We start from the raw sequence: 252,948 nt of genomic DNA, 5'->3' as shown, positions 1-252,948 counted from the left end.
CGAACAAGATCTCCTGTATTTGGGCCAACTTGGACTCCGCTATTTTTGCAGGGTCTATGGAGGAGATGTCCAGCAATCCCTCTTGCAGTATTAGATTGGATCCGTTTCAGTCTGTGACTCCTGAGGATGTGAACAAGCTGCTTGGGGCAGTTCAGCCTACCACCTGTTCTCTGGATCCTTGCCCAACTTGGCTGCTTCTCTCTAGCTGGGAGATTGTTGGAGATGGCCTAGTTAATATCATTAACTCATCGCTGAGGGAGGGTAGAGTGCCCCCTTGTTTGAAGGAGGCATTGATTAGACCACTACTAAAGAAGCCTTCTCTGGATCCCTTAGCAATGGACAGTTACAGGCCAATCTCCAATCTCCCTTGGTTGGGCAAGGTGATTGAGAGGGTGGTGGCCAACCAACTCCAGGCAGTCTTGGAGGAAACTGATTATCTAGACCCATTTCAAACTGGCTTTAGGGCTGGCTATGGGGTTGAGACAGCCTTGGTCGGCCTGATGGATGACCTTTACCGGGGAATCGACAGAGGGAGTGTGACTCTGCTGGTTTCTTCTGGATCTCTCAGTGGAGTTCGATACCATTGACCATGGCATCCTTCTGGATCGCCTGGGGGAGTTGGGGATAGGGGGCACTGCTTTGCAGTGGTTCCACTCCTATCTCTCGGGTAGATTCCAGATGGTGGAGCTTGGTGACAGTTGCTCCTCAAAACGGGAGCTGTTATATGGAGTCCCGCAGGGCTCCATTCTGTCACCAATGCTTTTTAATATCTACATGAAACCGCTGGGTGAGGTCATCAGGAGATTTGGTGCAGGGTGTTATCAGTATGCTGATGACACCCAAATCTACTTTTCCTTTTCATCTTCAGGAAATGGCACTGATTCCCTAAATGCCTGCCTACAGGCAGTAATGGGCTGGATTAGGGATAACAAATTGAAGATGAATCCAAGCAAGACGGGGGTGTTCATTGTGGAGGCTCAGAATCTGAGGGGTGAGTTAGATCTTCCTGTGCTGGATGGGGTTACTCTCCCCCAAAAGGAGCAGGTGTGCAGCTTGGGAGTACTCCTGGACCCAGGCCTCACCCTGGTATCTCAGGTGGAGGCCATGTCCAGGAGTGCTTTCTATCAGCTTCGGCTGATTCGACAGCTGCACCCATTCCTTGAAGAGGAGGACCTCAAAACAGTGGTGCATCTGCTGGTAACCTCCCAGCTTGACTACTGAAATGAGCTCTACGTGGGGCTGCCTTTGTACGTAGTCCGGAAACACCAGTTAGTTCAGAATGAGGCAGCCAGACTGGTCTCTGGGGCAACCTGGAGAGACCATATCATGCCTGTTTTGAAACAGTTGCACTGGCTGCCGATATGTTTCTGGGCAAAATACAAAGTGCTGGTTATTACCTTTAAAGCCCTGAATGGCTTAGGTCCAAGTTATCTAAGAGAGCGCCTTCTTCTACATGATCCCCACTGCATGTTAAAGTCATCTGAGGAGGTCTGTCTCCAGTTACCACCGGTTTGTCTGGTGACGACGCAGAGGTGCGCCTTCTCTGTAGCTGCTCCTGGGCTGTGGAATGCACTCCTGGCAGAAATTCGTAATTTGAGATCATTGCTGACTGTCCTTCATGAGAGCCCTTAAAACCTGTTTGGCCTGGCCTTCCAGGGTTTTAAATGATTAACTGTTTTAAATTGTTGCCCTGATTTCCAGGGTTTTTAGCAGTTTAATGGGTTTTATTGCATTTCAATAGTTTGATTTTAATTGTTAATTTGTTTTAATTGTTTTTATCATGCTGTAAACTACCCTGAGCCATTTTGGAAGGGCGGTATACAAATCAAATCAAATCAAATCAAAAAATAAAAATTGAGTCAATTTACATATGTTGCCTTATAGAGATGTGCGAATCGATTTGAATCCTAAGTGATTTGACTAGAATCTGGCCAATTTGAATGATTCAAATGCAAATCGAATCACCCCTAAAAAGGGTAATTTGATTCAAATTTGAATTGGCCAGATTCAAATTCAAATTGATTCAAATTGATTCAACAGCCCTTTAGGGAAATTTTGGCACCTTTTAAAAACCATTCAGGCACGCAGATTGGTCAAAAAAGGTGCCAAATAGGTCAAATAGATTTGAATCTGATCAGCCTGTTGCAGGCCAGTTTCAATTCGAAGTCTAGGAAACATACCAGCGAGGATTCGAACTGGCAATCTCTGGCTTGCTAGTCAAGCATTTCCCCACTGTGCCACTTAAGGTGGCACAGGATAGCTATACATACCACATTTTCAAGGAAGAAGCACGCTTTGTCACTTGGCAAAGTGTTTCTGGTTGTTGACCACTCATCATATCAATCTATGTCATGGTTAATATGAACATCCAATCATATTAATACATGGTACCTGCAGTGGTACAAACTGCATCTTGTGTCACATCAACTAAAGTGGAACCTTGGATGTGGCAAGTGAGACAGAGCTAGCTGGCTATGCAGACTTCTCCCACTGCTAAATAAAGAGAATCACCATGTTCAAAGGTGCCTCTTTGCCATGTTAGCAGGGACTCCACCGCATAGCCCGCCCGAAAACCAGTTTGAAATGGGTCTAGATAATCAGTTTCCTCCAAGACCGCCTGGAGCTGAGAGGCCACCACCCTCTCAATTACCTTGCCCAGCCATGGGAGGTTGGAAACAGGCCTATAATTGCTCAACTCTGATGCAAGCTTCTTTAGAAGAGGTCTAACGATTGCCTCCTCAAGACAAGGAGGCATCCTGCCCTCCCTCAGAGAAGCATTTATGATTTCCACCAGGCTGTTTACAACAACTTCCCTACTAGATCGAACAAGCCATGTTGGACAGGGGTCAAGAGAACAGGTGGTAGGCCTCACCACTCCAAGCAGCTTGTCCACATCCTCAGGAGTCACAAACTGAAACCGATCCAGTCGAATCACATAAGAGGAGTCGTTGGGCACCTCCAGCTCAGACATCAAATTAATTGTGGAGTCTCCATCTAGGTCAGCCCGAATCCGAGAGATTTTATCTGCGAAAAACTCTCTAAACACATCACAGCGGCTAACTGATGACTCCAAATTCTGGTTCAAGGGTGGGGGGTAGGGATGTGCACAAAACCGGTTTGCCCGGTTCAGTTCAAATTCAAACCAGGTTCGAACCAGGAGGGGGTGGTTCGGTTTTGGTTTTGCTCGAACCTCACCCCCCAAGTGCAGTTATGGGGCTGCTGAAACCTCCATTCTTCCCTATGGAGAAAAACCTTAAAGCCACTTGTGGGGTGCTGGGTTGGCCCAGAGTGAGTGGTGGTCTTGTGCAAAGAGGGTGCCAACCACCCCCATGGGTTGCTAACCCATGGGGTACTGGGTTTTGTTGTTTCTGAAGTGTTCTGAGTGTAGATTCTTTGGTAGCATATAAGATTTTCAATGACAAATCATGAATCCACTCTCATTGCTAACCTTAAAGACACATAAACTTCAAAAATCATTTAAAAATCAGCCCTTTGCCCAATTCCTTTCAAATAATTCTGATAGCTTCCTGGCCCCCCTTGGGCACTACCACCCACCACACTCTGCTCTAGGCCACCCCTTTGCCCCCGACGTGAAGCTATACATTTGCTGACACCTCCATGTTTCTTTATGGAGAAAAACCTTAAAGTCGCGTAAACTTCAAAAATAACTTAAAAACCAGCCCTTTGCCCAATTCCTTTCAAATAATTCTGATAGCTTCCTTGCCCACCCTAGGAACTACCACCCACCACACTCCGCTCTACAACAGCCCTTTCCCCCCGACATGAAGCTATACATTTGCTGCAATCCTAATTATTCCCTATTAGGAATTCAAAAATACTTTAACAATTCACCAGTAATCAGAGGAGTGTCCAATTGCCTTGGGGTTTTGTGGGTGGTAGGCACCTCTGTCTGTCTACCACCCACCCCACGTTTGTGCCCCTAGGTGCTGCACAATAGGGGATATGGACTGGTTCTGGTCCCATTATAATCTATGAGAAAAACAATTGAAAATATTTCAAATATTCATAAAAAATCGTAGTACTGTCCGATTGCTTCAGGGTTTGGGTGGTTGTTGGCACCCATGCGTGCTCCACAATAAGGTATAATGGCCTGGTTCGAGTCCCATTATACCCTATGAGAAAAAAATAAAAATAATTTTCAAAAATTCATTAAAAAATCGTACGAGTGTCCGATTGATTTGGGGTTTGGGTGGCAGGTACCCCTGGGTGCCAGCTACCATCCTGCCAATTTTTGGATGTCAGAACTGGTTCAAACTGGTTTGAACTGGTTCGAATCAAACCACCCCCTGGTTCGGTTCGAATTTGAACCTGCAGCTCGAACCTGATGGCTGGTTCGGTTCGAAATCGAACCTTCGAACCACCCTGGTTCAAATTCAAACCGGTTTGCACATCCCTAGCGGGGGGAAGATACTAATCCCCTCACAACCCTGAACAACTCAGCTGGACGTGAACTCGCAGAGGCAATATGGGCAGAAAAGAACCACCTCTTTGCCACTCGTATTTCCTGAGCATAGATCTTTAGATGTGATCTATGTCGCAATCTGTCAGATTCGAGTTGAGTCTTCCTCCACTTGCGCTCCAGTCACCTACCTTGCTGTTTCAGCCCCCGTAGATCTTCCGTATACCAAGTTGCCAAATTTGAAGCGGGTTGGAGGGGATGCTTGGGAGCAATCGTGTCTACTGCCCTGGTGAGCAAGTTGTTCCAATTCTCAACCAGGGCATCAACAGGATCACTAGCAAAGCCCACATTAAATCCCTCCAAGGCTTCTTGGAATCTTAGTGGATCCAATAATCTCTTCAGGCGGACCATTCTAATGGGCCCCTTGCCCCTGCGCAGGTGGGAAGTGGTTGTAAGTCCAACCTTAACCAGATGGTGTTCCGTCCATGACAATGGGGAAATCATAGGAGTCTCCACCCATGGAACGTCATGCACAAGGGATGTGTGGCCAGAGCCCTGGAAAGCCCGCATGAGTGCTCTGCAGCTTATTCATAGCCAGCATTTGTTTGCTGGGTGCAACTTATTTCCCATTTTCTCCCTCACTCGAGAGAAAGGGAAATACATGCATCCAGCCAGCAAATGCTAGCCGGGAATGAGTTATGGAGGGCTTGCACAGACTCTCCAGGGCTCTGGCCATGCCCCCTTGTATGTGACATCACGTGCAAGGGCATCACTGGCACACAAGCACTGTGTGCACCTTGCAGGGCCACTGGGGATGGAGATGAATACAGGCCCCTGTTCCCCTTGCTACTCCTGTGATTGTTGCCCCACCTCCACTGGAGCTAGAGTCTGCTCCTGCACTGGCACAAAGGGGCTTCTTGCATCAGAAACAATACCCTATTCTGTATGCTATTGACTTCATTCTGACCTATAGCATCTACCATAAGCCCCTGGGCTAGTTCAGATGTGATTAGAGGACATGCTGAGAACCTGTTGCTACATCCTTTAGTGACGTTGGGATGGGCATGTTCTTGCCACAGCCCTGATGTTATCCAGTGTAAAGGCCTGTGTTCATCTGAACCGGCCCATTGTCAGACGCGTGAAAAGGTACACACACACACACACACACACACACAATGTGTCAAATCTGAAAGCCCTGGCTTCCAATCATTCTGCTCTGTCACTTGAACAAAGGGCCTTTCACCTCTGCCTGAATACATTCCAGTTCTATAGTTGGAATGTAAATTATTGTTTTGGGTTTTGTCTGCATAATGTATCTTGATAGTGTACAATTCTTGGAAACAAAAGGTATTTAGACAAACCCAGCTTGATATTCCCCCGGTAATTTTGCTGCTCTCCAAATATTTCCCCTCCATTCCTAATATTTGTGGCTCAGAGTTGTGATGCTTGGGTCCTGTGCTCCCCCCCACCCCCACCCCACTGCTTTACAGGGCCCCCCTGAGATAGCTGTCAGTGCACAAGAAACAAGAAACTGCAAGTGCCTGTTCTCTGAATGATCCCATGTTACCAGCATGTGGTTCTCATTTGGCACAACTGAGAAGGAGCAGTGTTCTCGTAATAGTTCCAAATAAAAACCATCTCCTTGAAAACTAAGGAGTCCAATGAGAGGTGATGTCCTCAGGATGTCTTTCAGCCAACACTGGTACAAAAAGATGCATTCATTTGCAGGCTTCACCGCCCTCGCCGGCTGGAGGAGAAGGACCATTGCCCCCAGTTGCTAAAGCTCCACTTAAGATTCTGTGTCTGGGAGCGTTTAATCAGGGAGTCGCTGGGGTCATGCTGAATCAGGAGTATATGAGCACGTAAGAGTATTCAAAGCCTGAGTCATGTTGAAGAGTTAATCAAATGTAGTCGTCTCTGAGATTTGCTGTTATGAACAAGAATACTAAGGCTGTACTCTGTGAATATAGTGAACTGCAGCCAAAAAGCAAGTTACAACCTTGTCTAGGTTGTGGGTGAGGCTGTGAAATCTTAATTTATGTTGTCATCCTAGTATGAAGAGAGTGTTTTCTTCTCATCCTTGGCTTGGCAAGATGTATCCTGGAAACAGTCATAATCCTGAACCCTAGCCAGCAGTGATCCTGTTCAGTAAGGTAGTTGTTCTGGAGTGTTCAAATGTGAATTCCATGCTCTTTTAGTGCATATAATTCTTTTCCAGCATATGCACTTTGAGGACAAGCCAGTTGTCTTCAATACAATTTGTCAGTAGCGACGCCACTTCGATACTTATTAGTGCTGCTTCTAAAAGCCCAGTTCTCAAAGTCAGCTAAATTGTTCTATGATGACCATCACAGGATTGTTAAAATGAGCTTAGTTTTACATGTGATCTGAATATTTTCTCCTTCAGCTTATCTTCCTCTTACAACATACTTTGAATTGCCTCTCCTTTTCCTTTGGTCTTTGGGGAGTAGCAGTGAAGTGTCTTGGAGAGTGATTACTTTGCTTTTGCCTTCTCTGTTTTTTCCACCCATCTATTCTTTCCTTAGACCTTCGAGGATTTCCACAAGCCAATGGCTTACATACTGCACAAGGAAATGTGTGTAATAATAATAATAAATTGTCGATTCCTCATCTGCTGTTTTTTTTATTCGTCCTTTGGTTCCTTTATTTTCAACAGTCCTGCTTACTCACTTCCTGTAGCATTTCTTCTTGGCTTTCATTGATGTATTCTGCCAATGCTTGTTTTTCTTCTTCAACAGGCTGTCTGACTTGCAGCATTCCATGTCCACCTTCATTTCTGTTTTTCCAATCCAGCGCATCCGGTTCTGCTTGTGTCCAGTCAACAATACCTGCTGTATATCAGATTACAGGAATTGCCCATGTGTTGATTGCTTTGATAGTGTTACCACCACTACCAGGCATTTTAAAATCCAGTTATGTGGTAATGAGTCAAATGCTTTCTTATAGTCAATCCAAGCTACATTTAGATTCATCTTCCTTCGTTTGCAATTTTCCAAAACCATTTTGTCAACAAGAAGCTGATCTTTTGTGCCTCTTGTTTTCCAATGGTTTCCCCTCTGTTCCATTGGTAACAAACTGTTCCTTTCTAGGTGGTCTTGCACGAAATCTGCTACAATTGCTGCCATGAGCTTGAACATCACTAACATCAAGTTATTGGCCGATAGTTACTTGGTACTGTGCCTTTTTCATAGTCTTTCAGAAGACTGGGTCTTGCCAGTTGCCATCCATTCACCAAGATCTCAACCTTCCAGTATATCATTCAATTGCTTGGCTAATCTTTTATGTAAGCTGGTCAGATGTTTGAGTCAAAAGCCATGTACTTCATCCATTCCTGGTGCTGTCCAATTCTTAATCTTTTTTGCTCCATTTTCAACCAGTGGGGGTGTTATTATCAAGTCATCCATTTTAGTTCCATCCAATTTCCCCTCAACTTTTTTTATCCATTCTGCATTCTTGTTGTAATCAACAGGGTAGTCTCAAATGTTTCTCCAAAACCTGAGAAACTGTTCCCTGTCCACAATGTTATCCAAGCACAATATTATCCATTTTTTCTCCATGAACACTCTGATAAAACTGACATTGATTTGAACAGAAAAGGAAATTTTGTTGATATTGCAGTACACGAGCATCGTATCAACTGATCTTCTTCGCTATTGCTGTGATTTGCTGTTTCACAATTTCGAGGGCTTCTTTGATCTTCCTGGTATCCAGGTGATACTTCTTTACTAAGTATTCCTTGATTTTTTCATTCTTAAGCTTTTTCTCTTTCATGTCCTTCAATTTGCTGGCATCTGCCCTTAACTTACTGATCTTACTTTCCAATCTAACCTTCCATTTTGGTTTTTCCTTTTGTTGTATCTTTGGCTTGTTAAGTTCATATCCAAGCTCTTGTGTGATCACTGCTGCTGCACTATACATGAGCTGGTTTGTTTCCTGTCATGTCTCAGTCTTACTTCCGTAAGACTGAGATGCCCCTGTGGAGAGGCAATCGAAACCCTGTGGAGAGGCAATGCCCCTGTGGAGAGGCAATCGAAACCATGGCCCACATACTTTTAAAGTGTTCGATATACCAAAACTTGAGATCTCAATTAAATGATATGATAATTAAATGATATGAGGGGACAACCTGAGGATCTTGTTGTAGCATATTTATTAGCAGATAAAGATGCAACTATTTCATATGTTGTGGCTAAATTTTGTTATGTGGTCACCAGATTCAGAACTTCAAAAGAATAGAATACAGCTTTGGGTTCCTTACTGTTAATTTTAAATTATGCCTATACACTTACGCCTTTCCAATGCCGTTATTTTATTTTATTTTTATGTGTAATTATTATTAATCAAAAGCTGTTATCCATTTATGTGTAATTGACTTTCTATTAATATTTCTCCTTTTAACTATGTAAAGATTTTTATTTTATTTTATTTTTAAGGTCAAAGACCGTAAATATAGTATGATGATGTCTCAGTCTTAATCTCGGCTACAGCTTTGTTCAGGTCGTTTAATGCTTGTGCCAGATCTTTTTTGGACACCAGCTTCAGTGCAGGCATTCTTTTATGCTCTTTTCTTACTTTCATATGTTCAACAATTTTTCCTTTCAGTTCTTTTTGCATCTCAGTTAGCTGATGATCTTGAGAATTTGGCACAATCAACAGAGATGTTTCATTTCTTTCTTCGTATTCATTTTTGGCTATGCCTTGTTGCTCTACCACTCTTCCTTCAGGATCTGCTGGAGAATTTCTCGGCAGTTCATGGTCAATATCCTCACTCTGGATATTTTGCTGGAGTTCATCCAATTCCACATCAGTAAATACTTTCTTTCACATTATAAATTGACGTTGATCCGCTAATCTAAGTTACGTAATTTTCAAGTTCTGATGTTTTTGTCTCCAAATTTCATACATTCTTTTCTGGAATCTATGTTTTGAGGGGTTCAGTCTAAAGTAACAAATCATAATTTCTCAATTTTCTATGACTGTATACTTTCAACATTGAGTTTGTTCTTCCAGTAGCTCTACAATCTCAAGCCCTGGTTGCTCAGCTGAAGATCCTGAGTCCTGTAACCCATTTTTCGGCAAGTGCCCAGCTCTTATGATCCACTGGAACTTGTGCAAGAATTACAAATTGCCAGCAAGCAAGAATTGGTGGAATCATCCGATTGAGAAGGTCACATAAAATGAGGAGGCAAAAATCCTTTGGGATTTTAGAATACAAACTGATAGGCATTTAGCGCACAATACACTGGATCTGACAGTCATCGAGAAGAATCAGGTTATTGCAATCCTAGGGGATAGACGAGATGATGAAAAACAATTGGAGAAAATAACTAATACAAGGACCTTCAGACTGAAATTGAGTGGCTATGGGAAAAGAAAACAATGGAGGTGCCAATAGTTGTTGGTGCCTTTGGTGCAGTGCCAAAATAACTTGAACACCATCTTGACACCTTGAGCATCAATAAAATTACAACACATCAGCTACAGAAGGCCACACTACTTGGGACAGCACAAATACTAAGACTATCCTTAATTTTTCTTTAGTTATCCTAGACCCTTGGAAAGGGCCCGATAATTAAAGTACCAAATCCAGTCAATAACATCTGGTAGACTATGTGTAAATAGCATCATCACCACCACCAGCACCAGCACCACCACCAGCACCACCACCACCACCACCCCTCTCTTTCTATCTCTCTGTCTGTCTATATCTCTCTCTGCCAATATATAGGGATATCATACTGATTCCCCGATGCAGCTGACATGCACAGAGATCCTTGAAAAATCAGCATTGCTCACAAAATACAATTCCATCCCTTGACTGAGTGGGCAAAGGTGGACAGACTGGTACAATGCTGGGAGGTGATGAATTAAATTCAGTCAGTTTTTTACAGCCCAAGACCAGCAGAAGCTGGAAGACCATATTGATGGGGATATTCTGAAGCTCCCCGCCCCCACAAACAAAACAAAACAAAACCTGCCTGTCCGCTGCTGGGAGAGTAAAGTGTGCCCCCAATTTTAATCCTACCCTAGATGAGGTTCTCCTTGGTGTCCAGGTCTACTGAGCCCTGTCTGTGTGATCTGTCCATCCACTGTTTTGTGTCAGATAGATCGCGTGAGTTTCACGTGAAAAACATCCTTTCATATTAATCCATCCTGTTTGCCCTTTTCCAGCCATGCTTCAAAGGGAAAGGATTAGCCATACAATCAATTAATGAGTGCTGAGAATACACTCTAGGGTGAGGTGGGGAATTACACAAGACAGGGAAAGGGTGGATATTATTTTTGCTGTCATTCTTAATCTACCTGTCATTGCTGCTTCCTTGTACATTTAGTGAAATCAAGGTTCTCCAGCATGTGCCAAAACCACTTACCATCAGTCAACATTTCCTTAAAGGACTAACTTGCTGATGAGCACATTCTTATGGCCCTGCTGTGCATAACCTACATATGACAGTGTACAGGAGCAAACTTTGGGCTTAATATCTACATGCACGAAAACCGTTTGAGAACAAGGGTCATCTCTGTGTGATTTTTCTATGCCTTTTTGGGGTCAAATGAAACACGTTAATGGGGAGTAGGTGTAAGTGTGTCTAAAGCTGTTGATCTGGTAATAAGAGTGGTGCCATCTTAATGTGAGAGAATGAACATCTCTAGGGGAAAAAACTTTGGTTAAATTATATCCTTAAAGTTAAGGTTTACATATTTATTTTATTTTAATTTATTTACGTTTATATTCCTCATTCTTCTCTTTTGACTCTTTCTTCAAGGAGCCCAGAGCAGTGTACATGCTTATTATTTTTATCCTCACAACAACCCTGTGAAGTAGGCTAGACTGAGAGTTAAGTGACTGGCCCAGAGTCACCCAGTGAGTTTCATGGCTGATTGGGGATTTGTACTCTGATCTCTCTGGTCCTAGTCCAACACTCTAACCACTACACTGCACTGGCTCTTTTTGGCTTTATGATACTCAGCTCTGTGCAAATTGAACAAAAGTAATGAGATTTCTGTATACATTTTGGAAAGTATGTGTTGCTCTTTTGATGCCTTCTATAGCTAGGTAATGAAGTAAATTTGAAAGATGCTGTTCCACTGGACTGAGGCATCACAAGTGATTGCTCTAGTGCCACTGAAACATACTGCAAATGCAATTGCTATGTTGGAACAGAATGGCTAGCCAACTTTCCCTCTATAATAATTTTGAGTACTGATGTTGGTACTAATAACTAAACGAATAATCCAAAGCATGAATGATTTCTGGCTCAACATTTGGACTCATCTAAAAGCACAGAAGTTCATCACTGGTTGGGAATTTTATGAATGTTGAAAGGGTGGGGAGGCGTGTTTCAGCTGGAAAGCAATCTGAGGGCATGGTAACAAACATATTGAGGTGAGTCACACGAGCAGTGTGAGGTGCCAAAAGGAGGTCTGCGGGGAGAGCCACAGATGATCCAAAGGCTGTCCTGGGCGGCTGGATCAGTCGCCCACACAACTGCTGGCTCCGTCACGGAGCCAGTGGGGACTGCAGGGATCTGGGGCCGCATGGCCCCCGGAAGTTCCAGGATACTCTGTGCGAGTGTGTGGGGCATCCTGGAGAGACCCCCAAACCTGAGAGGCTGCTTGCATCCTCCCAGTCAGGGGTCTACTCCTGTGTTGCCATGTTCTGCAGCAACACACAACCAAAAAGATGAGGTTAACTGAGCGCTCGCTCCATTAACCTTGTCTAAGGGGAGGGGTATTATGGCGGCTAGCTGCCGGGAGCCACGTGGCTCCCGTTGCAGCACACGGTTGGCCAAAAGCGGGCTAAGCTCCCTTAGCCTGCTGTTGGGCAATCGTGAGAATAGCCTCATTGTTACCAATACGATGGACCCTTTTGAGATCTATAAGGCAGTTGCGGCAGGTCAGCACTGAATATCTTTTTACATTTGTTCAGTTGAGTAAGGATCATGACCTTGCACTTGGGGACTGTGGTCAAAGGTGTGTTGGCAAAAGGAGGTGTCGTTAACCAGCATGCTCCCATTTCCCCTCTTCACGAGCCCTTTCTCATGATCCATGAGAAGGACTTGAAGGGGCGAGGGGAGGAAGCCTCAAAAAGCTTACCTTCCCCACAATCTCCTCCTTGTTTCTGGGTGGGTAGATCACCCACCAAGACAATTGTCATCCTCTGCTGGCACCAAGGAGGTTTGGGGGCTGGGAGGCCCCTGGAATTCCCATAATGCACTGTTCAAGTGTGCATTATGGAGAGTAATTTGATTCCAGCTGGGAGGCTGCTGGTGTGTGGGAGCCGCGCCGAGATATGCAGCAACAACGCATGATCAGTTAGCCTGGGCTAATGGCGCATTTGCACCTTAACCTGGGCTAACAGCCAGGGCAGTGAATGCTCTCCTAACCCCGCTTCCTTGATTGTATGTTAGCTGCAGCTGATGGCTGCTGTGGCTGGCAGACTTGGGGAGGGAAGATCCCCATAATGCACCACACACTCACACAGTGCATTATTAGAGCTCTGGGGGGTGGGGTGGCACAGAACAGCACTTTCCGGTACCCTGACCCTCGGAACTACTGGCAGGAGCTGGTGCTCATCTGGGCGGGCAATCCACCTACCCAAGGAAGGCAGACTGCTTGTGTGGGGGGAGGTAAGCACTTTTGGGCTTCCTCCCCGCAAACTGGGTAGCCCTTTCTCACTGGTCATGAGAAAGGGCTCCTTGTCATAGATGCTGGGGCCAGATGAAATGTTGTCCAAATTGGCCTACAGATTATACCAGCTACGGAGAACTACTTCTGATCTAGTTAATTACCAAAAAAAGCAATTGCTTTTGTAATATTGTAATTTTTTAAAAGTGTGTTCTCATTATTTCAGCAGCAGAAAAGGAGATCTTTTCAGTTACAATTACTGAGGTCAAAACTAGGTCAGCCTGGCTTGTGACTGACATCCACATGGAATTGTTCTGGTCAGTCAGATTCCAGATGACATCAGCATAATGATCCTTCAGTAAATTTGCAGCATAGTTTCAACCTGTGTTTGAACTATTAAACCTTGTGAAATGTTATTCAGTTTTAAAATATTCATCCATCCCCTATTTTATTCTTTTCACTTTATCATACTTATGATTACGTAGATGAAACTAACCTTCTTGCCTTCTAAAGGTCATTTTTCTTCCTCCACAACTACTTGTACTGTATGAACAACTAAACAATCCTGGCATCTTCTCATTAAAAAAAACCCAAAACAGTTTTAAGTGTACCACTGATTATGCAACCTTTCCAAAATATTATTGTGCTCAGAACAGGAGATTTACTTGCCCTCATGTGCATTTTCATGCTCGAATCACACAATGGTAATCTTATGAAAAAAGGCTGGTTCAACTGGACCATCAAAGCTATTATTACCTACCAAAACTCTCTAGTTTTAACATGAGTAATTCTGGAGATGGTATTTCATAACCTTGGACATATTTCACACACACACACACACACACACACACTTTGTCCTCAGATGAAAGATCTTCCACTTTATTTTTTATTATTTTTTTAAAATCATCACAATAGCAAACATAAAGGCAAACCACAAAAAAGGCTATGGAACCCCCGATACTTATAATCTTTTGTCACTAATGTGTTGATTAAAGCAAATATTATACCGCAGGGTATTAGTCAAGCCTTAAAAGGCTCTATTGGCACAATGAGAATTTCTTTTTTTCTTTAAAAAAAATCTAATTATGTTTTGCTCACAGCTTTGCTCCATAAAAGAAATACAAAAGGAAATTCCTTTGTTGTGGTTCAGATTTCCTCATCCTGTCCAAATCTGCTCTCAATTTAGAAATATATATTGGTTTCTGCTTTCAAATTTTCATTAAATATTGTTTGCCTTCTTGAATTCAGAGAGTACCTCTTGCATTGACCATGGAGCCGGGGTGATTGGAAGGGCCTTAGAAGTCTTTGGGCAAAATTAATCCCTGGTCTTTTTACAGTGAAGTCAACTAAGGTAGGGGTGTGCACGGGCCACAGTTCGGGCCACTGTCCAAATTTAGACCAGTCTGTGGTCTGGTGAAACAGTTTGACCTGGTTTGGTGGAATGGTGATCAGGGGCCTAAAACACCTTTCTTATGAGGCAAGGCTACAACATCTGAGGCTATTTAGTTTAGAAAAAAGATGACTGCAGGGAGACATGATAGAGGTCTATAAAATCATGCATGGAGTAGAGAAAGTGGATAGAGAGAAATTCTTCTCCCTCTCACATAACTCTAGAACCAGGGGTCATCCCATGAAATTGATTGCCGGGAAATTTAGGACCAGCAAACGGAAGTACTTTTTCACACAACACATAATCCACTTGTGGAATTCTCTTCCACGAGATGTGGTGACAGCCAATAACCTGGATGGCTTTAAGAAGAGTTTGGATAACTTCATAGAGGAGAGGTCTATCAATTAGTCAGAGGGTTATAGGCCACCTCCAGCCTCAGAGGCAGGATGCCTTTAAGTATCAGTTGGAGTAACAGCAGGAGAGAGGGCATTCCCTCAACTCTTGCCTGTAGGCTTCCAGTGGCATCTGGTGGGCCACTGTGTGAAACAGGATGCTGGACTACATGGGCCTTGGGCTTGATCCAGCAGGGCATGTTCTTATGGGATTAGCAATGGGTCCACCTAAGAGACAGACAGACAGACAGACAGATAGATAGATAGGCCTACAAAGACTGAACAGTCTCCCATAGCATGGCCCTTGCAGTAGTAGGATGCTTTCTCTTCTTTCTGCATTATGCTAATATGCAATGAGGTGAACAATGACATCTCTGTTCTGAGAACCTGACTCAGCAACGGATAACTATTACACTCTCTACAGTATATATTCACTCTCTACCTTGGGGAGGTGGATCTCCTACAATAAATTTCCTACCATTTCTTTCACTTTCTCATTCATATCCTATTTTCATAAATTTCTTGCCTCTTGTAGGATGCCATTTCAGGCAAGAATCAAAGGCTTGCTCTTTGATATATTCAAGATTAAATTGCAAAAAGGCAGGGTATTTTAAGAGCATTTGTTGTGCTTAGGCCTTTTAAAAATTATATAAATCTCCCATTCCCTCTTGCCCTCTATTTTGTGCTATTTTGCAAAATAGATAGATAGACGGACAGAAGATTCTCCTGAAGAATATGGAAACGAGGTCTCAGATGGGGGAGGGAATGGAAACCACATCCACTGCCACAGGAAGAGGGGGGCGTACACCCAGTTGGCAGCTGCCAGTTGCTAGCAGAGCCCAGTCCTACTTGGGGGCAGGAGGACAGATATCAGCAATGGTCCTTACAGGCATTGGGACTGCAGAGATGCTCAGCTTTTAAGCATCAAATCCTCTGAGCGCAGCTGCAGGACTCAGCCTTCCTTATGGGGCAACACCTAAATGGACTCTTATGCAATTATTTTTATTATTACATGTGTATCCCACCTTTCCTCCATGAAATTTAGGGTAGTATACCGTAAGGTTGTGCACATGACCTTGAACCCGGAGTGGGGTGGGCTGGCAGGGAATGCAGCTTCGCACCTACTTTACCCTCAGATGATCCTTGCATTGTCTTCAGCCACTCTGCTCACTCATCCACACAAGCTGTGTTGCCAGGAGTGGTGTGGCCATCTGGTGGCCATGGAAATGAAGCCCAGCCTCCAGAAATCCCACAATGCACCATGTGAGGAGCTTCCTGCATTGGGGGATTTCCCCATTGATGGGTGCTCTAGCCACCTGGCTCTATGAACATTCGGGCTGCAGGCAGCCCGAGCATTGATATGACCAGGAACTGGGGTAGAAAACTTGGGCGACCCCTAGTGAAGAGGGCTGCTCCACATGAGCAGCCCTACTCGGGTAAGGCTGTGCAAGCCCAGGTAGGGCTGCTCATGTGCATCCAATCATTGGGGCAGTTCACAAGATCCGTGTGAAGCGCCAGATGCGGTTCAGTGCTGGGCAGCTGGATCAGCTACCCAGACGAGCGGCTGCTCCAGTCTGGTGCTCCTGCACCCGGCCACAGCTCTGTCAGCAGCTCCAGGGGTCGGGGGAAGGGGAGCACCACTGTGCGGCCCCTGGCCCCTGAACCCCAGGAAGGCACCGCACAAGTGCAAGCAATCCATAAAACAAGGTCAATTGCTCCATTAAACTCACTTTAGTGGTGAAGTTGTTAGGCGGGCTAGCTGCCAGAGAACCACCGGGCTTACCTGTGAGCCCAGTAGTTCCCATGATTGATCAAAACCGGGCTGGGCTCCATTAGCCCAATTCTGTTCAACACTGAGAATAGCTTCATTGTCTCCTCCAACCATTTTATCTTCACAAAAGTTTTGTGAAGTAAATTAGGATGAAAGATGCTGAGTGCAATCAAGATTTCCATCATTAACCCAAGTTCTACTCCAACAGTCTAACTACTACTCTACACTGACTCCTTTATAAGTTTAGGACAAAAGTGAGTTCCACTTTTACTGCTTTTACTGATCCTTTGCTAAGGCTAGGATGCATGCCATAGGCAAAGGAGGGAATGCCACAGCTCACAGCTGTGGTAGATTAAATAGCTGTAATTCTGAATGAATGATGTGCTATCATGCGGTGCTGCCAAGAGAGAAAAACTGTGATTTTGAGGTATGTGAACTGACCATAGGTGGTGGAAGGACAGAACTTCTGTTGGCAGTTAGCTCCCAAAGACATCTCTCTTATTTATTGTCATTTCTCTCAGGCACTTTTACCTGAAACTAAAATGTAGAAAGATGCTACTGAGGTTTAAAATTGTTATATGTGTATCAAGGCAGTGGTTCTCAGAACTTATTTAATAGCATAGCCCTCCACTAGAGTGAAAAACCTTAAATGTTTCCTTTAAAAATTCAGTGCAACTAACTCCTTCCCCAGAACTTCGATTGGTGTAAGGTGGACGGGCAGGCGGGAGGTGAGGTTCGCAAAACTCATGAGGTGCTTCATTGTGGCAATTTTATTTCATGATGATGACTGTAATGTTGGTTAGGTGAAAGTTGGAGATTCTCCCCACCTATGCACGCCCCACATCATCATCATCATCATCATCATCATCATTATTATTATTACATTTCTATCCCACTCTTCCTACAAGGAGCCCAGAGTGATATACTACAAACTTAAGTTTCTTTTTCACAACAACCCTGTGAAGTAGGCTAGGCTGAGAGATGTGTGACTGGCCAGAGTCACCCAGCTAGTATTATGGCTGAATGAGGATTTGAACTCGGGTCTCCCTAGTCCAGCACTCTAACCACTACATCATGCTGGATCTCTCCATGGACCATATCATGTGGACTCAGGATTGTTTTGGCAACCTTTGCTTGGCAACGTGCCAGCCTGACGTGAAACTGAGATCCATAATCTGGGATCTGAAGTTGGTTTGTCCATGTTGGGTTGGCACAATGTCAAGTGGAGATTGCCAAAAGATCCTGAGTTCACATGACACACTCCATGGGAGCACTTGTGAGAATTGTGTGTTCTGACTCTTTATTAAGATATGTTTCTAAGTGCCACAACTCAAAGGCTCAGGAAGGTAAGGAGACAAAGAAGAATGATCTCTCTCTCTCTCTCTCTCTCACACACACACACACACTTTTGTCTACTTGTGCTTCCTTGAAATTGATGGCTCATAAGTACATATAAAATCAGTGCTGACGCTAGCTGGACATATATATTTAAATTTTATTTATCTGAATGTATGCACTTATTTGAGTTATAATGGTGTTCTGAAGGGGTAGAAGGCAGTACATAAAAAAGAATGGAGGAGAATAAGTTAAGGATGAGGGCAGATATCATTTTAAAAGAAGTGGAAACAGAGATGACCTGAGGTATTTTGGTGCCTGACAAAATGGCACCACCCTGGGGATGATATAAATGCAACTACAAAACAATAACAGATACTTTCTGAATCCTGCTCTGTAGTGATACCATAAAACCACCTTCCTGCCTCACCTTGCTTAACTGTTGGGCTTTCATGCCTGTGTGTGTATGAAGGAAAAGAAAAAGCACACAGATTAATAGAGCTGGGTAAGACAAGAAGTGACTTACTCCAAACTGTTGTCCAAAAGACAGGACCATCCTCCCACAGGCTCTCTACCAAGCAACACAATGCAAGCTAGACCACGGCATGTTTTATGAAGGGAGCCCATGGAACAATCTCTGCTGTGCTTCCACAGAGTGATTCAAGCAAGTGATCCAAGCCACGCTCCATAAGGGAAGGACTGTGCGTGAAGAATAAGCAGAGAAATGGCATACTCAGTCTAAGGTCTGGACGGCAGGGCCAGTTCAACAACAGAAAAGTGAACTAGGCAACGGCCTAGGTTGGTAAACTTCCAGGGAACGCCTACCTCAGCTATATAAATGTCTTAGAAAAAGAGTTCCTGCTTGTGCTTTTGGAGAAGATACAGAGGTTGATCATATGAGCAGCCAAGTCCAGACCTGGGTAGCCCTCCATGGACTTGGCTGCCCCTCTTCTTTGGAAAACTTCCACCCCCCACCCCAAGATTCATTCAGCCCCCTCTCTGACTGGTTTTAAGGCCCTTCTTAAGACCCACCTGTTTCGCCAGGTGTTTGCCCTTTGTTGTTATTATTAATTGTTTTTAGGATTGTTGTTCACTGTCTAGAGTCTTTGGAGGAGGTGGTATATAATAATTTTTAAATAAATAAATAAAGCGTTGCAGCTCCAATCCTGAGAATTTAACCCAGGTGCACCCTTAACCCCAGGTTCAGGGTTGTGTGTGTGTGGTCAACAAATGGCCTCTATGCATGCATAGAGGCCGTTTTATTGACCTCCATGCATGCACAGAGGCCCAAACCAGGGCCAAACAGGGCCTGCCTGCTTCAGCGGGGGTGGGGGGAAACAGCTGCAGCCACCCGTGCAGCTGGTGGTGGCAGCACCTTTAAGGTAAACTTTGATTCCCCTCCTATGTTTAACAAAGCCCCCTGGTCCCCCATTCCCCTTTACTGCTAAAGGAGAATCCTTACTGGATCCCCCTTACTATTACAGCTTTGAGCCCACCCAAACCGGGCTAAAGTTGAACTGAACCAGGCCCAGTTTGAGTGTGCACAAAACCAGACCAGAACTGGTTTGGTTTGAGTCTGGTTCGATTTGAGCTGAATTGTGCTTTCCAGTTTTGTGCACATCCCTATACTCATCCAGCCCCACATTGGACTCTTGTTTTGCAAGACTCTCCCTTCCCTTCAGGGTGGGATAGCCACCTGATTGAATCAATAGTTGCCACAGGGCACAACTGCAAGTATAACTACTCTAAGCCAGCCACATTACTTCAGAGTCCAGAATCTCCAGCACCCTCACACCCTAAGAACTCTCATACTGGGAGCTGTGGCAGCTGCCCCTCACCCCTTTTCCTGGCTGCATCCCACTCTAAACCCTACTCTCAGGCCTGTAACCAGCCTCAATTTTTTTTTGGGTGGGGAATTCAGAAGTCAGGGGAGGCAAGTTATAGAGGCAAGTCTCATGATCAGTGAGGCCTGCTGGAGGTGGTTCTGCGGGGAGAGCGGGCTTGGCCCGCTCTCCCCACAGATTATCACTACTGCAGCCATGGGTGGCCAAATCAGCCACCCATATGACTGCCGGCTCTGTCACGGAGCTGGCAGGGGCTGCAGGGATTGGGGGCCACACAGCTCCCAGAAGTTCCAGGATGCACCGTGCAAGTGCGCAGGCTATGCTGGAGAGACCCCCAAGACTGGGAGGTTGCTTGCAGCCTTCCGGCCAGGGGTATCCTCATGTGTTGCCACAGCACGGTGCAGCAATACATGATCAGGAAGCCTGGGTTAGCGGAGCGCTCGTGCCACCAACCTGGGCTAAGGGGAGAGCTATTTTGGCGGGCTAGGTGCCAGGGAGCCACCAGGCCCGTCTGCGAGCCCGCTGGTTCTCACGATGACTGGGAAATGGGCTAAGCTCCCTTAGCCCGCTTTCTAGTGATCGTGAGAATACCCTCATAAAATGTTCAGTAAAAAGAGTTAGTGAGGCTGGGGAGGAAAGATAATTTTTGGTGTGGCACGTACACACCATACCACCAGCTGGCTAAGTCACCCTGCCCAGCCATCAAACAACCCATGTGCAGGGAAGGATAGGTAATACTCCTGTCCTGTATCTCAAAGCACCCTCACCTCTCTTTCTGCCTCACTCCCAGCTTTCTAGGCACCCTTAATTGCAAGCCTCCAATTTGACTCTCTCTTTCTTAGAAACGCTAGCCAAAGCTATAGAACTTGCTAACCAAACTCTTTTGCCTGCTGTATCCCCCCATTTCTACCCTAAATAAAGCCTTGAAATTATAACTAGGTTTTCTCCAGTGTTTATTATTTAGTTTATTTAATTTATATACTGCTGCCCTTCCAAAAAATGGCTCAGAGGGGTTTACAACAAAAATAGTGTTCCCTCTAAGGCTTGTGTGTGCGTGTGCATGCTCACACATTTTTTGATGTCTGCTCATTTAATTTTAGATCCCGCTCAAGTTGAATCAGGAAGGCCCCAATCTGAATGCACATGTGCACACATCACACACTGCTTTGATACTGCCACCCAGAACAAAACATTCTGCATTCAGCTTGGGGGAAAAATTAGAAAGAACACTGGTCCCCTCATCCTTTCCAATAGACCAGTCTTGCTTAAATTGATTCTGTGACAGAACTGTACTCCAGCTCTCATTGATTCCCCCATTTTAGCCCAAAAGCATAGCCGGAGCACCTAGCCAATCGCTCCTGTGCTGTTCTGCTAACATTACCTACAGAGAGCCAAACAACTCATTGGCTGAATCGCATTAAAAATGATAATTTCACACATTACTCTGCTTTGTATACAATAAGACAAAAAGTGGGACTTTTTTTTTAAATTTGCCAAGGGCAGCAGAAAACCTTGAACCAGCCTTGACCAGCAGTGAGGTTCGGGACTGGTAGTGAGGAAACCAGAGGTGTTATGCCTCTTGCGTCCAATATCCCAGGAAGCATCACAATGTTCTCTTGCTAGGATCCAGAAGAAGCTTCCATTCCACTAGCTCTTGTAAGTTTTTGGCACTTATTTAGGGAAGCCTGCCACATGCCGATCTACAACACAGGAGGCTTTTGACAGATGGAGAAAAATATGTTGTTCTGTTTGTTGAATGCTTTCCACATATGCTTTCAGTTAACAGAAATCGGATAAAATAGTTGGGACAGTGAGCACAGTTTGCATCAGTCATTTACTGTAATCAGTCTAACATTTCAGGCATCAATAAAGTTAACTGGTTTGTATTTAATGTCAAAGTAATTACCCCCTAATTATCTCAATTTGCCTTTTAAAAAAAGTAAATCAAAAGCAATAAACCTTTCACTCTCCACATTAATGGGGATTTTTTTTGACACCAGTGTCTAGTATCGGAAAATTAGTTACATAATACCCTTCTGTAACCATGTCAGTTGCATATCTACATTATCTTTGTCAAGGAAGAGTTTAATAACCCTCGCTAATCTATCTTTTACTACTGACTGTAAAGAATAAATACTGTTTGTGATATGCTGCTGTGTCAACTCGCCTTATATAGACATCTTTTAAAAATTCACGTTTTGCATTTTCCTACATAAGAGGAACCAACAAATCTCTCATGTTTTTCTCCATTCATATTTACTAAACTCACTTAACCTCATTCTGTTTTGCTACTATTTTCTTTCTTTGTTGTTCAAAAATCACAACAAATTAGCAAAATGCCCGCTGTAGACTGAAGTAACAGTGTAAACAAAAGTTTGCCTAAACTGTGCCTGAGTCCTTTATTATTTGTCATATGGCCATACATTTGCATTTCAGGTTTCCTTCTCTGTGCTTCTCTTGCCATGAGATTCCTTTGTTTGATTGTTTAATGTACTACATCATCTAATGGTATATATGCAGCTATATACCTCTATATGCAACTATAAATGCAGCATTTATTTATAATGTAGAGTTTCCCAAAGAAATAAGCTATTCTAGATGCTATTATTGTTTTAATACACTTATGAAATTACTGCTCATTGTGTGCATAACCACACATGATCCTTTTGATTATCAAGTGACAGTTTGGCTGTGTGAAATGGCTTATCAGCTGTCACACATGGAACTTCTCTATAGAGTGAATCCAAGACTTGCTTGGCAAGCTTATGTTATAAGCCTCTCAGCTGGTTAGTGTGTCCCCTCGACCACTTGCATAATATGACCTTTCATGCCTACCTATTCCCTTTCACTGGGTCTTGAACATTCTATTGTTGTTCCTGGTAGAAATAGATGTCATATGGTGTGATATGGGGGAAGAAAATGTGCATAGTTTTACTGATCTCTTAAGACATTTCCCAGTGTTTGTGGCTAATTATGGGCCATGGGAGAATAACCAAACAGTAGATTTCATAGCATACTACACTTTAATCTAAACAGATTAAATCCAAAGTTTAGCATTATAAAAAGATATCAAATAAATTCTGAGTAAAAGATTTTTTTGTTTTGTTTTTTTGTTTTTACAAAGATGAACATACATTTGCATTTTGGTGTCTCTTCTCCTGACTCCTCCAAACTCTTGCCACTCTTGCTCAGGACTCTTTCCTTTTCTTGCTCAATTCCAATGTGTACATAGATTTCCACCAGTATAACACCAAGCAGCTATATATGCAGATACAAACACATTCCTATTTGTAACAAAGAGTTTCCAAATAGAGGCAGAGTCAGCATGTGATTACCAACAGCTATTCTACACATTGTTCCAAGGGTCTTGTTCTAATAAACTGAAGAGATGACTGCTCATTACTACAATCCCTACTGTCCACTTCACATTCTTTTTTGGTGCCCGCAGTCTGTCTACCCTCCACATGGATCTCTCTTGCTGCTTATAATTCATTGCTGTCCAAGGTCTGAAGCTCAAGTTCTTTTGTGTTTGTTTTTGTTCTTTCAAATCTTTTGCTATGAAGTTCACATCTGCAAGTTCTCGTTCCCTCAAGGCATTCCAAGAAAGGGGTGAAAAGACCTGCCTCTGAATGACAGGAAAGGTATGAACACTTGCAAGAACATCTCCCAGATGGCAAGAAGGATGCCTTAAGGGAGAGCTGGTGCCTGCCGATTGCACCTCTTTACCCTCACTGTTCATAATTTGTTCAGGTGATAGTTTTACATTTTTTGTAGCTCTGGGGCACTGCAAGTTGCATATCACAGACCAGCCAAGTATACGGACAAGGAAAGCCTGACAAGTCTGCTTTGCCTTCTTTGTCTCTTTGTAATTAGAGTAATAATACTGAACAAGTGTGCCCCATTATTGCCTTGTTATGTCTATTCTGGGGCTTGGCAGAATCAGTTTTGAGTGACACAAGGAGCTGCAACATTTCCTGTCAGTTTGCTGGCTGTCTAACCAATTAAAAGGCAAAAAGAACGGGGCTTGGATAGTAAAGCATATATTATACTGGATATCCTCTAAAAGGGGGTAGAAAGCCTTTTCTACAAGAATCTAAATACGGTACAGAAAGACAAAAAGGGTTTTTTTATCCATTAGTGGTTGCATTTTTGATGTGTGATTATATCTTGAGAAAGCCAACACAATTTTTAAAGAAGCACCCTAAACACCAACAGAAAAAACGTTTCCTTGCTTACATAAGGTGCACAAGAAGGCAACATCAATTAACAACCTTTTGTTTGGATGTAGGAACATGCAACCTCAAAAACAGATTAAGTAACATTGTGAGTACAGTAGATTTCAAATCAAGCAGGTTTTTAGCGTAACTACTAATAGAAAAACAATACTGCTTGGCCAGTTTCTGTAGTACTGTCTGACAGAATGTTGTTCTTCCAGAAAGATTAAATGCAAACTTTTACACCTCCAACATTAACAAGATTTCAGACAACAAAAAAAGCACATACATTGTATGTGATAATTGTTTAAAACAAGCCGTTATTACATTTTCACAGATTTTTTTTAAAAAATGTCTGTTTAAATATCTCATTTCTACAAAGTGAATTTACATTTAAAGTACAAAGTGCAAATACTACGGTTGTTTTATTTTTTTTATTGCCTTTTGGTGAACAAGTCTCCCACATATCTGAGAGATTTGCTTTGGATATGAAGAGTTCAGCCTTGCTTCTTTGAGGTTTGCTGGCAAAGAGAATTTGAAAAAGTAGGAACACATAAGTAAATGATGACAGTATTTAGTGATGATGTTACAACAAAACATATTTACTTTTATTTACATACTGATACCACACACAAATATACTACAGTCAGCCTAGAACATGGCAGGGGCTATAAATGCCCAGCTCCCCATGGTGAATAGAGCCCTATAGATTTATCACTTCACCATGGGCTGGTTCAAATGATACTTTCCCAGCACATGTGAAGAAAGAGGTGTGGTGCCAAGAACGCACCCATTGGATGGCCTCTACAGATGTCCTAATGCCCTCTTGGAATGTCTCTAGCCATTTAACTTATTTATTAATTAATATCCCCTAGTTTAAACAAGTATTTGTAGCAAGTGTTTTGCTACATTTGGATGAATGGCCCCTACATGTGATCAAGAAATGCATTAAGAGAGCATCAAGATGTCTGTGGAGGATGTCCCAATGGGTGTGCTCTTGGTGCTGCCCCTCTTTCTTCATTTGTGCTGGGGCCATATTGCTTGAACCATCCCCTTGTCTTGTGTGGTCACACAGTAAGCAGTTGCCTGTTCACCCCCTCTAATGCAGGGGTGTCAAACTTCAGCGCTCCTGCTGCTGTTGGCTTACAAGTCCCATCATCCCCAGTCACAGTGGCCAGTAGCCAGGGATGATGGGAGTTGTCAGCCAACATCTGCAGGAGGGCCGCAGTTTGACACCCCTGCTTTAATGCCTATTGCTTCCATCCTGAACATTCCCAGAGCCCACCATTGTGAATCAAAGAGCCAGATGTACTGTTAAAAGAGAAGTTGTCCTTTTCATAGTGATTTCTGGGAGTGTGAGTGATACAGTGGCTGGAATGTTGGACCTGGAATCAGATTCAGGGCACTTCCAACCAACTCTTTATGGCGACTGTAAGGGCTGTTTTATTGTTGCCGATCCCTACAGTCCAGTAGCGTCTCTGTGTGAGTGTATGTTGTCAGTCTCTGCTGGTCTCTGCCAGACCACACATATTACAAGAACTGGAAGAGAGCTTACACATCTCCCATGCATGTTTGGTTTATCACTGTGAGAGCTGGTCATCACAAAGGAAAAGGCACCTCCCTCAGATCCAATCTGTATCTTCAGAAAAAGTGGTTCACATACTGTGTAATCTTCTGTGCATGCTGTAACATAATGTGCATGTAGTTGTGAAAGTGTGCTCTTGCACAGCTGTAAAAATTGCAGAAACGAGGTTGTGTAATAATGCAGCCACTGGAAATAATGGCTGTACTATCAATCATGCAACTGTGTTTGCACAATTTTTGCTTGTGTGCAAAAATATCTCCCTTCATGCAGTAATCTTCACTATTTTTCAAGTGTGGGCTACTTCAGCAAAAAAACTTCAATGTGAGGACCACTTCCCACTGTGCTGACCTCTGCACAGTACTGTGCTTTTCTCAGTGCTGTGAGGGCCCTTAAGAGAGACAGAGCCCTCTCTTAAGAGCTCAATGGGCAAACGCTGGGAAAGGCTATGTTTCCCACCATTCTGTGCATGCCTTCCAGCATGATGCAGGGGTGCGAGAGGACTCAGTTTCTCAAAGGAGCACCGCCCCCCGCCCCCCGGACTAGGCAAAGTACAGCACTGTACAGCGAGACTGGTCACCTCCATATGGCATCAGCGGGATTGTGCAGTGCATTCCACTTTGGCTGAAGCTTATATTGGGCATATAAGCCCAATAAACAATTAGTCAGATGGCTGCACTTAGGGATCGCCACTGGTCTACAATGAAGAGCACTGAAGTAAATAAAACTAAAAATCCTAGCCCATCCGAGAGGGGGTTTAGCGATGTGTGAGTTTATTACCTGCAGGACGTTTTTCCATAATGCAGCCTTAAAAATTAGGGCCTCCCCACCTGCAGTCCAGAATTCTTTCACCTCAGTCTAACCACCTCATTCTGCATCTGCAGTTCAGCTCTTGGGTAAATGGCAAATGCTAGATTGCTTATTATCACTCTCATTGCCCACTCCCCAGTGAAAACAGATCTGATTGTTCTCTTTTAGGTGGGTGGTTTAAACCGTTTCTTGTCAGGCATATTCATTTCCAATGGCTTCCTTTCAAGCGCAAGCTCTTGTGATGAAAGCCACCTTTGGCATCTGTGAGGAACCTTTATAGCCTCACATTGCTACAGCAGTTAACGACCAACAGATGGTTTGTATAACCAGAACCATTTCAAGGCTATCATTTCACAGCACCAGCTTTTAAAATAATTGAGCTTGAGTCAGCAAAAATATTTAAAGAAATAAAAAAATATATATGTATAACAAACCCATAAATGATAGGGCTGTTTCACTATATATGTTACATGTCGTTATCAGATTTCAGGAAAGCAGGAGGAGGACAGAGAGAAGAGGGGTGGTGAGAAAGGTATGCTTCTCTCTGAGTGCCGTTTAAGGCACGTGGGGGCAGCAACAGCTATTTTATAATTAAAATAACCTTCTGAATGGTTTTGAGTTCTACCAGAGTAATTGTTTTCAGACTGCTTTGTTTAAAGTGTAAGTGATGTGTAGGGCGAAATCTAAGTTAAACCTATAAGCATTTATTTTAGCAAGGGAGAAATGAGCACATTTTCTTAGATGGAAGATTCCATCAAAGGTGTGTAAACCTACATAGAATTAACTGCTGGCCTTTGAAGGTATACATATAACACCAAGAAAATTGCAGTAAATGGAGGGTGTGTTCATATGATTATTTTTCTCTCTGTGACATTTGCAATTCCTTTCTGAATGGGTTCAATATGGACTCAGCTGCCAAGCCTGGAGAAAGTGCAAAACAATCTCAAGAGAATGGAAAGGTTTCTCCTCTTTGCTTACCTGCCTGTTGGAAGGAGTACTTTCAGCATTATTTTTTGGAGCTGTTGAGGAGGAAAACAAATGGCATGTTATTTGACATTAAGAATTATTTTAATGCCACACTGAATAAATCTTAACAATTGCCATCCCATTGTTAATTTAAGGTTAACAATAACCTTAAATGATGTTATGGTTTTATAATAACCAAACACATACAGCACCAATTCAATGGCTTTCCGTGGTTCATGAGAGAAATTCCATCCACTGAGCCAGTCTTTTGCATATCTCTGGAGACTTCACATTAAAGGCTGAAACTATACAACGGCAGACTTGGCTGTCTGTCCCAATCACATATGAAGCAGGGTGTGAGATAGCAGATGTAAGCACAGCTGGGAGAAAAAGTTCCCGGGGTCTGGAGTCCAGAGAAGAAGCTGAAGAATGGGGGGGGGGGGTTAAGCTCCCTCAGCTATGGGCCCCTTTTATTTTTTAAGTCAGACCCTACTGCTTTATACATGATTGGAGCCATTTTGAGTACTTTGACTTGTTCAGACACCATCACATCTAGTTTGAGCCTGTGACTACTTGCCAACCTGAGTGCCCTGACATATTGCTTCTCCAAATAAATGTTTCACACATATCATTATTCCTGCAAGTTTATTTATGTCTGCATATGTAAAGACACTTATTTTCAGATTGCCTAATATAGGCACTCAGTTCCATGACAGACCTATGAACTGTGAGTACCTTTCTGGAATGTTGCACAGTGAGGCTGTTCTCATGAGCAACCAAGACAGGGTTAAGGCAGCCAAGCCTGGGCTTGGCTGCCTGTGAGAACTGCCAGGAGCCGTGTAGTTCCCGGCATCGCCTCAGCAGCAGACCTGGCTGTTAAAGACTCCCTTAACCCTGCCTAACTGATCGTGTGTCAGCGCTGGCTGCTTTCAGCTGGTGCTGAGACACTGAGGGCCTCCTGCCCATCACTAGGGAAATACCCACAATGTACCACACACTTGCACAGTGCATTGTGGGATTTCCAGCCCATGCAACTCCATGCTGCCTGGGGAAGCAGTGGATCGTCTAGGTGCGCAATCCACACGCCCAGCAACTCGGACCCGGCCGTCTGCATGGGAGGTAAGCTTCTGTAGCCTTCCTCCCCATGTTTCATCCCGCCAGGGTCCCTGATCGTGAGAAAGGGCCCGGTATCTGTCTGAAAATTGGCAGTGTGCATATTACATATTACAGTTAATATGTGATACATATTAAAATACCACATGTATATGTGTGCCTGCTTCGACAAAAGAGACACAGAGGACCAGACCTCTCTCCTTCTCTCTCCTCTTTTGTTGTTTTCTTTCTCCCCAACTGCTGTCAGGTCTAACTTTGATGCTTCCTCCCCAGAAACCTGCTCAGACTTGCTGCTCTGAGATTTGCTCCCCTTTCCTAGCTCTAAGTCTAGCAATACCCTTAGCAGTTCTCAACTCTTGACTTTGCCACCAGAGGGGGTAGAGTGATTTGCTAGGTTTGGTAACATTAGTCCCAAATTTGAGTCACAAGTAGCTCATTATGAAAATCCAGATGTAAGAGAACCCACTCCTCCCAGCTCTCTGTCAAGACCCAACAATTTCATTGATATGAACAGAGAAAAACGGTTTAGGAAATCCTCTTACTATGACGTTTCTTTGTGTCTGCTTTATTGTCTTCTTTCGTTACACCCAGGCAACCCATTAATTCTGGAACTGTTAGGGATTTGTCATTGTTCACATCGCAATACTCCACAAACTTTTTCACACATTTCTTGGGCTTGGATTTTTTCCTCAGGAACTTCTTAAATGGTTTGATTTCTTTTTTGCCAATGTCACCACTAGCATTTTTATCCAGTTGTTTAAAATACCAGTGGACGACTCTCTCCTCCAGAGTGTGATTTGGATCTGGTTCTGAAACCCTGTAGAATATGGATTATTATTATTGTTACTGTAATTATTTTATTTTTCAACAAAAAAAGTTCTCAAAAGCAGTTTACATAGGAAAAGAATAATAAGGAGAAGGTGGTTCCCTGTCCACAAAGGTCTCATAGTCTACAAAGCGACACAAGGTATTCACTGGAAGCAGCCACTGGAGGAAGCAGCCACAGCAAATAGGGCCAGTTACTCTCCCCCTGCTTAATATAAAGAGAATCGCCACTTTGAAAGGTGCCTCTTTGCCCAATTATCAGGGGTAAATCAGTGGGTGAATATAAAACCTTGACAATTAAATTCCCCTCTTGCACTCTCTTCTTCATATTAGATTATTTACCATGGTATCAGTATTAGTGGATTAACAGAGGTATCTTCAAAAATGACTCTGCACTGTGTAGAAGGAGCGGTATTAGTTCCTGGACTCCTCAGATTTGTGAAAGTGGTGTAAAACCATCCATGCAGCCCCATCACTATCTCCTCCTTGGCATTGGCTGATACCACGGGAGAGTGCACCTTAATATGTGTCCAACACTCCTATATATTTATGCAATGCAGGGGAAGATCTGTAGTGATAGATAAGCTTCCTCCCAGGGAAACATGTCCACCATTTACCTCCTTCCAATAACCCTTTGTGTGGCTGTTCTAATAAAAAATTGCGGTATAATACAAGTTAATAAAAATCTTCCTCCCAATTTCCTGATTCAAGAAAAAGTGACACCATCTACTACGAAATTACCTCTTGCCAGCCTACATATCCCACACAGTAATAGTTTATTTCTAATTCTGTCAATAATATTAGAGGGTGAACAGCTGATCCACAGAGAACTGTAACAGCTCACAAGATCAGGTTTGAAAAGATAGGATGACTGTGGAATTCAGCTTGTCACTTATTTTTTTATGCCCAGCTGTTAAAGAAAATCTGTGCAAATGAGTTCTTACATAAAAGAGGACAGTTGATTTCCACAGTGAAACCATGTTTATATTGGTTTTAAAAATGTTTCAAATTTGTATGCTTTTTGAATCACATTTTCCACTTTTTGGGAACCTAGGCCAGAATTCTGTTCTCCAGCTCCAAAATGCAAATATATAATTTTAATTAAATAATTGGGCTAGGGTTGCCATATTCAAGCTTTCCAAATTGGGTAGTCTAATTTGCATATATGCAAATCACGTGGCGACTAATTTGCATTGTATTCATTTATTTATTTGACAGATTTGTATACTGCCTGCCACTACCCAAGTCTCTAAGTAGTTTAGAACACTAAAACAAACCAATGACTGTAGAGAAACTGCAGTCAATGGCAGGAGGCAAAGCCACAAAGCCTTCCTTTCTTTCCCCTCCCTCTCTTCCCTCCCATGTGATTGGATCCAGAGGAAAATCTTGGCAAACCGGGTGGCGTATTTGAAATCTGGGTAAATCCGGGTGAAATTTAGCAGCTGGGTGGAGCAGCCAAAACCCAGGGGCTACCCTAAATTCCAGGGGACATGACATGGCTAAATTGGGCATATTACAGCTCAAGTTGTACAATTTAAGTCCATTTGGTTCCAATGAGAGATAACCAACAGGACTGAAACAGACTCTGTTTGGGCTGGATCCAGGACTGTCCTTAGAGTACCCTGGCAGGGAGCAGGGCCTGGGGTAAATCAGCCAATGAAGCACCCCCGCCTTCCAGTTAATTTTCATGGGGGTTAGAAGAGCAGGACCCGAGGCGGTCACCCTGCCTGCTATGCACTAAGGATGCTCCAGGTTGTATCATGGCCATTATTACTGCTAATGAGGAGAAAGAAGTGCCCAGGGAGATATATCTTTGATGACTTACTGGTGTGACTGCAGACAAAACAGTTATGGAAGAAAAACATCTAATGATTGACTGGGTGGAAGCAACATGGGGCTGAAAATGATGATGTCTCTGAAATAGCTCTAGCTTTACCAATGTCAAAAGTAATGGTCACAGCATGTGTAAAGTGTGTTGGTGAAAATTATATCTCGGCTCTTAAGGCATCGTGTTGCATTAGAAGAAAGAAAAGAGTGTTCCCCTTGGCACAGAATCAGCAGCTTTCAAGGTCTCTGAATTGTAGCATGTAATATATTTGTATAAACTTTACAGTAAGAAACAGAGGCTATTTGCCTTTCCATGGGATATTTAACATTACTCACTAAAGAAAATCAAATGAAATACTTTATTAGCTGACTTTATTACCTTTGACTAATATCTTGGTGTCATTTATTTCAACATGCAGACCCTGATCCAGCTAAAATTAATCAGAACTAAATCCCATGGAAACAAATAGGATTTAAGTTAATCATGACTAACATTCCATTGGTTTCAGCTGTTAGTTGTGACTAACTTTAGCTGGATCAGAGCTGCTTTTTTTGCTACATTTTGCAGAAGGCAGGTTTCCTACTAACATCGTGAAGCATCCCTAAGAAATAATGTCATCTTTATATTTATGTCACCCTTCCTCTCATAAAAGGCTGTTCTCTCTCCCTCCCTCCCATTTATTATTCTTATTTATTTATTTATTTATTTATTTATTTGATTTCTATACCACCCTTCCAAAAATGGCTCAGAGTGGTTTACACAGAGAAATAATACATAAATAAGATGGATCCCTGTCCCCAAAGGCCTCACAATCTAAAAAGAAACATAAGATAGACACCAGCATCAGTCACTGGAGGTACTGTGCTGGGGGTGTAGAGGGCCACTATACCCCTGCTAAATAAAGAGAATCACCACATTAAAAAGGTGCCTCTTTGCCCAGTTAGCAGGGGTTTATCACAATAACCCTATGAGGTAGGCTAGGCTGAGAAAGAATGACTGAACCTAGGTCACCTAGTGAGCTTCATGGCTTAGTGGGGATTTGAACCCAACTTTCCCCAGTCTATTTGAGGCCATTGGTTAGTTGAGCAGTGTATTTGAATCTAGTAAGTAAGTAAGTAAGTCTGGCCCTTTAGCCACTATACCATACTGGATCTCCAACAGCCTGATAGAGGGAAAATACTTTCCTTCTATCAGGCTGTTCGAGATCCAGTATGGATATCTATCTATCTAATATGCGTCTTTATATATACACATGTGTGTAATAGTGCTTTGCTTCTGAATAACATGGAAACAAAGAGATTTGGGCAGATTCTGAAAAAAACCCCTCACCTGTTAAAAATACTTATCAAACTATTATCCTGCTCTTACATGGAAGGAGATTCCATTCGAATGACTAACTAGGTCCCCAAGGCTCAGCTTCAGCAGTGATGCAGGCAGTTAGGCTGCAATGGATGGTCTAGGAGCACCCAAGGTTATGCGATGCTTAAAAGTGGTAACATTTCATAACAAGAGAGTTATTAAATTCTGAAAAGGAAACAAGTTGCTAAGCTCAAGCCTAAATCCCTGATTTGTGGAAGTTGTGCTCTTCTTGATTCTTTTTTATACATTCCAGAGAAGAAGCCTGACATTTAAAATATCAGTACTGAGCCCTGGTTTAAATTATATTTGATAACAGCCTTATCAAGCTCTTATGGTTTTCCATAGAAATAAAAAAAAAATAAGTGAATGACATTTCGATATTTCCCAAAGCACACAATGAGGCTGTTGTCATGCGCAGCCTAACACAGGCTAAAGAAGCCCAATATGGGTTAGGTAGCATGAGAACCACCAGGATTGGGCCTGATCCAAGTAGGGCAGCACCATCTAGCCTGGCTTTTTAGCCTGGCTGTTAGCCCAGCTGTGCTCCCTTAACCCGGGCTACCTGCTTTCACATGTGTTGCGTGGTGCATTGTGGGATTCCAAGAGGCCAGGACATGTTGTCCCGGCCTCCAAAGCTACACACTGTGCCAAGCAGCACTCCTCGTCTGGGGAAAAGGTGAGTTAATCCAACCTTCCCCACTTCCTGCTTGCCACCCTGCCCACCCAGTTGTGTGAATGACCTCAAGATAACTGTATACTCTGGAGACTAAAGCAACCCACCTGCTGGAAGACACTGCAGGATCAGAGACTGCATGCACCATATCTGTTGAGAGTGCATCTAGAACACTGGTCAGGAACTCATTCTTCTTGGCTCCTGGACAACCTAAAATGAAAACAGATTCCCTCTTTATTGTTTGCATTATTCAGCCTTACATTGTTAAGATATCAGACCTAGAGCTTGGGATACCACATAACTTCTGACTTTGGGGAATGCTCAGCTTTAGGTCTAGGTAAAACCATGTGATTATCTCCATATGACGGATCACAGTTAAGTTCTGAATGTAACCCTATGCATCTTGACATTTAAGGAAAATATTCAGAATTTTGACATGAAGGATTAAATCTGCCCATTGGCATGTTAAAGTCCCACTGATTCCAATTCAAGATTGAACCGGTTATTCCCCACCACCCCCGTATATGCAGATCAGCTCTTGGTGCTCAGGATTACCATCTCACCTTTTCACATCTTGGAGAAAAAGCACAGCCTCTGTATCACTGAATATATGCCCTCTAGATATCATCAGGGCTTCCCTCCCTTTTTAAAATCCAGTTTTGGCCAGGTGGCTGACATAATAATTGGGAAGAGCATAGCTTTAAAGTTACAACCACCATAGCTTTAAATCATGCTGTTTTTTAGATACTGTACTGTACATGCTTTTAATGCAGGGAGATTTATCTAAACAAATTCCTTTTACATAAATGTTATGAGGATGAAATTTGTCTGCTTCCAATGGGTATATATTGTAAGAAACACAAGTGTTTTAACTATGTAAGTGTGACTATAATATTATGCAGCAGTTGCTGCTTTAACACAGAGAAGCCAGGAAGCTTAACATGTTCTTTGAGCAAAATAGCTTGTCACTCCTTTAATACTATCTAATTTCCTTGCTTCTATATATTTATAGATGCATTCACCATATGATCTCATCAGCTAATGTAGGACTTTTCAGATTCACATAATTCCCTCCACTGTCTAATAGGCCACTGTGAGGTGTTGCAGAATTCATAATCAATGGGATATTGCCAAATAAATGGTTTTGGGAGCCAATTAGTTATTATGACACCAATCTTTAGTTAAAGCATGCCTGGGCAAGAAGTTAAACTCTTGCTTAGAAACAATTATCCTACATGTTCCACATGCCAATATCTATCTTACATAAGGCAGTATCTACCTCATTCCCAATCAAAGAAATAGCTCAACATGTATTCACTGGCAACTGGGCAGAGTTTTCAAAGTAAAATTACACAAAAGAGGCCATTCTAGGCATGTAGAGTCAGAAACAGAGGATGCTCAAGATATTCTATGAAGAACTGACTTTCTAGGAAACCATATTAAAAAAGGGAAATCTAGATTAGAAACTGAGATCATCCGCACAGTCAAAAACTCTGTTCTACCCGGGTTTTGGAGCCTTGTGTGGTCCCAAATTTTGGTTGTGTGGAAGCAAGCTAAAAGGAAAACCCGGGTAGAAGTTATTGTGTGAAAGCAAGGTAGGAAGAAAAGCTACCCAGGTTTTCCTCCTACCTTGCTTCCACACAACCAAAAGTTGGGAGCACACACAGCTCCTAAACCCAGGCAGAACACAGTTTTGGCCTCATGGTGTTGTTCAGCCAGTACTTCAAAAGATTGTTTACTAGGTTTGTTTACTAGCTCCCTTAGCCCGCTTTCCGTTGATTGTGGGAATAGTCTCATGGGGTATTACTAAACATCCCTGTCTACTGATATCAATCCTGGCATAATCTAGAGCATGGCATGTGGGATGATATAATCTGCGGTGCATTCCTGATGCTCTGGCTGACTAGAAAAGAGCTGATGTTGCGGAACACATCCACATCCCTTGCCAAGGTGATGGGACTTCAGAGATAAGAGAAAATCCTGCAGACTGGGTGGAGTGGGAGCAGGAGTGAAGGAGTCAAGGAGCTGGGAGGCAATGCCTGAGCAGTGACACCTCATCTTTAGGGGAACAACCAGCCTCTGGGAACAAACCATGGCAGGGATCCACCCTGATCTCAAGAACACAATCCTCCAAGTCCCACATACTCATTTCGCAGCACCAAGAGTTGCCTCTCTCTCTACAACAGGAATCTGGCATTGCTAGGAACTGGGTGGCATTTCACTTGGCGTTAGGGTGGAGGCAACCAACTGTGTCCAACGTGTCAGAAACTGGCCTGGAACTGAGCGCAGTAGCACAAGTAACTGCTTGCACCACCGAATCTAAAGGCAATCTGTAGTATTCTGCTGTCTAATTATCACAGATCTTATCACAGCTTCTGGAGAGATCACTTACAGAAACAAGCTTTGCGTTTTCTCAAAGTCTTCAGCTGGTGGGTCAGGCGACAGCTGACTGGTTTATCCACCTCTTCTACCTGAAAAATCTGCCACTCTGTTACAGAGTGACAGACTGTGCCCACATAGTTTATTGACTGTGTAATTATTAATTGAAAAATCTTTATATGGGTTGGGTTTCAAAGTTCTCTATCAACCCTGATGCTTCAGGAAAAATTAAAATAGCAATGTAAGGCAGACTAGTTGTCCTGAGTAAGCTAAGTGTGCCGTTGAGTCGGTGTCAACTCCTGGTGACCACAGAGCCCTGTGGTTGTCTTTGGTATAATACAGGAGGGGTTTGCCATTGCCGTCTCCCACTCAGTATGAGATGATGCCTTTCAGTATCTTCCTATATCACTGCTGCCCAATATAGGTGTTTCCCATGGTCTGAGAAACATACCAGCAGGGATTCGAACCGGCATCCTCTGGCTTGCCAGTCAAGTCATTTCCCCCCTGTGCCATTACGTGGTTTCTTATCTTGAGTAAGCACCATTAACATAAAGGAAATAAGTTAGTCATGACTAACATTTCAATGGGACTTAGTGATGGCTAACCTAGTCTGGATGCTGCCCATAAAATCTAAATACTATATTTAAAATATTACTCTCTTTATTTCATTATTTTGCCTGTGACAGCAATATATTTTCTGGTGCTGTGAAAGATTCAGGCAGCTGCAGTTTCCTCCAAGCCATCCCTCTTTCTCATTATCCTTCACCCAGGTTTCTCATATCCCTTCTCTCCTGATTTAAGGAGCTGAAAGTGACAGGTTGAAAAAATTACTATAGAAGGCAATATAAAGAAGACATGGTAGGTATACAATGGCACTACAGTATTACTTAGAGCCTCCAGCAAATTGTGGTGACAACTCGGCAAAACATAGCAAAGCTATTTGTGTCCAGAGTGAATGCTATATTTACATTTTTTAAAGATATGGAAGACAATTTCTTTCTGCTTAGAGTAACTCTGGGGCTCCTCCTCCTCTTTTTTTCTGAGTTCATGATGTCACATTAATCCTACCCCTGTGACTCCTGACATTTCAGTGAAAACAAGTGAAACTAAGATTTTTTTTATATCATAGAAGTAAATGTAAGCCAGATAAGTCTAGCTCCTAACCATCTCACATCTGGAGATATGTAAGATACAAAATATGGGAATAAGCCAGATCTCTCTAAAGTTTGCTTGAGCTTTGGAAAGCCTCACTAATACACCTCCCCACCTCCCATATAGAACATTTTTAAAAAAGAACCTAAGGATATTATTTCCTTCCTTCTGCTTTGAAGTATTTACTGAGTCTGGACCATTTTAAATTTCTCCAGATTATTTCTATTAGGAATGATTAAGAAACAAATCTTATAAAGGTCTGGTAGATTATGGTGATGGACATGGGGATGGTGATGATGATGATTTTATTTTTATGCTGGTGCAGTTACTGTCACATCCTTGCCCAGGCAAAAGAGGCAAAACCATTCAGTGCTGCCTTTTAGCCAAAGAAAAGTTCAAAGTTCACCAAAGTGATAATTTACCCTTAAGTTTTTGAACAGTTAGGTTATGTGTACATCATATAAATTGGTATGCTGGCATTTATAACATCTGAGGGCTAATTCACATTACCTTCTGAAGTCATTCATGCTTTAAAATCTCCTTTTCCCTCTTTTGCAGTCCCAGAGAATGGAACAGACTCTCTTCTACAAGAGGTCAGTACAGAGAAAGGTCACTGGAAAGATTTTTGTTCTGAAAGCTTTGCCATCGTTCTGAATTAGCTTGGTTTAATCTTTGTGATGTAATCATGTAGCCAGATCTGGTTGGATCCACAACAATGGGCTGGTTTGGATGATACTTCCTCCCCTTGAAATGGCCCACATAATTTAAGAAGGGAGACAGTGACATCCTTACATCTTTCCTGGCCATCCTCATGTCCTCCCAGCACATTCCTTTATTGTGTGTGGGCCGGGGTGGAGGGTGGTTTGTCCGAACCACTGCTTTGCATGCAAACCAAATACTGTACTAGTGTAAACATCCACGATGTCCAGGAAAGATGTCAGGATGGGTGCACTCCCACAATGTGTCCCACACTTCCTAATCACATGGACTGATTTGGGAGAAAAGGATCATCAGGAGTTCTCAGTTTTGTTCAATTAGCAGCTGAATCTCAGTTTCTCATGTCATTGAGTGTCATGTTCTTTCCAGGCTCATTTGGGGGGAAAAGAAGAAGAAGATGTGGTTTTGGATACTTCCCACCACTTATTTATCCAGATGTCACATATGTATTCTTAATACCTATAATGGGATTAATGTTAGTGTTAAGTGAAAACCTAGAAGGAATATGCGTTAATATATGAGCATTAGATAAAAGAGGGGGGAGGGGAGCCATGTACAGATGGAACATGCAATGATGAGAGAGAGGCAGATTGCTCTATAACTGCTGTGGGCATAGACAAGGGAACGTTAAGATGTCTGTTCCATTGATTTCAGTGGAGCAGTTAATTGAATGTGCTTAAATCTCTCCCATTAAAATCATTATGCAGTATAGCTCTGCAGGGGAACTGTGGGGAAATTAATGGTGGTGGCTGCCAGCCGATTCTCACTGGAGCAAGCTGCTGTTGCCACCTCAATACAATGGCTAGGGTGGAGAATAGGAATGCCTCTTGTGATGTCCTAATGTGAGAATGTTGCTCAAGCCCTAAATAATACTTCCCCACCTGACAGGTTTGTGACCTGCTATGAGGCTATTCACACAGGTAGCCAAGCCCGGGCTTGGACAGTCCAGCCCGGGCTCGGCTGCCCATATGCACCGCTGGGATCAATCCTGATCCCGGTGCTGCCTTGGCCCCAAGCCTGGGAATTTACCCCCAGGCTAGGCTTTAACCTGGATTTAAGGGCACAAGTGCACCCTTAGCCCTAGGTTCGGGGTCGTGTGTGTGCATGGGCTGCAGGCAGCCTGTACACACCGAGAACTGAGTGGCAAGAGCACCTGGTGGAGGGAGGATCCTTCAAGGCACCACACTCTTGGTGTGCTGTATTGGAATTGAGGGGATGCCGGAAGATTTCCTCCTCCGGCTCCCTATTGTGCTGATCACCACAGTGCCGCTCATGTGCCACAGCAAGCAGCAGAACCTGGACAAAGCCAGAGATTGTTTGTGGGGAGACAGGCAGGAGCCTGCCTCCCCACCTGCCCTCTGCCTTGCCAGTGAAAATTGTCATATGCACGACTTTTATATATCATACACATTTTGAAGAAAAGCAGCCGAGGACAATTTGGACAGGAAAAGCAGTGGGCAGGGAAAGGACTAAGAAGCCTCTCCTCTACCACCTCCAAATTCTACCCCCTCCTGAACTGCTTTTGGAGGAGGAGGAGGAGGAGGAGGATAGATAGGAGGAAGAGGAGGAGGAGGAAGAGGAGGAGGCAGTGGCATCAGAGCTCCTTCACATGGCATTTGTCTGCAACATGTTGTTGCCCTTGAGATAATCTATATGAAGCAATTTGAGAATGCAGGAAGTGCTATCTAAATGTTAAGCATTATTATTAACTTTTGTCAAGGCTTTTGGAGCTTAAGAATCTCTTTCTGCACAATCCTTCCATTAGAGAGCTTTGCATGTACATAATGGAAGGCAGGGTGGCCATGGGAATGTAATGTCAATGTTGATTCCTGGATGGGTATGATATACCAGCACAGGCAGCCTGCCTTTGGTTTTAGGATCAGGCTTCCCATACGACAGCCTTCATGTTCTTTGTAAACCAACAAATAAAATATATCTCAGAATGACAGGGAGCTTTTCACAGAACTATCTATGGTTTCTGAAATGTGGGCTGCATATAACGGAGGCAGTATTTAAGTAAAAGAACTCTCTTTATGAAAAAATTCTTGATATTTAAGTAAAACACCAAACTTGTCACTGTGAATTTTATACCTTGGTTGCTTAACCTGACGTGAAAGCACAGAAAGGCCAAACTCTAGAGCAAACACAGGGCAAATGTTCTACTTTCCTGAGTTCCAACATTGGCCTGTGAGTATGCAGTATGATTACACAGTGGAATCTCTGTTCTTTGCAGGTGTTATCAACACCGAAAAATTCTCCTGGGGGTTCATGCTGTGCTTTAATTTCAACAAGCTTAAGAATAAAATGGTTGACCTGAGGAAGGTTTAGCCTGATGTCATGAATAATTCACCCTCAGTGAATTCTTCTCTACAAACATGGAAAGGCCAGCTAGAGAGCTTGTCAAGAAATGTTCATAGCACAACTTCCATGCTTCAATTTCTTTCTTTCTTTTCTTTTTGCAAAGCCGCCTATATTGTGTGGCTTTGACAGCTTACATAAATAATTTCTTGTTAAAGGGTTGAAGTTGAAACCACATAATGTTACACTGCAGGTTCAAAGATGTAACACAGAATTAAGTGTTTACCTTAGAAATAGTTTTGCCCACAAGTATGTTTTCCATTCAAACACAGAATGGACCATAGAAACCTCAGGCCAAAAAATGCATATCTCACGTGACAAGAATGTACACAAACACTTTACCTTAGCTAGCAAGCAAATAGCTTAAAGTTGTCCAATATTATAATGCAGACCATGGAATTACAACATATAGGTCATTCGCTGCATGCTGTGTTGGTGCAAGGTAAAGGGAACGTCCAGTTGGTGTTGACTCCTGGTGAAAACAGAGCCCTGTGGTTGTCTTTGGGAGAATACAGGAAGGGTTTGCCATTGCCTCCTCCTGCACAGTATGAGATTATGCCTTTCAGCACCTTCCTATATCGTTGCTGCCTGATATAGGTGTTTCCCATAGTCTGGGAAACATACCAGCGGGGATTCGAACCAACAGCCTCCTGCTCTCTAGGCAGGTTGCTTCCCTGCTGCGCCATTAGCTGCCTCTGCTAATTTCAATGGGAGTTAGTTATTATTATAATACTGCTTTTCAACCCAAAAGTTCTCAAAGCTGTTTACGAAGAAAAATAATTAATGGTTGCATTCTCACGCAATGTGCAAGCGGAGGTTGCTGAATACATGGTTAAGTTTTCTAACCATGAATTGCATCGTAGACGTCCATCCAACCACACTCTGGAAACCTCTGTTTTTAGGGCAGGGGAGCCCCTCCTCCTTTCTGGTTCACCAGGGCTGCATCCCAGCAAGCTCCATGGTGCTCGCGTCACCAGACTGCTGAAAAGGCATCAGAATGTCTCCAGGGCAGAATGTCTACAAGGGGGCATGCCAAGCGTGACTGTGCCTTTTTGGAATGGCCTGCCCACCCTCGGCAGGACAAGGGCATTTAATTCAATGCCATGCCACGCAAGCCCTTCTTCTGACAGAGATTGCACCTCTGGCCTCATATGAGCCCTGAAACAAAACAGTCTTGCACAAGCACAATTGGGGGGGGGGATGCTGAGGGGAACTATTATTCTGTTATTAACAAAAGGGAAAGGAATTTTCCTGTCCCCCCCACCCCTGTTATTCTATTTTTCTGTTATTCACAAAAGGAAAAGAACATGATGACTTCCTAGGAGGGGATATATATATGAGGGAAGGCAAAGGATCCTGGGATCTGGCCTGCTGTGACTAAAGATGTGCTTTTGATAGCTCACCCTGGCAAAGCAGAGCATGGAGACCAAACCACGCATGAATTGTCCCCTTTGCTAAGCAGGGTCCACCAGGGTTTGCATTTAAATGGGAGACTACCTGTGAGCACTGTAAGATATTCCCCTTAGGGGATGGGGCCGCTCTTGGAAGAGTATCTGCATGTTTCCACGAAGAAGGTTCCGGGTTCCCTCCCTGGCGTCTGGCAAGAGAGATTCCTGCCTGATACCTTGGAGAAGCTGCTGCCAGTCTATGTAGATAATAGTGAGCTAGATGGACCAATGGTCTGACTCAGTAGAAGACAGCTTCCTATGTTCCTATGACTAGCGCTCTCATGAGAGGGCCAGTCTACTAGGGAGGAATTTAAGCTTGCCAACCTTTGGTCTTCGGTCAGACCGCATGCTCATGAGTTGAGCTATTCAGAAAAGAGGCCCCCACTTGCGTGGAGCCCCCATTCTATCGGGTTAATGATATATCTTTTGTGTAGTGACCCCCCTCTCCTCCAGGCAAGCCTTTTACATACCCGAAGGAGATTTTGATGCTCCATGTCTCTCGGCATAGCTGGGAGGGCAAACTGGGAAAACACTGGAACCAGGTTCAGATCTTTACACTCATTCACATTTCCCAGGATCAGACTGGCGTAGCAGTGTATGCAGATCTGCCACCAAGGGAAAGCGTGGGAAAGGAAAATCCTGGTTGTCTGCTACCCCAGGAGAGTGGAGTCACAATTCCGGGCAAAAATAAAGATGGACACGTTCAAATGGGTGGACAGGCTGGCAGAGGGCCCACATTGACTGCTTCTTCATGGCAGTCCCCGAGACTGCCAGGGTACCTGTCCAAATGGCTTGCTTGGACTGAGCAACCAGGCCTGGCAGCATCTGCCATCTGGCTTGCGTGCGTGTCTCCATAGTCTGACATGAGAGAGCAGTCTATGAGAGAAGGGATGTTGTCACATAATATTAGTGATTCTGCCCAACAGTCCTATCCCCATAGATGGTTCTTCGCATGTGTTGTGAAGCGGTATCCCCATGGCCTTACAGTCTCATGAGCGAGTGGTCTGCTAAGGAACAGCATCCATTGTCATCACACATGTAGATTGCTCCTTTCACTGGAGGCAATGCTGATCCTGCTGGTCAGCCCTTCTCATGAGTAAGCCTAGAGACTGCACGTGTTCCCCCAAGGGGAAGGGGCTGGGGTCCCCTTCCCCAACATCAATGTGCAAAAAACAGACCTGAGCCATTCAAGAATTCCTGGTTCAGGCTGCCCTTTAAACCCAAACCCTGGTATTACCACCCTGCCATATGTTCCGGTCCCAGCAATCTAATGGGGTTGCCCTGTATGTTGCCACTGCAACTGAATGTGCTTATGAACATACATCTTTATCGATTCATTTTCAGAGAACTAAGGCACATAGTGCCCATCCTGCCATCCTATTCCCTTTCTCTCCTGACTGGCAGGAGTGGGGAACAAGGGACAGAGTGGGAAGAAGGCATGCCCCCATGTGACTTTCCCATTTGACAGGCTTGGAAGCATGGGATGGGATGTGGTGGCATCCCTATTGCTGGCAACTGCTATATTAGATCAGAGACAGGGGGCGGGGAATGTGCTCGGAGAGGCAGCCAGCAAGAAGCGCTGCAGGGATAGAGTGGGCATGATCTAAAGCAGGTCTATGCTGCCCTCTCTATGATTACAGTGCTAGAAACAGCACAAAACTGCAGTTATGGTGGAGTCTGTATTCAGACGTAATGCCGCCACTGGAGGAAAACGTCATGTTGGGTCAGTGAAACTGACTACAAACCGAAGGTTCAAATTGGAATTTGGCCAAGAAAACCGTGGGTCGCTTTTGCTGCAAAACCTCAGTTGCACGCAACTGGACATTCACAATCTCGAACCTCTGCCCCATTTCACATTATGCGCAAATCTGGCCAATATTAGTAAGATGGTTCCCTGTCCCCAAAGAGCTCACAATCTAAAAAGAAATAGAACGTAAAATAAAATTAGGCTTAAGGGTATAACCAGATCTAAAGCAATCATTTGTTTCCCCAGAAATAAAGGAGAAAAAATTGACCTATGGAATTCTAAGATGTTTGAAGTAGGGGTGTGCAATTCGGGTTTTCAGTGATTCGGTTCGGGACCCAAACCGAATCACCCCCGTTCTGTTCTGTGCCCGAATCTGGGCTCCCCGAATCACCCCTGATTTGGATTAAATCTGAATCCGAATCCGAATCAATTTGGGTAAGAAAAATGGGTCCCAGGGGCAAATAGTGGGGTGGGGTGGTAGTGCCTAATGGTTGGAGGCTACAACCCCAATTTCAGAGTGATTGGGCAGAGGGCTGATTTTTGGGGAATTGTTGAAGTTTACGCGTCTTTAAGGTTTTTCCCCATAGAGAAGCATTGAGGTGTCAGCAAATGTATAGCTTCACGTGGGGGGCAAAGGGGTGGCCTAGAGCAGTGTGGGGTTGGTGGTAGTGCCAGGTAGGGTCAAGGAAGCTACCTGAATTTTTTCAAAGGATTTGAGCAGAGGGCTGATTTTGGGGGAATTGTTAAAGTTTACGCGTCTTTAAGGTTTTTCCTCATAGGGTATACATGGAGCTTTCAGCAGCCCCATAACTGCACTTGGGGGGTGCTGGGGTGGCCCAGAGTGAGTGGTAGTGTGGTGCACATAGGGTGCCAACCATCCCCATGGGTTTCTAACCCATGGGGTACAGGGTTCTGTTGTTTCTGAGGTATTCTGAGTGTGGATTCTATGATAGCTAATGAGATTTTCAATGAAACACCATGAATCCACTCTAATTTGCTATCATAGAATCCACACTCAGAATACCTCAGAAACAACAGAACCATCTTTGTAATAATTCTTGGTTGTCTCAGATTTAACACTGTTAAGCAGGTGTGGATTCTCAGAAAGGTCCTTTTTGGAGACGGGCCATTTTAAAGGTAAAGTGTGCCGTCAAGTCGATGTCGACTCCTGGTGCCCACAGAGCCCTGTGGTTGTCTTTGGAGGGGTTTATCATTGCCTCCTCCCATGCACTGTGAGATGATGCCTTTCAACATCTTCCTATATCACTGCTGCCTGATATAGTACCAGCGGGGATTTGAACTGGCAACCTTCTGCTTGTTAGTCAAGCATTTCCCTGCTGCGCCACTTAAGATGACTCAGGCCATTTTAGGTGGTGCTTAAAGCTAGACTTATAGATATTAAGGCTGTTCTCATGAGCAGCCTAATCCAGGCTACGGCAGCCCAGCCTGGGTTAGGCTGCTTGTGTGCAGCACCGAGATTCATGTGGATCCCATCACTGCTCGCCTACCTAACCCCACTTTTAAGCTCACCCTTTAGCCAAGGTTAAGGGCGCAAGCACACCCTTAATCCTGGCACCAGGATTGTGCGTATGCCCCAGCTGCTTGCAGCCTAGAGCACCCATCTCACGGAGGTATCCCCCAATGCACTGTGGTCATCACACAGTGCATTGTGGGATATGTGGAGGTTGGGACACATCGCCCTGGCCTCAGAAGCCTGCGCTGTGTGCAGCAGCACAGATCATGTGGGAGCGTGGCCTGTGCTGACATCGTGGCTAAATTTACTCAAGAAAGTCCCATTGAAATACAAAGGACTAACGTGTCCTTTTCATTTCAATGGCACTCCCTAGAGAAAATGTTGCCAGCTTGTTAGCCATTGAGCTTGAAGAGGATCTAGCAGTAAGCCAAGCTTCTAGGATTTCCCCTTATTTTTTCTTCTTTGAAACAGTCAAAGCAAAATATGAACAAGTATTTAAGAGATATTTAAGAGAGTGCCTCCCTTGTCATGAACCCTGCCGACTGTTACAGTCTTCTGGAGAGGTCTGGTTAGGGTTGCCACTGGCTTGTTTGCTGGCCACCCGGGACCGGGCTTTCTCTATGGCTGCCCCGGGGCTTTGGAATATGCTCCCTGGGGAAATAAGAGCATCTCCTTCTCTGTTTGTTTTCAGGAAGATCCTCAAGACTCACCTGTTCTCACAGGCTTTTAATTAGAATTAATTTTAATAACTGGTTTTAATAATTGTTTTATATTACTGTTTTTATGCTACTGCTTTAATTGTGTTGTATTTTAATCTGTGCTGGTTTTTAAATATTGTTTTACATTTTGTACATTGCCTAGAGATGTACATATCAGGCAGTATAAGAATATGATCAATCAATCAATCAATCAATCAAGTATATTGCCTCTTATTTAAGCTAATTGCATTATCTTAAAACAAGTATTTATTTTATTCCACTTAGAGTCTATGATGAAATGTGGACATGCTTCATATTCTGAAAGTACTTGCCAATATTGTGTAGGAGCGATTGAAGACCTTCAATTTTATGTTCTACGTTGCTGTTTGTGTAACATCCTTGAAGGGCACTATTAGGTTCATTTGATAAGGTTGGACATCTCAAAAAAGTTTGGTTTTTAATACTGAATGATAATGAAAAATATGTTATTTCTAATATTGCACAATTTGTTGTACAAGCTGCTAAGACAAAGAAAGATTCTGCAGATCTCATAATATGATGTTTAATTGCTATGAATTCTCATGGGCCTGATTATTTGTATTGCTGTTTTCCTGACACATGTCCTTGATTGGTTTGTTTTAATTTATCTGAATTTGATAGATGTACAGTACAATACAGAAGATGGCGTCCATATGATTACATTCCTCATTATAATCACTCCATCACTGTGGAAGTCTCTGTAATTACAAGCGTAACGTAGCAATATTTTGGGAAGGTTAGTGCTCTCATTCCAAAGGAGTTATGAATGGGATTCAGAAAAGGAATCTCATTTGTAACATATTACATTCAATTTGCAATGAAGAAAAACTGATCCAAATGGCCCCATTTGGATCAATTTTCCATTTGTTATGAACGGAATACACATCCCTATGTTTGATGTATAATGAAGAAAATTTTATTTTTGTATTAAATATTAAAAAAAAACACCCAACACCCCATACTAGCTGGGTGAACTACCCTACTCCATGCTTTATGTGCAAACCCAGTAGGATGTCCGTCCCCCTCGCCTTTGAACCGTAGAACCCATTTCTGCTGCCATGCTGTATCACAAATTGTTTTGTTTCCAAAAGCAGTTTACCATATGGCATGGAAAAGGGTCACAGGGACTGCTCTTCAAGAAATACAAGCCTAGGGTATGTGGGATTAGTTGTAAGATTTTTGGGAACTGGGCCATAACCTGCAAATCCTTGAAATAGAGGGCACAATTTTTCCATATATTCGCAGCAGTTTAAAATGGGTTTTTAAAATGGGTTTTTAAAAAAAAAAAAAAAACTTCGAAACTGGGCAAATGTATTATGGACTGTGTTTTTATAACACTGCTTAAAATAGAGGTTTATAAATGGAAATGCTGACAGAAACTGTACTACAGTGATAGCTTGAGGGGACTACTAAGACATTACTGTACCACTGTGGAATGGAACTGAGCATGACAAAAATCTCTCCCTATATAGACTGGCTGCGGGTTGGCGTCAACATTGCCTTTCCACATCTACCACAAAATGTGAGAAACTAACCTTGTGACCACCGGCCTTGTCATCTTCCATGCCCAGTTGATAAGAAGCTGTGAAACAACTAATGTTAAGAATAAGAAATCCTATAACTGTTAGTGAAGTGCTTTTATGATCCCCCAGCTTCCCGAACTTGTGGTGGAAAGGGTTTGCAGGATACTGAATATCCCATGATTCCCTTAGGAAGACTTTGTGGCATTTCTTGCTGAGGGCACTTCAGCACCTTGTGCAAGTGGAGCCTTAATTACCAGGCAGGAGTTATTTTTATTAAAACTGCTGATCCACCCGCATCTGAATTGCTCCTCCAAGCCACTAACAGAGAGGTCTGTGTAACTAGGCTGTACTTTCAAACTTGCCTTTGGAAATTGGCATCTGAGTGGAATGGGTCCCTTGAGCCAAATATAATATAGTGTACTTTATTAAACCACAATAAGCTAATGCTCGAGTAGCTTTAAGAGTCTCTGTTAAACCCACAAGAAGTAGGGAAATTGAGACATACATCTGACACTATCCTTAATGTGTGCATTGCGTAGTAAATATCTAGGAAATGAGCATTCCCTCCTTAGCTTCTAGAATATCCTGCAATGACAGAAGCACAATGGGTTGTATTAAAGAGAGAGATGAAGGTAATTATGGTTCTAAAGTGTCTGCCAGAAAAGCTGGAGTGCAGCTGACTTCATATAAACTACTTTACTGAGTGCAGTTTGATTACTAATCGTCATGGGTCCTGTTACAATGTGGAGATCCACTTACACGATAGCAATCCATTATGGATTGTTTGGATGGTTTCTCCAGGGAGCCACAGTGCTGTATGTTAGATTAACTGAGCACGAGGTGGTTAGTGTCTTAAATTCAGCTACCTATAAGTTCTTAGCAATCTAACTAAGAGATGTTATAAGAAGGGTTTCTAACGGTTTCAGTGTGTATTAGTTGGGTGGGGGGGTAAACTTACAATTGGTTATTTAGTCAAAACCTTCTTCTGCTGGTGTGTGTGTGTGATGGAATGTCACCACTGCACCACATAGTGTCCTCTGTTCATCAAGCTATATCTTCTTCATAGGACTTGTGGCCTCATTGCTCATTAAATAGGAGCTTTTCCAGTCCGCAGGCTTTAGCATGGGATTAAGAGGAGTGAAGTACTGCGAGTTATGGATATTTCAAATTTGCCCCCCAAAAATAACACAAAAAGGGGTTTTGTTTTTTTTAAACCCTGGACATAAATCGGGCTAAGCGCCAATGAACAATGAAAAATCTGAATCGTCTATGGAGTGCTCCCTGATAGTTCCTAGGGATTTTGGCTTAAAACTGGACCATAAGTGGATGCACACTTGCTCTTTCATGGTTAATCAAAGTTAAATCACCATTTGGGAATGCTCCAGATATCTGGAAAAGCAAAAAGGTCAAGTAGCTGCAGATTTCCTGATCTCAAACCTCAAACTTCAGCTTTAAGACAAAGCAGGGTCAAGTGCTTATGTTATAAACTCTGATCTGTTTTATTGTCATTTTTCACACATTCCTCAGAATGCTCATACTAGTAGATCTTCACAAATAATTTCAAATAGAGCAAGACCTCTGACTATTTTTGTTGCTGCTGTTGCTGTCTCTATGTGTGCCAATGACTCAGTCTCTGTAGCATCACTGATCTCCAGCAGAGAAAAGAAACTGGAAGAACATATTTCAGACCTAAGAGAACCACCTAAATACTGAATAGGCCCAAACCATCATGTAATATGGCCTGACTCCTATAAGACTTACCAGATCAGGCCTGCTGACTTGGTCTCATGAAAGAATTCAGTTTTCCACAGATGTGACATAATCTGAGGTGTATATACATACAGTTATATATCTGTGTGTACACCTGATCACATAATCCCTCCATCTTCTGTAAAACCCAATTAGGGTATAACAGGATTTATGGAATTACTAGAATTGTACATGAACCAGCCCTCTGTGTCATGCACATGTACTCTATGAGACGTACTACTCAGCACTGCTTAGCTGAGAACATTAAGGAGAAATTGAAAACAGGGGTGCACCCAGGCGCCCCCCCCCATGCACGAGGCCTCCCAACCTCCTTTGGGTGGCCCACCCCGCCAAACCTACAGCGTTTTTTTTAAATTCTTAATGAGGCTGAGGTGTGGCTGTGGGGGGGGGCGGGGAGTGGAGCAATCCTTCTCCCCTCTCCCCCTCCTCCCGTGGAGGCAGGGACCAGAGCGACACTGGGCCCATCCATTGGGGCCAGTATCTTTTACCAACTGCGAGGTGCACCTGTGCAGTTTAGAGATCGTCGCAAGCCCGTGATGCTCCCTGAGTATAAGCTGTCTTGTATTTATTTATTTTTGGGAGATTTATATCCCACTTTAAAAAAAAACACTCCCCAAAATGTTAATAGTAGCAACAAGATTAAAACAACATAACATAATAGAAACAACAAAACAATAACAAGGAGCCAATTGAAATGGTTGTCCATTTAAAAGGGGCAACAGGTTTAATAAAAGGCAATCAGATGTATGGACCTTGCCTGATACCTAAAAGACAACAGTGAAGGTACCAGGTGGTATACCCAGAGAGAGAGAGAGAGAGTTCCACAGTTGGTACCTGTACTGAGAAGGTCCTCTCTCTGGTAGGCACCCACCTAACCTCAGAAGGTGGGGGTATCTGGAGAAGAGCCTCTGATAAGATCTTATTTGATGGGTAGGTTTGTATGGGAGAAACTGGACTTTCAGGTATTATTACAGTATAAATTCAACCAAGGGACCAGGGTTCTTCTGAGACAGACAGAGGGACAATGATAGAACGTGACTAAAGCATTCTCACCCCCTCGCATAGACACATAATTCTGTACACCTTTGTAAGGCCAGAGTCAGTGGGTCAAATTTCACAAGGTTCAATCCTGATATAAAAGGCTTATTGGCTGTTCTTGTTTCAATATACCTAATTAAAATGGAGCATTATGCTAAGAAATCTATATCCCTCTATTTTTTCAAATTAAAAAAGTATTTGAATTCCATTCTTTGTTATTGCAGGAGTTATTTTTTTTAAAAAGGGCTACATTCCCCGCACCCACCCCATCCTTCGAGACTTTGACCAATGAGCATCTGCTCACATTCCCTCTCCCTGCTCCAGTCTGCAACAAGAAGTGACTGTTAAGTGAAGTATGCCCCATGACACTTCACAGTTACAGATGGAGGAGAGCTAACAACAATGAGCCATTCACCCAAGTGCCTGAAGAAATCTCCAAGGCCAGAGCCCAAGCAGCTGAGGAATTCTACAAAACAAGGTTTTCACTGTGGAAGAAGTGGCGAGTTTTTAATCTCCCAGCACACTCGTTCTTCCCAAATGACCTTGGTTTCATCAATCCACCTGTCTGTCTCTGGGAAATTAATGACCTTAAAAAGTAAATATGACTTGAGACCAACAGCAAGTTCTGGTTAATAAACACTGGAAATGCTAGCTCCATAATACAGCATTCCCCCCCAGGAAACTCTAGGTAAAAATACAGCTTCTGGACCATACAAGTCCTGCTCTTATGAAGTATGGTAACCTTTGAACTGATCCAGCAAATCAAGCTACCAGGACACCTGTTTAGCAGAGGCAGTTAATCAGTCTGAATGCTATAGCAATGAGAACGTTCTTACATTTAACTGTTAAATTCTTCTACACTCATTAAGGAGTATTTAGAAGAGAGCAGGGCTCAAAGATTATGCCCATGAAACATCGATGGGTTATTTACTTGACCTATAAATAAATAATCAGAACATGTTTCATAGCCAATTGGTGGTTTCATAGCCAATCTTTACTGCTTAGCTCTGAGGCCCGTTGAAAGGGATGCACCTTGGAAAATAGGGGTGGGGGTGGGAGGAAAGTCGGTCCCTCACAGGTCAATCCCTCAAAGTCAGAGGGCCTCCTGTAGGGTAGTTAGCTTTTCTCCCTTTCCCCATTTTTCAGGTACAGCCTTCAAAATCCCCTATTTGGCCTCCATTTAATATAATGGAGTGCTCCACTAAGTTAAATAAGGTGAGAGGGAATGAGCAATTCTTCTCGGCTCACATTTTAATCTGTAGGGGCAGAATGGCAGTTCAATCCCCAAACAGCAGAGCAAAACCAGTCTGGTGAGAAAGCAGCAAAGTAAGAGGTCTTGAGACAGTTCTTTAGGATTGAAGAACTACAAGGTTTTATTCAAAGAAAAGGTTGTAAACAAATGTGAAAACGCTTGCAGCTTAATTTCAGCTGTAGCTCATGGCTGAAGAGAGAGACCAAAACAAACAGCCATCTCTGGAGAGACAAAAGAGAGACTAACACTGGAAGAACAAAGAGGGGAGGAGTCCAGCACTTTTATCCATGACCCTCAAAACCCCCAGTGGTCACTATGAGACACTGCAGCCAAGAGCTGATGCTGCCAGGGTCCTAGCTCCAACATAATCCAAGTCAGAGAAGAATGTGGGGGTTTGTAAAATTGGGCTTTCCTTGGAGGTTGCTATAATTGAGCACAGGGCCCCCCAGCTTCTGAGCCCCCCCGCCAGCTCCACACCTCCCTATTTTTCTATTTTCTTATCTTCCTCACTGAGGGGCTGCTGGAGAAAGTGGCGAACATGGGCCCCCTCTCCCCTAGCTACGGCCCTGGAGGCAAACGTTAATAAACCCCTGAAATTAGTTTATTTATTTGCTTTATTTATATACCTCCCTATATAAAATGGCCACCTAATGGCACAGCGGGGAAATAACTTGCCTAGAAAGCAGGAGGCTGTTGGTTCGAATCCCCACTGGTGTGTATCCCAGAATATGGGAAACTTCTATATCGGGCAGCAGTGATATAGGAAGGTGTTGAAAGGCGTCATTTCATACTGCATGGGAAATGGCAATGGTAAACCCCTCCTGTATCCTACCAAGAAAACCACAGGGCTCTGTGGTCACCAGGAGTCAACACCGACTCGACGGAACTACCTTTCTCCATATAAAATGTCAGGGTGGTTTACAAACCAAAACCTAAAAATCATATCGCCAGATTACAATTACCATAAATAAAACTTTAAAACATCATAAATATTTATGATATTTCAGGAGAATTGCACCAGCATCCCTAGACTAATTAATTTATGCTGAGTCTGACTGGCTGTGGCTGCCTAAGGTCTCAAGTTGGGATCTCCTTGTAGCTGGAAATGTCAAGAACTGAACCTGGGACCTTCTGTATGCAAAGGATGTGCTCTACACGGTGCATAAGCTACAGCTGCATGTCACCACAGATCAGCAACTGACCCTGGGGGAGGGCTAGGTTCACCTAGTGCAGGAACTACTCTACGATGCTAACAGGCTTCTGCAGATGTCGCAGGACAATTACATCATCGGTTTGCAGCCTTCCATAGGTCACCACAGCACTGGCTGGTTATAAAGCCAAAAATGTTAAGCACATGACTTTCTGTTGTTGTTTCACTATCATCTGGATTGTGTTAGGTAGTGTTAGAGGAAATCATTTTTGCAACAATAAGTCTTGACAAGGCAAGGAAAACCCTATATACAGTTTAGCTCTTTTGTAAAAACTGGATAGTAAAAACACTGTTATTGTCTATCTGGCAATGTTTCTGTAATGCTCGTTACACCAGTTCCTGATAAAGAAATGAAAAACTATGTAGTAAAACAGCTTATACAGCAGATTGAATTTGGGCCAATAAAACAAATAAAAAAGAACTTTTTATTGGCTTGATTTCAGTCTGTGGATTTTCAAAATATGTATAAGATTCCAAAGATCTTCCCAACTGTGAATGGGAAATAAAGCGAACTGTGTATACATATGAACAGAAGTGTGCTAAATAGTTTCATGCATGTGTACACACACACACACACACACACACACACACTGAATAATAATATGGAATAAATATATACATACCATTTTTTTAAAAGCCTATGCATTCCAAGAATTACAAAATCAGAAGAGTAAGCAGTTCCAAACAACAACTATACGGCCACATTCACATGTAATACAAAACTGTGGGTCCCCCGCTCGCCTGTTCGCATTCAGACAAAATAAAGCGTGGGCTCTTTGCAGTCAGGGAGACTGCAGAGAGGAGGGGAAACTGGCTGTGTGGGCATCCTTCTTGCTTGAAGGGCAGCCTGCACAGCCAATCATGCCCAGAGGGAGGGAGGAGCTTCCTCCCTCAACTCAGTCTTGACCGAATGCCACCTCCAGTGCTGCATTCAGACGTAATGCTTCAAGACTGAAACCCTGGTTATGAGCAGTGTAATTCACTCCAAAACGAGGGTTCAAATTGGAGACTGCAGAGTGCAACCTTGGGGCGTGGACAAACGAGGCCAGAGTTGCACACATTCAGACATAACAGTAGGGAAATCTCTGGCCCCTGCAACTTCAGTTCCGTGTTATGTGTGAATGTGTCCAATGTCAGTCCTTCAGTTTTGCTGGCACTGCACAATCTTCAGATACGAATATAAATATGAAGAATATTTATATAGTGCTTTTCAACAAAAGTTCCCAAAGCAGTTTTAGGGGACAGGGTGGGTGGGTGGGTGGAGGGCAAGATTAATATATTAGATAGGGGGTGTCTGGTTTTTTGCCTACTTTCCTTAAGGAAAGTAAGCTTATGAGATCATCCAGCATTCTCTGTGTGTTCCCCCCTATCAAGTTCACAAACAATATGGACCATTATGAACCAGATTGGGTACAGTTGTAGGGACACATAGGAACACGTCAAAGGTGTAGTTTGTTATGATGTAACTCACCCCATTCAAGGCGGTGGACACATTAACATCTTTGAGGTGCAAGTGGGCTAATTTATGAACCACCTAACTGATCTGAACCAAATTTGCTACAGGTGTAGGGATGCATAGGGACAGCTGAAGGGTGTAGTTTGTGATGATGTCATCCACCCTGATTGAAGATGGCAGACATGTGAACATTTAAGACTAAAGTGGGCTAACTTGTGAAGATTGTAATTATCACTTAAGATTATAGTGAAAGGAATGTAGGCAGATTAGCTCTAGTAAGAACTTGTTGTTCTGGTAATAATTTGTTTCTGAAATATCCATATCAAGCAGTTCCTTCTCTTCCTTTAGGACTCCCTGTTGTGGAGTTTCATGAAATATTTTGATAAAATGAGAATAATATATTTCAACCAAAGGACCAGCTGTAGAGAAGGGGGAGTTTGTGAGGGTCTTGATGGTGGCAGAAGAATCCATTATGCTACCCAGCCCAGGCATCAATGCATTAAACCCAAGTATACAAAATAAACTCTTTGCTTTTAAAAAGGTTTAGAAGAATATGGCTCAAAGCCAGTTGGCTTATGTTTTAGCTAGGATAAAATAGAAGTGACACTTATTGGCAAGAAGCAGCATTTTAAAGAACTTGCAGAAACTCTTATTGCAAATTCAAACCAAGGCATCTATGCACCTACTGTCCAAATCTTGGACTTCTTCTAACTTTGAGGCATGGCAAGTTGTACTGCTATTTGAGAGACATAATCAGTAATTAAGCTTGGAATGTGAAAATAATCACAAATGTGCATGCACACGCTGTCTGTAGGGCCTATGGATGTTTGCAAAAATAGTATATTTGTGTGTGATTTGTTCCTTGTAAATAATTATGTAGATTTTCATCGAGGGATCCCCTGAGCACTTATGGCACCAAAGTGGTCCACAACACTGAGCATTAGATTACTTAGAATGCAGTGGCATGACGGCAGCAGGAACAGGTACTGCATGTGCATTCAATCTACTGAGCCATCAAGGCTCTGAGCAAAAGCTTCAGCTAGAGTTCCCAGTGTCTGTTGGGGCTGGGATTTGCCTGATTCACTATCCCTCAAGCCCCAAGGCTCCAAGTGGATGGGGCTAGCAATCCCTCAAGAGGGGTTCCATTCTCAGCCTTCTTGAGTCCCAAAGACTTGAGCGGTGGATCCATGGAAAGCCCATTTTCACTCATTAGTACCTCCAGGGGCACACTAATGGTTCTCCATGGCAATCTCTCTGCACCCATACAAACTTGCTATTGTGACCAGGGGCTATGCTAATTAAGGCACCACCCTCTAAAACCTAGACAAATAACCCATCCTGTGTCCCACTGCAGAGTGTGTAAAAAACTTCTACTTTAGGCAATTTGGATGAAAAGCAAACAATTCTACCAGGCCCCATATGGCTACCAGCTGATTCTGCACTGAAATCCGTAGGGGTGAGAGTGTGCAGAGCTAGTGGCAAAGTATAGGGATGTGCAAATTGATTGGGGTACAAATCAATTTGTACTTGAATCTAGCTGATTCGGGTGATTTGGAGACAAAACAAATCACCCCTGTGGTCCATTGGCTAGATTCGGGTACAAATTGAATTGTGCCTATTTCGATTCGAATCAATTTGAGACTCACATCCCTCCTATTAATTCTCCCAGATTTCATTTTTTTTTAAAAAAAGCTAAGCTCTAGCCCTTATTTATTCATTTATTAGAAACATTTGATATACCGCCCACTCCGAAGACTCTGGGAGGTATACAAAAACATGCAAAACAAGACAGCATTAAAATTACATTCTAAATAAAACTAAAGCAACTAGCGGGGGGCGGGGACAAATAGGTAAACTACAGGGTAAAAGTCTGGCAAAAAAGAAAAGTCTTCAATAGAGATTTAAAAATCAACAAGGAAGGAGCTAAATGAATCTGCAGGGGAAGGGAATTCCAGAGAAGTGGGGCAGCAACTGAGAAGGCCCTTTTACGGGTCCTAGCACCCCGAACCTCTCGGAAATCAGGGATCGACATAAGGGCCACCTGAGCAGATCTGACTGGATGGGATGTAACTGGATGGGAAAGGCGGGTATGTAGGTAGACAGGTGCCAAACCCCGCAAGGCTTTGAAGCTCAAAACCAGGACCTTAAATTGAACTCGGTAGAGAATAGGCAACCAGTGCAATGACTGCAGGAGAGGTGTTACCCTGTTATATTTTCTGGCACCCATAAGTAAACGAGCTGCTGCGTTCTGGACCTGTTGTCGCTTTCTGATCACCCTCAAAGGTAACCCTAGATAGAGGGCGTTACAATAATCTAGGCGGGAGATAACAAGGGCATGGGTCACTGTCATTAATGCTCGCTGATCAAGGTAAGGGCGTAATTGACGAATCAGATGGAGCTGGGCAAAGGCACTTCTGGCTGCAGCCTCCACCTGCTGTTCAAGCAGGAGGTGCGAGTCCAAAAGGACCCCCAAATCACATACAAACTCCTTCTGCGGCAGCACCACCCTATCTAAAACAAAGTTCACATCCAGCTGTTGGCCGGTACGAGGGCTGAGTAAGAGTAGTTCAGTCTTGGTGGGATTCAGTCTGAGCTTATTTTGATTCATCCAGACCTTAACAGCTTCCAGGCATCGAGTAAACACAGAAACAGCACCTCCAGAATGGTCTGGGATGGCAATATACAGCTGAGTATCATCAGCGTATTGATGAAATCTCACCCCAAACTGGGAAATGACCTGACCCAGCAGCTCCATATAGCTGTTAAAGAGGACAGGGGCAAGAACTGAACCCTGTGGACCTCCATAAAGGAGTGGCCATGGGTCAGAGCATCTGTCCTCAGTGCATACCGACTGGACATGCCCGCTAAGGTAAGAACAGAACCACTGTAAGACAGTGCCCCCAATACCCAACCCATGCAGGCGGGCAAGGAGGATAGCATGATTGATAGTGTCAAAAGCCACTGAGAGATCTAGAAGAACCAAGAGAGGGACACTACCCTCATCAAGGTCCCGAAGAAGGTCATCTACCAGAGTGAGCAATGCTGTCTCTGTGCTGTGCCGAGGCCTGAAACCCAACTGATAAGAATTAAGATAACCAGTTTCCTTCAAGACCCTCTCAAGATGAGCACATACAACCCTCTCTAACACCTTCGCTACAAAAGGGAGCTTAGAGATCAGCCTATAGTTGTCAAGGACCTCAGGGTCCAGGGAGGGTTTCTTCAAGTGAGGGCAAACTATCACCTCTTTAAGGGCTGCTGGTATGAAGAATTAACAGCCAAGAATTAACATTCCCACCAGCTGTTCTAACCAGCCAGGAGGGACAAGGGTCCATGCAACATGTTGCCGCACCCATACCTGAGAGAATCGTGTCCATATCCTTGACCAGCTTAAAGGTGTCCCATATAACATCACAGGGCAGAATCTCCTCTATCTGATCAGATCCTACAGAAGTAGAGTCCAACTCTAGCCGAAGGCGGGTGACTTTATCAGCAAAGAATTGAGCAAATTGATCACAGCAGCCAGATTGAACGTCTACTGGCTCCTCTCTCCTAAGAAGGGAGCGGGTAATCCGAAATAAGGCTGCTGGACCTTAGTCAGCTGATGAGATAAGAGCGGAGAAGCAGTAAGATTTCGCCACTCTTATCATCCTAGAATATTCCCAAATATGGGCAAGTAGTCGCATTCGGTCATCTTCGGCACTAGTTTTCCTCCAATGACGTTCCAAGCGTCTTTTGGTCTGTTTCATCTCCCTAAGCTCCTCAGAGAACCAAGGGAGCCGGGATCCACGAACCGTAAGAGGACACTTGGGAGCAATTTCATCTAACGCCCTCATGGCCTCGATGTTCCAAGATTCCATGAGCTGCGATGGAGAAACGCCTACCAGGTTGCAAGGAATGCCCCCAAGAGCCTCCTGGAATCCGACAGGATCCATGAGGCACCTGGGGCGGACCATCCGTGTTGTAGTGCTGTCCCGGTAGAGACAGGGGGCCACTGCAATCTGCATATTATTCGGAAAATGATCGGACCATGGCAGGGGAAAGATGACAATATTTTCCATGACCAGATCTGCCTGCCATTGCCCTGAAAGATAAACCAAGTCCAAGGTATGTCCACCCACATGAGTTGGGCCCGAAATGATCTGATACAAGCCCATGGTAGCCATATTATTATTTTTACATTGCCATAGAGCTCATGAACTCCCAAACCATCGAACCCCCATCAGAAGCTGGAAGATTGAAATCCCCCAGAACCATAAGTCTAGGGGTCGTAATCACCAGGCCTGACACCAAATCAAGGAGCTCGGAAAGGGCAGCAGATGGACAACGAGGAGGTTGATAAACAGGAGAAGCCCAGGTTTGCCACTTCGACCCAGACTTACAGAAAGACATTTGCACCCCACCACCTGTGGGATAGGGCCCCTGATCAACTTAAGATCTTCTTTAAAAATCACTGCGACACCGCCCCCCCCCCCGACCGTGACCTCGGGGATGAGGAAACACAGAGAAGCCAGGTGGACACATCTCAGTGAGGGGAACACCCCCATCCGGATCTAACCAGATCTCATAGGGATTCATTATGAGGAAAAGTTATTAGACACCAAATAATTTAAACATTTTGATATTCTTAAAAATTAAAATGAGTACCCCACTGCCTTGCAGGTGTGTGTGGGGGGCGGTTGTAGTTGGCACATGGCAGTTGACAGTTGGCACTGTCCAATGACAGTCAAAATGAACAGAAGAAATGAAAGTGTGCAATGAATATTACCCTCAGGGGAAGAAGCCATTCTGGGAAGAGCAGAAGGTTTCAAGTTCCCTCCCTGGCTTCTCCAAGATGGGGCTGAGAGAGATTCCTGCCTGCAACCTTGGAGAAGCCACTGCCACTCTGTGAGGACAATACTGAGCTAGATAAACCAATGGTCTGACTCAGTATATGGCAGTTTCCTATGTTCCTATGTTCCTAATCCTTATAGGGATTCATTATGAGGAAAAGTTATTATACACCAAAGAATCCACTTGAAAAATAATGACTGCACATTTTGCTCCATAACTCCAATTCTACAAGGGCTAGAGCTTAGGTTTTTGTTTGTTTGTTTTAAATGAACGCTTGGGATCCTTTTTAGCGTTAGGATATGGCAACTTGAATTCCATCGTTTCCTATGGTGGAAATGTTCAAAATCAGTAAAAACTTTTTAAAAAGTCATTAAAAATCAACCAAGTGTCCCACCTAGGACCTTGTTAAGTGGTCCATATCAGTCTGAATCTGAATCAAATCAAAGCAAATACAAATGGAATCTGAGGTGACTTGGAAGGAGTAGATTTGGATACAAAACAAATCAGAGGTGATTTGTTTTGGGCACAAATTGAATGAAAAAGATTGATTTGTGCACATCCCTGGCAAGGTAGGTAACCAGAGAATATGGACTGGTTATATTGCTGGTGCTCACTCTTCCTACTGCCCCCTCCCCCATTTGAGTTTATATACAGTAATGGTGTAACTGATGTCAGATTTTTGCCTCCATCCTAAGGCAGGGCCCAACCCCACATGGAGCTGTAGGAAGAAAGAGCAACAGTTTCATTACATTCCACACTCCTGGGCTTTTGAACCTTAGTCTAGATACCCGGTACTTAACCGTTCTTAAAAAACACCCAGCTTTTTCTTGAAAACATCTAATTGCGAATTGAGAAGATTCTGCTATTGCTTAACTATTTTCACTATAACATAAATTATTTCAATTCTTTCTTCTTGTGAAACATTTCCTTAAGGTTATTAATTTTGAGCGGAGAGCATCAATGTTTTGTCCAGTATGGAGAAATATGTTAATCATATTTTGATCCCTGTGTGATCAAAGGTTCATTCTGATGGCACCTGGAGTTTAAATTAAGCTCTGGTGAAACAGCAAAAGCCAGAGTCATGTAATAATGTTTCCAAGGGACTTTAACTCCCACATCCCTATTTAACAACATCAAAGGCCAGCTTCATTTTATCTCTCTCAGGCCTCATGTACATAAATATTTTCTAACAGGAATTATGGTATAGTCTCAATAGTATTTGGTCACTTTGTCGGGGATACCCCAACAGGCCACAGGCTACTGCAAGGGATTGGGCCGGCACCCAGGAACTTATCCTCCCAGTGTGGCTGGTGTCGGTCCCTCCTGGCCATGCAGCCATAGAGGTGGCTGCTTGCCCCGGCCAGGAAGCGTCTGCCTGGCCCTCACAGGATAGCCGCACATCGTCGCTTGAAGATGGCGAGTCATTGCAGGATCGGGGGCAACTCAAGCGAAATATAGTGCTCGTGAGACTTGCCCCATCTACCAAGGGTTATATATACCAGAGGTGGCCAGTGATGAGGGGACAGTCCAGGAGGAGAACTGCCAGGAGAAGGAGCTCTGTGACCCCCTTGGAGATCTGGTGGCAGCAGTTCCTTTGGGCAGTTTGTGAAACCAACAGATTGCCAGAAAGTGGAATTGCGCTCCTCCAGTAGCCATAATTCTGAGGCTGTCTGGAACCCTCTACACAGGAGGAGGTGGAACCTTACATGCTCTTTCAAAATAATTTACATGGGCTCCTCTGCCATGTGGCATCAGGAAAAATATTTGGGGGTGGGTGGGTTGCAAAGAAGGGAGAAAATGCACTTTGCCCTACATTACAGTTCTGAAAGAAAAATAATGGAATATTAATGCTCTCATCCTCAACATAAATTGAAGTCCATAAAGAGCTGCTCTTGACATATATTGGCTGACATCTCAACATGATGAGGCTATTCACATGCAAGTGCAAAACCGGGTTAAGGGAGCCCAGCCCAATTTTGCATGCATGTGTGAACCGCTGACAAACCCGCCTACAGGGCCACCCTTCAAAATGGGGTTAGGAGAGCAAGTGCTCGCCGAAGACTGCTTTTTGGATCGTGAGTCAGCCACGGCTGCAGGCAGCTGAGGCTGACAGACTCGGGGAGGGGATGGGGGATCCCTATAATGCATTGCACACTCGTGTGATACATTATTGGAGCTCCAAGGGGCAGGGGCAACATGTGGCGATACATCCCGATATCCCGACCCTCGGAACTACTGGCAGCAGTCGGTGCTCGTGTGGGTGGGCAATCCGCCCACCCAGGCGCATTGGATTGATCATCTGTGGGGAGGTAAGCTCTTTAGGGCATCCTCCCCGCAAATCAGGTAGCTCTTTCTCACAGCTTGTGAGAAAGGGCTCTGAGTGTGTGCACACAAAAAACACACAGAGGCTATTCACACGATTGTAGAAAATCAGGCTAGCCTCTGCTAGCCCGATCTTCTAGGGTCATGAGAACCACCGGGCTCAGCTGCAAGCCCAGTGGTTCTTGAGTGGGCAACCCACTCAAGTAGCCTGCCCCTTAAACCGGGTTTGCGGAGCGAGTGCTCTGCAAACCCAGGGTTTTTTTAATTGTCAGTAGCTGCGGCACGGCTCCGCACCATGGTTACTCATGAGTAGACCCCTGGTGGGAGGCTGAAAAGCAACCTCCTGGCTCTGGGGTCTCCCCAGTATGCCCTCCAGGGCATACTGGAGCTTCCTGGGGCCACAAGGCCCTAAAACTCCCCAGCCCCCGCCGGTTCCATCACGGAGCCAGCAGTCATGTGGGCAGCTGATCTGGCTGCCCAGGGCTCCCGCCCTGCTCGCGTGCGGGAAGAGCGGGCTTAGCCCACTCTACCCACTCACTCTTACAAACCAGGTCTCACTGATCGTGAGACCCGGCTCAATGTGTTAATTGAGATGTCATTCATTCATTCTCCTTAATATATATATTAATTGATGATCAGTAAAATGGAAGCAGGCTGGCTCATTTATTTTTCTTTTAGGTCACTGATATTAAAAAATGACTAATATAGGAATGTGTAGACAGGAAGGATTTTAAATTTCTCAATTACAATTACTCCTGATAAAATAAAAACTATATTCACTTGTGAACTATCAATTATTTTCCACAGTTATGTTTAGATTTACTTAGAAAAATAGTTTTAGCAAGTTTATGGACTCCCTTTTAGGAAATTATGGACAAATGTAGCACTGGGGGAAAATTAAAAAGAATTGTCCAGAATGTCTAAGCTCTGTACTTTAACAGCCTCAAATGAAAGAAAGAAATTAAAAACCTATAGGCTTTTAGGAAACTTAATACTGGATCTTCTGAAGTCTTTGGTAATTCTTCATGAGCCAAGATTCAGTACTGCTCACTTGTAAACCATGTCAAATAGGTTGTATGGAGTGTGGATGAGTGAAATGCAAGGCTTTGTTATATTAAGTTGTACTTTGGGGCCATTACTCATCAATTTCCCTTTAATCCTAATGTAGAAAAAAGCTTTTTTCAAAGATTTACAGTTATTTCAGACAGATACCATAACCTATTAAAAGGAGAAGCAGTATGGTGTAGCGGTTAGAGTGTTGGACTAGTACTAGGAAGACCGATGTTCACATCTCCATTCAGCCCCGAAACTCACAGGGTGACTCTGGTCCAGCCACTTATCTTTCAGCCTAACCCACCTCACAGGGTTGTTGGGAGAACAAACATAACCATGTACACTGCTCTGGGTCTTTGGAGGAAGAGCAAGATATAAATGTAAGAATAAAATAAAAACAAAAGAGTTAAACAGCTACAACTACATAAAACTTCATCTAAATTAGGTGCTAGGTCCTGCTCCTTAGGGGAAAGTAGGGGAATAAACCAGACAGGATCTCAGCTCATGGATGACACAAATGGTCAATTCAACATAATGGTGCTGGAAATCTGGAATGGACTTGCCATACCTAGTCCTCTTCATTGAGGAACTACTGCTATAGTCTGCCCAGCTTCCTCTACTCACAGTATGGATGTCCAGAATAGAGAAGGATATTATAAATGGATAGGTATCCATATTCAGAGTTATGTTAATCTATGATTGCTTATTTTAAAAAGGTTTGAAACAAAAGAACTCCGATTAGAAAGGAAAGAGCTGCTAGCTCTGTTACAGAAGTGCTTACACAAGGAAGGTAACTGGCCAAGAGAGAGATCTTGGGGTCCTGGTGGACCGTTTGTTGAAAGCGTTGATTCAATGTGTGGCAGCTGTGAACATGCCCATCCTGTACCCTCATTTGGGGGGATGGGTCTTGGTCCCACTCCCTCCGCAGACAGCTGCTGGGAGTGCCCTGAGTGGGCAGGGCTGGAGGGGAGGCACAGCTTGCATGCTGCTGAGGCTGTCCCTCGCCTCCCCACTTCAGTTGGTTCTGATCTTCAGGAAGGGAGCTCCGTGAAGCATCTCCTGCCCAGCCACGTGGCCTTTCGTGCTTCGGTGGAGCAGCAGCAGAGAGCGGCACAGGAGCCCATTTGGGAGGGCTGGGCACAACCGGTATCCTGGCAGCTCTCTCTGTGACGGTTTGGCGTTGGGGCTATGGCCCCTGGAAGTGTCTGGGGAGCATGCCAGTTGCTGGGGTGCGGTGGGGGGGGGAGGCGCAGGGGTGGGGCGGTCGGGATCCCAGTGGCCCTTGCCGCAATGGGCGGATTATTCAGAGCTCCTGCCCTGGGACTGGAGGAGCATTTTCAGCCTGTCTGGGCTCCAGCTGGGTGTGGAGCAAGGCTGGGCGTGGCTGGGTTCCGCTGTGATGAATTTACTTGCTTAACACATGGGAAGGGCAGCCCTAGGAGGTGGTTGAAGCCGCTCTGGGGGCCATCTCATGCAGTATTTAGCGCGTCTAGACTCCTCTGGATGGGGTGTTTCCACATTAGCAGGCTGCTGGGCAGCCCTGCCCTTTGCATCTCTGGCTTGGGTTTGCAGGATCATACAGGGAATGGCAAGGTGTGGCACATGCTAGAAGGGTGGGCTAGAGAGACAACATGGATCTGGGAGCAGGGGCGGCCCATTACCATTGAGTGTCTGGAAGTTTGTGATACCTTTGTAACTCCCCTTAGGAGATGGAAATATTTCATGCAGTGGTGATAGTGTCATTTTGTGGCCTTCTGGCTGGCTGAAATCCTCCCATGCAATGGCCAGGCCCTAAAAGATGCATGCTAGGTGACCTTTCCTTCATAGCACTAGGGCATAGTTGCTCCTGAGTAGGTCAAAGACTGACCAGAAAGGTAAAGGCCAGAGGATCGTGCCTGCTAGTTCAGGGAATGGCACCTTATGCCCATTTGGGCTTTGCGGCACTACAGTGTGTTACAGCCGCCCACTGGAGGACACTTGTTCCTACATGCTAATGGCACGCCTTTGAGGCAATGTCAGCTATGGGCTGTACTGCACAAAGTACTTATTAAAATGGGTAAACCTGCTCACCTCTTTAGCTTGTACCCCTTTCCAGACTGGGGCTGTGACAACTGCCAGAAAAATGGGCTCTGATGATGCTGCATTTAAGCATATTGGATGTTGGAAGTCCAAAGTGCGTATGTGTTAGCGTGCATTAGGCAGGGCTGTGTTACTCTCTGGCCTGTTGCCAGGTGTCTTTGACCTTTGTTCTTTTGGCAGGTGATGGCAGAACAGTGGCTCCTGTGCATGGTCTTCTGATCTGCAGCCATTCCTTTTTTCTGGGCCTACAAACAAGCCAGCACTTTGCAGATGGTACCCAACTTGGTTTGAGGAAGCGTGCCAGTGTGGGCTGGTTGGGCAGCAAGGGTCTGCTGTGGAGCCCGTTGCTTCCAGCGCTGGAGGATTATTTAGCAGTTAGTGTCCCTCCTAAGGTTGGGATGTGCACCTGGGCGAAAATGATTTAGGTAAGCGAACTGGGCTCTCCCTGGTTCAACAAGCCTTGACCGAATTTGCCACGATCTGTTCCTGCAGATTCCAGGAGTGGTTCTTCTTTGGGTGGATGGGTCACAGATGGGTGCAATTTGTACTTGGCTATTCTGCAGCAGAGGCTTGTTGAAACCTTGGGTGGTGGTGGAGGAGGAAGGCCAAGCTAGGCTCTGTGGCAAGTACAGTGCGGGCTGGGTGGAGTTGTAGAAGGGTTTGAGATTGGTCAGCACCGGGGACTTTGAATCACCATGATACCAGCTTCACAAACCTTCACAAGGGCTGCACGGCTTGGTGGGAGAGTATGAAGTCCTAGAAGTTTCCCTGACCCTTTTGGTTGGCAATGATGGAGATGAAGCAGATTTGCACTGCTTCAATCCTTGAGTCAGGGTATGTCGCCCATTCAAGGCATGGGGAAGGACAGAAATATCTGAACCCAGCCTTCGATAGGTCTACACTGTTGGGGGGTGGAGTTTATTCCACACTCAGTTCGCTAATTTGATCATTTAATAAAGTTGTGGCCCTTTAACCCAAATTGAAAGGTGTCTGTGTCTTCCTTGAGGCTGGGGTGTGGGGGCAAGGGCCAATTCCATGCTTGGAATCATTAGGAAGGGGATTGAAAATAAAAATGCTAATGTCATGATGCCCTTATACAAATCTATGGTGCAACCACATCTAGAGTGCTGTGTACACTTCTGGTCACCATACCTCAAAAAGGACATTATAGAACTGGAGAAGGTGCAGAAGAGGGCAACTAAGATGATCAGAGGCCTAGAGCACCTTTCTTGTGAGATAAGGCTACACCACCTGGGACTTTTTAGTTTAGAAAAAAGATGATTACAGGGAGACATGATAGAGGTCTACAAAACTGTACATGGTTGTGTTAGAGAGATATTTCTCTCTCTTCTCTCACAACACTAGAACCAGGGATCATCCCATGAAACTGATTGTCAAGAAATTTACGACCGATAAAAGGAAGCACTTTTTCACACAACACATAATTAACCTGTGGAATTCTCTGCCACAAGATATGGTGACAGCCACCAGCCTGGGTGACTTTAAGAAGGGCTTAGATAAATTCTTGGAGAACAAGTCTGTCAGTGGCTACTAGTCTGAGGGATATAGGCCACCTCCAGCCTAAGAGGCAAGATGCCTCTAAATACAAGTAGCAGAGGAGCAACAGCAGGAGAGAGGGCATGCCCTCAGCCAGTGGCAGCTGGTGCGGGCGCCGCTGGCAGAGGGAGGCACCTTTAAGTGTAAATTAGTAAGTGCTTTCCTCCTGTACCTCTGCACCTGAAAGCTCTTCTCAGCAGCAGCATGCCGCCCAGCATCTACTGCAGTGGAGGAACAGCTCTGCCACTCAGCTGGCCTTTTCACGTGTGTAGAGGCCATTTGCTGGATATGCAAATAGCCTCTGCCAGAGCTGATCCTCCAACACAGCGGGTGCTGGGTGGTGCATCACTACTGAGAAGAGCTTTCAGGTGCAGTGGTATGGGAGCTAAGCACCTACTAATTTACACTTAAAGGTGGCTCCCGCCAGCCCCCGCACCAGCTGCCATTGTCCTCAGCTCTTGCCTGTGGGCTTCCCAGAGGCATCTGGTGGACCACTGTATGAGGCAGGATGCTGGACTAGATGGGCCTTGGGCCTGATCCAGCAAGGCTGTTCTTACATTATTATGTTCTGATGCCATTTTGTAAAATTAATTAAAAAAAAAAAAAAAGGCTGCCAAAACCAAAATGGCCACCGCACATGCTCAAATGGCCTCTGTGAGGCCCTAGGCCATGCCAGGCCTTGCAGAGGCCATTTGAGCATGCACAGTGGCCATTTTGTTTTCAGCAGCCATTTTTTAAAAAAAAGATTATTTTTAAAAATGGCCACCACACATGCTCAAATTGTCTCTGCGAGGCCCTAGAGGCCAGCGGGGGGAGGGGAAACCTTTGCAAACCCCCCACGCCCCCAAGGCCTTCAGAAAGCCCCCTGAAGGGGCTACAGGTAAAAAGTTTTTTTTAAAAAATCAATATGATATAAGACACTGTACACATATTCAGATTGGCACTATGTACAGAGAACCAGGGCTTGTGAATACTGAGCTGAAACTTATGAGCTAGGATTGTATTCATTTGCTCTTACTTTGCTTCTTGTGATAAGTGAGTTAAATGTGATGTCTTAATAATATGGCTATTAATGGTGAGTTTGTCTTTGAATCAGTGCGAAATCCTTAGTATTAAGGCCCACTGGGAGTTTCTTGCTCTCTTTCTCTCATTTTAACTGTCTTCCTGAAATACTAGAATATATTCCAAGCAGTGACACAGTTTACTCTGCATATCCTTTAATTATTTTCAGAGTATCTGGGAAAAGTCCAATTCTCCATTTAATTTTAAAACTTATGTAATTGTGATGCTACAATGAATAGTAGAGAATTAGACAGGCACTTCTGTTTAGTTTTCCAAGTACACCTCCACATAGTATTTGGGTATTTCATGAGCCCCAGCATGCTGAAATTTGTAGTTTTCCAGCATTTTTTTGGTCTGGCTACGTCCACTGCTGAATAGTTTTTGAAAGATTAATAGATTAACGAGCTTGACTTGTATTTTTTAGCTGATATTATGGTAAAGTTATCTGAAAGATGGGTGTCAGATGTTTGGACAGGGGGCGCAATTTCAGTGCTTGCCCTAGGCACTATTTTTCCTAGATACGCCTCTGCTTGTCCAAACCTGTGCACAAACCTCAATTTGTGCACATCTCTACTATCCAAATATCTCATGTTAATATATTATATATGATTTTTGCATTAATCTCTGATGTGAAAGGTTATCTCATGCTCTAAGATCCACAGCATTTGTGTACAAAGCTCACTTCAATAATATACTGGATGTTTTGCTTGAAAATTTGAAGACAAGTCTCAAAAAGTTCAGTAACAGGAAAACTATTTTACACATGAGATAATTCATTGATTATACATAATTGCTTTCATCATGAAAATGTAATCCTCTTACTTTCACACATCTCAGCAGAGAAAAAACATGTGCAATGTGACAACTATGCAATCACTATGACGTCCAAAGTAAATGAAATATTAATACGAATTCTTGTGGATTTTAAGTTTGGCTGTCACTCAGTTTCAAGTTCCCACTGCACAGACAATACTAGCCTGTCCATCTGAAGCAGGGTGAAAACTGTAACATGGAAAATGAAAACATTCTCCACTATATTAAGGCTCTGGCTAAGAAGTAAGGGATAAGCTCATTTGTAATTTGAGCAGATAACAACTTCAAGGTGTCATGCGTACAATGGAAAATCAGTTAGCATCTTGTAGTTTATGATGCATTTGCTTCCCTTTAAAAATAGCATCTAGTCACATAATAGCTTATGTGATCCAGCCACAAAGTCACAGAATATAAGCACTTTATGTTTCTATCAATTCCCACATTAAAATTCATCATGGAACAATAGAGGAAAGAGAATTGTCAACCAGAACAAGCTGTGTAAAGCACAAAATAGTCTCCCACAGCTCAACTAAGTGATTATGCCAACCAGACTGAAACACAAACCAGAGAACAGGCCACGATGTAAGCAAGACACATCAAGACATATATATTGGTCATCAGATTCCAAATAACCCAAAGAGATCACTGTTCATTTCAGGTTCATAATATGTTCATAAATCATGCAGTTGTATTATTATCCTCTCTCACACCAGTAAAAACAAACTGGCAAAATACTTGGGAAGTCTGACAAAATTCCACTGATAAATCAGTGGCTGTGCCCACAATGGGAAATATGTGGAAGTGGGAGCAAGAAGGATTACAGTCAACCTAAAATTGATTTTAAAACAGGCCACAACTTTACTGAGTGTATTTACCATAGATTTGGGTGGATAACAGTTAGGGAGATAGAAGAAATCTTTCAGTCCACCTGCTGACAGAATAGCCCACAGCTGGGGACTGCCAAAAGAATATCCCACAGCCTATCCACTGGGGATTTTGGAAGAACGGGATGACCCAATACAGTAGATAGTGTAGATCATCTTACGCTGCTTGCAGTGTCACTCCATCCCACAAAGTGGACAGGCCAGAAGGGCATCCAACTCTGTCTACGTCTTAAATTATGGTCCCTGTCTATTACTCCAGTGCCAGAAACAGTCATGGCAGAAAGAGCCATGAATAAAATTATGGGATAAAACAATGCTGGGAAACAAGCTGTCATTTGATTGAGGAAAGTGAAAACCTCAGATTTCAGCAGCCAACTAGGGAGGTGGATAAAATTTCTTCCTGGTCCCGTCAACCAGCAGCTGACAAGATGTACAGCAAAGAGAGGAACAAGCATCAAACAGGAGCCAAGATTTAATTTAGGGTGGATGAGGAAGCTCATGTCCCTCTATGGCCAGAGTGTGAAGCAAAGGGAGAATGAAGCAAAGGGAGAGTCTCTGGTCCATCTGGCCAGGCCTTGTCAGCTGAGGGGTAAATAATGGGTGGCCGCTGCCTCCTCCTTGCCCCATCCCATCTCACGCTAGACACAAAGGTGGACACTCAAGGGTGAGAGCCACACAAAATGTGGGGATTCCTTACTATAGAGAAACTCCAATTACATCACAGAAACCATGGGCAATGCTAATACTGAAAATTTCCTTCTAATATAGATGCTATTTTTAGTTTACAGAAAAGTTAACAAGTCACTTGTTAGAGAATTTACTTGGTATTTTTAATATGTGTATTACATAAGGGATTCTTTAAAATTAGTTTGATTGAGATATTGGGTGGGATCCTGAGTTATGCAAGTAGAAGTCTGCTTGTACAATGAAGCTTTCCCAGCCTTCCCTCTCTGCAGTCCCCTGCATCTCCTGACAAACCTCTCCTGAGGGTCAGAGTACCCTCCAGAAGGGCATGACAGGGGGTGCAGGAAGGAGCTGAAAAACAGCCCCTTGCCCAATTTCCCATGATTTCTCCCTCCCCTTGCAGACTCCTGTGTTCCTGTCATACCATTTTGGAGAACACGCGGACCTTCAGAAGGTGGAGTGGTGAGGGAAAGGAGCAAGAAAGACCCATTACACAAATGCATTGATTTCCCACAACTCTGGATTCATTAATTCATTCATTCGATTTCTATACCGCCCTTCCAAAAATGGCTCAGGGCGGTTTACACGGAAAGGCAATCAGAAATAAAACAATTTAAATATTAACATAAAACATAAAATAAAGCCATTTTAAAAAACCAAATAAAATCAGTTAAAATATTAAAATAAAACTCCTTTAAAAACCATTTAAATATTTTTAAAAGCCAGGCTTTTAAAGCCAGAATTGTACACAATGTGCCAGAATAAGCATATGTTTTGATGAATTTAAATTACTGTAATGGGTAAATAAAACTCTGTGTGTGTGCATGTGCGTGCGCACGTGCACATGTGTTCTGTATATAATTAAAGAACTGCATTTATGTATACAAAATGTTTTCAATAAATAAGTATAATAGATGGGCAGGAGGAGGCAGAATTCTAGTTTCTTCTCTTATCCTTGCCTTATAAGAGACTGGAAGCAAGGAGGTAAGAAAAACTACAGTTCCCCAAATGCTTTAGACTTTGCACAATATAGAGAGGCGCTTCTGCTTTCCTCTATTTAATATCCATTCTTGGGATTACATGCATGGGAGTGGTTGGGAGGAAATGGCCAATCATAAGGCCATAAGTCATGTAACACTGAATGTCAAGCAGTATATAAGAAGTACAAGATTAACAGCAGAAGCACCAGAAATGTAAAGCCAGGGGTCATTACCCATATATGCAATTGCTGTGGATTGACCTGAATAAGAGGTATGATTTTGCATACAGCTCTGATGTCATTCATCTCAGGGAAATTGTTATAAAATTGATCAATATGTTTCAGTTTAGAGATCCTAAGGTAGTTGATGATCCAAGATTAATATGAGATTCCTGCCTTGGTGTAGTTTCACACAATCATGCTGATGTCAGTACCTACATTAAACCTAGATTCAGATTACTGCAAACCATGCCAGTAGCTTGCATTCTCATTACAAAAAGAAATTAGTCCACTAAGAATATCACCTAACTGATGGGCTGGACACAGGAGCTATGCATACTGGGCACGCAAGACATAAAAAATCCCTTAAGTAGGCTCATCAAGAAAAAAAGTTGGCCTGATCAGAGACTATGGGCATTAACATGTGACTTTCTGCTGGTCATGTAGTTAAAGTTTGCATATTTTAAGCAAAAGCACTTCATCATGTCCTCATATTAAAGAATAAAGAGAGGGGGAGGAGGAAAGATTTTTCACACTGAGTGTTCAAAATTTTGTGGCATTGCAAGTCCTACTGATTTGACCAAGCTTTGCACTGGTGGAACAGTGAGGTTAGCTGACTTTGGCTGCTGTCAGAGTTGTTTAATCTGAAGTGATCTCTTTGACGTAAACTTACTCTGGAATAAATGAGTTCATGCTTGTGGCTTTTGTAGGTAGGCAGTAAACCAAGTAATCTCAGTGGGGAGAGAGAGAATAATTAGAAGCTTGGCATGTAAGATAATTATGTGGGAGAACTTTGAAGTGCATCTATCGAAGATGGAGGATGTCCATGCTCACAGTTTTGGAAAAGGTTACAAATAAATAAAAAGTGCATACACATTGAAACTACTGGGCGCATTGCCCTATAATAACATCAAAAACAAAGGACTTGCAAGCCAGAGGTTGCTTAAGGGTGAGCAACATTTGTGAAAGAGAGCCCAAATCCATGTTCCATTCATCACTTCATAGCAATTATGGGTTCATATTGCTGCTGTGGTTAGGGAATAGGCTGATAATAATGGTAGTGCAAGCACAAAAGGGCAGAAGTTTCAAAGAGCATTGTCTTTCTAAAGTTTAGAATCTAATCCAAAAAGAAATTACCAGGTAGGAACAGACAGCCTGGAAAACTTTAGTCAACTGTGCTTTTGGGAAAGCGTTTCTGAATGTGATTACATCATTACTTGCTGCTCTAGTAGAGAAATGCATATGGTGAAGTATCAGGACGAATGAGGGGAAGTGTGAAATTTGGCACCTTCTCATGCCAGCCTATTAAAATCAGTATTAAAATGTTTATGATGAAGCTGGGTCTGTGGATAGTATTTATTCTTATGAAGGTTAGTCCAAGATCTGTTCAACACTGAAATAACACTTAACTCATTTGAGGACTTAAATAGATAAAGGTTATGAACTGGGCTGTATTAAACCTTGTTCTAAATACTCCTGCAGAGTATGGTCCTCAGAACAGCACAATTATCTGAGAGTTTCCTAGCACCATCTTGGCTCCCAGTACTGAGCTCCTTTAAAAATTAAAGCACAGCCGTCTAGCTGGCTCCCACAGTGGCTATTCTCTCAAAGCAATTTGAAGAAGCATGATAACAATGTTCCCACCTAGAGCAAAGTTTAGAAGAGTAGGATACAGCATCATGGGCAACTTTAAAAGCAGAGCACCATCAGTACACTGAAGGATTTCAGGGACAGAGCTGAATAGGATAGATGCAGTCAAGAGAGACTGTGTGTGCAGTTTCCCCATATGTTCACCTTTAATATGCAAAAGTGAATAGACTTCTGCGAACTAAGATTTGCAACTTGAGAATATGGTCAAGTGTTGCCAAGTAGGGGCTTTTATAGAGGACATGAAACTATCCTGGGGAACAAATGACTTTGTTTGCATGTGATGCGGTCTCCAAAGTTCTGGGGAGCAGCAGGAATACTTTTTTCACTCAGAAAACTTTGCTCTTGTGAGCTTCTTCTCGTCCTTCTCCTTCCTACTAATAATCCATCCAATGGGGAAGATTGGAGGTTTTTCTTCAGTGGTAGGTTACATAAGAACAGGCCTGCTGGATCAGGCCCAAGGCCTATCTAGTCCAGCATCCTGTTTCACACAGTGGCCCACCAGGTGCTGCTGGAAGCCTACAGGCAGGAGTTGAGGGCATGCCCTCCCTCCTGCTGTTACTCCATGCAACTGGTACTCAGAGCATCCTGCCTCTGAGGCTGGAGGTGGCCTATAGCCCTCCGACTAGTAGCCGATGATAGACCTCTCCTCCAAGGTTGCAGAGCTACATGATGCAGGATCATGGATAGGTGCAGCTTGCCTCCTATGTGTGCTGGGGGTGGTGGCTGCAGCAGTGAGCAGTTATCTAACTAACTTTACCCACTTAGCAGTTAGCTAACTAACCCAACTCACTTAGCAGCTACCCCTGCTATCTGAGCAAAAAGGCACCTTTTGAAGTGGCGAATCTCTTCTATTTATCATGGGGAGAGCAAATGGCCCTATCCAGCCCCAACACAGCAGTCTTTCAGTGGCTAATGCTGGTATTACCTTGCATTTCTTTTTAGACTGTGAGCCCTTTGGGGACAGGTGAGCATCTTATTATTTATTGTTCTTTGAAAACCACTGTGAAACCTTCTGTTGAAAAGTGGTCTATAAATGCTTGTAGTCGTAGAGGACAGCAAGTAGGTGGCAGCCTCACCAATACAGAGGCTGGCATCCTGATTAAGGAACTGCTGGTGCAGAGAGGAACAGAATTATAGAATTACCCAAGAAGCCTTCTATGCCACCCAAAAATATGTCCCCGAGGACTGCACAGCCTGTACACACTGGCACAGAGGGCTTCCTGGGGAAAGGAAGGTTGTCAAAAATTACCCCTTCCACAGTGCAGTTAGTCAGGAAGTGCTGATATTTTGATCCTCTCACAGCACCCACACTTCTTTAGTCAGAATGTCAGCTGCTTTTATTGTTGTTGACTGGGATGTGGACCTGGTAGAAAGGGAGGAGTGTATGCTAAATCATTTGTTTGTTTGTTTGTTTGTTTTTAAAGAATTTTCTATGTGAATGCCTGGGGGGGGATCCTTGAGAGGTATTTTTTTTAGCATTTTCAATCTTGAGAAGGCAAAAAAAAGATTTCAAGATGAACCAAGAAGAGTGTGTTCATCAATAATTAATTGACTCAATTTTCTAAAAAAAAGTTTTTAATCCAAGCTGCACTTTGCTCAAAGTAAGTTCCACAGAAGAAGTACAGTATTATAAAATACTGATGGTTAGTTCTTTACTTGCTTCTCTGTAACCAAGTTTTTCCCCCGGTGCCTTTTGACTGAAAACGAGTTTTGTTTGGAATTGGAATTGTATCACACATTTTCTGTGCTTGAAATGAGCAGACAACATGCATATTTCTACTGAAATGTTATCCCTATGTATACAATCCCAGCATATTGTTTGTGTTTATTGATGTCTTTTTGGAACCATTACTCTAGATGTTAATTTACACATTCCGATTATATTCCATTGTTATCAATAGCATTTTCCCCTTCCAATTTCTAGGATAGTGCAATCAAGATCCAATGCAGCAAATGTCACTTAAAGTAAAAGGTAAAGTGTGCCGTCAAGTCAATTTTGACTCCTGGTGCCCACAAAGCCCTGTGGTTTTCTTTGGTAGAATACAGGAGGGGTTTACCATTGCCTCCTCCCATGCAGTATGAGATGATGCCTTTCAGCATCTTCCTATATTGTTGCTGCCCGATATAGTAGCAGCGGGTATTTGAACCAGCAACCTTCTGCTTTTTAGTTAAACATTTCCCTGCTGCATCACACTCACCTCAATTTGCAATGCAGCTCTAGAGGTGTTCACACTGAAAATCAACAGAGCAATATTCCAAAAATTTTTGCTTTGGACTCCGAGCCCTAGAGAATGAAGTCTTTCCCCAGGTTAATTCACTGAATAAACATCCTACCTAAACACCATTTATTATATACTGACCTTGAAGCTGGCGTCCTTTGAACAAATCTTTTGTTTTGCTTGGATGAGCTCTGGCACTGTTATCACACTTGGGTTGTTCATATCTGAAAGGGGAACAGGAAGGAGAAAAGACAACAAGGTGAAGCCAATTTAATTTGTAACATCTATCATTTCAAAATTGATGTGGTCATATTGACGTTCTGCACAGCGCTTGGGTACATATGCTTTCTCCAAAATAACAGCCAAGCACACAAATGCCAAACAAAGCACAAGCAAGGAATTCATTAATTATACTTCACGCCACTCACTGAGATAAGTATTGCTGAGCCTTTTCAAAAATGTCTTTTCAAAAATTGGTTTGGAAATGCCTGTGCCTGATTTCACAAGAAACAACAGTTTCTTCTCAACATTTTAGCTTGTAAGTGCTTAGCAGACTATTTCAGATAACAGTTTAGATACTGGTTTCTCCTTGTCTTCTGCTTAAGGCAAGCTAAACATGCTCAGTCTCTCCAGGCTTTTCAGCAAGTGCCTTGCCAGATGAACGTCCTATACAAATATGAATACAATGAATATTTATATACTGCCTTTCTTACATTCTTGAACAAAAGCAAACCCTTTGTTAGGGATGCCTTTTGTAAGGTGCTATAGCACTCTGTGGGGCAATTCACATGATTGTGCAGCTCCGCAAAGTATGGAGCAGGGCAGGGGCATCCGGGGCTGGAACATGTTCTTCCAGCCTCCAGGCATCCCTCAATTCAATGCATGGCACACATGTTGCATTGGTGATTCCCCCCCTCAGATGGGCGCTCTATGTGCATGTCTCTGTTACTCCTTGGGCTGCATGCCGCCTGAGAAGTCACACAATACCCGGTAGCCAGGTTAAGGTGGGAGAAAGCACCCTTGACCTTGGGTAAAAGCTGGGTTCGTTAAGGGGGTTAGGCAGGCAGGGAGTGGGAGGATCCGTGAGAATCCCACTGCTTCTCATGACCAGCATAACCCTGCCTTGGGCAGCCCAGGCAGAGTTAGGCTGGTCATGAGAACAGCCGCTGCGTGTTTCCAATGATGGCTACTGTTCTTGAATTTATTTTTATTAGGCTATTTTTTTAGTTTGATTAGGCTATTTATTTATAGTTCGTGCTTTACGCATATTTTTATGAGCCTAAATGATTATGCAAAGGTGTTGCCATGGAAGTATCAGGGGTGTAGAAAGCATGCATGCAAGCAGAAAAGCTATGCTATTGTGTTAGACCTACCACAAGTCTATGTAGTTGCCTAGAGTTTCTTAGTCTACAGGCCATAGAAGCGCCCAGGAGCACCAAGCTGTGATACTCCTGTGGTAACACAGAGTTCCGGGTAGTCTGAATGTACAACTCGACCATTATGTTTCATCACATTCCATTGTTACTAATCACAGATAAAAGTTGATAAAGATTGCCCAAAGAACAGTTTGAAAGACACGGAGCTTTTCATGGTTCTGTTATCCACTTCTATCACTTGTAGGGCTCATAAAATCCAAAGAAACTCACAAACAATATGAGGAAATGAGAGTTTAATCCAGTTATTGCTGTGATTTGGATATCAGTATTATAGCTGATCCAGTTGCAGCGGCTAAGAGATTTACCTCCCCTTTGCAAATGCCAGTGGGAGAAATAAGATTTGCAAAGAGAATGACAGATGCTTTAAACACCAAACATTAATAATGTATTAGAAAGAATGACGTTAAATAACCAAGGGCTACATAATCCCCTGCTAGGAGCAAGACCTCTCTAAATCTTTTTAAAGAATAACCTCTCGCAAATACAGTGAAACTATTCACATGTGCAGACAAAACTGGGCTAAGGAAGCCCAGCTCAGTTTTGCTTACACCAGTGTACCGCCAGGATTGTGCCCAATCCTGGCGGTGCCTCAGTGACAAATCCACCTCTGGAGCATCCTAAGTGCTCTCCTAACCCCATTTTTCGGATCGTTTGCCAGCTCCAGCTGGGGCTGCAGACTGTGGGGCTCCTGGCTGGCTTCGGGGAGGGGGGATCTCCATAACCACGACCACTTGTGTGGTGGATTATGGGAGTTACAGGGGGCGGGGTGACGTGTCCCAGCACCCCGACCCTCTGAGCTACGGCAGAAGCCGGCAATGGTTTGGGTGGCCAATCCAGTTACCCAGCAACAAGAGGATAATCTGCGGGGGCCCTCACAGATTGTGAGAAAGGACTCAGTGGCTGACATTCAGACTAGCACCGGGCTGATGCAACAGCAGCTGACATCCAGATGATCACTGTGTCATTGCACAATGGGAAAGGGGTATTTTTACCACTCCTCTGTAGCCCACTGCGCACCCCCACCCCGAGGGTTGTGCATTCTCTGCAGGGAGCAAGGCAGCAACACTGGCCTCTTCTGGAGCAGCCCTAATGATCATACAACACACTGCAATGAGAGTAAAAACACCTTTTCCTGTTGGAGTTGGGGGACTTTGGGGTTGTTGTTATTATTATTTTTATTCACATTTTATATCCCGCTCTTCTTCCAAGGAGCCCAGAGCGGTGTACTACATACTTAAGTTTCTCTTCACAACAACCCTGTGAAGTAGGTTAGGCTGAGAGAGAAGTGACTGGCCCAGAGTCACCCAGCAAGTATCATGGCTGAATGGGGATTTGAACTCGGGTCTCCCTGGTCCTAATCCAGCACTCTAACAACTACACCACACTGGCTCCTTTTAGACTGAGAGCTAGTATAAATTGAGCCATGGCAGCCAGAGATGAACGGTGAAGGCACTGTCCTTACTGTCATCCTTGGGGCAGGCTTGGATATTTTTTTTTACTGAGCTGTTTGTAAGCTTTATTACATAAGTTTGTGTTTGTGTTTATGAAAAATATATACAGTGGTTAATGAGTCATTATAGATGAACGCTTCAAAATTCATAAGTTATTTTTATATTAATAATAGCCACATGCAATGGGCACTTTGATCTGTCTGGCACCCAAAACTTGCATCTTGGAACATCCCTAACCAGTATGGGGTCCAAAAAAGATAAGAAGCTTTATTGTCACTGGTTCAAATCTGTCTACAGCAGCAGTAAATAGGAGAGACAAGTATTCAAAAGCAGTGAGGGTAAGTGGGGTAGAAGGGAAGAGGAATAACACAGAGAACAGAAAAGGGATACTGGCCTGGGGTAGGTTTTTTGTTTGTTTGTTTTCTTTGTTTTTGGCCTGGAATAGGATGTGTTCAAAGTTGTGGTCCCTCAAAGTTAGGGGGAGCTCTCGGATCATGAGCAAAATGAGCCGAGTGGTGGCCAGAGTGAAGACCACATGGCTGGCAAGGTCCTACTACAGGATGTATTAAGGGGAGAGATGCAGGCAGTGGGCCCTGGGACAAAAAGTGAATAGGCCTCTGCCGCCCCCCCCCCCCACATCTACCCTGCAGAAGGGGAGGAGCAAAGAGCAAGCTGTTGCTCAGTTGGCAGGGCCCCCTCTTCCTCAGGGGCTCAGGGACACCTTGGCAAAGGCTGAAACTATACATTAATCCAAGTTCTGGGACACTTTCTTCCACTCCCCCCTCCCGCTCCCGGGGGGTGGTTAATGAAAAGCAGGCTGTGTCTGAGCAGAAGAATAGCAGGCAGGGAGAGGTTGTTTAACCCCTTTCCTGTGTCCTTTTCCTGATCTAAATAATTCCTACACCAGCTGATATTTGCTTAGCAGTGAGCTAAAGGGGGAAAAATACAGGGTCACTTATGATGCAACATCTCATCAATTTTGCCCTAACTGTTCAGATAAATTATTATTCACATACTCACTTTGAGTTCTGCCCATCCTTCTATTTTTATTTTCCTTCTTCTGTCTGAATGCAAGGACTGAGGAATGTGCTACAGATCCAGTCGTTTCCCCCTACTATGTGGTGAGTTTCGGATATATCTTAAAAAGGGATGTCCATGGAACACTTTTCTAAAGAGTCCCATTGTGTGATTGACTTTTCTGATGCAAGAATATTTTATGCTGTAAAAGTGCAGTGTGTATGTATGTGTGTTCCTCCTACTTACTGTTGTTACACTGAGAGTGCTATTGGATTAAATCATACAAAGAACCTAGTCCTTTAATGTGATTAATATGGTTTCTCAAGTGTTTGGTTTAGTACAACCCAGGCAATTAAGTTTTCTACTATACATATGCATTCTGTTTTTCTAAAATGGAAACAAAAACAGATGAGCTCCATTCTTTTCATTCATTTTTCCATAGGAAAAAATGGGAATGAAAAATGAATGGTTAAAAAACCACATTCATTTTCATATTTCTTTTGGTTCCATACATGTGTATAAACATCTTCAAAAGCTTTAAAACATCCTGTGCAATGTGTGCAGGTCACAGAAAGGTTGCAGAGGGGGAAGGAGAGAGAGAGAGCCATTGTCATGACCCAAACCTGGCTAATGATTCTGAATCTGATCCTGAGGAGGCAGAACCAGCACTGGACTTAATCCTGGGCCTTGACCCTGGGCCAAGGCCTGAGAGAACAACTGAGCTGAACCCCACTAATGCAGCACCCTTGAAGCCCCTCCCCCAAAGTGGCAGAACCCAAACCCCTGAGGAGTCAGGCCCTCCCATATCATTGTGAAATCTACATATCAGCACTGGAAACAGGCTAGGCAAAGAGGAAGAGTAGCAGACAGCTGTGCCCTTAAGGCTTCCACTTTCCAGGCATGGATGTGGAGACCAGGAAGTGTGGCCTAAGCTCAGAGCTATTGAAGAGCTCCTTGTACCTCTAATTGCTGTGGGAAACTTGTGCAATGGAGCTGTCCGTGGTGCTGCAATATTGCCTGCCTTGCTTTATCTTGCCTTGCCTTGCTCTCACCATCTTCAGCCCTTATGAGCTCTTGTCTACAGGATGGGGCAGGACAGCAATGAAACAGACACAACTTTTTAATTGCCTATAAAACTGTGCCTTTTGTTTATCTGCCTGAAATTTGGCAGGTTGGCTCTACAATGGGGTTGTAGAATTCCTGAGAAATTCATGCCAATAGGGATGGAAACAACTTAAGTTAGAATTAAAGTAGCTGGTCTCCCACTGAATGCAATGGGAATATAAAACTCTGTGATCCTTTCTAAATTGCCTATAAAGTGTCTAATTATTTCTAAGTGGTCTGAAACTTGGTGGGTCTAATGCTTTGGGATAATTGCAGAATGCCTTAAAATGTCATAATAATAGAGCATAAAATAATGAAGTTAGGCTGAGGAGAAGGGATTAGTGATGTGCGCAAAATGAATTTTTCATTTCATTTCAAATTCAAATTGAATTCCAAAAATTCATTTTGAATTCAAATCTGATTTGAATTCAGCACAAAAATTCAATTCAAATTTTAACTGAATTCAATTTAACCCTGCTTTGGTGCCTTTTTTAACCAATCACCAGCCTGAATGGGTTTTTTTAAAAGTGCCAAATGGCTCTTGAATAGAATTGAATCAAATTTCAAACATTCATTTTGAATTTGAATCAAATTGCCCTTTTAAGGGGTTTCAATTTGAATTTAAATCACTTGAATCACCCAGATTAGAGTTGAATAAATTTGAATTTGAATCAATTTGTACATCCCTAATAGGAATTTTATTCTATGTGCAACTTTTAAAACTGCCTCTATAACAGGAACTCTTTTTCCAATCTGTCTGCAGTATGGCAGATCTAATGCCTTGAGGGAATAATAGAATACCTGAACATTTCATGCCACTTGGATAGAAAACAATTAAGTTACAGACAGAAGATTACTGGCTAGGTCTCCCACTGAAATCAATGGAGAAAATGAAAACTGATGATAAAATAAATCAAAATAAAGCAAGTAGGAAACAAAATGAATCAAAACAATAAACAAAATGAGAGCTAAACAGAAATAAAATGTTATTTGTACACTTATTTTCCACCTTGTCACTTATTGGTTAGTGTACACAACTGTTACACACAAATTAAAAACTCCTTTCAGAATCATTGCAATGCATCTTAAGAGTATTTTTATTTTCTACTGGCCATGAGAATGATGAATGGCTAGAATGAAACAGATAGTCCTCACCCACCATTGCTTAATTTATCTTCTCATTGTTTGAGGGAAACTAACATTTTTGGAACTGGCCAGTAGCCCATCTGATAAAAGTTGCTGCATGAAGGTGCAATGCAATTTCATGCTCAGGTGAGTATGTGACCTGTGAGTGAAAGAGACACCTCTAAGGCAAGAAGAACAGAAGCAGTTTTGATAGCAGGCTTTGGATGGAGTGGATAGTGATTGCTGATTCATAGCCTCCTTTAACCAGCCAAGTAAAGAACAAAAGAGAAATATTTGAGCTGGGTGCATTAATGTAGTGTCTGGCAACTGGCCTGATCCCAGATTAATCTGATACCCCACTATGCATTCTTCTCCCTTCTCCTCAGCCTTCTTTCCCCACTACATTTTGTGTTTATACTTTTCTTTTCACCAAGGCTGGATTTATTAGGTATTTTGCCCTCCAAATTAGCAGCCTTCTATGACCTATGCTGCCTAACATTGGGGAAAATGTTAGTCAGTTGTATTTATTTATTATGTTCAAAATTTCTCTAAGGAGCTGAGAGTGGCTTTCATAAGGTTCTCAGGTGGCCTTCTATTCAGGCATTGCTAGAAGCCAGATCACATTAGCTTCAGCAGTTGAACCATAATTGTGTGTCTTCAGATCAATTTCTGGGCCTTCTGCTCATTTTGTTTGTGAGTAGAAGGAGTGGTGGCTTCAGCTGCATTAGCAGCAAGAATATACACTGCAATATATATTAAGCCAACTTGCCACAACCAGGAGGGTAGAAATTTATTTTTAAAATGAAAAGATCATAATTCAAACAAGCGTTTAAAAGCTACATAAATGTTTGTGGAGAAATATTCAATCCATAGCTATGTAGGTCTGTTCAGTTAACATATGCAGAAGGGAGGAAAGTGGGGACTGGGAAATGAGAAGAGAGAGAGAGACTAGAACTACTTTTAAAAAAAGAGTTATGTGCATTATTCAGGCTTATTCAGGAGTAAGTCCCACTTTGTTCGGTGGGGCTTACTCCCAAGAAAATGTGAAACAGGATTTCAGCCTTAGAATATGTGCTTATATATTTGCTAGAAGCCATTTAAATGGCAAGGCAAGTGTACTCTCTCAGGGCCAGTTTAATGAGGTTATGAGTCAATTAATGTATTTTCCAAGGATGTAAATAACCAGCGGCCATAAGTCCATCTCACTAAGGATTGAAAGCCAGCACTGTGCAGCTGTATCCCAGGCATGAATGTAAAATTCCAAAGGGGTCACTGTCTTAGTCTGTTGAAGCAAAATCAGCAAAGAACCTTGTACACTTTAAAAACAATGGCCAATATACAGACTAATGAAGTACTGGCTGCACAGCCCTCAGGGACATATTTTCAGGAGGTGCAGTGAGTTTCAGAAGGAAATGGAGAGACTGATGGACATTGCTCCTCACTCAGGCATGTTCACTGCATCAGTGCATCATTAGTCTGGATGTTGGTCAGTGTCTTTAAGGTACAACAGAACTCTTAGATATGCATGGAGACTGTCATTTACAGAAAGAAATGGCAAGTGTAAGGGAGGAAACCAATTTCAAGCGATGAACTGCTATAATGGCTTTCTAAACCTATTACCCACAAACAGGGCGGGGGGGGACGGAATGTAGGGCGGGGGGGGACGGAATGATAGTAACCATCTGTGATTGCATCAAGGTAAAAACATTGCCTTGTCTTTTACTGAGCTTCCAGACAAGCATTCCTAAAGAAGCCAAGCCCAAATTGTTTCCTTTGGAAAGTGATACCTTCTCCGCATGCATCTGCTAAACATGGCTCACAGTTCTTTACCATGTTTTTGGCTCAGCTGAAATTCATGAACTTCAACTTACTATTAGCAATGTCAAAAATACATTCTTTTTCTTTCTACTGGTTCCAGGGCTGTTGCTCCACTGAACTTAGTCATGTAAAACTGAACTGGAGAGATTGTTTCTGAGAAATAATGGAAATCTTTCCAAGGCTGTTTTTTTTTTTCCTTTTCTTACACAGATGCTGGTGGACCAGATGTTTTTCCCCTTCATCAGACTGCTAGCTCTTGCAGTTTCTCCTTTCTATACCACTTTTTGCTATACAATGGAGCTATTCTCACAATCAGGAAAAATCGGGCTAGGAAAGCCTAGCCCAATTTTCCCCGATTGTGAGAACCACCGGGCTCGGCTGCGAGCCCGGTGATTCTCGAGCGGGTAACCCAATCACGTATCCCTCCTCTTAGCCAAGGTTTGCAGAGCGAGTGCTCTGCAAACCTGGGCTATCTGGTCGTGAGTAGCCGAGGTGCGGATCCGTGCCGTGGCTACTTGGAAGTAGACCCCCGGAGGGGAGGCGAAAAACCACCTCCTGGCTCTGGGGGTCTCCCCAGTATGCCCTGGGCGCTCGCGCAGGGCATACTGGGGCTTCCGGGGGCCACGCGGCCCGCAAGCTCCCCAGCCCCATCACGGAGCCGGAAATCATGTGGGTGGCCGATCCGGCCACCCAGGGCTCCCTCCGCACTTGTGTGTGGGGAGAGCGGGCTTGACCCGCTCTCCCCGCTCACCGCCACAAACCGGTTCTCACTGACTGTGAGACCTGGTCCAATGTGTTTTATAATCTTGTTCTCACATTAACTCTGTGAGTTAGTGAAGGTTAAGATTATTCCAATTTTAGAAGTTGGAAACTGAGATTAAAGATGGTGACTTGCACAATGCCCTGCATAGAACCCAAGTTTTGAACTTGTGCCCAAGACCAAGTCTCTATCCCTGTAGCACACTGGTTAACATGATTACAGGCTTGATGTTCTGATGTTCATTTATTTATATGTAATTATTAAAATATTTTCATCCCAACTTCCAGTTCCATTATAGACTCCCCGAGGCAGCTAACAACTTCAATAAGAATGAATACTAGTTTTTTTTAAAAAGGAAAGGAAAGGAAAGGAAGAAAGACAAGTCAAAAGACAGCAAGTAATAATAAAACAAGAAACATACAAAAAAGCAAAGGAGCAGTAAGTAAACAGCAAACAGCCACCACAGCAAAAGACACAAAATTCTAGGCACATTATTGAAAGGAGCTTCTACATACCAAGGTTTTTAATGGTGCCTCAAAAGAAGCACTGAGCTGAATTTCTTAGGGGAAGCATTCCATAACCAGGGTGCTTCTACTGAGTAGGCCTCAAATAGTGGTGGGAGATGTATCAAGGCCTTCTCTAAAGTCTGAAGTGTATGGGCAAGTTCATATAGGTCAGGGATGGGGAACCTTGGCACTCCAGCTGTTTTTGAACTACAACTCCCACCATCCCCAGCTGCAATAATTGTGGCTGGGGATGATGGGAGTTATAGTTCAACAACAGCTGGAGTGCCAAGGTTCCCCATCCCTGATATAGGTGGATGTCTATATTTCCATTTGATTTCAGAGGAAGACAAATGAATTGGAACAATCAATGAAAAGACTGATTAGATAGTAAGAGTGCAATCCATATTCATATCAACATCAGTGCAAATATCATTGGCAAATCTTCCACCAATTTTAGTGGTTTAAGATTGCATCCTTAGTCTTAGCCTCTTACTGATCCAGAAGCTTTTCAGTGCAATCAAAATGAATTTATTAAACCTGTATTTCCAAAATCTAAATGTAAATTTTTAAAAAGATGGCAGATGTTAACATTTAGTTGAGAACCTAAAGGTTCTCAGACAGAAGGCTGTGCCAGCTGCTCAAAGAGTTCATACACCAGGTAAGAGATTCAGCATAGAGGTGCTTATATGCCAATGCCAGAAGCCTCCAAGCCAAGATGGGTGAGCTGGAGTGCTTGGTTGCTAATGCAGAAATATATACAGTGGGCATAACAGAAACATGGTGGAACAGTGAGAACCAGTGGGACACTGCTATCCCTAGATATAAACTCTATAGAAAGGACAGGGAGGGGCGACTTGGAGGTGGAGTAGCACTGTATGTTAAAGAAGGGAGAGAATCTAACAAGGTAAAAAACCTAGGTGGACTGGAGTCCTCCACAGAAACCCTGTGGGTGACAATACAAGGCCTGAAAGGAAATGTGCGACTGGGGACATACTATTGCCCTCCGGATCAAAACACTGACAGTGACTGGGAGTTGCAGGAGGAAATCAGGGGGGTGTCAAGAAGAGGCAGGGCAGTAATAGTGGGTGACATCAATTACCCACACATAAACTGGGTCAATTCACAGTCAGGTAATGACGAAGAGGTCAAATTTCTAGATACACTGAATGACTGTGCCCTAGAACAGTTGGTCTTGGAACCAACCAGAGTTAAGGTGACCTTGGACTTAATCCTGAGTGACACCCAGGACCTCGTGCATGATTTCAGTGTCATCAACCCTTTAGGGAACAGTGACCATAGTACAGTCAAATTCAGCATATATGTGGGGAGAGAATCACCAAAGAAGTCTAATACAGACATTTTGAATTTCAGAAGAGGAAACTTCTCAAAAATGAAGAGTATGGTGAAAAGAAAGCTGAAAGGGAAAATTGGGAGAGTCACTTCACTCTAGAATGCATGGAGTTTACTCAAAACCACAGTACTAGAAGCCCAGTTAGATTGTATACCCCAAAAGAGGAAAGGTACCACTAAGTCCAGGAGGATGTCAGCATGGCTAACGGGTACCGTCAAGGAAGCCATAAAAGGGAAGAAGACTTCCTTCCGAAATTGGAAGGCCTGTACAAAGGAAGAGAACAGAAAGGAACACAAACTATGGCAAAAGAAATGCAAGGTGACAATAAGGGAGGTAAAAAGAGAGTTTGAGGAACATTTAGCTAAAAGCATCAAAGGGAATAACAAAAACTCCTTTAAATACATCAGAAGCAGGAAACCTGCCAGGGAGGCAGTTGGACCATTAGACAATGAGGGAGTGAAAGGAGGATATGGAGGTTGCAGATAAGTTAAATGAGTTCTTTGCATCTGTCTTCATGGCAGAGGCTACTGAGCATATACCTGTTCCTGAACCAGTTTTTTTGGAGATGGAGGCTAAAGAACTGAGTCAGATAGCAGTGACAAGAGATGATGTTCTACACTGTCTGGAAAAACTGAAAACTAGCAAATCATCAGGGCCGGATGGCACCCATCCAAGAGTCCTCAAATAACTCAAATGTGAAATTGCTGACCTCCTTGCTAAAATATATAACTTATCCCTGCAATCAGGCTCTGTACTGGAGGACTGGAAAACAGCCAATGTAACACCGATTTTCAAAAAGGGATCCAGGGGCGATCCAGGAAATTACAGGCCGGTAAGATTAACATCCGTTCCAGGCAAATTGATGGAAAGCATCCTCAAGGATAAAATTGTAAAGCACATAGAAGAACAGGCCCTGCTGGGAGAGAACCAACATAGCATCTGCAAAGGGAAATCTTGCCTCAAAAAGGTTTTGGAGTTCTTTGAGAGTGTCAACAAGTGTGTGGACCAAGGTGATCCAGTTGATATCGTATACCTGGACTTCCAAAAAGCTTTCGACAAAATTCCTCATCAAAGGCTCCTGAGAAAACTTAGTACTAATGGGATAAGGGGACAAGTACATGTATGGATTGCTAACTGGTTGAAGGACAGGAAACAGAGGGTGAGGATTAATGGAGAGTTTTCACACTGGAGGGAAGTAAGAAGTGGGGTCCCCCAGGGATCTGTACTGGGACCGGTGCTTTTTAATTTATACATAAATGATCTAGAAGTAGGGGTAAGCAGCGAAGTGGCCAAATTTTGCAGATGATACCAAACTCTTTCGGGTAGTGAAATCCAAAATGGATTGTGAGGAGCTCCAAAAGGATCTCTCCAAACTGGGTGAGTGGGCGACAAAGTGGCAAATGAGGTTCAGTGTCAGCAAGTGTAAAGTGATGCACATTGGGACGAAAACCCCCAACTTTAAGGATACACTGATGGGATCTGAGCTGTAGGTGACTGACCAGGAGAGGGATCTTGGGGTCATGGTGGACAGCTCGTCGAAAGGGTCAACTCAATGTGCGGCAGCTGTGAAAAAGGCTAATTCAATGCTAGGGATCATTAGGAAGGGGACTGAAAATAAAACAGTTAATATCATAATGCCCTTATACAAAACGATGGTGCAGCCACATCAGGAGTACTGCGTACAGTTCTGGTCACCACATCTAAAAAAAGACATTGTAGAACTGGAAAAGTTGCAGAAGAAGGCAACCAAGATGATCAGGGGCCTTGAACACCTTTCTTATGAGGCAAGGCTACAACACCTGGAACTATTTAGTTTAGAAAAAAGATGACTGTGGGGAGACATAATAGAGGTCTATAAAATCATGCATCGTGTGGAGAATGTCGATAGAGAGAAATTTTTCTCCGTCTCACATAATACTAGAACCAGGGGTCATCCCATGAAATTGATTGCCAGGAAATCTAGGACCAACAAACGGAAGTACTTTTTCACACAACACATAATCAACTTGTGGAATTCTCTTCCACAAGATGTGGTGACAGCCAACAATCTGGATGGCTTTAAGAGAGGTTTGGATAACTTCATGGAGGAGAGGTCTATCGATGGCTAATAGTCGGAGGGCTAAAGGCCACCTCCAGCCTCAAAGGCAGGATGCCTCTGAGTACCAGTTGCAGGGGAGTAACAGCAGGAGGGAGGGCATGTCCTCAACTCCTGCCTGTAGGCTTCCAGCGGCATCTGATGGGCCACTGTGTGAAACAGGATGCTGGACTAGATAGGCCTTGGGCCTGATCCAGTAGGGTTGTTCTTATGTTCTTATGTTAACCTGTGAAATTTTTCATGTATCATATGTTTGGAAATATTGTCATATTTCTGAATATATATTAAATTGTTATCTTGCTGCTTTGTGATAGAACACCTATCATTTATGTTACAGGAATCTTGACGTTTTATTAAGAGTCAATTAGGGGTGTGCATGGAACTGGCTGGACCAGTTTGGTTCGAGCCTGAACTGGTCCCGAATTGGACCAGGCCAGTTCGGTCTGGCACCCCCTTGAACTCTACCCTGGCTCTGTTTGGTCTGGTTCATGAGATTTTTTTTAATTAAATTTACCTCCTTTGGAGGGTGGGGGGTGTTCTCCAAGGTGGCCCAGGGGTCCACTGAGGTTCCCCTCCCCCCCCGCCAGCCTCCTGTTTGGGCCCCAGTGCGGTGGCCATTTTGGAGGCTGCCTCGTGCATGCACAATGGGCCTCTGCATGGCCTTGGTCATGCCAGGCCATGCAGAGGCCATTGTGCAGGCATGCCATACTCCAAAATGACCACTGTGACGGTGGAAAAGGCCCAAACAGTCTGAAGAACAGCTGAATGGGGTGGTTTTGGATGGAAGGGAGGCTGGTGCAGGAAGGGGAAACCTCCATGGACCCACACCCCCATCACCTGAGAGACCACCCACAGAGAGGGTAAGTTAAAAAAAAATTATTATTTTAAAAAACAACCTTGAGACCCCCCCACCCCCGAATGGGCCAGGGGTGGTTCAATTCAACCCTAAACCAGCAAACCAAACCAATTCAATGTCAAACACGTTGAACGTTGAACCTGTTTGCACATCTCTAGAGTCAATTAAATTGCAAGCTGTTTGAGATCAATGGTTGCTTAATAGTGGTGAGTGACTTCTCAATAGAAGTTGGTGAATGGTGACTTCTCAATAGGAGTTATTGAGAAGGCGGGCAGGCTATGGGGTGGAGACTGCCTTGGTCGGCCTGATGGATGATCTCCAATTGGGAATTGACAGAGGAAGTGTGACTTTGTTGGTCCTTTTGGATCTCTCTGTGGTTTTTGATACTATCTATCATAATATCCTTCTGGAACATCTGAGGGAGTTGGGGGTGGGAGGCACTGTTTTACAGTGGTTCCGCTCCTACCTCTGAGATAGATTCCAGATGGTGTCCCTTGGAGACTGTTGTTCTTCAAAATCTGAGCTTAAGTATGGTGTCCCTCAAGGCTCCATACTTTCTCCAATGCTTTTTAACATCTACATGAAACCGCTGGGAGAAATCCTCAGGGAATTTGTTGCTGTGTATTACCAGTACGCTAATGACACCCAGGGAGTGTAAGGGAGGCAGAGAAGATAATGGGGGCTTGGATGGTGTCAGCTTGTCTCCTGACCTTGGTCTGGAGATATTTCATAGCCTCCTGGCCACCCACCTCCCCCCCTGCAGCTCGGCGTGGACAGCTTGGAGGCCGGTCTGTGTAGCTGCGCTTCACCTTTTTGTCTTCCTGAGTGCTGGCAACTATTTCCATCTGTGAGCACTAATTTTCATCTGCCCCAGCTTGGAGTCATCTGTGAGAGAGGTGATTGAGTTTTTTGGGAGCCTATAAAGATGGAGGGAGCACCAACGGCACAGCTGGCGGTGCAGCTGGTCTGCCCACTTGTTACTGAGACTTGGCTGAAGTTAATTTGTAAAGTGTCTGGGTTTGACTGGAGATGGGGAGACAGGGAGTGCCTTCGTTGACTGTGGGGCAGCTATACCGGTAGTGGTGGGGAATAGAAGAAGTAACATTAGTAGGTCAGTAGGCCGTTCCAGGGGAAGGGTAGTCAGAAATTTAATAGCTGTCTTTCCTTCCGGCTGTCCTGCCAGCTCTTTGACCTTGAGGAGCATTGCGAACAACCCACATAGCCTTACCATGCTCCTCTGCAATGCCAGGTCGGTCCAAAATAAGGCTGAACTCATCCATGATTTGATTTTGGATGAAAGGGCCGACCTGGTATGTATCACCGAGACTTGGTTGGGGGAGGCTTGGTCTGGTCACAGCTTCTCCCGCCAGGATACTCTGTAGAGGAGCAGGTGAGGGGATGTGGGCAGGGAGGTGGAGTGGCTGTGGTCTATAAGGATAACATCTCCCTTACCAGGGTCCCTGTTAGGGTATCAGACAATACTGAATGTGTGTACTTAAGTTTGGGGACCAGGGATAGATTGGGACTTCTGTTGGTATACCGATCACCCCACTGCCCAATGGAATCCCTTACTGAGCTCATGGACTTGGTCGCAGAACTCGTGTTGGAGTCTCCCAGACTTTTAGTACTGGGGGACTTCAATGTTCATTTTGGGACCAATTTGTCCGGGGCAGCTCAGGAGTTCATAGCAGCCATGACAACTATGGGCCTATCTCAAGTTGTCTCTGGATCAACACATATTGCAGGTCACACACTTGATTTGGTCTTTTACTCTGATCAGGGTGGTGTTCTGTGGGTGGGGACTCCTGTGATTTCCCCATTGTCATGGACGGACCACCATCTGGTTAAGGTTGGACTTACAACCACTGCCCACCTCTGCAGGTGCGAGGGACCTATTAGAATGGTCCGCCCAAAGAGGTTATTGGATCCAGTAGGATTCCAAGAAGTCTTGGAGGGATTCAATGATGGCTTTGCCGGTAATCCTGTTGATGCCCTGGTTGAGAATTGGAACAACTTGCTCACTAGGATAGTAGACAGGATTGCTCCCAAGCATCCCCTCTGACTCACTTCAAAATTGGCCCCTTGGTATACGGAAGATCTACGGGGGCTGAAGCGGCAAGGTAGGTGACTGCAGCACAAGTGGAGAAAGACTCGACTCAAATCCAACAGATTACAACATAGAGCACATTTAAAGATCTATGCTCAGGCAATATGTGCAGCAAAGAAGCAGTTCTTTTCTGCCCGTTCTGCGATTTCACGTCCACTGGAGTTGTTCAGGGTTGTGAGTGGACTAGTATCTGCCCCTCCTCCCTTGAACTAGAATTTGGAATCATCAGTTACCTGCTGCGATGTGTTTAAAGAGTATTTCGCAGACAAAATCTTTCGGATTTGGGCCGACTTAGACGGAGACTCCACAATTAATTTGATGTCTGAACTGGAGGTGTCCAACAACTCCTCTTATGCAATTCGACTAGATCAATTTCAGTTTGTGACTCCTGAGGATGTGGACAAGCTACTTGGAGCGGTGAGGCCTACCACTTGTCCTCTTGACCCTTGTCCAACATGGCTTGTTCTATCTGGCAGGGAGGCTATTGTAGGCAGCCTGGTGGAAATCATAAATGCTTCTCTGAGGGAGGGCAGGATGTCTCCTTGTCTTAAGGAGGCAATAAGTAGACCTCTTCTAAAGAAGCCTGCATTAGATCCCTCAGAGTTGAGCAATTTTATAGGCCTGCCTCCAACCTCCCACGGTTGGGCAAGGTAATTGAGAGGGTGGTAGCCTCTCAGCTCCAAGCGGTCTTGGAGGAAACTGACTATCTAGACCCATTTCAAACTGGTTTTCAGGTGGGCTATGGGGTGGAGACTGCCTTGGTTGGCCTGATGGATGATCTCCAATTGGCAATTGACAGAGGAAGTGTGACTCTGTTGGTCCTTTTAGATCTTTCGGCGGCTTTCAATACTATTGACCATAGTATCCTTCTGGAATGTCTGAGGGTGTTGGAGGTGGGAGGCACTGTTTTACAGTGGTTCCGCTCCTACCTCTCGGACAGATTTCAGATGGTGTCGATAGGAGATTGTTGCTCTTTGAAATCTGAGCTTAAGTATGGTGTCCCTCAAAGCTCCATACTCTCTCCAATGCTCTTTAACATCTACATGAAACCGCTGGGAGAGATCATAAGGGGATTTGGAGCTGGGTGATATCAGTACGCTGATGACACCCAGATCTACTTCTCCATGTCAACTTGTTCAGGAGCTGGCATATCCTCCCTAAATGCCTGCCTGGAAGAGGTAATGGGCTGGATGAGGGAGAATAAACTGAAGCTGAATCCAGATAAGATGGAGGTACTTATTGTGCAGGGTCAGAACTCTAGAGACAATTTTGATCTGCCTGTTCTAGATGGGGTCACACTTCCCCAAAAGAAACAGGTTCGCAGTCTGGGAGTACTTCTGGATCCACACCTCTCCCTGGTTTCTCAGGTTGAGGTGGTGGCCAGAGGTGCTTTCTATCAGCTCTGGCTGATACGCCAGCTGCGCCCGTTTCTCGAGATCAATTACCTCAAAACAGTGGTACATCTGTTGGTAACCTCCAGACTTGACTTTTGTAATGCGCTCTACGTGGGGCTGCCTTTGTATGTAGTCTGGAAACTTCAGTTGGTTCAGAACGCGGCAACCAGGTTGGTCTCTGGGTCATCTCGGAGAGACCATGTTACTCCTTTACTGATGGAGTTATACTGGCTGCTAACAGGTTTCTGGACAGAATACAAAGTGCTAGTTAAAACATACAAAGCCCTAAATGGCTTAGGCCCTGGGTATTTAAGAGAGCGTCTTCTTCATTACAAGCCCCACCACCCACTGAGGTCATATGAGGAGGTCTGTCTCCAGTTACTGCCAACTCATTTGGTGGCTACACAGAGATGGGCCTTCTCGGTCGCTGCGCCGAGATTGTGGAATGCTCCCTGCTGAGATACAATCCTCCCCATCTGGCAATTTTTTAAAAAACACCTGAAAACAAATCTTTCCGCCCAAGCTTTCTCAGCTTCCTAATATTTTTGGGTTTTACTCCCTGGTTTACGTTTAAATTGTTACATTGTTTTTAAGTTTTTGTATATGTTTTTAACTGGTTTTATGTTATTATAAACCGCCCAGAGACGAAATTTGGGGCTGTGTACAAATTTGATAAATAAAATAAATAATAATAAAATATGTCATCCTGCAATAATAAAAATATTGGGCAGTATCCAGACTAATTAGGTGCTTGACTAAGCACCTTTGAAATCAACGAGAAAGTTAGTGATGACAAACCAAAGTCCCAGTCATTTAAATGGGACTTAGTCATGACTAACCTAGTCTGGATGCTGTCCAATGTTATTAAGCTGTGAGACTTGCCACTGACAAACCATAACAATTATTTTGCCATTATATTGCTGTTTGTTTTAATCACTCCTGTTCTTTAGAAAACTGACCAACAGAGGATCTTACATCAAATGATAAGGAATGTTTTTAAGCACCAAAGACAATGACCACTTGCCACCCAAATCTCTTACCTTGTGGATGTGCCAGGGATGGGCCGTCCTGTATCTACAAGGACACACCAGCAGTATCCTGTGGAAGGATGACACTGCACTGGTTTGTAAAGGCCACCATTAGCGCACTCTGGAATGAACACGTTGTCCTTTTGAGGTTGTTTAGCTTCTTCTAATGCTGACTGAAGTTCTTGGTCACACGATGCTGCTGCTGGGAAGAAAGAGCAACAAAGCTGTAGATATTGCCTATGGAATGATTGGTAGGCTAGCCAAGGAGTCAAAGGAAAATAGTGGTATGAAACCATACCACCTTTCTTCTATTGGTGTCCAGCTATATTAGAATTCACTTTCACAATTAAAGATGCAACATCAACATGTAAAGCAGAGTTTTATGATAGAAGATACAACCTGGGTTAACTTTGTTTGAGAAACAGAGTAAAAATTTGATGGTGATGGTGATGAAGAATAAGAAGCACCAGGGGAAAAGGTGCTGTATAAAAGAAATAGCTATTTTGAAAGTTACTACTACATGGCATTAGTGATTGAACACTTGCTACAGAAGTTAAACAGTAATGAAAATGACAGCAGAGATGACAAACTAGAACATGGAGATTTTGGTGGTTTCCCCATAAAAGTGGTAAAGCATAATGAAAATCTAGGAATGTTCTTTCTGAAAAGTCCCAGATAGAGAACTATTATTCTGTTAAAATATTACCAGTTACCTCAAACTAAGCAATGTCCTTACAAAATATCAAATGTTGTTGGGATCTGCCTACTCCATAGATAAAGTGTGCCGTCAAGCCGATTCTGACTCCTGGCACCCTCAGAGCCCTGTGGTTTTCCTTGGTAGAATACAGGAGGGGTTTACAATTGCCTTCTCCTGTGCAGTATGAGATGATGCCTTTCAACATCTTCCTATATCGCTGCTGCCCAATATAGGTGTTCCCCATAGTCTGGGAAACCTCCACAGATACTGGCTGATGTTTCCTGCAGTGCTACAACAGAAGAAGCCCCATGGGGATTATTTTCACTGCTCTCTCCTCCTTCATTAAGGAATATTCACTTGCTGCTCTGGGACACATTCCTCAGGGACATATTCCTGTAAGTGAATAGTCCTTTAGAAGGGAAGCGAGAGCAGCAAAAATCGCTTTCCCCTCTCTGTTGCTGTTACAAAGCAGAACTAGTTTCCAACCTCTTTGAGTTTTCAAGGGCTTCTTCTGTTGTTGTAGCACTGTGGGTAATGTCAGCCATTGTTAGGCTCTCTACTTTTACAGATATTGGCTGACTTCCTAATGTATGCTGTGGGCATTCAGACAAAGGATGCTTGACTACAACGCCTCCACAGCACAGGTGCTCACATGTGGGGGAGGTGACTTTTGTGGGTTTCCCCTTCCCTTGGAACATGACCCTCGGGGACATAACTGCAGGTTGAACACAAGACTTCGGCGGGGGGGAGGGGAGGGGAGTGGCAAAAATTGCTCCCCTTCATGCACAAGCACCCATGCTTCAGCAGTGGGATTGCTGTGGGACACATGCACATAATTCTAGGTAGGATTTCAGCCAGTGGGAAGTTCCAAACCAACTCTACATAATCTTGTGGAAAGAAAGAGTAGTGCAGACCTATATCTGCAATGTATGTCTTTTAGGATCGGCCTGAACCTCCCCAGCCCTCCCACTTTTACGGCCTGTGATGTAGTACTCATAGGAGCATTCTGGTGGGGGGTGGGCTGCTAACTATCAAGAGGAACTGTTGCCACTGCCGCCGCCACCACCACTACCTGAAAACTTGGGAGTAGCAACAAAGCAATGCAAAAAGGGGCAAGGAGGTTTTCCTTATTGTTGTTGTTGTTGTTTTGAGGGGGTTCACTTTTGAATTTGCCCTCAATTTCAGCCAGAGTCCCATTTAAGAACATTCAGCCCAGCCCTGATGATTATTCATAAATGTACAATTGAGCAACTAGCAAACAAGCAAATGCAGAAAACTAGATATCAGGAAGCAATGTTCTCATATAGCCTTCTTCCTGACATATTAGTTTTCTATAGGTGAGGGTTGTTTTTCTGTAGGGAGCAGCATGTAATCATATGTTCCCCCGCCTGCAATCTGAAGTGGTGCAGCTGAATCATAGGCTTACTACCTCATTTGCTGTTTCTGAGAGGTATCAAGTTAAGGTATCCATATTTTTCTTCTCCTATATGAAACAGTGAGCATACATACAGCTTATTGTACTAGATACTCTGTACTAACTAGTTCTAAATCTATAGAAAACTACAAAGTCATCTGTTTTGTCCTTAACATGTCCTGCTACTAAACAAACATTTCCTCTCAACTGCCCAAACACTAGAGATGGACACATGGCATATATAATCAGAAATCCACTTGCTGTTAATTCTCTTTCCCTCGTTTCCTTGTTAATGTAATGGGCCATGAATGGACAATTAGAAAAGACTGCTTTCCAGAGCCAAAGAGCTTTTATTAAGCTTTGACATTCAATGCACTCACTTTACAAAACCCTGTAACAAGATATGAGTGATTAAAAAAGAAGAAGAAACCTACAGCAAAGCAATGCATGTTAACTGCTCTGAAGTAATGCCCTTTAAATATGTCCAGCATTCATGTAAAACAAACAAGCAAAACAAAACAAAACACCAATGGAACTTTTAGGAGAAAGTGATGGTTATATTCAGCACACAAACCATCATGAAATTATATCATCTTGTACTTTCATTTTCAACTAACTTCAATTTAATATAGCTTCTCTATCTTGTCTTACAGAATAACAAAATGTCCATCCACATTATGTTAGATTACCTGTTCTATAAACCAAAGAAAGAAAATGTTAGCGCAGCTCTCAGAAGATCGACTCGAGCAGCCGCAGAGAGAGGCTGGTGCATGGCTGGAGAGAGCACGGCCACTGCCCCTGCATCTGACGTCAGACACAGGGGCCCAGCTAGCCACGCCCCCGTGTCTGACACCAGACGGCCCCATTTGGAAAGCAGATCGGCCCATCCTGCATTGGGCAGCGTGGGCCAGAGCGACTCTCTCTGCCTTTAAAGGCAGGGAGAGCCATTCCAGCCACGCTGCCAATGCAGTGCGGGCCAATCTCCCTCCGAAATGGGGCCGCACTGATTTTAAAGGCAGGGAGGGTTGCTCCAGCCCGCATTTAGGAGTGAAATAATGCTCCCTGCGTCTTACGTCAGACGCGGGGGGAGTGTTGGGGCCGCAAGGCGCAGCTCCTGATTAGTGGCGGCCCGGGTTCTTTGAACTTGTTTGCCCAATGGTGGCTCCATCGCTGGACTCGAGCCAAAGAAATGGCTGGTTACTTCACATAAATTCACACATGCCTGCACACACACTCAGCTTTGGGGCTCTCATTGACCTTTTAGAATTGCTGGTTTGCAGTGTCAGTAGAAGCCTGGCCCTTCTTGACCCAATTTGCTGTCTTTTCTGCCCTCTTTCTTTTTCCTCATTGCTCAACTACCTTTATTTTAGGCTCCTCTTCCTCAGTCCTGAGCTCCCAGAGGTCCCAGAAGTTATCCCCAGTCTGCCCTATGTGAGAGTTTAATACCAAACTGAAAGGTTTTTTATTTGTTCTCTGGGCAAATGAATATTCTATGCTTTCTTGCTAGAAAAATGCCTTTCATGCTTCCCAAAATGCAAGTCTCTGGGCGGTTTACAAGAGTAAAAAGGTTAAATATTACAACAATTTAAAATTTAAAACAATGTTAAAACTATGAAAGAAGTATCTAATTAAAAGTCTGGGTGAACAAATGTGTCTTGACAGCCTATTAAAAGGTTGTAAGAGATGGGGAGGCTTTTATTTCAATAGATTATCTCAATAATCATTGAGGTCATTTATCTCAAGAAATTGTGTAAGAGCTGGCGTATCAGCTGAAGCTGATAAAATGCACTTCTGGCCACTGTCTCAACCTGGGACACGAGGGAGAGGCTCAGATTCTGAAGTACCCCCAAACTGTGTACCTGTTCCTTCTGGGGAAGTGTGACCCCATCCAGAGCAGACAGATCAAAATCATCTCCCGAGTTCCAACCTTGCACAATAAGTACCTCCATTTATCTGGATTCAGTCTTAGCTTGTCTCCTCTCATCCAGCCCATCACCGCCTCCAGGCAGGCATTTAGGGAGGTTATGCCTTCTCCTGAAGATGCTGACATGGAAAAAAATATTTAGGTGTTATCAGCTTACTGATAACACCCTGCACCAAATCTCCTGATGATCTCTCCCAGAGAGTTCACGTAGATGTTAAACAACATCAGAGACAATAAGAAGCTGTAAGGGACACCATACCAAAGTTCAGATTTCGAAGAATGACAGTCCTCGAGGGACACCATCTGGAATCTGCCTGGGAGGTAGGAGTGGAACCACTGCAAAACACCCCCACCCCCCTCAGGTGCTCCAGAAGGATACTACGGTTGATGGTATCAAAAGCCACCAAGAGGTCCAAAAGGACCAACAGAGTCATACTTGCTCTGTCAATTCCCAATTGGAGATCATCCATCAGGCCAACCACCCAAAAGCCAGTCTGAAATGGGTCTAGATAATCAGTTTCACCCACGACTGCTGTTGCTTCTGCAGTGGTCAGCTTTGTTCTTCTGGAAATGTTTCCCCACCCTTTGGAGAAGAAAGTGGAAAGATGAGTACCAAAGACATTATAAGGCCTGGGCTTGGCTGTCCGTGAGAACCACTGAGATCCACACAGATCCTGGTGCTGCGATGCTGCCAAACCAGCTCTGTAGCCCAGCTGTTAACCAGGTTTAATGGCACTAGCACAGCCGCTCAGATCGTGTGTCTGCTTGGGCTGCTTGCAGAGACAGGCAACTAGAGCACCTGTCTCCTGGGGGAATCCCCCAATGTACCACACTCATCATGTGGTGCATATCTGGAGATCCGTACTGCTTGGTGAAGCACGGATCATCTGGGAGTGCCATCCTCACTCCCAACAACATTTATTTCATCATCTGGACAGGAGGTGAATGGATTCAGTGAATTGGACATAGCAGAGTGTTGCTATGTTGCTTCCCCCACCCCCATTGCTACTGCCGTGCTTTTGACATTGCTGCTGATGGAACATAAGATCCTAACTGCTGTAGCAACATGCTCTTAACATTGTCATGGCCATCTTAGCTGGACCACAGCACTGCCCTTCCTTATAAATCATTTTTAGGATATCCGAAATATATTTCAGTTCAAGCCTGGAGCAGGATGTATACTTTCCTACTCATGCTTATTATTGTGTCTCAAAACATGGGAGTAAGAGAAGCAAGAGCTTCTATTTGTTTGTGCTAGCAGAAAATGCCTATCATACAGCTGGTAATCCAGAGTTTAGCACTCTTGGAGTTTGGGTGCATTCTTGTGGTCTAACAGAATGCTCATGCCTCCAACATGTCTTCATTTACATAGACTTCCTTGATCTGCTGAATAAAAAAGGCTGCTTCTTACAGATGTAATCATTTAGCTCTGTGGTTTCCTATGGGCTCACAATGCTGTTTCTAAGGACTATTCCTTTGGAAATACATTGTGAGCACAAACAACAAGCTAGAAACAGAATGCTCCAAACCAATGTTTACTTCTAGTTAATCAGGATGGCAATCACAACCATATAATGGTTTCCTATGTATCTCGAAATCTATTTTTAGCCCAGCTTTGCATGGGGCTAGATAAAAATGTATGCTCATATAAAACACTTCTACTCTGTGTCATCAGAAAATTGCCTTTCAAACTATAGTCATCCCCTTTTTACATAACTCTGGGGATATCAAAGGCCTCACTTTTATTTTCATCTTTACACACCTCTGCCATCCTTGATCTCATTCAGAACTTAAAATACAGGAAGCACTAAAGTGAGGAATTTTCTTTTATTGAACTGAGACCATTAGGAAAACTTCAATTTCCCCAAGGTAAGTTACTAGGATAACAAAATATTTGACAATTGCAACTCTTTTTCACAAATGTAATTGTTATGTTCTCTCTATGAGCTTTCATTGTAAGAAAGAAACACAAATCATAAGAACACATTTAACCCAATTTACATAGTACATTTATCAGTGTGTTGTTCTGGTCCAATCTCACATGTCTGATTCTGTCATTCTGAAGATTTAGATTTAGTGAAACTTATTTCTGTGAATAAATTTCCCCACTTCAGGAGCAAATGGAACTTTGGGGGCAGTGGGGTGGGATTGCCAGGGAAACTGTGCAAGGAGAAAGAGCCTCCCCTCTGCACCATGCTATCAATCAGAATCAGGGCCCCTGTGTGTGTGCAGGGTGGGTGGGAATAAGAGGCACTTCTGCATTTAAGTACACCTCCTAAAAACACAGAGAAGGTATCCATCTTCCTTGACTCCAAGAAACCATGAACATCTTTGTACATTAATTGTGATATCTTTAACACAAAGCAGGACTACTGGCATACTTTTATATCTAGTAAAAGAAAGCAGTTCCCTTTTTATTAAATATAGCACAAAAAGTGTTGAAAGCTGTATTGTCCACACAGAGCATGACTGAAGAACTCAGCACCATGCGACTGTCCATATCTGATAAGCATGGGCATGCCCAACATTTAGGGGGGAAAGAAGATGATGACACAAAGGCCAAATTGATAGCTTTAAAGCATTGTATAGCCCTACCTGGAGATGCCAGGGATTGGGACCTTCTGCATGTAAGCAGATGTTCCACCACTGATCTTCTAAGGGAAATATATTACAGCAGACTGTGCTCACATTTTATTTTATTTATTTATTGTTAAATTTATATACTGCCTTTCATTAAAAACAATCCCAAGGTGGTTTACAAAAGTTAAAAAACATACTATAAAAATGACAATTAAAAATATTAAGCTAAAAATATAAAACAAATCTGATTAAAATATATATAAAATACAAACATAAAAAACTATGCGGGTAAAACACACAGAAGCAGCAATAGAAACAATCATGTAAAGGCCTGAATAAAAAGCCAAGATTTAACAAACTTTCTAAAAACTGTGATGGAGTCTGATGAGCAAATGGCCACAGGGAGAGCATTCCAAAGTCACCCATGTAGTCACCCACTGAAATGCAAAGCAAAGTAAACCCTGCATAGCAAAGGGGACAATTCACGCTTGTTACCACAAGACCAGCTCTCCACCAGCTCCCTATTAGCTCCCTTCATTTATGATCACAAAGCTGAAAAAGCTGGTCTCGGATGTTTTGAGAAAAATAAAGTGTAGTGAGTATGACAATGCTCCTGTCACTCTAACTGCTAAAGTTTCCAGCACAGTCCAATATTTTTCCAGATGTTTTGAGCAAATTTAATTTGAGAAGGTGGCATTCTGTCTGTAACTAATTTTTCAGTCCAGCACTTTACAGGGGCCTTCAAAACAGCTCTTCCTAGTTCTTCACTGAATCAGACACAAGCAATATTTTAAAATAAATAAATATTTATTTATTTATTGTACCTGCACATTACATTTTCAAATATCAAACAAGCTGGGCCAACAGACTTCAGTCCAAAAACTGAGGTCATGCCTCGTTTAAATGAATTTTATATATAAAACAAAAGAATTGACACCTATAGCCTATAACGGGCAATTGCACAAGGCCTCCAAGTACGGAGTTTTGAATAGGCTTGCTTGTCTACCAAGCATAACCTTACTTTGTGCATGGTCTGAACATCTGGTTTAGTCTGTTTTATTGAACTCAGATGGGGAGACTTTTGATCAAATTGCTGCTCAGCTGTAAACGTACTGGACGGCCTTAGCTCCACTGCCATCTTTCAGCCTTAGTGACCTATGCATAAAATGAGAATAGGTTTGAAGTGATGGGCAATAAGAAATGCTTTGCATGCACAAAGTATTTTTAATGCTATGGCTTAGGTCTTCTTTAGAAAATATTTGGTAAAGCCCCCTGTCACAGCAAAAGCATGTCACCCAGTGCCCTGGAAGAAATGCCCATTTGCTCCACTGTGGGGGGTGGGGGGAAGCATATATAATGGAGACACATGGTCAGCAGGGGATGATCTTGCTTCATCAGTCATGATGTCAGTCAGTCTCTGACAGAAGAGAACCACCTTCTGAGTCACCAAGTTGCTTGCAAAAGACACCACTTAGCAGTCATGGGATAAGGGGACAAGTGTGGATCGGTGACTAGTTGAAGGAGAGGAAACACAGAGTAGGAATAAATGGACAGCTTTCGCAATGGAGGGAAGTAAGAAGTGGGGTCCCCCAGGGATCTGTACTGGGACCAGAACTCTTTAACTTATTAAATGATCTAGAAGTTGGGGTAAACAGCAATGTGGCCAAATTTGCAGATGACACTAAACTATTTAGGGTAGTGAAATCCAAAACTGATTGTGAAGAGCTACAAAAGGATGAGTGGGCAACAAAAAACAAATGTGGTTCAGTGTAAGCAAATGTCAAGTGATACATATTGGGGCAAAAAACAACAACACAAAAAACCACCACCAACTTTACATAAACATTAATGGGGTCTGAATTGGCAGTGACTGACCAGGAGAGAGATCTTGGGGTCATGATGGACAGCTCATTGAAAGTGTTGACTCAATGTGCGGCAGCTGTGAAAAAGGCCAATTCCATGCTAAGGATTATTAGGAAGGGGACTGAAAATAAAAATCCTAATATTATAATGCCCTTATAAAAATCTATGGTGTGACCACATTTGGAGTATTATGAACAGTTCTGGTCACCATATCTCAAGAAGAACATTGTAGAACTGGAGAAGGTGCAGAAGAGGGCAACCAAGATGATCAGGGGCCTGGAGCACCTTTCTTATGAGGCAAGGCTACAGCATCTGGGACTTTTTAGTTTGGAAAAGAGTTGCCTACGGGGAGACGTGACAGAGGTGTAAACAATTATGAATGGAGTAGAGAGTAGACAGAGAAATTTTTTTCTCCTTCTCTCACAACACAGGGGTCATTAAAAAAAAGGAAGAAGGAAGTACTTTTTCACACAGCACGTGATTAATCTATGGAATTCTCTGCCACAGCATGTGGTGATGGCCACTAGCTTGGATGGCTTTAAAAGGGGCTTAGACCAATTCATGGAGGCTAGGTCTATCAGTGGCTACTAGTCTGGTGGCTATAGGCCATCTCCAGCCTCAGATACAAGATGCCTCTAAATACCAGTTGCAGGAGAGCAACAGCAGGAGAGAGGGCGTGCCCTCACCTCTTGCCTGTGGGCTTTTCAGAGGCATCTGGTGAGCCACTGTGTGAGACAGGATGCTGGACTGAATGGGCCTTGGGCCTGATCTTATGTTCTTATGACTTCACCTGTGTGTCAAGATGTGATTAGGACAGAACAGTGATGGTCCAGAATACTAAACAAATTATATAGTGGTCTCAGTTCTTAAAACAAGGCTTATCTGAAACAGTCCAGAAGTTATGTACCATTATCTCTAAAAGAAAACTCTCCCTGGGTATAATGTTTGCAAACACTGTACAAACACTGTGCTGGGGAGGGGGGAGTGGGGGGAAGCTGGCACAGTGGTGGGGCTAACCAGCATGCTCAGGTTAGCTCTGTACTCAGGTACACTGGCAGGGTGGCAGCTATAATTGAGTGGATAGGTTCAAAGAAGCCAGGCCCCCCAGCTCCTGAGGGCCTCCCAGCTCCACCCCTTCCTATTTTCTTCATTATCTCCCTCACTCTGAGGGTCTGCCAGGGAGAGGGGTGAACACGAGCCCCCTCTCCCCTTGCTACGCCGCTGTACAGTGGCCTAAGCCAGAGAAGGCTAACTCAGGTGGTGCTTGTCCCCTCAGCAAAGCATGGGTACTTGGTCCTGAACTTTCGCATAAGAGCACAAGAACTTTGAGGAGCAGGACTGCCCAGACTTCACTGAGAGCCTACAGCAGCACAGGGAGATTAGGACCACTTATTGTAAGCTGCTTTGGATATCGGAAACTTTAACTAGCATATCACTTCTAAACAGGACTTTCATTTGTTCCAAGCAGAACTATACACTATCAGTGAGACAGATTTTCAGCCTTTTGTTTAGTGTTCGCCATCGACCCCACTTCAGCCTTCATTTGAAAATATTGCATCCAAGCACCGCTTTTGTGCTTTTTCGCTCTCTGCACAGGGATTAATTCATGCAGAATGCACAGAATAGGCTTTCCTAAAGAAGCAGGGAAATTAATACAAGCTGAAACCTCAGTGGAAATGGGTGGCTGGTTCTGCCAGTTCTGGGACCAGAAATAAGGATGAGCCAGGAAAGCAAAAGAGCCAATAAGAATACCATAGGATTATTTTCTTACAGCCCCAGCAATTTTTAATATATTTCCATGAAGTTTACTTTTCATGTGTTTACAGTCAGCTCCAATGGCTCAGCTTTTATTTTGGCTCCTGCAGCAAAGGCAGGCCCATGGCTTGGCTGTGTAGCCTGTCTCAGAGCAAAACAAGGGCAAAGTGAATGAAAAACACATCTGCCCCACCTTCCCCTTTAGCCGTGATGAAAAAGAGAAAAATTCTCCTACACTTTGGGTAATGTTTCATATGGTCTATCAGTAACAACTCCCACATCCTGTTGAAGGAAGAGAGGTCTTGGTGCTACTGGAGAGTTTGGCCTGAATTCTCTAATGATATACACTGTATGATAAACAGTGACTCTGAAAAGAACACATCTCCATTATGAACAAAGAAAATATGTTATATATTGAAGATTGACATATTACTCACATATACTGGTGAAGTCCTCCCAGTAAGATGACTATGGAGGCTTGTTAAAGCCCATTGCAGAGAAGAGTCAATGTGCCAGTTCAGGAAATCCTTCATCCACTGTCCCATCACACATGATAATAAAGTGTGTCTGATGCGACCATCCATGTTCTTCCCCCCACCTCCTGGCATGCCAGGGCGCCATTCCCTAAACATGTAGTGTGGTGATCTAAACTGCTCTTCTACATGCGCTGCAAAGACTAGTTTAAACTAGGATATGTAGGGTATGTAGAGGAGTGGTTTGGACAAACCACTTCATCGCATGGGATTAATGAATTGTGCCCTGGCACATCAGGAGGGGGAAGGACATACACTTTCACAGTGCAGACATGTCCTGATTGTGTGTGGTTGGGCTGCCGGATGAAGTAATATCTCAATTGGCCCAATGTAGAACTGTGAAGTGAGAGTGGAAAGGGGCAAGGTCACGCAGGGCTCTTGGATTTAACTATCTTCTGTTCACTTCCCTGAATGGTCTAGGAGCCATGTTCAAAAGCCGAGCAGATGCAGTATGTGGCCCACAAACCACGGTTTGGCCATTCCCTGTTATGTATAGAAATGAAGCATCTCTTTATAACAGAGACAACATCCTGGTATAATTTAAATGATAAGATATGCAATGGCTGACATTCCACTCCAAATAAAGATAGGCAAAAAAAATAACAGGGTGGGGGAGTAAAATTGTGCGATTTAAAGTGCAATTGCTATCCTTAATGCTTACGACCCAAATATCTGACATGATTTTATTATCTGACTTGGAAAGAACAAAGACACTTTACATGTTTCACTGACCACAAAAACAACTTATGCCAATGGAAAACACCCTACATAAATAAATGCTAAGTGATCCATTGTGTCTGGAGGGTATGGCATGTATCACAAAGAACTGTGGTGTTTTCCTAAGGACTGTTTGTGATTCATGTTAGCAAATATTAGCTTAACGTATTTGCTACAAATATTTGTATATTCTGGCCCTCACCTTGTCTTGCCCTTAGATTCACGTGTTTAGTTTGAAACCCTTTGTGACAAGGAGAGAAAGTCCAAAGGCCTGTTTTGGCAGGATGGTTCAAATAAAACAGATTCTAAATATTTAACTTCTTCAGACAAGTAGTGTTGCAAGAAACAGTGATGTTGGCATTCAGTCACCTAATAAGGCGATATTTTTATTACAGTTTACATGAATACAGGCCTAATGCTCTGCCTAGACATTTCTTTTTTGTTGCTTGAGCTGATGGATGGTTGCCCTGCCACTTGCAGAGAGAAAGAAGAGACGAGACGAGACGAGAAGAGACAAGAAGAGAAGAGAAGAGAAGATGGTGCATAGACCCTTATGAGATCAGAAAATTCTGCATTTTTAAATATGGGTAATTTGGGAAAGGCGTATTAGTTACTAACATGACAATCAGTGGAAGCACACATATTAATGAGAGACAAGATATTGTCCACAGCTACGTGTAACCTGGGCTTCTTGAAAAACTGCTTGATAGGAGCCCTGATGGGAATGCTTAACCATTTACTAATATAGATGGCAGTGTCTAAGGGTCGTTTCACATGCTAAATAGCAGCACACCTGGTTTACATCCAAGTATGCATTCGACAAGGATACACAGACAAATCTTGCCTTGACAATTGTATCTACATAAGACATGTGGTTGCAAACACCTGCTTGTCTCATTCATACATTCTACTGTAGAAACATACCCCTAAAAACGTTGAGACTTGTCACACGTGCATGCAAAACTGGGCTAAGGGAGCCCAGCCTAGTTTTGCACGCACATATGAGCCACTGGCATCGGGCCTGATCCCAGCGGCCACATAGCGGCAAACCTGCCTAAGTAGCCTCCCTCTAAAGTGAGGTTAAGGTAGTGAGTGCTCCCTAAACTTCATTTTTTTAATTGTGTGTGAGCTGCGGCTGCTTGTAGCCATTGCAGTACGGGGGGTGAGGGTTGCAGTTGGAGCTCTGGAAGCCGGGGCGAAGTGCAGCGGCACATCCTGGCACCCCAACCCCTGGAGCTGCTGGGCGAGTTGCCAGTCAACTGGGCGGGCAATCTGCCCATCCAGGGAAGAACATAAGAACAGCCTTGCTGGATCAGGCCCAAGTCCCATCTAGTCCACCATCCTGTTTCACACAGTGGTCCACCAGATGCTGCTGGAAGCCCACAGGCAGGAGTTGAGGGCATTTCCTCTCTCCTGATGTTACTCCTCTACAACTGGTACTCAAGAGACATCCTGCCTCTGAGGCTGGAGGTGGCCTATAGCCCTCCGACTAGTAGCCCTTGATAGACCTCTCCTCCATGAAGTTATCCAAACCCTTCTTAAAGCCATCCAGGTTGTTGGCTGTCACCACATCTTGTGGCAGAGAATTCCTCAAGTTGATTATGCGTTGTGTGAAAAAGTACTTCCATTTGTTGTTCCTAGATTTCCTGGCAATCAATTTCATGGGATGACCCCTGGTTCTAGTGTTATGTGTGAGAGAGAAGAATTTATCTCTATCCACTTTCTCCACACCATGCACGATTTTCACGGAACGGATATCGTCTGCGGGGAAGGTAGGTTAAACCCACCATCCCTGCAGACCCCCACATCATGAGAAGAGCTCCAATATGTGAAATAGCTCTTAGGCTTTTGCTACTATTTCACCTTCCATAATTTGCTGGTCAATGACCAAATAAACTTATCTCCCTCTCTCCCCTTCCATAATTAAAAAAATATGACCCAAATCCAGAGAAAGCTAGTTGTGCTTAAATTGTGCAGGAAAATCAATAGGATAATTTAGTCTAGATGAATTAAAATGTAGCTCATACTCTGGATTGGAGCCTATGAGTTTGTGCGAATACATGCTGCTTTAGAGCTTTTCACTCAAATGTGTGACATTAACTTGGAAAAGCATTAGAACTCATTTAACTTCGATTATTTAAGAGATTTCTAACTAACTTTTGCATGTATAAAAATCTGCAAGGTTTTTATCTGCAAGAAGAATTTGGAAAAAATACAACAATAAAATGGGCTAAAATATACTAAAGGGAATATAAAAGCTACACTGTTGATTAAAAGCTTGGGAATACGGGATGGCCTTAGCCTGGTGCTTAAATCACAATCACAGCACTAAACAAATATCCCTAGGGAAGGAGTTTCAAAACTGGAGTGGCTCTCCAGTAGCCACTCACCTAACTTCCAATTCACAATGGTTGGCCCATGGATCATGGAATAAAAGAACACATGAATATCCTATGTACATGAATTAGTGTGTGGTGGGACTTCTAAAGGGAATGGTTGGGTGACAAAATAACCAACATTTTAATTTCTTTTTTCATCTTCTAGAACAGGGGTGGGGAACCTTGGCCCTCCAGCTGTTTTTGAACTACAACTCCCATCATCCCCAGTCACAATTAGGCTGGGGGTGGTGGGAGTTGTAGTTCAAAAACAGCTGGAGGGCCAAGGTTCCCCACCCCTGTTCTAGAACAACAAGGGAATACCATAACATCTGCCTTGCTTGCAAGAGAAGGATAAACTCTACGATGATGCAGCTACTTCAAATCCATAAGGCTCTCAGCCACTGTTCCCTCTAAGAGGGATTCCCAGATGTTGCTGACTACAACTCCCAGAATCCCAAGCTGCAGTGCCTTTTGCTTGGAGATTATGGGAGTTGTAGTCAACAACATCTGGGAATCCCTCTTAGAGGGAACACTGCTCTCAGCCCTATTTTAGAATCTACTACGAACCAACTTAGAGGATAACAGTAAAGTAGGTAAGAGGAGTGGTTGTCAAATTTCTCACCCTCTGGGAACCCTTTCAGTGTTGATTCACCTGTTAAGGAATCCTTCCATGGCTGCCACAGAATCATTACAAGGAAAAACTCACAAATGATAGATAAGTTGGGCAAGCTGACTTCCTGATGAGAAACCCTTTGCAAGTTTCCAAGGAGCCCCAGATTCCTTTAGAAGGCAGTTTGAACGTCACCAAGGCAGAGAGAGAGAAAATGTGTCATGTAACACTGCAACAAAGTCTTTTCCTGCAAGATTTATGTCTTATTCCAGAAAGAATAATGATAGGTAGAAGGGGCTAGCTTCTCACATCCCAGTGAACTGCATTTTTAGACAATTAAATTAAGGAAAGGGTACACTAGGTACTTGCTAAATTACTACCTACTAGCAATTCTTGGCAACCTGGATCAATGGAACACTGTGGGGTCCTCTTTCCCCCCACATCCATACACAACCTAATTATCACATGACTGCTTTGGGACAAACAGATTTCAGGAAATAACTGCCCTGGCAATGCTGATGTCACTACAGGAGAAACCAGGATGAATCCACTTCATGAAATTTGTATTGTCCCCTTTAAGACTCCTTGGTGGTTGCTTTATTAAACTATTTATTTTAAGGCCATAAACAAAGGGATGTGTGATTACTTTAGTGGGCATCATTCATCCCTGTTAACTTTCAAACAAGCAAGAGTTGGTTATTCAACAAGTGAGTATTGGCACTGCTATTTTCTGGTTTGCTGCTTCCCTATCACGTGTGCACACAAAGGCTCTGCATCTAGCAAATGAGAGCCAAACAAGATAATACACAGATTGCATGACTGGGCCCCATGCAGCTTCTATGTGGGCCCCCATCATATAATCTGTGTATCATGGCCTTTATTCACACAATTTGGCCTACCACACTCAAGGGAAGAACCGCATCCAGCTTTACTTGTGACCAATTTAGAAAGACAAACACAGGGCTCTGTAGTGGCAAGGAGTTGACACCGACTTGACAGCACACTTTACCTTTACTAGGGATGTGCAGAACATTTTGGCGGTGAAACATTTCAAATTGTAACAAACCGTTTTGAGTTTTTCAAGCTTGGAACAGAACACCCTTTAAATAAATGGCCTGTTTTGAACTTGGACCAGAACAATCCCATTTCAGTTGAAATGTTTTGACATTTTGAGTGCCATTTTGGAGGCCTTTTCCCCTTGCTGATTGGTTTTCTGGCACTGGCTTTGAATTGGCTTGTGATCTCCTTCTTGGTTGGCTTATCATACAACTGAAGTGTTGTTATGGGCAACTGTGCCCTCATTGGCTGACAAGAGGGAGAAGGGAGAGGGATACACAAAAAGAGGTAATTTCAAATTCAAAATGTATTCACAGGGCCTGGGAGGCAGAGAAAACCCTTAGACTGTGCCTCTCTTGAAGAAGATATATCAGGACAGTAGAGGATAGTGATGTGCACGGTCCGGAGCAGTCCAGACCAGCACCGAAGGGGGGCCTTCCTTTTAGGGTGGGGAGGGCTTGCTTACCCCTCCCGCCTCTTTGCCCCCTCCAGCGCCCGTATTTAACAGAAGAACGGGGCGCTGGAAACCAGCCGCCCCCGCCCCCCCCCGCTGCGAGCAGATTTTGCACAAAAACTACCAATACCCCTGCCGCCGCCGTCGCCCGCCAGCCCTCCCTCCCTCCCAGCTGCCCGCCCGCCCGCCCGAGTTCTCACCCGATGTTTTTGTAAAAAACGAGAGGAGCTACCGGACAGAGCTCCTCTCGCTAGGATGGCCTCCATCATACTGAAGCTTTGCGCGCGCGTGCATGCGCGCACCACAAAGCACACCGTTCGCCGGAGGCCCGGTCTACCCGCCGGGAAAAGGCCGGGTAGACCAGGCCTCCGGCGATCGGAGGCCCGGTCTACCCGGCCTTTTCCCGGCGGGTAGACCGGGCCTCCGGCGATCTGTGTCCTTTGCGGCGCGCGCATGCGCGCGCGCACAAAGCTTCAGTATGATGGAGGCCGTCCTAGCAAGAGGAGCTCTGTCCGGTAGCTCCTCTCGTTTTTTACAAAAACATCGGGTGAGAACTCGGGTGGGCGGGCAGCTGGGAGGGAGGGAGGGCTGGCGGGCGACGGCGGCGGCAGGGGTATTGGTAGTTTTTGTGCAAAATCTGCTCACGGCGGGGGGGGGGGCGGCGGCAGGGGCGCCTGGTTTCCAGCACCCCGTTCTTCTGTTAAATACGGGCGCTGGAGGGGGCAAAGAGGCGGGAGGGGTAAGCAAGCCCTCCCGCCCTTAAAGCAATATCCCCCACCCAGACCCGAACCAGCCAGGGCCGAACCGGTCCGGCAGTTCGGCCATTCTTTAGAATGGCCGCCGGACCGGTTCGGACACACCCCTAGTAGAGGAGGAAGGAAAGTTTGATTTTATGGTTTTCTTTTCTCAACATTGAGTATAATATGCTGTACTATTGCTGCTATAACTATCTGGCTTTGCTGAATCTCAAATTGACAAAGGGAGAACTTGGGTGCCCACCTTTCTTGAGTTGTGGTTTGTTTGTTTGTGAGATAGTGCTGTGGTGAGAAATGGACAGTGGCAGTTATCTCTCTCTCTCTGTGTAATATTTCTTGGTGATTGCTATTATGAGCTCCTTGTCTGGCCTTGAGACTAACTTGTGCTTCACTCACTCGTAATGAGTGAAGAAACTGCAATGAGAAACTGCAATGCAAAACTTGTGTGCATGCACTCTGTGAGTGCCACTTGTTCTGGCAACAGGGATCAATGGGGGAACTCAAAACACCATAGGATGGGGATTTTGGGGAAAGGTTAAAAATTTGTTTAAAATTGCCTGCTTTCTCAATTCCTTTGTGGATTGGGTGGTAGGTAGCACCCATCATGTGCTACCACACAACCCACTTTGGTGTCCCTAGGAGCTACCCATGGAGAACAATTGAGTGTTTTGAGTTTCCCCACTGTTCCCTATGGCTGAAACACTCGAAATGCTTCAAGTTGTTTCATCGAAACAGCTGGCTTGACCACTGTTTTCAATGAAATATTTCAGCCACTTGCATTTCATTTAGAACTCAAAATAGAATGCAAAATCCATTTCATGCACACCCCTAATTCCTACATGGATTACATGCTGTAATTTGGGACTGTTGTATTCAAGAACACAAAGCAAGTTTAAGGTGCAGCTGGTAGAACTCAGCTCTCTCAAATGGGAGATTAAGGCTGCAATCCTAAACATACTTACTAAGAAGTCAGTGCCAATTAACACAGTAGGACGTCTTTCCAAGTAAACATGTATAGAATTGTACTGCAAGGTGCAGTTCTATACATACACACTGGAGAGTCCAGAGTGAGTCCAAGGTGTGGAGGCACTGCATGCCAAGTGCCTCCACAGCACCTAGTAATCCAGAGTTATATTGCCTGCACAAAAGGGGAACCCATTTACCCCAATCTCTCCTTCGCCCAGAAGTGCTAATTAACATGAAAATATGTCTCTGGGGGCTGTGTGACCATCAGGGACATATTTATTTATATTTATTTATTTTATTTATTTAACAAATTTCTATATCACCCAAAACCCTTGTCTCTGGGCTGTTTACAATAAAAATACAATTAAAACCAAGTTAAAACATTAAAACAATTGAAAATTTAAAACTTGTTAAAATGGTTAACTATTAAAACTGTAAATCTAATGAAAATCTGGGGTAAACAGATGTGTCTTGACAGACCTTTTAAAAGTTGTCAGAGACAGTGCAGCTCTTATTTCAATAGGGAACGCATTCTAAAGCTTCAGGGCAGCAACAGAGAAGGCCCATTAACACTATTTACGAGTGTTAAAGAGCACTTCTGGGGGAAGGAGAGATAACTGGAAATCACACCCTGCCCATGCAGCACAACCTTGGATTACTAAACACTACAGAGGCACTTTGTATACCGAGGCACTTTGTATGCAGCACCTCCGCACCTTTAGTAGACATGTCAGCCACGAGACTTACTTCTGAGTGAATATTCTGAGGACTGTACTGCACAGTGTCTTTGATAGTGAATGTACAGCACAGTGGCTATCAAAGAAGTGTGGGCAGCCCTCTGAACTCTAAGGGCTCTTGTGCAGCAGCATGTACACAGGGGAACTGTGGGAGTTGCTCAAGAGCTTCCAGTGTTCCCTTGCAGTCCCTCGATGCACGCGGGCTTCATTCATCCAGCCAGTGTATTTCAATAAGATAGATTCATGTCTTTTGATATTATTAGATGTTTCAGTTGTTTGCCATGTACATATTTCTGTTGAAATGTAAGCCACTTCTCTGACTTGCATTGGATCTAGGATGCTTCTTGATTGTCCAGTTTGCTGCCTTCAAAACCAGTGAAGGGTCAGAAGATCTACTTATGAAAATTTTAAAAATTACTTTTGTCTCTTTCTGAAGCTGCAGAAGAGTCATATAATGTAATTAAAAATAGTTCTGTAAAGATTAATATCTTTTGGCACTACATTCACATCTTCTATAAAATAACATGACCAACCATGCAAAAAAGCAGGCAAACATCTCCACTCTGCGGGTTCCATAAAATCGTAGAACACAAACGGTATCTCTTGGATGTTAAACAGAACACTTCTTTAAAATGTTTTAGGATGGGAGGGTCTTTATCCCTGGTGGGAGGAAGAGGCTAGATATGCCAGAATCCAGAGCTTATAAGTATTTTGAACTAATATGTAAAATTAAAAGATAAATGAAAATGCTCGTAAACTGGGATTTTTTAAAGATAGGGCAAATAACACAATAAGTATATTCCAACAGACTGCAATGTAAGAAGCAGTTTAATATATAAGTGCTCTAGGGAGGTCTGGAAAGGCTTATCTGCTTGGAAAATACTAAGACGGGAGTCATAAAGCACACAGCATTTATTTGACCAAATTAGGCTTCAGAAAAGCAAAACAAAAAAATAGAACACTCAAGATCAGTTGCTTACCTGTCCCCCAAAATTGGATAATGCTTTTTTTATTCATTTAAAAGTTAAGCGGTAGTTTTTCAAAAGTGGTCATCAGGGATGTTTGATGTGGCTGCTGAGCAGTTTTCAGTTGCTCCATACAGAATGATGGAGTGCATGAGCATATGGGACCAGTTGCAGAGGAGTAACAGCAGGAGAGAGGGCATGCCCTCAACTCCTGCCTGTAGGCTTCCAGTGGCATCTGGTGGGCCACTGTGTGAAACAGGATGCTAGACTAGATGGGTCTTGGGCCTGATCCAGCAAGGCTGTTCTTATGGCAAGAGAAGTGGCTGAAATTGGAAAAACATCTGAGGAATCACTCCTTACCCTCGGCCCACCACCTCCTAACCATTTGCTTTTTATTTAAAATATTCCTATTATGTCCGTTAGCAGTGCGCTGCTACTCGGGTGGCTTACAATAAAAATACAATAACAAAACAAATGATAATAAAACAAACAGGGAGCAAGATAAATTGACAGACAGGACTAAAACTGATTAAAGCTGGAAACGCACTTAAACCCAATTTTAAAATGCTTCTCTAAAAATTTATTTATTGTATTTATTCATTCGCTAAAAATGAGTTTTCAGATTCTTTTGAAACTCATCAAGGAGGCAGATTGACAAGACACTTTTGGAGGGGCATTCCAAAGATGGTGGGGGAGGGGGGCATAACTGAGAAGGTCCTGTCCTAGTGCCCATCAACCAAATCTGTGTCAGGGTGGGGCTGACAGTAGGGCCTGTGATGAAGATCAGAGGGCTCTGTCAGATTCATATGGGCAAATGTAGACTGACGAGTACCTGAGTCCCAAGCTGCATAGGGCTTTGAAGCCTGGAATCTAGTCTGGAAGCAAATGGGCAGCCAGTGACACTGCCATAGGATCAGGAGAGCACTTGTGTAGTGACTAGTGCCAAAAGCATCCTTGAGGCAGTATCGTGAACCAGCTGAAGATTCCAAATGGTCTTCAGAGGCAGTCCCACGTAGAGTGCACTGCAGTAATTCATTCTGGATGTCACCAGTGCAGGGAGAACAAAGGTCAGATTTAGTTTCTCCAGGTCACAGCTAGTGTACCAACCAAAGCTGGTAAAAGGCAATCCTGGACACTGCCACCATCTGGGCCTGCAGGGACAGTATCAGGTCCAGAAGAACCCCCAAGCTACAAACTTGGTCTTTCATAAGGAGTGTGCCTTACACCGGATTTTGATGTGCACAAACCTGTTTAGAGGCCCTTTTATGGGCCACTGAACAGGTTCGAAAACTGGCCGGTTCGAAGGTGTGTGTGTGGGGGGGGGTCTGCCTTTAAGGGTGGGGGAGGATGCACTTACCCCTCCCTCTGTCTTCCCCTGCTGGCGCTCGGTTTTCTCAAAGTCCATCAGGGCGGCAGCGTACCTCCCTGCCACCCCGTTGCCCACTTTATTGGAAGTAACAGGAATTAATCAACATGTCTGTGTGTGACATGACACGTCATGTGTTGGTGATGTGCGCGACATGCACACACACACCAACGCACACAGGCATGTTGAGTACTCTCGGTTACTTCCTGTAAAGGAGGCAACGGGGCAGCAGGGAGGTATGCTGCCGCCCTGATGGACTTTGAGAAAAGTGAGCACGGGTGGGGAAGAACGGAGGGAGGGGTAAGTGCACCCTCCCCTGCCCTTAAAGGCAGACACACACAGCTGCCTTCGAATGGGGCCCACCTGGTTCCATGCACATACCTACCGGATTTGCCTCACGACACAGATTACCCAAAGCACCTCCATCTTATCTGGATTAAGTTTCAGTTTGTTTGCCCTCATACAACCCAGAACAGCCTCCACACACTGGTTCAGGACATCAACTACCTGCCTATTATCAGTAGAGCTGGTATCATTAGCATGCTTTCCCCTTATTTGGCAGAAGATCATAGAGTACATTTACTCCTTTGACTTGAATGGGATAAGAAAAGAGATTACAATAAGAAGAACCACTGGAGGGAAGGGAGGCTTGTCTCCATCTTACCTTGCTACAGATCTGGGACAACAGAGAGACTGACTGTTCTTGGGCTGACAGAGCAGCTTTCAAGTTGCCAGATAGCAGGGTTATTGCTGATGCCCCCTCAACATTGTCCCATGCCCAGCACTGTGTACCCCTTAGCACAAAAGAGACATCGGAGAAGAACTAGTACAGTAGCAGCAACATTCACTGCTCTGTCAACAACAGGGCTGAAACAGACTCTATGCTGGAACAAGACCATCAATTATGCCCCCAGCCAGGCACTTTCTCACCTGGTCCTATAAACTGCTCCTTCTTGTACAGCAGTGTGTATGTTTGGACTGATATGCTGGATTTCACAGTCCACGAAATGCTATGCTCGGGTAGATGAATTGGTTGTTATTTTGTTTGCATTGTGGTCTCTCATATTTCTACACATAAGTTTCTTGAATAACTGAAGTTGGTTCCAAACACAATAACTCCTTCGCTTAGGCCCTAACTGGTCTCCAGTGTAATAAAGATGAAATAAATACCACTTAAAATGAAGTATTTCTGGGCGCTGCTCTGTTTTACTTTTTCAAGAATGTTGTGTTCTTTCACATATCAGACAAAGAAATAACAATCTAAATTTTCAATAACCAATTAGCTGGTATCCAAATATTCATTTGTATTAGCTTTCTGGATATCTGTGCCATCAGAGGTGGACAAAAGAACAGCCTTAGAGGGTATTCTAGAATGTGTGTGTGTGTGTGTGTGTGTGTGTGTGTGTGCGTGTGTGTAAGTGTAGCGCCTTCACTTGGCACTCAGCACCAAGAGTGCCTTCTGAAATTTTCTATTAGGGTAAGACCAGCTCTATGCAAAAGAAAAACATTTGAGAATCACCACATATTCATGCAATTTTCCTTATTTATCATGGTGAGGTAGTGTGACAGATTTAAAAGGGTAGAAAAAAGTTGCAGTGGCTCAGAAGTGACCAGGGGGAGAGCAGCCCTCCCACCCTTACCACGGAAGACATGAGGCAGCAGTGAAGGCAAGGAGTTGGTGGAGTCTCAATGTGCTGGTGTGTGGTGGTTAACTGGCTAGGAGCTCCCAAGACAGGTGCGGGCACTAACTAATGTTTAATACTTATCACAAAGTATTAAAGAAGAAACAACAAAAATAATTTGATTTCATTCAACAATGAATTCCAAGCTAGTGAGATTTTAGACAACAAAAGCCATAACAGTAAAATCACTGTTTTCATCACACCTTTGGGGTTCATGTTATATATTCATAAGTGGTGGGTAATCTACTGCCTTTCACTCACGAGTCTACTGTTTATTCTAAATGTATTAATGGCTTCAAAGAAATTATGCACTATGATCTTACCAGAATTTTTATTGGTCTTATTCTGTCTGCTCTTTACTTGCTCAGTCCATAAAGTCGGGTAACGAGAAGCTATATCTAGAAAATGAATGGCAAGAAAATTAGACAATTGAAATAATAATCGACAACAGAGTATGTTTATTGGTAGGCTAAGAAACATAGCAAAACTGATTTCTTACAAAGGAACATAGATAGGGAATGAGGTGTAGCAATATTTTAGTCTAGATAAAGTACAAGGTTGTTCTCACAACCATTGCAGCCCAGTGCGGAGGGTGCAAGGGGAAGGCAAGATCGAGCTTACCTTCCCCCCAGATAATCTTCTTGTTGTCTGGCCGTCTCCTGGCCATGTGGCTTGGGTTCTCCTGGGAGCCATGTAGCCATCTGAAGGCCAGGAAAATGTGCTCTATCCCTAAATGCACCACACGAAGAGCACAGTGCATTGAGGGATTTTCCCTCAAGTTGAGCTCTCTAGGCACCCGGCTTTGTGTCAGCTCAGGCTGCCTGACAGACTTTTGTAAAAGGGTACACTTAGGTAAAAGGGTGCACAGGTAAAGGCTGGGTAAAAATCCTGGCTACCTGGCCTAGCACCAGGTTTGGCCTAGATTCTGGTACTTAACATGAGTAGCCCTACCCAGGGAGGGTTGCCGAAGGCTCAATCCGAAGGCTCAGATTGTGTGAACAGCCTCAGTATGTTTCAAATAGAAACCAAACCTGAAATAAACTTCCATTTCCAAAAAGGCAAATTGTGGCTCTAAAATCTACACCCAAATTTCCTGTTGCAAATTTCAGTAATGTGCTGAAAACCCAGTGTAAGTAATTCAGCAAAGCTCTAGCTGAATTAGTTGCATCAGTTGGCTCAAAATTGCACCAAGAGACTTATTTAAAGAATCAAAAGTATTAGTGGTTCCAAAATACTGGTTCACAGCCCACTGATTAGACATGGTTGAAACACTAGGCTACCAACAGCGGGGATAAGCAATGGTGACAATAACGTAGAAGGCTCTAAGAAATGAAAAGATTCCACATTGTATGTGAGAAGAAATAAGACTAAGACTCTCTAATTTTTCAAAGATTTATATATATATATATATATATATATATATATATATATATATATATATATATATATATGAGATTTTGGAAGTTTGTTTTTAGAGATCAAAACTGGATGGAAGAGAAAACTAAACCTTGACTATAAAACACATTATTATTTCCCACATCCCCTGCTCCCGCTGCCCATGAATCAGGGCTGTTTCTTCCCTCCCAAAAGAATCTTGGTGTGTGATAGCTCTAACCTGCATTTCTGAAACATCATGGTTATTATTTTTTCATGTTACAAATACATTTCAGATTTTTTGTGTCAACCTTCATACACTTTAGTCTAAAGACCCACTTTAAAAACATCATACCTAGATACCCACCCAAAGTTCTTGCTTGTCTGTGACCTCAGTCAGCTGAACTCTGATCCTAGATATTCAGAGGGGTAACCAAGATAATCTGTTGCATTGCTAACAATAAAGAGTATTGTGGCACCTGAAGACTGACACATGTATTGTAGCATAAGTTTTTGTGGACTAGAGCCCAGTCCACAAAAGCTTATGCTTCAATAACTGGGTTATCTTCTGTTAGGAGTCCTACAAGACTCTTTTATTTATTTATTCATTCATCACATTTATATACCACCCAACCTTCTTCTCTGGCTTTTGCTGTTCTGTTCCTGGAAGTTCCTTTCATCCAATCAAAACATGTAAAAGCACTAACAAGCTATTCTGTTCTGAAAAAACAAGGATGGTATTTAACAAGAACGTAACATTCCAGCAGGTGTATTTTCTTTAAGGTTATGGGGTAAAAAAAATAGCCCCTGTAATATTTGTTTCCGTGACCTTCCCATCCCATTTCTAGAAATGCTCACCTTCTTCATCACCTTGGGGCTGAGTCTCCAATGCAGGAGCTGAGGCATCATCTGAATTCAGAATGGAAAAGATTTGCAAGGAGACTACAATTATGAGAGTAAGCTAAATAAGTGAATATACATGACTGAGACTAATAACTTGCACATAGCTCCAGCCAGTTAATTAGTAAGCAAAATATACGCCACATACAGTAAACACAACTATATCAGCTTAATGCTCTGTTCACACTAATTAAATTAGAAACCTTATTGAAAGGTTCCTTTCATGTGCAAGAAAAAAAATCTGTACATACAGATTCTGTGCATACACCTCCAGCCTCAAAGGCAGGATGCCTCTGAGTACCAGTTGCAGGGGAGTAACAGCAGGAAAGAGGGCATGCCCTCAACTCCTGCCTGTGGCTTCCAGTGGCATCTGGTGGGCCACTGTGTGAAACAGGATGGTGGACTAGATGGGACTTGGGCCCAATCCAGCAGGCTGTTCTTATGTTCTTATGACAGAACTCCACTCATTAAATAACTCTGGGAAAACTGAAGTGCAAAGCTTGGGGCCCAATCATGTGACCACTGGGCACATTGCTCAACAGCGTTATGCTTTTCCGCCCATGCTGCACAATGCATATTTCAAATGGATTCCTTAAATTGTTAGTCAGGAGCCTGAAATGCATTGTGGTAAATCACAAGCATCTCACATCAGGAAAGTGCACACTCTTGCACCTACTTGCTGTTTTGTGCTCATAACAAGCAGTTCAGACAAACCATTTTCCCTGTTCAGAGTGCAATACAGATGGAAAGAAATGGCCCATATACAGTTGGCAACTGAATCTACAAACGCCTTAAACAAAACAGAGTCAGTGTGTTGGGCAGCACATCAAAAGGCATTTGATTTTCTGGCTGTTTATATGCATAAGTTCTCTAGGGGAAAAATTGATTTATCCCCTTCCTTCAGTAAGTTGCATATTTCTCACACCCAATCTATGCTATAAGAAAAGAGGTAGCAAAAAATAAAGAGATTAAGTACTACAAAATATGTTGATTCAAGGAAGTCCATTGCAAGTAAGACAAACAGGGAGAAAATATTGCAACAATGTATTTTCAAAATTAAGACACTTTGAGGAATCATACTACTCAGGAGTTACTCAAAAGGGGTACTTAATTTCAGTAGGACTACTCAGGAACAGGGGTGGAGGCCAGGTTAGTGATGGAGCCACACCGCCATGGCCACGTACGGGCTGCTAGGAGAAGCGCTGCTGCAGCAGGAAACTGCCTGGAGTGGCAGTCATGCTGGTAAGGACCTGCGGCTTTACCTTTAAAGGTGCCACTCGCCCCATCCCTGGTGGTGCTTTGAACTGCCAGACTGGTCTGCAGTTCAGGTGAAGCAAATGAACCAGTTCACCAGACTGTGGACTGGTCCAAATTCATGCACATCCCAACTCAGGAATAATTTAGCCTGGATGTCAGCTAGTATCTCTCTGGGTAATTGCTCTTTTCATGCTACATTTTGTGCCTGAGTGCAGATATCAAAATAGAAAATATATACTGCATCAGTTGTGTACACATCTGCAAAGTGCTACTTTCCCCTTTAAAAGACATGGCAGTGGTGACTGGGAAAGAACTCCCCTTCCTACTTCTTTGTATGAGTCAGCACTTCTACTTCCTCTCCTGTGATATCCTGCGCCTGCGTGTCTCCAACTGAGCCTTTCTCTTGAGACGTCTTCTCAAGACAGGTGAAATCCCCGCCTCCTCCTGATCAGCCTCCTCAGCTCTCATGTCTAGCAGTTGTCCCGATTCCTCAGCTCCAGAGTCTGTTCTCCCTGCCAAATCCTGTTGCTGTGCCTCTGAGCCTGCACTCCCAACCGAGTCCTCCCGTTCCTCCTCTGACTCTTCTGAGTCAGAGGTCTGAGCCATGACACTGCCGCGGCTGGGTAAGCAAAGCCTTTCTGGCCCTTTTGGGCCTCCGTACAAGCGAGTGGCCACGGCAGTGATGAGGAAGGCCAGCAGAGGGAGAGGGAACCCGGGAGGACACACACACCCCACCGCGGCTACAGCAAGTCCCCCAAAGGGGCTACAGGTACTTCTTTTACGTTTCAATTAAAAAAAAAAATCCGCGGACCTGCCGGACCGGATCTGGCGGTCCGGTTCCAGTCTGATGGAACCAGGGGGGTGGTTCGGTTTGATCACGAACCCACAAACCCCCGGACCGAACTGTTGGGCCATGGACCGCCGGACTGGTTCCACACATCCCTACCTGACTCCAAAGGCTCTAGCCTTTAATGGCACTCTACACAGCAACTGGGCTGAATTTGTCTGCGGAGGCTGATGCCAAGGTACATTTAAAGATGCCACAGAAATATTACTGGCCGTGTGTGTAAGGCCAGCTATTTTATTTTATTTATTTATTATTAATTAAATTTTTATTATACCACATCACCCAGGTGGCTTTAGGCGGTTCACAAATATAAAAAAAGGTTTTTATAAAAAACAAATAACTCATTAAAACAAAATTAAAACCAGTTTAAAATCATTTCAGTACTCACTGAAGGCCAGGCTAAAAAGATATGTTTTTAGGGCTCCTTTCAAGGCTGCTAAAACTTTCAAGCCTCTAATATCCATAGGGAGCACTTTCCAGAGCCCAGGAGCAGCTACAGAGAAGTCCTGGTCCCAAGTTGCCACCAGACAAGCTGGAAGCAGCCAGGGATGGACCTCTCCTGGGAGTTATTCACACATGGCTTCATGCTGCAGGGTAAATGTTGAGCAAAGCCACTTCAAAGTACACTCACGGCATTGAGGAAAGCAGCCCCTCCCAGCTGCTCTCGGGTTTTGTTTTGATGCAAGTTCACATGTTTTCCTTCATGTTTTTCCTTCTAGCCAATTGTGGGGGGGAGGGAGAGAGTACTGAAGAGCTACATCTGCATTTGTAAAAAGGGTATCCTTATCATGCTAATGATTCTATGTCAGTGCCTCTCCCTATTTACACCAGAGTTTTCAGAAAAAGTAGCTTAAAACCAGCATTTTAAAACTCCGGAAATACCTTGAGATAAGCTAGAATTCACAAGACAAAGCCCGACGTGTGTGGAGTGTGTCCAAGGATCTTGAAGGGACCTCAGGGTAAATTTGGCTGGTGTGTGAACGCACACACTCTTTCCCGAAGGAGATTTGGGACAGAAGTCCTGTGTATAAAGCCTCCAGATGACCTTAAAGTGAGGTGAGGATCATAATGAAGAAGGTGCTCTTGCAGGTAACTTGGTCCTAAGCAGTTTAGGACTTTAAAGGTAATTCCCAGCACTCTGTATTTTGCCCGGAAACATATCATATTGTTGATACCTCAAGTAACCTCTAAAGGAAAGAGCTGCCTCTAAATTCTACTCCAATAGTCTATTGTGATGACTATACTAACTATATTAAGTATAAAAACAAATGTACACTCTTCAAGATACTGCAATGATCTGTATTTATAATGACAGTTTCAGTGGGAGATATTCTCTGATATTTTTAAAGAAAGTAGCACAAAATGAGAGCAACAGAACAGCTGGCAAAAAAGAGAGAGAAAAGGCAAGATGCTGACAAGAAGAAGCCAAAGCTTTCTGGAAACATGACAGCTATTGTTTTTTTTGGGGGGGGGGTAGTATGGTGGCTGTGCTGGGACTTTTACACACAGCAAGCTTTACTGCGAGTTTATTGGGAGACTTTACTGAGAACTCAAAGTAGTCCCCAAAAACCGACACAAATAGTGGAATTTTTTAACCCCGGATATAAATTGGGCAGCACTCTAACATGCAGTGAGAAAGCCGAATCGTGTGTGAACTGCTGCTCGATAATTTGCAGAGACTTTTGGGTGAATTTGGCAGATATGTGAACACACACCCTCAACTCTGGAGGAGATGCAAGTTAAAGGGCTTCAAAAGCCCAGTGTAAAAAACTTCCTGATGAGGAATTAATTTGCATTGTTTTAAACAAACACCCTACAATTTGCATCAGACTCTCAAAAGGGTGCCACAAGGCCTCTCACATCATACATACAACCTCATAAATCACTATTTCATAACTGGCTTATCTAAAACAGCAATAGTTATATTGGTGCTCCAGGTGTTTGGGGGCAAGCCCCCTCACCAAATCAAATACAAATAACAGCAAACAGAATCCTAATATACTCTTTGTGCTTAGCATTAAACTGTCACAAAAAAGGAAGTTCCATTTCATATCTGAGTGCCTTTCAAGGGGTCTCATAGCAAGACCTGGAAAATGTATTAGATAGAAGGCTGATTCCTGCAGAACCATTCAATACAGAGCATGCTGACCGTACAAAATATATGCTGGCTATGACTAACAATTAGAATCCCAAGACACCTCCTAGATATCAGTCAAGATATATTATTTAAGAGAATGTCTTCTTCGCCATGAGCCCCACCACCTGTTAAGGTCATCTGGAGAGGTTTGTCTGCGGGTGCTGTCAACACGCTTGGAGGCTACTCGGGAACGGGCCTTCTCAGTTGCAGCCCCTAGACTTTGGAATGTGCTCCCTGTTGAGATAAGAGCCTCTCCATCTCTGGCAACTTTTAAAAAGTCACTGAAGATGCATTTATTCACCCTAGCTTTTAATTAGATCTATGGTTCTAAGAAGAAAAAGGAAAAGGGGGGGGGTCTTTTTTGTCTTAAAAAACCCAACAACCTGGGTTTTAAATGTGTGTTTTTTAATGTTTTAAATGATTTTAATTGTTAAGTGATCTGATGTTTTAAATTTTAATTGTAAACTGCCCAGAGATGCAAGTTTTGGGCAGTATAGAAATGTAATAAATAAATAAACAAACAAATAAATAATAAGTATCGAACTTGAAAGCAATTCTGCCATATTTATGTAAATAAGTTCTGGCAGCTGGTGGGCCTCAGCAGCAAATAGCACAGCTGCAAGAGTTTGCTTTATAAAGCACTTGGCTTCACACCTGGTTTCGCTCCATCAATATCAGGCTCTATGCATAGCTGGAGGCAGGTGATAAAACCTATTCACTGTTGTTCAGCTTCAAAATCCAGGCAACCTTTAAAGATGGCACAGAGCATGTTAGCTATACAAAGTGCCAAAAAACAAAATTTATTATCTGTATTGAGTTTCTTCAGAAAGTCGTGGACACCTGGAGTCTACATGTTTGCCTGGCAAATGTCTGGAAGAAAGATTGCCCTCAAGTTAGTTAGTTTATATATATATATCAATAAATTTATATATAAATAAATCTTGTTTAAATCAAGCAATGTTGTGCGTGTATACACACACACACACACACACATACAAACACAACATTGCTTGATTTAAACAGCTACTGATTCTTTTCATAGGAGTAAAATATAAAATAGCTGTGGATTGGTAAACTTCTTACCGAACCATCCATCAGGGATACTTACATAATTTCTCCAACTGTCACATTTGCTTAGCTTAGGGCACTCAGTGAAAAAAAGATAACTGCATTAAATGCAGTTGAATATGCATTGCTATTAATCTTGGAGTTAATTCTACCTACTACAGTGGGAGGTAAACTGGTCCAATCATATGAATGATTTTAGCACAGGCACATTATAAGGTTATATCATTAATAATAGCAGCAACTGTCTGGCCCTGAATGTGAACTATCTGTTTAAATCATTACAATAATTCACTGTAAGAGAATTTTACTTCAGTTACTATGGGGATGGATGAAGAAATCTCCACATAGATTCCTATATTTTGGTCTTGGCTTTATAAAAAGACACAAAATGGGCAAAGACACTGGGATAAGAATTATTAGGGATATAAAAATAACAACTAAACCTCAATGCAGAATTTATATTTGCCCCACCCACTGAAGTTGATATTTTCAAAATGAAAACAGTTTTTAGGAGACAAGTACACTGATCCTAAACACAGGAGATCAGTACACTGATCCTAAACACATTCACCCTGAACCAGAAAATAAGATCTGTAGCTTTCCATGCACGCAGCCGACATGAATACAAACACACATTTGGATATACATCTACGCAGGTATATGCATCCAGAACCTTCTGAAGGGACTGACTGCAGCTTTTAATATGGAAAGGAATGTAAATTCCCACTTGGGGCCACTAGGTTGCTATGCATGACTAGCTGCATGCAAATAGAACTAAATCAGGGGTTTAGGTTGGGAGTGAATCCTACTAATTTCAGAGGAACAGTAGAGTTGAAGGAGTGCAAAGTAAGAGTTCACAGAGATTAGAAATGTTTGAAATGCACATAATGAATTTAGGACTGGGATGTGAATTAGCTGCCTTATTACAAAATATGGAGCAACACTACATGACTTTTGTGATGCCCCTAAAAACATCAGGAAGCTTCTCAGTCATGTGTTAGGTAATGCCATCTGGAAATTCTGGGGCAGCTGTTCTTGCTCAATTAGAGTGTTTCTGCAGCAGCATTCTTGGTTCCTTTCCCCTTTTCAATTTACTCCTCCTTGCCCTTCTTTATACCAATACTGCCGTTTGCAGCTTCTGACTACTGTATATGCTTGCAAAGTGCTTGCAAATAGCACCATGGTTGGCTACTTAAAGAAATCATAGGAAGCTGCCATATACTGAGTCAGACCATAGGTCCATCTAGCTCTATATTGTCTACACAGACTGGCAGTGGCTTCTCCAAAGGCATTTCAATATATGTCGCTCAGCTTGCAGGTTAACATCCCACCCTGATGCTTATTTACAGTACAGTCACCCCTCACCAACCGCAAGGGTTCCGTTCCGGGAAAACCTCGTGGTTGGAAAACTCACGGTAGATGAGCCATTGAAATCAATGGCCAAGAGGGGTTTATGGGAATCATAGTTGCAAAAGGACTGCAAAATACAATTAAAAATAGTTTTTAAAAAAACAACAACCAGTATAATACATTTTTAAAACTCCAGAAATCACCCTCTGACCCCCAGAAATCGCCAAAAAAAAACCCCAAAACCCATTACCAAAAAATCTCACCAAACTGTGGATACTCGGGTCATGGTTGACAAGAACTGCCACAATTTCCCTGTCACGGATACTTAAAACCGTGATTGGGAAAACCACGATTGGAGAGGGATGACTCTAGATTTCCTCACAGGCATGAATTCTAGTCTGCTGTTTGGAATCTCACACTAGTGATGTGCACAGAAACACGGAGGCACGGTTCGACACCGGCGGAAATACTGGAAGTATGGGCTGCACATGCGCCCGTGCATGTCGCGTGTGCATGTCACACATGCAACATGTGCACACAACATGTGACGTGTACGCGCATGGCGACAAATGCATGCGCAGCCCATACTTCTGGTATTTCTGGGCAACAGCGGGGGCAGGGGCAGCAGGGGGGAACGCTGTAGCCCCAAAAACCTTTTTTAAAAATGGAGTGCCAGCAGGGGAAAAGCAGCAGGAGGGGTAAGTGCAACCCCCCTGCCCTTAAAGGGAGAACCCCCCGCCGGGGTCGGACTTCGAACTGCCACCAGCACAAACCAGTTCGAAGGCTTCTTGTATGGCCTTCGGACCAGTTCGTGCACATCCCTATCTTACACTAGAATACTCACAAGTAGATTTACTTCTGGGTAAACTGACCAGATGGAGTTTGCATTTGCAGGTAGATCTTTTTTGCAACAGTAAATCATGTTACCTGCTTGAAGCAGCAGACTGGATAATGCAACTCTGCAGTCTACCACTATGAATTGACAGGCTGGGGTAAATACTCACAAACAGATTTACTTGCAGGTCAGTGTTCCAGGCTGCCATTTCAAGTGGAAAGCAAAAGGAAAAATATTCCTTATCATGCCTATGCAGATGTGACATGGGATTTTGTAATCTTTCATTAGGCAAGACTATACCAATTGTTCCAAATATGTATTGGGATACATCCATGAAAAAGCAGCTGTTAAATATATTTAATTCTCTTAGCCGGTGCATGTCCTGGATTTGACAGCAGAACTCTCGCGAGACATTGCGAGAGTGCCTGGGACCAGCGAGAGTTGAGGGGACAGAAAAAAATTGTGGCGGTGGGGGCGGGCCACAATCAAAACGGCCAGAAGAGGTGGCCTCGGCTGGCTGCTGGGAAGCGGAGGTAGCGGGATGGCCTGTCCTGTCCAGGCCAGGCTGTCCCAGGTATGGAAGAGGCGGCGGCACCCCAACCTGGCGGGAGGTGGCGGGACAGCCTGGCCTGACCAGGCCAGGCCATGACAGGTATGAGAGGCGGCGGCCTGAGCAAGCGGGAGGCGGAGGCTGCAGGACGGCCTGGCCTGGCCAGGCCAGGCCATCCCAGGTATGAGAGACGGCGATGGCGGCCTACCAACCAAGCGGGAGGCGGAGGCGGCGGGCTGGCCTGGCCGGGCCGTCCAAGATATGGAAGAGGCGGAAGCCTGGCCGGGACTGGCCACCGGAGGCAGGAGGCATCGGAGGTTGGGATGGGAGGGAAACCTTTTTGCCCACTGCCACCGACCCGGTAAGAAGGACTTGGCTGTGGTTTGAGGGGGAGGGGGCAAGAGAGAGTGGGGGAGGGGCCGGAGGAAGGGGGAGGGGGCAAAGAGAGTGGGTCCGGAGGAAGGGGGAGGGGGGCAAGAGAGAGTGGGGCCGGAGGGAGGGGAGGAGGGCAAGAGAGAGTGGGGCAGGAGGGAAGGGGAGGCAGGCAAGAGAGAGTGGGGCAGGAGGGAGGAGGCAAGAAAGAGTAGGGCGGGGGGAGGGGGGCAAGAGAGAGTGGGGCCGGAGGGAGGGGAGGAGGGCAAGAGAGAGTGGGGCAGGAGGGAAGGGGAGGCAGGCAAGAGAGAGTGGGGCAGGAGGGAGGAGGCAAGAAAGAGTAGGGCGGGGGGAGGGGGGCAAGAGAGAGTGGGGCAGGAGGGAGGGGGCAAGAGAGAGTGAGGGAAGGGGAGGAGGGCAATAGAGAGTGGGGCAGGGGGGTGGGGAAGGGGGGCAAGAGAGAGTGGGGCACAAGGAGAGGAACAGCAGGCCCCCCCACAAAACGCACAGATGCTCTGTGCGGGTCGGCTAGTTACCTTTAAAGCAAAGATTCCATAGTTTTCTAGGAACGAATGGTGTCAGGCATCGCAACACGAGCCCAGAATCTCATGCTTACACACCCAACAAGAAGCCTAAGATGAATTGGGGGTCTATAGTAATAAATAACATGAAAGGTGCTCATAGCCAATGGAGAAGATGTTGCATATTAAATTGTAAGATATTTACCTGTTTTTCCTGTGCCTTCTCGTTGTGGCAGCTTTTCATTTAGAGAACCTGATGACAGAAAAAGAACAGTTGGGGTCAGTGACTACTGTGGCAAGGTTCTTTCACCATGTTAAAAAGGAGGGGCGAGAACTGCCTCCTACTGACTCTTCTGCCTATGCCTAAAAAACATTACTGTGGATCACATACATGCTTCGCATAGCACCTATGGTGCTAAGCACATGCTAGAGAAACTACAAAGATATTTGTGCATAACTTGAGGAGAAACATTAGCTAACAATTGTGTGTACATCAAAGTTTCCAAAAACAATATAACACCTGTTTCTAAATTTCCATTCCATCTCCCAAGGGCTCAGTGGCTCTGGAATTTCTTTTAGTTCCCTAAATGTTGATATCTTGACTTGGGGAGCAGTAAAAATGTCTGTGTTGCATCTGGAGTTCTTCAGCAAACAGTTTGTGGGGGATGGGGATATTTATCTTTATCCTGTCAGGGGAGCACATTTGATTTATTCAGTACCTCTCCAGTTGTCCAAGGCTCTTATAATAGTAGACAATCAAGGGCGGGGGTTGCCTGAGAGAATCTGTGAACTTTAATAATGCTTAAAGTCATTCAGTAAGAGTGGAGGTAGTACATGGAGATTATTTTTGACATTGGTAGGTAAGCCTCTTTAAAAAAAATCTGGACCAACTTTGCTAAAATAGTAAAAGTAAAGTGTGTCATCGAGTTGGTGTCGACTCCTGGTGACCATGGAGTCCTGTGGTTTTTATTTGGTGGTTTTTCTACAGGAGGAGTTTACCATTGTCTCGTCCTGCGCAGTATGAGATTATGCCTTTCAGCATCTTCCTATATCGCTGTTGCCCGATATAGGTGTTTCACCAGTGGGGATTTGAACCGTCATCCTCTGGCTTGCTATTCAAGTCATTTCCCTGCTGTGCCATTAGGTGGCTGATGTGCCTTCCATATAGGCTCATGTCAGTATGACATGACTATGGAACAGCATTCATATGCATCTGAAGCTCTCATTATCTGCATATTTTACCTGCTTCCCAGACTATTTGGATAAATGAGGCTATGCTAAATGAATGCTGTTCCATAGTCATGTCATACTGACATGAGCCTGTATGGCACACAGTCAAGTAACAAATAATCAAGGATTCTGGTCAACCTGCACAATACTGAATAGAAGCTGGACTTGGACAGGACTAGGGGGGACCTGGGTTCACACAGCATTACAAATGCTGTGAAGCTGACTGAGTGGCCTAATGGCCAGATCGAAGTTAATCCAGCAAGTATTCCAAAGGCCTGTCATAAAAGGAGTGAAGTTCAGCTAGAGACTGTGCTTAGGAGGACATTCAAGGCCATGACAACTGCTAAGGGACTGGAACATAGAGAAACACCATCTAAAACAACTGAGTAGTTTATTTATCCTCTAGGACAGACTGGAAGATTTTACACAGGGGTTTTTGAGCCTTGCCCTGACTCTGCAACATAAAGCATTAAAAACAAAGGCAGAAGTTGGCAACCCTTGTCTGCTGGGCAGGGCCCTGAGTATTTCCCTTTAAATCAACGAAACCAAGAAAACTGAATGATCCTATAAAAAGCACATATCTCACAGATATTAAATTATGTCTTGTGAAGATGCATTAGTAGATCCATTAGTCACATGTTACACAGTGTGAGAGCCAGCATGGTGTAGTGGTTAGAGTGCCAGACTAGGACCGGGGAGACCCAAGTTCAAATCCCCATTCAGCCATGAGACTTGCTGGGTGACTCTGGGCCAGTCACTTCTCTCTCAGCCTAACCTACTTCACAGGGTTGTTGTGACGAGAAACCTAAGTATGTAGTACACCGCTCTGGGCTCCTTGGAGGAAGAGCGGGATATAAAATGTAAATAAATAAATAAATAAATGTTCAGAAAAAGCAGTTCAGCAATACTGCTGAAGTATTGAACTGACTTGCCTAGCAAGCAAGAGGCTGCCAATTCGAATCCCCGCTGCTTTGTTTCCTAGACTATGAGAAACACCTAAATCGGGCAGCAGGGATATAGGAAGATGCTGAAAGGCATCATCTCATACTGCGTGGAAGATGGCAATGGTAAACCCCTCCTGTATTCTACCAAAGACAATCACAGGGCTCTGTGGGTGTGCCAGGGGTCGACACCGACTCGAAGACGCAACTTTAGCTTTATTGAACTGGAAAAGCAGTTCAATCCATCCCCAGCACAGCATCCCTCCAGTGGCTGTTACTGGTGTCTATCTTATGTTTCTTTTTTTATATTGTGAGCCCTTTGGGGCAGGGATTTTATTTTTCATTTATATTATTTATTTATAGCTGTGTAAACTGCTTTGGGAACTTTTGTTGAAAAGTAGTGTGTAAAAATTCATCATATTCAAATTCAATACTGTTAAAATCCTTCCCATGCCTGCTATCTTTCCCCTGAAGCTCACCCCCCACAAACAACTACCCCACCCCCAGCTTTTTTCCTCAGCTGGATGAAAAGAGGCGGGGGTTGAAAAGGTTGTAGGTGAGGCTTGGAAATGCAGCTTCACTTGACATACAGTTCTGGCTTTATTTGTCACATAAGTCTGTGGCATGATTGCTACTTCCTTGTGTTTGAGATTCCACAGTGCAACCATAATGCCAAAAGACAGGAACCATGTGTGTCAGACAGATGACATGGTCCTAAGAAGTGTTTTTATTCAGGCATCATGAATCATGATACAAACAAGTAAGGCAAACTTCTCACAACACGGTTAAGCTATTCACATGTGCGTGCAACACCAGGCTAAGGAAGCCCAGCCATGTTTCGCATGTCTGTGTACTGCTGGGATCGGGCCCGATCCAGGTGGTGCCGTGGCAGCAAACACACCTATGGAGCCCAGAAGTGCACCTAGGTAATTTTGGAGCCTGGACCTAAAGGCCTTTGGAGGCTCCCCCCTCCCCCCACTTAGTATTTTTAACACATTTTTTACACGGCCACATCACCTGTGGGTCCCAGAGGGTGGAGACCCTGGACTTCGGCTCAGAAGTCATGGGGTAAGAGCACTTCTGACAGAGCCACCCTTCAAAATGAGGTCAGGAGAGCAAGCACTCTCCTAACCCCTTTTCTATGATTGTCTGCCAGCTGTGGCTGCTGGTAGCCAGGGCTGGCTGAGCTTGGGGCTCCCGGTCAGCTTCAGCTTCAGGGAGGGGGGATCCCCATAATGCACCACGCACTTACATGATGCATTGTGGGGGCTCGGGGAGGATGCAAGGTGATGCATCCGGCACTCTGATCCTCGGAGCTACCAGCAGCAGCTGGTAATTGGGCAGGCGATCCGCCCGCCCAAAGGGAAAAACCAGATTGTCTGCAAGGAGGTCAGCTTTTTAAGGCTTCCTCCCCACTAGCCCTCTTGCCCTTTCTCACTGCTCGTGAGAAAGGGCTCAGTGTGAGGTAATTCACACAATCAAAAGCTGTCTGCTACCCAGGTTTGGGAGCTGTGTGTGCTCAGTTTTTGGTTGTGTGGAAGCAAGGTAGGAGGAAAACCTGGGTAGCTTTCCCCCCTACCTTGCTTCCACACAATCACTTCTACCCAGGTTTTCCTCTTATCTTGCTTCCACACAACTAAAAATTGAGAGCACACACAGCTCCCAAACCTGGGTACAACACGGTTTTTGACTGTGTAAATGACCTCTGTGATTTGTACAATGAAGTTTAACAAATTTAAGGGTGTGCTCATCCAGTGCTCTGGAAGCATCTTATCTGGATATGTCAACTCTGTGACTGAGGGCATATATTTTTGTACTTCTGCTTCAGAATTGCAGCACTAAATTAGGAACATTGACCTGTGAAACCTCTTCCACTGGTTCTGTCTGGGTGACCAAGGGAACAGTGCTGATGCAATGATCTCTTATTGCATGGAATGTTATGTGTCTTCACTCTATACTTTGCAGGAAGCAGAAATGTAGACAATTGTTATACCAATGTCGCAGCTTCTCTCTCTCTTTTCCTTACCACTTTTTTACACATACTGAAATTCCAGTAAACCCAAAAGTATTACAATTAGAAAGTCTAAAAATTAAAAATGTACAAAACAGCTCACAATAAATTATAATATCCAGCTTTATGGAATTAACCTTTAGCTGAAAATCTGCAACTACTGGCCGCATATCACTAATCCCCCCCCCCATAGGTCTTCTTTTAAATGATAGACATTGTTTAAATGTCTAATAGACATGTTAGACATGTGTGAATGTATTCCATTGACCAAATGAGAATTTATGCAAGAGTAACTAGGCACAGATACTGCAATCTGTGTGTCAGAGTCATCTGAGTTTAGTAATGAAGATGTATAAAATCACAATCTTTTAAAGAATGTCAAAAGGAAATTGGAATTATTTTTTAAAATACTGTTGGTTATTTGTCTGGGACTTGAAGTTCATCCAAATTGAAAGTCTACAGCTCAAGTGATGGAAAACCATGCACAATTCAAGGCAGGATAAATATAATCTGAGGCTTGATAACTAATATCAGGAGAGATTTGAGGGCCTGGGTCAGGAGTGTCTTTCCTGAAAAGCTAAATAGATGTTATTTAGCAAAGTGTTTTGTTTTGTTTTTAATGGCACTCTGTGTGGGTTCTTCATATCTATGTGAAATAATTTGTACGTAGCAGGTTTCAAGAACAAAACTGCATAGGGTCTGCAGTCAAAATGTATGTTTTACCTGGACAACGTGGAGTTTTATGTGATACAGCTGTACCACTGATTGGACGACCATTAGGAGTGACACACCAACAGTAGCCTGTGTAACTGTGGCACTGAATCTGTCAGAAAACAAGACCAAGACCAAGAAGGCATATTTTAGCATCTCAGATTTTCTTGAAACATAATGAATACTTTTATCAAATGGCAGCATCAACTATAAGATTATGTTCCTCTATCCTGTCCGCACATATATTGACAGAGTTAGCTCCCAGAGTTTTGTCCCAATATAGTATTACACTAAGAAACTATCTCAGTGGCTTTTTAGTGCTTTAGGACAAAGTTAATTGGAACAGAGTTATGAGGGAGCAAATTCTGACCTTCATCCCAGGTTTTGGAATTACCCAATAAGCACTATGGAATCTTATCAAGAGTGAGAGAGTTGACTTCCTTCCATTACTCCCATCCCTTTTCCCAGCTAAATGGCCATCACTAAGGCATATAGGAAAATGAAATACTGCGTTTTGGGACAGCTCAGGGTTGTCTGAAGTGGGGACTAGGAGAGAGGCAGTCATCCAGGGGCCCCACACGGTTGCACAGCAACAGAGACTCTTCTAGCTCTCATAGAGCCAAAACAGTATTGATTCATTAGCAGGGGCTCTGCAAACTCTTTTTGCCCTAGGCTCCACAAAAGCTAGAAAGAGCCCTGGGACAGTATTACAGTCAGTTATGGGCAAACTCTCCTCAGCTCCGTTTCGAAATGAGCTTGTTAACCAAATTATGTTTGGTTGGGGTGGGGGACACAGAAGCTCTGATTTCCCATGCCCAGTTCTGAACTATGGCGTTCCATCATACTCCTGATGACATCTTTGGGAGCATGAGGGAGTTCAATTGCCTGCGTCAACTTCCCATAAACCCCCCATGGCCCCATGGCTGAACTTGGCCCTGCCACCCGTTTCCCTTCTCACTTTCAAGGCAGTAGTAGTGACAGGGGATCTTTCAGCTAGGCTTCCTGTCTTTCTCTGGTCATCCTTACATACCAGGCATAAGAAGCCCAAGGACATGTAGTTTCCAGGTAGTGTTTCCAACAGTCCCATATTATAGGGAAGTCCGGTATCGGAGGCAAAAATCTCATCCTGTACAGGACGCTGTACGTGTTATTTGGCAGAGCCTGGGGCTCTCCAGGCTCAATGCATTTGCACTGAGCCCTTTGAAGTCTGGGTGAAGTCCATATTATAATGTAAGAGAAACAAAAAAGTTCACAAAAGAAATCCCAATTGCTCTGCAAACTTGCAGGAGCAATTGCCTGGGTTTATTTACATCTTGCAAGTGGCTAATCCTTTACTTATCAAATATACTAAATAGACCCACAGACTCCTGCTAATACGCCTGGCCCTCCCTGGGGTCTGTGGAGAGCTGAGCAAGTCCTTTCCCTGGATCAACAAGAAAAGAAAGAGTGGCCTTTCCAGGCTCTGCAGGAATAAAGGATGTTTCTCTTGTGAATACTTGGCATGTTGAGATGTATAAAGTGTATTTGTCAATCAAAGAGAGATGGGTGATGGCCATGGCAAGATGTAGTGTGTGTGTTTGTGTGTAAACTGCCCTGAGCCATTTTGGAAGGGCGGTATATAAATCAAATCAAATCAAATCAAATCAATAAATCAATAACCTGGGGATTCTCTTAATTTTTCACCTGATACTTGTCTAAGTGGGATGGTCTGTGTGAACAAGTTTTGTTAAATCATGGGGCTTGTGCTATTTTGTTGTTTTTACAAATGCACTGCTACTCAGACTTCTGATTACCACTGGGATGACCCCACCCCCAAATGGCCTTGCCCCCACCCCCACCCCTTATGTCCCATATTCAAGCAGTGGAATGTTGACAACTCTACTTCCAGGATAGCTGACATTCATACTCAGCTGCCCTTAAAAACCTTTCCCACTCTGGTGCATAAGAAACTGCCACTGCAACATTCAAACTACAAGGAACAGAGGGAAGAATGGAGAGCTTGCTGAGGGGTCTCCAACAAGAACTCTCTTCCACTACCAGTTGACTGGGAAGAGATGTGAATGGAGCAGTTGTGATGGCAGGAACCCTGGTGATGGTTTCCTTTGCTTATAACCCTTAGCTTATAGCAAAGCAAGAACATTTCTGGAAGTTGAATTTGTGAATCTGAGCTTGTGAATCTCAGCAGTCTCAATCAGTTGAGGATGGTGGTAGCGGTGGTGGAACTCATAAATTCACCATTTGAGTACCACCACTAGTTACAGAGATGGCAAAATCAAAACCTGCCCACTACGGCTGCTGCCAATCATGGACGAGACCGCCTCCACTGACAGGGACCCAATGAGGGGATGCCACACGTTTTGTAACACACGTAACATCATCCTCCAGTAGTCCCTGCAATATACAGGACTTCCCTTTGCATCCAACCTCTTTTCATAATGATGAACATTTTGTGCCTCATCCTATGTTATATGTGTTCCTGAAATCTAGAATCCCAGCCCCTGACAGATCAGTATCTTATGGTGAATTTTCATCAGTTGCTACATATTTGAAACCTATTCATAACTAAATTGAAGACAGTCCTTCCTGCTGTGAGCTAGTCTCCCAGATAATCCCCTTTCAAATCTTTCTGCTTGAATAATCCTTCTCTTTTTGGAGGATTAGGTTTACAGCTGATGTACATATAAACAGCCTAAGATACATATATTGTCAACTCACAAATGTCTTTGGAGTATAAATTATACCTACGCTGGGCACAGGAGTGAACCTCACTTGCACCCCTTCATATGCAGAATCTTTAAAGTGAGCTAGGTCAAGCGATCTATGAAAAGGAGTGTGGTGTTGGAATTTATAAAACAATGACTGTGCATACTAGGGATGTGCAAACAGATTTGAAGTCAGACAGGTTCGACATCGAACCAGTTCAGCCCAATGGTTCGATATCGAACCAACCCCCAGTTGGGGGTTCACAGTTCCTGATTTTTTTGGGGGGGGGGGAGATTTTTTTAAAAAAAATTAACTCACTCCCTCTGAGGAGCATCGCACAGGCCAAGGGGGGGTGTCTATGGAGGTCCCCCCTCCTCCTGCCAGCCTCCATTATATGGCAAATCACCTGGTTCCGGCAGTCTTCAGCCCGTTCCGGACCTCATCCCCGTGGCAGTGGCCATTTTGGAGGCCGCTGCACATGCCCAATGAGCCTCTGTGTGGCTAGGTCATGATCCAGGCCACGCAGTCATGACCCAGGCTATGGTTCAAGGGGGTTCGAAGGGGTGCAAAACCAAACTGGCCCAGTCCAGTTCGGGTTCGGACTTCAACCAAACCAGGCCAGCTGGTTTTGTGCATAGCCCTAGAGCATACCTGTAAGCATTAAAGTGCTATAGGACAGTCAAATATGCTTCTTAATAACCAAAACAAATTATCCATAGATAAGTGTATCACGTGCACAAAGTGTTCTACACACTAGATGATACAGATACATAATCCAGCATAATGAGGCTGTTCACATAAGCAGCCCTACCCAGGTTTGCACAGCTCTACTCGGGTAAGGCTGCTCATGTGGAGCACTGGGATTGGGCCTGATCCTGGCGCTGCCTCACTGGGTAGCCCGAATTGGTTACCAGGACTTTTAGTGGAGTAGAAGGGCAGAAGTTCACCCTTCTACCCCAGTCCCTGGTTGTGTGCACCCTTGGGCTGCCTGAAGCCCAAGCGTGAACAAAGCTGAGCACCAAGAGCACCCGGCAGTGGGGAAATCTCCCAATGCACTGCCTTCCAAGCATGGTGCATTGTAGGATGCCGGAGGATTTCCTCCTCCAGTTCCCAACTTTGCCGCTTGCCATGGCTCATCTCATGTGCCGCAGTGTGCAGCAGAGCTGTAAGGGAAGGGCGATAGTATGTGGGGAGGCAGGGAAGAGCCTACCTCCTTGCCCACCCTCCCCAACAAGGTCACGTGCACGACCTCAATATTTTACTACCTATGATTTAAAATAAAAACACATGTAAAGAACAGGAAGGAGCCAGAAAATTGCTCGAGATGGGTGCACTATGCCCTTGTAATATTGTTGAGGATGATCAAATACAAATACATAGCATATCTCGATAGTTCCGAAACAGGAATTCATATTGTCATTTCTCATTTTATGCAGCAACATAGATTCATTTTAATTGCTTTAAACTAGAACTACTGAAATGTAGTATTAGAACCTAAGCACAGTGATTCTGAATCAGGTAAGGGAAATGAACATGGTAACCAGACACAACAGACCCAGTCTGAACTAATAGACATGCGCAAAAAAAAAAAAAAAAGAGTCAAGAGTTTTCAGTCAACCTGGCTGTACGTGCCATCGTCATTGCATTCTGGAATAAACACTTGCTGGAACTCCTTGCGCGCTTGTTCCTGAGTGTACTTTCTCTCTGCCACACATCTCGAAACATCTAGAGAGAAATAGGTAATAACATATTAGAGCTAGTGTGAATTATAATTCAGAATATAATTGAAAAGGGTATCTTTAAGTAATGTAAACAGAAGTACTTTTTCACACAACTCATAATCAACTTGTAGAATTCTCTGCCACAAGATGTGGTGACAGCCAACAACCTGGATGGCTTTAAGAGGGGTTTCGATAACTTCATGGAGGAAAAGTCTATCATCAGCTACTAGGGCTATAGGCCACCTCTAGCATCAGAGACAGGATGCCTCTGAATACCAGTTGCAGGGGAATAACAGCAGGAGAGAGGGCATGCCCTCAACTCCTGCCTATAGGCTCCCAGTGCCATCTGGTGGGCCACTGGTCTTCTCTCTAATTTTTTTCATCTGTCTGCAGAATGAGTTTTGTTCTGAGCAGCAGTATCAAGACACTGTGTGCACATGTGCATTTAGAGTGGCGCCTTCCTGATTCCACCTGAGCGGGGTCTAAAATTAACTAAGTGGACATTAAAAAATGTGAGTGTGCACACACGTACATGCCTTAGAGGGAGAACTGGTGGGCCACTGTGTGAAACAGGATGCTGGACTAGATAGGCCTTGAGCCTGATCTGGCAGGGCTGTTCTTATGTTCTTAATGTAGAGTCCATTTGCTTGTTCTGCAAATGGCGGGGACATTTCTCTCCTCTTGGAATTTTGTAACTGGGTTTCAGATTGGAAATTTAAGTAATATCCACATAAAACTACATCAGAATCACAGCATCATAAAACCACAGGGCTGTAACGGTCTTTAGATCCTAACTTGCACCTCCAATATAGTGCCTTCCATGAATCTGCTTCACCTGATTAACCCACCTAGTCTCAACCATAGCATGCCACCAGTGGAAACCAGAAACTAGCACAAGCATTGCACATCTTCATGATGGTCAGGGCAGGGTGTCTTTTTTTAAAAACCCAACAAAAAAACCAACAATGCACTGCAAAATGATGCTACAGCATGATATAGGGTATTTCCCTGGGTACTCCATGTAACCTGCTTTTCACAGTTATCTTTAAGAGGCTTACAAGAAAATAAACATATTAAAAATACAAAATAAAATATAAAAACAATAAAATAGATAAACAACAATTAATACAATTTGCATAAAATCAATTCAGCATTATGTTAAAAAGCAAATAGTTTTACACTTCTTCTTAAAAGCAGAGAAGGCGAGGACCAACGTGGTCTTCCTGGGAAGGGCATTCCATAGGTAGAGTAGGGATGTGCATAAAACCGGTTCTCCCGGTTCGGTTCGGATCCGAACCGGGTCCGAACCGGACCAGGGTGGTTCGGTTTTGGTTTTGCCGAACCACCCCCCAGTTCGGTTCGGATCCGAACCGGTTCGGATCCGAACCGAACAGGTTCGGATCTCAAAAAATAGCTGGTTTGAAAGGGGACCTTGTGTTCTACCTGCAACCCAAATTTAAAGTCGATTGGACCTTCCTCTGATTTTTGGCGATTTTTTAAAGTTTTAGTGACTTTGGGGCAGTTCGGGGGCATAGCATGGGATCTGGGCAAAAGGAGTGGGGTGGGGTGGTAGTGCCTAATGGGTGCAGGCTACCACCCCAATTTCAGGGGGGTTGGGCAAAGGGCTGATTTTTGGTAAATTTCTGAAAATTTCATGTCTTTGGGGCATATTGGGGCAGAAAGTGGGGGCTGGGGCAGAATAGTGGGGTGTGATGGTAGTGCCTAATGGGTGGAGGCTACCACCCCAATTTCAGGGGGTTTGGACAAAAGGGTGATTTTTTTGAGAATTTTTGAAGTTTTAGTGACTTTGGGGCAGTTTGGGGGCAGAAAGTGGATCTGCCCCAAAATAGTGGGGTGGGGTGGTAGTGCCTAATGGGTGGAGGCTACCACCCCAATTTCAGGGGGATTGGGCAGAGGGCTGATTTTTTGAGAATTTTTGAAGTTTGGGTGTCTTTGGGGCAGATTGGGGGCAGAAAGTGGATCTGCCCCAAAGGAGTGGGGTGGGCTGGTAGATAGTGCCTAATGGGTGGAGGCTACCACCCATCCCCAATTTAAGAGTGATTGGGCAGAGGGGTGAATTATGGTGAATAGAAAAGGTGTGAATTCTCATTCTATCATAGCAAATGAGATATTTTTCAATTAAACAACTCTCATGACCCCACTTTCACTTTTTCACACTTTCCTTTACTATGAATAATATGAGGAAGTAATCAATTTAGCACACTTCACCTTATGAAGACAAACCTCATACAAATAAATTCACCATAATTCACCCCTCTGCCCAATCACTCTTAAATTGGGGATGGGTGGTAGCCTCCACCCATTAGGCACTATCTACCAGCCCACCCCACTCCTTTGGGGCAGATCCACTTTCTGCCCCCAATCTGCCCCAAAGACACCCAAACTTCAAAAATTCTCAAAAAATCAGCCCTCTGCCCAATCCCCCTGAAATTGGGGTGGTAGCCTCCACCCATTAGGCACTACCACCCCACCCCACTATTTTGGGGCAGATCCACTTTCTGCCCCCAAACTGCCCCAAAGTCACTAAAACTTCAAAAATTCTCAAAAAATCACCCCTTTGTCCAAACCCCCTGAAATTGGGGTGGTAGCCTCCACCCATTAGGCACTACCATCACACCCCACTATTCTGCCCCAGGCCCCACTTTCTGCCCCAATATGCCCCAATATGCCCCAAAGATATGAAATTTTCAGAAATTTACCAAAAATCAGCCCTTTGCCCAATCCCCCTGAAATTGGGGTGGTAGCCTGCACCCATTAGGCACTACCACCCCACCCCACTCCTTTTGCCCAGATCCCATGCTATGCCCCCGAACTGCCCCAAAGTCACTAAAACTTTAAAAATTCACCAAAAATCAGCCCTTTGCCCAATCCCCCTGAAATTGGGGTGGTAGACTCTACCCATTGGGCACTACCACCCCACCCCAAAATTTTGCCCCTGGGCCCCTTTTTACCCCCCCGAATCGATTCAGATTCGGATTCGGATTAAATCCGAATCCGAACCAAATCAAGGGTGATTCGGGTGACCCAGATTTGGGCACAAAACAGAACAGGGGTGATTCGGTTCGGGTCCGAGCCAAATCACCCGAAATCCCAAATTGCACACCCCTACTAAGCACACACACAGAGAAGAAGCAGGAGGCGGAGTGTGGATTCTATGATAGCATATTAGAGTGGATTGATGGTGTCTCATTGAAAATCTCATTTGCTATCATAGAATCCACACTCAATACCTCAGAAACAAGAGAACCCTGTACCCATGGGGGTGCCCCTACCAGAGATCCCTGTACCCCATGGGTTAGAAACCCATGGGGGTGGTTGGCACCCTATGTGCACTACACCACCACTTGCTCTGGGCCACCCCAGCACCCCCATGTGCACTTATAGGGCTGCTGAAAGCTCCATTATAACTTATTATGAGGGAAAACCTTAAAGATGCGTAAACTTCAAAAATCACTTAAAAATCACCTCTTTGCCCAATTCCTTTCAAATAATTCTGATAGCTTCCTTGCCCACCCTAGGAACTACCACCCACCACACTGCACTCTACGACACCCCTTTCCCCCCGACGTGAAGCTATACATTTGCTGCAATCCTAATTATTCTCTATGAGGAATTCAAAAACACTTAACAATTCACCAATAATCAGAGGAGTGTCCAATTGCCTTGAGATGTTTTGGGTGGTAGGCACCCATGCCTGTCTACCACCCACCCTGCTTTTGTGCTCCTTGGTCCTCCACAACAGGGGATATGGACTGGTTCGGGTCCCATTATACTCAATGAGAAAAATAATTAAAAATATTTCAAATATTCATAAAAAATCATAGGGGTGTCTGATTGCTTCAGGGTTTGCATGGTTGTTGGCACCCATGAGTGCTCCACAATAAGAAATAATGGCCTGGTTCGGGTCCCATTATATCCTATGAGAGAAAAATAAAAATATTTTTCAAAAATTCATAAAAAATCGTACGAGTGTCCGATTGCTTTGGGGTTTGGGTGACAGGTACCCCTGGGTGCCAGCTACCATCTGACCAATTTTCAGCTTTCCGAACCGATCCGAACCGGTCCGAACCGGTTCGAAACGAACCACCCCCAGTTCGGTTCGGATTCGAACCGAACCAGGGGTGGTTCAGTTCGATCCGAACCTCCGAACCGGAACCGGTTCGGACCCAAACCGGTTCGGATCCGAACCGGTTCGCACATCCCTAAGGTAGAGTGCTGCCACTGAAAAAGTCCTTTCTCTAGTAGCCTCCTGCTGTACTTCACTTATACTGAAGATGGTGAAGACTCACTGGACAGCATTCAGATCCTGAGCAGAGAGGCTCTCTATCAGCAGAAGTTCCTTCCATGAAGGAGAGCAGCATTCACACAAAGGGGTTGGTGCACAAGTGGAACCCTCCTTTCATTCACAGAAGGAGCTTCCACCAACGAGTACTGCTCTGCTAAAGGTCTGGATGCCATTCACTGAAGTTAGTGAGGAAAGGTTGTTTTAACTTCACATATATGAGCGTTTAAACAAGTCTGACTTGCAGAAATAGAAATACTTTTGAGCAATTTTTTTAAAAGGGTAATGAAATATTGACATCATTTAATGACAAATTTCTGCTGTCCATTAGAAATACATGCTCCTTTGTGCAAGAAAAATACTGCTCATCTCTGATTAAGTGGCCTCCAGTCCATGAAAACTTATGCTCCAATAAATCTGTTAGTCCTTATGGTGCTATAAGACTCCTTTTGTTGTTTTTGTTATATGGACTGGTTTCTTAGATTCACACCAAAGGCTCTAACTTTGGTCAGGCTATGCTATGGTGGTGACCTGCCAACATTTTTGAAAAAATTAAAATACCATTATTTAACCCAGCTTTCATACCATGTGCCTTATTCTAAGCTTATACGTTTGCTTATACATTACTTACTAACATGTGGTTTTAATGTAGAGAGTGTTTTAACTGAAAATAAATCTCTCCTTTGGTGGACTTCTGTCTTCATTTTTAGTACAACATGTGGTTTAAATGTCAAAAGGAAAAGTGATCTAAATTCCAGCACACATGAGCCACAGTCCTCCAGGCACTTGCTCAGGAGCAAGTCCTATTGAGATGAACGGAACCTTCTCCAAAACAAAATGTGTAAGGGATTGCATCCAAGATCCTTAGTACAATGATGAAAGAAATATAAATCATTTATTATAGAGGAATTATCATATATGGATGTCAGATAAATGAATTCCTATAGATTTCTCCTGAATGAAGCTTTCCTCTTTGCCATTAATCCAATATTTAGAGAGCTTATAGAAAGCTACACTTGATGGAACATGACATCTGCAGTCTGAGGTCTAGCATTTCTGGAATTATTCAAGCATAGGAAGCATAATGTTATGGCAGTAAAGTGTTTCTTTCTCTCCTAAGGCAAAGATTATTGGAATCTGGTCACTGGCTGGCTGGACTGTCTGGAAGTCACAGAGATGCGCCAGGAATGGAGATACATACCAGAAGTCTCGCCGTGTTTGCCTGAAGGTAGCAGAGGAAGTCGGAGTGTGCAGGGGCAGGAAGAAAGGTGGTGAGTGGGAAATGGAAAAGCAAGGACAGGGATGGAAAGAGAAGGCAAACAGGGCTTTCACAAGAGTGAGGGCAAGTCTTGAGGAGAGCTGGAAACCCATAGTGGGATTGTGTGGACTGTGTTGGCTTCTTGAAGAGTGCCAATGATGGAAAGGAAGGGACATGGAGAACAAGCAAGTGCAAATGATGGACAGGAAGAAACATGGAGAACAAGCAAGCTTGGGCTCCCAGAAAGGGGCAAGGCTGGTGAATGGACTATCGCAGAGGAGAAGGACTCAGAGTGGAGACCAGTCTCCTCCCCTGCAGACTAAGAAGCAAGGGAGAAATAAAGGTTGTAGAGGCCAAACAGCACAGACACGGACAGGAATGTTTCAGTTTAATCCATTTAGGGCAGGGTTTCCCAGGCTTCGGCCCACAGAGGTTGTTGGCCACTGTGGCTGGAGATGGTGGGAACTGTAGTCCAAACACACCTTGGGAACCACTGGTCTACAGCAATGATTGTGAAGCACAGAGGCTTATGGATTCCTCAATGATAAGCTTTGTAATGGCAGGGCAGATTCAGCTTGTCTGAAAGACTGCCTTTGTGCGGCCGCCATTTGCACTGGGCACAATTGCACCGGGCCCGGCCACCAGAAGCCTGACTGGGGCATTCGTGTGGCCAGCCAACATGGACCACTGCAAACCGCTCTCCCCAAACAGAGAGAGCTCAGGAGGCGGGGAAGCGTCATGGAGCTGCCCCAATGCGGGAGGGCGGTGCGCAGCCAGCCTCCTCCGCTGCCCCAGGGCTTGCAGTGCACCACCAGGCCTGGCTGGCAACAGCTCTGCGTGAGGCCCTTGCTCGCTCACCCACTCTCTCTCGTCCCCGGGTGGGCGGCGACTGCTCGGGTTGCAGCAGTGGCAGCAGCGGCTCCTCTTCCCTGCTCCACTTCTTTCCCTACCTCTTCACCGGTGACAGAGACGCCATGCAGCGGATCCTCCTCCTCCCCTCCCCCCGGTGGCGGGGCTCCTCCGACTGCAGCTGCTGCTCTCTGCCCCCATTGGGCGCAACTGCAGTCAGGCTTCTGGTGGCCGGGCCCGGTGCAATTGTGCCCAGTGCAAATGGCGGCTGCACAAAGGCCCCAGTAGGGCTTTTAAAACATCTTGCTTTTCTGTTCCAACGCCAAAAGGCTGCCAGTCAGGGTCTGGTGATGTATGGTGCTGCTACTGTCCGGATTTACAGACAAAACCCCTGTCACTACTACTAGAGAGCCTTCTGAAAGGCTTCGTTTTGGTTTTGGTTTTTGTTACAGCGTGGTATCCGGATTTTGGAGCATTCTGGATTTTGGATGTCCGAATAAGGGATACTCAACATGTAAATAACAAAAACAAGCTTCATCCACAAAACTGGCATTTGTTTTGGGGCACATAGCATTTTGCTCAGCAAAATTCCACACAAAACAGCTCCCGATTAAATAGAGGAAAAGCAAATATGTTGTGCTTTATATAGGCCACTGTGTATATTCCTGTGCAAAATGTTGCACTCATTTGTTCAGTCTTCTTTTTAAAAAATAAACAGAAACTCCCATTCAACAGATCAAAATAACATTTACCACTTAGAGAAGACTACTTAGAAAGTGGTTAAGCTGAAATGTTTGAAGTAAAATCTGCCCTAAGGGCAACCCACAGATGCTTAGCTGTTCTTGAACCAAGCATAGAGCTTTCATTAAATCTATAAAGACTTGAACTGATGGAGCTAATATTAAGTCACACTATCTAGATACTTTTAAAGTATGTTTCTCCCTTCTGGCTCATGCTGTCCTCTAGAGTGCTGCTGAGATAATCTTATGGACATCTTGGGGACAGATCTACTTAAACATACTGGTTTTACACTGGTTAAACCAGTGTGATCATGGTTTCATTCTATCATGGCTTCTTCCAGCCCCCCAGACCAGTGAGCTGTAATTTGGTGGGGTGTTGAATGACACTCACAGCCTTCCCTGGGGTGGAAGGAATGACCATTAAACCATATAAGTTTGAAACATACACTCTTGCTGAGGTGTCCTATAGGTCAGAAAGAAGTACAGTAGTACGTAGCATATCAAAAGCCACTAAGGTGCTCATCTTGCTTAAGTGCCCCACAATGCAAATGACATCCAGCTGTTTTCAGAGCGTATCTCACCTTAAATACTTTATGTGCACACTGGTGATTCACTTGGGTATTTTAAAAGAGATACAGCTGTAAAATGTGTGATGCAAGCTTGGAAAGACGCAGGAACCACAGAGCCAATATTTCACTGTTTGCAGGTCTTTTCTTCAGAGTACATCCTCATCCGATGTTTTGCATATAAATTTAAAGCTATTACTACTATTATTATTTATATACTGCTTTTCAACTAAAAGAAGTCCACAAAGAAATTTACAGAATTAACAGCAACTAGAATTAACAACAACAACAACAGCAACAACAACAACAATGGTCCCCGGTTCTTAAGGGGCTCACAGTCTCAAAAAACAGAAGGCAGACACCAGCAACAGTCACTGCAGGGAGGCAATGCTTGGATTAGACAGGCACCATCTCCTCTGCTTGATATACAAAGAATCGCAACTTTGAAAGGTGCCTCTTTGCCCAGGTAACAAGGTTGTGACTTGCCTTCATCCACCTGTGGCTTTAAAATATGAGCGAAAGAATTTTCAAAATAATTAAGACGACTAAGAGCATGGCATGAAGAATAGTGGGAGAAATTTTTTAAAGGGGTGGGGGAACCACTAGGATAAGAACAGAACCCTAGCCCTGTTCAGACTATAAGGTCATTCACATGACCAAAAATGCTGGCAGGGCAGAGGGCTGGAGAGGAGGCACCCACACACGATCTCCTTGCCATTGTAGGCTCTGCTGCGGCGAGCAGGGAGCCAGAGGAGGAAGTCCCTCAGATGCACCATGCCAGGAGTGCAGGATTTCCCCACTGCCGCTTTTGCTGCCCAGCTCTGTGTGTGCATGGGCTGCCAGCAGACCATGCACACACGTGACCCTGACTAAAGGCTGGGTTAAAAAGTTAGGTTAGGTTGGGCAGGAGCGCCAGGATTGGCCTTGAGGCCGGTGCTCCACACGAGCAGCCTAACCCAGGCTAGGCTGCCCTAGCTGGGGTTAGGCTGCTCATGAGAACAGCCTCTTTGTGTTGTATATGTTATGAGTGACTGTGCACTTGTACATGTTTGTGTGAATAATGTACATGCATTCATTTAAACAATGAACCTTGGTACAGGTTCCCTCAAATGTAGGAAGAGGCTATTCATACCATTGCCATGGGTGGGAGGGAAGGACATGGGGGGAGGCTGCCTTCACCTTCCCTTCCCCCCATATGATGAAGCAGATCCTCCTCAGCGTGCCTCCCGCGCACCCACATGGGCAGCACTGCTCCATGCAGCTCCGTGAAGTATGGAGCAGGGTGGAGGGATCCAGGCATCTGTCAATGCAACACGCAGCATTCCGCCCTCAGACAGGCACTCTATGCACCTGTCTCTGTGACTCCTTGGCCTCCTTGGCGAGAGCACCCTTAACCTTGTCTAACAGTTGGGTTGATTAAGGGGGTTCGGCAGACACAGAGACATCTGCAAGGTTCCCACCACTTCTCAGGACCGCCTAAAGCAGCCAGCTTCAAAGTGTACTTCTGTACAAGGTCAAGTGAAATAATTAAACACAAGCTGATTCCACTGCTTAACTGATCTACAGAGCATTGTTAGTTATTAGCATTTTAGGGACATAATTAGTCTGTTAACACTTTGCAGCTGAGAGCAGGGAACACTCACATAGGCCAGCGATATTTAACATTTGAAACTACGGTTTTTCAGATTAAAACCTTTCCCCTCCTTGACAACACAGTTTGGTGCAGGTGATACATTCATTCCAAAAAAGCATGCTTTATAGACCTCCTGCATTACTTCAGGATTCAGGAGTGGATGGGGCTGAAATGTCTGAATGTAGTAAGTTTGCATAAATATAGAATTAGCATGGCAGGTAGGAATCTGGGCCAGAGCTCCTTTTCTTGATATTTTCCCCTGCTAACGAGGCAAAGAAGCATTCTCTATATATTTTGCAGGGGTGAGAAACTTCCCCTACCCCACACATCATCCCTCCAATAACTATTGCTGTGTCTACCTTGTATTTCTTGTGAATCCTCTGGGGATAGGCAACCATCTTCTTCTTACTATTATTTTTATGCATAAACTACTTTGTGAACTTTTTGATTGAAAAGCAGTATTATAACATCATGTGTGAATGGCTGTATGTATACAGATCTGTACACGCATACACTATATAGATTGTACTGGCACTGAATGTAATGTATGAATAGAGCTCCAATGATTTTGGCGTAGAGTGGAATGAATACAGTGTGCTCCACCCAGACTCTGAAGTAGCTTGAAGCATCCAGAATTCCATCATGTATAGGAGAAATCTGAAATGGCTAGGTTTCTTTGTGCATCCTCCAATACCTCTGGTGGGTGGGTGGGTGGGGGTGGAGGAGGCTGGTCCAACTCACCTTCCCCTCAGATGAGACCAGCAATGTTGCTGGGAGCACGAACTGCGATCCCAGATTGTCTGCACTACGTGGTGCAGCGCAGAGCTCTGGAGGCTGGGACGATAGCCCTTGGATATCCCACAATGCACTGTGTGACATGTGTGGTAAAGTGGGGGATTCCCAATTCACCAATTTGCTCTAGGTGCCCATCTCTGTGTCCAGACCCAGAGCAGCCCCAGAGAACACATGATCCCAGAGCCCAGGTTAAGGGCTCGCTTGAGCCTTTAGCCCTGGTGGTTTTCACATGGAGCTGGGCTTCCCTAGCCTGGGTTAGGGTGTGCGTGAGAACAGCCTCAATGATTAGCTCATACCCATCCATCCAAAGAGGGGCTATGTTTGACCAGATTGGTGGATGCTGATGTTTTATCTATTCTGAGAGTAGATGATGCAGTCACCTTGGTTATATTAACAGGACTTGATTTGATCAGTGCCTAGATGGGAGACCACCTGTGAACTTCATGTATGCCGTCTTTGAGTTCCACCTTGGATTACATTTGCAGAAATGCATAGAAGCTTGTTAGTGATGTCAAGCTGCTGATAATTTCTAGGTTTGTTTATAACTGCTGCATTCTGGATCTCCACAAAGAGACAGAGTTATCTTAGCTGAACCTCTCTTCCAACAGACTCTAACAGAGCCTAGCTCTGGGTAATTCCCATTTGCAACCACTCAGCAGTTTAGATATTTAACTAAAGCTTTGTGATAACAAAAAGAATGTTCTACTGGAATTTTCCTCTGTGTGAAAATATTTTCACCTCTTTTGGCATCATCATAAAAGCTGGCAAACCTTGCTCTGTGTGTGTGTGTGTGTGATTCTGCTTAAAAATTACAATTCCTCTTATCAGAGCCTCTCTGAAAAGCCTGCTTTGTGACAGTTTGAAAAAGGCTTGAAAAAAGGCTACCTAACATTAACATCTTACCTATGGGATAAGCTACAAATTATTATGTATCCTATGGGATGAGCTACAATTTTTTAAAAAAGCAAACACCTGGTCTTACCTAGTCCTGGATATATTGTGTTTTTAATCCTGTTATTTATCGTTGCTGTTTTAGTTTGTCTTTTAGTTTTGTTTAATCATTATTAAATGATAAAGTTAATTTTAGTGTATCTTCTCTTATGATGCTAGCCATCTTGAGTGTTTTAACATAAAATGGAAATACTAATGCTACTGCTAATAATAATAATGTTAATAATGCTGCTGCTGCTGATGTATTTTTATGTGTATAGTACTATCAGCTTACATGACACCTTGGGGCAGATCAGGGTACATCACTTCAGCCCTCCAACTGTTGTTGGACTACCATTAACCCCAGCCACTGTGGCTAATAGTCAGAGGCCATGGGAGTTGTAGTCCATCAATAGCTAAAAGGCCAAAGTTGTGCATCTCTGTTCTAGATACTGAGTAGGGGTGTGCATGTTCCGGAGGGCCCCCCCCTGGTCCGGCAGGGGGGGGACTGTGACTTTAAGCGGGGGGGTGGTAGTACTCCCCCCCCCACCGCTCTTCCCCCTCCGGTGCTTGTCCGTTGAAAAATCTTCTTGGGGCAGCAGAGTTCCCCCGCCACCCCTGCCCCCGTCGTTGTTTGTATTAGTCTGAAAAGAGACGAGCGCTCGTGGCGTGCATGCGCCCTGCGTGGCACGCGCGCGCGCTCATCTCTGACGCTGCCGCGGCAGCATCAGAGACGAGCATGCGCGCTGCGCAGGGCGCATGTGTGCCGCGAGCGCTCGTCTCTTTTCAGACTAATACAAACAACGACGGGGGCAGGGGTGGCGGGGGAACACTGCCGCCCCAAGAAGATTTTTCAACGGACGAGCGCCGGAGGGAGAAGTGCGGCGGGGGGGGTAAGTACTACCACCACCCCCGCTTAAAGTCACAGTGTCCCCCCCTGCCGGACCGCCGGACCTCCGGACCGGTCCGGCGGTCTTTCCAATGGGGCCGGACCAAAACCAAGCACACCACTAATACTGAGAGGACACAAGAGCAAGAACAGAGAAAGGGGAGAGAAATGAAAGTAAGGGAAACAGGAGACAATGCTATTGTTTTAATGACATAAGACATCTACCCATTTCAAACTGGCTTTAAGGCTGACTATGGGGTGCAGACTGCCTTGGTTGGCCTGATGGATGATCTCCAATTGGGAACTGACAGAGGGACTTTGTTGGTCCTTTTGGCTCTCCCGGCAGCTTTCGATACTGTTGACCACAGTATTCTTCTAGCACATCTGAGGGGATTGGGGGGGTGGGAGGAACTGCTTTGCAGTGGTTCTGTTCCTACCTTTCAGGCAGGTTCCAGATCGTGTCTATTGGAGACTGTTGTTCTTCAAAATCTGAACTTTCCTATGGTGTCCCTCAGGGCTCCATATTGTCTCCGATGCTGTTTAACATCTACATGAAACCGTTGAGAGAGATCATCAGGAGATTTGGTGCAGGGTGTTATCAATATGCTGATGACACCCAAATCTATTTCTCCATGTCAACATCATGAGGAGAAGGCATAACCTTCCTAAATGCCTGCCTGGAGACAGTAATGGACTGGATGAGGGATAAAAAACTGAGGCTGAATCTGGATAGGACAGAAGTACTTATTGTGCGGGGCCAGAACTCGAGAGATTATTTTGATCTGCTGGTTCTGAATGGGGTCACACTCCCCCGGAAGGAAGAGGTATGCAGTCTGTGGGTGCTTCTGGATCCAAATCTCTCCCTTGTGTCCCAGGTTGAGGTGGTGGCCAGAGATGCTTTCTATCAGCTCCGGCTGATACACCAGCTGCATCCATTTCTTGAGATGAACGACCTCAAAATGGTGGTACATATGCTGGTAACCTCTGGGCTGGATTACTGAAATGTGCTCTATGCGGGGCTGCCTTTGTACATAGTACAGAAACTGCAGTTGGTCCAGAATGTGGCGGCCAGGTTGGTCTCTACATAGGAACATAGGAAGCTGCCATATACTGAGTCAGATTTTGGTCTATCTAGCTCACTATTGTCTTCACAGACTGGCAGTGACTTCTCCAAGGTTTCAGGCAGGAATCTCTCTCAGCCCTATATTGAAGAAGCCAGAGAGGGAACTTGGAACCTTCTGCTCTTCCCAGAGCAGCTCCATCCCCTAAGGGGAATATCTTACAGTGCTCACACTTCTAGTCTCCCATTCATATGCAACCAGGGCAGAGCCTGCTTAGCTAAGGGGACAAGCTATGCTTGCTACCACAAGACCAGCTCTCCTCTCAAATGTCTCTGGGTCATCCAGGAGACCATATTACTGAGTCAGTTTACTTATTATTAATTTATTTATTGTTGGGGGCCGGATTCTGTTGAAAGAACTATGGTGGCTGACGATACGTTTCCGGGCAAAATACAAGGTGCTGGTTAATATCTATAAAGCCCTAGACAGCTTAGGCCCTGGGTATTTATGATAATGGCTTCTTCACCATGAGGCCCACCACCTGTTAAGATAATCTGGAGAGGTTCTTATGTGGTTGCCACCAACTCGTTTGGTGGCTATGCGGGAACATGCCATCTCCGTTGCTGCCCCTGGACTTTGGAATGTGCTCTCTGTTGAAATAAGAGCCTCCCTATCTCTGGTAACTTTTAAAAAGGTGCTGTAGAAACATTTATTCACCCAGATTTTTAATTAGATTCATGGTTTTAATTTTTAATGTTGGTTTTAAATGATTTTAATGTTAATGATTTTAATTGTAAACCTCAAAGAGATGCACACTTTGGGCAGTATAAAAATATGAAAAATAAAAATAAATAAATAAATAAATAAATAAATAAATAAATAAATAAATAAGCAAGCAAGCAAGCAAGCAAGCAAGCTTAGTTACAGTAAGGAATGGGTACTGTGCCAAAAGCTTCATTGAAAAGGTGAGTTTTCCAGAGGGATTTGAAGGCAGGGAGAGAGGAGGCACTGTGCAGGTGTTTTGGGGGGCAGTTCTAAGCATAAGAGGAAGCAAGGGAGAATGCATGAAATCATCTGAGGGAGCAGGAATCCTTTGGACAGTTGAGGGTGTCAAAGCCATGCAGACCTTGAAGGTAATGACAAGACATTTGTGCTCAATCTGGGAGCAGATAGGAAGTTGGTAAAGTCAGATATAAGGAGGAATGAGTTGTGGTTGGTGTGATCAGAGCGAGTGGTGAATGGTTTTGGCAGCAGAGAGCTGGATTGTGGCGAGGGGCCCGAGAGGGGCCAGTGGAAGACTCAGTAGAATAAGGTTGCCAAAATCAAGGTGAGAGATGACCAGAGTATAAACTAGAGCCTTTGCCAAGGGGATCAGAGGGCAAGGGTTATATTCTTGCAACGTAGCGACATGATTTGGTGACACACTGAATATGGGGAATAAAGAAGAGAGAGCCAAAACTTCAGTGGCCAACAGCAAACATTTTTGCTAGGATATCTTAGAGTTGTCAGATATTTTCCTTATTTTTAAAGTCCGTTCTTCATTTCAGAACATCATAATCCTATTAAACGTAAATAGGCGTCATTTATTTTAGAACATTGTAACTTCACAGAACAAGCAGCACCTCCATGACCACAAACTTCATTCAAGTATAACAAAAATGGGCTATGACTATGATTATCAACAAAGGATGCTTTGAGGACTGATCCTTTGCTGTAAGGGCCATATACTATAGCATTTTGCCAAACACAGCCATGAACGCTGCTAGAAATTATGTTGTTGGCATCTGTTAAGAATTTACTGGCCTTGCAGAAAGCCTAAGCTGAAAGGTCAATCTTTGCCCAGAATCTGAAAGTAAACTTGGCATTTAATGTTTAGCATACCAGTTCTGTGAATCACCCAAACAAATTTATGTGCAATAATGCCAAATATATTTTAAAAAGGTAAACTGAGCCAACTTAAAATGCCAGTTCATCCAATCCACCCATTGGATCTGTTCAACTGGGAAATGAGTTGCTGGCAACTGGAGATTGTTCTCTTGACAGTGCACCAAAAGAGAAATCTGTTTTTCCTCCACTAGACACGTCTGTTATAGATATTGCTCACTGAGACAAGACACAGTAAGCTGGCAGTGATTGCAGATTTGGGATTTGAAGATCCTGAGGTGTGAGATGAAGAAATGCCACTCAAGCACTAAAACCCTCAACCTCAATTAACAGTTAGCAGTTGTAGGATCTGGAAGGAAAGCAAGCCTCTTGCTTCTATTAAAATATACACACTGCTACACTAAGAACCAATTTCTCCTATAAATGTTGATGGGTATTGCAATAAAGAGGTCGAATGTGCATGCACGTGTGTGCGCGCGCACGCACGCACACACACACACACACACACACACACAAACACACTTTCAAAACAATTTTTAGAAACCCAAGAAAGATATACTGGTGGCTTTTCAAACTTTCTACATTCAGGTAGAAATCCTTTTTACACAAACTTGTCCTCTGAAGTCAAACCCTTATATTTTGCAGAGACTTCTGGGACATGATCTATAATGAACAATCAACTCAGATGGAATACTCACTGACCAGACTTTCTGGGTCTCATTTTTCCTCCTACATGGAGTGTACATTGGAACACATCCAATATTCCCCTATTGCTGTATATTGCTAGGAAAAATTGGTGGTAGTGGACAAACACTCTTTCAGGGAAGGATGTCTTCCATTACTGGTTTCTAATTGAAAAACCCTTGATAAACTTCCAAGGAACAACTAGTTCCCTAGAATATATTCCCTGGAAGACTACTGATATATACAATGCAATAATACACTGTTCTAGCAATAATGCTTAGCGATCTTTTGTTTCTCTGTTTTTATCGGTTTCTTTCTGGGTAAATAACCAGTCCTATCTGGCAAAATCAAAGGAAATTCCAGAAATGTGGTGGCATTAGTCCACTGTAGCAAACAAAACATCACAGTTCAAAAGAATCTTAAAGACTAACAATTATATAGCTAAGCTTTCATAAATTAGACCTTGTTTCATAAGATGCATGAAGTGGTCTTATAAGTACACATGGGTATAAAGACATTGGCCGCTTTCACACATAACAGGAAACCATGGGTCCAAAGAGCCTGCAGTTTTCTTCCATTCCCCCTGCCAGATGATCCCAATCTGGAGTCTGGGAGCCTGAAAAGGGGGAGGAACTGGCTGCACGGGCTTCCTCCTTCTCATGAAGGACAAGCGTGGCAGTCAATTGGAGACAGAGAGAGGGTGGAGCTTCCTACCCTCAACTCCGATTCCAAAAGCTGTCAGCCTTTGGATGCCACATCACCAATTTCCAACTGAGGAGGAACTGTTGGTGTCAATTTAGGTTTTGGGCCAGAAACATTGGGTTGCTCTTCTAACAGAAGAACCAAGGTTTCCCCCATTCGGACAACCGCAAACTCAAACCTTTGGTATGGTTGCCTCCAGTTTGGTGTGATGTCCAAAGGTGGCCAATGACAGAGATTACAAGAGGTCAAGAAAACACAAAAGCAAGCATTAGGTGTGACATTACTATGAAGAGCATTGCATATGAAGAATGCAAGATCCCATCAGAGTTTGTGTGATGTACTCCTAATCAGCAGCCCTGATGATAAATTAGCAAAGCAAAGTTAGTAGAAATATCATGCAAAAATTCCTTTATGTAGTAAGGAAGCCATTCCCAGTTCTTATTCAGATTACCTTCGACAGTGGAAAGGTTTTCATTACCATCGATTTTGTAAAAATAATAATAAGAAATACCATCCAGATGTGTAATCAGCTCACTTAAGAGAACAGAGAGGCATGGGGTACTTTCAAGCTCCTGTAGTAAGAGTACACTTGCTCCGAATTCCTATCACATTGCCTTTGTATTGTCCTTTAACCAAGTTGCAGGGCCAATATCCACAACCAGAACCTCAGTTCTGTGCTCCCTGTCCCTGGTCACAAGCAACCACTACACTTAGAATTCAGGATTTTTCACCTTTTGGTGGGTCTAGAACAATTGTTTGAATTCGTCTTTGGACTGGGAAGATGAAATGTCAGGACTTGCAGTGAGTGCTAAACGGACAAACTAAGAGATTTCCAGGAGGGACTCGGCCTGGGCTTAACCACGCAGATCAAGTAAAAGTAGGAACCGCAGGGAGACCAGCCACTCATAGGCCAGACTGAGTAATCTTACATTCCCTGATCTCTAGGAAAGTTTCTGGATCTGGTCTGGAAACTAATCTGAGCAATTTAAGGGATTTGCAAGGCCCAGCATCAGTAGCAGTTGCAGCTGGACACTTGTAGTGGACCACAGATCAGTAGAGGGCTCACTACCAAACATAGCTGTTGGAAATAATCTCATTTGTTGATGGGAGCAATGCCTAGCAATAGCTCAGAGATTAGACTATAATAATAATTCTGATGACACTAGGTGCTTGTACCCCTCCCATCAGAAGGTCCCCTATGGTGGCACAGGTGCTGCAGAGAACCTCCCATTTTCTGGAGGGAGGGGCACCATAGACAGCAGAATAAGACCTTTTCATGCTCCTTTAATCCCACCAGCACTATCCTCTGTGATGACACTGAAATGACTTGGGCATTTCCAATTTCCTGATGGGAGAAGCAATAGTGTGCTACTTTCTCATCCTACTTGTTGGTACTGGCAGGGCCAATGAATGAAGAGAAAGAGCAAAAACAGAAGTCAGTGCTAGCAGAGATACATAAAGGAAGTTAGGAAGATGCCAGTGCTGGAAAGAGAGGGGTGCACTGACATCCTGTTACCTGAGGGCTTATAAAGCTTATCAACGTGTTCAACATCAAACCAGTTTGACTGTTTGGGGTCAAACCAAACCACCAGCTGTTCAGAACAACCCTGGACCGAAACCAACCCCCCAGGGGTTCACAATTTTTTTTTAATTACATTTTTTTAACATTATACATACCCACTCTGGAAGAGTTGTTCAAGGCAGCAGGGGTGGGTGGGTCCATAGAGGTTTTCCCTCCCCTCACCGGCCTCCCTTATGCCATAATTCAGCTGCTCATCGGCCTTTCCCCCTCAGCACAGTGGCCATTTTGGAGGCCACCACGCCTGCGCAATGGGCTTCTGCATGGCCTGGCCCAATTCTAACTGTGGACTTGCAAGTCCATTTATTTTCCTAGATTTTATCTACCTACCACATGTTCTTGTTTCTATACCACTGTTCAAGACTTGGCAGTTTCCTGGACACCATCTGTCCAGAGCCAGCTACTCTGGGCTATTTAGGGTGCTGCCAGTGGGTGCTCCCTTTGGGGGAGCCGCTTTGGGGGATAGCGAGGGCCCAAGATTAGATAGATAGATAGATAGATAGATAGATAGATAGATAGATAGATAGATAGATAGATAGATACTATGTTTTGAATTTGATAAATAACTTAATACTATTTAAAAGGGAAACATTTAAAATACTCACAAAATAGTAAGAGCAGTCTGTGTGTGTTGTCTCATCACTAGTCCCTGTAATACTCATTGAACAATTTGCTAGAGTTCCTAAGCCCATTCACACATTTTGTTCAACATTTGTACAATGAGTGTACAGTGTACACAGGCACAGATCTGTACATAGGTACAGTCATTCACACTGAATACCACTCACCATCCTCCGTTCTACCTCACCAGCTGTCACTGGTTCCCAAATCTGTCATATGTCATTTCTACAAATACAGTTCTATAACTCTACAATCCCAATTCTCCAACTATACTATAACTACTGTGCGGGGTATGGGGGGACGGATACATTTTTCCAGCAACAAGTACTGCATTTAGAGGGCTAGGAAACAGAAGAGCTATCCTGAGTAAAATAGTTCAGGATCCTGTGCAACAACAAACAACTACACAATAATTGCATGAGAAAAAATGCTGGTCTGACTGTTAATTTGCAAAGCACTTTCTCTAAACTTTTAAAAGCAGCAATACTGGGATTGAAAATGCATTCTTGTGAGGTCTCCAGTACCATGGCATCTGGTTCTAGCCTTGCAGGGAAATTGAGTTCCAAAAAGTGGAAAACAGTAGGTGGAAAATTAATAATAACTTTTGATCATAAAAGGGTTAGTTTTCTATTGCTTTTGTTTGAATCAAACTTCTGTTGGTCTGGAAGAACCTTATTGTCAGCCCTTTCTTTAAAATCAGTTTATGCTTCCCTAGTTGTATTATTTTCAAAAAACGTTACTGGAAACTCTGTTATAGTCATCTAAATTTAGTGGTTGGTTTGAGAAAGATAGAACAATGTGCAAAAAATTTCCACTGTTTGAAGATATGATACTTAAAATAATACAGGTTTTAAGTTATAACACAGTCCTTAAGTAACATTTCCTTATAATGCCACAAATGCTATTCAAATCTCCTGTTCCTTTAAAAAAAAATTGGATAATTAACTAAATGAACAAAAGCAATTTCCCTTTTCCTGGAGATATATCTGACATTCTAGTCTGAATATGAAGAAAACAAAAAATCACAGGGTTGGCTGGAACTTCCTTGCTTATTAGAAGCTATAGAGTACATTGTGGCAGGAGTCACTCAGCCTGAGCTCTGTCTGACAGACACGAATCTAAATACAGAAAACAAAGCAGAAGATGTAGAGAGTTATTCTGAATTCTTGGCTTCTGTGTCTAGTATTCATATTCTGAAGGAAAAAGGTCTGCCACACTATTATTATTGCACATATAGCCCAGGCTATGCTGCTCATGTGGAGGACCTCAGCGCTCTGTGCAGCCAAACCCAACTTCTAAGCCTGGCCTTTAGTCAAGATTAAGAGCACAGGCATGCTCTTAACCCAGCTGCTGGGATCGTGTGCAGCCCAAGCACACACAGAGACAGGTGCTGGTCTCATGGGGGTATCCCACAATGCACTGTGCGTGTTGCGAGGCATATTGTGGGATACTCAGAAGCCGGGACACAGCGTCCCGGCCTCCGGAGGTCCACTCCAAGCAGTGGAGATTGTGTGGGTGCACAGCAGCACAACATCATCTGGGGGCAAGGTGAGTTGGGCACTGCCTCACCCACCCACCCACAGGTCATGTGAATACCTTTTCTGTGTCCTCTGCTTACTCAGGCTTTGGTGAAAGACTCTAGCTTTTCCATGAGGCACACAGAAACAGATGGTGAAATCTGAGGAAATCCTTAACAACATCATGAGGCAAGTCTCACGATCAGGCTCACCTTCTTGGGCATAGAGCTGGATACCCTTAGGCAGTCTTCCCGATTGCCCGGGGACAAACTGGAAGCGCTGAGGGCTCTCTTGCTGGCCTGTGCACAGGCCAAGAAGGTGACGCTGCATTAACTCCAATCTTTGATTGGGCATCTCAATTTCGCATGCCGGGTAGTATGCCGGGCCGCCCGTTCTTGCGGCGCCTTTGCGACACGGCGGCTGGGTGCAGGCTGCCACACTTCCCGATCAGGGTGACTGCAGCCATGAGGGAGGACATGAGACTCTGGTTGAGCTTCTTGGGAGTCCTTCAACGGGGTTTCATTCTGGCGTGAGTCCCAGCTCCTGGAGGCAGATTTCCAGGTGCAGTTGGACGCGGCCAGGGGCCTCGGCTTTGGCCTATATCTAAGGGGCAGGTGGTGCGTAGAGCGTTGGCCACAAGACTGGGCGGAGCGAGGAATCACAAGGGACCTCACTTTCCTCGAGCTGTTCCCCATAGTGGTGGCAGTGCACATTTGGGCACACCAATTTTGCAACTCAGTCGTGCACTTTTGGTGTGACAACTTGGCAATGGTGCAGGTTGTCAATAGACAGACCTCCAAGTCCCCGAGAGTTATGGGCCTAGTATGGGCATTGGTGCTGGCCTGCCTGCAGAACAACATACTGTTCACAGCCCAGCACGTGCCGGGAGCACAAAACGACCTCGCAGATGCTCTGTCTCGTTTTCAGATGCAGCGCTTCTGGCAGCTGGCTCCCGACGCTTTCCCAAGGCCCGAGAAGATGCCTGTCTGGCTGTGGAGCCTTGGCGGGTAGAGGCGCTTAGGGCAATTGAGGCTTCGATAGCGCCCAGGACGCGGGTAGCCTATGGCAGGAGGGTAGGAGCCTTCCAGCAGTTCAGGTCCCAGACAGGGCTTGGCCAGGACTGGCCGGCCCCTCCCGAGCACCTCATGCAATATTTGGTGCACCTCCGAGCGGGCGGGCTCACCGTGAGCACCATGGCCGGACAGCTGGCTGTCCTGGCTTTCTACGCAAGGGCTACGGGGCTACATGACCACTTGGGTGACTTCAGAGTCCAGCACATGCTGGAGGGCTGGACCAGGGAGTTGCCATCCAGCCGGACCAACGCCTGCCCATTACGTCCGATGCGCTGCAGCGTGCCGTGCAGCGCCTGGGCGAAGTGTGCTCCTCTCTTTATGAGGAGGCTTTGTTCCGAGCAGCGGCTCTGGTGACCTTCTTTGGGGCCTTCAGGGCCAGAGAGCTGTTCCCCAAGGGGGCGAGAGGCACAGCGCGAATGGTCGTGCAGAAACGGGACTTAGCAATAGACTCAGCCACGGTATCGCTGAGTCTCCTCTTCTCGAAAACTGACCAGCGGGGTAGGGGGCAACTGGTCACACTGAACAGGGCTGACAATTACCTCCTGTGCCTGGTGCGGGTCCTGGGAGCCTTTATGGCTGTGAGAGGCGAGGCGGACGGCTGCCTTTTCATGCACGCAGATGGCAGCCATCTGTCTCAGTACCAGTTTTGGTTGGTGATGAAGAAAGCCTTTCACGTGGCCGGTGTGTCCACGTGTCACTTGTCCTCGCATTCATTCAGGATCGGCGCGGCATCGGCTGCCGCTGGCCTCGGCTACCCGGGTGCTGCAATACAGAGGGTGGGCCGCTGGTGGTCGGTAGTCTATCGCAAGTATGTGCGTGGTGGGCAGTAGGAACCGCGATGCCCCCCCTCCGTCTCCCATCTCACGTTGTTCTTTCTCCCGCGCAGGAGTGAGGCCTTTGGCGAGGCGTGCCAGGGTCCTTGTGTTGGGCCACTCCTTTATTTTCTGGGCCCTCACGTGGGCACAAGGCACGGATCCGGGAACGCAACTGAGCTTGGGCCGTTGGGCCAGCATCCAATGGCTCGGGCGGAGGGGGATGCGAAGCACACAGCTGCTGCCCATGCTTCGGGAATTCCTGGAGAAAAACCCGGCTCCAGACATCCTGCTCCTGCATTATGGTGGGAACAATTTGGTTAGCCAGTCAGGTATTTCCCTGGCACGCCAAACCGAGCTGGATCTCAGCGTGGTGTTGTCCTGGTGCTCAGGGGTGGTCATCATTTGGTCTGACATCACACAGCACAAGGTTTGGAGGGGGGCCATCAAGCCAAACAAGATCGATAGAGCTCGAAGGGGGGTCAATGCGGCTATGGCTCGCTTCTTGGCAGCCAACGGGGGGGGGATGTATTCCCCATGACGACATCGTGTTTTCACAGCCTGCGCTCTTTCACGGTGACGGGGTCCACCTGTCTGCCATGGGCATAAGGTTATTTATAGATGATTTGAGGCTGGGATTGGCCACAGTTATGCTGGGGCTGTGGGGTGCAGGGCGCTAAGCTAGGCTAGCGCCCGCTATGGCAAGTACAGTGCGGTGGACAGCTGCTAACTAAATAGGTGTGGCACCTTAGGTTAGGTAAATCAAGGAGGTGAAGCCGATCCCTTGAGGCTTGGCAGATCAGGGATGCTGCTTGACACCTACCTCGCTGCAGGCGACATCCTCTCCGTATGGCTGTGCAGCTAGAGTGGGGTGTTGTTCTGATAGTTAAGAAACCTGACCTTAGGTTGGCGAAGAAGGGCCCCTCTGCTACAGAGCAGAGGGGCGGCCTGGAGCCAAGGTGCCAACTCCACGGTCTTCTAGGTGGAGGCGGCCACGGTGTGGAGGCTGCCATTGGAGCATCCAATCCCAGCCAATATCTCTGTAGCTAAACCTCAATAAAATGGACCGTTATCACCATAACAATGTCTCCGTGTCTCCTTGGGGGTCTGGGTACAATAGCCTGATGCCACATTATTCATTTCAACTGGTGAAGAAAACTCAGCTTAGCTGCATATGCTGCCTGGACAGAAGTCCACCTGGAAACCGTATCTATCCTTCCCTTCCATAGAAAGCTCTGGAGACTTGTCTGCAAAGCACCCACATGTATTTATTACACTTATACCTGGGCCCTGAGCTCTTTCAAGGAAGACTATGCACTAGCTTCCTTCAAAGACTCTTTGAAGGAAGACTATATAGGATATAAGTGTTTTAAATAATTAAAAATAATTCCAAGTTGCAGTCTCCAGTAGAGATGTGCAAAAATTTATTTTTGTGATTCAATTCAAACTCGAATCTGCAAACCCAAATCCAATCAGATTCTGTTTGAGTTGGATTGGATTTGATTTGGATTCGAATAGATTTGAACCACATTTAAAGGACCAGGGGGCACCAAAGTGGTTGTTACCTACCATCCAAATTTCAAGGTGGTGGGGCACTCGTTTGATTTTTTTTAATGAATTATTTAGTTTTTAGTGATTTTGTATATTTCCACCTTAGAACATCACGGGGATTTGAGGCAGCCCCATAACTTCCCATGGGTTCTTCCCATAGGTTGCTCCAAGGTGCTCCAAAGTGGGTTGGGGTTAGGGTACATTAGGTGTTAACTACCTCCCCCCCGACCCCACTCAACCAGCAAGGCAGTGGTGTACTCAGGGTTTTTTTGAGAATTTTTGAAGTGTTTTAGACTCTTCAGTATGTTATGACTTTTTATCATACTGAATTCCTATGGAGATTCATTACACACCAAAGAGTCTAAAAAATTCAAGAATTCCTAAAAAATGAACAGAGTACCCCACTGCCTTGTGGGCTGGGGAGTATTTGGCAAATGGGATGCCACTAATTCCCCCCAACTCACAAACCAGTGGGGTACTCAGTTAATTTTTTTAAAGAATTTTTTTAAATGTTTAGACTCTTTGGTATGTTATGACTCTTCCTCTTTGGAATGTTATGACATTTGGTGTATTATGACTTTTTGTTATGACCATGAATTATCCCTGCCCACTGCTTTTTTAAAAGCCTATAGTCATTCTGGTGTTACGTTTTATATATTTACTCAGGATGTAAATGGTGATTGTGACAAGGCTTAAGCATGACAGCCTTACTCACTAGTGCCAGTTTTTCATGGTCAATTGTAGAATTTAGTTGCAATGAAAATGCACTCAGGGTCAGCACTGCTCCTTTATCTTCACCATAGGCAATAACTGGGATATGAAGTAGCAAAGTTTAGATTCTTTGGTGTGTTATGACTTTTCATCATAATGAATTCCTATGAGGATTCATTACACACCAGAGTCTACACTTGTACAATTCTTTAAAAAAATAAACTGAGTACCCCCACTGGCTTGTGGGTTGGGGGGTGTTGGCACATGGGGTGCCAGTAATTTCCCCTTCCCACCTGCAAGGCAGTGGGGTATTCACTTCATTTTTTATTAATTTTTGAATAGTTTAGATTATTTAGTGTGTACTGAATCCTCATAGGGATTCATTATGATGAAAAGTCATAATACACCAAAGAGTCTAAACACTTCAAAAATTCCAGCAGTTGAGCAGATTAGTGACCACATGCTGTGTTCCATAATTCCACTTCTACAAGGGAAACTAACCTTTAAAAAAAAAGAAAGAAAGAAAGCTGGGAATCTGGGGGAATGAATAAAGGAAACTCAAATCTTGAATCAATTCAAATCGAAGCTGGGGATATGCAATTCCCACTCAGATTTGGCCAGGGGTGACTGGGCAGATTTGTTTTGAGGTTAAATCACTCGAATTGACCAGATTTGAGTCAAATTGATTTGACCTCAAAACGATTTGCACATCCATAGTCTCCAGAGCCTTCTATGAAAGAGATACAACAAGAACTGTAGCAGCAACACCCATTAGTTATTTTTAACGTAACTTAGATTTGCTTATACAGCTCAAGTTATTTCAAGTGAGTGCTCTCCAGGGTGGAGGAAAAAGCTCCACTGACTTTTTCTGAATCTATATATCAACTATGGTTGCTCTGAGAACGTCCAAATGGCATTAACAGATTATCTATGGAAGAGGGGATTGGAACTAAAGCACACTAATTCATCTATGAGATGCAATACATCAGGCAGAAAAGTGACAGAGAAGCCCTGGATAATAGGGGGCAAGGGGGCAAGATAACAGAAAGAGAGTTTTTTTAAAAAAAATTGGTAGTTACTTAATGGCACAGCGAGGAAATGAGTTGCCTAGGGAGCAAGAGATTGCTGGTTCAAATCCCTGCTGGTATGTTTCCCAGACTATGGGAAATACCTATATCGGACAGCAGCAATATAGGAAGATGCTGAAAGGCATCATCTCATACTGCGCGGGAGGAGGCAATGGTAAACTCTCCTGTATTCTACCAAGAAACCACATGGCTCTGGGGTAGCCAGGAGTCAACACTGACTTGAGGGCACAACTCACCTTTAAAGGGCAAGGTGGGGGAAATGTCTGTGCAAGACATGTTTGTTTTTGCAGACATTTGCACAGACAATACCCCAGAATTAGTAGGGTTTCAATTATGATGCTAAACCCAACGTCTGTATGCGAACTGTACGCGTCCTATGACAATGCAACTAAAATTAGTTGCTTTCTATATAACTTTGTAATGTAGAGGGGGAAACAATCCTAAAAGCACATCTTGGTTCTCTACCAGTTCTCTACCAATTTTCTAATGTGTTAAAAGGTCGTCATACATTTGTCAACAGGAACAACAGGAGTCTGGATTTCAAAACTCAATTGTTTCCTTTGTCAACCCCATACATATACAGAGGTAAAACCAATTAGACAATACAACAGAGCATTATGAAAGAGAACAAGCGGAATGTTTCATTCAGGACAGAACAAGGATGAGACAGGACGTCTCTTTAAAGAATTCTTAGTGCTTTAGAGGCTTTTTGGAGTTAATAGAGATGATGAATGCATGATGTGGAAAATTGTCTCTGAGAGGATGTCTCTGTGTGGTCTCCCTTTTGGATAGAGTGTGAATGAAGGTATTTGTGATCATCGGTATTTATGTATAAAGAAGGAAAGCATTGTGCTGAAAGTCGAACCCTACATTTAAGTTGGGAAGTGTATCAACATTTTCTCCAAACATGCAATGCAAACCTGAGCAGTTCAGCACCAGTTAGCCAAAATGACTTTCAGATTAATCAGAAATGCGAAGCAGTGCATTAAATATCAGAACTGGCTAGGGAGAAGTTTAGATAACTAACCAAGCAATGAGAAGCGGAAGGGGTGTTGAAAGAGAAGTGACAGATATAGCACTATTTCAAATACTTCAACTGATAATCAGCAAAAAGTTCAATCCACAAGTCGTACGGAGCAACAGTACCCACATTTTAACTGTTGGGTGAAGTCAGTGGCGCTGAGATACAAGCACCAAACCACTTACTTTAATGTCATGAACTTCAATGTGAGCGATTGGAATGTATAGGTTTGTTTTCTTGCCAGAGTGATAATCCAGTTATTTTTAGATTCTGTATGTCCAAACCAGCGGGGCCTAATACAATCAATGGCCCACCAGAACTCAGTCCAAAAATACATTTTGTATACCAGCACAAAACCATAACCATGTGTATAATGATAAGAAAGAGAAGAGGACCACTGACACGTGCACAGTAAGAGGCCCTTACAGGCAACCATTTTACCACACATTCTGTCTCACATGTTGCCACATGTTCTGCACCTCATGTGTAGTAAAGCCCTCCTCAACACTTGGCAAGAAGTTACAGATGGGCTCTATATTTCTCCTACTATAAGACACTATATCCAGGATTCCTATCTTAATCTTCAGCAGATGTTTGAAGGAACTCAACAGTTCTGTTCTCATATTTTTCTAATGGTTTGACAATGTAAAAGATATGTTTAGGATGCACCTGTTCACCTCTTATGAGAAATAGCTTTCGGGGGGCACTTTCATTGGGAAAATGTTTCAGGGGTAAGGGGTTATTCCCTCTGCCCTTTATCAGATAATATTTCCCCACACATAACTGCTAAAACTAAAAAAACAAAACAAAAAAACAAAAACAAAAACCCAAAACAAAACACAAACCAGGAGATCCAGCCACAGAGCTCTGAATGCCACATCTAATTTGGGCCCCAAACAGTATCAACATGCAGAGCAGACTGTGTTGTGACTATGGAATGTCTTGTGGATTTCTTACCTTTGCAGTTGCCCCTGTAAGCAATTTCAAGCTGAGGATCTTTGCATTTTGCCCGTAGAAATTCACACCGGGACAGAAAGGTCCTGCCATCTGAAGCACACAATGACTTCTGGGGGGATCCTGTGCATTCCAGGCTGCATTCTTTGTCCTTGTCTTGCTCCACTCTTAAAAACTTGAACAAGATAGCACAGTGTGAGATTGACATTTTCTGATAATCCATTCAAAAGTCTGTCAAGCTGTCTTTTGCCTACCACACAGAAAACTGATCCTCTATCTCCCACCCTGACAAAATACTGATTTTGGGTTTGTATAGCCTTCATAAGCAATACTGGAGGAGAGCACACAGCATGCAAAAAGCAGTTCTTCCTTTCTAACAGACACATGGGCAAGCGGGGAGCGGGGGATGTCTAGATGATACCTCAAAAAACAACAGTCTTCCTCTGTACAGTTTCCATTTGTAATCCCTAATATGTGAATTGTGCTTTCTAGGCATTAGGAATGAGCTGAATTCTTGCAAAGTTGGGATTGTTGCAATGTTAACCTCTTTTAAAATCTCAAACCAGTTGTAAACTGGCCTCATAAATCTATTTGGAGTGAAATAGGGGCTTATGAGTTGGTCAAACATAAAGCCTGAGGTCCTTATCATACCATTGAGTCCCCCCCAAGAAGCCATTTGGGTCCCTGATAAACATGACTTGCAGCGCCCCTATTTCACTCCAAATAGATTTATGAGGCCAGTTTACAACTATTCAGAGATTTTGTTGTACATGTGTATGTACACTCATACACGTCATTGTGTGAATGACTGCACCTGCATTCATTTTAAAAGTGAAACTGGGTACAGGCCCCTCAAATGCATGGTAAACAGGAAGTGTACTGCTATACCTGAATTCAATACAATGAGCTGGGTATTACGATCAGTGAGACCTGGTTTTGGAGTGTGAGCGGGGAGAACGGGTTTTGGAGTGTCCACGAGATCGGCCGCCCACACGACTGCCGGCTCCATGATGGAGCCGGCGGGGGCTTGGGAGCTCGGGATCCATGCGGCCCCCAGAAGCTCCAGTATGCCCTGCACGAGTGTGCAGGGCATACTGGGGAGACCCCTAGAGCTGGGAGGCAGCTTTTCACCTCCCCTCCGGGGGTTTACCCGTGAGTAACCGTGCTGTGGCTACTCACGATCAGAAAGCCTGGGTTTGCAGAGGGCTCGCTCTGCAAACCCGGGCTTTGGAGAGGGCTAAAAAAGCAGGCTAGCCGCTTGTAAGCCACCAGGCTCCCCTGGGTTACACGATCAGCAAAAATAGGGCTGGGCTCTCTAGTCTGATTTTTTCTGATCGTGAGAATAGCCCCAATGTGTCAATAATTCTGTGTACACTTTTTGAACAAGTGTTGACCATGTGAATATGGCCCCTAACTTAAGGGGTTAGAAGCAGGCCAATATTCCCTCCTCCTCAGCCTGTCTCCTCTTAACTGTAAAGTCTCCTACTTGCCTTTACTCTGCATCTAACAGGCGCAAACCCAAGTTAACTAACGCAAACCTGGCTTTTGGACTAGATAATTTAATGTCTGCACCTGTGCAATGATAAGCAGTACAGGTGAGACTCAAACTTAATAGCGCGATTATCTACTTACTTGGCAATGAAGGATTACAATAGAATTTCCTTTGAAGTGGTTGTGCTTAGGATCCAGTTCCAACACTAGACTGCACCAATTGTATTCTAGTACTTATTTTCCATTATCTATCTATCTATCTATCTATCTATCTATCTATCTATCTATCTAATTTGCAGACCTCCCCAAACTTCCGTCTTGGAAGTTATTTCTTGACTTTAAGTACTAAAGACTCTCTATTGATGAATAGACAGTTTCTAGCAAATGAACAACCCAGGACAAACAAGAAAACTCCAGTCCCTGTTGTGAAAGACAACTGGCTATACTTGCTTCCATCTGTGTAGCAGAAGGGAGTACTGGTCTTGTGGCAACAAGCATGAATTGTCCCCTTTGCTAAGCAGGGTCCACTCTGTTTTGCATTTGAATGGGAGACCACATGTGAGAAATATATTCCCTGTTAGGGGACGGGGCCACTCTCAGAAGAGCACCTGCATGCTTGCATGCAGAAGATTCCAGGTTTCCTGCCTGGCATCTCCAGATAGGGCTGAGAGAGACTCCTGCCTATAACCTTGGAGAAGACGCAGCCAATCTATGTAGACAATTCTGAGCTAGACAGACCAATGGTCTGACTCAGTTCATGGCAACTTCTTATGTTCCTATATTCCTACGGGTGCCACTTCAGAATTCTTGTGAAGTCCGAATTCTGTGTTGCTGCTCGAACGACTCTGGTGAAGGACTCTCCAATGCCATGCTCTTTTTAAAAGAAGCATGTTATCTCCTGCTTCAGCATTGAGACCTCAAGCCTCCTAGCAGAGATTGCCTCTTTTCATTCTGTATGGCACTCAGTCTCCCTTTTGTATAAGTATATGAATAATGATTATGACGACAATAACTGCATTGCTCAGAACAAGATCATAGGCATTTGTGATTATATGAATTTGTGCCAAAGGAATTTATGAAGATATGAATTTGTGCCATCCCTCAAAAGAAATACTCTTGCAAGATGGGCATAAGAGCAGTATGCTTAAACCAATGCAATCTAAGGCAGTCACCAGCTTTTTGTTAAATGTGAGTAGTTTTCCAACGCAAGCAAAATAAGTCTGTGAACTATGTCTAACTCTTTTTTTTCAGAAGTGTAATAAATCCCGTTAATTTTTGTACTTCAGCTGTGGTCTCTTTGCATTTCCTCACACTTTATTGAGAGGAAATACAAACTTATAGTAAGGCATGATAATTATAATTTTCTGTAAATGGTGAAACAAAATCACAGATTTCATTATAAACACAATATTCATATTCTTGGAATTTGAGCACGTGTTTAACAATATAATAGAACCTAATAATAGGAACATTATTTTCCCATCCTTCTTACTTTTCATCAGGCACATTTCTTTTACTTTTTCTTTTGAATAATAAATAATTTCAGGAACAAATGAGTCAGTTCATGGAGAAACATCCTTGACCTCTTCCTGCCTTTTTCTATATCTTCTCTCTTTAGTAGTAGCAATGTTCTTTTATTAATTTTCTTATTGGGCTTGTCTCAAAAAGAGAGAGGAAGTTTTAAAATGAAATGTATTCCACACACATTCATGAATAGATTTTTCAGATTATGAAGTAACTTTTCCGCATGCTTCATTGAAAAACCAGTTCCAAGTTTGAAGGGGCCCTCTGGCGAGCTTATTCCTCCCATTATTGCCCCCAACCTGCAACAAGGTTTGGAGAGAGTTACCTGGACAGACAACTGCATATTTTTTTTCCCACAGTGCCCATAATGTATGTTCCATTCCATAGCATTGTAGGCAAAAATGGTAGCTGTCAGTAAAAAGGACTTGGGAACGCACTCCCAAACAAAAGTGGAGCCTCCACATCTCTGGTTGCTGAAAACACACCTCCTGAAAACACACCTCCTTAAACAGGCTTTTAGTTCATAAGTTTTAAAGTGTATTGATATTTATTTTAAAAACTGGTTTAATTGATTTTTTTTTTAAAATGTTGTTTTGTGCTTTTAAATTTGGGGTTTGTATATGGGGCAGTATACGAAGGGAGGAGAGGAGAGTTGGTCTTGTGCTAGGAAGCATGACTTGTCCCCTTAGCTAAGTAGGGTCTGCCCCGGTTGCATATGAATGGGAGACCACATGTGAGCACTGTAAGATATTCCCCTTAGGGGATGGAGCCACTCTGGGAAGAGCAGAAGGTTCCAAGCTCCCTCCCTGGCATCTCCAAGATAGGGCTGAAAGAGATTCCTGCCTGCAACCTTGGAGAAGCTGCTGCCAGTCTGGGTAGACAATGCTGAGCTAGATGGACCTATGGTCTGACTCAGTATATGGTAGCTTTCTATGTTCCTATGAATGTAAATAAATGGTGGCCAAGCCCTTCTCTGGGATGGGAGAGGTCTACTGCAGGTGTGTAAAATGATTCTGAACCCCATTCATTGTGTTCAAGAACTGTCAGGGTCAGCAGATTGTACAGAGACTGAGTCCTTAGTGTACTTATCAAGAAGTCCCATTGAACTTAGTAACCATGTTGAGGATTTTGCTAGAAGGCTTCTCTGTATGCAGCACAAGATCACTTTCATCATTCCCAGTGAAAGAAACCAGAGGTGAAGTTAGAAGAGCAATTACTAGGGAAATGTCATGACGCATTGAACACCACAGTGTATTACACCTCATAAGTGGCAGGTTATGCTGTATGAGGTTCAACCCCAAGTCAAATACAGGGCTGATCTTAAAATCCTACACCAGTAAGAAGGTCATGGTCCCAAAAGGGCAGATCTTCTGCCTTTTAACAAGATTAAAGCAAAGCAACATTCAGTAGGAAGAGAGCTGGTGGAATGTAGTGGCTCAGAGTCGGAGCTGCAAACCAGGACTGTCCATTCTGAATCGCACCTCTTTTATATAGCCACTGGGTGGCCTTATGCAAGTTGTTCCCTCCCAACTTCAGCTGAAGTATGGGGGGAAATAAATAAGACTTCCTTATCTCAGAAGGCTGTTGTGAAGATTACAACATGAGGATAATACATACAAAGTGCTTTACACACACTCAAAAAGCCATAAGAATTATTATTTTCCCTTCGCCTGTCTTCTTAATAACTCATTAAACGGACAGAAACTGCTACTGGTTTTCTTGTACAAGTGTCTGAATTATAAAAGGTGGTATTCCCAGTTAGAAACCTACTTTAAATTCCAAGAGGCTAGTTAGTACCTAACACATGTAAATGGCATTGGGAGCAACAAGCCATGAACTTGGGCCAAACCAGAAATCCGTGTTGCATTTCACAGGCTCCTTACAATAGGCTGCATTTTATGAGAGGAGTCCAAGAATAATTTCAGAATACATCATGATCCACAAAAGCATACCATTGCTTCCCAGACATAAGCATATTTTTAAAACCTGGCAATCAAGATGCAGATGCCAGATGATCAAGTGCCGTGAAGCTTATAGCCAGCCCAGATTCTATCCAGAGTGGGCACACTTAACTTCCTTAAGAGCAGTCAGCCAGATCAGCAGTAGCAACAGGTATTGGAGATAGAATTGGGTCCTGGATTGAGAAACTGTGCAGTTTAAACCAGTGGTCACAGCAGAAGAGGTGGTGGAGGAGGCAAGGGGGTCTTTGTGCCATTGGACATGCTGCCTGTGCATTTGGCACTCGTGTGTGTGTGTGTGTGTGTGTGTGTGAGCGCACGTGCACAGCCCAAAAATTGTTAAATGCTTCCAGCATATTTTAGTTGCTGCATCCCTAATTATTTGCTGAGTCTTGCATGATGTGAATGAATGCAGTAATTATATTGAATCCAGTTGTGTAGTGTGGTTGAGATTTTTATTCATTCAGATTCCTTCCCTTCCTGTCTCCTCTCTCCTAAATTTTCTGTGTTTGCCAAAGCAGATAACTTGCAGGGTATTTGTAATTGCATAAATTTGTTTGGTTTTACTTTTTTGTTATTGTTCAGTGAGAATAGCCACTGAGTTCCATTAACTACCTCCCAGAGCTGGATCAATACCACTAGCCCTAATCACACATTATGTTCAGTACTTGTACAGTGAGTGTACAGTGTACACAAGTACAGATCAGTACACAGCTACAGCTATTAACATGTTATGCTGAACACAGGTACAGCAGTATACTTCCTTTCCTTGCCATGCATTGAGGGATCTGTACTCAGGTTCGCTTTTAAAAGAAATGTGTGTACAGTCATTCACACAAAAATATGTACAAGTATACAGGCATCTCCACACTCGTACAACATAATGTCTGAATAGGGCTACTGAGTCTCAGCGCTTTGAAGCTCAGACATCCCCCAGTGGTCTTAGATTTTCCTCTTCTCACAGCACCAATAATTTTTTAAAAAATTATTTTCCCAGTGCTAGTGGGGTACCTAGCATGTTATTAACATAGTTCTGCTAACATAGACATTAACATAGTTCCTATTAGTCTAGAATTTATTTTACAATTGCAATGAGTATTATGGGGGGACTGGACGTCACAGCTGCCTACTAAAAATAATGGTAGTATAAGTCCAACCAGAATTCGTTACACTTAAAAAAAAATACATGCAGATGCTAGAGTCATCAATGTCTTTCATATGAAGAAGAAAACTACTATAAAAGGTATTAGAAACCTGCAGGCTTTTTAAAGCAAAACCATCTTTGTCATTAAATTTAGAGCTGGGTGTATCCCCCATTTCCTCTGAAAGCCAACACTTCCTGGTTAAGACCCTGTTCCAGACATGTACTAATGATTCGGTTACAAAATATGTTGGTGCTTGTATGAAAACATCTAACTCCAGACGTAGTTTTCCTGGATCTTAATGTGACTCAACAATATTTTACAAAAACAAATCATCTCTACTTCCATCTGGACCAGTGCTCCAAGTTAAACATTTAATACAAAAACTGACATCAAGATTTACAAACTGGGCCCAAATTTAAGTAACTGCTTTGGGACAATTTCAAGGTGCATGAAAACACTAGCTCCTTGACAAACATGTGAGCAGCTAATTACAATGCCATTTATATCACCATGATTTCATACTGCAACTGTTCATTGAATAATGGGTTTCATTTTTGTATTGGCAAGTAATTTTGCTGCTACTGGAGCCATGAGAAAAGTAAGAGGAGGGGAAGGGATTTGTGGTGGGGAAGCAGGCAGATGAACAGATGGGTAAAGATTGATGGGTATTTATGGAGGATTATGGAAGGGTTGCCAGCACACTCTAATGACATCATCAGGATGGCAGGGTCAGAAACAAACACAGAATTAGGTTTCTGAGCTGAGGAGGGAATAACTGAGTCTGAATGCGATCCATATAGCCATTGCTAGTTATTATTATAATGGTAACTATTCAGCTGATTTGACTTATTTTTGCACACATCTGAAGTTCATCGGTATAATTAAGTTCTATTAGGCTTTTAATCATAAACTTCATTTTAATTCTTCAGAGATTATATCATAATACACTCAGATTTAGATGGCATATTAAAAAACTGGATAAAATGTTTTAAGGGTTCTAATAAAACAATTCATATTTATGAAAACAGAAAAGTCATATACAATGAATTTTGGTCCATAAAATGACTATATATTCTTTTAAAGGATGTTTAAGATCACATTTTACATTTTATGCATATATAGGTTCACTTTTTAAAGTGATCCCTGTAGGAATGAGCTATTAAAAATTTTCTGAAAAATCTGGTGTGTAGCATCCTCTCTCTCTCTCTCTCTCTCTCTCTCTCTCTCTCACACACACACACACACACACACACACACACACTCAGGAATCCTGGTCATAGATTTAATTATGAAAAAAAGTTATGTGTATAATTCATTTTACATGTTTCCTTATATATGATATCATGAGATCACTTTAACAGATGAGCTAGTAAGTGCATAACCTTTCATCACAGGCAGATAAAACAGTGTTAAGAATCCTCTTCTACCTGGGTGTAAAACAGTTCTACTGGCTTTGTTTTTTGCCCTGATCAAATTTTCTGGTGATGCCTCTTGCCCACTCCAAATTCCACAAAAAACCCCAGTACATTATGCCTCCCAAACATATAGAACACTGGCTGTCATCCTTCCTGACTAATGAAGTGGGTGCGTTTTGAAAGACTGCAGGGATGTGCTGGGAGCTCTCAAGCAACCCTCCTGGCCCCTGTGTGCTGCTACTGAATCAGAGGCCTTAATTCGGAGTGCTCCCCACACTCTGGAAGATCTGAAACACAGTGACATGTTCCCAAACTTTCAGAGCGCTTATGTCATGTGGGGAGCATGCCAAACCTGAAGGGCTCTGGCGCAACAGAGTTCCCTCTGTCCCTCAAACTGCACCCACTTTATTAGTCAGTACATCAGACACAGCGTCTAGCTTGACAAAGAGTCCCTCCGGCTTTTCTTGTAGCAGGCTAGAAAAATTAGCATCCATGATTTTGAGTAAGGTATATGTATCTCAGTATTACCTTAAGTGGCGCAGTGGGGAAATGCTTGACTAACAAGCACAAGGTTGCCAGTTAGAATCCCCGCTGATACTATATTGGGCAGCAGCAATATACATGAAGATGCTGAAAGGCATCATCTCAGACTGAGCGGGAGGAGGCAATGGTAAACCCTTCCTGTATTCTACCAAAGAAAACCAGAGGACTCTGTGGGCGCCAGGAGTCGAAATCGATTTGACGGCACACTTTACCTTTATATGTATCTCATCACTTTAAAAAGAGAGAGAGAGGGAGAGAGAAATCCAAATCCTTACCCCTTTGTTTGCACAGTTGTGGAATGTAAAACAAGGGAAGTAATAGGTTCACAGATGTTTAGGCTAGTCATGTATTCTTCATTACAGAATAACAGAATTGGCTTAAGTAAAAAGCCAGTTAAAGCAATAAACCTTTCAAAAATAACATTCCAAAGCAAAACATATCAATCAAAGCAGAGTCATATTTAACAATCATATTCCTATGATGTATTTAACAAGCTGATGCTGTCGTTTTAACACATTTGCAAATCCAGCAGAAAGCAAGCAAGCTGAACTACAAGCACTGAGAGAATAAAGCAAAAGAACATCCTAATTGACAAGCTGCTTGGAGCTGACCTTGGGCACAAACCCAATATTGCAGCGGATTATTCAGCCATTATTGTTACAGTTCAATCAGAATGGAAATCACAAGAGGAATGGCAAGAAACATAAGACCTGTCCAGATATGAATATTACCACGAGTCTCCATTTGCCTTATCAGTGACTTATCACTGAGCCTCCACATGCACATTAGGAGTAACTCCTGGGGGCGGGCGGGTTATTTATGTATTTATTTTCAGATGATTGTTGCTGTAAGATATGTTCATGTTGTTGCCACCCTGTGGCCAAAAGACAAATCCATTTCTTATACAAGTTGAGACAGAGCCTGCTCCAGAGTTCAAGCATGATTCCAAGATGGACACCAGGCTCAGACCCGTGGGCCTTGAGAATAAACTGAAAACCAGTTGTTCCTTCATATTGTTCCTGTAGCCTCTAGATGTTATAGTTACCCACTGACAAAGCAAGTGGAACCTCTGGATACCTTGTGAAATACCACTCTTATGTGTGGCTGTAGTAATCCCTGCTGTTAGGTCTGCCAGAATTTTCTCCTCAGATTGATGGGGAAAGCCGTGATGATATCAAGCTATCATGTTTTTCTTCTACGTCTTACTCCTTACAAGTTTTGCTACTAGGTATGGTCATAGCATAGGTATAGTCACAGCAGTATGGTCAAGTCAGGGGTACAGCAAGGTTGAAATGGGCTTTGGGACAAAAAGTGAAGATGGGTCCCTCCCCTCCCCACCTCTCCACCTTCTTTGAAGAGGTGGGGGAGAGAGCAAGGTGTTGCTCAGCTTGCAGGCCCCCCTCTCCTTCAGGGACCCAGCAGCGACATGTGCCCCTCTTTGTTCAATTATAGGTATACCCCTTAATACTGATGACATCGTAGTGGACCTAGCTGGTACCTGCCCACACAAACTGGGAGTGAACCCTAGATTATACACAACAGTTCCCTGCAGCGGTGATTGATAGAAGAAGCTGAGTATGGGAAGATATGTGACTTTGGGGCAGGCTTTTCAGAATAGTTGCAAGGAACTACTTGGCTCCTAGGAACACAGTTTGAAACACATACCCTTCAACATTTCACAGATGAAAATAGGGACATGCTATTTTCCATCCAGCTACATCCCGTCCGGTCAGATCATCTCAGATGTCCCTTTTGTCGGTCCCTGATTTCCAAGAGGTTTGGGGCGCTAGGACCTGTGAAAGGGAATTTTCGATTGCTGCCCCACTTCTCTTGAACTCCCTTCCCCTTCAGATTTGTTTAGTCTCTTCCTTATTGATTTTGAGATATCTCTATATCTCTAAACCTTAGAGAGCGCCTTCTTCTGCGTGATCCTCACCGCACATTAAGGTCATCTGAGGAGGTTCGTCTCCAGTTACCACCAGCTCGTCTGGTGGCGACTCGGAGGCGGGCCTTCTCTATAGCTGCTCCGGGGCTGTGGAAATCTGCAATTTGAATTCTCTATTAGCCTTCAGGAGAGCCCTTAAAACGTATTTGTTTGGCCTGGCTTTCCAGGGTTTTAAAATCTGTTTTAATATTCTAACCCGATTTTGGGGCTTTTAATCACTGTAATTATTTAATTGTTGTTTTAAAATGTTTTTAAATTGTTAATTGTTGTTATATTGTTTTTAATTTGTTTTAGCTCTTTATTGTTTTAGTGGTTTGTTTTAATTGTAAACCGCCCTGAGCCATTTTGGAAGGGTGGTATATAAATCAAATAAATAATAATAAATAAATATTGAAGACTTCTCTTTTTCACCAGGCTTTTGCCCTGTAGTTTACCTATTTGTTTTTTTTTTTTGTTTTTTGTTAGTTACTTTAGTTTTTAATTTAGAATGTAATTTTAATGTCTTCCTTTGCATGTTTTTGTACACCACCCAGAGTCTTCAGAGTGGGCGGTATATTAAATGTTTCTAATAAATAAATAAATAACCCCTTCTGTCTTCATAATAAGCACCCAGCTACCCACCCAACTACCTACCAGCAATGTGATGTATTATTGAAGGCTCTATTTGCTGTGAAATGAAATCTAGGAGGAAAAAACCTAGACTATCAGCCATTCATAACAAACTTCTGTGGCTTACATATCATGCAGCCAAGCAGGAACTGAAAGGGGATACAAAGCAAGCTCTCTGGCTGTGAGTTACTCACTACTCTGTCAGTGCATCTTGTGAAGGTGTGGAGGACTCCACGCCAATGACACAATCGCTGCTGTGCCTGACTCCCATTATTCCCAATGGGAATTGGGCGCAGCAGTAATGACACAGAGTGTTGTTGGCATGGAGCCTCCCATGCCTTCACTGGAAGTACCAATGGAGTAATGAGTAACACATAGCCAGCAATCTGGCATCCTGCCAGGCATCCTTCCTGGCTGCGCGGTAGTAAGCCACAGCTTGCGGTGTGCATGAAATGGTAGGCCATGCACTGCACGGTGCAATAGTGCTTGTGCATGTGCATTCCACTAGAGATCAAATGTGTTCTCTTCCCACTCCAAGATTTGATGTCTGGAAACATGGGGATGAGAGCTGAAACTTGAACAATGGCAACTCACACTAAGCATGTTATCTCCAGGAGGCAAAAACAGGGATAAAAGCTGGACAGAAAATAGGGACTGCTCCTGATGTCCTTTAGAAGAGCATTGAAGACCCAATCATTCAGGCTTTTTGTTGAATTTTAAATTTATTTTTAATTTTAATCATTGGTTTTACTTATTTTTATTGTTTATAACAGTTCTTAACCAATTGTAAACTACCATGAGATGTTTGTGTTTGGCCGCATATAAATGAAGGAAGGAAGGATGGAAGATGGAGCATATGGAAACTACTGCAGTTGAGTACGATGACTGAAACTCTTTCAGCATTTATGAATGCCTTTGCTGAACTCTTGTGAGACTGAAGCATATCTAATATGGTCTTTCTATCCCAATGTCCCATAATTTTAACTGCCAGAGAACTAAAATAAAATCCCACTTTGTGTCTGTATTTCACCTGCACAAAGATGTGACCTTTTGAATTTGTTCATTGTCTTGCTTGATCTATTGTTGTATTGATCTTACATTATTTCATGGCAAACACAAACTACGTCTTGAGTTCCTCAGTATCAACTATACATTCCTCCGGCTCCCCAAAGATGCTTATTAATAGTATCCTGATCTCATTAAGGGCACTTGAAATTTCCCTTAAGAGAAGAAACACCTAGGTCAAAAATCTAGTTCAACCTAAAATAGCTTGTAAGCAGAAGCTGATCCTACTGCCTGCCTTGTTCAGCAGAATGACTTTTATTTGAGGATGTTTGGTAGCTCAAGAGGGAAGGGAGAGTCAGAGGCAGGATGTGGTCTTGCGCCCGTCTGCAGTAGCCAAACCAATTATGTTTGATGAGTCGTATATCCCTTAATTAGGGCTATAAGTGTTTCAATGGGACTAGTCAAAAATAAGTGGTTTAGAGATTGTGGTCTAAAATGGATATAAAGATCTCAGCATAAATAAGGAAAATATAAGATGTGTGTCAAGTATACAAATTATGACACGCTGGGCATGTCCAGTGAGTTTTTGTAAACAATAATTTTTCTGATGACTATAATAATAGCACACTCAGGTAATAATTTCATGCCTGTACTTGAGACATTGGAAAATCTTTCTAATGGGGTGGAACGTGGCTTGTGGTTAAGGAAATGAACATCCCAATCTACTAAAGACCAGATGTGAAAGTTGTGACAAGCATAAGATTAAAACAGAGGGACGGGGGGTGGAGAGATAAAAGAAGGCAGAAAACGCACATGGAGAAGCGATCTTCTCAATGTAAAGATGGGCTTCAGGTTTCTGCTGTTTCATACTCTGACAGTTCTAAGGTTACAGTAATAAAAAATGAAACATCACCACATTGTGAGCCCACAGAAAGGCAATTTACAACCCACAGTGAGAACCTATAGCACAAGAGACAGCAAAAGAGCATATTGTGATACCATATGGTCAGAAAACACAAGGAAAATACAGCTCTTTCATCATATTACAGAGATAAGTTCTGCTTAAGTGCAGATGGGCTCTCTACAGTCTATGTTCAGATAGATAAAGTTGCCAAGTTCTAAACAGGCATGATGTCAAGGCACTTACTGGAGTCATACAGATTTGGTTCAGGTTTAAATGAAATCACATGGTCTGTAGTTTTACAGAAAAATGGTCCACAACAGGCAAAAAGGCCCTCCTTAGGTGCAATAATTATCATCACTCGGGCTTCAGCTTATTTATTTAATTTATCTAAGGATTTCTGTCCTTCCTTTTGCCCCTAAAAAGGAAACCCCCTTTACTCAAATGACCATGTGTGACTTCTGCATCTGCTCCACAAATGGAAGCTTCCTTCGGGGGAAATAGCAGCTGCAGAGGACCATCAGGGTTAATTGCCCCAAGAGGCAATCCCCATCTGAGCAGGTGACTATCCCGTGACTATGTCAGTCAGAAAATGCAAGCAGTCAGGACCAAACTATGTGTTCAACTTAACGTGTCGTTTGATCATCATCAGTGAAGCAAAGCTGGAGAATTCTAAGCTAAAGGAGTCAGAGGAACAGTGTGAGATAATGCTGGACACTGAAGTGTCAGACAGCCTCTTGCCAAATTTCAATAAGAAATCCCTTAGGGAGCTGCAAGAATGGAGAGGGAATGTGGGGAGATGCCCAGAGGCACTCTTAACCCTGGACTTTGGGGCCGAAGTCTACAGACTCCACAGCTCCCAGGGGACCCCAAATCCTCTTTAGTCTGTCCTGAGTGGTGTGGTCGCCCAGAGGAGCATATTAATGCTTAATTTCTAGAGGAGGGAGGCCTCCAAAAGCCTTTAGGTCCAGGCTCCAAAATTACCTAGGTGCACCTCTGGAGACGCCCTGAGGCTATTTACCCGAGAGGCCCAACCCAGGCTAGGGAAGCCCAGCCTGGGTTGGGCTGCTCATATGGAGCAGCAGGATCACTTCCAATCCCAGCGCTTCCCCTCCTGCTAGCTCAACTTTTAACCCCAGCTTTTAACCAGGTTTAGATGGCACAAGCATGCCCTCAACCCCAGGTCCAGGGTTGTGTGTGTGCTTGGCTCTGCGTCACAGAGCCGGGCACCTAGAGCCGGACACACAGAGGGGAAATCCCCCTATGCACTGTGCTGCTTGTGCAATGCATTCTGGGATTCCCAGAGGCCAAGACTCATTTTCCCAACTTCCAGTGATCCACGCTGCTCAGAACAGCATAGATTGTGTGGGTGCACGTTGGCACACCGAAAAGGGGATCGTCAATTATCTGGGGGGAAGGGAGGTTCATTCCTGCCTCCACTCCCACCCCCGCCCTCTCATAGTTGTGTGTACGACCTTAATGTGTAGTCCATTGCCAGGCACCTAACCACTGCAATCACTGGAAAGAGCAGACGACAGGGAGGAGGACAGGACCCAAGACTGGCTGGGAAAGAAAAGCCAGAAATTGCATCAGCCATAGCCACTGCATGACTAGCTTGGGACAAACATTGAGACTTGGGAGAAAAACATGGAGACTGCCTTTAAAAGGGATGATGTTTGCCATCTACAAGTTGACTGACATGGTGCCAATCTTTAAAAACAAAACAAAACTGGCCACTGTTCCTGTGTCTTTAACAGAGCATAATTTGCAGGCATTAGCAAAGTAATCCAGCATTACTGCTATACCATTAAAAGCTTCACCTGTTGATTCCTGCAGATCACTCTGCTACTGCCACATGGGCAGGGCATGCTTTCCCCCCCCTGATTAGTTGGCAACTCTAGATGATTTTTCATGGTTCTTGACTTGTACAATAAAAATTTGGAATTCCCTTTAAAAAGAAAATAAAAGAAATAAAACTCTTGGTGGTATTAAATTTATAGGCCTGCTTCTTCCTGTGTGATCAATCAATATATGCAGAGGTGAAATTCCAACATCACAACCTCACACAGAGCTATGAAACATGTGGCACAGATCTTATGGAACTTCACCTCCTAGACTCATCAAAACAAACATAAAATCAGATGAGCTGGGGTCAGGAATGTGTTTCTCCTAAAGCAACTCTGCAGAGAGCCTTAAGAAATGGTGATCTGTGGTCCCAGCAGATAGTGATCCACATCCTCTGAAGTGTTATGACACTGAAAGGCCTCTAAGAAGAATTTGTGAGAGCTGAACTTGGAAGCCATGGCTATGTGTTCCCCTAAGCTATTCTTTCACCACCAGATCCATCTTTTGTAGTGTTAAACTGAAATTTTCATATTCTGTTATTTATGTATTATTAAGTGGTAGACTTTAAGTTTCCTCCCTAGGCTTGTTAAACTTGGTATCTTTTTCTCCATCGGCAAACTTAACTACAAAGAATGCCTTCTTGTTCCTGTTGTAGCTTCATCATGTTCCTTGGCAGCTTTAGAAAGTTGGACACATGCTTATAATTACAAAATTAGTTACAAGGTTTTCAGAAGGATAGTATTGACTTTAAAAGGGGATCAGGCAAATTCATGGAAGCTAGAACCATTGATGGCAATAAGCCACAACTGCAAAGTGGAACCTCCATGTCAGAGGCAGTAATGCTACTGAACACTAATCCTTGGGGGACAAATGATCACAGAAACATCTAGCTGACCACTGTTGAAATTAGGATAAAAGAGGACTAGATAGACCCTTGGACTGATGCAGTAGGGCATTAGTATATTTTTAACCTTGGAAAGTTAATTGCCTCTGTTTTAAAAACTAATGAATTGTCCACCATGAGCTTTTTCAGACAGCAACTTTACCGTGACTTTACTTTGGGAGGGTGTGTGTGTGTTCACATATTGCCCAAATTTACCCCGAAGTCTGTGCAATATTTCAGAGAGCACTTCACACACAATTCAGGTTTTTCCTTCTGTGTTGGAACCTAGTTCAATTTATGTCCAGGATAAAAAAATCCTCCTTTTGTATCGGAGTATCCATTATGCCCCAAACTTGCAGTAAAGCCTTGCAGCAAACCCACAGTAAAGCCTGCTGTCTGAAAAAGCTCCATTGAACTCCTGCTGTATATCTGTTAAAAGAAGAATATAAACCTTGCCAGCCACTTGTTCACTACAGATTTCATTAAGGGTCTGATATAATCGATTAGAACATTGCCATTCTTTACATGCTAAAGTGAAGGTAACTTTTTCAGTGTATTTGGTATACTGAAATGGTAATATATAAGTGACAGATTCATGGTTTAAATAAACACTTTCCATGTACTAGCTTCCCAGTCACATTTATGACTAAGTGTGCATCCAACATGAAAAGAATCTGTTGATATCCCATGTGTACAAACACAATAATGATGTGTAACAAGCCGTGTATACCACTACTAATTGGAAGCATTCTTTATTTGGCAATGTGCAGCTACTGCTCTCTTGATCGTTCTGTTTACACAAGCCTTATGCGTATAAGCATTTGACAAAGATTGCTCTTTTGAGAATAAGCCAATCTTCTCACAACATGAAAAGGGGTACATAAATACGGAGATAAACATTCCATGGCACTAATTTTACCACAGTCATATCGGTAAATGAAGTGGCAGAATGCTAATGGTAGCCTAAGGTCAGTTGCAGTTACCTGGTAAATAGCGCATGATCACTAAAGCTTACATTCAGTGGCCAATGTCCACACTAAGGAAGTCCTGGTGCAGTGAATATGTAGCACGTACTACAGGGAAGAGGAGCTTTAAGTCAACCTCCCTTTCCTTCTGAAGCTCACTGTGGCTCCTGAAAACATGTTCTTGAGAACTGCACAGCCCTCAGGGACACATTGTAGGAGGGCACAAAGGGCTTGAGAAGGAAAGGGAGATTGACAAAAAGTTCCACTCTTCCATATCACATGCTGCACATTCACTGCACTAGTACTTCCTTAGCCTGGATACTGGCCTTGCCCTCCATCTTAGTGCCCCACTTTACTGTGTCTCTTCCTCTTCCCTTTCCCCACGCTGCTGCTGAGCCCTCATCCATTCCCTGTTCCCTTTCTTCAGGTGCCATCCCTACTGTTCACACAACATTTTCTGTGTGAAAAGTCTGAGCGCTGTCATTCCATGAAAACAATAGTGCTTAATGTAAGGCAACTAAAGCCAATTAAACATCTGAGGTGCTCCTTTTGTGTAGGGATGTGCATGAATCATGATTCGAACTGCAATTTGTAACATATTCCCTGCACCTTTAAAACGGAGGAGAGCAGGTGCATACCTTCTCCTCCTCCGCTCGCCACCACTTTCTGAATTGGCAATGCTCCGCTCAGCTATTTTTGTGTGCCAGCGGCACTCTCCCCAGCTGCCCCCACATGACACTGGCACGCACATGGGCTCCGTGCATGCACAGCAGCCATTTGTGTGGTCAGCAACCAAGTCGCAAACACACACTTGAAAATTATGGCTGACATCCTGACTAATGAAGCATCAGTGCAGCAATGTTGCATTCCAAACTAAAGCGGCACTGGAAACATATTTTGGGTGGTTCAGGCATCTACAGAAAGAAGGGGAGATTGTTCCCCTCCCCCATTTGCCACCACAGCCTTGGTCTGGAATGTAGTAGTGTTGCACTGGTGCCTCAATAGTCAGGATGTTGTGATGTGTGTGTGTGTGTGTGTGTGCATGCGCGCGCACACACACACACACAAACACACTCCCCTTGGCTTTTTTGCTTTTGCATAACAATTCCTTACATCCCCATCCAAAGAGAAGAGTGTGATATTCTGCTAAAATATAATAAATGTGAATTGAATAACAGGGGGAAGTAGGAGGGAGATATGTTCTTTATAAACATAAACAGCTTGTAATACGGCATCCATTAGTGTGGAAGAAATTGACTGTAGCCATACTGAGGTTCACCACTTTCTTCTTTAAAAGTTAGACAAGGTACTGGTGGTCAGTGTGGAAACGATGAGCCCCATAAGTATTATTATAATTATTATAATTATTAAAAGCTGGAGGAGAGTTACAGACTTGTGCTGGCACAGGGAGAGAGTTATGTGATCCCTCTATTCCCAGGATCCAGTAGGTCCTCATGACACTTATACAACCATATTTCTCCCAGCCAATGGTGTAATAAGGTCTGAAGGGTGCCGTGTTCAAGAATGTAACATTGCCTCCCCATTTTTGTGGTGCCATAGGCATCCCTGATATTTTTAAGGCTTACTTGCCTTGTCTTGCCTTGCCGCTCACTCATTCACTATTGGTGCTGCTGCCCACAGCCCCCCCCCACCACACCACAGTCCCCCTCTCTCTCTTGCCTGCCCTGCCCTCCCCAACCCCTGGGTTATCTGCTGCCTCTGCAGCTAACCCACTACAATTCTTGTTAAGCTCTGGCCGTGGCACGGTATGATGACATCATGGCCCTGCACTTGTTGGGCCATGATGTCATTATGCCATGCTGTGGCTGCCACACACAGGAACTATTGTAGGGTAACCACGGAAGTGGCAGGTAATCTGTGGGGGTGGGGTATCAGGCAGGCACGTGAGCAAGGGAAGGCAGGCAGGTGAGGAGCTCATGGTGGTCCCTCTTCTCAGGGGGGCAGAGCAGTTCATGTTCTTGTCTGCCCAATCATAGTTATGCCCCTGCTCCCAGCAATCAGAAAGAAAAGGATGTTCGCTTCTCTGTTTGCTTTCAAGAAGACCCTCAAGACGCACCTGTTTTCTCAGGCTTTTGACTGAAATAAATTTTAAATTGTTTAATGTGTTTTTATCTCCTGAGATTGTTTTTATTTGTTTTGTTAATTTAACTGTTTTTATTCTATTTTACATTTTTTATGTTTTAACTTTGTACACCGCCTATAGATACATATATTAGGTGGTATAGAAATATGATAGAGAGATAGATAGATAGATAGATAGATAGATAGATAGATAGATAGATAGATAGAAAGAAAGTTTATTCGGAATGATTGTCTTCACAGCTGCTTCTTGCATTTTGTATTGTTTTTATGCTTGTGTTTTAATTAATTTATTTCTTAATCAGATTTATTTTTTATACTTTTTAGCTCAATATTGTAATGTGTCTTTTTAATAATAGTGTTTTTAAATTTTATTGTGAGCCGCCTTGAGATTTTCTTAATGAAAGTCGGAGTATAAATTTAACAATATGAATGAATGAATGAATGAATGAATGAATGAATAAATAAATAAATGTTTGAATCAATTAAAAATACTTATACAAAAAACAGATGAAATAGTAAGAAATGATTTTCTTATATGATGTAGCAAGAATTTTATATGCTAAACAAATAAGGTGCAAATAAGTTGCCTGAGGTGAAAGAATGGAAAGTTAGATTGCATGAACAACATCATCATCATCATCATCATCATCATCATCATCACAATAATAATAACAATAATAACAATAACAGCAACAATAATGAACTTTATTTGTTAGCCGCTCCATAACAAATTGTTCTCTGGGTGGCTTACAACACATGCAGTACTGGCAAAATTAACTGTGTACACTCATATAAGATGGTGTCCAACAAGGTAGCAATTACTTATTGGAGAAACAAATCTCATGCTGATTTAAATTTTGTACAATCTTTTGGAACAGATTATAATTTCTGAAAATAAAAAGAGGAAAAAGGATGGGTGAAAAATGATTAGGACACAAGAAGCTAAAAGGAGCTGATGGAAGACCATTTGAGGACTAGGGCTTCTGAGTTAGTCATTTCAAACACCCACAACAGCCCTATTCATAACATTGTGTGCACATGCAGGTATCTGTTCACACATATGCATGTTTTTGTGTGAATGATTGTACATTCATTAATTTTAAAAGTAAACCAGGGTTCAAGTCCCCTCAGAGGCAACGTACAGATAGGAAGTATACTATGACGAGACATGCAACGAATGTAATGGAAGACTCAATGTGCAATGCAATGCCAGCATTACCAATTGATGGTGGCTGTTATGTGCGTAAAATCAGTCCCAGGGGTGTTGCTCAAGAGTGAAGAGTGCACAACTACTTAAACCTGCATTCGTGCACTTGCAACAGAACTTGCACAATGAAATTTATTATTTCCAATGTACTTTCTAGTGCTGTTTTTGAATAGGTGCACAACTGCTCTCTTGCACAACACCCTTGGAGCTGACTTTTATATGTGAGACCCGAGTTCAAATCCCCATTCAGCCATGAAACTAGCTGGGTGACTCTGGGCCAGTCACTCTCTCTCAGCCTAACCTACTTCACAGGGTTGTTGTGAAAGAGAAACTCAAGTATGTAGTACACCACTCTGGGCTCCTTGGAGGACGAGCGGGATATAAATGTAATCATTATCATCATCATCATCATCATCTCTTCTCCCATGATTCTGTTCCATCACAAATTAGATGGGCAACCGAAGGGGCTTCTCATCAGTGCTGCCCCAAGGAAAGTCCGCCTATACCCTCTCTCCTTCCCTTCAAAACTAGATTAAGACCATTCTGTCCAGGGGAGTTTTTGAGGGGGAGAGGATTTCTATTTACTGCTGCTTTTTGTTCATGTTTTATTCAGACAGCTGTTGGCTGCTGTTTTACACTGGGTTTCTGTTTCAGTCTAGTTATTTTGTGCCAAGTAAATTCTGCATGCTTTATTTCTATGGCATTGATTTTAATGCCATTAGCTGCCTTGGATGCCTTGTGGTGAAGGGTAGAATACAATCATTTTAGAAGTGATAAATAAATACATTCTAGCCTATAGCAAAAATATGCAGATGATTCCATGTTGCACAGTGAAGCCATTTTTCACTGTGCTTTGATCAGCAACAATGTTAAAGCCAGCATAGCCTTGAAGAATGAAATGATTTGGGGGTTTTTATCCTATATTAAATATTACAATTGTATTCTTTTTCCAGCCTGTTTATAAGAACACCTGGACACATAACCAAGCTGTTACAGAAGAGTGTGTTTCCTAGAGTTTGTGGCTGATGCACACTAGCCACAAGTATTGGCACTGTAATAATAAGCTATCCTGTATGCAGATGGAAGTCCTTCTACCACAAAAACTTCATAGTCCAGCCAAGTAGAGAAAATCTTCAGATTCTCTGCGAGATGCAAGGCTATGGGGAGAACTCTGTTTCAGGTTTGGGTTCCAAGAAGTCACAAGTAATATACAATAGAACCAACAATTATAACCAGCTGGGATGTAGCTTATGCTTTGGGAATACATTGGACACTCTATTTCCTTATCCTTGCTCCCATCTGCAGCACATATGCAATTTTTATTAGGTATGTGACAACTGATGTGATGGGTGAAATCGGAGACTCCATAATCTTGGAGATGGAAAGATTTGGAGGCTCGATGATCAGGATGCCACAGAGCTCAGAGTAAAGGGTAACATGTTGCAGTGTGCCAGGAGATGTACTCTCTCTCTTCCTGGGAAGTCATAAATGAGTCTATGTTTTTTTCATGGTCAGCCTGGGTTTCCTGTGGGCAGGAAATATTGCTAGTAGTGAGTAGCTCCAATGAATGTCTGAAAAAGAAATGGCTCTGTGGAAAGCAACCACACTGTGTGACTTTAGGTTCACCAGCTTTTACTGGCCCCATTCTGGTGCCTGGCACACAGCAGGAGAATCTTTACCCATCGCTCTAGTTCTCTGTCAGGAACAGTTTCATTTGGCTAATTTCTATATGTCAGGATGCTGTTAAAGGCACAGGAGCAGAGCCTGTAAAAGCATATAGCAGTGTCATATGTGTCATAAACGTTTTCCACAAAAAAGGTGGGTGAATAAATAGGAGGAGGGAAAGGTGGTAACCAATGATTCAGGGAGCTGAGGAAGATGTTGATCTTCATCACTTGTAACCTTGAGGCTGCCCCCACAAAGGAAAAAACGAGGAAGGAGGCACAGACTGCTGCTTAATATTTTGAGTGTTGTGTGTGTGTTTTTGCTTCTGATCCCCAGGCTAGAGAGGAGAGGAGAGACCAAGCTGCCTATCATCATCAACAATCTAGTGGTTCATTTTGGCACTCCCTGAGGGCACATCTAGACTGCTTACCACTCTTGAGCCTGTATTGTGGGATGACTTTTGCCCCTCTCTTTTCCTTGTACACAAAGCTTACAGGATTTTTTGGGAGCTTTTGTTGATTTTTGTTGTTAGGAAGACAGATTATTGAGATAGAGTAAAAGAGAAAAAGAAATGTGGATTGGGCAAGGCAGGTAAGGAGGATATGGACAGTGGATTAGTGAATAGTCATGAGATCTTTGGGGAAAGGAAGGTCTAAACTCAGGGGAAGGCTCCCTTCGTTGTCAGATCAGGAATACAGCAAAGAAGCAACATGGCTGATGTGTTTGTGGAGAGCGATGGAGCTTCTAGCTGACTACTTCCCAGGTCAATTTGCTTTTAAAGGTAACCATGAATAACCATCTACTTTTCGTAAATACATCTTATTAAAAATGCTACATGCATCCCAGCTCCTGCAATTCTCAGTAAAACTTAACTTCTCCAACAAAGATCCCCTATTCTCATAAAGGATTTTGGCTCTCATAACCTGTGCCACTCCTTCCATCTCTAACCAAATTCATTTCTCCTTATATTAGGACTGGGGATATAGAAGTTTTCTTTCTTCCATTACATGGTTGTCCACCAAAGCCAATCTCAAACAGCCACCAAATAGCTGGTATGCTTTGGCATGCTTCCTTGGCAGCCACCACGAAGCAGCTGCCTTCACAGCAACGTCAGTTCTATTGCTGTTGTGAGACAAAGGGAGCAGGAACCTATCAAAGTCCAATCACTGAATGTAATAAAATATTTTCTTGGTTTTACACTTCCATTGACTGCAGGATTAGACATACAATGTGATATGGAAGGTTTGAACAAGTCCCATTACAAACATTTACGAGACAAAGACTTTGGGGCTGAGGTCAGCTAACATCTAGATGGATTCTGAGGGCTGTCCCATGCAATACTCATCTCCTTGCAAGTCAGAAGTGCATGTGGAGGAGCCAGAAAATGGCTGAAGATATTTTTGTAACACTGGCTGCCGTTAGACATAATGCCAAACCAGAGGCGAATGAACCAGAGGTTCAGTGTTGTGGCCGTCCAAATGGGTGAAACCACGGTTCCATTACAAAAGCGACACGAAGTTTCTGACCCCAAACTGTAATCTGAACCTTCAATTTGTAGTGAGTTTTGCTGCTGGAACCTCAGGTTTGAAGGCTGCATTGTGTTGTCCAAATCCTGCCGCCACTGCAACCTGTTTTCCATGCTGTGGCTGCTCCTGAAACCATAGAGAGGGCAGCTCAGACCAACCCAGAAATGTGTCAGCTCTATGCCTGCCCTGCTTCTCGCTGACCGCCTCTCCAATCAGTTGCCCCACCCTCCACAGTCCCCACAATCCTCCTTCTATTGCCCAGCAACAGGAACGATGTGTTGCTGCATCCCAAGCTTCAATGCATGTAAGGGCAGAGAACCACACTGTGGGAATCTCATTTTCCACTGCATCTTATGGTCCCCCTTTGTTCCACATAAAGGATGGGATGACAAGATGGGCACAGCGAGAGAGGTCTGCAGCAGTCAAGGGTTGCAGAAGTGTTTTCACAAGCAAATGGAGTCACAATGAAGAATGGGCTAAAAGACAGCCCCTGGAATTCTTGAATTGTTCTGTTCTATTTTTTTTGTACAAGTTTATACAAGTTTGTTCCTCTGGGATGCAAGCATGCAATTTCAGCCATACCTCATGAGAAGAACCACCCTGGGTTACACCTAGATACTGATTACATTACCTAGGCAATAAAGCCAAGTGTCACAATAAAACCTTAGGCCGGTGTTCACCCAATCCTCCCACTCTCATGAGAGTGACAGACCATAGACGAACACATGTGGGCTGGAGGGCTGTTGCCACCCAGTGTGGTTGCCAGCTCTCTCAAGCCCGGGGAAGGGTACCCCAACAACATATTTCCCAGTCCCAGTGATTGGTGGAAAGCAGGAGTCAAAGCACACTCTCTGGCAGTGTGGTCATCCCTTAATACATATGCATGGGGGGGGGCAGGGTTTGCCCAGCACGGCCACACAGCTTGTTAGGGATCATTGAAAAAAGCGGTTCCCTGACCCAAGAATCCCCATGGCAGCCGATCTACATATGCCGCAACACCAGTCTCAGCCTGGGAATTTTGAATGTGTACTAGGAACCATCCTGGACTCCTTGAGAGTCTGTAAAGGGCAGAGGGGAAAGCATGGAGTATGAATTCTGTTGTTAAACAAAGATACTGGGGGGCCTACTTCAGTGAGGGCCCCAATAGTTGGATGGCCTACTTCATGAGAGTGCTGTCGGAAGGAGACTCGAAGCTTATGAAGCCTCCGATCCTCCTCAGTGGACAGGTCCTCTCATGAAAGGGCTAATCACCAGCGGGCAAGAGTGTCCTTCCCCAGGGGCAGGAGTGTCATGGGGGTTCCTGAACTACTTGGCCTAGGTCTACCATTTCAAGAGCATCCTTTGTCCCAATGGATCAAACCCAGTCTCATATACATGTTCCCTCCTCTTCCAAGTGTTACAGGAAACTAATGTCCCTCTGCATCCCCTGATACCAGTATTTGTGCTTGTGTAAGACTGTATGGCTGCAGGGCCCTTGCAAAGGCAGTGGTGCTTTAAATGCCCTTTCCCGCCCAAGGGCGGGTGACTGATGCCAAAAAGGTACAATTGCACTAGGCACATCCCCTTGAAGATCGTGGCCAATGGTTGCTACTCTACTGACGTCGTGACACCTTGTCCACAATCTGGCGACACAAGCACTACAGAGCTTGCTGGGATGCGACCTTGGTGGACCAGGAAGAGGGAGGGGCCCCTCTGCCCACACACTGGAGGCTGCAAGACCACAACTTGGTGATTGTCTGCGGGACGATTCCCAGGCTCACAGATTAACCATAAGTTCTTCTGCTGAGGTTTCACACTATGTCCAAAGGCGGCCACTGTAAGGGTGATGTGCTGGGTACAACATACATGTATCTTAAAGTTCCAAGGAGCTTCCCCAGAGTTCAAACATCACTAATTCAGATTGCTTTCACAAAATTACAAGTTGTTCTAGTAAGAACTAATCAGCCTACTTTCCTTTCACTGTCTCTACAACTGTAGCAAATTTGGTTCAAATCGGTTATACAGTCCTCAAGTTAGCGCACTTGCACCTCAAAAGTTCACACGGCCACCATCTTGGACCAGTTTGGATGACATCATCACAAACTATGCCATTGAGGTGTCCCTATGTGCCCCTACAATTGTACCTGATTTGGTTCATATATTGGTCCAGGCATTGCAAAGTTGATGGGGCGGGGGGGACACACGGACACACACACAGAATGCTGAGTGATCTCATAAGCCTACTGGAAAGTAGGCTAAAAACTGGTATATTTCAACTGTACAATTTTCCATTTTAATCCCTATATGACTTCTTCATGCAAGTAGGAAAATGTAACTCTGGAAGCTACTCTATGGTACATCACTAATGGAGCGAAATTAAAAATCCCTTCCACATAAAGAATTCCTTAATGAATTAAAATTAACACATGACAAAACAAACTCTTGTATGTGGGAAAACACTATTTCACCCATATGAAGAAAGAGGGCTTTTTTATTTTAGTTAGTGAAGGAAATGTTCTTGATAAACCTCCATTTCACATAAAGATGACATCGGCGAGAATATTGCTCGACTAGCATCACTCTGAGGTTAACAAAATTCAGACTTTGACTCTTATCACAGATATTATACTTCCTTGAAAAAAGATTATATATTCCCGGGTGTAAGTTTTAACATCTTGAACTTACTTCTCACCCCACCAATTGCATGCAGAAAATGTTGGATGCAGTTTATATTTTATAACCTATTTCCTTCTGGTTTAATCTTTGTTTCTCTTTTAGAGTAACTGGTTTGGAATGATTACGGCGAGATTAGATGCAAGATTTAAATAAGAGTTCTGTAAAGTCTTAGAGGAAGGAAGATAACTCCATTCTAATAACCCACCTCATGCAGTATTGTACTAGAGGAGTGGGATATAAATATTTAAAATAAAACAAAATAATTTTCCATGCCCCATATGTCAGGATTCCTTTAGGGAAGTCACATGCATATGCAGCTTGCCTCATATGTAAATATAAAATGGAATTTTACACTTAAAGTAAAGTGTGCCATCAAGTCAATTTTGACTCCTGGCGCCCACAGAGCCCTGTGGTTTTCTTTGGTAGGAGGGGTTTCCCATTGCCTCCTCCCACGCAGTATGAGATGACTTTCAGCATCTTCCTATATCGCTGCTTCTCGATATAGTACCAGTGGGGATTTGAACCGGCAAGCTTCTGCTTGTTAGTCAAGCAGTTCCCTGCCTCATCACTTAAAACTAGGGTTTAATTGCCTTTGTGGGTGAAAGAGAATTTGTCTCCCTCAAGTTGCAATCACAATATAATAATCTCCATTATTCTGTTTATTTCCTCCAGCCAGTCAGCAGTGTGCTAACAAAATGCTTTCTGCCATTTTAAATGCAATTCCTCCAATTTGTTCATTCCCTTGCTCATTTTCAAAATACTGCAGAGCAGCTTAGCCATAACAAAATAGACTAAAACAATAATACAGCACTTAAAATCTAATTCAGATGAAACCCAAAAATAAAATCATGCAAATAGAGTCAAACGTTCAACATGTTTAACCAATACCTAAAAATTCATTACATTTTAAAAATACTTGGTTTGGCTTGTTATTTATAAAACGTATGTATCACTTTTCTGTAAACACACAAAGAACACCTGCTGAGTGATTTATAATAAGAACAAATTAAAAAACACACCCAATAAAAACCACCACGGCAAAACCAACAAATATCAAGACAGAAGTGGCATCAAAAAGAGACGAGTGCATAAAACAGACACACACCACTCCTCCAGATCACAAAATCTAAGAATTAAGAGGACTGAAGGAACAGAAACAACTTCACACCAAACAGATAACCAGCTATTGTTGGCTTTGGCAGTTTTCCTTGGGAGGCTGTTCCAAACAGTAGTGCCACCACAGGGAAAGCCCCACTCCAGGCCAAACTAGATAAATATTTCTTCCCTATTAATCCATACATTTGCTGGTAATTCTTCTAACAGGCTTATATGATAGAAATGCCCTAAGGTTAGCTTTTAATGGGAAGAGGATTAACTGTTAACAAGAGAAATGGTTGTGAAGATACCTCATGGTTAGTTTATAGGATGGCAGAAGCCAAGATGTTCACGTAAGACACTCCAGATTACTTGGATAAATTAAACAATTCCAGCTAGAATAAATTTAGTTTATCACCGAAATAAAGACATACCATACTAGACTGTAGTTCCCACATTAATTTTTTGTGTCTCTTCAGGTATCACTTATAAGAGCTCTGATTATTTTGAAAGATGAGATGCAGCCCTTAGTGAGGCAAGATGTGGAGCTAGTGTGGTGTAGTGGTTAGAGTGCTGGACTAGGACTGGGGAGACCCGAGTTCAAATCCCCATTCAGCCATGAGACTTGCTGGGTGACTCTGGCCCAGTCACTTCTCTCTCAGCCTAACCTACTTCACAGGGTTGTTGTGAGGAGAAACTTAAGTATGTAGCACACTGCTCTGGGCTCCTTGGAGAAGGAGCGGGATATAAATGTAAATAAATAAAATAAGAGACAAGGGGCATTTGAGTTAGCTGATCATTTTATTTGTTTGTTTGTTTATATCTATATATGCCACTTTGGGAACTTTGTTGAATAGCAGTATATAAATATTTGTCGTATTCCTATTCCTATTCCTATTCCTGTTCATTGTATTTTGTATCTCTGGGTCACAAGACCAAAGTAGCTTTTGAGACCAAATCAGGAACAGATTCCAGAATGATATAAACCCATGCAGAATTAGTGTGTTGCTAATAATTAGTATAGTAAGTGTATTACTATACGTGTATTGAACATAATATGTAAATGACTGCATGTGTGTACAGATCCGTACATGCTTACACTGTTTACTGATTGTATGTGTGTTGAGCATAGCATGTTCAGTACCTATGAGCATGACAATAAAAGGTGACAATATGAGGAATGGAAGGAAATGTTTTATTAGGGACGTGCTATTGCCCACTGGATCAAAACGCCAAGAGTGATTTGGAGTTGGAGAAGCAAATCAAAGAGGTATCGACTCAGTGTGCAGCAGCTGTGAAAAATGCAAATTCAATGCTAGGTATCATTAGGAAGGAGATTGAAAAGAAAAATGCTAATATTATAATGCCCTTATACAAATCAATGGTGTGTCAACATTTGGAGATCTGCATGCAGTTCTGGACACTATATCTTAAGAAGGGCATTGTAGAACTGGAAAAGGTACAGAAGAGGGAAACCAAGATGATCAGGGTCTTGGAGCACCTAACTTATGAGGCAAGGCTACAGCATCTGGGACATTTTAATTTGGAAAAGAGGTGAATACAGGGAGACATGATAGAGTATAAAATTATGCATTGAGTAGAGGGAGGGGACAAAGAGCATTTTTTTCTCCCTCTCTTGCAATACTAGAACCAGGGATAATCCCATGAAACCAATGATCAGGAAATTTAGGACCAACAGAAGGACGTACGTTTTCACACAGCACATAATTAATCTATGGAATTCTCTGCCACAGGATATAGTGATTGCCACTATCTTGGATAGCCTTAAAGAGGGCTTTGACAAATTAATGGAGGACAGGTCTATCAATGGCTACTAGTCTGATGGTTATAAGCCACCTCCAGCCTCAGAGGCAAGATGCCGCTGAATACTAGTTGCAGGGGAGCAACATATAGAGGGCGTGCCCTGTCTGTGGGCTTCTCAGAGTCATCTGGTGGGCCTCTGTGTAAAACAGGATGCTGGACTAGATACGCCTTTGGCCAGATCCAGCAGGGTTGTTCTTGTGTTCATGCAAATACGTCTGATGTTAAAGCTCACATCACATATGACAGCTGAGAAACAATTCAGGAACCGGTTTGGATTATATTTCTCTAACCATTCCAACACACAATTAAAAAGTGTGTATGCTGCGAACATGAATGTCCCCCCGCCCCGCCACTCCCAATGTGCTGGGGCACTTTTGCCAAGTCATTTGGGGTTGTCATTCAAACTTCTCCTCTAAATGCACTACAGTATAATACTACGTTAAACCAGACAATTAGCCCTGAGAGGAGGGAAGGACATGCGTGCATGCACACACATATAGCACATACAATTTTTATCAGTGTGAGTTAGGCTGGTCAAAGGAATATCGTCCAAACTGGACCAGTAGAAGGAAGATGGGTGCATAGCAACAAAAACAGAACTAGATTTGAGGGCTGGGCTGAGCACGTGGCTCAGATGCACATGGCTCAGTCCAAACTGGGATTATTCTTGATAAAATTATGCTAACAGAGTTTGCTGCCTTAGAACATTTCTGCATAGGGCTCCCATACATCTTTATCAGACTCTGGTAAATAAAATTCATGGAATAGTGCCACTGAAGTCAGTGGGGCTATTGCCAAGTAAAACGGATTGAGGACTGCTGCACCTTACGATCAAACCTGATTTTCCTTTCCTTAATTGTGATAGTTTAAGGTTTTTTCAGGGAGCACATCCTGCATACCAGAGTACTACAAGCTAATATGAACTGTAGCCTTGAAAATGAATGGGTTTAGCATTTCTGTGTAAGGTTTCGGAGCATCAAACAATCTCTTCTTTTTTGTGTCTTTCCCTCCACAATGCACCAAAGTGCCCCTGGGGAGGACTTTTAAATCCTCTATTTGACACGGATTTAATTACTGTCAAATAAAAGGAATGAGACTTTACTGTGCATGTCATTAGACATTTCACCTTAAACAGCACTTCAAGGAAAACATTCAGCTGTTCATTGCTCCTGTTGAACAAACAGCCTTTCTAGAAAGAGCTTTGGAATTGGTGCGTAGAAGGACATTTTGCGTTGTAACATTTGACTCTGGGTACTCAGACAAAAGAGTGTAAAATTCATGGCATGACGTTAACGCTGGAAGAGCTCTAGCTTATGGCTTTCCCCTCTCTCAGGCAGTAAGACAGGCCTCAGGGGGCCTAGTCAACACTTTCAGCAGAATGAGTTGATGACAGAGTGGACTATACCATTTCAGAATATAGGTAGGGGTGTGTCCCCATTTTGAATACTTATCTACATTTATAAAAAGCCTCAAGAAAAACAACAGAACGTAGAAAAGAACCTAGCAGGTTCTTACCCAGTCTACTCCTTGGTAGTTTCCTCAGTAGGAAGATGTTTTCTTTTCTTTTCTTCCCCTCCCATCCCCATGCATTCAATAAAATGATTCCCCCCAAATGTAACCTGACATGGTAAAGTTCATTCTATCACTTCAGGACCCTGCCAGCTTATTTGCACATTACTCTGCTGCATATGTAGATTGTGCCATATGCTCAAATGCATTCTACACCTATTGGTAATACAAGATGGTGAACAATTTTACAAATTAGAAGACCATCTATCTTTAAGACTATGCCTCAGCAAAATTTCTCAACTGTAAATATATCCTAACTGAAAGCAACACATCTTAGCCATCCTGAAGAGAGCGGTAATGCGCTTTCCAGACAGTATTATATCAAAAAGATTCATATACATTGGATGAATTTCAAGTGGGGGGGGGAGATGATTTGAAATGTATTCTTATCTGAATGCAGCTAACTGCTGATTTTGTAGATGTTTAAAAATCTTTCTAGCTTAGCAAATACAGGAAGTGGGGAGGGTCCAATATACATGAGGCTGAACCCACAATTATTACTTAACTCTCAATTTCATCCTATGCTATGATGAGGAAAGAATGGATCTGCAGGTGAACTGTGGTTTTTTAACAAGCATATCTGGCACTGTTTTGAGGCACTGCCCAAACAAAAAGATATATATTTTAATAGCCAATATTTCAGGGTGTTCAGATACTGTTCATTGATTGGGTTGAGAACTCAAACTATGAAATCAGGAAATTCCATAAGGGTCAGAGCCTGGGGCAAATCAAAGTTCATGTTGCACACAGGTCATGCTGTATAAGACCTGGAAATAGTTTAAACAACGCTCAGATAGTGCAAAAGAAATACGACATCCCTTAAGCATCTGGAAATCTGGAAATAGGCGCCAAAAACATAAAGGTTGACTTAAAATACAATTAAATTGTTTTTGAAATTTGAGATTCCACTCAACTCATATTGTCTATTTTCTTTTCTGGTACAATGAATGCTATGTGATATTTGATTTGAATTAAATATGGGAAATGTGCAATACAGCTGAATTTAACCCAAAATAATGAGTTTATTATTAGTCACTCAAGGACATTTTACACAATATATTTGGAGCAGTTTCAGTTATCCCTAGTTATGCTCATATGAAAAAGTTATCTATTCACTTGAATAAATGCAATGCACGATACAGTCAAGAGCTGGTTTGGACAATACAGCCAATTGGCCCTTCTGTTTGCATTCGGAGTAACGTGTGTGTGCACACATCTCCCCCCGCCCACTGCACTGTCCCGGTGTCGCAAAATTGCATGGGGAGAGTGCAAACTACCCCAAAACCAAATGGAATACTGTAGTGATGGAGTGGCAGAGATTGACTAATCCATGAAACAATGTTTTTCTAAATATGCACACAAACCTATTTTGATGTCTATGTCTTCGAGCGGTATATCACATTACGTTTTATTTTAATCTCTTGGAAACAAGTGTCAGGGTTGAGCTAGGGTTCCTATTTCATAAGGAACGTGTGCACTAAATTTCATCCCAATGTCTTGATGTTCTATAGGGATGTTGCACTACATTGAACGGTTGTCTGCATTAACTGTCTGAAACCCCACTCCACCCCACCCCACTCCAGGGTTTCAAGGAAAGGTTTTTTCCCAAGCCTATCTGCCAAAGGGTAATAATGTCACATTGGTATTCCTAAAAGATAGATAATAACAATGTAAGAAATAAGAATACAATTCACAAAACTGAACTTCAAAATGTTCAGTGGAAACCATCAATAAAAAGGGCTTTTATGTCCAAAATTCAATTGTAATCTGCTTCAGAAATGATGCTCTACAATGAATGATACTTCAAAGGTACTCCAGTGATCAACACCAGGTTTTGATGTTTGCTTTTTTCATAGAGCCTCTAACCCAATTCAAAAGATGAATTGTCTGTTCTGATAAATAGTGTATTTCTTGCCCAAACTCTTATTTCTGGTTCATTTAAGAAGACTTTTTTTCAAAGGGCGTTCTGGAAACAAGGTACTGCTTTCCTTTTGAGAAAATGAAATACATGTATGTCAGTGGCTGACAGCGAAAAGCTCTTTCCCCTAAAAGATTAATACAATTCTATGCATGTTTATCTGGAAGTTAGTCCCAGTATGTTCAACGGGCTTACTCGTTAAGTGCACTCATTAAGTGCAACACGGGCAGTTCTGTACCTCCCATGCTGCTGTGGGTATCTAAAGCAATGCCTGCAGAGTCACACAGGAGCACTCTGGCTCTATTACTTAAAATTGTGCAATGGCACTTGCACGACGATATTTCCATTGCATTTGCACAACACCATCGGCATTAGATACCTGCAGCACTGCATGGTCAGCCAGTGTGCTTAGGATTGCTCCTGGAGCTTTCCCACACAGGGGCTTTACCCCGAATCTCCTCCGGGAGGCAGGCTATTTGTTCTCACTACAGCCGCATTCCCGCCAAGGGCAGTTCGATGTCTCTGGAAGCACCCGCCCCACAAATTCGGCTTTTCCTGCTGGATTTCAGTTCATCCCGGTTAATTTCCGAGTTTTTCAAATGCTGGTTTCAGTGAAGTTTCTGGAAAATCCAATGCAAAACACTGACATCAGTCTTTACATTTACATGATAAGAGCAAATCACGCCTATGGAATGCAAAAAAAACCCTGCCTTGCGTTCGCCCTGAGGCAAAGAGCTTAAATCCCAGTTTTCAGGCTTTTTGCTCCTTGAAAGTTTTTGGAGGGGGGAGATCTTGGAGGAGTCGTCGCAGTCTTTTGCAGAAATGAGCATTTCCTTGCATACCACCCAAGCTGGGATGGAGCCACAAATGCAGAGGCGATACTGCAGGAGGGCTGACAGCAGTGGTCCCTCTAATTTTTTTCATCTTTGTGAGGAATGAGTTTTATTCTGGGCAGCAGTATTAAGGCAGTGTGTCAAGTATCAAGGCATTCAGAGTGGGGCCTTCCTGATTCAACCTGAGCAGCATCTAAAATGAACTGAACGGATCTCCAAAAACTTGTGAGCGCGCACATGTGGGAACAGTGGCTGACACATGCTGGGGACCTATGTTTGTATGCGTGTGTGTGTGTGTGTGTGTGTGTGTGTGTGTGTGTTGGGGTCATTGTTGGGGCAGAATAGAAAGCCAAAGCTGACAGCTAACAGGCAGTCTGATGCACAAACCGATTGAGCAGAAGTGTGTGTGTTTGTGTGTGGACTTCAAGAGAGTCAGATCACAGAGGGTGCTTTAATTACTAAACCCTTGGGGGAAAGGGAGGCGTGGTGTCCCGCCTCCTCTACGAAGCCATTGGCCACAAGGAAAACACAGAAGTGAGCTGTGTGGGAACCTGCACAAAAGAAAACTCGCCGTAGAGAGAGGAGGGGCTGCTTCCCTAATGCTGCGACTTTCCGTCGAAGCGGCTTCCCTCATTGGGTACTCTGAGAACTGGATGTCCTGTGTGGGAAAGCTCCTGGTGGCTTTACAGGGCACTTTCCAGATTACACACTGCCACAGTGTCACTACTGTCCATTAAGTGTGCTTCCGTACTGCCTGTGTTTCTACATCTCTGTCCCTGCGCTATCAGCAAGGTGCCATTCACACTTCCGATACCTTTTTCGGATTTTATCCTTGCGTTTTAGTCCTACAACACTGCATGGGTGTCGCAAATAAATAGCTGTATTTTCCCGTTGTAGGAGGGTTGTGCAAGCTATTTGTGGTTTCAAAACGATCCTGCCGAGCTGAAGCATTTTACTACTGAACAGCCTGTAATCTAGAAAGTGCCCAGGAGAAGTGGGGTATGAAGTGGGATCTGCAAATGCATCCTTCCCTTTCCCAGATCAATTCCTACCTTGACAAGTTATAAAACTATTTTTTGATGCCTGCATCACGACTGCAGCACTTTGTATACCACTCTGGACGTTTGTACTGATGGGCGACTAATGAATGGACTAAATTAACGATAAGTAAATCACAGGATGATCAATTTAATTTCTGAATGTGCTCTCTTTCACTGCTTTTAGGAATGTGATTTATGAAAAGAAAATGTGTTACTGAAAATGTGTTGACTTCCTGCACAGAGTTCACATGTGCAGCAAAAATAAAAAAATCATTTGGGTGAAATCCATCAAAATGACTGACGAAAACAGTTCTCCCCATGAGGTTACTCCTCATAATAGAACTCTATAAAAAGAAAATAGTTATCCTACTTGTTTAGACCTCTGGGTAACTAAATGCTTATACTGTACTTTTCAAGCCAACCACGTTCTCAAAACTGCCTCGAACTCTTATTGAAGGAGCAAGGTATTCCATTTCGACTGCTAATTCTATATGTAGCATGGAGCTAGAGTAATTAAATTCTTGGGCTTTACGCCAATTAATCTCACATCATAAGATTTTTTTTAATGTCATTGTGCATTTGGTGCTTCTTGAGGATAAGTCAAACAAGAAGCAGTAATTGCTAAAGGTAATAAATGAGGAGACTCCCTAGCACCTGTCTGCAGGGCATATTTCTTAAAGGCTCCACCTTTTGCAGTCTGCTCTTTTCTTCTCAGGCTCCAGAATATTTTGGACTACGGGTTCCCAGCCTTGAGTCCCCAGATGCTGCTCAGCATAACATACACACATCACAGTTGTCCTGCCCTGGGATGTGCTCAGTCAGCCTGCCAGGGACTGGATGGAGTGGATTTTTTCCCAGGCTCTTGCCAAATATCTGCATCTCTCTTGGGCTTTAGCTGTTTCTGGTCTTGCTTTTCTTCTTCCGTGCTGCCCTTCTCAGCCATTTCCCTTTCTTGGCAGCTTTCAAGCCTTATTTTTAATTGGTTGTTTATCACTTAACTCTATCACATCTCCACTCTCCTGCTTTGCTAGCTGACTAATATTTCTGGGTGCAATTAGAGTTGATTGTGTTGAAGAAGCTCTACAAGGCTAGGATGTTTTGAGTAAACCCCATGTATGTGATGGGTTTTCAGTGAACACGTGGGCCTCTCCTATGGTGTTACTGGGGTCTTAGAAGCATTTGCCCTGTGAAGCTCTAGACTACCTCTGTGGGTCTCTCCGGGGATGCTCTATGGGTCTTCAGGCAGCCTTCAAGTTCACAGTGAAATTATGGTGGTCTCTCTTTTCTTGTTCTGATATGGGATATTCACGATTCTCCTTGTCTTTTGCATTCTGTATTTCTGATTTCAAATTCTTAGGTCATTGCACTTCAATGCAAAGGCTGGCGTTTGCCAGGTTTCATGGTGGGTGATTGAGAATGGAATGCAGACATTTTCAGCCCCCACTGATTACTAGTCGATCATGTTGTTCTTGGGCTCCCTCCAGTGGCTGATACAGGCAATGTCACAGATGTCAGTCAAAGGAAGATTAGATGACCTGCATGCCCTTTCAAATGAAGAATTACTAGAGGATATTGACTGTACTAAAAGGTGCTATGAATCACTACTTAGAAATTTTGGCTCCAAAGGAACCTCTGACAACTAAGGAACCTAAACCAGTCCCGTCAAAAGTAACAGAGGTGATTGAAAAATGCAAATCTCTTGCAAAGAAATAGTCTTCAAACAATTCTTGAATGAAGCAGAGCCTTTGGGACATTGCCTTTCAGGGCCCCTCTGCTTGCCCATGTACAGCCCGTTCTCCTTGCTCTTCAGGCACGGTGTATGCACATTCTTGTCCTCTCGCATCTTACCATATGAATCGGCATGTGACAAATACCACACTGCCTTCACCTTGGACAGACTTAATGTCTTCCCCTGTCAGGTTCTTTGGGGATATACTGCTGCTTCACTGCCTTTGAAAATTTGTCCATGTAATTCCCAAGAGATGGAAACAGTGGGGCATGTTCTCCCGTTCTGTCATTTCTATTCTTGAGTGTGCCAACAAACAACAGCTCCTCTGATGGCCACCCAGTTGGGTAGGTCTGCTGAATATTATCTAAAATATTTGTTGGCCGCTAAATATCCTAGGATGTTCTTAGCTGTGACAAGGTTTTGGCAGTGGAAACCAGTTAGCAGGTGGCAAATTGATGCCTAAAGGATGTCCCTTGTGAGGGTTTCTTTGCCTTTTCTTATTACTTATTTTCTGTCAAGTAGTATGGTTTTGTACACTAATCAAAATTATTGTACTTGCTTTTAATTTTAGTTTGGATCTGCTGACCATACTCAAATAAAACTAAGCATTATTCATAATATTCATTTCAAGTCTTTGTGTTATGCATTAATATTGGATACTGGCAATTTTTGTGATTGTAGAATAAGCTGGAGATGTGTACACAGACAGGCAGACACACATAAAGTGGATGACCTGCCAACATCATAAGACCCACTACTGCATGGTTAGTGAGTGATATACAGTGGCTCCAGATACAAGGTAGGGATGTGAATTCCCATCTATATCATAAGATGGATGAGAAAATACATCCTGTCCATACTGTGCAGTGCTGGGGTTGCATGTGCTGGCTGTGAATCTTCATTAGAACAACCATTTGTTGAGTGCTGCAGATGGGGTTCATCTTATTATTATATTATAAATGGAAGCAGAGGTAAACAGGAGAAATATGCACTTCTCTGAGTTATGCATACTGAAGCTTAGTCACAATGGATATGGAGACTAGAGGGTTGTGTTAAATCAATGGAAAAGGTGGTTTTTGAGGAAGGATTTCAAGAGGCATTTGTAGCTCAGTGGAAAAGCATTTCCTTTGTATGCAGAAGATCACAGGTTCAGTCCCTGGCATCTTCAAGTAGACTGGGAAATACCCATCTGAAACACTGAACAGCTGCTGCCAATTAGTCAAAACTGAGCTAGATAGACCAATGGTCTAACTCTGTTTAAGGAAGCTTACACGATCACTGGAAAGTTTGGTTCCTGGGGAGTGCATTCTCCCAGCAGGCATGTCATATGAACCCACTGATCAATGAGCCCATGAGCCCAACATCCTTCACTCAACTTCCAATCTTGGTTATGGAAGTCAGGCAGAGGGCTGGGGTACCAGCCATTGGCAAGTTTGCATGCCAGGAATTCCACTGGGGATTCCTGGGATCTGGATTTCCCAGCAATCCTGTGAACCTGCCCAGTATGAAATCTAGGACATTACAGATGTGTTCTATGATAGGGAATTGTGGGCACAGTTGTTGGGTGTAAGTATCCAACAAGGAGATCCATGTGTGTGGCACCTTATTAAACATACGGCTCTTAATCTAGTAAGCGGATCCATGCATAGAAACCACAGCAATAGCAGCTGTGGGGGGAAAGTACAGCCACAATCACAGAAAGAGCTGACAGCTCACTATATAGAGAGCGTAAGCTATGCTCCATGGGGCCATATACTCACATGGAGGAATCCATGTATATACTCACATGGAGGAAGTCTTTGCTATAATTATGAAAAGGCAATTCTGTCTCAAACTTTTCTTTGTCTGATCAGCACAAGGATTAGACAATGCTTCTTGTCTCAAGAATACAAAATTTATGGATCTAAAATCTGTGCTTCTCACACTCTGAAAATCTGCACATATCATTCTGTTGTTCTTTCCTATCTTTTATTTATTTTCTTCATTACTAGTATATCCCATCTTGCTTGTATGCTAGGAACATGGGATTCCTAGGCGGTCTCCCATCCAGGCAATGGCCAGACACAGCCCTGTTTAACTTCAGCAAGGTTGTTGCCTCCTGTGCCTTCAGATCAGATGTTGAAATTTTGTGTGCATATTTCCATATGTAAACTAGCTGTACATTTTAAACAGAGGCCTGTACTTGAGGCTTTACACATGACTAGTGTGTAGAGCTGAAAGGGGGTTTGCGAGGGAGAGCAGGTCACCCGCTCTCCCCACAGATGATCAGGGAGCCTTCCCTGGGCAGCCAGATTGGCCGCCCAGGCGATTCCCGGCTCCATCACGGAGCCAGTTGGGGTGGAGGGGTTTGGGGGCTCCCTGGCCCCTGCAAGTCCCATAAGGCACCTCGCAAATGAACAATGCCTTTTGGGGAGCTTCCTGAAGCCAGGAGGCTTGTTGTAGGAGGCTTGTTGTGGTCAGGAGGCTACTCATGAGTTGGTGTGGCATGGAGCTGTGCCACACCGACACACGATTGTTTAACCCACTTTTCGGGCGCTCATGTGCCCGGAACACAGGTTGAGCGATGGGCCAAGAGAGCTTGCTGCCAGGAGCCGCAGAGCGCCCGTTTGGTCTCACAACCAGCCGAAACCAGTCTGGGCTCCCGTAGCCCAGTTTCGGCTGGTCGTGAGAACAGCTTCCTTATCTGCTAATTTTAGAAAAACATTATGTAGCACTAACAGCAGTAAAAATAATTTTATATTGCCCTAAAATTATTTTACACTTAATTCTATAATAGTTATGTGTGTGATATGTCTAGAATTGTGTAAAAGTGCTAAATTTATGCCTACTTTGTTAAAACTAACTACAAAACTGTTGTTATACATGAGAATTTTTTAAATATAGCATAATATGATCAACGCATATTCTATTCTGTTCACCGTATTCTGTGTACTATCAGAGCCCAAATAAAACAACTGAATATATAGTGAGAGGTAAAAATATTTTACTACAAATATTTCAGTCCCTCTAGTGCATTTCTACCATGCTTTCCAATAACAATTTTGCCATGTCCTTAAAATTTCAAAAACTTGAATATCTCTAATCCCTTGGCAGCACAAACTATGGTCATTACTCTCCATATCAATTTATCTTCTAGCCTATCCAATAGTAATATTTTAACTAACTTTGAATTAACAGTGGATGCCAGATAAATGGAGTGAAGATCTAGCATGCTAATCCTAAACCAACTAACCAGGATCAATAGGTCTATACACCTCTCATCTAACTGTCCACTTGGTTTTTCCATCATTTATCCTTCAGCAGTTCTGTCCCTTGAAATTCCTAAATAATATCAGCATGATTTAAAATTTTCTTTGATGGTTCAGCCAAGAGGAATTGAAGAAACAGTTGACTACAACAACAAAACACATTATGCATGCATTGTTATCTTATTGGATTTTTTTTTCCAGGATGATGATGATAATATTATGTCCATTATTTCTTTGGCAATAACTGTTGATCAATCCAACAGGACTTGCTTCATAATATGTTGTAAATTTGTGTGTGAGAGAGCAGAACAGCCATCCTGAATGTTAATCAGCAGTCCTCAAATGACCTGTTTTGGAGTAGTGACACTGAAGTACACGGTTCTGCCTTAAAGCTCCATTGAGGAGTTGACTACACCTCAATAGCCTAATAATAGCCTAATATTAGCAGTTGACTACACCTCAATAGCCTAATAGCCAATTATCAACTTTTAGGACACAATAGGTTTGCTTTGCCCTGTCTTTATTGCAAAGTGTTTTGCTGGGTTGTTGCTGTTGTTTTTAAGCTTAAAATGCCATTGTTCAGTCCCAAACTTTCCAAATTTACAATATCATTGATTCAAGTAAGATCATGAATGAATTTCATTTCCAGATTGAGGAATATAGAAAAGACAACACAGGAAATACTTCACCATTACTAAAGTTTCCCTAGCTTTATTGAGACAACTTTGTCCAGAATCCACCATCCCCATACTAAGAAATCTAAGCCAGAACTATTTACTGCTATGTAATCTGCACAAAGCCCTCTTGACTCTGCTGCATCTTCAATTTTATTTATCTATTTATCTATTCATTTATGTATTTATTTATTCAATGTATATACAGCCCTTCCAAAATGGCTCAGGGCGGTTTACAACAGGATAAAAACAATTAGAAACAGTTAACAATTAAAATTGTTAAAACCACCCTGAGCCATTTTTGGAAGGGCAGTATAGAAATTGAATAAATAAGTAAATTAAATAATAAATAAAATCAGAACTACAAAAATAGAATAAAACCAATTAAACAATAAACTCTCTTTTCCTAAATTAGCGTGTGTTGTGTCAGTATGCAACTAGCGACTTTGTTCTTCAGAAAGCTCCTTCTGAAATGTAATTACTTCCATCTGTTTGGAAGTGTTCCTTTATTGCTGCAGGTAAAAAGGAAAGCAAGAAAGAAAGCATTACAAGGCAAGAGTAAAGAATAAGAATGTGTGAACGAGTCAAAGGTCTGCTGCTCTTAGCCAAACTTCTTTGTTGTATGCTCTTGCAGGTTTTCGATGTTTTGGGCACTTCTGATCTTCCTGTCCTTGGACTAAAGTGGAAGTAGAAAAACCAAAATACTGAAAATGGTTGCTTCTGTGGTAATTCTGGTCTGGCCTAAATACTGGGAACATGAGAACATTTATGAGCATGCCAGGTCCGAGAGAGATTTCCATCAGAATTTCCAAACCAATATGATTCAGATAAAGTTTAAGTAAATATCTAACCTTCAAACTGAACCTGTCCTCCCAAGCTAAGTTCCAGCCAAACAGTATATAACATCATGAAACTCAGTCCTACATACTATCACTCACTCGTTTATGGGTTGATATGGCAGCAATGTAAAGTAAATAAGACCTAATAATTCACATGATTGTATTTTATAGCTGAAATCAACATGCACTGACTTTTCCCCAATAGAGTTGAATATGTTGAACCAGTGGTCATCTTCAGACATAACACAGATCCACAGTTCCGTGTCCCTCTCCCCCTGCTCTCCTGTCTGCTTTCGGACATACTGGAGAGCATTCTCTCCTCAGTCAGAAAGATTGTAGAGAGGTGGGGGAGCTGGCTGTGTGGTCTTCTTTCTTGCTTGAAGGATAGCACACGCAGCCAATTGGGGAGGGGGAGAGGGAGGAGCTTCCTCCCTCAACTCCAGTCCGGCTGAACGCAGCCTCCAGTACAGCATTTGGATCGAACAGAGGCTCCATTTACCCCCAGTTTGGAGCAGAAAAACTCACTACAAACAGAGGGTTCAAACTGGAGTTTCCTGAGTGTGATCTCAGGTCGTGCTGCAGATGGGACCGAAGTTGCATGCATTCAGATGTAACAGTAAGGAAACCGCAGTTCCCTACAACTCCAGTCCCCCGTTACATGCAAGTGCGACCAGTCTTGTTGATTCAGCCTGTGTCCAGATAGACCAAAAACTGGCCATGTGGTAGCAAGCATTAATTGTCCCCTTTGCTAAGCAGGGTATGCCCTGGTTCGCATTTGAATGGAAGACTACATGTGAGCACTGTAAGATATTCCCCTCAGGGGATGGGGCCAATCTGGGAAGAGCATCTTCTGTGTGTTTGCATACAGAAGGTCCCAGCTTCCCTCCCTGGCATCTCCAACATAGGGCTGAGAGAGACTCCTGCCTGTAACCTTGAAGAAGCCACTGCCATTCTGTGTAGACAATACTGAACTAGATGGACCAGTATTGTCTGACTCAGTAGAAGGTAGCTTCCTGTGTCCCTATGTCAAATCCTGAAAAGCCTTCAAAATATGCACTTAATTTAGGTTTGGTTGATATGTTGAATAATTTCAAAATCAGTTCAGGTCAGGCAAACCCAATGAAAATGAGTTGTGTTAGAACAGGGGTTGAGTCAGGAAGGAAGGCTAGCTATAAGGATGGAATGTATACCAAGGAGGAGGAAAGGTACCACCAAGTTCAGGAATATGCCAGCATGGCTAACAAGTAGAGTCAGGGAAGCTATAAAAGGGAAGAAGACTTCCTTCAGAAAATGGAAATCCTGCCCAAATGAAGAGAACAGGAAGGAACATAAACTCTGGCAAAAAAAGAAGAAGCAAGGACACAATAAGGGATGCAAAGAGAGAGTTTGAGGAGCATATAGCTAGAAATGTCAAGGGGAATAACAAAAACTTCTTTAAATATATCAGAAGTAGAAAACCTGCCTGGGAGGCGGTTGGACCCTTAGATGATGAGGGTGTGAAAGGGATTATTAAGGAGGATAAGGAGATTGCAGAAAAGCTGAATGAGTTCTTTGCATCTGTCTTTACAGCAGAGGATACTAACCATATACCCTCTCCAGAATTGAGTCTTTCAGGTTTAGTGGCTGATGAACTGGGTGAATTTGAGGTGACAAGGGAAGATGTTCTAAACTATCTTGAAAAGCTAAAAATCAACAAATATCCAGGTCCAGATGGCATACACCCAAGAGTTCTGAAATAAATCACATGTGAAATTGCCAGTCTCCTAGCAAAAATATATATATTGTCCCTACAATCAGGCTCCATTCCAGAAGACTAGAAAGTAGCCAATGACTCTAATGTTCAAGAAGGGATGGGGGGGCGGGATTTCCAGGAAATTACAGGCCAGTCTGCCTAACCTCAGTGCCAGGTAAATTGATGGAAAGCATACTTAAGGACAAAATTGTCAAGCATATAGAAGAAAAGGCCTTGTTGAAGGAGAACCAGCATGGCTTCTCAAGGGAAAGCCTTGCCTCACTAACCTTTTGGAGTTCTTTGAGAGTGTCAACAGGCATGTGGATAATGGTGATCCGGTTGACATAGTATACTTGGACTTCCAAAAAGAGTTTGATAAACTTCCCCATCACAGGCACTTGACAGGGGCGTAACAAGGCTGGAGTGGGCCCAGAGACAATATTTTAAAATGGGCCCCTCACTGATACACACACACTTCACAATATATAGTCATGTGACTTGACTCTGGGGTGGCCCTCGAGGCATGGGGCCCCCCAGGAAGCCACCTCCCCTTGCCTAATAGTAGTTACGCCCCTGGCACTTGAGTAAACTTAGCAGTCATGGAATAAGGGGACAGGTTCATGTGTGGATTGGTAACTGGTTGAAGGACAGGAAACAGAAAATAGGAATAAATGGACAGTTTTCACAATGGAGGTAGGTAGGAACTGGGGTCCCCCAGGGATCTGTACAGGGACTAGTGCTCTTTAACTTGTTCATAAACGATCTAGAAGTTGAGGTGACCAGCAAAGTAGCCAAATTTGCAGATGACACTAAACTATTTAGGGTAGTGAAATCCACAATGGATTGTGAGGAGCTCCAAAAAGATCTCTCCAAACTGGGGGACTGGGCAATAGAATGGCAAATGTGGTTCAGTGTAAGCAAGTGTAAAGTGATGCACATTGGGGCAAAAAACACCAACTTCACATATATGCTGATGGGATCTGAGCTGTCAGTGACTGAGAGATCTTGGAGTTGTGGTGGACAGCTCATTGTAAGTGTTGTCTCAGTGCGTGGCAGCTGTTAAAAAATGCTAACTCCATGCTAGGAATCATTAGGAAGGGGATTGAAAATAAAAATGCTAATATTATAATGCCCTTATACAAATCTATGGTGCGTATACATCTGGAGTACCGCGTACAGATTTGGTCACTAGTGGTGTGCACGGACCGATCCGGAGCCATACAAAAGGCCTCCGGACCGGTCTGGAATTCTGGCGGTTTGGTGGGGGGGGGAGTGTCACTTTAAGGGCAGGGGGTAGTACTTACCCTTCATGCCGCTCTTCCCCCTATGGTGCTCATCTTTAAGCAAACGTTCCTCCCTGCCGCCCCTACCCCCATCATTGGCTGAAAACTCAGGAGCAAGTAGACGCTGGCGCCACGCATGTGTCTGTCGTGGCGCGCGCACACCTGTTGCCACTGCCGGCGCACATGCACCACATACGTCACATGCAAACATGTGACATATGCAGTGCGCAGCAGCGACGGGCACATGCGTGGTGCCAGCGTCTACTTGCTCCTGAGTTTTCAGCCAACGATGGGGGTAGGGGCGGCAGGGGGGAACCCTGCCGCCCCAAAAACGTTTGCTTAAAGACAAGCGCCGGAGGGGGAAGAGCGGCGGGAGGGGTAAGTACTACCCCCCCGCCCTTAAAGTGACACTCCCCCCCAGTGCCGGACCACGCTTCCGTGGTTCCGTGCACATCCATATTGGTCACTGAATCTTAAAAGGATATTGTAGAACTGGAAAAGGTGCAGAAGAGGATAACCAAAATGTTCAGTGGCCTGGAGCACCTTCCTTTTGAGGCTAGGCTACAGCATCTGGGGCTCTTTACCTTGGAAAAGAGGTGACTAAGGGGAGACATGATCAAAGTGTATAAAATTATGCATGGGGTGGAGAGGGTAGACACAGAGAAATTTTTTTCCTTTCTCACAACACTAGAACCAGGGGTCACCCCATGAAACTGAAGGTTGGGAAATTTAGGATCGACAAGAGGAAGTATTTTTTCACACAGCACATAATTAATCTATAGAATTCTTTGCCATGGGATGTGGTGGTGGCCACTAGCTTGGATGGCTTTAAAAGGGGCTTAGACAGATTCATGGAGGACAGGTCTATCAATGGCTACTAGTCTGGTGGCTGTGGGCCATCTCCAGCCTCAGAGGCACGAAGCCTCTCAATACCAGTTGCAGGGGAGCAACAGCAGGAGAGAGGACACGCACATACCTCTTGCCTGTGGGCTCCCCAGAGGCATCTGGTGGAAAGAGGATGCTGGACTGGTTGGGCCTTGTGCCTGATCCAGCAGGGCTGTTCTTATGTTTTAAGGATATGCTTCATTTCAGAAGCTTCTCTGGTGGTGGAAAACAGAGCATAATCAATAAAATATAAGCAGTATTGATTATGGGAGAAAGAGATGATTGTCAGGGTATAGATGAAAAGTCTTTCCAGTGACCAGAAAGTACAACAGTATGGGGAAATGAAGTGAGAGGGGCAGCGGGGGGGTGGGAGAGACAGATGACTGGCAGAAAACAGACTGTCAGAATGCTAAGCATTTTGTAGTACCAAACTCTTGTTTCCAAGTAGCAATTTGAAAGTTGCTGTATCTAGCATGAAAAGAAGAAGAGCCATCACTCAGTGGTAGAGCACATACTTTGTATGCAGGAAGTTCAAAGTTCAATCTCTGGCATCTCCAGGTACGGCTGGGAAAGACGCTTGTCTAAACCACGGAGAACCGCTGCCAGTCTCTATAAACAATACTGACCTAGATGGATCAGCAGTCTGATCAATAAAAGGCACCTTCATATGTTCGCATGATGCTATATCCAGTATATAAAAGAGATAATAGCTGCATCTAAAATCTTTCCATAAAACCAAGGGGGAAGAGAGTTTTCTGGAGATAAAACTGAAAGCAGGGACGACAACTCCCTCAACTACATCCCACTTTCACATGTACCCTGCATGCAATTCACAGGGCAATTTGTCGTCTGTGGCTATAGCCATTTAGCTCTCATGGAAGGTCCACAGGCTTCCTTAATAGCAACCCTGCTGATGTTTTCAAAATGAAGCACCTTGGGGGTTTATTCTAGCAAAGCCTCGTGGAGAACGTTTCCTTTCCAGGGCCCAAGTGCCCTGCTCACACCAGTGCCCATTTGTTCTAACAATGCCGTGGCTGCTCTAGGATCTGGAGCCACTTAGAGCTTTATTTATGGTCTTGGTTTGAATCACAATTAAAGTAACTCTTCCAAATGTTTGGGTTTGTAGGCGCCATCCAAATGTGTCCCTAAAGTTGGAAGGCTTTGATTGTGTTTTGTTTCCTTCTTTTCAGCTACCTCAGTGGTCCATTTTAACTGGTGTGTGCTGTGGAAGCCATCCAGAGCATTAAAGGCATACAAAGCATATGTGGGGTGGGGGTGAGGGGGAGAAGGAAATGAAAAAAAAAATTCCCCCCAAATATTCAACATCTGGCAGAAGAAACATTTAACAGAAAGAGGTGTTCATTTAATTTCTTCAGCTGTGAAAAAGAACTTTCCCTTTTTGGTGGGGCTGCCATTCAATATTAGAGGAAACCATAACTAAAAGCAAAGCCATAAACAGCATTTTTGGCTTAAGATAGCCCATGCCAAATGAAAATTGCACTCTTCCAAAACACAAGTTGAATAAGGAGGCATGCAAGCAGGGTTGGCCTGCATTCTGGCACCTGAGGCAGAAAATCTAAATGATGCCCCCTCCCCTGGTAGTAAAAATATAACAACCAGCAACTTGGAGCCCAAAGTTGTTCGTCAATGAAGCCCAAAATCTCCACCTGGGGACAGCTGTCTCACTCCGCCTAATGGAAGAAATGACCCTATATTAAAAATAAAACCTAAATCTCCTGCTTCAACAACTCCAACTGAAGGGATCAGATGAGCTGTTTCAATATATCCCATCTCCACAGTACACATGAGCTGGGTCGTATGTGCTATTCTGGGTTCTCATTCATCCACACAGCTAACAGGAGTGGCTAGAATAGTTGGGATGAGGCCATAGCTCAGTGGCAGAGCATCTGCTTTGCATGCAGAAGGTTCCAAACTCAATCCCTGGCATCTCCAGGTCGGGCTGAGAGAGCCTTCTACCTGAAACTTTGGAGAGCCACTGCCAATCAGCGTAGATAGTACTGAACTAGATGGACTAATGGTCTTTCTATGTATAAGACAGCTCCTATGTTCCTGTGTTCCCACAACGTGTACACAAATGTGTACACTGGGAAAGTATCTTGGTCTTCCCAGAACACACTGCCAAACTGTGAATATCAGAAGAAACTACTGAGACATGGCCTTGTGTCAATGATTTTCAAATTGTGAGGCTGGCTGTGAAAAAATTGTGAAAAATCACAGTGGGGCAGAGCACACCTGAACAGGGAGCCTGAGTACAGAATCCTGAGCTGGGTGCCAGCTAGGACATGGGTGAGTTGAACACCCTGTGAAAGAGTCTCCTAACCATTTTTATATTGAATTTCTTGAAGAATTGCTCTCCCACCACCCCATCATCTATATATTTATTTCTCCTAGGCGTACCCGTCGCTAATCTCATTTGTGGCAGCTCTCGTGAGAGTTCGCGAGCAGCTGCCAATTAACGATGGGGACAGAGGAGAAAATAGGGGTGCCGGTGGGCCGGCCAGCGGGAGCAGGCAGCGGCGGGCTGCCTGGCCGGCGGGAGCAGGCAGCAACAGGGCGGGCCAGTCGCCGGGCCGGCTTTCTGGCCAGCCCACCAGCCAGAAAGCACCAGGTGGGGGGATGAAAAGAAGCGGGCTGGCTGGCCTGCCAGCCAGAAACCGTGGGCGGAGGTGGCGGGGAGAAGCAGGCCGGCGGAGGCGCAGATGCTCTGTGCCCGGCCCAGCTAGTTCCAATTATTTGGAAAGAGCAATGGTTGCTTTGTTGTAATGATGATTTCCCTGTGAATGTTTCTAGAAGCTGATCAGTGATGTCCTGCTCTATCGCTCTGCCAATTCCAGTGTTAGCCTTGGGCCCTAACCCAAAGATTCTTGCATGAAAAGCAGCTTGCGTTATACCACTGCATGCAGGTCTCTGCATGCTCACCAGCAGAACTGATAGTTAATATCAGGATGGAAGTTGGTGGGCAGAAAGCAGAATAAATAGGCAGCCTGTAGGCCACACCAGGCCTCCAAACGGCCTACTGGGTCTCAGCCTTATGGCTTCCTCCTCTTCCTCTAATGGTTATGCCCCACACCTTTTCTTCTCCCCCTGTTGCCACTAGTTCCCTTAATACCAACTTCCCTGCTTTTTTCTAACAGTAAATATGTGCACTGGTGATGTTTTTTGTTAAAACCACCATGCAAAAGCAAACCAGGGGGTGTAGCTATGGACTTCCATGACTGCTGTTATTTCTGTTTAGATGGGGTGGTCATATTTTTAAAAACAAAACAGAACTGCATGCCCAGAATCATAAAGATGTGAGATAAGTAAGACTGAGCAGTAGCAACATAGTGTGGTAATAGCCCACCCAAAGTGTAATGAAGCAACAGTTACTTTGTGGCTCAGCAACCAGAAAGCAAAGAAAAATAACTCAAGAGTTTCTGATTATTTTCAAATCTTTCTGTTTTTAAGCTGATCATGAGCCTAAGAAGCTGATTCACAGTTAACTAACTGAGTTAGCATTAAAGGTGGCCCTCATTATTCATGCGGGTTCCGTTCTGGCCTACAGCCGCAGATAATGAAACAGTGAATAATGAAAACTTAAGTCAATGGGAATTCGGGGGTTAGGTTCTGGAGCCCAGGAAAATGACTGAAAAATCACTGAAAAGATAGGGTAGAAGCAGAAATAAGGATAGAGCACAGCACTGTACCTTGGTCAGCTCAGAACTTCCACTCTCCCACTCTCTCCAGTAATATGCCCCCAGCATTAATCATTATGCATGATTAATGCATAATCACAAAGCTTCCTCAACCCACAGCTGAAGTCCAGCACTTAACAGCACAAGCCCCTGGCCTGTTTGGTTGGTAGGTTGGCCAAAGACGCAGCAGAAAATTAAATCCATTTCAAGTAAACACATAGAGAGGAGTGTGTGAGAATCAAGCAGAGAATCAATTTTCAGTGGATAATTAAAATCAATTATGATTTAAATTCAATATCTAATTGCAATTTAAATTAAATAAACAGTACTGCAATTATAAAAATTAAATTATTTTAATTTGAATTTTTAATTAAAATAAAATCTCATCAAAATTAAAATGAAATTTATAAAAATTGTTCTAATAAGAACCAACCTACCTACTTTCCTTTCACTATCTCTATAAGTGAACTAAATTTGATTCAAACTGAGGTCCACAAATTAGACCTCTTGCAACTCAAATGTTCACGTGTCCACCATCTTGGATCAGGGAGGATGACATCATTACAAACTGCACCATTGAGGTATCCCTGTGTGTCACTCATTACAACTGTACCAAATTTGGTTCAAATTGGTTAGACAGTCCACAAGTTAGTGCACTTGCACCTTAATATTTCACACATCTGCCATCTTGGATTGGGGTGGATGACATCATCACAAACCTCACCATTGGGTCATCCATATATGTCCCTACAGCTGTAGTAAATTTGGTTCAAATCACTTAAGCGATTCACAAGTTAACCCATTTGCACCTCAAAAGTTTACATATCCCCCATCTTGAATCAGGGTGGATGACATCATCACAAACAGCACCATTGAGGTGTCCCTGTGTGTCACTCACTACAACCGTACCTAATTTGTTTCAAATTGGTTAGCCAGTCCACAAGTCAGCGCACTTGCACCTCAAATGTTTACACATCCACCATCTTGGACTGGGGTAGATGACATCATCACAAACTACACCATTAGGGTTATGTGTCCCTATAGCTTTAGCACATTTGGTTTAAATCAGTTAGGCAGTTCACAAGTTAACCCACATGCTCCTCAAACATTCATGTGTCTGCCATCTTAAAGCAGGGCAGATGACATCAACACAAACGACACCACTGGGGCATCCCTATGTGTCCCTATAGCATTAGCAAATTTGGTTAGTAAAATTGGTTCAGCGGTTCACAAGTTAGTCTACTTGCGCCTCAAACGTTCACACAGCTGCCATCTTGGATTGGGGAAGATGACATCATCACAAACTATGATATTGGGGCATCCCTATGTGTCCCTACAGCTGTAGCAAATTTCATTCAAATCAGTTAGGCAGTTACAAGTTAGCCCACTTGCGCCTCAAAGGTTTATGCATCCGCCATCTTGAATTAGGGTGGATGACATCACTACAAATGTACCTAATTTGGTTCCAATTGGTTAGACACTCCAAAGGTTAGCCCATTCACACCTCAAATGTTTTTTGTGACTGCCATCTTGAATTGGGGTGGATGACATCATCACAAACTACACCATTGAGGTATCCTTATGTGCCCCTACAGCTGTAGCAAATTTCATTCTAATTAGTTTGGCGGTTCACAAGTTAGCCCACTTGTGCCTCAAAGGTTTATGCGTCCGCCGTGTTGAACTAGGGTGGATGACATCATCACAAACTATATCGCTAAAGGGTCCCTTTGTGTCATTCACTACAAATGGACCTAATTTGGTTCAAATTGGTTAGATGCTCCAAAAGTTAGCCCACTCGCACCTCAACTGTTTATGTGATTACCATCTTGAATTGGGGTGGGTGACATCATCACAAACTACACCATTGAGGTGTCCCTATGTGCCCCTACAGCTGTAGCAAATTTGGTTCAAATCGGTTAGTCAGTTCACAAGTTAGCCCACTTGTGCCTCAAAAGTTTGTGCATCCATCATCATAAAGCAGGGTGGATGACATCAACACAAACTATGCCACTGAAGTGTCCTTGTATGTCACTCACTACAACTGTACATAATTTGGTTCAAATCGATTAGATGTTCCACAAGTTAGCCCACTTGCACCTCAAACGTTCATGCATCCACCCTCTTGAATTGGGGTGGATTACATCATCACAAACTATGCCATTGGGGCATCCCTATGTGACCCTACAGCTGTAGCCAATTTGGTTCAAATCAGTTAGGCAGCTCACAGGTTAGCCCACTTGCACCTCAAATGTTTATGTATCTGCCATCTTGAATTGGGGTGGGTGACATCATCAGAAACTACACCGTTGAGGTATCACTATGTGTCCCTACAACTGTACCTGATTTGGTTCATACTGGTCCAGGCGTTGCGAAGTTGATAAAGGGACACACACACACGGATACATGGGCACACGAAATGCCGAGTGATCGCATAAGCCTACTGGAAAGTAGGCTAAAAAGCAATAATTAGCATATTATATTACAAGGACAGCACAATGCTGTAAGGGGCTCTGGAAAATGACTCCAAGAAGCTCCACAGTAATGGCTCAAAAACGGTTCCTAAAGGATCCCCAAGAATGCCAACGGCTACCCAAAATGGCTTCTAGAAGCACAAAAAACTCTCAACGTGAAGACCAAAGCACTCCACTTTAGAGATGTGCACGAACCTGTTCGCCATTCAGGTGTTCAGAGTTGGGGGGGGGCTGCAGGGAGTATCCTTACATTCCCCGTCGCTTTTTCCTCGGCACTGTGCCCAAAACCGCCGGTGCGGGGCTGCAGTGTACCTCCCTGCAGCCCTAGTCAGTGTCATACTGGAAGCGGCCAACGCGCATGCGCACCTGCCCCTTAAAGGCCCCTCCCTACCTCCCGGGAGTGCACGAACCCATTCATGCACATCCCTACTCCACGGTCCTCTTCCAGGTTCCTCTCACAACCCGTGAGCACGTGCAGCAAGAACACAAACCTGTAACGGCAGAACTGCGCTGCTGAAAACCGCAGAAACATGAAACTGTGTACCACAGATAATGAGGTTGGGTATATACTACCCGACCACGGATATGCAAAAACGTGAGTGTCGAAACCGCGGATAATAAGGGTCACCTGTATGAAGCACTTTGTTCACCCCAGTCTACTTTGACAACAGAGGCTGCAAGCCTATGCACAATTATATGCAAGAGATGCCTAAGACTGGGGTATAAGCTGTATGATCAGAGTCGATCATGCTTCACCATTTTGAATGAGTCGATCATGCTTCACCATTTTGGTGAGCATATAGAGCAAATGAACTGCACTCACTGCTCATTTCTAAAGCTTCCTAGCATTTGAGCCCAGCCCTAATTTGAAATTGCAAGCTTTAAAACATCCACTAGTCACAGTCTGGTGTCCATTATGTGCATGCGCATAGTTTTCAAATTGCAATGACTGAACAGAAACAAAATTTGGAAGTTATGTGGCCCCTCCAATTCCTGGCATGCCTTGACAGCAGTCCTTGTTACTAAAGGTGCACCACTGCCTATGTATCTGTTTCTCAATCATTGTCTCTATCTCTTGTGAACATGTCAGCGGCCTCACTGGAAGAAGGCCAATCTAATTCTGTTCCTCCGTTTACCAAGAATTATACACAGCAGATTTGTAATGCTAAATAAATAACCTTCTCATGCCATAACAAAGTAATACAGCATGAAAATATTCCAGCCATTTATGCCAAAAGTTTCAGAATATTATCTGTCATACTATGAAGTTGCTTTGAGTACACTGAATTGGCTGTTACGTGACCTTAGTGCATTTCCTTTTGAAGTAAAGTTTCTTTTTAAAATATATGTTTTGGCATAGAGGAGAAAAGCCGATGGGAAGCTAAATGGCTGGGATCCCTTCAAATCTAGGGGTTCCTTATCTAGACAGCATTTGAAAATAGAAGTAATAGGTTAAGCCTCATCTCTCTCTAATAGAAGAGTTCTGCTGCCAACATTTCTTTCCGAAGTTCCCTTTGGCCCATTAGCCTCATGAGAATTCACTTGCAATTTTGAACCTCTCTCCCTGCCCCCTCCCCCCTCCCCTGTTTTAAGGAAACAATGTTCATTCTCAAGTAACATAATATGTTAAAATGGAGTTGGATAAGGTACTCTTTGAGATAGAAGATCATCATTGGGTACAAACCAGAGAATCGTTGTATGCCATGATTTTTCAAAGGAAGCCATCAGGGATTTGTGGAGTATCCACCAAACCTTGAGGCTTCAGAGGACATCTGGAACCAGAACAAAAAAGGAGCAGGGCCTGACATACTGCACGGTGTGATGTGCGCCTTGCAACATAATATTAACGCAGTTGCACAAGACCGCTGTTGCACTAAATGCAAGAATTGCACAAGTGCTAACGTGGCAAAGAGGCACCTTTTAACGTGGTGATTCTCTTTATTTAGCAGGGGGAGAATAACTGGCCCTATCCACCCCCAGCACTGTAGCTCCAGTGACTGTTGCTAGTGTCTATCTTGTGTTTCTTTTTAGATGGTGAGCCCTTTGGGGACAGGCATCCATCTTATTTATTTATTATTTCTCTGTGTACACTGCCCTGAGCCATTTTTGGAAGGGCGGTATAGAAATCGAATGAATGAATGAATGAATGAATGAATGAAGTGCAGCTGCGCAATTGAACAGCATTGGAAAGAATGGTCTTAAATTCTGCAACTGTGTTTGTGCAATTCTTGCATGTAGCACAACAGCGCTCCTGCACAACTGTACGAACACTACATTGCAAGGCACACATCTCGTTGTGCAGTATGTCAGCCAGAGAGAAGAAAAAATAGGGATGGTGAGAAATTCTGAAAAAGTGAAATTCAAAGATAACTTAAGGGTTCTTGTCAAGAAGAAACATCAGAGAATCTTCTCAGATGGTTTCAGTGGTTTATCCTTATTAAAAAACTAGAAACATGTTGATGCCTCCTCCCCACTTGTCTTGGATGCTGACAACAAGGGACTGGGATGTGGACCCCTGTTCATTGCTTTCCTTGACTGCCGGCCATTCAACTTTCTTTATTTAAGTCACTAGTGTAATATTTGTTTCATTGACCTTTATAGATAAAGTGGGGGGGGAGTGTAGGACATAGTTAGGATAACCACCCATGTGGGGGAAACTATAGTTCCAGCCCCAATGCATGTTCTGTGGGTATATCAAAAGGTCAATTTGAGAGCTATTGTCCTATACTGAACTGCCTTCTGAGGCCTGTCATAGCATAAGCTTTCTGCACTCACAGAAGCCATAGGTCCAGCCATATAGATACCATCCTAATAGGGTGTCCGGAAGGGGCCCTTCTAAAGCACCAAGAGCTCTAGGCCTGACCAGGCAGCGTTGCCCTTTGACTTGCCATACATGCTTATAGAAGCCTTCAGAATTGAATAAATCAGCAGAGAGATCTCTTACCTAGTTCAAAAGAGCTGCAGAGTCAATGACTGAGGCCCATTAGAGATCCAGGAAGAACTTCTGCCTAAGACTATTTGTAACAGCTACAGCCTGGATCTAATGAAGCCATCTAAAGCACTGCCACTGGAGAACTGGACAGGTACATAAACCAGGCAGGAATTTCAGAACAACAATGAAGTATGTTCTTCCCCCATGAACCAGAACAAATCTCCCACATGAGCCAATAAAATTGCCAAATGTTCTTATCTAGAATCAGTGGCACTCTTTGGACCAGACTTCTGGGTGGAGGTCCAGTCCCCCGCAGGCCTGGGGGCCCTCCAAATGCTGGCCTGGGGGGCCTCCAAATGCTGAGCGGTTCGCTAATTTAAATGGCAGGATTGTCCATGCAAAATTTGGTATCTCTCTGCAAGTCAGTAGGAAGTATCTTATTCAGAATCTCTTCTAAAAATACAAAAAAGAAAAAGAGTTTCCAGCTTTCCCTGAGCATGCTCTGGTGTTAAAAAAAAGATAGTGTGTTGCAGCTTCTCTGGCAGCGGTGGCAGGGGATGAGGTGGGCAAAAGGCTTTAGGTCCAGGCTCCAAATTTACCTAGGTGCTCCTCTGTCTAGAATGCATGATTTCCAATATATTCCGGAATTAGGGGTGTGCATGGACCAATTTTTGTGGTTCAGTCTGAATTTGGACTGAACCACAGGTCCGCAAACTGGTTCGGTTGAACTGACCAGCCAGGTCAGGCCGTCCAACTGAATCAGCTCGAACCAGTTCAGTAGTTCAAGGGGCTATGCTTGTAAAGGGGAATATGGTGAGGATTCTCTTTTACAAGCAATGGGGGATCCTGGCTTGAAAAGGCCAGGAAGGGGGGTGCCGCGGCACGGTGAGAAGGCACCTTTAAAAGTAGATGTGAGGTGTTTACTGGTCTAGTGGCCACCACCAGAAACCCCCCTGGCACAGACCCAGTGCATAGTACTCCCCCCAGCAGCCTGCCCGCACAGCGGTGGCATGATTCCAGAACTGGCCTGGCCTCTGTGCATGCTTCACTGGATTCCCTTTTACAAGCATAACCCCCCGAACGGCTGAACCAGTCCTTCATGAACTGGGCCAGATTTGGTTCGATCTCGGACTGGGCCACCTTTCCTGAAGGCCAGTCCGGTTCGCAATCAAACCACTGAACTGGCCCATGTATCTGAACAGTTCAGAAACTGTTCATTTGGAGGCATATACATTCTCTTTACCAAACTCAAAATCCCATCAAAATATAAAAAGTGGGGGTTGGAGGAGTGATTAATTTTGAATTTTATAGGCAGATGAGTTTCTGGATTTCCGTTTTCAGTTTCAGATCAAGTTTCAAAACAGGTAGTCACATTTCTAAAGATGTGCTGATTCCAAGTATTTGTTGCCCAACTTGAAACTTCTTTGAGATGATTCTCCATGGTGCTGAACAGTAGCAGAAAATCATTGCCGACATCTAAAAATCAGATACTCCAGATCAGGGTGTGGGGTGGAGATGGAGTTTTTCCCCACCTACCCCCCATTTCCGTTTTGAAAATCTAACATGTGGGACATAGCTTGCTCACCCAAAAATGTGCATTGCCCCTTCTGTGTCCCCCTCAAAAAAAATTTCTAGTGCCACCACAGGAAGCAAAGTGCCCCTGACCCAATTAATACCCCAAACTAATCATGTTGTGGTGGGTCTTTTCTGAAGACTTGTTAATAGTAACATCATGATACTGGAAAGGTGTTCCTCTTGTATATGGAAAATAGACATAAGGTAAACCAGCACCATAGCATACCGGTGACAATCTACCACTTCCTTCAACCTTTTGTGAACCTTTTCCTACCTGCAATCTCCATTAGTGGCAGCCAGAGGATATATTGCCTTAGCCAGTTTATTTCCTGTAGAAAGTCCTGGGAAATTGGGGAGGAAGAATTAGCAAGGAGCGGGATATCTATCATTCTCATATGCATTCTGTGATCTTGCTGAAAAGGGAGAGTAGCACATAATGATCTATTATAAGGGTCCTGCTTGCTGTCATACATCATTTTCATATACAGAGAAGAAACGTACCCAAATAATCTGTAGCAACAAAGCCATGTCATGGCATCAACTGTTAAGCACTAAGGTTTGTTTTTCATGGGAACATTTCCCACAGTCTTCCCCTGCCCTTCGATCGAGTGTTTCTGTGCAAGTGTTAATAAAAAACACAAATTTCAAAACACTGAAGGTTGTGCTTTGCCAGTTAACACCCCACTTCAGCAAAGCAGAAATGTACACAGAAGCAGCATCTCTGCATGGAGCCCCTTGTTAAACTGGAAACTGCACATGTAGGTGTGCCTTCAGATAGGAAGACACACTTTTCCATCAGCACTGATGTGGACTGGAACACACAACCCTGACTAATACACACACTGTTGTGTGCAAGCACAGCGGGTCTGAAGCCTAGGAGTACACATCTCAAGTCTATGTGTGTGCATATGACATACCCCATCATATTTGAAGTGGCTACATGCGTCTCTTTGATGTACAAATCCTAGAAAACTCTGATCAATCACAGCTCTTTATCACAAGTACACATAATGGAATACATATCTCTAATCACTTAAAGCATGATGGTCTCCTGTATATGTACACCCTCAGCCTATAATTGCAAAATAGCCCCAAATCAGATTTGCTGTCCAGCTGGCCGATGCTACAGCGCATGTGGAAGACAGCCCCAGCAGTGCTGTGCAACAGCGCAGTTGCATGACTACTTAAAACAATGTAAGCAGCACTATGCAAGTGTGGGAGCACTGCTTTAAGTAGCTGTGCAGATCCACTGGAGTTGACTTCCCCATGCGCAGCAGCAGTGGCTGATCAGGAATGCTGGCATTGCCTTGTGCAACATGGGGGCCATTATTATTCATTATTATTCCACCTTACATAATAAAGTACCCAAGGTGACTAACAACAGAAACAACACACTGAAATAAAGAAACAATAAAACAATACAATAAAAACAAAATTATAGTAAAATAAAAGGACAAAAACTGCAAATTAACACCATACCAATGTAACAGTAGCTGATAGGTTGGATCCTAAAATCCAGAGGCACAATGAATGGCACAAACTTCCCTGCCCCCTCCTCCACCATGTCCCTGAACAAACTCTCTCTTTTCCCCTTCAACAGGCATCCTTTTTATACCAGAAGAGGTTGAATTCCACATAGCTAGCCCTACGTTGCTCTGGGCCTTTTGGAAAGAAAGGTGTTATAAGCAGGCAGATGATATGACTACCACAGAACAGCAAAAGACCAACCTCAATAAAATGTGTATGTTTTTGTAAAATATAGGCATGTCGCTTAGCAGCAAGATGTGTCTGTGGTATAACTGCAAAAGCAAATATATAATTCAGTGCTGGAATTCCGTTTGTGCTAAAACGCTGCTTTAAAAAAAGAGCAAAACTTTTCTTGCTTCCCCAGAGTATATTAAGCCAAGCTTTAAAGGTGGTCTTATGGCACCCCAGGGACGAACACTGACAAAATGCACTTGACTTAATGTGATCTGCACTTGCAGAAGTCACACACTGTAAAGTTCTTGAAGTGAATGGTTTCTTTTAAGGTTTTCAATTAGTAGCTTTTAATCAGCAAATCATTTCCAGGAAACTGTGCTGGGGGAACAGAACCTCTTCAGAAGAATTTCAGGTATGAGTGACCCAGCCATTCTCACTTTCACCCCCCTAACAAAAATTATCACTGGGTAACGTTTAGTGTTCTGTAGAAATGCTCATTTACTGAAAGGCTAAGATAAATATATCCCACTTTACTGCTGCCATAAACTGTATGAATGTAATAAAACCTCTCCAAAGAGCACAGTCCTTCACCCAAGCACAGTTTAAAAAACAGCTTCAAGGAGCACTTGCTTAAAGCTACCTTTAAGGAAAAGTTTTGATTCCTGAGACTGCCTCAATTGCCATTTTCAAACAATCCAAATTAATCAAGAATCTGAGTGGAAGCTGTTAGTTACAGAACTTGACTAGAAAAGGAGTTATGGCTTACATGGCAATCCTAATTAATGGGCTCAGTTGTTCTTTATACATAGAGCCCCATGTGTAGTTATCATGACAATGGAAAGTAATCAAGGGTCAGCTTTCACACTTATTCTTTTAATGTAAATGGTACATTTGCACCCTGCCACTTTAAAAGCTCGAGGAGGTTCAAAACAACATCACACCCTTAAATGTCCCCCATTTTTAATAAATAAATTAAATAAAAATATTTACCCAGCATGCAAAATAAAGAAACAATGTATTGTATCCAGAAGATCCAATCAGCTGAGCATGCTTTCTCTCAACAATGGCTCAGTTCAGATAGAATGCCAAATTGTGGTCTGTGCTAACCATAATTTAGAACCCAAACCATGATTTGAGTTTCCCAACTTATAACAAACTATGGGTTCAGGGCTGCTTGCCTGCTTTCATTTTCTATCCTCTTAGCGCTTGGCTTTATAAGTTCACTAAACACTCCTGTCTCATCCTCAGGAGGATATAGCATGCTTTGTATAATGAAGGTCCTATGCTCAATTCCCGGGCTGACCCGGGTTCAAATTTGAATCGACCTAGTTCAACCAGTGCTAACTCAAACTGGACCAGCCTCAAAAGGAGTTTGAGCTGAACCAGGCCCGGTCCCTTACAGACCGCTTCGAACCAGTGGGACGGTTCAAGGGGCTATGCTTGTAAAAGGGAATCCAGCGAAGATTCCACTTTACAGGGAATCCTGCCTTTAAAGGGCTTCTAAGGGTGGCTGGAGGGGGGTGGGGGCTGTGAGAGGTCACCTTACTGGTGGTGGCAGCGGCAGCTCCTCTAAACCCTGGCACTTCCCCACCCCCAGCAGAGTGGCCCACGTAACAGCGAAGCTGTTCAGAGGATGCATGGAGGCCATTTGTGTGACCACCACTGCTGGTGGGAGTGCCAAGGTTTAGAGGAGCTGCCTTCTCGCTGCCTCTCCCCCACTGGCCACCCGTAGAAGCCTCTTAAAATACAAAGCCAGGTTAGGCGGGGCAGAAGTGCCGAGATCGAGAGTGATTCCAGCAGTCTGTACGAGCAGCCTAACCCAGACTGGGCGGCCTTAGCCTCGGTTAGGCTGCTCGTGGGAATAGCCTCAATAGCTCACATCCCCAGACATTTTCATTGCCTAATGATAATAATAATAATAATAATAATAATAATAATAATAGTTGTTTGTTATCCACTTTCAACAAATCAGTCCATAAACTCCATTTATCTACAAAGCAACAAGCAAGCGCAGGGGGTTTCCTGGTAAAACCCCATCCTGAACCTGCACCTGTCATCCTGACACTAAGCACTTTAACTGGAAATAAGTCCCATTGAAATGAAATCTTAAGATTTGAACGGGGTCGGGATGTACATTCTTACTATAAGACAAAACTGTGGTTTGATTTTTGTAACAATACCATGTTTTCAAATTTTTCAAATGAATCCTTTTCAATGCCATCTGCCCAGGGAGAGGGAGAGAGAACGAGAGAACCACCCACGATTGTGTAACTTCATCTGACAAAATCTCCCCGTCTAGCGCTTATTTTACAGACAAGATGGACACAACGGCCATGTGTGTTTCTGCAAGTCATTAAAAGCCAGCTCTCCAGCAACTGGGCAGGAGAGATTGCCAGCTAGTAAAGTGACATAATGACAACTTCCAGAGGAGTCCTCTCTCAACAGCATGCCCAGATGTCTCCAATTCAAGGAATTGTGAGGGTTGCTTCAGCACTTTGGATCACCTCCATCCCAATGTGTGGAGGAACATGTGGATTTGCCAACCCACCAGAGCAGAGCTAGGCAATCACCCTGGCTGCCTTCCCGCAGTCCGCACTGCATTGCCCTCCTGTGGGAAAACATCTTCCTTACGCCATGCTTCCAAGTGTGTGTTGCACCGCTCAGCCGGCACTTGGAAAGCTGCCATCCAGACATGCCTTCAGGCTACAATCTTGTGCCTAGTCTGGTGCACTTAAGCCCCATCATGGGACTCAAGAAAGCAGCTGGGAAGCCATGTGCAAACTGGACCTGTTACATAGTATACCTGGGCTGCTGTATTCACTACCAGATAGCTGCTGTATCAGCTGGAGATCACTGGCGGTAGACACAACAACCTACCTCTAGTGTACCAGGGGGCCAGGTAACAAACTTCTCTGCAGAAGTGTAGCATATGCAAAAAATGCTCAAGGGGGAACTGCAATGAATTGATTTCTGGCCAAATATATAGGTTTTATTTTAAGCACTAATAAAATGTACACACAAAGCTGATTGGGCAAGAATGCAGAGAAATCTCCTAGGAGCTACCCACATCTGTTTAAGACTAGAAGACCTGACTCATATTTTTAGAGCCTTCCTATTACACTGCTCCTCAGTCCCATGCCACATACACTTTCCTGTTCATCCTACACTTGCAAATGATTTGAGTGGTGGATGAGATCAGAGACTTTTGTTTGTCTGTTTTGTTATTATTTATCCACGCATAAGCCCAGGCTCTTTACACACAGAGAGAAAAGAACACGAGCTGGGCTGTATTGTGTATAAGATAGATAAACCAGGGTGGTGTCGTGGTTAGAGTGCCGGACTAGGACCGGGGAGACCCGAGTTCAAATCCCCATTTAGCCTTGATTCTTGCTGGATAACTCTGGGCCAGTCACTTCTCTCTCAGCCTACTCTACTTCACAGGGTTGTTGTGAGGATAAACTTAAGTATGTAGTACTTAAGGATGACTCTGGACTCCTTGGTGGAAGAGCGGGATATAAAATGTAAAAAATAAAATAAATAAAATAAACTATCAAACTTAAAATCACATGCAGAGCATTCCTATATATATTTAGTCAGAAGTCAGTCCCATTGTTCATGGAATTTACTCCCAGGAAAGTGGGCATAGGATTGCAATCTTAGTTCAAAATCTCTTCTCTACAGAGTTATGGCCGGTTTGACACAACCAATCTCATGTCTGTTTAATGGAAATCTGAGATTAGTTCCCATCAGACTAACATGAGATCAGCTGTATGAACCCATCCAATGACTTACATTGAGGCTTGTAATTAGCCACATAGAAGCTGCCTACTGACTCAGACCATCAGTCCACCTAGCTCAGTACTGTCTAATCTGAGTGGAAGCAGCTCTCCAGGCAGATATTTTTCTTCGCTCTACCTGGAGATGCTGGAGATGGAACCTGGGACCTTCTGCATGCTAAGCAGATGTTCTGCCACTGAGCTAAGGTCCCATTCCCACTTGCCTGGTGGCTACAGTACTCCTGTGGTGGAGGGGAGCACCTGAGAATTGCTTCCAGATGAGCAGAAAGGTAAGCCTGACTCAGTTTGGTGCTGTTTTCTCCTTCAGGCCCCAAATGACTAACTATGTACAGACAAGTGGGCTAGTAAATATTTTGTGGGCTAGTAAGTTATTCGCAAAGCTACTTGGGTTAGACTTTACTAAGACTTGATTCATACTTTATCCTAGCAGCATGGCTGCTGAGAGAAAGCAAAAGCATCCTGTTGCCAGCTGCATGGTAAGCAGCTTGTAGCAAAAGTTCTTCATCTAGTTCAAGAGAAGCAAGAAACCTTTCATGGTCAGTGTGGTGGTTGGCCTGGCTCCTGTAGCCAGCACTTCATATAAAGCCCACTGCATGGTTGGTTGCCCACATGTTCCTACTTGCTGGCAGAATAGCTGATGCCCAGATGATGTATGAACTGGACCGAAAAACCACCCAATCAAGTGGTTTGAGAAAAAGGCAGTGAACATGACCAAGGCTATCATGTTCACTACATGTTCACCAAGTAAGCACACTACTTAGAAAACAGTGAGGCTATTCACACACGTGTGCAAAACCAGGCTAAGGGAGCCCAGCCCAGTTTTGCACGCACATGTGGACCACCGGGATCTGACCCGATCCCGACAGCACCATGGCAGCAAATCCACCTAAGAAGCCTCCCTTCAAAATGAGGTTAGGAGGGCGAGCGCTCTCCTAACCTTGTTTTTTAAACTGTCTATCAGCCTCAGCTGCTTGTAGCCACGGTTGCCAGACTGCAGGAAGCCCAAGGAGGGGAGGGGGATCCCCATGATGCACTGCACACTCGCGTGGTGCATTATGGTATTTCCAGGAGCCAGAATGATACATCTTGCCACCCCCCCTCCGGCCCTCTCTGCTCCCTGGGCGCACGGGGAATCGTCTGAGTGTGTGGGTCATCTGCAGGGAAGGTAAGTCTAACCCACCTTCCCTGCAGCCCTTCTGGAGAAAGGGCTCTGTGTCTCCTATTGACTCTTCTGATGACTCTGAAACTTGAGTGGATTGAGGGTTCCATCTCCCAGCTAAATGACAATCCTTTTGTGCATTTTGACATGACAAAATGACAATCCTTTTGTGCTTTTTTTGTGTGCATTCCACAGCACAAAAAATGCTGTGGAATGCACTCCCAGCAGAAATTCGTAATCTTAATTCTTTACTGACCTTCAAGAGAGCCCTTAAAACCCATCAGTTTGGCCTGGCCTTTCAGAGTTTTTAATTAGTTTTAATTGTTTTAATGCTAACCTGGTTTTCAGGGTTTTAATTGTTCTGTTAGTTTAATTGTTTTTAAGAAGTTTTTTAATTGGTGTCCATATTTATATTTCTGTTTTAATTGTTATTGGTTTTAATGGTTTCTGTTTTTAATTGTAAACCGCCCTGTGCCATTTCAGAAGGGTGGTATAAAAACTGAATGAATGAATGAATGAATGAATGAATAATAAATCTCACACCATTTGCTGAATACCAGTTCCAATGAATTCAGTAAGGGTCGTCTGGACCAGAGATTCCCAGTCTTGAGTCCCTGTGTGTTGATGGACTACAACTCCATCATCCACAGTGACAATGGCTTTTGGGCGTTGTGACTGGGGACGATGGGAGTTATCATCCAGTCGCATTTGGGAACCCAAGGCTGGGGGAACCCCTGCTCCCGAACAAATGCCTGGAGAGTTAGTAGTCACAAGAAGACAACAGTGCAGCACAGTGGCTGAAGAGCTCATAAACTCATTGGATGCCATCCAGGGAAAATTAAGCCCTGGTTGGATTTTAGTCCAATGGAAATCATTGGGAGTTATGCTCACAGGAAATGCTGGCATTTCATTGATTTCAATAGGCTGCATATAAGCAGAGCTAAATTTCTCTGGATTTTGCTCATTGGCTATCCTGAAACCCATACAGACTCCCGCCAATGCAGGAGTTTCCCAGTTCTCTTTCATGGGTAGGGAACATTCAGTGCAGACAGATGGGAATCCTATGCATGGAAGATTTCTTTTCACAGAACCCAGCAGCAGGAAGCCTCTACATTCATGGGATTTTGAATACATCCAGTAAGTGAATTTGAGTCCCCTTGTTGGGCATGCCCTTTATTCCCAACTAATGCAAACATGTTTGTTATTCAGCTATCGTTTCAAGCACACTTTCCTGGGAGTAAGTAAGCTCCATTGAAATCACGAAGGCTTACTTCTGTTCCAAGGAAACTTGTTCAGGATTTCAAGCTTGTTCAGTGTTTCAAGCTCTCAGATCAATGGCTTACGCTGCTGGTCCTCGTTTCAGATAGGATTTGGTGCCTGATCCCCACTGACTTCTGGTAAACTGTTGGCTGCCACTCACAAACCACTTAAGCCACTGAACTTGCATTTCAACTTGCTTGGCCCAAGGAACTTCAGTGGGACAAAACTGGTGAAGATTGGAGCAGTTTAGGTATCTCTTTCCAACCACAGCCCACATATACTCATCAATGCCTGTACTGGCTTCCACTGGTCTACCAGTCCCAGGCAGTACTCACAAAGCACCTGTTTTTATTTCACATGAATGAATCTTAGGGATGGGCCCTTAGCTCAGTGGTAGAGTTTCCGCTTTGCACACAGCAAGTCTCGGGTCCAATCCCTGACATCTCCAGGTAGTGCTGGGAAAGAGAACTGCTGCCAGTCAGTGTACACAATCCTGAGCCAAATGGAGCAGTGGTTTGACTCAGTATTAAGCAGCTTCCCATGCATCACTCCTTGGGCTCATTCCTCACCGCCACTATGAATCACAACTGTAGAGAGAAGGCTGGGGAAGCATGCACCCATTATTTCTCCCTTTTTAATGTAAACACAAACAGTTGTTAAAGCAGGTGAGCTCGCTTGGATCAATTACATGGTCATCCAACATTGTAAGCAAACACACAAATAGAAAATTTCTGATACGAAACCCTTTTTTTCTTTTTAAGTACTTGCCCCAGGATTTCTGGCAATAAAGCTATAGTAACTGGTAGTCTTAAGCAAATCGCACAGTTCCCTGTTTTATAGCCATTGAGAGAAGCGGCACATGAAAACTGCCAGTTACAAAAGGTAAAGCTGCACCCATTTCAAATTTTAACGTGGGGTTTTTTTTTAACGGAATGCTGAGGACTAGAAACTTATTCGTGCTTTTTGAAAAAGCGGACATTTCCTCAGTTACACGCTGAGGGTGCTTTCCGTGTAGGAATGGCATCAGCGTGTGAAGCGGCACTGGATGCGTCGCATCGGATCGTGCCCGCGTGAGGGGGAAGACAGCCGGGTCTGGAAACCCTCGGACTTTATTGCAAAGTCAAGAAAGAAACTCAATCATGGCGAAGTTAACTTTCCTGGCCGCACCTCCCTGCCTGGCAAAGCGCGACGCTTGGGCTCAAGCAAATGTCTCTGTGTGGGTGGGAGGGCAGACAATGCAGCAGGAGACGGATTGCCTGGGGAAAGGGCAGCAGCCGGGCGCTTTGCTGCCGCGGCGCGGCGGTGGCGGGGAAGCAGGAGCAGGAGGAGGGCGCGGGACGCAGCAGCCTGCCTTACCGTGAGCGCCGAGAACTTCTGAGCCGGCACCGGCAACAGTAGCAGCCACAGCGGCAGCAGCAGCAGCAGCATCCTGGCACGCTGCTGGATCCGGCCTGGAGGCTCTCCTCGGGAGAAGCGCTCGGGACGCTGCTGGGGGTCTCCCTTCTGGGGCTCCTCCTCGCTGCTGCCGGCCGGGGATATCCCTTCCCTTGGCGTGTCTTCTCCCACAGCTCCCTTCAGGCTTGGCAGCGGAGGAGCGATCCTGCCCTCTGCGGCTTTAGCCCCACACGCCCGCCCACCGCTGGGCACGCGGATGCCCCTGCAAGGGTCGCGGCGCGACTGCTTTGCTGCTCGCGCGGGCTGCTCTTCCCACTCCGCTCGCGCGCTCTCTCGGTGTTTCTCTTGCCTCTGCAGATCCGGTTCAGATACTGGCTGGTGGCTTGAGCAGCCTGCGCTTCCCTCCCTCGGTGTCTGTAGCTGCTGTCATCTGATGCTGGTCCGGCGGGAGAGATCACAAAGGACGCCGAGAACCCCGCTGGGTTCACGTTGGTCTTGTGCAGCACCACACCAGGCAGCGGTGGCAATCCCGTCTGCACTCTGCAGGAGTTTGGGATGGGTTTGAAGGAGGTGGCCAGAGAGCCGGGGAAGGTGCAGTATGAACCTCCCAAAATCTCTCACACACACACACCCCTCTTCTCTCTCTCTCTTCTCTCTCTCCCTTGGCCCAGCCTCCAGTTTCTCCTCCCAGACCTGCAGATCCTCCGCTGATTGATTGATTAACCCCACACTGACACCGCTTTAGATCTACTGAGCGTGCAGAGACGGCCCCTTTAAGTTTCCAGCCAGATCGATCAGAAATAATAACAATAGAGGGCGAGAGGAGGTCACGTGCGTGGAAGCGCGATTATTTGTGGGCACCGTCCATCAGACTCTGCTTGCAACTTGAAGCTGCAACGGTTTCCCAGAGGTCAACGTGTGCAAACTTGCAAGCCGCCTGGGCTGGCTTTATGTACGCTGGTGGGCTTTGCAGGTTGCATTGCGAAGGGTTTAAAAGGTGAGCGCCGGGCAGTTCGTTAGTTCCGTCGGCGTTGTTTGCCTTCCAGCTCCGGTGACATTTGGGGCTGTTGCTCGGTAACTCTAGTCTTTAAGGCTAAGCAAGAGGATTTGGTGTGTGCCTGCGTGCGCCCTGACGCTAAAGAGTATCTTTTTTTTTCCTCCCTGCGCAGCATTGTTGGAATATTTCAACCTTGGCTTGTAACTTTGCATAGTTCTTGGCTGGCTGACATAAAACCCAAGCTTTGCCATATTTTCAAGAATAGGACAATGGGCTGTCATTATATTCTCGACAGAAAAATTTACTCCAGGAGATGGAGAGAAATAGGATTTGTGGCTAGAGGGTTTTTGAGCCCCAATACCTCAGCTTATTGGCTGAATTAAGGATAATCAGTCAGTCACAATATTCCTAAGGCCTGGATTCATATATCTTGTTATAATGGACTGGAGATCTTTGCACTGCCCATTCCTTAAGCTCCACCCCATCTTAAATAGGTCCAGGAATCATGCAGTGTTTGAACTGCAAATGGAGAAACTGTGTCAAAAACATGCATACCAGATTTCATTCTGGTATCTCAGTCTTCAGATATGACCATGATGAAGCTGAATATCTCCCTCGTCAGATACTGAGATAGCAGTATCTGATTCTTCAGACAGATGTGACATTGAGGCCTAGCCTACATTTCTGTTTTGCTGACCCTGCCTCCCCACCATCATCTACGCCCCCCCCCACACCTGGACCCCATTGGAAAGGGTGGAGCCCAGCTGCAAAATTTCCATTTTCAATGCTTTTTCAGCTTTCCAGTCTTACTACTTTGCTCTCTTTCTGAGCTATTTGGTTCTTTCTTACAGCATCACGGTGCTGCCTGTCTGCCCCATTTCCTCAAATCTCATTCCTGTCCATTACCTTGCCTGCCCCTTCTCTCCTCCCCTTTCTAGAATTGCCGCTCCCTCATCCAGACAGCGGTCTCCAGCCATGATATTTTCTTCCTCTTCAATCCCTCCAGTTACTTGCCCTCCCGGAAGCTTGCCTCCCCTCCCCAGGAAAATGCCACACAGTTGCAGCCATCTGCTTCAGCAGTCTCTCTTTTTCACACTCAATTCACCCAGAAGGCCATGGTGGTGGTGGTGGTCTTCTTCTTTCCAAATCCTGACATTTACAGCCCCCGCCCGCCTGGCCACCCTTCACATACTTTCTCTTCCTTTGACATTCATTCTGTGAGATTCATTCAACATCCCTCTGTACCATTGTGTTGCTATAATAGATCGCCCTCTTCTCTCTTGAACTTAATTTCAGACCATTATGCCTGGCTCACCTTTTCCCCCTCTCCGAAAGCCTTGATGCGTTCACCATTTCACAAACACATGTGCTTTGGAAACTCCCCTGAACTTGTCTTCACCAACTGTGAAGTCTCTGACCTCTCTGCTGCAGAATTCTGTCTGTCTGTCATCATTGCCTTTTCCCCTTCTGCAATGCCCACAGTCCACCCTCTCTATGTCCTGCTTTCTGTTCCTGCCATGACATGATGTAGTCCATTGATATAGTGCCCTTTTCTGAAGCCTTGTCCTCTCCTCTGTCACTTCTGGACCCTCCTTAGACTCTGCAGTTTCAGCCTTCAGTTCTTCCCTGTTCTCAAGGTTTGACATGTTTGTCCCCCTCTTATCTCCAACCCTGGCATACTCCTTCCATTCCATTCAGTGTCTTCATTTATGCTCTCATGCTCCTGTGTGCCTTTGGAAGATAACTGAAGAGTTGGCTGACTACACCCACTATACATCTCCTCCTCCTCCTCATTATTCCTCTGCCACCCACTGGCCAAACAACACTACTACACTTCTTTGATCCACAGCAGCTCTAGCAATCCTCAGCAGAGATGTGCACAAAACAAACTTTTTGGTTTGTTTTGGATTAGAATTGAATTCTGAAAATTCATTTTGAATTTGAATTAAATTTGAATTGACTCAACCCTATTTTGGCACCTTTTTTAACCAATCAGGGAGCCTGAATGGTTTTTAAAAGGTGCCCAGTGGCTCTTGAATAAAATTTGAATCTAATTTCAAAAATTCAATTTGAATTCAAATTGAATTGCCCTTTTAAGAGCTGATTCAATTCAAATTCAAATCACTTATCACCCAGATTCATTTCAAATTGATTCGAATTGGAATTGATTTGCACATCCCTAATCCTCAGGACCTCTTTCTAGCCTTTGATGCCTTGCTAAGGCCTACTTCTCCACCTCTTGCTTTCTCTCCCTCTTCCCAAGCTTTGTTGCCCCTCTTCAATACCAACATTGAAACCATCCATTCTACTCCTGCTCCTCTGCCCCGTTTCCTCTTCTGGAGTGCCCTCTCCTTTATCTCCTTCGAATTGTTCCTCTCCCTCACAAGCCTTTGATGAGTTGACTGCCTTGTTGTCTTCATAGGATCCCTCCACTTGTCTCCTTGAGCCTATCCCTTCCTGACTGCTGATCTCTCTCTCCCCTGCCACTATCCCTCCTTCCTACCACACCATGAATCTCTCTCCCCTCTGGCTCCTTTCAACCATTGCCACATCCTCCTCTTCCTCTCTGTTCCTTAGCCAATATCCTGGGCTCCAGCTAAATTAGGGCTGCTTGCAGAACTTCACCCCAGTAGCATGCGACTTATTTCCATGGATTGCAAGGAGCAGCCAAGCTTAAGCTGAGGTCCAGATACTACCCATCAGCCCTGTTGACAATCACCTCACTTGAAACCTCTATAGCCAATCCACCCCGACTGAAACAGTATGCTACAGTAGGAGAGGAGAGCTGGTCTTGTGGTAGCAAGCATGACTTGTCCCCTTAGCTAAGCAGGGTCTGCCCTGGTAGCATATGGATGGGAGACTAGAAGTGTGAGCACTGTAGGATATTTCCCTCAGGGGATGGAGCCTCTCTGTGAAGAGCAGAAGGTTCCAAGTTCCTTCTCTGGCATCTCCAAGATAGGGCTGAGAGAGATTCCTGCCTGCAACCTTGGAGAAGCCATTGCCAGTCTGTGAAGACAATACTGAGCTAGATAGACCAATGGTCTGACTCAGTATATGGCAGCTTCCTATGTTCCTATGAGTTTCCAGACTTGGGTTCCCAGATGTTGGTGGACTACCATTCCTATCATCTCCAGCTACAATGGCCAAAGACCATAACATCTGTGGATGCAAGTTTGGGAAATGTACTAATTAAAATAAACTAGAAGGAAGAAAATACTGTCTCTGCTTGCTTGCATGGAAACTGCTCATTTCAAGTGTGTGTGTTGTGTGTGAACAATATGTGTTGGTGGAAGGTCTTTTTTAAAAAAAAACCCAACACCATATGATCTTGCATGACCTTTCTGACTGTAAAAAATTTGCTTTCTGTGCCAAATGCTGTACAACAACTTGCCTATACAATATTATCCTGGGTTTTTTAAAAAACAGAAATAAATTACCAATGACACAGCTGAACAGAGTAACAATGGGATTTATTGACAGTAAAGCGTTAAAAACTATTGAAAATGAGGTACTGATTTTAAACTTGGCAGGAAACAATTTGAGTTTGGAATATTGCAAACCGCTCTCCCACCATCACAGGTGTTTAAAACCATTTCATGGATGATTTTCTAGGTCTGGGGCTAATTCACAGCAAAGCTTTTTTTAAAAAAAAAATTTAACTGAGTTACTTACTGAGGTCAGTGGAACACTTCTGTAACAGCAACCCAAAATTTTGAGACTAGGGTAAGATTATAAAGTAGTTATGATTATGAAGATAAGAAGATATCATGAAATGTTAGGATGTTAGCTGCCTGGGTTTAAAAAAAAGCAGGAAAGAAAAAAAGTAAATAAATAAAATGAATATATATGCGCGAGCCATGCGAAGAAGAGCATAGGAAAGACCCTGCTGGATCAGACCATCCAGCCAACCAGATGCCCTTGAGAAGCGCAGAAGTGGGGCACATGAGCATGCAGATTTTTGTGCATGGTGCTTTATAAAGCATGAAGGGAAGTCTTTGCCCTGAGGAAATTACAATCTCAATTTTGACAACTGAGGACAATAGAGAATGGACAGGGAAATGGAGGCAGGAGAAGAACACACATCAATTTCTGATCAATGTACTTAAGCTTCTTCTCAGCAAGGTAGGTAGATAGAGTAAGGCAAAGGCTTCACGAAAAAAGGTGGATTTGGTGGATTTGGGCAAGGGGAGACAGTTGTCTGGGGGCCCACTGCCTTGGGGGGGGCAGAAACAAGTCAAATGACTGACTCCCCCAGCCGAGCACCCACCCAGGCTTCCTTCAGTTGTATTGATCCTCCAAAATTGATGTGAGTATGAAGATCTGAAGCTACCAGAACAGCATCATTTTTTACTTCATGAGCTGAGCTTCAGTGAAGGGGGGGCATTTTAAAATCTTGTCTTTGGGCCCACTCCGACCTTGCTATGCCCCTGAACATAGGGACACCGGAAGCTGCCATATACTGAATCAGACCATTGTTCCATCTAGTTCAGTATTGCCAACACAGACTGGCAGCAGCTATCCAAAGTTTCAGGCAGGAGTATTTCCCATCCCAGCCCTACCTGGAGATGCCAGGGGTTGAACTTGGGACTTTTGGAATGCAAAGCAGATTCTCTCCCACTACTAAGGGAGGCGGCACTACATAGATATTCTGGTTCCAAGCACAGAGGCACATTACATTTCCTTTTTTCGTGTGACAAGCAATAATCTCTTGAAAGGATAGTGAAATACATTAGCTTGACATATCGCTGGTTTGTGAATTCATTGAACTCTTTGCAGACCCACGTGAAGAACAGCTGAATCTACCCAGTTTCCATCAGAGATCATATAAATGTATTATTTCTGGTGCTACATAGTGCAACTACATAGTGCTACTGCTTGTTTTTTTCATAGTGCAACTACACGGAGTGACTCCTTTGTCTGATTTGTATCAACTCATATTATTGGGTATGCAAGAACAGCAGTCCATACCAGACTTCTAATTCAACTGTTTATTTCTTACAACTCACTGGGAAAAGCCCAGGGAAGAAACACTTCAATTGGAGAAATAAATACAACAACTTAGAACTGTCTCTGGTCGGTTAATGTTCCTCCTGGGCCAAGGAGGGGTTTGCACCCCTGAGGAGATAATACAGCTTCAGCAGCAGCAGTCACCAGACCTCTGCTGAGCCCTCCTTTGCTTGCCTCTATACAGTGCACAACACACCACATAGAGCAGGGCTGCTCAACTTCGCCTCCCCCGCCAGCTGTTTTTGGACTACAGCTCCCATAATCCCCTGCCACAGCAATCAATAGCCAGGGGTTATGGGAGTTGTAGGCCAACATCTGCAGGAGGGGCAAAGTCGAGCAGCCATGTCATGGAGTATATTTCAGCTTTTAGAAACCCACGTTCCTTTAAGCCTTTCCTATTAATTGTTAGCCAGATTTTGGAGTTGAGTGATTCATTGGCCTGTTTGGGATCCAGCTGGAACATGGGATGGACAGAAATCAAAAAAATGGCTTTTCCTTTCATGTGGCTATGCCGATGGGGACTGGATTGTGTGGAAGCAGGACAGCACGCAAGGAATACACATTCACTTTGTCGCAGTTCATGTGATCTCAGGCACTTCAAAAAGATTCACTACCACTGCACACAACTGCATATAGTTATGCTGGAATGCGGACTTGCATCTCAGTGGGTATCCATTGGAACTAATGCAATGCAGCAAGATGTCTGCATTCATATGCACATTTTGCTGCACCTCAAATTGATGTGATTTGTAATCCAGCAAGCAACATGTACATGGAAGAGCCTAGAGCAGGGTATCTTAACCTTGGGCCCCCAGATGTTGTTGGACTACAACTCCCAGAATCCCCAGCCACAAAGACCATGTCTGGGGATTCTGGGAGTTGTAGTCCAACAACATCTGGGGGGCCCAAGGTTAAGAAACCCTAGCCTAGAGCATCCCCCCAGGTACCACCTGAAACCATCCTACAGAATCCAAACCAAAATGTTTTAGGTTTTTAGTTTTTTCATATCTTGGTGTCTATCTCAAGTCAGTATCATACAGTTTCTACATGGGTGGCTTGCATGGGGGATTACCTCTATTTTATCTTCACAATAATCCAGTGAGGTAGGTTAGGCTGGAAGATGGTGACTGGCCCAAAGTCACCCAGTAACTTTTGTGGTTGAGCAGGTAGTTGAACAGTCTCCCAAATTCATGTCAGACACTGCATATAGCACTGGTTATTGAAAATGCTCCTTCTCCAGCAGCAGAGGGGAGCAACACGGGGTTGGAGCAAGAAGAAAGAGGGAATGAAGGAGAGGAGAAAATACAACTTTCACCTCATGAAATAATGAGGTCATTTGCACAATCAAAAATGTGTCTATCCGGAGCTGTGTGTACTGTCTTCCATTCTTTGGTTGTGTGGAAGCAAGGTAAGAGGAAACCCTGGGTAGAAGTGACTGTGGAAGCCACAGCCACATTGTTGGTTTTAAAGCACAACAAGACGCACAATACACTCTCAAACATCTCTTAGCACTCTAATATTTTACCACATGTGGGCAAAAAAAGTTTTTTTTCCTTTTACAGTCAGGCAAATGTAGACTTATTGGCATGGCCAACTTAGGTTTTTCCCCTCTTTTTTTTCTTTTGCTTTCTCCCATTGAGTGCATTAGTGGTGAGCTGTTGGCAGTATATTTTTGAGGCATACCAATGAAAAGTGCAGGAAAGGGAGGCACAAGGAAGAATTTATGGTTAACAACAAGTGGGAACAAAGTCATGAACAATTGAATGGGGAATTGTCTGCTAAGATAAACAACCTGCCAAGAGTTCCTCTCTGGCTGGCTTGACGTTAGACGAAAGGTTGGTTTCACACAGTTAAAGAAAACCTTCACTTCATCTTTGTGGGTTTAAATCTGACAGGTTTTATAAACACTAATCCATAAGGTGTTTAAAACTTCTTCTGCCATTCCAAAGATTTGTATGGGCTCTGTGGATTGTATTTATTTCTATGGAGTGACTAGGAAAGAGAAGAAAGATTCTTGCTGTTAAAGTGTAAACTTGAGTTCACTTGAGAAAGCAGGACATGAACTACACTAAATATCCGGCAAATGGTTGGTTTCCACACAGAATCCTGCATTAGAAGCTGGGCCAGCTCTACCAGCCTTATAGGCAGCCTGCTTCAGGCAGTGCATTTGGGGGCACAGGAACATAGGAAGCTGCCATATACTGAGTCTGACCATTGGTCTATCTAGCTCAGTATTGTCTTCACAGACTGACAGAGGCTTCTCCAAGGTTGCAGGCATGAATGTCTCTCAGCCCTATCTTGGAGAAGTCAGGGAGGGAACTTGAAACCTTCTGTTCTTCCCAGAGTGACTCCATCCCCTGAGGGGAATATCTTGCAGTGCTCATACTTCTAGTCTCCCATTCATATGCAACCAGGGTGGGCCCTGCTTAGCTAGGGGGGCAGGTCAAGCTTGCGTCCACAAGACCAGACCAGTATCCTTAAGGGGGAGCCAATTGTCAAGGATTTAGTTTTTTATTACCGTTCTACCATTTATTACCATTTCTCAAGCAATTCTGTGCCTTGGGATATCTTGGGCCAGTGCTAAGAGAAAAAACTTCAGTGATTTAAGAGTCTTTATCACATTTTCTTGTAAATACAGGACACTTAGAGTCTGTTTTACCTTATGCAAGAGACCATAGGATCATAAAGCACCTCTGAAAAAATATAAAAAACTAAAATCTCATTTTCAAAAGGTTTAAACAAGTCCTCAGAGTTCAGTCCTGGCAAATTTACGAGGCCTCTCCCAGCTGAGTAGCCCAAGCACCATGGAGACGGTTAACACTAGATGCTATCCTGCATCTATGCAGTAAAACACCCAGGATGACGCACTGAAGCAACAACTGAAGAGGCTGCAATGGCCTGCGGAGATCCTATATGATGAAGTCAACTGCATTTTGGACGTCCTGCTCAAAAGTCCAAAATGCAAAATGGATATGAATTCCTGCTCCAGTACAAAATTTGAAGTGTGACCTTAGGCAAGGCACTATTTTAGCTAGCTGTGCTCCATAGGGCTGTTCTGAGGATAAAATGGGAATAGATACTCTGGGATAACAACATGGCTGTCAGCCTCAGTGGTCAGCCCACTGCAAGGGAATGCAGCAGCAGATCTGGAAGCTTCTTATCAGACAGTGGTACTTGACTGGCTTTTGAGGATCACCTGATGTCCATGACTAAGAGGCAGAGGTGCACTTCCCCTTGGACTTCCCAGCTGAAGTCCTGGGCCTCCAAATCACCTGAGGGCCCTCAAATTGCCGTTAGTCAGTCCCCGGTGGTGTGGTCACCACGCCACTCGGGAGGCTAAGCGTGACTGTGACCTGCACTGGACATCGAGCATGACCCCTGCATTAGAGAGAGAGAGGTGGAGTGGGGAAAGAAGTATGTGGGATGGGGATATGTTAAGTTGTGGGTGGGTTGAAATGTTTCTGCTAATGCATATTTGCATAAATATACCGGTTTTATATTCTTGCTGTTTGTGCCCTTAAGAACCCACGTTAAAAATACTGCTTGTGTCACGGTGTGTGTGCATGTGTGTGTGGTGGGGGGGATAATGCTTAACTTGCAGTGAGTGGGAGGGGGGCCTCCAAAGGCCTTTAGGTCCAGGCTCCAAAATTACCTAGATCCACCTCTGCTAAGAGGATTCTGAGCTGTGGTGCTAGTACCATAAAAGGGGTGATTGTGACAGTTACAAGACAGTACAGGTAAGAGGAAATGAAGAACAGAATTATTTTAGGCTTTATGAGAAAGACTAGAGTAAAGCAAGGCAGAATGGAAAACAGAAGGTAAGTAAGAACCCGCAAGGAAGGTAAACAAAGGACTTCCTCCCTTCAAGAAATCTGTTGCTGAAGAAGACATTGGACTCTGAACAGGGGCAGATCTACTACTGGGCAACCTCGTGCAGTGAGCCCGGGCTGCCCAATGGGGCCAGGGCTGGGGGAGCCACCTGCCTCCGTAGCCTCCCTCTGCCCTAATCAATGGTGGCAACAAGGAGGGAGGTGAGTGGGTGGCTGTGGAGGGAGGCAGGCAGCGGAGGCCAGGGGTGGCAACGAGAATAGCCAAAAAATCAAGCCATGTGGGCTGCTACTCATGTCACAACTCTATTGACTCTGAAAAGCTCAATCCCCCCTGCAGCTACTAATCTACAAAGCAGGGCTGGGTGCAGCGCAAACTTCCTTTGTCCATCCCTCCATACCCCAGTTGTTTCAGGGTGTAAAGGAGGGCTGAAGCCTCCTTCCATCTCCAATCCATCCCAGTGAGGAAGGGAGGGAAATGTTGGGATTCCAGCAGTCCCTGTTTTCTGGACTCTCTCCGTTGTAAACCACTCTCCCTGTTTTTATCTCTTGGAGAGGCCTCATTCCATTTTCCCCCCATGAGTTGCTAAAGTTGTCACTGTTCAGGATTCAGCTCCCTCCCCAGAGTCTTTAGATCTCCATGTGGGTGAGTGGATGCGTCATATCTCTAGTGCACCCATATCTAAATAGGTGCCCAACTTTAAGGCATTGTGCAGTGCAGAGGATGTAGTGGGTGGAATCTAGTCTTCAGCAACATGTAGTAGTGGGGGCGGGGGCTTGAGAAGTAATCCTTGGTATGGAAACTTTCAAGGTATCCCTATTTCCATCTGTGACATATTGGAAGGTATGGCTTTGGCTCCTCTGCTGGAATACTCTGGAATAATGTGCTCTGCATGCATGTGATTAACTGCTTTCCATTTGTGGCTTGTTTGTAGTCAGAGAGAGAGAGAGAGAGAGAGCATGCTTTTCATGCCCCTTACACATGCACAGGCATGGCTCTGTTTTCATTGGTTGAATGACAGGGGCTATATGGAAACAGACCCTGAGACAATGAGTCAAAGTACAAACTCTCTGAGGCCAAATATTGCCCCAGCTTTGTTGTCATCTTGGGGGTAGAGAGAGCACTTATCTCTTACTCCACCAATCCAGTTGATAGAGTTGATCGAGACCAAGGATAGAGTTGCCATGCCTCCCAGAATTTCGGGTTTCACTTGGATTTTAAGCATCTCACCCAGATTGCTTAGCCCACCCAGATTTACTTAGATTTCAGCTTTCATTACAAACAAACAGAACTAAACTCTAGCCCTTGTAGAAGTAGAGTTATGGAGCAAAACGTGCAGTAACTATTCTACTCAAAAATTATTTTCAAGCCAGTTTTCCATAATTTGTAAATTAGGCACTCAGATTTGGAAAGCCAGAATATGGCAACCCTAACCAAGGACTATGTCCTATACCAGGGGTTCTCAACGTTGGATCCCCAGATGTTATTGGACTTCAACTCCCATAATCCCCCACCAAAGGCCACTGGAGCTGGGGATTATGGGAGTTGAAGTTCAGTAACATCTGGGGACCCAACGCTGAGAATCTCTGTCCTATACATTATCTCCTCTTGTTGGAGATAGTCTTAAGTGGCATGAGGGAAGAACACACAGAACACTCACCTGGAGCCAATATGGGGAAAATTGGGAATTATTCTGATCCCTGCTATTTTTCTGTTAATGGTAGGGAGCCTCCTCTCTCCTACCACTTCTACCATTTAGGCCCTTGCAACATCCAGATGTTGACAGTCTGCTTTAGAAACGATGGCATCGCCACTGCTTACATCCATCCAGCTTTATCACAATCCATTTCCACCATGCGGAACCTTCCACCAGCATGTCATTTTCCTCTGTTGCAACAGTTCTGTTGCCTGGCCTGAAGCTATGGTCATTTTTTGCTGCACAGCTGGCAGAGCTGTGGATGTAAAATGACAGATTCCTACAGAGGCGTATTTATAGGGGGGCAGGGGGGGTACGTGCCCCCGGCGCCACCCCGGCGGGTCACGTGGGGGTGCCAAAAAGTGGCTCCCCCCTCCCCCGCCCCCTCCCTGGATCGCCCGCCGAGTGCGTCGGGCGTGTGACGATGATGTGGCGGGCGGCGGGTCACCCGCGGCCCACCGAGTATGGCGGTGGCTGGTGGCTGGCTGGCCCCGCGGTGGCCCGAGCAGCGGCTCACCCGCCGAAGAGGAGAAGACGCAGAGGCGAAGAGCGACGCCGAGCCTGCCTCCTGGCCCAGCGTCACCTCCCAACTGCGCAGGCACGCCGGGCCAGGAGGCACGCTCGGCGTCGCTCGGCGTCTTCTCTTCTTCGTCTCTGCTTCTCCTCCTCTTCGGCGGGCAAGCCGCCGCTTGGGCTGCCATGGGGCCAGCCAGCCACCAGCCACCACCGTGCTCGGCGGGCCGCGAGCGACCTGCCGCCCGCCACATCATCGCCACACGCCCGCCGCACTCGGCAGGCGACCCGCCGAATTTACACCACCGCCGGCGATTTGGGGCGCCGCCGTGCCCTCATAGGTATGTGGGGGCCAGGGGGGCGCCATTAGGGCCAGAGCTTGCCCTGGGCGCCGTTTCCCCCTGGTATGCCACTGGATTCCTACAGAGGTAGCATGAGCAGCAGCTGCTAGCTCATGGGTGGGCATTTAAGGGACTCTTTCACACTTTGGCGCATGGACGTTTTTCACACCCAGCTTTTAGTTCACATCTCCTCCAAAATGGAAGGTGTGCACATATCGGTCAAATTTACCCCAAAGTCCCTGTGAGCTATCTGGGAGCACTTCACACACAATTTGGGTTTTTCACTGCACATTAGAGTGTAGCCTCGTTGATATCCAGGGTAAAAAAATTCACTTTCTGCATTGTTTTTGAGGGGCAACTTCAAACTTGCAGTAAAGACTCACAGTGAAGCCTGCTGTCTGGGAAAGTTCATGGAAGATGCAGCCTTTTGTTGGACTACAACTCCAATCATCACCAGCCACTACAACCAAAGTCCTACAGCACCTGGGGACCTAAGGCTGGAACCATTAGTATAAAATAATTAAGCAGCAGCAAGAACCTTATGAGAGAGAAAGCTGTTCCTCTTCTATTGGTATGCTAATTACTTCACACCCCCACAGTTTAAAATAGCACTTTATCAAAACAAAGGCTTGTTTTGATCATTGCTAAAAAAACAAGAATCCCTTAAGCTTTCAACCTCTTATAATCAGTAATTTATGCCTCATCAATAACTCACTCCCATATCAGCAATCAGTTAAGAGGGAAACTGCTTTGCAAGATGCAACACCGTTTTTGTTTACTTTGACATTCCATCTCTGGAGATTTATGGTACTATTTGTCATCCAGGATTGTGTTAGGGACAATCATCCCCTCATTATCTGAAATAGATCTTCTACCTGGACTTTCATGTCTCCACCATCACATCCTTTCCACTCTCTTCAAATCTTTGTGTAGTTTTCTAATATTTTATTGTTTCCCAGTTTTGTAGTGTATTTAAAAAAAATGTTGCTTTGACTATTTAGGTAACTAGAAACATGACTAACACTTCAAGCCAGGAAGAAGTTCACAAGTGGGAGTAAACTTAGGAACACAGAGAACTGATCAGATCAGAATCTTTATTACGGTCACTGACTAGTAGAAATAAAAATGCTCAATAGATAACTAGAGAGTTACCAGTGGGTGGGGGAGGTAGTGAGGGAGTAGCACTAAGTCAAAGTAAAGGAAGAGAAAACTCTCAGGTTTCTTCAGTAAAGGAAGGAAAAAAAACCCTGAAGGCAGACCCTTAGACAATTGCATGGAACAGAAGATACTTTTTAACTGATGCATTTCAGCCTCAGTCTTCCTCAAGGGCACTGGAAAATGATAAATGAAAACTGCCGATCTGAAAGCCAAACTAATCCAAATACATTCAGAGAATGACTCACTAAAAGAGTAAGGACAATGAAGCCAAAATTATGTAACCAAGTTAGATGCTAATCAGATCAAGGCATTTACTCTTAAATTGTTGATGGAAGCAAACAGTACGTACCTGTATAAAGAGCTTGGAGGGGAGATTTCTTTAACTACTCCAGCTGCAGCAGAAGTGCACAGGCAGGGGCGGAGCCACCATTGGGCAAACGGGTTCAAAGAACCTGGGCTGCCACCAATCAGGGGTCAAAGGGGGCCCCAGACACGCCCCCCGTGTCTGATATCAGATGCGGGGGTGTTATTCAGGCCCAAATGGGGCCACGCAGCCCCGTTTGGAGTCAAAATCAGCCCATACTGCATTGGCAGCACAGCCGGAGTGACTCTTCCTGCCTTAAAGGCAGGGAGAGCCACTCCTTGTCTTGCTGCCAATGCAGTGCGGGCTGATCTCCCTTCCAAATGGGGCCGCATGGCCTTGTTTGGGAGTGAGACCACACAATCCATATCTGACATCAGACATGGGGGTGTGGCTAGCTGGGCCCCCACGTCTGACATCAGACATGGGGGGGTGGGGCTAAGGGGCCACAGCAGCGGCCACACACAGGCCGCCACTAGCCTTGCTACGCTCCTGTGCACAGGTAAGGAGAACACTGCTAATTCATTTTGTCTGGAGACATGGTTAAAGGTCTAAATAAAGTTAAAAGGTCTAAATAAAGTATTTTATTTGGGAAATCCATCAGGGAGATAGATAAGCCTACATGCTTTGCTGCTGGATACATCCAGGAAGAGGGGGAAGGGAGAAGAAGGAAGTGTCTCTTTCCAGGTGAGAGAATGAAACCTGAGTCTAGCAAAATGGGAGCAGAGTAGAGAAAGCATGGTCAGAGAGGGAATGCCCTTACTGGCTGCCTGTCTCTATACCTGTTGCCCCTCATAGTCAATCGGGTTGCTGGTGCTGAGTCAATGCCCTCAGGAGCTGCATCTCCAACATAAAGTCAGTCAAAGTACAGAACAATCAATAACTGCTCATAGTAAATGGTAAAATAGAATGAAAAAGAATATAGCTTATGTATAAGCATATAACGAAAAAGCTATAATAGCACCCTTTAAAAAGTCTTTTATATAATAGCAACTGGCTCAGTACTGTATTACCAAAAAGGCTTATGTAAGAGAGCAGTTAAATGAACTGGAATGTGTGCATCTACAGCTATATCAAACCCTTCTTTTTTTCAACTTCTAAAGTTGAAGTATCAAAATTTTTCAAGTATCAACCCTTCTTGAAGATGATAACTTGTGCTAATCATGTATAGAGTGGTTTTCTTATGTAGGATAATGCCTGAATTCAGGGAGCTGGAGAGCAGAAGGTATTTCTTAAAAGAGAATCCTATAGTTAAACGTGTAGCTGATTTAACTCTATTCCATAAATGGAAATGATAAAGTCAAACTATGCAGGTAAAAAACAAAATACCTGAAAATCAAAACTGAGTGCAATTGGATTGGGAAGATCTCATAACCGTATATGGTATGTCTGCATATGTATGTCATGCCACAACATATACAAATAAGCAAATGGAAAGCATATGCAAGATTTTAAAGTTTTCTTCTTAACTTCTGCTCCAAAGCTGATACAGATGTATGAGTTGTCCAACTGTCTGTATATATTCAATATATATGTCAGTGGAACATTGCTCAGGAAGTCCAGCACTCTTACCTTTTATTTCTAAGGAGGAAACTTCTCAAAAATGAGATGAGACATTCTCGAAGATGAAAAGGAGAGCCAGGGCTGTCAAATCTCTCCAGAACACTTGGAGTTTATTTAACACCACAGTAATAGAAATTCAGCTAGAATGTATACCACAATTCGGAATGTTCTGAACATCCAAGAGCACACCAGTGTGGTTGACATGCTGGGTCAAGAAAACCAAAGAAGAGGAAGTCCTGCCCAAATTATTTTTGAAAAGGCGTGTAAACTCTGGCAATGCATATATAATTTGATCAAGGGACAAAGAAAACAAATTGGGGAGTATTACTAAATGCAATGGCCAACATGATGCACAAGGCAACCCTGGCATTTCCAGCCCCCAGGCAGGGGCAGAGCTATCATTGGGTGGACTCATCCCAAGAACACACACACCCTGCCTACAGGGCTGCTTTGCTTGTCTCCCCCTAGCTCCCCTTCCCTGCCGAACAGCTGGTCAGCCACTCCAGATGCTGCTGTGGTCCACCTTGTTCTTGCTACCCACTGCTGTGCTCCTGATAGATTTCTCCTCCCCTGTGGTGCATCGTGCTGCCCATCCCCAGTGGCACACCACACTACTGCAGCCCACCACTGCTTCCCAGCCATTCAGGGTTCAGACCCTGAGGTGTCTAGGAATGAGGGCACGTGTGCATCCTGTGTCATCAGGGCGCATGGGTGCTCTTCATTCCCAGATGCTTTGGGATCAGAGTCAACTGGAGCATGGTACACGAGCAGTAGGAGCGTGCTGCTGCCGTCATCATGGAGGGAAGGTTGCTGTCACCGGGAGTCCACCACTGCTTCAGAAGGGCTGCTTGTGAGAACATGGGTCACCTATGCCCTCTCTACGACACTGCCCCCAGGGCTGCCTTGCACATGACAGCCAACCCTGTTGGTGCTGCACAAAAGTGCAATTGTGCAGTTACTTAAAACACTTTGTGGCGTGGGTACTTTCACAGCACAACTTTTTCAGAGCACACTTGACCTCTTCAGACACAATGGTGTACATGGTTACAGAGCTGCTGTAACCATCCATTGTATTCTATCTAGTGGTCCTTTATGTTTTGTTGATTAGAACTTTGATCCAGTGGGGATCCTGTAAAGAGTGTATGTGGGGTGGGGGGTGTGTGTGGAGTCAGATAGAAAAGGGAGGGAAAGGAGAAGGGGGAAATGGAATTGTTCCCGGAATAAAGTAATCCATATAGCATTACGTTGGAAATGGAGTTGTTCCTGGAATAAAGTATTATTCCACATAAGATTACTTTGTATTTATGAGGTAAGCAGCTACAAAAGACCGTGCAAAGCTGAATGAACATGGTTACATTTGTTTGTCTGAAGTACCATACTGTTTCCACTGAAAGCAGTGTTTCGCAAGTGTGGCCGTGCTGTTCTATGTGGTTTGTGCAACTGCCCTCTTTCACAACACTGCTGGGGTTAGCTTTCTTGTGCGTAGCAGCCCTAGTGGACTGGAAACACTGGCATTGTCTTCCCCATTATCTCAACCATTACACTGAAGAATTAAAAACAGTTTAAATTCATTATTTATGTGTTTGTTTATTCATCACATTTATATATCACCCTGCATAATATTAGGCACAGGAAACTAGCTAGTGAGGCAGTCAGACTATTAGACAATGACTGTATGAAAAGATTGCGGAAGGTGCCATATTAGCTTTCTGAGAAGCTGAACTGATTCTTTGCGTTGGTCATCACTGTGAAAGATTCTGAACACAAACACCTATTCCTGATCTGCTTTTTAGCCATGAAGTTCTTTGAAGACTAATTGGCAGCTTAAAAATTAACAAATAACTGGCTCCCAATGGCATATACCTAAGAATTCTTAAAGAACTGAAATGTGAAATCGTTCAAATTCAAACAAAATCATGCACTTTTGGCTTACAGTCAAAACAAAAGAGCTGTTAAACCATCATTTCTGTTTCCATGATTTCCCCCCCACTAACTAAAATAAGGTAAATCCTATTGTGTTCAGTGGAATTTACTCCCAAGTAAATTAGTACATAGGATTGTTGCCTGTCAATAATGGGTTCACCACTCCCCCTACTTCTTGAATTTTGAAGATCTTATCACATTCTTTCTCAAGGCTTCTGAGAACTGGTCAGCCAGTGGCATGCATGTATACTCACACAGAACATCATGACTTGCTTGCTCATTGAAATAACTACCTCTTCATATCACCAATACATTTAGACTCACATTTCAGTTTGCTTTCAGAGACATGTACTGTTGCATTTTTGTATTTTTTTTCCAGTGGTTCAATGGTAACATCTTTTCTTATGCAAATAAATATGCACAGGTGTTTTTTTTTAACTGGCCATAACAAACCTTGACATTTCCAGCTGTATATATGTTGTTTTGGTGATGAGGGTAATTGCTCTGCTTGTTGTCTAATCTCTTCTTTTTACAACTACCCATAATCATAGGTCTACTAGTTTTTCATAGCAGGATACGATGCAGGTTAGACAGTGAGGCTGTTCTCACAAGCAACCAAGACTTGGGCTTGGTTACTCATGGGAACTATTGGGAACCACACAGCTCCCAGCAGCACCTCAGTGGCAAACACTCGTGAGGTGCATTGTGGGATTTCCAGGGGTTGGGATGATGCGTCCTGGCCCCTGCAGCTCCATGCTGCCTGGGGCAGTGGCGGACCATCTGGGCATGCAATCCACGCACCCAGACAATCCTCAGAGATCATCCGCAGAGAAGGCGGGCTTTCACAGCCTTCCCCACCACCCGCCAGCCAGTCTTCTTACATGATTGTGAGAAAGGGCTCAGTGTCAGGAGGACTTTCTCAGAGGGAAGGGAGGCCAGGGCTGCTGTAAGCCCTTTAAACTTTGTCAGTCTCTACGCAAGGCCTCTGTACCCCCTAATGTGCACCCCCTTAATGCACACCCTTCTCTGCCCACCTTTTTTAAACTCAGGGGGCAGAAGGTCATTTTGCAACTCACTGGTGCCCCAATAATTTGCTTCCTGAGGTAACCACTTCATTTCACTTCATGGAAGAGCCACCCCTTTGTCTATCAACAAAGACAAAAATTGTATTAGGCTGCTACAGGTGGTTTCATACAGCTTTGTTCCTCAAAGAAAATGTGTGAGTTTAAACAGTCAGAGCTGTCAAAGACCCTGTGAATAAACTGACATCTCTTGGTCGTGGGGGGTGGTGGTGGCAGCATTTCTTTAAAAATTAAACACGTTTTTAAAAAGCCCTCTAACTTAAAGAAGTTATCGTACAAGACACTCACATGTGCTCACATGCATGGGTGAAGATGCCCTGATGATTAGTATATAAACTAATTGCTATCCTTGGGTATAAATATACATTAATATCTATTTGTCTATTTTATATAGCTCCCTGGCATATCTCTTTGAACTGGTGCATGTTTTATGTCTAACATGAAATGTTGGCTTCTAACCTACGAAGGCACTGGAATACAAAATTCTGATATTAAATGGAGAGTGAATTAATTTCTTGGCATATCTGAGCAAACATTTTCCAGCCTCGAGCCAAATCAATCGAGCATTGAAAGCCCCTCATAGGGTACCCAGTTTAAAACATGGTTTCAATCACAGGAAGATCTTTCCACGCTGCTTACAACTGGACATTCTAGAATTTAAAATTCTGTTCAAATTAAGTGATGATATCATGGAAAGGACCTGACTAAGAGTCATGATAAAATAACGAAGAAATCCTGGTTCTCCAAATGAAGATAATAAATCAACAAGTAGTTGAAAACACATGAGCTGGAGATGAACCAAGAGTGGTTTCACCAGGTGCTGAGCCAATGGAAAGAAATGCTGTCTGGGAGCTGTGAGATTCCTGGCACCCACATTTGGGCTGTCATTGTTCAGAAGACAGAAATGCCCACTGTCCTTTAAACGTACTCAACCACCCCCACCCCCCAGCAGGTCCAGCTTCCTCTGTCCATTCCAGTAAATAGGGCAGGCCTGCTCAACTTAGCCCCCCCCAACTGTTTTTGAACTACAACTCCCATAATCTCCAGGTACAGTGGCCAATAGCCAGGGATTATGGGAATTGTAAGCCAACATCTGCAGGACGGTTGAAGTTGAGCAGCCCTGAAATCGGGCATCCCTGGACTGACAACCTGTGCATATCATTACAACTGTCTTAACAACTACTGCCAGAGGCGTAACTATAGGGGGGCAGGGGGGGCACGTGCCCCAGGCGCCATCTTTTCTGGTCACGTGGGGGGCGCCGCCATGACCAATTTTCTAATTTTTTTTTAATTTTTTGTTAATACAAATGTTTCCTGCTCAGTGCAGCAGCGCTGCAGCAGTCAAGGGAGCACGTCGGTGCCCCCTTCCCCACGAGCGGTCCCTTCCGTGCTGCCTGCGCCCCCCCCATTGCTTTGTTGGCGCCTGGCGGCCAGTCAGTGGCCTGGCTTGGCGGCGGCGGCGGGCGCTTGTGAGGAAAAACCTAAGTATAATGTAGTATGTTGGGGGGGGCGTGGTGGGGGGGCGCCATTTCAGTGCTTGCCCCGGGCACCGTTTTCCCTAGTTACACCTCTGACTACTGCTATCAGCATCCCTTCCAAAGGATGGCATATTCTGCAGTAGGAGTGGCCCAAGGTATTGTGGTGCCTGAAGGGCAAAATGCTACCTTGTTCCACATCCCTGGAGGCAACCAGGTTTTGAAAGATCTTGACATTGCTAGCAGCATCCTCTTCTCTTCTTGTGCTTCCTAAAAGCATTGCAAGAATTGGGAGAGGCACTCCTTTCAAGTTTTCATGGGTTCCATAAGAACAACCCTGCTGGATCAGGCCCAAGACCTATCTAGTCCAGCATCTTGTTTCCTGCAGTGTCCCACCAGATGTCTCTAGGAAGCCCACAGGCAAGGGTATGCCCTCTCTCCAGCTGTTGCTCCCCTGCAACTGGTATTTTGAAGCATCTTGCCTCTGAGGCTGAAAATGGCCTGTAGCCATCAGACTAGTAGCCATGGCCTGTCCTCCATGGACTTTTATAAGTCCCATTAAAAGCCACCCAAGCTGGTGGCCATCACCACATCTCATGGCAGAGAATTCTATTAGATTGATCCCAAAGAGCTGCTCTGATGGCGATGATGGAGGGCATTTTGCTCCCCTGCTGGTACCCCAACAATCTGCCACCTGAGGCAACTGCCTCATCTTGCCTCATGAAAGGACAGCCCCTGTTCTGCAGACACAGAAGCCCTGTTATGCAAACTTGGGATATGTAGGCAACTTGTCCTCTCCCACTGTTTCTCCCCTGCAGTTGGTATTTGGAGGCATAATGCCTCTGAATCTTCATGCATTCCACACTTGCCATTACAGAGAAGCAATGAACATATGGACACCCAAGAGGCAAAGGTAGGCAGTATATCAGTGTGAGGGCCATGTCTAGCTGGCACATCATGCCCCCCCCACCCCAACACACACACCACATGCATATGGCTGAATATTTGAACAGGGAATAATGAGTCCTTTCTCACAATCCAGAGAAGGGCTTGGCAGGTAGGTGGCAAGGAAGTTTCCGTAACCTTACCTTCCCCACAGATGATTCTTTGAGGGAGCTCAGTGTATGGATTATGCACCCAGATGATCTTCTGCTGCCCCAGGCAAGGTAGAGGGCCAGGGGCCAGAATGTGTCGTCCCAGCCCCCAGAACTCCCATAATGCACTATGTGAGTGGGCGGTGCATTTTGGGGATCTCCACAGCAATGGGCGCCTGTCTGTGTTGCAGCACCAGCTAAAAGCAGACAATGCTGCACACAATTTAAAAAAATGGGGCTAAGGGAGTGCTCACTCCCCTAACTTCATTTAAGAGACTGGCTGCACAAGCAGATTTGCTGCCGAAGCACCGCTGGGATCGGGTGTGATCCTGGAGGTTCTTACGATCAGCCAAGACCAGGCTTGGCTTCCTCAATGACTGGCCAGAGACATGGTGGTGGGGGTGGTGGGGGACCTGGTTACAAAAAAACGTGGGACTAGCATCCACAGTGTCAAAAGACATCTCCCTTCCTCTCCATAATATTTAGTTGAAGTATTCTATTGCACAAATACCATTATGGTATGCATTTCCCTGCCTGTGACAGCCAATAATATGATACGGAATTGAGGAAATGCACACACTGTGATGACATCAGGGCATGGGGTAAGTTGAACAAGATGGAAGAGGATGTGGGGGCATCACATGGGATGCCATTTTCAGAAGTAGCCCTGTCTTCTTTGTAATGTGTATTACACCCATCGTAATTCATCTAACACAGGACTGTTCAACGTCAGCCCTCCTGCAGATGTTGGCCTACATAATTCCTGGCTATTGGCCACTGTAACTGGGGATTATGGGAGCTGTAATCCAAAAAGCAGCTGGTGGGCCTAAGTTGAGCAGGCCTGATCTAACACCTCACAGTGAGCTTGATAGCTGACTGGGCATTTTTACTGTCTTTGATTTTTCTCATTCACAGTCCATTAAGCCATTAATATTTCTGTTTTAGGGATATGTATTTTGTGTTTTTATCATGGTTGTATTTTAAATTTTTGTGTTAGCCACCCTGAGTTCTACCGAAAAAAGTGGAACATAAATTTCAAAATAAATAAATAAGGAACTGAAGCAGAAGAAAAGTGATTTTACCAAAGTGACCAGGAAGGTATGTGGCTGAGTAGGAGGATCAACCCTCCATGTGATTATGGCCACTATGCCACACTACCTCTTTAAACCCCAAAATGACAAACACTGGTAAATATAAAGCATGGTGAAAAACACAGCTTGAAATAGTTTTGCTGATAGTGAAGGGCATAAAGGTATCCTTGCTAAACTGAAGGGATGATTTATTTACTTTGACTCTTTAAAATCCTCAGGCCGCAATCTTTGGAGCAATCACTTGAGGAGGGATAAAGGGAAACCTGCCACAGAAGTAAATAAATGGATAAGAACAACAGATAGTGAATTTTCTCTTTTGCCACCGGCAATCCTCAGTTTGGCATCTCTTCAGTGACATTCTTCTTAGGCCACACTGAGGCACAAATCAAAGCTTTGTCTTATCAAAGGTGATAACGTCTCATTCAGATAACAAAGAGCATAACAAACAATTCCTAAGCTCTTCCTCTTAACACTTGGGTCTAAGGCTGGACTCTGAACCATATTTATGTTTTATTCCCATCCCTGGGAAAATGACTTTGCTGACAGACCATACTGGACACTATCTCCTGTTTCTCATACCATCTCAGCTAAACCTGGCCCAGACAAGTATCTGTGGCCCTTAATTTTAGGCAATGAATAATTCTTTAATAAGGTTTGTTTGCCATAATTTAAGCAAAGGTGTCCTCCTGCATATAGAAGGAATGTCCCACTCACTGAAGCTCTATTTTACACCTTATGCTAGACAAGTAAAAAAGTGAAACCAGACATTAATAAAATCACCTGAGTCCTCGTTTCTCCCTCCCCCTCCCCAGCTGGTCCTCCTTTGAGTATATGGAAGCACATATCACAGCATGGTGAACATTACTATCAATGAGTAATGCATGCCTCTCCTATATACACCCAGTTTTGCTTGGCATGCAGAAGGTCCCTGGTACAATCCCTGGCATCTACTCCAGTGGCAGACCACTTGACTACTAGCAGACCCGCTGACTAATAAAGCCCTCTGCTCTCTTCTCCCTGGGGAGCTACTGCTAGTCACAGTAGGCAGTGCCAAGCTGGATGGACCACTGGTTTGACCCTATATAAGGCAGTTTAATTTGAGAGCCAGCCATGGAGCGGAGAGGGAGGGGGAAAGAGGGCTCAATTTAGCCTTATGCCAGTTCCCTCCCACATATGAGGGGATGGATCACCCCTGTTTTCTAGCTCTCAAGATTGTAGAGAAAAGCTTGAAAATATTCTGATGTGTGGCAAACGATACAATAAGAATCAGCATCTCCATTCTATACTGCTTTTTAGCTCTTATCCCATTTAGTCTCCTAAGTAACTTGCAAAATAAATTAAACTGAGACAAGAGGGCTGATTTACACACCTCAGTTGTAATGTTGTGAATTGGCCCTGTGGGCTTCTTAGAGGCATCTGGTGGGCCACTGTTGGAAACAGGATGCTGGACTAGATAGGCCTTGGGCCTGATCCAGCAGGGCTGTTCTTATGTTCTTAATGTTGAATGCATGGAGGCAAGGGAACCCGATATCCAGGGCCAATGTGTGGGGGGGAGCCAGTACAAATTTCCAGGGCCCAGTGTACCAGAAGGGGGCCCGGGGCCTGACTATGTTGCATATGTTTTTGTCTTGCCTCCTGCTGCCACCCCTACCCTGCCCCGCCACTCCCACAAGGCTGGACTGCTGATCTTTAAAATAATTCTAGCTGCTATGTGCACAGCTGGGGGCGGGGGGGGTGAGCCAAGCACACACATCCCATGGCAGCAGCGGGGGGCAGAGTGGGAGTAGCCGTTGATCCTGACTGTCCAGCCCAGTGTGCCTGCGCAGTTTGAATAGTGCGGCGATGCTCTATTCAGCAGTTCGGCCTCGCGGAGGTGGGGGCCCCCCAAATTTTCACCGGGGCCCAAACCCATTCTTGGCAGCCCTGCCAATATCCTTAAGGGAGGATATAGTAAAGCAGTGGTGAAACTACAGCACTATTTTAAGAGCACATTTTCTTCACTATAAGCCCCATCGCCCATTGAGGTCATCTGGAGAGGTCTGTCTGCAGTTGCCATCACTTCATCTGGTGGCTACTCAGGGATGCGCCCTCTCTATTGCCACCCCAAGACTTTGGAATGTGCTCCCTGATGAAATAAGAGCCTCCCTATCTCTGACAGCTTTTCAAAAGTCTCTAAAGACACATTTATTCACCCAACTATTTTAACTAGAATTGTGGTTTAAATTGTTTTAATATTTTTAATGTTTGTTTTATGTTGTTGTAAACTGCCCAGAGATGTTAGTTTGGGTTGGTGTACACAGACAATAAATAAATCTATATATATAATTCTCTAAGGCGTACCCTTAGCTTATCCAGTGTGTGGCAGCTGTCGCGAGAGTTCGCGAGCAGAAGCACCGTTGTGATTGGACAGTGGGGATTCCATATGCAGATAGGGAGAAAGAGCCTGTGAGAGCAGAAGCACCATGGTGATTGGGCAGTGAGGATTCTTATGCATAGAGAGGAGGAGCCTGTGGCAACTCAGTGATTGGGCAGTGGCCATGTTTCTTTTTAGACTGTGAGCCCTTTGGGGACAGGGGACCATCTTCCTGATGTAGTATTTATTTTTCTGTGTAAACTGCTTTGAGAACTTTGGTTGACAAGTGGTATGTAAATATTGTAGTAGTAGCAGCAGCAGCAGCAGCAGCAGCAGCAGGGTCTCCATATGCAGATAGAGAGGAGGAGCCTGTGATGGTTATGGTCAGTTGGAATGTAACGGTTACTGCTCAGAAGATGTTCTTGATTGTAGAGGAGAGGAATCTATATATAAAAAAGGATAATGGGCAGGGGTCTGCGAAGAGAGGGATTGTGAGGGAGGAAAGAGCCCCTTCAGGAGAAGGAGGCTGCCGTTATGTGAATTAGATGAGGAAACAAGATGAACAAGACCTGTTAACTCAGGAAGAGAGAGAGAGGAAGGGAGGGCGTGAGGGAGGGAGGGGGGAAAGACAGAGTGGAAGAGCAAGTGTAGGAGAGAGAAAGTGAGAAAAAGAACGGAGGGGAAGAGAGAAAGAAGGAAGGGTGAGGGACGGGCCCCAGCCTGTCAGCGGCCTGAGGGGAACAAGCGGCAATGGTGGTGGTGGCAACAAGGAAGGGCCAGGTCAGCCGCCGCCGCCGCTGCTGCTGCTCCTGCTCCTGTGGGGAGGAGAAGGAGTGGGGTGAAGGTGGGGAGGTCTCTGGGGATATGGGGCTGCAGCTTGGCCAATAGGCATCAGCAGCGCTGCAGGTGTGACCAAGAGGGGTGAGGGGGATGGAAGCAACTGGATGAAAGAGGAGGAGCAGGACTGAGGCTCAGGTGAGGGTGGAGAGATCTCTGGGGGGTGGGGCTGTGGCAGGTGGTGAGGGGAGCAATCAAGTACTAGTGCACAGATGCTCTGTGTGGGTTAAGCTAGTAAAATAAATATTATCTCATCATTGTTACCTCATTATAAATACCAGTACTTGTAGTAGGAACAATAAAAAATAATTGTTTGCAAGTGCACAGCTGCAGGGTAGATAGATATACTCGGCAAAAACTGCTGATATCTTCGCCTGTACCTGCACTGGGCATTGCTGCCCATTCAACATATAACTTCATGACATTTCCAGTGCAAAACCTTATTGGCTGCAAAGTATCACAATATTATTTGCAGCTGTTATTGTTAGCCATGGGGATTTTGCTTTGGTGGCAAGAACATCATGTTCCAAAAGGTTATATCGGTTTTATTGTGTGTGATGAACAGAGTCAGATAAGTGGCTAAAGCAGCAAATCAGGAAACAGGCAGATCTCAGGTGATTCTACAGTTCTGACCTGAAGTTGCATGATTTGACCACCAGGGGATGCATGTAAATTGCCTGAAACAAACTATCAAGGCACAATGTTCACAACTGGCCAAAACACACACACACACACAACTGAGAAGGAACAGCAATGTTTTCAGGCTCTGTTGATTTTTGTTATTTGTTCTTTTCAAGTGCCAGGGAATGTTTTAAAAACTGAACTTTTGTATGAAATTGAAGTGATGGTGGGGTTGGAAATTATTGTGTGGAATTGAGGAAATTATTACCTGGTTTGGAGACAATGGCTGGACCACGCTCAACAGCGTTCCAAGAGCAATGACCCTTGGGATGTGTAGTTTCCCAAAATGCTTTATATCCTGCCTAAGGACAAAGAGGTACCTTTTAACGTGGTGATTCTCTTTATTTAGTGGGGAGAGAGTAACTGGCCCTATCCACCCCCAGCACACAACCTCCAGTGACTGTTGCTGGTGTCTGTCTTATGTTTCTTTTTAGATTGTGAGCCCTTTGTGGACAGGGATCCATCTTATTTATTTGTTATTTCTCTGTGTAAACTGCCCTGTGCCATTTTTGGAAGGGCGGTATAGAAATTGAATTATTAATTAATTATTAATTAATTAATATTAATTAATTAAGGAACTAGGTGCCTTGGTAAAATTTGCTTTGATTTGCTAAGAAATTTGCTAAAATTTGCTAACACAGCATTCAAGGTGCCAGGGAGCAGATCATAGGTATCTGATTTCAGTATGAGGCAGAGAAGAACTTTTGGGAGAAATGCAACTTCTTCATAATGCAGCTGAAAATTACCAGCTGGACAAGTTTGTATTCTGAGCTGGATAACTGTGATCTTGCAAAATTCCTACTTATGACTGCTGGGTTGGGGTATAGTACTCAAATTGATTATTCCAAAGCAGCTCCATAGGCTTTAGCGAGAAGAA

The 252,948-nt window shown here is 44.0% G+C and overlaps 1 protein-coding gene across 2 annotated transcripts; it reads right to left on the bottom strand.

The window, feature by feature from the left end:
• Positions 1-22,805: 22,805 nt before the first annotated feature.
• Positions 22,806-227,128, bottom strand: SMOC2 (SPARC related modular calcium binding 2). 2 transcript variants are annotated; one of them, XM_053297160.1, is made up of 13 exons: positions 226,033-227,128; positions 162,036-162,207; positions 134,709-134,815; positions 130,400-130,499; positions 125,700-125,747; positions 116,516-116,566; positions 114,607-114,681; positions 91,844-92,033; positions 73,925-74,007; positions 33,279-33,381; positions 29,029-29,303; positions 27,386-27,426; positions 22,806-24,536 (listed from the first exon to the last, which is right to left on the bottom strand). In XM_053297160.1, the coding sequence occupies exons 1-13, from the start codon at positions 226,102-226,104 to the stop codon at positions 24,513-24,515; spliced, it is 1,341 nt and encodes a 446-aa protein (XP_053153135.1). In that variant the 5' UTR covers positions 226,105-227,128; the 3' UTR covers positions 22,806-24,512. The 2 variants fall into 2 exon arrangements, with proteins under 2 accessions (XP_053153135.1, XP_053153144.1); XM_053297169.1 differs by having other exon boundaries at positions 91,844-92,030.
• Positions 227,129-252,948: the final 25,820 nt, after the last annotated feature.

Source organism: Hemicordylus capensis, chromosome 1 (genome assembly GCF_027244095.1).
Source record: "Hemicordylus capensis ecotype Gifberg chromosome 1, rHemCap1.1.pri, whole genome shotgun sequence".
In the NCBI taxonomy this organism is placed as follows: Eukaryota; Metazoa; Chordata; class Lepidosauria; order Squamata; family Cordylidae; genus Hemicordylus; species Hemicordylus capensis.
The sequence above is the reverse complement of the archived record's forward strand: the minus strand, read 5'-3'. Positions and strand labels throughout refer to the sequence as shown.

Excerpts from the sequence above, each read along its gene's own strand:
- SMOC2 (XM_053297160.1), bottom strand. The coding sequence starts at position 226,104 with ATGCTGCTGCTGCTGCTGCCGCTGTGGCTGCTACTGTTGCCGGTGCCG. Across the intron at positions 92,034-114,606 it reads TAAGACCAATAAAAATTCTG|CAGCAGCATCGTGTGACCAA; the intron begins GTAAGATCATAG and ends CTTTCTTCCCAG. Across the intron at positions 24,537-27,385 it reads GTACTCCTTCCAACAGGCAG|CAAACCTCAAAGAAGCAAGG; the intron begins GTAAGCAAAGAG and ends TCTCTTTGCCAG.